The following is a 243793-nucleotide window of genomic DNA, read 5'->3' as shown; positions in this document are numbered from 1 at the left end:
TTATGGTGTATATCAGCGCTGTCCAACTTCTGTGGTACCGAGGGCCTGAATTTTCTGGCCAACGCGGTAGAGGGACGATAATGGAAGCCAGTTTGACCACTCCCCCTTTTTAAACCACACCCACTTAAAACCACACCCATGTTATCACATGAGCTTTTAGGACTATACCCACATTAATGGTGGTAGCGCAGCAAAAACCCAAATGGTTGGTGCTCACTGTAGGGATATTACCCTTCATTCATATGTGAAAGAATTATATTATGTCATATTAAGACACAACCTTAAATCCATATGCCTCCTCCCCGGTGGATAGCACAGCAACCCCCAGCACATAATTACACATCTTAGGGACCATACAATGACTATTTTCAAATGCTAACAAACTCCCAGAACAAACCCCTGCCAGGTTCACCTCCCACAGGCAGCATAGGGCAGGCAGAGTATGGCACACACAGGCAGCATAGGGCAGGCAGAGTATAGCACACACAGGCAGGGTAGGGCAGGCAGAGTATGTGCCATACTCTGCCTGCCCTACCCTGCCTGTGTGTGCCATACTCTGCCTGCCCTACCCTGCCTGTGTGTGCCATACTCTGCCTGCCCTACCCTGCCTGTGTGTGCCATACTCTGCCTGCCCTACCCTGCCTATGTGTGCCATACTCTCTCTGCCCTACCCTACCTATGTGTGCCATACTCTGTCTGCCCTATGTTACCTGTGTGTGACATACTCTGCCTTCCCTACCCTGCCTGTGTGTGCCATACTCTGCCTGCGCTATGCTGCCTGTGTGTATGGCACACACAGACAGCATACACTGACACAATGCTGGCACTGCTCCTACAGTCTGTCTGAGGTGTGAACAGGTGAACAATGTGGGTGATTAGAGCCTGAGCCTGAGGTGTGAACAATGCAGGGGGTGAACAATGCAAGGATTAAAACAGTACACAGGGTGAACAGTACAGGAGATTACATATTTAAACTATACAGGGGGATTACAGCCTGAATATGAGGTGTGAACCATGCAGGGGGCCAGTTAATCACAGTACTGATACCATTTAAAGTTTCCACAAAGGTAAGCCATCAAAGCAGCCAGACAGGTGGGGGGCCACACAGAGGGGGGTCGCGGGCCGCCAGTTGGACAGCACTGGTGTATATTATATCCTTTATATTATACATAGTATTCAGTGTTGATACTAGAGAAAAAGACATTTAGTACGTGGGCAAAATGTCAGTTCTTTTGACACCACTCGTGTATTTCTTCTTTTAACCTTCACACAGACAGTGGTGCTTCTGTTACCCTCATCTTTATGCCTCCCCCGGAAATGTGACATTCCAGAGAGAGGCACCGTGGGATTGTCATTATGCCATTCTCAGTGGCCTGAGCAGGGACAGTTAGAGCGAAACAGGGAGCTGTACTGAGGGAGGTGGAGAGAGAAGGGCTGGAGACAGTGGGAGGGGAGAGGAAGAGGAGGGGGATGCTGCTGCCTGACAAGGAGAAGAGAAGCAGAAGAGAATGCTGCGGGGCTGAGGATCACTGTATCTAAGATGAGTCCGGCAGCTTTTAGCTACAGCACCCTGCTGCTCACAGGTTTGTGTCTCCCTTTCTTGCTGTTCCCCAGTGGCACCCACAAGGGCAGTCTCCCCATGCAGTAGCCAGAGCCCCAGTCAGCAATGGAAACCATGACTGCTGCTGCTGCTGCTATTAGTGTAGGTATGTGGCCAGGCGCTGGCTGGGGGAGCCGCTGATGCTGGCAGCACATCTGGAACTGGAGCTTGGCTCTACATAGCTGAACTCTATACACACACCAGCCGCATGTTGGGGCCTGACTGTACACAACAGCTGAATATTATTATTATTATTGCATTTATTTATAAAGCGCCAACATATTCCACTGTGATGTACAAAAGGGTGCATAATAACAAACAGATAAATCCATACAGTAGGTAATGAGGGCCCTGTCTGCAAGGGCTTATCAGTGGAATCACTATAGACATATAGAGATGCATAGATTTCCATGCTGGTATGAGTGATTTATGAAGGGAAAATGGAAGTCTTACTGATGTTTTACTTTCTCAGCAGAATCCTGCATGTTTTCTTTTTCAAAAATGAAACAGATTTGTTTTATATTTAATTTTGAAATTTCACATGGATCTAGCCATGGATCTAGCTCTGATAAACTTTAGTCACACTTTACTAATGCGCTGCATGTGATATCACCCCCCTCCCAGCGGCCAATCAGCAGAACAATGGGAAGGGAGCAAGATAGCAGCTCCCAGTAGGTATCAGAATAGCACTCAATATTAAGAAATCCAAGTCCTGCTTGGGACTCCTCCAGTTACATGGGAGTAGGAGAAACAATAGGCTACCTGAAAGCAGTTCTAATGTGTAGCGCTGACTCCTTCTGAAAGCTCAGACTCAGGCACAATGCACTGAGATGGCACCTACACACCAATATTACAACTAAAATAAAATACATTTATTGGTTCAAGAATAACATTTTAAATGGTGAATTATTTGCTATGTAAACAGTGTAATTTAGAAATAAAAAGTATACCATAAAAATCATGACAGTATCCATTTAAGCATTACCTTAATATAGGTCGGGAGCTTATAACGGCATTTTGATCCTTACATGCTGCAGGATGTAGTAAAGTAATGCTTTTGTTTTCCAATGTGTTTACTTTATGACTATGTATGTTTTTGCTATATTTTGATAAAATTAGTCCATGCATCAGGTTGTTGACTGAGGTTACTAAATAAGGCCTGGCATATGCCAATGTGGAACAGTACGTTTTGTTTTGCACACTGTGGGCCAAACACAATATTTATGTTTGAGTTTTGGCCAAATAAGGCATGGCTTTAATAAGTCTGACTTCCTGCCAGTTTGGATATATTTTGGGTGCTGTTCCAATATCCCAGGAAGCATTAGGTTCACTGATCATTCTGCTTATTCTCATAGTACTGAAACTGACAGTAATGACATTAATGTGCATGGGAATTTCTAAAATATTGCAGAGAGAAAGGAATTACTAGGCAGGTGTAAACCTCAATTGTTTTCTTTTACTAATTCCTCACTCTTAAAAGTGCAAAATGACCCCTGCAAGTGAAGACGATCAGTTTGTGTACAAATGCAGCAGTAAGGGGGGTCGCACTAAAATAAATGCAAACGTTGAGCATATTGACTTGCATCCAAACATGCTCCTTTCATACATACTGTAGTTGCCCCAAGCACCATTGTGTGTCTTCTGAAAGTGAATTTTTTGAAGCTTTTGAACCCTGGAGCTGCCACTCTGGATGTGGTATAATCATCAGTAAGCACATCATAAATGACCTGTACAGTGTTTCCTGTTTGTCTGGATGCTCATAGGCCCTTGCAACTTTGATGCAACTGCAGTTGTACCTTGTGAAGAACAGGATCAGATAGCCACATCTATCTTTTTTTGTTTTCCAGTGGAAGTTTTTGTATGTTTTTGTAAGGTAATTTAGCTTTTGTCTGACAGGCAGAATCAGACCACATGCATTTGCACATTCACAACATTCAACAGAATGTGATTTCTTATGTAATAATACATACAGTCACTAGTTAGGATGAGGCCCTAAGTAATTTGTGGAATACATGGGCTCCCTTCTGTACATAGGGCTGACCCATGCATATTTGGAAACAGTAGACACTTGGGGTCCACAAATGTTATGGGCGGTGCAAATAACTGCATGGAACAAGTGGGCATGAAATAAAATACTGTCTTCAAACTAGCTTAACAAATGGCATTGTTTTATAGATTCCAACATGACAAGTCAGGCAAATTCTCCCCCTGATAATGCTCGTTATATATATTTCTGCATCTTGAATTATTTTCTTGGGCAGATGCTCAGTGTCTCTGTCTTGAAATATCCTAAAATATTTTGTAAAATGTATATTTAGGAACATGGCTTAGTGATACTGTATAATCACTTTGTAAAATATGACAATATTAGTCCTGTTGGAGTGACATGGACTGCATCCATGGATCAATCTCCAGTGGTGCTTGAAAGTTTGTGAACCCTTTAGAATTTCCAATATTTGTAAATAAATGAAACCTAAAACTTGATCTGATTCTAAGTCAAGTCCTAAAACTAGAGGAACCCAATTAAACAAATGATTCAATTCTTGTTGGCAACCTTTGCTTTCAGTAACATGTGTGCCCCCCTGGGCATTAATAACTGCTACTAAACATTTTGGCCCATTCCTCCCTACAGAACAGCTTCAACTCAGGGATGTTGGTGGGCTTCCAGGTCATTCCACAACATTTCTACAGGATTAAGGTTAGGACTATCCCAAAACATTAACTTTCTTCCACTTGGTGGATAGACACATGTTTATGATTTTTGTCTTGTTGAATTACCCACTTTTATTTGAGCTTCAGTTCATGGAGAAATACTCATTTTCCTGTAGAATTTTTACTGGTACATTCAGAATTCACAAGATGGCAAGCCATTCTGTCTGTCAGCAGCAAAGCAGGCCCAAACCATTATACTGCCACCACCATATTTCACACATGGAAGAAGGTCCTTATGCTGAATTGCAGTATTTGCTTTTCTTCAAACATAGTGCTTTCCATTTAAGCCAAATATTTCTTTTGGTATAATACGTCCACATTCTTCCAATGGCTTTCTGATTTATTCACTGGGTCTTAAATAAACCAAATATGGACAGCATTTTTTTTCATGTTCTTGTTGTTTTTTTGCTCTCGCCATGGTCTATGTTGTTTTCCCACATGTGTGAAATTGCCTCCATTTGTACATGATCTGCCTGGCAGCGGACTTGTGGAGTCCAGGCTCTTTAAATAAGGCAGGGCCTCCCAAAGTCATACCTTACTAGCATCCCACTCATTGAAATACCTACTTTCAATTTCCTCTTCAAATTAATTGACAGTGCTAGTGGTTCACATGCTTTGCTCATTTGTTAAATGGGTTCTCATTATCTAGTTTTAGGACTTGCATAAAAAACATAATGTTTGTAGGTAATCTTTTAAGGCAGTATTTATGCAGAAATACTGGAAATGCAAAAGCATTCACAAACTTTCAAACACTAGAGTATCTTAAATAAAAAAAAATGTATAGGGGCATCATCAATGGACAAGCTTTTCACTTGTGAAACCTGCTGTTGAGCCTGCTGTTTTGTTGAAATTATACAGAATTGTTTTATTTTTCCCAGTCTGGCATACTGTATTTTTGATTGTCGAGTATGAGAGTGCTTAGTGCTCATTAAAGTTATTCATAGAGTTTTTAATGTAAGTCCCTTCTGAAACTGATTATTAATTTGAAGAAGATTATTCTGCAGTGTGTACTGATGCTCTTCTGTGCCTACTGAGATCCAGGGCCACTTTAGATCCCAGAAGTATATGAGAGTATGGATGCTTAGGCATAATTGTAATTACACTCCAGGCAAAAGGTTGGGGCGAGTGGCAATGAACATAATCTAAATTCTAGGCAGGGTTCAGGACCAGGAAGCAGTGAAAGCAACAGATTCCAAGTGTGGCCAGTAGTATACCTTTAAAGTAATGCCTACATAGTAGTAGAAGGGGTGCATCTGGGTCTACTGCCACCTGAGACAGCAAACCTGATATCGGTCCATGCCTCATCCACCCAATGAATAGCTTTGAGGCGGGCACCATACTTGTACTACATGAAAGGTCATTTATTTCCAGTGTAAAAAAATTCACATTGAGCTTTTTAAGCTACCAGCGTCTGATTTTTAGTGCCCCAGTATAGTTCTGCTTAAGGCCTTTTGCCTTAATGGCTAACAGTATTGTTACTGACCCCTCTGTCACTCCTTGTTGGAGCATTGGCTGAACACTTTATACATTGTCACTATCATGTGCTGTAGCTGCTACAGAATTACAACAAAGGGGTCTTTCTGTAATTTGAATCACTATACTTTGTCTACTAAAAATAATTTAACATTAAATAAACCAGAACAGAATTACTTTGCCTCCAATAAGGATTAATTATGTCTCAGTTGGGATCAAGGTACTGTTTTAGTATTATAAAGAACAAGGAAACCAGTTTTAAAGATTAGAATCATTTGCTCTATGGAAGATGGTTTTTCTGTAATTCGGAGCTTTCTGGATAATGGGTTTCCAGATAACAGATGCCATACGTATACAACCAAGCAAGCCCTTGCTCTGTGCAACTTGGCAGGCTGCATTTTACCAGACTTGGCCTTTTAAACAACAACTCAAACCACCACTGAGATAATGTATCCCAAACGTCTGTTATCTCAATTACACTTGATACTTTAAAATTAAGCTTCTTCCTCTACCCCTGGTTGCAAATGAAGATTATTAAACAGTGATTAGATCTCTTTTAGCTTCAATATTCAGACTGAAATTTGGAAGGATCTCTTGAACATAGCCTTTTCTTTCACTAAATGTATAACAGACAAAACAGAAGAGGAGAATACATATTTTAGATTTTTTGGGGCAAATACATTTTAAGCCAATAGAATTAAAGAGCCTATATCAAATCTCCCTGATAATCTATAAAATTAGAAAACATTTGAATGAGAAAAAACAAGAAAGGGAACACCCCATGGGTAAATAGGTGTCATGATAAAAAGAATGCAATAAAATTAAAACCCTGGACCTAAAAATGCTGGTATAATGGGAATGTTGAATTCCTATCAAGGCATCGCTCCTGCACCACCACAATGTTTTGTCAAATGGTAAGGGGACAAATAGAACTAACCAACAGTTGCTTTGTTTACTGTGTCTACCACTGGGAATAAAACTTAGTGTAAAGGCACCTAATTCTTTTTTAGGGTGTCCAGTTGGGACACCTTGAACTTGTAACTGGGGAACTCCTTAAATGGGTCAGTTACTCTGTTAGACAACTGATTTTCAATCCTAGGCCTATCAAACTTAGGGTGATTTAAAATGAGGGTTCCACAACACAATCCATTAATTTAGGTTTCTGTTTTAATAACATTGCAACATTTTAGAGCAATTTGCTGAGTTTTTGATCTTACTAGGCTGTTCTTTATTTAAGTAGCCTGATTGGCAGTGCTAATTGTTTCTCTCATCGAAATGCTGGATGTTTGTGTTGGCATTCTCCTTTCCACTTACAGACTGCCTGGTTGTTCCACAAAAGTGTCGTTGGGCACCTAGAGCCATGTATGAGATCCGGGTGCCAATAAACATATCCGCAGATGAATTTGTCTCTTTTGCCCCAGGACAGATTATGTTGCAAAGCCAAAGTTGTCACCTTTCATTGCTTGAGTGGAAGGTACAGTAGTTATAATTCTGTATAATTCTGCTAATGCATAGTGTAAATGATAGACCTAAACTGCTGGTTTATTTTTAAAAATATTTGCAAGTAGATTGAAGTAGAAGAAGTATATCTAGATGTAGATTGGGCTGCATTATTGGTCCATTCTGTGGTCATGCAACTTAGCATCTATGCTACTAATTCAGCTGTGGGATGTTTTACCCCTCACTGTTTGGGCCAGGTAGTTCAGTTGCATACTTCTTTCCTATCTGTGCTTCTTTGCTAGTCAGATGTAATGTAGTAGTCCTGCACCTGCAGTTATACCAACTCATTGGCCATAGTTCATGAGTGGCCAGTAATAGTGGCATACCTAGTTTGCATTGAAGGTAAAGGCTATTTCTATGTACAATGTACAGTTGTCAATATTAGTATGCACTATACAGGCAATTGGCAGCTTTATAGCATACAGTGCATATAGTACCATCTTGATACATTAAGTACAAAATTACAGTGAAGGTGACCTACATGGTCATTTGGAAGATAAAGATTTTTGAAGTTTATTATTGATGGTTGCACTATCACTAATGTAATAACTGTGTGCATGGAATTGAAATTTCCTGCCTAAACTACGGGTATTAATCATTAGGTAATGGGATGTTACCTCTCCAGTAATGCTTTCAAGATATCAAATTGATCTGTAGGGTTATGTGAGCCAACCAGAAAGTAAAATCATGAACATAAAAAATGAGTAGTAAATTATATGGCACACAGGGCCTTTGCTGGTGTTTATCATGGTCCTAATAATCACAAACCCATCTCAAAATTCACCTAATGTGCCCTTTCCATATTTAGAATGTTAAATCAAACAGTTTTGACGGTTGTATTATATGTTTTTCATTTGCTCCACCCAAGTAAATTACTATGTGATTCATTCTTCCATTGCAAACTGCCATGAGTGGGATCTCCTACGTTATTCTTTTGGTTGCTCTTTTTTGTTTAATATTGTTCTCGTTTTATATAAAACTGCAGAAAAACTGAGCCGTGTCTCCTTTCTCCAGAGGGGTATAACCACTAGAGAAGTACAAAAAAACACATTATGGAAATCTGTACACACACACACACATATATATATATATATATATATATATATATATGTATGTATGTGTGTATGTTGCAAAAAAAAATTAAAATAAAGCTAAGTCTGGTGGTACTAGTGTAATGATGGAGTAATATCACTTTGGGTCATATTCTCCCTATGCAGTGTTCACAAATTTCAGCCAATAGCTTGTTATTATCCAAGCGTTAATACCTCACAATTTTAACAAGCAGTGATTTTACCTCTGTTTAGCGAATCTGAGCCTACTGAGGTCTGAAATGTTTCACAATAAAAAAATTTCCTATATTAAGACCTGTGAGTACCTGGCTCATATACCTGGCTTTCATATATATATGAAATAAAGATGTTTGCCAGTTTCTTTCACTTGACCTTGATTGCACGTCCTGGGTATGTTTTTATGCTGGAAGGTAGTAAAGCACCAACTTACTGTATAATACAAGTATATATATATATATATATATATAATATATATATATATATATATGTTAAGGCTTTAGGTGGAGAGACTAAAGAAGGGAGATTATAATACAGGTATGGGATCCCTTATCCAGAATCCCGTTATCCAGAAAGCCCCGAATTACTGAAAGCTCATCTCCCATGGACTCCATTATAATCAAATAATTCAGAATTTTAAAACTGATTTCCTTTTTATCTGTAATAATAAAACAGTACCTTGTACTTGATCCCAACTAAGATATCATTAATCTTTATTGGAGGTAAAACAATCCTATTGGGTTTAATTAATGTTTTATTAATTTTTTAGTAGACCAAATTACGGAAAGACCCCTTATCTGGAATACCGTCGGTCCCGAGCATTCTGGATAATGGGTCCTATACCTGTAAATAAATAAATGTGGTAAGAAGAATGGCAACCTTGCAATCAGGCATCTCAGAGATCCAGCAGAAGAGATATTCCATGTTTCAATGAGAGCCACATTTGTGTAGACAATGATGCATAATATATACATGTACAGGAGCTCGCGTGGCAGAATAACAGAGCAGTAATAATAATATTGGTTACCTAGGCTTTGGTTAAATTGACTGGACTGGGTCCTGGTACAGTTGTTGGTAAGGTTAACAAATACAATACCACAAGCAAAAACACTTCCAAGTACAGGTTGCAGGCCAAAGCAAATTATATAAAAATGAAGGGTTGCATAATGCCATGCTAAATTCTGTTCCTAACCATATACTGTATATATGCAAGTTTATATACTATAGGTTGGTAAGAGTGTGTGTATATATATATATATATATATATATATATGCTGGGGTTCGGTTGGAGGGGTTAAACTGCATGGATTTTGGCCTTTTAACACAATTTAACTATGTAACTATGTATATGTATACAGTATATGTAAAAAAGATTTACTGTATTTGAAATAACAGATTTTTAAAAGAATCTGGGCAACGTGTACATTTTTTAAAATGCTAGCAAAAACATGCTGGTAGGTTAATGGGCTCCTGGTGGAACTAGCTCTGCCGTGTATGTGTGGGATAAGAAATTAATATTGTAAGCTGCAATGGAGCAGAACTAATGTAAATAATCTGTAAAGAAATGTGTTATAAGTTGCTGCTTTACTACCTTCCAACATAAAAACGTACAAGGACCTGCAAGCAAGGTCAAGTGAAAGGAACTGGCAAACATCTTTATTTCAAAGAGAAAACTAATTGTTGCAGTCTGAACTTACAGTACACTGGAAAACTGGCAAAATCTCTTCTGGGTATTTGTTTTGTTTTGCTTGCATTTTTGTGCTAGGAGTGTTGCTACACCAGCACAAAGCTACACCCGCGAGGAAGCAGAATCATTGCCATTTATGAGTACAGCGACAAAAATAGAAATGCAGATTAACGGTTAGAAATGATGTTACACAATCCAACTCTTCATGCAACTTTTATAAAGCCATCTAAATGAGTCCATTTATCTACAGAAAGGAATCTCTGCTAAAAGTCATTTCGACGCCTCACAATGAATATATAATCAGCGCGTGGAGAGTGACTGGGGAACGAATTCGCTTTCTTGCGTTCCTACAGCATCATACCAGGCACATTATAGCACATTTTAGCCGCTAGTAAAATCATTTCTGGGTGCTGAAATACTGAGCACAAATGTCAAAACAATAATTAGCTTAGAGTCTATCTACTGTCACAAAATGTAATTGTTCCTTTCCTGCAGTAGCTGTCTGTAATAAATAGTCATGCAATATTATTTTATATTCTAATGAATTTCACAGAAGGCATCAATTAATTAAAATGACAAATATTTAAAAAGGACAAATTGTAGTGTACTAATTATCATTTCATCTTGATAGACTGCTATTTTGCAACATCCTACCATCATTTCATGAACACCCGCCACTTCATTTTATAGAATTTATTAAAACTGGGACTGAGAAATACTAATGGATTTTACAGGCTTCTAGGAAAGAAAATTCAATTACTATTGATATTGTATTAATATTTATCAAATCCACCGGATATAAAAAAAATAGCATTGCCAATGGCCTCTTATGGAATTGGGTACCTCACCAATCTTTTTAGGTGTTGCCTAGAAGGATTGGTCAGTGTTAAATATAGTTGCCATTCTATACATAAATAATAAAGGTCTGACACCTGTTATCCAGAATGCTCGGGGCCTGGGGTTTTCGCGATTCTGTAATTTGGATCTCCATATATTACATATACAGGTATCGGACCCCTTATCCGGAAACCCGTTATCCAGAAAGCTCCGAATTACGGAAAGCCCGTCTCCCATAGACTCCATTATAAACAAATAATTCAGAATTTTAAAACTGATTTTCTTTTTTTATGTAGAAATAAAACAGAACCTTGTAATTGATCCTAACTAAGATATAATGAATCCTTATTGGATGCAAAACAATCCTATTGGGTTTAATTAATGTTTTATTAATTTTTTAGCAGACTTAAGGTGTGGAGATCCAAATTATGGAAAGACCCCTTATCCGGAATACCCTTGGTCCCGAGCATTCTGGATAATGGGTCCTATACCTGTACTAAAAAATAATTTAAACTTTAAATAAACCCAATAGGCTTGTTTTGCCTCCAATAAGCATTAATTATATCTTAGTTGGGATCAAGGTACTGTTTTAGTATTATAAAGAACAAGGAAACCAGTTTTACAGATTAGAATCATTTGCTCTATGGAAGATGGCTTTTCTGTAATTCGGAGCTTTCTGGATAATGGGTTTCCAGATAACAGATGCCATACGTATACAACATTATTACAGAGAAAAAGGGAAATCATTTAAAAAAAATCTGGATTATATGATTAAAATGGAGTCTATGGGAGATTATATTTCTGTTATTTGGAGCTTTCTGGATAAGGGGTTTCTGGATAATAGATCCCATACCCATAGTATAATACTACTAAAATCATAAATTCAATTACATTTTTTAGACATAATTACTGGTCAGCCTATGGGCATAAAATATTGAAAAAAAAGCTTTGTATTATAAAAACAATGTATCTGTGCCTAAAAAAAATAAAATGATAAGTGATAGGACACAAACTGTTATTTGCCATTCCATAGCCCATGATGCAAGCTCACATTACCATTGTTTATTTGAATTGCTTTAAAGCACAGATTCAGTAAATGTCTGCTCTGCAGTATATTTAATCTGACGTTGTTCTGTTTTATTCTGGGAAGCTATATTGATAAGCTGTGCTGATGGCAAAAATGAATCAATTTACTGGAGGGATAAACGGCTAAATCGTCATATTATCAGCAGAGTAAATCTCGCTGACAGGAGCAATGGTGAGTTTAGGCCAAATATTCAAACTTTTTTGAAGTATGGAATCTGTGCATTTAAAGTTCCTTCTTCATTCTCTCATATTAAATTCTCACATGGCCTGGCATTTCTAATCACTATTCAACTAAACACAACTTTTCTAATAATTTGTATCTGTCCCATAACACTTACTCAATAACAAACTCACACAGAATCTTTAGTTTGTGTGAATGCCTTCATGTCTATATTTTCCTTGCGCTCTAACACCTGAATGAAGTACTTACAGGCTATTGTTTGGCTCAATGCTCTTGCTTTGTTCCACTCTGTTAGGTTACCAGTTAACAAACCATGATTGTGGATCATTTGGCGGTGCTACCAAACTTCAGTGGTTGTGTAGATCAGTGATCCCCAACCAGTGGTTCGTGAGCAACATGTTGCTCTTCAACCCCTTGGATGTTGCTCTCAGTGGCTTGGAGGCAAGTTTGCTTGGAGGCAAGTTGCATAAAGTTCCTTGCATAAAACCAGATGTACCACCAAAAAGAGCCTCATTTAGGCTGCTAGTTCACATAGGAGCTACCAAATAGCCAATCACAGCACTTATTTGGTACCCTCATGCTTGTGTTGCTCCCCAACTCTTTTTACATTTGAGTGTGGCTCACAGGTAAAAAAGGCTGGGGATCCCTGGTGTAGATATTGTTAGAAAATGCCTAGACTAAGAATGTTAGACTAAAGCATAACTGGGCCAAGTCAAGTCTGTTGGACTGTGTCTCTCAGATGGATCCTTAAAACCACATTGACTGAATCCAACATGCTTACCACAACTTTGGTCCATCTGTTCAGTTGTTTTTATACAGCATTGTTTAATATTCCCTTCAAATCCAGTTGTCCTTTGGTCCTTTCCTAAAAACTCAACACCTTGGTTTGTAACTTTAGGGGTAGGACATATACATGCATTACTGAGAAATAAAATCTGCATATATTACTCTTTAAATCAACATGATTTTTTTTATAGAATGCTGGACTGAAGGAAAACCATTATATACTAAGAAATCACAGAGAAAATAACCAATGAGTGATCACCACAATTTTGGTAAAATAAAGAATTTAATAGATGATAAAGGCATCACAGTTGATCACAATTCTACCAGGGAGTAAGGGCACTTAACCTTTAACATTTTTATTAAATGGCTGTCAGTGGTCCTGGTAGTTTTATTAAACCAAACGTTATATTTCCAACTTGCTTATAAATGCATCAGTGTAAATAGCAGAGTTACTTACATCTACCTATAACCAGGGCCTCATACCAAGTATGCCCTAGGCAGAATTGCATAGATTGAAAAGCACTCACACACCAGAATATCCACATGGATGCCCATATTGGTAAGTTGGCTATTGGTAATTTTATAAGCGAGAAATGTAATTAAAAAATTAATTATGTGTATTAATATAGGCACACAATAGCGGTAGTTTCATTAAAAACCTCCACCTGTAATTTTTTATTTTTAATAACTCCACTGCAGCGCTTTAACCTGCTTGCTGTATTTGGGTCTTTACCTCTTGCGTGTCCCTTACAATGAATAACCCGTCTGCACGTTGCGGGATCACGCGCATGTTAGATCTCAGCTTTTCTGTCTTTTCTTCTCCTTCTGCTCTTCTAGTGTACACTATTCTTTCTAAGGTCCACTCTGACCGGAATGTCTATCCTTCTTCTGGAGTTCTGTTTGTCCATGTGTTGGAGAGGGAGTACTACAAGGGGGAATTCCCTCCTTATCCAAAGCCTGGTATGAAATATTTTATATATATATGCTAATTTTAACTCAAAGGGGACCTGTCACTCAGACATCATTTTTAAAATAAAAGATCCAAACTTGTTATAAACTCATTTAGATTTAAATCTCAGCTGGCAGTCATATTTTGCCTCAGGCATAGAGGCAGGTAAGGAAGTTACTTTTACTTTCCATTCTACACTTCCTAGATATCGCTAGACTTCTCTCATGGTCTATAATTGTGTAGCCTGGGCAGGTATGATGCAGGTAAGCTAGCCTTAATAACAGTGTAACACAAAATGGCACCTGGCTACTTGCTGTGATGAAGGAAACAAGATTTAGATCATTTATATAGTGTAAGTAAAGTTAATTTTAAAATAGAAAATTCTTTGGAATTATTTCATAGGGTGACAGGTCTCCTTCAAAGAGCAGACCCCTTGCAGGATTTGTATTGTTTAGTGTGGGAAACACCAGTCTCCTGGGAAATCATGTATATATTGTATTGTTGTAAGATTTAGCTACAAATGATTCTTTCTTGATTCTTACTTTGTCATTTTTCCAAAATTAAATGTTTTGTGCATAAAGAACAAGAAAAAGTACAGGAGGGATAGATGAAAATCCCAGAACAAATGAATGCATCTAAATAATGCAGGGTGTCTGCTTCTTTATTCTATTACTTCTTTAGCAGAAGGCATTTAACATAGGTTTTATTGCTGCCTGACTGAACTTTGGCTGACATAATTAAGATTGTTGAACTATGAAGGACTAGCCCTGGGTTTATCTGAATAACCAATGGCCTTCTTTATTTAAAAGGACAATTTATGCTTAAACAACACTTTGCACTGTATTATTAACCACAATAAATGCTCTCATGCAAGGGTTACCACTTTTCTGAAAAAAATACTGGCTATTTTTATTTTTATCTTTCTTTCCTATCAATAACAAGCCATTATTCTATGCAGCCCCCTTACTTTATGGGTTCCACCAGTGCATGGACATCAAGTGCTGCACACACCAATGAAGCTCAATATAGATGCAGCGGCCTTGGAAAAGGAGATCTGCACTGGAGGAATGTGAAAGTTAAAGGAGAAAGAAAGGTCCAGTCATTATAATAACTTACCTGATAACCCGGGCCGTTACTCCTATTAGAAAACTGCTCCGACTGGGTATTTATGTAAAAGCCCTTCAACGCAATCTTCTCTCTACTGTCTTCTTGTTCTGTCTTCTCAGACATGGGCAGGAGCATGTGGAGTAAAAAAGCTGGCTTTATGTGTCTAGGCTGCTCCTGGTGATTTAACCTTTCATTCTCCTTTAATTAGCAGTTAATTTTGAGTAGCTTAGGGCTATATCCCTCCCTTTTGACATGAGCTCACCCACGTTCAATTCAGTATTTTTCAAATGGTGGGTTCTAAATTTCATCCATTGATAAATACATTTCTAAAAGAATAAAGAGCTTTTTATGTATTAAGCTCTAAACTTATATTTTGATAAATCCGCCCCTAAAAGTTTGTATCTCTTTATCCACCACCTACAAATAAACAATTTTTTGTCATCAAACATCCTATTCTTTTTATAGCTCTGTAGACAGTCATGAATTGCATTCCTAACACTAATGACAATATTCATGAGGGATCAAGAGGGGGAAAAATAGAAACAAAGCCTGCTTAATATATGTATAATTTTAATTTGTCAGAAAATATTTAGGTATTTAGTAGAAAAAGAACTCATTAGTTGTGGTGGCAGATTTAAATAATTTTTCACTGCCTGTGGATTATTATTAGATGTGTTTTTAAAGGAGAAGGAAAGGCTAATAAAGAGTTAATCTCAAGCTGCAGGCATACCTTCAGTTCTCTCAATAGTGCCCTTAAGTCTTTCCATATTTCTCCTGTTCAGATGATCAGAAGCCAAACAGGAAGAAAAAACGCTGAGTTGTGTAGAGAAGATTCCCATAATGCATCGCTCCTGCACAGACACCCAGACCAAGTGAACATGCTCAGTTAGTTAGACTATGGGGTTGATTAACCAATCCACGAATCCGAATCCCGAATGGGAAAAAATCGGATTGGAAACGAACATTTTGCGAGTTTTTCGTATTTTCTGCAATTTTTTCGTCGCCGTCGCGACCTTTTCGTAGCAATTACGACTTGCGCGAATTGTCGAGACTTTTTCGTAGCCGTTATGACTTTTTCGTATTGAGCGCTTGTATTGAGCGCTTGTAAACGGCGGGCAAACCTTTCCGATTTTTTAGCGACGGCTACGAAAAAGTCGTGTCAATTTGCGCAAGTCGTAACGGTTACGAAAAAGTCGCAACAATTTGCGGAAAAGTGGCGACGGCGACGAAAAAAATTGCAGAATACCGATCATTACGAAAAAGACTCATTCGGCCGCTTTCGATACGTTCGTGGATTAGTAAATCGGCCCCTAAGAGTCATCTTTCTGCTGATTGGCTCAGATCCACATTCCTAAGGGGGGGAGTGAGTTATTAGCATTCTTGAGGGAGGGGGGAGCAGAAGAGAGGAGACAGCAGAGAGCTGCATGTCTCTGGCACAGGGATTACAGACACAAGAAATCTTTTGACAGAGAACTCAGTGCAGCGTTACTGTGATTGCTTATGGCTGTATTTACATAGACCTTTCTGATAAAGCTTACTTAGTTTTTACCTTTCTTTCTCCTTTAAATGCCCAAAAGTAAATGTATTTAGTATTGATTGCTGCTTATCGGTGTTATCAGTGTTAGATGTTACACCAATTAAATTACAGTAGAACCCTGCTTTTACGCCCTCGGGTTTTATGGTTTCCTGGACTTGATGACGTTTTGTCTTGGTCCCATTCTGGCAAGCTGCGGTTTTTATTTCCTGGATGGAACAGTTTCCCGGAATTTACTTCCTTTTGACATGGTCCCCTGGGAAACCTAAAATTGGGGTGCTACTGTATATCTCTTACTGTATGTCTCAGTATTTAACAGAAAAGCCAAAAACATACATATTGCACAAGTTTTCACATTAACATGTTAATGAAGAATTTGACGCTGTGTTTCCTGTTTAGGTGAGCTAAGTAATGACCCTATAACATTTAACACAAACTTAATGGGTTACCCAGACAGACCAGGATGGCTGCGTTACATTCAGAGAACACCGTACAGCGATGGTGTTCTGTATGGATCACCAACAATAGAAAGCGTGGGGAAGCCCACTGTTATAGAGGTATGTAATCATCTTTACTGTATATTATAAGAAATACTGATTACTGATGTTCTTTAATTAACATTCTTTGCACATGTTTTTGCACATTGCCCCATAAGTGGTAACTGAGGCCTCTGGTTTATAACTTTTAGGGAATAAAATGAAAAAGAGAGTTTTTCATCTTTGAGCCTTCAAAAGTAATTGCAAATTGGAGTGCAGGTATAGGATCCGTTATCCAGAAATCCGTAACCCAGAAAGCTGAAAGGCCATCTCCCACATACTCCATTTTAATCAAATATTTCAAAATAATTTCCTTTTTCTCTATAATAATTAAACAGTACCTTGATCCTTATAAGCGGTGACCCACCCATATCTCTGCTTATTGTGAGGTTAACATGGTGTGCCCGCTGCATTATAGCCAGAGGGATCTTCCAAACTACAATCATTCTGTTGGTACAAGAGACCCTGACACAACATAGTCAACAGTCTGCATTAACCATTTTTTTTCTTTTTTTTTGATTATTAAAGTTTCTTTTATCTGTGGCTTGAGATTAATCCAAAAGAAAAATAATACGAGACTGGTTGAACATGACTGATTAAAATATACATGTCCTCTTTTAAGTTACTAAAACAAATGTTATCCTGTATGCTGTTAGAAACCGAGAATTTACCATGATTGAGCATCATTGAACTGCTTCCATCATACTACTGCGGTGACACAGACTTCTCTGTGGAGAGGAAATAGCCTTGTACAACCAATGCTCAAATAGTTATTTTTAAAAAAAAGTGATATCAAGTGAATTATATTGAACATTCATTAAGTAATGTTCCATGCTCTTTGGAGCTGCCCAAAAAGCAAAACATTTGGGGGACAGGTGCTTCTTAACCACACCCCGATATGAAGCAGCCACTTTGGGCCTCACAATGAAGTTTGCATCAATAATTACCAGGTGTAGAGAAAGGTTATTGATCATAATCTCAGCTCTAGAGAAAAAAAAATATTCTTCCCAAATAGATTAAACCTCAACTTTCCATCTCCCTTTTTATTTCAGAATTATCCTGTTTGTTCAATATTGGTATTCAGGCCCGGATTTGTGGAAAGGCCACAAAGGCCCGGGCCTAGGTCGGCAAAAATTGGGGGGCGGCATGCCGCCCCGCCGCACCAAAATATTAAAGTTTTTCGCGCATACGGAGCAATGGGGACCTCTCCCCCACTGCTCCATATGTGATTGAAAAGGCCCGCGCATGCGCGATCGCGAGTTCACGCATGCGTGGGGGGAGGTTCGCCGTTCACGCATGCGCAGGGGGGCGCGACAGAGAGGGGGCGGCCTGGCAAACAAATCCGGCCCTGTTGGTATTGATTGGATCAAAGTCTTTCTGCAGAAAGAAAAACAGGTTAAAAAATTATTTGAGACATGGGGAAGCTATTTCATGTCAAACATGACAAAAAAAACAAGTTTTCGCAGTGCTTCCAGGGAACCACCTGGTATGAAAAAAGAAATATCCTTCAGGACCCACCAATAGAGATATAACCACTGTTACTAAGCCTTGTTGTCAGGCCTGGATTTGTGGCGAGGCCGTAAAGGCCCGGGATCTAGGGCAGCACAAATTTAGGAGCGACATGCCGCCCAAGTTGCACAAATTTTGCTTACATGCGGAGCAATGGGTACCTCTCCCCACTGCTCCGTATGTAAGTTTAAATGACCAAGCGAACGCGCATGCGTGCTTAGGGGGTTGGATTCGTGTATGGGGGCGGCCTTGGGCGCCATTATGACAAATCCAGCGCTGCTTGTTGTGAAACTGTTATACAATGAGATTATACTCAATGTATCTAATCTGCATATTACAGGCAGTGATATCTTGGTACTGGGGTTGCCACTTTTTCGAGGGGTGGGGCCAGGAGTGGGCTGGCAGTGACATAAATGGGAGGTGCATGTCACATCACAGAGTGGCGTTGTGACATCAAAAGGGTGAAGCCAGGCCAGCAGGACTTAAACAATACAGAATTAGGTATAAGCAAAAAGGGGTGAACTGGAGGTGGGCTGGGGTAGATGAACAAGTTATTACAAATTTACCGGCAAGTACATTGCTAGTAAATTTGTAAAACTGGTATTTTACCGGCTATTTATTATTAATGATTATTAATCATTGGAATTGAACTTCTTGTGACATGTACTGCCTTTGTAACTATCAATTAAAAAGAAGTTAAAAAAATATTCTGTAATATTTAAAATAAATGAATAGCTTCATAAAATTTGCAATAATAATATATCATCTTAGGAAGAAAGATAGCTTATAAATACAATAAATAATTAAAAGAAGGAGGAAATACGTCAACAATTACTGTAAAAATATTCAGGACTTGAATTTCTTATTGTGTGTAAAGGCTAATTAAATGTATAAATAAATGTTTCATTATCCTTTGCTGTACTGTTCCCATTCGTCAGGCCCAAAGACACAAAATATAAATAATAAGAAAGTAACTGAGATAAATGCCAAAAGTCTTACAGTATGCCAAAATATACAGAACAGTTACTAAAATAAATCTCTAATAAATAAATTATTATTATGTTTCAGTTTGCCGAAAGGTAATATAGTTTGAGACCATATAAGCCATATAATTAATATATAAATAATTGAATAAAAAACAGAAATTCAATAAACCCAGTATAACCCAGGTCAAGCCCTCTGGCATGAGATACACAAATTGCCTTTTAGACCTATCTGAAATTGAATATTAGTAGAGATCTAAATAATGTCTGCATCGAGTTTTAAAAAGTATTAAATGCACAATTCTTAGTCAGTGTGCTATATATAATAATTATATCTTAAAGTATGCAAAAATCTTCTCCTTGAGTTTAATGGGGGTCATGATAGCTGGAAGGGTAAGAGCATGCATGTGTCTGATTGTGTTTCCACGTCACCCTAGTACAGGCATAGGACACGTTAATTAAAAACCCGTTATCCAGAAAGCTCTGAATTGCAGGAAGGTCATTGGTTTTGGTATAACATCATCATTTTTAATAGAATATGGCCCTCAAAAATGCAGTATGAAAATGAATTAGCCCACTTCATGTAAAAAACAACAACATTGGCATAGAGGGCATAGCATCCGACACAGCATTTGCAAATATAAAGGCCACTTGATCCACACATGCACTCACACTCCCCTCATTGATGCCATTGGTTTTCGCAGTCATGTGTTCTGACCACATATATTAAACTGCAACCCAACTTGTGCAGTATGTGAAAGACTTAATGAAAGAGAAGGGGAATGTAAACCAAACGAACAAACCCCAAAGGGATTCCCAGACTTAAATTTATGTGAAGTAAATAAATATATAATACCCACTATCAGGTTGGGCCCGGGTGTTCAAACCCCGAACCTGACGCTATGGTTCAAAGAGTCACACAATACACAACGCTCAAATAGTATAGAAGCTGAGGAATCAAAAAATAGCTAACCACAAGCCGATAGTGGTCCGGGTGCTCAAGGCCCCGAACCCGCAGCTGAAGGGGGTAATCTCCAAAGTTAGCATATGGAACATCAAGCACTCCGGACACGTGAAGACTGCTAAAATCCAAAATTTATTTCTTCATGTTTAAAACAATAAACGCCTGACGCGTTTCGTGCCCATTGAGGCACTTAATCATAGGCAGATTAAGTGCCTCAATGGGCACGAAACGCGTCAGGCGTTTATTGTTTTAAACATGAAGAAATAAATTTTGGATTTTAGCAGTCTTCACGTGTCCGGAGTGCTTGATGTTCCTTATGTGAAAGACTTAAGGTGAAAGACAGAACAGTGGGAATAAAACACGGAGCATTGTGGGAAAGGATGACTTTTGCATTCACATTTCTGCTGGGTTTTTTTTTAAAGGCATCTATTTCAGTAGAAATGCATTAAACGTATGTACATAATGGTAGATCTATTTGTGATACCCCGGTTGAACATGAACTGTTGCCCATAATATTTTTAAAACATAATTATTCCCCTGTCTCCCAATATTGCAAGCATATATTCTGTCTGTAATGAGGAGACACACTTACTGCTGCTACACTGGGAACCTTACAGAGGAGTAGATAATGACTGATGTCTTATTTAGCCATTCAACTGAATGCTTTTAATGAGGCATCATCTCTAATATTGGGAGCTGAGCTGAAACCTTAAACATCTGATGTTTAGTTTTTTTTCATTGCCATGACATACTTTAAACAAAATGTCTAAGGATAAAACTACAGACTAGAGCAAACCATCCCTATAAATAATGGGATGAATAAACATAAATGTGCGTTCATCCAATGCCTTCCCTCTTTCTGTCTTACCACTAAAGAAGTGATTACTTTACTTGCCACACGTGTCGGCTCCAGCTCTCATTTCCCTTCTGTTAGGATTCCACTTCTCACTTCCACCACCAAAACTGGAACTCCAATCCCCACCTGTTCCACCTGTCAGGGTTACCCCCAGTGCCCCTTTGCTCTTCTAAACAGGACTTTTTCCTCTCTGGCGGGTTGGCCTAAACCCCCCAGCATCCCTAACCCCCTGTTGATCCCTGCCACGTCCCTCCAGTCTGGACGCTTGAGTTTGGAGCTTAATACATAAAAAGTCACTCATGTTCTATTCATTCCTATGGAATTTTTAGAAGTGTATTTATCAAATGATGAACTCTCACTTTTACCCATTGATAGATACGCTTCTAAAAATCCCATAGGAATGAATAGAACATTGGTGTATTTTTGATAAATCTGCCCCTGTATGATATAAGTTCCTGTTGCCATCTAGTGGCCAATCTTACACATTACAACTGATTCAAACATTTCCATGTACAATCACTTCAGCAATAATTCACACTCCAACAGTTACACATTAATCATTTATATTACACATAGAGGCATGGTATACAATTACATAACTTCTACCCCAATGGCAACACTTTTGCAGGTGCAGGGTTGGACTGGGGGTTCTGGGCTCCCCTGAGCACAAGTAAGTGAAACGCATCAGGGGATGACATTTGCGGGCAGGGGAAGTGGCAACAAGGATCAGGTCTGGGCCCAGTCCGACCCTGTGCAGATAGTTCCAGAAGGCATAGTCCTTTGAGCGGCCAGTTACTGGGGGGGGAGGGGGAGGAGGAGGGGGCAAAAAGCTGCTTCAGGTAACTTCAAATGCACTCTCTTCAATAGCAATGCGGCCCCCTTGGACAAACTCCAACGCTGAAGGGGTAAGCGCGGAGTGGGTAAGGAGGGGCAGCCCCAGAAACACAGCTTAGAGTTAACTCATTTAGGCACAAAATAGTTATTGTGAAATTGGATATCAGTCCCTGAAAGAGCTCACACATCTAGTACATCAGACCCAGAGGTATTGAGGTCACTCAACAGGGTTGAAAATATATATATATACATCTAGAAATGTGTGGTGGGATTGGCCCTCTGATCTAGCAATGAGCTTTATATGCAATGAGCTACACATCTGATTCCTGGCATGTCCGTAATGGTTCTCAGGAAATATTAAAGTCAGCTCTTGGGAGAGGGTATTTGATTTATGGTGTTTGTATTGAAAGGCTATATTGTAAATATTGATTCCTCTGCGGCTGAAACTAATGTAAGAAACTGAAGTCGTGGCACTGCATTAATGTTAACTATATGTTGTTTCTACTATTGCATTTGTACTATTGTACAAATGTAATTAGCTTTACTATAATGTAATCGACAACTGTCAGACTATTAGTCCTGTGTTAAAGGGTAAGTATTGGTTGTTAAATTACAGGTAGCAGTGTGCAGTTTGGGAAATTCTGTAAGTCACAGAACTTTCAGAATGAAGTGATTAAGCTTTTAAATTGCTTATTCGTGTTTATATCTAATGAGTGTCCCCTAAACCTGATGATCCTGGGCCTCAGTAAGCAAGTTCAGCTACTCATGGGGTACAGCAATACAAGTAAAGTTTAGCCCAGGGGGCTCAAACTCAATTTACCTGGGGGCCGCAGGAGGCAAAGTCAGGATGAGGCTGGGCCGCATAAGGGATTTCACAAAAAATTGGCTTTCAAGGGATAATGCAAGGCACGGCGGGCGGGCGCTGCTGATTGCGGAAATGACGTTATGCCATCATAACAGTTATTATGGGAAGATGTTCTGTGTGCACAATTAGCTCCTTAGCAGCTAATTGTGCACACAGAATGTCTTCCCATAATAACTGTTATGATGGCATAACGTCATTTCCGCAATCAGCAGCTCCCTCCCGCCTTGCCTTGCATTATCCCTTGAATCGCAATAAAAATCGCGATCCATTCATTGCTTTTGAGAAGGCGTTGGTGCGGGCCACAAAATATTGTACCGAGGGCCGCAAATGGCCCGCGGGCCGCGAGTTTGAGACCCCTGGTTTAGCCGTATTGTGCAAAGCTTTGTGCAGAACTATTATCCAAAGTCTTTAGGTTTTTCTGGATAAGGGGTCCTTCCATACTGTTGAGCACTATGTATAAAGGGTTACAAAAATATTTAAACATCAAAACATACAACAGCCTTGTACGATTATCAACATAGCTTAGATAAACCAAGTTCAAGGTACAATGCAAATCAGTTAACATTGACATTGAGCTTTATATATAATGCATTTCTGGATAACAGATCCCATATTTATTTTCATGCATAAATAGCAACAAATATTTACAAATGAGAAAATAGGAACGAGCCATTAAAGAAGAATGTTGTAGATTGTAAGCTCTTTTGGGCAGGGCTCTCTTTATCGCTTTACCTCTTGTATCGGTTATTGATTGCTTTATATGTTACTCTGTATGTCCAATGTATGAAACCCACTTATTGTACAGCGCTGCGGAATATGTTGGCACTTTATAAATAAATGTTAATATTAATAATAATAATAATGTTTTGCTTACCTATCAGTAGGAGAGCCCTATGGCCTTTTTCCAGGAAAAATGTGATACTTTATAAGAAAAGCACGTTTTGGTCTTTTCATGTTTTTTTCTATTGAGTGCAGATATTTGCTAATGTACTCGCTTGGCTTGCCTATTACTAGGGTTGCTTGTCCTTATTAATGCTCTGTACTTTTCCCTTTCCTTCCAGATAACTGCATACAACAGGCGCACATTTGAGACTGCAAGGCACAATCTGATCATCAATATAATGTCGGCAGAAGGTGCGGTAAAAAGAGCATGGATGCTGCCAGATATGACTGTCCATTTTATAGATTGAAGTAGAATTGTCCGCGTTAGGATATGGCTTTGGGGACTGATTTATGGCTTTTTATAGCAGTAATAGTTTTATAGTTATATGGCATAACCGCCATCCTACAGTAAGCTGCTTGATATTTAACAGCGGGGGGGTGGTTCTTGGAAGAGATTACCATATTTAAAGGTCAAGCAATTACATTTCAACTTGCTTTTTTTGCATTCTATGGCAGCACAGTCATGCTCTATCTGATATAAGGGGAGGTTTTATAATTTACCAGGAGATGATAATTCTGGGCTAATTATTGGGAGCTGCAAAAAAACTGTAGATTTTAATGATATTCAAATCAAATATTCTCTTGCAATATAATTTTATAGTAGCATTTAATAGACTAAAGGCTATAATATAATTATCAGTGGGCTATAATGTAATTATCATGTAGTGCAGTCCATCCAACTGGCGGCCCACTGGCCCCCCCTCTGTGTGGCCCCCCCACCTGTCTGGCTGCTTTGATGACTTTGTGTAAGTTTTAAATGGTATCAGTACCAAGATTAACTGCCCCCCCTGCATTGTTCACACCTCAGATTCAGGCTGTAATCCCCCTGTATTGTTTAAACAATACAACTGGTGGTTGCTGTGCTACCAACAGGGGAGGAGGAGGTATATCATAGTTACATAGGGCTGAAAAAAGACCAGAGTCCATCAAGTTCAAGCCTTCCAAGTAAACCCAGCACACACACACCTATACTGACCTATCTATACACTCACATACATAAACTATATATACAAACATTAATACTAACTGTAGATATTAGTATCACAATAGCCTTGGATATTCTGATTGTTCAAGAACTCATCCAGGCCCCTCTTAAAGGCATTAACAGAATCTGCCATTACAACATCACTGTTTTTATGGGAAAAAAGAACACCCCCATCTGCCTATAATCCCCTCTAATGTACTTGTACAGAGTAATCATGTCCCCTCGCAAGCGCCTCTTTTCCAGAGAAAACAACCCCAACCTCGACAGTCTAACCTCATAGCTTAAATCTTCCATCTCCTTAACCAGTTTAGTTGCACATCTCTGCACTCTCTCCAGCTCATATTGATTTAAGGGTGTGTCTTAATATGACATAATATCATTCTTTCACATATGAATGATGGTTGATATCCCTACAGTGAGCACCAACCATTTGGATTTTTGCTGCGCTATCACCATTAGCGTCGGTATGGTCTTAAAAGCTCTTGCGATAACATGGGTGTGGTTTGAAGTGGGCATGGTTTAAAAAGGGGGGAGTGGATAAAACTGGCTTCCATTAGCGGCCCTCCACTATGTATGCTAGAGAAATTCTGGCCCACGACACCACAGAAGTTGGACAGCACTGATGTAGTGCATACAGTACATGGGAGGGCTACAACTTTAATAGGTACAACTGAATGTCTGCCATTAGAGTAATACTTAGCTTGTATGTGTAAATATATATTAATACATTAATTTAAAAAAAAAAAAAAATATATGTATATACATGTAGAACACAGAGCACCCATGGGACTTAAATTATGTGTAGAAATGTAATGGTGTAGGACCGAAACGTCAACTTACACCATTACATTTTGTACATAATTTAGGTCCCATGGGTGCTCTGTGTTCTACATGCTGATATTATTTTTTGTGGCAGCACCTTGGCCTTTCTTGCCTTTTTTGGGTGCGCTGCCTTTCAAACTCTATATATGTGTGTGTGTGTGTGTGTGTGTGTGAACTTCGGAGAGGTTTTCCAGTTTGGGACTAATACATAAAATAAAAGTACTTTACAATGTTAAAGCAATAAACATATTGTGTGGAATTTCTTGGTGAAGAAAACAATAGTACTGCCATGTCACTAATGATGCTTTTAGGAATACTTTCATGGTAAAGGTAAGAGAGCATTGAGCCAAGTCATTATCTTGCCCACAAGAGGGCTCTAAAAACGACAATACAGATAGAACAGGCTTTCTTCAGAAAATAATCAATGCCAGCATGGGCCAAATATTTATTGAGCTGTCTCAGCCCACTGCTGCCAGAATCTTAATTGAAGCATCTTTTGTCCCAGGAGAACAACAAATATATATTTTTTAAACCCTTTAGTGTAAAGGATTTGGGTTGCCCCTACTACCTCTGTTGGCATATAAATCAAATATTAAAGGAAAAAAAAATATATATATATATATCTATACAGGTATGGGATCACTTATTCGGAAACCCATTATCCAGAAAGCTCCGAATTACAGAAAGCCTGTCTCCCATAGACTCCATTTTAATCAAATAATTCAGAATTTTAAAACTGATTTCCTTTTTCTCTGTAGTAATTACCTTGTAATTGATCCCAATTTAGATATAATTACCCCTTATTGGATGCAAAACAATCCTATTGGGTTTAATTAATGTTTTATTAATTTTTTAGTAGACTTAAGGTATGGAGATCCAAATTACGGAAAGATCTCTTATTCGGAATACCCTTGGTCCCGAGCATTCTGGATAACGGGTTTTATACCTGTATAACTAAACCTACAGTAGCCATTTAACTCAGAGCTGTCCTACTTCAAATGGACCCACTAGAAGGTTTGCTGATGCCTTGAGTCCCAGACTGATAGCAGGTTAGGCTAAGAAAGCATGAGTCAGTTAGGTAGCAGCATTGTGAATATTCCAAAAACACTGAGTTGTTTGCAGCAAAATTAATGTTTTATTGAAGGAGTACAATAATAAACCAATTCTCACTGGTTTCAAGCCATTAACATTTGGATATTGTGCTTCCAGTGTAAGATTTCTGCCTTTTTCCTATGTAGCCTTACCATCTTTTCTCAATGTGATTGATGTGCTTTCCTTGATTAGATTTCCCGCTGCCATATCAGGCTGAATTCTTTATCAAAAATATGAATGTGGAAGAAATGCTGGCTAGTGAAGTGCTTGGAGATTTTCTTGGAGCAGTAAAAAATGTCTGGCAACCTGAGCGTCTAAATGCCATCAATATTACATCAGCGCTGGACCGAGGAGGGCGAGTTCCACTGCCTATCAACAACATGAAAGAAGGGTAAGACTAGCCAATCCATACATGTATATAGCGTTTAGTGTATATCTTGTTAATGTGGCATAGTTCCCCTAAAAGGTTACTAGAGCAATTTAAGAACCAGGGAAACTTCTTAAAACACAAATTGCTGGGCACCAGTGATTTGAAACTGATTACATTTAAATTAAATGGAGTAGGCACAGACCCTTTATATGGATTTCCTATAAGTACCCTGTTTTTTCTTATGAACAATTTACAGGGGCTGAAGGTCTTACATGTCTCTCATTACAGGGTCAGGGAAATGACCCCCTTAGTTGCCATCTGCTGACACGTGAGGCATAGATACAGATGGGGCATTTGTTCTTAGAATGTAGTATTGCCATGGTACATAAGAGAAGCACAAATTGTACATTAGTTTGGCCCATTGGAATAACCTCATGATGGAATGAGGGGGATGAATTCATTCTGAGCTTTTAAAGCATATCCAGAGGCCACAAAATGCAGCCCCCAGCAAATTACAGGCCCTGATTTACTAAGTATTGATTCCTTTATAACAATAAGCATCTGGCAAGTTTCCAGGAGCTATCTTATAAATATTAATGCTATCACAAACTAATGTAGTCGGTAAGAATGTCTGAAAATAATTGCAGTTTGTTTTCTTGTATTTAATTATCCCCTAGACATTGGGATGGAGAGTAAAATTGTGGTTTATAAATGTGCCTCAGAAGATTAGAAGTTAACTTTTATGCAGAATCATAAAATAAAAATTCTGCTTTCTAAGTCACATTTTGTCATCTTAATTATAGCTGCACCTTTGTGTTTTGACATTTAAATTGCAGTTAAAGGAGAACTAAACCCTAAAAATGAATATGGCTAGAAATGACATATTTTATATACTGAACTTATTGAGCCAGCCTATAGGTTCAGCATCTCTTTAGTAGTAATAATCCAGGCCATCAAAGTTGTCACACGTGTCAGTGACACTGCACATGCTCAAATGCACTGGTTTTAGAGCTGCCATGCAGTAATAATGTGTATTATTTACTAATCCGTCTTTATTATATATATATATATATACATACAGTAGACTGTGAGTCGGTCCCCAAGCTCAGGTAAGTAACGGCAGTAGGGAATCAGCAGAAAAGCAGATGGGGGGCTACTGGGGCATCTTTAGAGGAACAGATCTTTCCTGCTAAAAGCCTGTGGTTGCACTACAGGTTGTGGTACAGAAGCCCAACATAATGTACAACATTTCTAGCCTACGTATTTAGTTAAACTGTAGTTCTCCTTTAAAAGAGATCTAAGGCATTAGTGTTAAGCTTGGAATATAAACTGTACTGGGAGTACAAAATGGACTGCAATGAAGGCCAAGGGCTATGGCGCAAAAGTCTGTTTTTGTGAATTTTGCACACAGATGCTGTCTACTTTTTCCCCTTGTGTTCATCAGAAATAAGAATTGCCACTTGATAATCCCCCATGTCCCACAGCAGCCCATTATTTTACACCGAGCAGTTTACTATAGCCAAGGTTAAGGTTGCCTAACCAGGGAATTCATTGTCATTGGTGGATTTGTGAAAGTAAGGGGTTATCTAGCTATCACTTCCAAACCCGATGAAAGGTGTTTAACTTAATAAATTATTCCATGTCTATGCAACGATAAAGGCAATTTTAAAAATGTTGTGGTCCAGGATTTGATGTAATCCAAGGGGTCTTTAATGGGCAAAATACAGACAATGAGTACAGTAAGGGCACCATCCTGACTGTGCCACTGTCTGCATTGTATATAGAAGGCTGATCTTGGTGCCATGGGTAACTTAGCCACTATTCAAACCCAAACCCCACACAGTATTCATCCCAGGGCTACAACTGCTGTTGAGTACTGACTTCTTGGCAGATTTCAGGCCTGCGTGCCCACCTTTCCAAACCCTTGAGTGGCATGTATTCAGAAGTTGATAGTTTGATAGACGAAAGAGTTAACCACAACATCCTAAATAGGTGACATTGCACTTGTTAAGTTGTTCCTAATCGGCTGCTTCCTCGCTGTTGTTCCTCATTCACATAGAAAAAGAATGAGTGGCAAATTGTCAGCTTTAAAGTGTGCAGCCATGCATCGGTAATATCTAAATAACTGGGTGTGCAGAAGCCTTCAGCGCTACAACATCTGTTATTAGTGAGCAGAGAAATGATAAGGCTTAGGGGCTATCACAGCCAGTTCCCTCACAGGAACAATATACCCAGCAGTTAGGCACTTGCTATTTTTATTTGTACAATGTATTCAAAGCAGCTCTGTTTTTCCCAAGTTAATCATATTAGAATCAAGCAAATATCGGTTAAAACTGAATAGTTTTTTCATGTTAAATAGAATTAACCTGTAGTATACCTTAAATCTGAGCAACTTTGCAATTCGTCGATTTTGTCCTTTTTTTTAATTGGCTTTGATTCCTGTTTCTGTTAAACCTACATATTAAAAACATTTTAAAACCTTATTTGTTTTTTCCTGGATATTATTATTATTATTTTTATTTCTATGCATAGACCTTTTTTTTTATCTGTCTCTGGTTACTAGATATCAGTTTCAATGTCAAGCTGGCAAACAATTGAATGATATAAAATGCAATATCATTCTAATAGTAATAAACAACATACATAATCCATGAAGTCTAAAAATACATTGTCTTATCATTGCCTAATTCATATCAGTAAATTTTACAGCCTCTAATCTGCCCCAAACCTGCCCCTTTCTTCCCTCCATACTCACTATATCCCCACAATTCCATGTTTCATGATGAGCCTCGGTCTCCTTTACGCTTAGACTCCACCCCAGTGGCAACATGGAAGTACCCATTACAGCATGACCTGTCCACTTGTGGCTGGGATAGCTTATAGAATAGTGGCAACTCTATTTGCAGACCATGGTAATCAATGGCTCTAACCCATATAATTACATGAACGGGAAAAGAGTGAGCAGTCAGGCCCCAATATTAGTATCAATTACATCAATATCATTTTAGTGGGAGAGAGTTCCATGTCAGCCTAGTAAGGGCAGATACATACCATCCAATGGCCCTATTATTAGAAAAACAGTTCCAAATCTCAGGGCTTACCTGCAAGTGGGTTGAGCCTACTTCATGTGTAACAGGGATAGTTTAATGTACATGTATGTGTGTTTGCTTGAAATGTTTTCAGATTGTAAGCTCTTTTGGAAGGAGCCCTCTTCAGCTTTGCCTCTTGTATGGGTTACTGGTTGTTTTGCTCAGAATACAGTTGCTTTGTTATAACTATGAGCAGTAAGCATCTCATATTGGTTAGTGCAATTCATGAATGGGGCAAATGGACAGAAAATAAAATACTCTTTTAAAATCTCATCTGAAAATGTTGGACAAAGGGTACTAGTAAATGCTACCTGCTGATTGGTTGCTATAGGTGACTAGACCTGTAGCAAACTTAGCACCTCTTATTATATAATACTCTATGAAAATTAGTCTTTTTAGCCACTGATTCACACTGACAAACTGAGTATTTACCTGGCAATAGCATTATGTAAGGCTATACTGGAGCTTAATATGACAGCAAGTGCTGATTCTGTGCCACTGTCCCCTGATAACAGTTTAGGTGTCTCTGGCGGCTGCTGCACCCTTATACTTCCTACATTATTTCATTCACCCCAAAATGAGCTACACCCTGTAGAATCTGCAGAATTGTTTCCCAGGCTTGCCCTGCTTGGCCCCAGTTGAGCAGTTAGGTTGGTGGTGTTCATTGTACCAATTTTGCTTCCTTTTGTAACGCCAAGCTTAGTGCTCCCGGTACCGGAGAAGCGAGTGGGGCCTGGAGAGTGTTACATTTAATCAGCGTGTGGATGTATAACTACACCATCCGTCTGCATATATATGATATTCATAGCTTAAAGGAGACCTGTCACTCTAACATATAATTCCAAATCCCTTTCTGTCATGTTTTTGTGCAAAATAAACATTACTTACACTATAGAAATTATTTCAATGTTGTTCCATTTAGTCTCGGAATTCACAGTCACAGCAAGCAGGTAGGTGCCATTTTGTGGGCACTGTTATTAAGGCAAGATTCACCACAAATTCTTGTAAATGCCCCAGAATGAGGGACCTAATACCCATGCCGATGCACTGGCTGATTAATTATGGACTGTAAGGCGGGAGGAGGAATGTGAGAAGTGCAGTGACACCTAGTACTGAATGGAAAGTGCAAATAATTGATAGCCCTGCGTCTATGCCTTAAGCATAGAGGCGGGGCAGACAATAAATGATTGACAGCTCAGATAAAGGTATGGATGTATTAATAAAAAAAAAGAATTTGGGTGTAATGTTTAATTTGCAGAGGACTTTTAATATACAGCATATTTGGATTAGGACATCACTGTCAGTTTAATAGCAATCATTATACAGTACATTATTTACAGTCTCTGTATATTACATGAGATCACTAACCTTGTTTTTAAACTTTTTCCATAGAGTTTACGTTATGGTGGGAGCAGATTCTCCTTTTTCCTCTTGTCTAAGAGAAGTGGAAAACCCCCAAAACCAGCTAAGGTGCAGTCAGGAGATGGAACCCGCAATCAGCTGCGATAAGAAATTCCGAGCCCAGTTTCATATAGACTGGTGCAAGATTTCCTTGGTTAGTTATTCAGCTCTGTAGTGTCCTGATTCTCACTGTCACAGGTTTCTCTGAGGGATGTGCCCATTCATTTTGTTTAACAGGGATCCTCAGCTTTTTGAACTTTCTTTCATGTGCTCCAGCAAATTAACCCAGGGACAGACTGGGGTGTGCTACCTCTGGGGCCCCCACACCCCGCTTACCCAGTGGCAGCCCCTCCTCCCTGTGCACACACACCTTTTACTTACTTTTGCCGCTAACGGGAGGTGGGGGGGCAGTGGGGGAGCAATGAGGATCAGGTCTGAGTAGGAGGGCCCACAGGGTTTTTTCCTGGTGTCCTTATGTAATGTAAATCGCCAGTGAGATAGCATATGCGGTGCCACGATTTGCGGAAGTTGCAGAAGTTGGCTTGAGAAAAAACTTCCACGACTTTGGCAAATTGGGCGCTGGGTATGCCATCCCACCAGCGATTTACATTCTAGCCGGTGGGATGGCATTTCGGGGAGATTAGTTGCCCAGGACAAGGGAGATTTGTTGTGCGGCAACTAATCTCCCCGTGTCACAGCCCTTAAGGGGCTACTAGTAGAAGCTACTTTTCAAGGCTACTAAGCTCCAGAAAACTCCCTGCCATAGACAATACTGAGAATTGCCTCTGCTAAAACACATGTAGAGACAATTATCAGTAAATGATCAGCATTGTCTTTTTTAGTAGCCACGACAAGTAGCTGCTACTAGCTCCATGTGTCTTCACCCTAAGGGCAGTGGCAGATGGGGAGATTAGTCACCTCGTGATAAATCTTTGTTGTCGCGGACGACTAATAATGTCCCGAAGTTGCCCGAAGTTTCCTCTCAAGACAACTTTGCAGCAACGCGTATGCCATTCCACCGGCGTTCTACATTCTAGCATGGGATGGCATTGCAGGGAGATTAGTCATCCACAACAACGAAGATTTGTTGCAAAGCGACTAATCTCCACGTGTGCCACTGTCCTAAGGTTGAAGACACACAGCTACTAGTAGCAGCTACTTTTTCATGGCTTCTAAACTCCAGAAAATACCCTGCCATAGGCAATACTGAATTGCCTCTGCTAAAACACACGTAGAGATGATCAGCATTGTCTTGTTTAGTAGCCACAACATGTAGTTGCTACCAGTAGCTCTGTATGTCTTCACCATTAGGGTAAAGACTTGTCACGGCTACAAAAATACCCTGCCATAGACAATACTGAGAATAGCCTCTGCTAAAACACATGTAGAGACAATCATCAGTAAATTATCAGCATTTTATATTTTTGTTGCTATGACTTCACGTAGCTCCATGTGTCTTCACCCTTACTGTTACTTTTATGCTGCTCACCTTAAATAGAACACTCCTTTCATGCTGCCCAAATGTAACTAGCCATACATTAACTCTATCTAAGTCAATGGAAGTTTTATTTTTAACATTCAAGCTATTTTATAATTCCATAATCATTGTTTGGAAGAATGAAAAGAATAATGTGACAGTTTAACATAATTTCCCTGCCAAAATGTGCTGTGTGTATTTCAGGTGGATAAAACAAAGGTAGTGTACATCACTCAGGAAGTGGTACGCGGGGATGGAATACTGCCTGACGTGGGGGAGTACAGTCCTCCCTCTGACATGCTGAAGAGCAGAAATTATTACTCGGACTTCCTTCTTACACTGGCAGTGCCCTCAGCGGTAGCTCTGGTGCTCTTTGCTATTTTGGCCTATATTATGTGCTGTCGGAGAGAAGGCATGTGAGTAGCTGCATTATTATTATCTTAAGCGCACACAAGCATAACCTGGCCTACCGGGTTACGGTTATTGCACGATGTCCCTCGATGGGAACATTTTAGGCAAGTCCAGCTGTTCAACCAGCGTTTTCTGCAGATGAACTACATTATTTTCATACCTAATGCCAGAAATGTATATGGGCTCGTAATAGTGATATGTGGGTACACTGCATCTGATCCTAACCTGCCAGCGCCAAACCCGATCTGGCAATCCACCTCTATTTATGGACAAGCACACACCCCACCCATCTCTAATATCACAAAAGGGGCATGGCAGAGCAGACATACGCCTATAAATAGAGGCTGCTGGAAGCAGGGAACGTTAAGGTTGCGGGTGGGTAGGGCATGAGGAAGAGCTCAAACCAAACCTGCCCCCGGCCCACAAATATTGTGCAGATGTCGTCTGTAACACAACCAACCCACAGGTATACCTGCAGGTCCTGCTCGTTTGGTGCCAACCCACACGTCACTAGCTTGTTCACACCTAGATTCTGCTCAGTGTTTTTGATGTAGATGGTAAATTATCTACAAAATTGTGTTTGTTGAACAGATTATAATAATGATGATGATACAAAGGTCTAGAGACTTAGCCTAAAAAAATGTATTGGATAGGGAAATCTGGCCTTTGGGCCACCAGTTGAATAGGCTGAACTAGGCCTTGCTGGCTACTCATGTTGTTTCTATGCATTTCAAAATAAGAATAAGTCTCTTGTTTAAAGGGGTAGTTCACATTCCAGATAACTATTAGTTATAAAATGGCCCATTCTTAGCAATTTTTCTACTGGTCTTCATTTTTTATTTTCATAGTTTGTGAAATATTTGCCTTCATCTTCTGCATTTTTACTGACCCCAGCAGCCAAGAAACTATTGCTCTGTGAGGCTACAATGTTATTGTTACTGCTACTTTCTATTCAGCCCCCCCTAATATTCATATTCCAGTCTCTTATTCAAGCCACTGTATGGTTGCTAGGGTATATAAACTGCACAAAAATAAAAAATGAAGACCAATTGCAGATTGCCCCAGACTATTAATGTCTACATCATAATAAATGTTAAGTTAAAGGTGAACTCCCCCTTTAAATCTGGATGTGTGTTTATAAATGGTGCTGCTGTTATGTTCCAGGTTCTATCTATGTGTTTGCTTGGGTTATTTGATGCACACAGCTGCCTGTAGCTATGAAATCCCATTACTGGCACACTATATGGGCCATTTAGGTATCTACAAAAGTATACATGTGTTGCTGGGATTTTTATGCTGTGTAAAACAATGAGATGTGTTGTTCCAGTGTTAATTCCCCATAATGGCAATAATTCCATTGTTTTTATATGGTGATCTGGCAAACAGAGGACACAGCAAAGCTTCTGTGTCAGAACAATCATGGCTGCTCCCAGTCACATAAATCAACATAAACATGCAGACTTCTGGTTTCATGTGTAGAATGACCTTTGCCAATATGTTTTACTGGACATTTCTAAAGAAATATAGCATGTTATTCTTGCTTATTCACAGGGTATATTGTACAATTCTTCTAACATTGCTCAGAAGACTGGTTACTATTACAGAATTACTATTGCATACTTAGAATACCTATTTAATTAGTCATATGAATAAACATATATAAGTTGAAGACATCAAGGTGTTACAAAGCAGCAAGTAACAGAAAATCATAATTATTTTAATTATTTTGTAATCAGGTTTTTTCCATACTTTGCACAGTTCATCTAATATGTTATTGTCTGCATTCATCTGTTTATTTGTGTAAAGCATTTGTATCATGTCTTGGCATTCTCGTACGCACCCTTCCTTCCATGTGCATGCAATGGGGAACTGTAGACATTTGCTCCCAGTCAGATCAAGACCCACCAGGTTGACCAAGGGTATTGCCCAAGCACCCACTGCTACATAAAATATCTGTCTCCCTTTGATGTGGTTCTTAAGATAAATGTTTATCTGCTGGTGCAACAGCAACATCTAACAGAATTATAATAATCTGAGACAAGTAAGGACCATCAGTTTATGAATTCAGATTAACAGATAACCAGCCAGCAGCAGCTGGCAGAAAAGTAATAACAAAAGTTCTCAAGGATTAGCAATGAAAAATCCATGGAAATGTAGACATAAAATGCCATAGTGAGCAAAGATATGCTTTCTAGGAATTTCTAGTTGCCAAGATTATTCTTTACAGATAAATAATGAAGCTTTGTCAACTATATACATTTCTCCAAAGCGATCATGGGTTTTTTAGTGTTGTAGCAAACTCATACAGTATTGCAATACCTAGGGTGTCCGCTAGAGGGTGCAAAAGACATAGCTTACAACTCTAGTCCACTGGAGCTCTTTGGAACTCTTGCAACTCTTAGGTGGCTCTAAAGATATCTCATGGCTGGTGCAAAATTAAGTCAAATATTTTAGGTCATCCACAAGATTCTGAATGCAGATCATGTAAAGTAGAGCTGGAAAATAAAAGCCAACTTAGTCTCTCGTGACCGAGTTAGTAGCTTACTGGGTTTTGTACAGGGGGAAAATAATGGCCTTTTCAAAGGAATCTTGCTGAAGATTAGCCAGGTAGTTCCCGGGCAGGTTTAAAAATCTTGCATAGGTCCCTATTATGATTCAATCAGTTGGCCTGACCTTGCTTAATAAGTGGATCTATTTGTCTATGGCACATTGAGAGTCAGCTGTGAGCAAATGACAGATCCTTTCCATGATGGTAAATGCTGGCGCTGATCATTTATTATCCCTAAACTTGCAGCAGCATTTACGACTCATTTAGTGCCATCATCCCCATATTATTTTAAGACATGCCTCAGATTTCAATGCTATTATTTAATTCATACATTTTGTTTTGTTTCTAGGGAAAAGAGAAACATGCAAACACCAGAGTAAGTGTTTTCTTTTTGTTCTTACCATTGCCATGTAACCCCCCCGCCCGTCACTATAGACTGCCATCCGCCATCCATGTGTTCCCATGTTTCATGCTGTCATCCATTCATCAGTTCTTTTGGTGAAAGCTGCTTTTAGTTGATATAGGTTTAACAGATTTAATTAAAAAGGAAAAAAACTCAATTAAACTAATTAAAAAAAATCAGGGGATATGGTGTTTGTACCACATTTATATGCTCACTGGTGGTTCTTCTCTCTGTTATCCTGTGTGATTTATCATGCTACATGGTTTTTCTGTATTAGGGAAATGGACTTCAGTATTTTATGAATTGCCAAAAATGCAATAATGAACCGTTGTCAACTATATTCATTTCTACTAGTACTCCAAAGCAATCATTGGTTTATTAGTGTTGTAGATTCACAAACAAATCATTACGGTTGAGGAGACTGCCTTATTCTATAGGCTTAAGCTCACCCACTGGGGTTTTTAAAGCAAAACCAGGATAATAGGTGATCAGATTCCCAACTACAGACCAGTTTCACCCTTCTTGGTGCTCATCAGTGTAGTACAGGGTTTTCTGATCAGCTTAGGTAGAGTCAAGAGTGTGGATTCACAAACAAATCATTGGGGTTAAGGAGACTGCCTCATACAGATACAAATAAACAAAAGGAATTCTGGGAATGAATTCCAAACAAGCGCCAAGAAAATCCCATTTACATGGGTTTATCCTGCACTGATGAGCCCCAAGAAGGGCAAACTGGTCTGTAGTTGGGGAATCTGATCAGCTATTTTCTTGGAGCTTGTTTGGAATTCATTCCCAGAATTCCTTTTGTTTATCAGTGTTGTAGCAAACTCAGTATTGCAATACCTAAGGTGCCCACTAGAGGGTGCAGAAGACATAGCTTACAACTCTTGTCCACTGGAACCCTTAGGAACTCTTGCAACTCTCAGGTGGCCATCAATATAACCTAAGCACAAGTATGAATATAGCAAAATTAAGTCAAATATTTTAGGTCATCCCCAAGATTCTTAGTGCAGATCATGTAAAGTAGAGCTGGAAAATAAAAGCCAACTTAGTCTCTCCTGACTGAGTTAGTTGCTTACTGGGTTTTGTACAGGGGGAAAACGTTGGCCTTCTCAGGTTATTACAAGGGTATGGTGCTTGTGCCACATTTGTGTGCTCACTGTGGTTCTTCTCTCTATTATCCTATGTGATTTATCATGCTCATAGGGACACAAGCCACAGGGCTAAACATGGTGCCTACATGGTTTATTTGTATTAGGGAAATGGACTTCAGTATTTTATGAATTGCCGAAAATGGCAGAAACCTAGAGGTATGGTTTATTTAAAAACTGTCAGATTTGGAACATATTTTGATGATTTTTAGGCAAATATGATCTGCCAATATCAATAGAGAGTAGAAGAGCTTGTATTGTTACCAGGCATGGGATCTTCTACCAGGAAACCTTTTATCCAGAAAGCTACAAAAAAAGATAATTCAATTTTCCATAGTGTCCTGTTAAATAATTCTTTATTTTTGACAGATTTTCTCCATAATAATAAGCCAGTACCTTGTACTTGATGGTACCTAAACTGTTTGAAACCATGTTGACAGCAAATTCATATTATTGTTTTTTTAAAGTTTAAAGGAAAACTGTACCCCAAGAATGAATACTTAACCAACAGATAGTTTTTATCATATTAAGTGACCTATTAAAAAATCTTACCAAACTGGTATATATATATATATATATATATATATATAATGCTAGTAAGCAGCACACCATAAGATAAAGTTGATACCTGGGTGCCTGTGCGAAAAACAGTATACAGGCTCGAATGACGGCACACACAGGATTTGCAAATAGAAGTCACTGGATCAAACAAAAATTAATTGCATCAGAGGTTTATTGATTCCAACGTTTCAGCTCCACACAGGAGCTTTCGTCAGGGATCCCTGACGAAAGCTCCTGTGTGGAGCTGAAACGTTGGAATCAATAAACCTCTGATGCAATTAATTTTTGTTTGATCCAGTGACTTCTATTTGCAAATCCTGTGTGTGCCGTCATTCGAGCCTGTATATATATATATATATATATATATATCAGTAAATATTGCCCTTTTACATCTTTTCCATTGAGCCACCATTTTGTGATGGGCTGTGTGCTCCACCTGACAGGAAGTAATGCAGTGCAAAGTGCAAAAGATGGATGCAATGTGCCATGTTTTCTGTGCTTTGTGTCCTGCCTGCCCTTTGTAAAATTGCTTCAGGTATCCCCTGCTTTCCCCCAGCAGTGCTGTAAGTTAGATTTCTTGCTAGATGCATATGAAATCTAGACCCAAGTAGAGAGTACTTATTAAACAAGCACTAAGGGGAGTGTATTTGCACCCCTTCATGCCCGTGTACCTTCATCTGGCTCAAAGTAAATGATCCCTACTGTTTTCTACAGACAGTGTGCGTATGTAGAAAGTGATTCATTATAAACAGCAGGTAACCTGTACTCCATATTTCCTGTTTCCTGATTGTTATAAAAATAGTTTATTGTTATTTTTCTTTTGTTTGAAAAAGGTGTGATATGTTTACCTATGAAAAGGAGTGGAGCTGTTCTGTCATATCATACTTAGTTACAACATAGTTACATAGGGTTGAAAAATGACCATCAAGTTCAACCCTTCCAAGTAAACCCAGCACACACACAAACCTATACTGACCTGTATATACACTCACATACAGACCCATACTGACCTATCTATACACTCACATACAGACCCATACTGACCTATCTATCCACTCACATACAGACCCATACTGACCTATCTATCCACTCACATACAGACCCATACTGACCTATCTATACACTCACATACAGACCCATACTGACCTGTCTATCCACTCACATACAGACCCATACTGACCTATCTATATGCTCACATACAGACCCATACTGACCTGTCTATACACTCACATACAGACCCATACTGACCTATCCTATACACTCACATACAGACCCATACTGACCTATCTATATGCTCACATACAGACCCATACTGACCTATCTATACACTCACATACAGACCCATACTGACCTATCTATCTACTCACATACAGACCCACACTGACCTATCTATCCACTCACATACAGACTCATACTGACCTATCTATACACTCACATACATAAACCCATACTGACCTATCTATCCACTCACATACAGACCCATACTGACCTATCTATCCACTCACATACAGACCCATACTGACCTATCTATCCACTCACATACAGACCCATACTGACCTATCTATCCACTCACATACAGGCCCATACTGACCTATCCTATACACTCACATACAGACCCATACTGACCTATCTATACACTCACATACAGACCCATACTGACCTATCTATACACTCACATACAGGCCCATACTGACCTATCTATACACTCACATACAGACCCATACTGACCTATCTATCCACTCACATACAGACCCATACTGACCTATCTATCCACTCACATACAGACCCATACTGACCTATCTATCCACTCACATACAGACCCATACTGACCTATCTATCCACTCACTTACAGACCCACACTGACCTATCTATCCACTCACATACAGACCCACACTGACCTATCTATCCACTCACATACAGACCCACACTGACCTATCTATCCACTCACATACACACCCATACTGACCTATCTATACACTCACATACAGGCCCATACTGACCTATCTATACACTTACATACATAAACTATATATACCAACATCAATACTAACTGTATCAATACATTCCTACACTATTTTTTCTGCTTTTCTGCATAGGCATGAACAGGACAGTCACTCATTTTGTCTTGCTGTCCTAATGTAAACAGGCTGTACCCAATAACTATATATATATATATATTTCACAAAACATGAAATATATACAGTGGCTTGCAAAAGTATTCGGCCCCCTTAAACTTTTCCACATTTTGTCACATTACAGCCACAAACATGAATCAATTTTATTGGAATTCCACGTGAAAGACCAATACAAAGTGGTGTACACGTGAGAAGTGGAACGAAAATCATACATGATTCCAAACATTTTTTACAAATAAATAACTGCAAAGTGGTGTGTGCGTAATTATTCAGCCCCCTGAGTCAATACTTTGTAGAACCACCTTTTGCTGCAATTCCAGCTGCCAAGCTTTTAGGGTATGTCTCTACCAGCTTTGCACATCTACAGACTGAAATCCTTGCCCATTCTTCTTTGCAAAACAGCTCCAGCTCAGTCAGATTAGATGGACAGCGTTTGTGAACAGCAGTTTTCAGATCTTGCCACAGATTCTCGATTGGATTTAGATCTGGACTTTGACTGGGCCATTCTAACACATGGATATGTTTTGTTTTAAACCATTCCATTGTTGCCCTGGCTTTATGTTTAGGGTCGTTGTCCTGCTGGAAGGTGAACCTCCGCCCCAGTCTCAAGTCTTTTGCAGACTCCAAGAGGTTTTCTTCCAAGATTGCCCTGTATTTGGCTCCATCCATCTTCCCATCAACTCTGACCAGCTTCCCTGTCCCTGCTGAAGAGAAGCCCCCCCAGAGCATGATGCTGCCACCACCATATTTGACAGTGGGGATGGTGTTCAGAGTGATGTGCAGTGTTAGTTTTCCGCCACACATAGCGTTTTGCATTTTGGCCAAAAAGTTCCATTTTGGTCTCATCTGACCGGAGCACCTTCTTCCACATGTTTGCTGTGTCCCCCACATGGCTTGTGGCAAACTGCAAATGGGACTTCTTATGGTTTTCTGTTAACAATGGCTTTCTTCTTGCCACTCTTCCATAAAGGCCAACTTTGTGCAGTGCACGACTAATAGTTGTCCTATGGACAGATTCCCCCACCTGAGCTGTAGATCTCTGCAGCTCGGCCAGAGTCACCATGGGCCTCTTGGCTGCATTTCTGATCAGCGCTCTCCTTGTTCGGCCTGTGAGTTTAGGGGGACGGCCTTGTCTTGGTAGGTTTACAGTTGTGCCATACTCCTTCCATTTCTGAATGATTGCTTGAACAGTGCTCTGTGGGATGTTCAAGGCTTTGGAAATCTTTTTGTAGCCTAAGCCTGCTTTAAATTTCTCAATAACTTTATCCCTGACCTGTCTGGTGTGTTCTTTGGACCAAAACGTAGAGTAATAAACCTTTCTATTTTTGCATTTACATTTTGATCACAATTCTTTAAATCCTAGGATTGCTGTCCTTGTTCCAGTGCATTGTTTTGGTACTAGCACCCAGGTTTTGTTGCTGCAAATGGTGTGCACCCTTTGGACTATTTTCCATTATGTATATATGTATGTATGTATGTATAAATGTTAACTATATCAGTATATAAAATCTTATAAAAACAGATCTATGTTTCTTTTTCTTTTCAACCCAGCATCCAGCTAGTGCACCACAGTGCCATTCAGAAATCTACCAAGGAGCTGCGGGACATGTCCAAGAATAGGGAGATTGCTTGGCCTCTCTCAACACTTCCAGTGTTCCACCCAGTAACTGGGGAGATGGTGCCTACAATGCAAACAGACACTTATGATAACACCAACATGCCTCTGATGCAAACCCAACAGTAAGTAGGCTTTAACCCTTATCACCCACAGTTTGCTAACTCGTTGCACCACAGAGAGTCTTAGTTGCCCGCAATAAATACCTTTCCGAAATGTTTTCCACCGGCACAAATAGAATTGCTGGTGGAAAGTCACACAAAGTTTCCTTCTGTAGGCAACTTCAGAAAACTGAAGAGATGCAAAAGCCTTTCCAGTGACTCCTGTTGTTGCTGGTGAAAAGGCATTTTGGAGCTTGTGCCTCTTCTCTCTACCTACTGCTACTTTGGTCCTGGGTAAGAAAAATGTAGCTCAGCTACTGTGTGCGGCTTTCACACACACCTTAGGTGGGGATATCGGGGAACAATCTTATAGTGTATGACCCCTTTAAAGTGATTTTTATCTGAAACAAAGCGTACAAAGCTAAATGCAATAGCAGCACTGATTACTTGTTTAAGGTGACCAGTAAATGGGGCCTGCTGAATAAGTAACTTGGCCTATAGTATATTTTGCACCTTATATTATGTAACTCCATGAAGCTGCTAATATCTCCAAAACCACTAAATAGAAAGAAATGTATATTGCAAAAGAAAAGAATGTATATTGCAAAAGTGCTCAGTGGATCATCTTGCATTTACAAGAAGGCATATGCACTCTTTGTCTCTAGACTCCCCTATGCATAGGTGTGCCAACAGCCCTCTTTATAATTTGAATATTCTAGTCTGTGACATGAACCCTCCTAAAATAACCAATATTAACTGTACTGTTTAACAGAAAACAAGATATTGTGATATTAAAGGGACAGTAACATCAAAAAACAAAAATATATTAATTTTTAATTATGTAAACTTACTCTGTATTACTGAGAACTCAGTATCATGGTTAGAAAGCATGATAACAGGTAAAGGGCATGAAGATGGAGTCACTAAAGCAGTCACCGACACCTTATGCGTGTGGGTATTTGTACAGAGCAGAATAAATGCTGATGGTTCAGAGAAGCAGGCCTGGTGCCAGAGCAAACAAGCAGCTCACATTAACTGCAATAACAGTTTCAATTAATCATTTGACTTTTCAGATCTGGCATTCAACAAACAAATATGTAAACATAATGTTGCTTTACAGAATGGAGCTAAACACTAATTAACCTATTTATTTATAGCTACACTGGGACCTGGGGATTATGGGATGGCTTTTCCCATGAGAAGGAGACAATTTCTGTGTTCGATTAAATATGTTATAGGGGAAAAAAATCAAATTTACATCAAATTCTTATTTTCCAACTTGTTGGATCTGCTGTGTAATAATGTTCTTTTTTTGTGCTCAGGTCGATGCCACATCAGACACAGATACCACAGCAGCAAAATGCAGGTCAGTATAGGAGCGGAGAACTGATGGCTGAAAGCATCAAAGATTCAGTGTAACCCAGTTCTGCTGAATACAGGAAATTGAGTTATTTTGCAAAAAAACTATATATATATATATTCCATCTCTAGAAGCTCCTGCATCAGTCAGCATGGAGAGTGGCCAATGGAGAGTGGCCAATGGAGAGTGGCCAATGGAGAGTGGCCAATGCAGGAAAGTTTCTGATTACATAAGCCTCCTGCATAGATAATTAACCCCTGTGCTACGGGCAGTAATGTTGCTAGATCTGTCAGAGAAAAGAGGCTTTTAACCCTTTAACTGCCAATAGCCACAGCTCTGCCATTGAAATCCCATCGCAGTACTTTTACAATAAAATCAATGGGACCTGGAAACATATAATCTACATTGCTGCTGTTATGAAACATGTTTTGCCAGCAGCTTACATTCTACATTGCTAGCAATTAAGGGCTGTGGCACACGGAGAGATTAGTCGTCACCCGATTTGCCGAAATCTCAGAAGTTCCCTCAAGAGGCGATTGTGGTGCCACGCATGCCATCCCACCGGCGATTTACATTTTAGCCGGTGGGATGGCATTTCGGGGAGATTAGTCGCCCGCAACAAGAGAGATTTGTCACGCGCCGACTAATCTCTCCGTGTGCCACAGTCCTTAAAGGGTAAAACTCTCTCTTTTTTTTCAAAACATGGCAACATGGCATGAACAAAAAGAGGCAATGGCAAAAGTGCTCAGGCAAATGTTTATATTTCCTTATTATAGCTAAAGGATATCCAGAAACCCATTATCAGAATGCTCCAAATTACAGGAAGGCCATCTCCCATTGAGTCCATTTTAGGAAATAATTCCAATTTAAATAAAATGATTTTCTTTTTCTCTGTCCTTTTTCTCAGTAACTTGTAATTAATAGTAACTAAGCTGCATGAATTCATACTAAAGGCAAAACAATCCTGTTGGGTTCATCGGGGGCATACACAAGCATATTTAAGTTGCAAGTCTGGTCCTTCAGACTGATTCAACAGCTTATCTGCCAGTGTATGGGGCCCCGATGGGCCTAACTGCCTGGGGAGGTTTATTATTCCTGTTGGAAAGGGGACCACATTGGCTCATTATCTACCAATCATTGTAATTTGATTATTTGGGCCATCAAATTAGCCTGATATTGCCCACAAAGGTGGGCATAACAAGCGGATCTTAACATGTATGGCCACCTTTAAGGTATGGTGATCTAAATTAGAAAAAACTAGAAAACCCCAGGTCCCAAGCTTTCTGGATAATAGATTCCATACCTGTATTGGGAATTTTTGCTAATGCTACATCATAGGGGTCATTTACAATGTAAACAGGCACAAACCGCCATGATTATGCACTTTTCACTCTACCTTCCATGCTAGATGAATTGACGCAGGTCTCTATGCTCCATTTACTTCCATTCTAGCTCTTTACGTAACGTTCTGTCTAACATTTTCTGATATATGGTTTATTTTGCTGCAGAAGTAGATAGTAACACTTGCTGCTCCTATACAGCTATAACCTGGTTTCTTGGTTGTTCCTATGGAAAGCCTTGCAGGATGACCTTTATTTTTCCATTGGGAACAATCAGTGGCATAACAAACCTGCGCAACTACCTGCCCGCTTGTGTTCCTTGCTACCCAGCTGCTCTAAGCTATAGAGGAAATAGACCCCACGGTCTGGGCCCCCCTGCAACCCCGGAACCAGCGGAACTTTCTTCCTCTACAGTTACGCCACTAGAAACACTAAAATCTGTTTATTCAGTGAGCCACAATAAGAAGTTATTAATGTGCACACATGAAATGACGCAGCTTTACTTTTTGGTCGTTACTATTGTCCATAATGCAGCCAGTAATGTGTACATATGGTTATTTATGAACCCATTGTGCAATATGTCATTAGGTGAAGAAAGCAATGAAAGCAATCAGTGGGAACCCTGATAACAAACAGCATTGCTGCAAAGGCCATTTAGCAGCACTCTCAGCTTTCTTATCATGCGACTCTAGATCAGCATCAGTACCTGGGAGCAGACTGCTTTCATAGGTTTCTGTGGGTCACAGTGAGACCTGAGAAAGTCTGTGAATGAAAATAGGAGAGAAGTAGCTATTGTGATTAGAGCTAGGCAGGCAACCCAAGAACATCTGGTGCAGAATCATGGCTGTATTATCAGTACTGGGGTAATGGCACACTGAGTTTTATTCCCAAGTAACAGACTTACCCCGGCTCCACTTAAGTGTCAGGCGCATATCGCTGAAAAACACAATGCCACTGTAAATCTGCTGCAAACCCCACTCTTTTGTGTGTCAATTTATTACATCCTTTTCTGACAGCCAGGCAGGTCAAGACTGGAATTCAAAATATGCTCTGACATTTTAAGTACACAGAGGCTGAAATACTCCAACAGCCCAATAGATAGTGACTTATGGCATCTTACAGCAGCCCAAAATCACTGAAGAAACTTCAGGCACACTAGAACAAGACAGGTCCAATAAAACATGGCTTTTATTTTTCCATTTAAAAACAGAGTGCCTCAGCTACGGGTTCGGGGCTTTGGGCACCCGGACCACTACTGGACTCTGGTGAGCTATTTGAACTTTGAATTTTATTTTTTTGACTTCCTTTCATGACTTTGGGATATAAACATTTCGAGTCAGGTTCGGGGTTTACACACCCGGACCTTTAAAACTCATTGGTACATTACGTATGACTTTTTGATTCATATCCCACAGTCTTTTTTTCACATATTTATTTATTTACTTGTTTATTTATTTTGTTTAACTCATTTATTTGGGTTAGTTTATTTTGATCTTACAGCAGCCCCTCTGGCATTTTGGCATTTGCCAGAATGCACAGATTGCCAGTCCTGGCCTGTTGTCAGGCAAATATTTAGTAACTGTAAACATGATATTATAATATTGAAATACTGGTTGTGTTTGGAAATCTGCCCCATAGTAAGTGCCTGTCACGCTGCAAAGTGCAAGGGAATTGGTGCATACTATTTAACTTGTTTGGCAGTAATGAGTTTCCTTACACAGTCATCTACACAAAAACAAAATCGCTCACATTGCAGTCATAAAAGTCACAAAAGTAATAAGTGAAAGGAGGCCGGGTTATACATACAAAGCCACGAAGGGCTTTCACAGAGCAGCCAGTGAGGGATTGAGGCTTGCAGTAAAAGCAATAACCTAGATATTAGGCTTTTCATCTTAATCTCTCTCTTCGTTCCTGCTTTCCAAAGGAGAGTTCCGTATGACAACTTTTCAGAGATTTGAGGTAAGAATCAAGGGTTTTGGGTGCAGCCTCCCAGAATGGGCTCTTAAAAAGAAACCAACATGAGGGCACTCTGTGGGATAACAAATTGGGAAATCTGTATGGGCAGCCTTAGGTAATGCAGTTTCAGAATAGAGTCTTCCTTTAGTTTTCGATCACCCCATAAAGATTTTGCTGTGGAGCCCAGTTATTTACAGTTACACCCCTAAGGGTATTCATAACCCTTCGGGGGTCAAAAAAGTATATGGTGAATGGAGCATTTCTATTTGAGGCTCCTGGCTATTGTAAACTGTTACAGAAACCCCCAAAAGTACTAGAAGGTGTGCCCTAGACATGATGTTCAGCCTGTAGTACCCCCATTTTCTCTTTGGATTAGTATAACCAGGATGCACAAATGCCTTCGGAAGGTGAACAGAGGCGGATATGGTGCCATCTTTCGTATCAAAGTCAACCCACTGCTTTGTGTCACTTAGGGGCTGATTTACTAAGACACGATTTCGAATCCGAATTGGAAAAATTCCGATTGGAAACGAACATTTTGCGACTTTTTCGTATTTTTTGCGATTTTTTTCGGCGTCTTTACGTTTTTTGCGTAAAAACGCGAGTTTTTTTTGCGTCTTTACGATTTTTGCGTAAAAACGCGAGCTTTTTGGCGTCTTTACGATTTTTGCGTAAAAACGCGAGTTTTTCGTAGCCATTCCGAAAGTTGCGCAAAGTCGCGATTTTTTTCGTAGCGTTAACACTTGCGCGCAAAGTCGCGCCTTTTTCGTAGTGTTAAAACTTAAAAGGCGCGACGTTTCGCGCAAGTTTTAACGCTACGAAAAAATCGCGACTTTGCGCAACTTTCGTAATGGCTACGAAAAACTCGCGTTTTTATGCAAAAATCGTAAAGACGCCAAAAAACTCGCGTTTTAACGCAAAAATCGTAAAGACGCCGAAAAACTCGCGTTTTTACGTAAAAATCGTCAAGACGCCGAAAAAATCGCAAAATTACCGATCATTACGAAAAAAACGCAATCGGACGCATTCGGCCCGTTCGTGGGTTAGTAAATGTGCCCCTTAGTGTTACATCTAAATTGTCACACCTTGTAAAAGTTCAACACATTAAGAGGAAAAAGTTTGTGTGCCCTGTGTCCCTTCTGCCCAATGATTGTCTAAGTACTCAGGTATTAGCTATGGGAATGAGAGGGGAGTGCTATACACAGGCCCAGGTGGGACCCAGCACAGAGACTGCTGTGTTACAGCCCTATCACATTATTACAGTCATTGAATCTTCCTTCAATAGTGTTGCTCTTCTACTAATCCCTTACAATATGTGTCTTTGTGCCATCAGTAATACAGTGCTCTCAGTTAGTTTGCCTTTATTTTGCAAGTATTGTAACATTTTCAGTTAAGCAGCCATTGAGTCTAACAGGCTCTCCCCCGTGCAGGTAAATGGTATCCCTGAGGAGCGCAAGCTGACGGAAGCAATGAATCTTTAAATCGGAAGAAGGAACCGTATGATGGCGGCCAGTCTGGCAGGCACACGGCGGGGCGCTTCATGCAGCTCATCGGCTTCTACTTCCCATCACAGGATTTCTATGCGCATTCAGGATCTATAACACTATGGACTCTTTTGTATAAAGATTTTTTTTTTTTTGCAGGGGAAAATTTGCATACAATCAATAAATGGCAAATGGAGGGCCGTTTATCTTGGCTGTGGTCAGGTGATTTATGTGAAAAGTGTGATGAAAACCCTAGCGCCTGTGTGACTGCCCTTATTCAGGTTTCTTTCATCCATGTGAAATGCAGGTGGGAATGCACAGAATCTATTCAGTGGGGGGCACACCAGCATACTAGGAAAACTCTCCCGGTGTCAGTGGGCCCTCCTGCTCCTTAGGGGGAATAGAGAGGAGAAATTGATGGAAGGATAAAATAAAGAGGTTGAGTGAGGAAATGAGGAAAAAAATTTTGGAGAATGGGCCCCTGGCATTCTGGTTCAACACTGGGGCTATAATAATGTCATTTTATTTATCCTTGTTCAAAAAAGCTGTTGAAAAAGGTTAGGGGCCTGTTACGCCTGTGCCTCCTGCCGCTCCCTGAATTGAGTGTCTGCCACACACATGGGAGTCACCCATCTTATCGTTCCTGAGCAAGAATGCAAACGCAATGTACCCTGAGGCGAGACAGTTAATCTGGCCAGACACACACCGATATTATTGTATGAAACCTAGTTTCGTACGGTTTTCAGTGCGTGTATGGCGGATCGTTGATTGGGTGGGTCAAAAGATTTTGATCAGCACTCAAGCAAAATCTGCGTTTAGTGCTGAATCAGGTGGAGGTAGAATCCCTATTGTTTCTATCTCTATATCTGACAATTCAGTCCTGAGCATCAATAGAGGGAACAAACAATGGTCGCAGAAAAGATCGTTAATGGTTGATCGCTATTGGTAGGTGTATTGCCGTTATTGGTAGGCGTATAAGCACACCTTCATATACCAACCCTTATTACCATGACACGACAGTTGGGTGAGCTTGCTGGCCTCACTACGTACAAGCCAACTACTAATGATTTCTTGCAAGAAGGGGCAATAATGGGACTAAATATGCCAGTATGAGTTACATATACATACACCTATACAAAAGCGACAATAAAAGGTACTTAAAAGAGAAGTTTAATAAAGGAAAACAGAACACTTCTATAATATATGGGATAGGGGAGGTATTTTTATTTGCTGCCCTGTCACCTCTCCACATAAGAATCAATTTCACTGTATATAATTTCAGTTTAATAATGAACACAATACATTTTGCTGTACATTGGCAACTGCCAGAGGGCAGATCTGTGTATAATATTTAGTAAAGGGACTATTTCCCAGCTGGGATCTATGCATGGCCATTGTACTTTTTACAGTGTATCATTATGCGCAGCAGGGAGGCAGAGGCACAGCGACACCTGCAACTCTATGGGCAGAGCTTCTAACCGTCAGCTTCTGATGTTCAATGGGAAGCATATAAAGGAGATGATGTACAGCCCACTGTAAATTATACACATTAGAAACCACCATGGAACACAAAAAATTTTAGCAGCAGGGTGTAACAGTAAGGACACAATGCTATGGCTGCTGGGGGGCCTAATGATTTACAAGACAGCACTTTATTTGCTTTAGTAGCCACAGAATGACACTGCCTGGAATTAGACAACTTGTTATCAACAAAAACCCCTAGATCCTTCTCCATTAAGGAAACCCCCAACACACTACCATTCAGTAGATAGTTTGCGTTTATATTATTTCTACCAAAGTGCATAACTTTGCACTTATCAACATTGAACCTCATTTTCCAGTTTGCTGCCCCAGTTATCTAATTTTGTCAAATCGCTCTGCAAAGCGGCAGCATCCTGCATGGAACTTATAGTTTTGCACAATTTAGTGTCATCAGCAAAAATAGAAACAATACTGTCTATGCCCACCTCCAGGTCATTAATAAACAAGTTAAACAGCAAAGGCCCAAGGACTGACCCCTGCGGTACTCCACTAACCACACTGGTCCAATTAGAAAATGTTCCATTTACAACCACTCTTTGTAATCTATCCTTCAGCCAGTTCTCTATCCAATTACAAATATTATGTTCTAGGCCAATATTCCTTAATTTGATCATTAACCTTCTGTGAGGTACTGTATCAAACGCTTTAGCAAAGTCCAAGTAGATGACATCAACTGCCATTCCAGCATCGAGGTTCCTGCTCACCTCCTCATAAAAGGCGACTAAATTAGTCTGGCAAGATCTGTTACGCATAAAACCATGCTGGCACAAACTAATAGTATTGTGAACTGCAATGTATTCAAGTACCCTATCCCTTATTACCCCTTCCAAAAGTTTTCCTACTACTGATGTCAGACTAACAGGCCTATAGTTTTCAGGCTGAGAACGGGATCCCTTTTTAAATAACGGCACCACATTAGCAATCCGCCAGTCTCTTGGCACCATGCCAGACCTCAATGAATCCTGAAAAATTAAGTGAAGAGGTTTGGCAATCACAGCGCTCAGCTCATTTAATACCCTGGGATGAATCCCATCCGGCCCTGGACCTTTGTTTACCTTTACATGTTCAAGTCTCTTTTGAATTTCCTCCCGAGTGACTAGTGTACAATGACTTGAGGTCCAGTAACTCTGAGTGATACCACTGGGGGGAATTTTAGAAGATATCAATCAGCATAAGGGACCCACAGTGTAATGTAAGAGCACACCCTTAATATGCCGTGTCAGGAAACTATATAAAGCCTAGAGGCTCAGATTGCCAGTAAGTGTTTCTACCTGCTCACAGCTGCCTTATATCTAGCCAAGTACCACTGAAAGGATTAGGCTAATGCCACACTGAGTGTATTGCGTATATTTTCGGCAAGCGGAAAAACCCATATGTCCCCTACCTTTGCCTGCAACGAAATGAATGAGATACGCTCGGGTGCAGGAACATGTAGCCGATATACGCATAACAATGTGAGAGAATGCAAAGTCTGGCATTTTTATGCGTACTTTGGCTACATGTGCCTGCACCCGAGCATATCTAATTCATTTGGGTGCTGGCACAGGTAAGAGCGTATGGCAATATTTCGCTTGCCGAAAATATACGCCATACGCTGTGTGTGGCATCAGCCTTAAAATAGGCCCTGGCATCAAGTACACAGATGCCTAAACAATGCTCTGCAGGTCTAAAAAATAGTGGCTGTCTATGGAATCTTGAGTTGCCACCCCTAACCCTGGGTAAATCTGGGCAGGGGATGGATGGGGGCAGGGTGGGTGATATTGGAGGGCAGGGGGGTGAGGTTTAGTGGGCGGGTATGTGATATGCGCTACGACCGCTATTCACCCACCTCCTTCCCTAAATGATCATTTACATTGTGGTAAATTCTATACAGAAAATGTTAAACTGTATCAGTTAAACTGGGTTTTATTATACAGCAGAATCCCCATGTTATGCTTATCAAAGGACCAGAAAAAAAATGGTGTAAAATTCAGAAAAAATGTAATATCAAGGAAATGCATTATATATTGCTGGGACCACAAACAAATGGTGTAAAATAAGGAAAAACAAAAAATCACTGTATTTATATGAGAGGGAGGGATAAAGAGAAAGAGAAAAGGCTGCACAATATGTAACAGACTGGGGCCATTCCCCTGTACCCATATAATGCCCCCCGAATCCCACCCATTACACCCCCTCCCTGCTTTGGGAAGGATATAATGTGTTTGTCCTGCCAATGAAGCTTATTTAATTTAAAGGAGAAGGAAAGTCATTTTGGCATTTTACTGCCAATAGATATGCCACATTAGTGCCACCTAGAACACTATTTATTCTGCAGAAACCATTAACATACAGAGTAAACAGCTTTAGAAGCTTTCTACGTTTGCTTAAGATAGCAGCTGCCATTTAAGTAGCTTCCTGCCTACAGTCTAGCCGTTATAGCTCAGATCACGCATTCCTAAGGAAGGATGGAGGGAGCATTCTCATGGGAGGGGGAGCAGGAGAAGGGAGAGAGCTGTGCAGACTCTGGCCCAGGGAATTAAGGATGTTTCTGAGAGAGGAAGTCAGACACTGGAACATCATGTTTACAAAAAAAGAGACAAGAAATCCAGTGTTTCTTTTGATAGAGGACTCAGTGCAGCATTACTGTAAGGGCTTATGGCTGTATTCTAATAAAGCTTACTTAGTTTTTACCTTTCCTTCTCCTTTACTCCGAGAGACAGAGCGTGTGCGCGGAACACACTGGTACTAAAAACAGGCAAAAGAGATGCTCATTTTAAAACCGTTTATTACACATAGAAAATACAAGATTCCACAATATATTGCTTGCTCCTCGGTAAGTGCTTTGTTTACCAAACACTTTAAATAGCATTTCCCGTCAGTAACAAGAGATTGATCTGAGCGCTCAATCTTGGAACCAGAGACTACTCCTTGGAAACCTTTATTACTGGAGCATATTCCACACATCATCTTAAAAGAAAAAGTCCACCAAACCCAATGGGCACTAAGTGCAATAATAAATCAATAATATACAATCCATAAATAAACCAGAGGGCGTCTGTACCATACAATCAAGATGAGAATAAGAGGGAGTCATTGATGCAGCAGTTTAGAATAAACAGGTAAGAACACAGGGCATATAGGCATTCTGGAGTGAAAGAACTGGATATCAGCTGTTACTTCTAGAGGCATTTATGTTACATGATACCCCACTACATAAGGAAAGCCCCCTACCAAACTGCCCCACCCCACAATCCTACGCCATTTGCTGTATCTGCTAATAAAATACACAAATGCCCCTCAATGCCTGAGAGCTGGAGCAAGATATCAAGCAACAGAGATAGTGCTCAACTGTGGTGCAGTTTGGGAAGGGGGCCTAGGTTATATAAATGGGTCTATTTTGTTTTACACATTCACCTGCAGCTCAGCAGAGCCAATCACTGCCAGGGGCAGCTTGGATCCAGTTGTTATATATCTCAGATGGGATAAAATGTTTAGACTGGGCCTAAAGCCTACTGGCTGTAGGAGATGATCTCTGGGAGAGCAGGAGAGGAATTAGAGGAAAACAGCCAGTAAGTGTTGATCCTAGGCTTGCTCGAGGGCCATGGGGGTCTTTCTGAAAGCAGCTGCATATAGATCCCCCGGGGATGACTGAACTAGGAAAGTGATTTGGCGTTTGGTCAGACTTGCTGCTAGAATGCAAGATAACAGGTTAGTTCTCTAGAACTGAACTGGATGGGTAAGGTATTATGGCATTGCAGTGGCTGCCAGTTGCTTTTTTGCAATCCATAGGAAGTACTTGATGCATATATTTGCAGTCTGAAATAGCTTGTTAGGATTTGCAATAAACACCACTATAAACTTCTTATATCGAAGCATAAAATCCTTATAGAGGAAATGAAGTTTTGAATGAACTTGGCTTCTATTTTCCAACCCCTATCATCCCTACACCACATAGGACAGAACATCAGCCCCGCAGCCAAACCTTCTGGGTTCCTTAATGTACATCCACCCTAGGAAGCATGTGAGCTGAGCGCCACTCTGGTGGAACCCTGCTGTACGTACAAGGGGGCCTTTCTTCTAAGTGGCATTTCGGCCCTGTGCCATAACTGAATTTATAGAAGCCAAGATGATTTGGGGTTTTGGTCGTTATTAGCAGTTATTTATATAGTGCAGACACATCTACACAGCACAGAGACATTTAGAGATACTACAGGTATCGGACCCCTTATCCGGAAACCCGTTATCCAGAAAGCCTTCCGAATTATGGAAAGCCTGTCTCCCATAGACTCCATTTTAATCAAATAATTCAGAATTTAGAACTGATTTCCTTTTTCTATGTAGAAATAAAACAGTACCTTGTAATTGATCCCAACTAAGATATAAATAATCCTTATTGGATGCAAAACAATCCTATTGGGTTTAATTAATGTTTTATTGTTTTTTTTAGTAGACTTAAGGTATTCAGATCCAAATTACAGAAAGACCCCTTATCCGGAATACCCTTGGTCCCGAGCATTCTGGATAATGGGTCCTATACCTGTATCATTCATAGCCCATGTCCCAGAAAAGCTTACAATCTGAGCCCCTCTCCAATTCATTAGGGTCAACTTTATAAAGCACCGATGAACCAGCCTGTATGTTTTTGGGGTGTGGGATGAAACCTACGCAGGCACAGGAAGAATATACAAACTCCTTGCAGATACTGCCCTGGCGAGAGGCAGCAGTGCTACCCATGGTGTTTTGTGTTCAACAGGGATGTCTGCTTAGTGACACAAAAAGCACTTGCACATCGGGACATTTTGTGCTACTAAGAAACTAACCTCCCCTTTACATACAGTATAACAGGGAATGGCATCGGTGGCTGACTTATTATCTGCACAAACAATAGGGGAAAATTTCTTAGTATCTTTTACAGCATTATATCCTTTGATATGTTCCTATGGGTGAGTGGGGAGGAAGTTTTCTGTCTGTATAAATTATTAGCTCACCCACATTATATAATAAATATAAAAATAAATGTTCTAATGGTACTTGGAACATTCCCATTCTGCCTCATTGCCGTGCGTTTCTCGCTCCAGGAGCTGACAGCTTAACTTGTTCTCGGCACTCTCACCACTCGTTGCAATGGGCTGCTATGACAGATCAAACAGGAGTCAATGAGCCCTTGCAAGATAAATGTGTATGTACATCAATTCCTCGGAACACTGGTTTTAAAGGAGGTTCTATTGATTCTAAATGGAAAAGCCTGAGGTTTCCAAGTATCAGGTACCTGACGGTAAAATACAAACATAGTATAAAACTTATAGATTACAATGCCATTTTTGCTTGAATAAAAATATTCTAACAACGCCATTTTACCATGCCATGCAGCTGAATGCCTACACCTGCTGCCATGTACACCTAGGTCCAGGCTCCGTCTTCCACAGTGCCCACATTGCACATTGTTGGTAACTGACTACAGCAGTCAGCCCTCGCAGGAAGGGGAGACAGGTTTTGGTTAGACAGACCCTTATCAGCAGATTGGACAGCGGGTTGTTGTGCTGGAAGGACAACATTATCAGTGTTATTTGCTTCAGAAAGCAGTGCATAATGCTGAGCTAAGCTTGGCTTCCTTTGTTAGATCTAATGGAGATGGGCTGCTGTCCTGATTCCCAAAAAGAAAAGCCCCATGCAGATGAATGCATGTCACATGTTCTATAGCTTGGTTTCCATTACTGAAGCGCATCTGAACTGCAAATGAAGTAAAAACAGCATGGAAGGCACAGCATATTCTATATATATATATATAATTGTATAAACTGAATATAAAGGGATCACAAACAGGAAATTCTGTGAGCACTGAAAGGAAATGGTAGAATCACTGGTAGGTGCCAAGTTGTTAGTCGATTTGCTTACCTCCTACCACGGGCCGGCGCTACTCTTCCACAAAAATGCACCAGCCAGGTGCTTCTCATGTGAGTGCCTTGCTGCCATTTTTTTCCACTCCCTCTGCCACCCTAGGCAGTACAGATCTTTTCTACTTATTACTGTACTGTGAATGTGCCCAGCTTCAATAGATGCAGAGAATGCCTGGGACATAGGAACAAAATGGCGGTGTGAGCTGGTGCCTGGTGTAGGAGGTAAGCAACTAAAATCACTGGGGGGTACCTTACTCCTTGGCATCCACCTTTCCTTCCCCTCTAAGCAATACCAACTGATTACCTCTAATGATCCTCCATATAAAGCCTCCTATCTGCTGTTGTCACCTGTGTCCAAGAAAAAAAAAAAAAAAAAAGAGAGACCAATGATTGGATGTACTACCCACCAATCAGGTAAACAAATTTAGAAGAGGTAAAGTTACAGAAAGCTGCCAAATTTTGACACAAAATAAAACCAGTTGCTGGTGTCATATATATATATATATATATATATAGATATATAAATACATCATTTTACACTCTTTCCACACATTACAATAAAGTATTTATAAACCATTTCTAACGCAAATTTTGATTGATACAAAGATGGAGACCATCACATACCCACATACAAACATACGGTAAGTGAAAACATTCATTCCACACACAAAAATGCCCCAGGAAATAAAAATAATTGCAAATTTTACATTCCCTATTATCTACAATGGCAGAAAATAAAATCTGTACACCCTGCAGACAAGCCACCCTCAAAGCACTTACATCCATCAAAAGGCCAAACTGGTCCTACCCCAAAAGGAAAATAAAAGGGGATGTCAGCTCATGGAACCTCTTCACAGCTTGAGTGGTCAGTGAAGCTTTTGCTGTTATTTTAACCACAGGGAAGTCCCCACTGTCAGTTCCTCACAAGAGAAATAATGTAAACGGAAGTGCTCTTGTACAAAATGTTCTGCGTGGCACTGTTCCACACTGGCGACTGCATCAGGAAGCCATATTGGTTTTGTACAGAGAATAAATATATACAGCACTTACAGCCTTTTTCAGAGTATTCCCGTATCACACGTGCTATGTATGGATCCATTCCCCACAGTCTCTCATACAAACCAAGTCCTAGGTGTTCTGGAGTGCTGATAACATTAAAAGGAGACAAAGGAATCCAGCTACGCACAGAAGCCTCTTGGTAAGGGCAGAGCTTTCCTTGGGCACCACAATCTGGGCGAGATCGTTGGTTATGAGAGAAATTTCATGTGCCACGCACACAAATATAAAAGTGCTAATAATTATGTTAAGCATAGGATTTCCAGGAATGAGCACCAGAATTCCCTTTGTGTCGGCTGCCAGCCAAATGTGATACTGGCATATAAATAACTAGGAAAGAAAGCAGTCATTAGTCTTTTATGCCTTCATTAAATTTGCAAGAAACTGTTAAAGGGGACATATACCCTATCATATAAATGATTTGTAATTTACATTACATTTTTTTTTTTTTTTTAAATTAGATTTCATAATATTAGCAGTCTTACACTGTAACAAAATCTGCTTGGTGCCAAATAGCAAAGGCTTATTTTATAGAAGCATTGCCAGACATTTCTCTGCTCAGTTCTATTGCTCCATGTGACAAAAGTGAGCAGGGAAGAGGTCTGAGATGCTTCCTGCTTCGGTAAATGAAGCTTTTGTCATTTTGTTATCTATAGTGATTTGTTCATTTTTTTAGGTACATTTTTATTTTACTAACAGCAAGAAAAAGTAAGGGGGGGGGGAAATGGGTGGGGAGCAAGGAATGACAAAAGAAAAAAACTGAAAAAAATCTGACTGACCTCCTACATGTGCCTGCACCAGAATAAATGGAATACACTTGGACGCAGGCACATGTAGCCGGTATACGCATGAAAACGCAAGATAATGCAAAGTCGTGTTTTTATGCGTATATCGGCTACATGTGCCTGCACTCGACCGTATCTCATCTATTCGGGTGCAGGCAAATGTAGGAGGCGTAGGGTGGAATTTTCAGCAAGCGATTATCCGCTTGCTGAAAATATCTGCCCTACGCCTCGTCTGGCATTAGCCTTAATCTTCATTTTAACAGGAAACACAGAACACATACTTACTTCTAAAGAAATTTTGCCAAACCAGGCAAAAAAAGAGCTATATACAGAACGTGCGTATCCTGGAATGTTCCTTATAAGCACGAAAGATAAAATCTGGACAAAAGAACCCAAAAAAAGAAATAAACGTGAGCGTGATGAAGGTTAACAATTGTAAATATATACCATCAGGCCTCTGCCTATTCATTTACAGCGCCACCTGAGAACACATATATACGTACTAGCATTTACTGAGTGATATCTATATTAAATGGAGTCAGAAAGCCTATCTGCATGGAGAAGTGTAAGACCTGTGATTAACTTAAAAAGTTTTATTGAATGCTGAAAGAGACGCTGAAGTGTAGATATTACTATAAAAAGGATGGAAAGCCATAATGTCCCTTCAGAGCCCAAAACTGTCAGTGGCAAGACAGAGAGGCAACAGGTAAGGCTTCCAACATAGGAAATGAAACCCTGGATCACTGGATCCCTGGCAAGAGGAGGGCATTTAAAGCCTTTTAAAAATAAAAGTAAATTACAAAAGCACTCATGGGAGCACTTTCTGCATATTTCTTTTTATAAGTGTTTTTCTTCCCCTTTAAAATAAGATGTCAATTATTGCCCTTTGCTTCACATGTGCGCGTGCCCCTTGAAGCAAATCATACGATATTACTTTGGACACCGGTTCTTTAAAAGCATTGCACCATTTTAGTGGGATATAAATATAATTTGAAATCAGTGAAATGGCTGAAGAGACGAAATACAGGCATAGGCAGAGAGATTTACAGTACAATACCTGCACAACAGAAATAGAAGGATGCATCTCATTGCACTCCGATTTGTTCTTACAGCTGCTGGCCCAGATTGAATAGGTCTTAAAAACAAACAAACAAACCTGTGTGTGAGATATTAACAATGTCTGCATTGTAGAAGCCCAAGTGTTGCCATTTAAAGGAACAGTAACACCAAAAAAGAAAAGTGTGTAAAAGCAGTTATAATATTATGTATTTTGCCCTGCACTGGTACAAGTTGTGTGTTTGCATCAGAAACCCTACTATAGTTTATATAAGCTGCTGTGTAGCCATGGGGGCAACCATTCAAACTGAAATAGGGCTAAATGGCACAGGTTACATAGTAGATAATAGATAAGCTCTGTAAAACACTATTGTATTCTACAAAGCTTTTCTGTTATCTACTACTTAACCTGTGCATTTTCTGCTTTTCCAGCTTAAATGGCTGCCCCCATGGCTACACAGCAGCTTATTTATATCATCTATAGTAGAGTTCCTGAAACAAACACAACTGTTTACCAGTGCAGGGCAACAGAACTTTAAATTGAATTACTTAAAAACACTTTCATCTTTTGGTGTTACTGTTACTAGTAATAATAAATATTTAATTATTTAACTATCACATATATACAGTATAACTTTTTTTGTGTCACAGTGGCAATGTAGTCTTGTCTTCTTATGTTGAAATCAGACATTCTATAGCAGAACAGAAGCTCAGTGGTGTGAATTGCCGCTATTTACTGAGCACATTACCATGAGTGCAGTTTCATACTTACAAAGAATGACACTACAGAGAAGAAGAGCAGCACGCTGGAAACTTTGGTGGAAAAAAGGGCTTCTCCTTTCCCTTCAAAGAGCACCTGGTGCTTCTGCAGCCACAGGTAGATAAAGGCAAACGCCATCCCATAGATAACAGCCTGCAATACAAGAACAACAGGACACATTAAAGGCAATGCATGAATTATCAAATTAATTTGAATAAATTACATTTTATAAAGATCAATTAATCATTCTGAAGAACTACAAACATTTTAGGGACACGCCCCTGTTGAAACTAAAATGCTAGATTAATCAAAGCAAAAACAGGTATGGGATTCGTTGTCCGGAAAACCCATTATCCAGAAAGCTCCAAACTACATGAAGAACATCTCCCATAGACTTAATTTTAAACAAGTAATTCAAAATATTAAAACTTATTTCCTTTTTCACTGTAATAATAAAACAGAACCTTGTACTTGATCCCAACTAAGGTATAATGAATCCTTATTGGAGGCAAAACAATCCATCCTATGGTAATCCAATTTATGGAAAGACCCCTTATCCAGCAAACCCCAGGTCCCATGCATTTTGGATAATATACTGTACTAGGCCAACTTGCAAGGTAATATGGCTGCTATAAGTTACTGTTTCACTGGTGTCTACTGATGAGTTTTCACTGGGCAATAACCTAAAGAGGGCATAATGGTATGTTACTGAGAGCAAACCTTTAAAGCCCATTATTATTACGGACTACTGGAAAAGGCTGGGGCATGTAGTTTAGCAACAGCTGTTTAATGAATAGTGACCTGCAGTTTAGCTCATCTGTTGCCAGAATTTGTTGCTCTCATTTGAGGCGACCGTACACAAACCGATACCATATTGCATATTGACCCTTGCATGGCCACCATTCTATTGTTCCGTTCATTCAGAATGTCAGCTCAAATGACTTAAGCAGCAGGAAGTAAAGGGGTGTGATATCAAAAGGCATACTTACAAAACGGTCCAGCTTCCATCTGAACCACCACTCGTAAACATTCCCATTTAATTCAAACAGCTTGGAGAGAGGCCACAGGGAAAATACATTTTCAAAGGCGCCCTGTATGTACAAGGGGGACAAACCGAATTAACAGATGTACTGGGATACCTACACCTTGGCAAGGAAAGTACTGGCAAGCTGACTATTACCCTGATAAACAGAAGCACCGAATTCCAATTCTTCATTTAGATTTGTTACATATTCTAGTGATGTGATTTTGTTTAGTTTCGTGCATTTGTTTCTAAGGATATTTTCATTTATTAGACATCCTCAGGGATGAGTATTCCCTTCCCACATAAGAGAAAGTGATCAATGACTGCTGTCTGAAACAGCAATGTCACAGTGTTACATCTATTGGCCAGTATTAGTCACTGACATCTTCAGGCTTGGATATCAGATATTAGCTGGAAGGGTTGCCTTGTGTTGCTTAGCCTTGGTCTCATGCCTAAGACTTCCAAACTGTATTGGGTTTTCTGTTTTGTCTTTATATGATGCCACGGGCTCTGGGTAGAATTCAATACACAGCACTGGCTGGATGCAGGAGAAGTGACATTAAAGACAGAAAGCAATAAACTAAACTAGTATCTTCAATTTATATTAATGGTTCATCGTTTTAGGAGTTTGCCCCATGCAGTCATGCTGATGCAAGGCAGCTACTAGAACAACTGTGTCCTCCTTCTGTTTTATTGCCTGACAGTCGCTTAAGGTGCCCATACACGGGACGATTCTAGCTGCCAATATCGGTCCCTTAGACCGATTCGGTTGAGCAGGTTAAAAAATCTATTAGGATCGGGGGCCGCATTGGCTCGTTGATGCGGTCCCTGAACCGACTTTACCTATACCTGTCGTTATAATTCGATCGTTTGGCCCCAGATCTAATTAGCCTGGATTCTCCCAATATCGCCCACCCGTAGGTGGGGGATATCGGGAGAAGATCCGCTCGCTTGTGGATCCGAAGGTGTATGGGCACCTTTAGTCTCATTAGCAAAAGTTGCAGCAACAGAGATATGCTAGCTTGCATCAGATCTACTAACCCATAGCATCCAATAAGACAATAGCTTTCAAACATGCTACGGATTGCTAGTTGTTGCTAGACCCAGTTACTTTAATGGGGGTATACTTATAGAGACTGAAAGATACACATACCTGAGAATATGACAGAAAAATTATGCATAGCAAAGCAAAAGTAAGCTTGATAATCAGGCCGCAATTCCATAGGCTGTTTGCTGGAAAAAATAATAAAACAAAAAAAAAAAAGAGATTTATTCTCTGGGAAGAAATACTGAGGCAACTAATCACAGGTTTGCTTACATTATTTAACCTTTAGGAACTGGCAAAACTAATTCCTGATAGGCTATATGGGTTACTGCACTGAAGCAAATTTGCCCAGTGTTCCTTAATGAGTCTCTCAGAATTTAATTTCTCCTATCATCATGCACATACATCTGCTAAGTAAGCTTGCTAGTATGATCTATGACAATGTGACAAATAATGCACAACTAATATAAAATAAATCATAATAAATAAATAATCACGTCGCCGAGGTTGCAGAAAGAGTGATTTGATATATAGAAATCTTACAGGGAATATAAACCTTCTATCAATTTCTCTCATCACATTCCCCAGTTTGCCAAATTAGGTGACCAAATGTAACTAATGAGGAAGGATGCCCAGCTGAGAATCCTGCCTTTGTATGTGTAAACTGAAGTTAGCCAACAGATACAGACACTACTGTGCAATTTGGATTTGTCAATTTTACACTATATTGACAAGTGAAACTTGGGAGGGTAAACAGCTCCATTTAAAGGACCAGTATACCCCCTTGGTATGAACATGAGTTCAATAAATAGAGCCAAAATATCGTACAAAACCGATATCATAAGTGAGTGTATGGCTGGCTTAAAGTTTTCAGATGACAAACCAGCATGGTTTTCTTGTCAATTACTTTCCATTTATTTTAACCGTACACAGAGATAAAGCATGATGGTGTAGCCTATTAACAACTCCATTAACAAATAAGGAACATTTTCATTTCATAGGGTAACTAAACGCCAGTCACTAATGCCTTAAAGAGGCCGCAGTTGTAGGAGAGATTGAGATTTTATCTATGGAAGCAGTTGTTTTTTTTTTTTTTTTCGCATTTCCCTTTGAGTTCCACCATTGGGTCAGGGACCTTTCTCTTTAACAATGTTACAAACATGGAAGCATTTCTGCATCAGCCATTCAGGCATAATTACAAATATACTAAACTAGCAAACACCTAATCTCAAACTATCTGAACTTCAGGCTGAGATTTTAGGAGTATGTAGGAGTATGAAAATACTTTTTAACCCTAAATTTTAACCACCGTAGACCCCAACTAGCTTGTGTGTGTGTATGGGGGGGGGGGGGGTGAACCCATAGATCATTGCCAGAAGGGAGAATGGGCTCGCATATCCCAACCAGGAGGGAGGGTAGACCAGCAGATCCCAGCCAGGCAGCAGTCCTGCGTCAGCAAGGTCCATGAAGGCTAGGGTTTCTCGCAGTGCCCCACCAGTCCAGTCCAATCCTGGAGGTAACCCATTGGTACAGGGATGTCAAGTGGTTTCTCACTAGGCATATAAAAGGGCAGTAGCCATGTTAAGCCTTTTAGCTTGCCTTATGGGGGAGGGTGGATGGTGGCAGGAGCCCTGGGCTAGCAAACAGAGGACCCCAAGTGAGTAGTACTTTAGATAACTAAGTAGTGACTAAGTAGTTCTGTATGGATTTTAACTTAGGAAACTGGGCAACATATGTACCCCCACCTGTTCCAGTAAGAGTTGTGTGTAACCCAGCATAGGCTGTGCCTGGCAGGGGAGTCAAACAGACAGCTGTCTTATATAGAACAGCCCAGTGTTGCACACTCCTCTTTGAAACAGCCTTAGTTTAAGATGTTTACAAGGCTACATAAAATTATTATTACAAAGAAAAAGAAAGGAAGGATACACATAAATACATTACCATTTGCAGTTTTCTGGAGTATCTGAGGCCAGACAGCCATCGTAGCATAGATGAACATGAACCAAAATGTTACCAGTGGAACAAAGTAATAGAATTGGTATGGCCGGTCCATCACTACACAAAGCACCACTACGAGGAAGTTCAGGCGGAAAAGAACCTGTGGAAAAGATGCCAGTGGAATTCATTTGTATAGTAAAGGCAAAAATTCATGTACAAAATTCCTACTGAAAACGATGAACTCACATCTATCTAAGGGCTGTGACACAGGGAGATTAGTCGTGCCGCAAAAAATCGCCCTTGTCGTGGGCGACTAATCGGTTCCTCTCAAGGCAACTTCAGCAAATCGCGGCGCCGCTTATGCCATCCCACCGGCGATTTACATTCCAGCCGGTGGGATTGCATTGCGGGGAGATTAGTTGTATGCGACAAGGGAGATTTGTCGCGGCGCGACTAATCTCCCCGTGTGTCACAGCCCTTATAAGCCAAAAATGTCCTGGGACATAAAACTGGACATAATGCAGTTTTGCATCAAAACCATTTTGTGCAAAATAAAGCAACTGTTTGCTCTTCTTAAGCTAACCTCTCTTTTAACCCCTTTTGTACCATTAATGGCACTTGTATAAAAAATGTCAATGCCAGCTTTGTAGATTCTATGTTTCTGTTTGTCTCTTTGATCTAAGCCACACATTTGTTTACATGCCAATGTGCAGCACTGATGAAAGAGTGGCCATTGACACAGAGAGGGTTGATCCTAAAATGATCTCTATTACAGCCCTTCCAGCAGTGATGTAAATGTAAACATAAGGGATGGAGGATTTCCATAGGTATTGTTAGCTTGGCCCAGAAAGACTATTACCCAGGCTGCTTGAATACCATGAGACAAAAATGCAGGGCAATGTGCAGCAAATATTAGCCAGCAGCTCCACTAATGTACCTAGAGAGCAGGGGTGGCCAAAGTTTTAGGCTCAGGGGCCACATTAACTTTTAAAATTTGACAGACGGGTCGGCCAGCGCTTACATGCAGTCTTGACACCAAGTCTTGCGTGAGGAGACTTGCCGAGTCAGGACAAAGTGAGACACACCAATCCTCAGCGGGCGGGATTAAAAAGACCAACGGGCCGGACATGGCCTGCGGCCCGTAGTTTGGCCACCCCTGACCTAGAGACTACTCACTGCTGCATTATGTGTTCCATCTGTAACACTGGCTTGTTGCTTGGGTAACATTTAGCCACAGAACTCAATTGCTGGCCACTGGCCAGTTCCAAAAACTTCATTGCTGGCCCTAGGCCAGTGGTGTGATAATATGGTACCTCCTATCACATGCAGTTTAAGCTGTTTAATATCAGAGCATGTGTGGCCAGCTTTACAGGATATTTTGTCTCCACAATGGTGGTCTTTATATTAATCATTTTTCATTGTTTAAAACAGAACTATCACTGTTATTAAGTGAAAGGCCAGATAAATGCTTATGGCACACTGATCTAAGGTTACAGCAAGTGGTCAAAATGCCCTTCCCTGCCTGCAACAATATGAATGGTAAATGAGCTGCTTAAGGCAGATTTCGGAACTGATGGCAGTGGAAGATTGGGTTTCTCACTGCAGTTAGGTAAAAACACCCAATGTGCCAAGGAAAGAATGCCCGACAAAGGTAATCTGTGTTACAGAAAGAAGGTTTACATATTTAATGACACTGCCATAAATACTCACTCATAAATACCGCAGACTCTCCGATTCATTTACCAATGGCTAGGTGCAAGTTACAAAGTACCACTGGCAAGTGCAAGCTGAGCTTTACTCCTTGACCTGGAATAAAAATCCACTGCAAGGAGCAGTGCACTGTCACTGCTTGAATGCCATACAAGTTTACATCCTGCTGCTTTTGTATGCATTACTACACTTAGAGCAGGATGTGCCTCTGGGTGCAGCACACAAATAACATTAGAACAACAGGGTGCTTTGTACCAATACTTTGCTCCATGCCCAGTTTTTCATAAATAAGGCTTTCTATCTTTTGATGACAGTGCCCCTTTAATAATCCTGTTAAACTCATACCTGGGAAATGCGATAAATTCCAAAGTCGCCTTTAAGCCAGAAATAAGAAAAGTGTCCATAACCTGTCTGGAATAGGTAGGCAGCGACCAGAACTCGAACGTGCATGTACACTGGCAAAAACTGTACATAGAAAGATATAGTGAATACAAAAATATATATTTTTGGCAAGATAAAAATAAAATGAAAGGCAAGCATAAAAAACCATTAGCTTTACTCAAGGGTTTATTTTAGCAAATGATCAAACTACCGTATAGAAAATTTATACTTATATATATATAATTTAGCTTCTGGCATAAAAACATAACATTGTTTATTCTAGTGTCTCTAGTGCATATGTGCATCTTCCAGCAGAGAAGGTGCTGTTGGTCTGCAATTGTATAAACACTGGTAGGTACTGAACATTATACCAGGCTGAATACAGAGAATGAACTTTTGGAAGTATCCCACTCTGTACATATTTAGTTCCTGCAATGGCAGATTTATTTGGCACTGCTATCCAACTTTGTTCTTGTTGGGAAACCGATTATTTACTGTACTACATATTCAGAAGTCAGATTGCAATAAAGTGATGGTGTCATACAAACTATGTTATTTGAGCTTTTGAGCAGGGTGTGGTCAATAAAATCATGTGGAAGGCAGCATTTAGTCCATAGGCTTCCAGAAGGATATCCCTGTTATAGGGTATTTATTATACTAAACAAACCTGCATATATCTTCTCTCAAGTAGTTTGAAAGTTCTTTGGGTCAGGGACCTTCTTCCTCTTGTGTCTCTTAACACGTAACACTTAATATTTAATGCAACTACATTCAATTATATTCTACGATAGAATATACTTCCTACATCCATCAGTATCTGTATGTAATTTGCAGTTTGATTTATACACCCTTCTGTGCACTGTGCAAAGCTGTGGAACATTTCCCATTAAAAGGAAAAAAGCTGCTGTATATCTGCTTCTTTAATTGGCACAGAATAATTTCCAAAATGCACAAGATACCGCAGGTTTTAACACTGTAACTTGCCATGGTGGAATACAGATAGTTGTTTAGAAAAGTTTAGGTAAATATGTAACTTACAGAACTTGCTCCAGAGATGTGGTAAATCAATATGACAAGTTGCATCCACCCCTTCCATTCATCTGTTTGTTCCCTGTTTAATAATTTAGCCTGGGACAAAATGACATGTGGAGAAAATATAATTTTAAATATTATAATTTTATTTTATTATTTTAATTTTAAATTATAATGCATTTTTAGTATGATTGAAAGTATAGGTAAGTATAATTAAGTTTTAATAGAACTTCAGATGTGTAGCTAAAAGCTATTTCTTATTTTGAAGGGTCAGTATAACCTCAAATCTTTAAGCAGAATTGTGCTTGGGTATAAATATATGGTGGTACTGGTTGAAGGTTAGCCTTGCCTTAACTGCCACTGTCTAGTTGACTACCCTAATGAAGATTTTGAGCTGTGCACTAATGAACACACACTTAAATTATGACACAATAAATCAAGTACACAAAACACACACATAACTGAGCTCTTGCTTGAACTTCTGTGCATTCAGCTTTTCTTTAAAGGGCGAACATAAGATATTTTTGTGCACAGCCTCAAGAAATTAGAGGGAAGGTTAACTACCATAGCCTTTACTATCACCTACCAAGTAGCCAGAAGGAATGTAGTCCTGCAGCCTAGGGTGTGGTCTGATATCAGTGGGGTGTATAAAGCTATGCTTGCATGGTATTCTCTTGTACTAAGCACAGTTTTCCAAGAAAGAATATAGTGTGTATAGAATATAGTGGCTCTTTAATGTCATGTATTCCTTAAGTCCATTCCAAAGGTGCTCTGCCTATACTCTGTGACACAAAAGGCTGGCTATGCAATGATACACACAAACACGTTACCAGAAACACAAATATTACCTCTTTTGTGTTTTCGTTATAAAACACTCCTAGCACAAGGATGTAGATGATGGGGATGAAGAAAGAAGAATGTGTATAAAACTTGTTCTCCTTCATGAAGAGGTTTGCTCTGTCACAGAAGTAGAAATAGGCCATGATAAGGCCCAATTTGCTGAGAGAAAAGAGAAGAATCTCCAGACTGGAGGCAGCGGGTGTTGCTGTGGCTGGCTTCTTCTCCTCCCCACTCTCTATATCATCGCATTGTTTGTTCCTGCGATGCTTGTTCCGCTGGACGATGGTCACCGATACAAAAGCAATCATGGCAAAAATAAAAAAGCATGCAGCTAATTTCTGTATGATGGTAAGGGAAGGAGTAGGCTGGCAGCATGAACCGTCAATGGGATTGACAATTTTGTTGCAGAATGCATTCATGAGAATCATGGCACTCTGTTGGAAAACAAGGACAGAAACATGCATGAGATGAGATGCAACATCTAAGAGTATAATATCATCTTATAATATAATTAGCTCAGTGTAAAATGAAAGATACATTTTACTTTCACTTGACAAAAGTATGTAGGACTCTTAGATTTGTACAGGTGGAACAAACACCAGTAGCAAATTTCTCTGATCAGCTATGTAAAAATGTAGGCCCATGCCTCATAATGTGACCCCATACAAGTGGTAAACTGGCTCCCCAGTCAGCATGATTTTCTCTTGCAAGGACACGCTAATCACTTGAATCAAGGAAGTGGAAACAATATAATTCAGTTGAAATACAACCAAAAGGTTAGTTTCCCATACTTATGTGTGTCTATGTCTATAATAGAGCTCATAAATACATATAATTATGCCCTGTCTATTGGAAATATATTTAGGGTTAAACTCTTCAACAAAGGCATAGCCATAGCGATTATAAAAAGATGCAACCACACCCAGGCCCTGGCTCTCACACAATGAGCACAAATAATCTGACCTTTAAACACTGGGAAGAAAAAAAAAAGAAATTGTAAACAATTTCAACAAAAAGGATATATGTCAACAAAGAAGGATATTAGTGCATAGAAGGAAGAGGGTAATTGTCATAAGAAGGGGGTGGTGTATCAAAATTTGCACCAGGGCCTGTGTCCTCTAGCTATGCCCATTCGCCACACAACACCCTGGTCATACACCAGGTACTAAAGAACAGAGCAGCTGTGATAACAATGTTAGTGGAAAAGTAATAACATGGGTGTAATGCGCATTAGTAGCCCATAGCACTTAATGAGATATTTCATTTTAAAGAGCAAACTACTAATATCCGATGATTTCTAGAGCTGGGGCAAACTTTGCACCTTCTGCACCTGATCTGCTTGTTCTAGGCAATTTCACAAACCCCATAGGGCTCATTTACATGACAGAACGCAATATGCAAAGTGCACTTTGCACAATGTCTTCTGCTAATTGCTGCTTCGAGCGGTGAGACCTGCCACTTCCTCCACAAATACAGTGCTCACTACGTTAGTCAGGGCTGTACTGATTGGGGACAGGAGGTTTGTAGGCTCTTTTGCCCCTCAATGATCTGGCACTTGCATTCTGGGGATAAGTATATGACCCCTCATGTATAAACAGAAAGCTGTTAACACACAGCACTAAAATCATGCAACCTGTTAGAACCATCCAAAAAATGTACTTACTATATCTTTGCTTGGCTCAGGGAGATGCAGACCATCTAAGGATTCGGAGATGATCTCTTCAGATATTAGTCTGGAAACACTGAAAATTTTTACTTTTGATTTTCTGATGGTGCCATTTAATATTCCAGCAGCAATGTCATTATACGCATCAATCCTGTTGTTTGTGATCATTTTGCGACTTTCACTTAATGATGGCTCATATACTGGATCTACAGAAGCAAATTAAGTTTGTAAGGCAAGGAATGAAATCCAAATTAATTGGGGTTAAATAATAATGCCGACAAAGCACAGTTTCAGATAATCAAGGTTTGTTTTTTCTAATGGAAAATATATTTGATTCATCTTGTAATTAATGCAACTGATAAAACAGCAGAGAACAAATCAGAGCAACAATCTTTATAATAACTGAGTGCCAGATCTTGCTTTAAGTTTATCAAACTACCTTGAAGGAACCAGTAGACTTCGCTGACCTCAGCCAGGTTTTCCAAAACAGGTGCAATGGCAGTCATGTTTACTTTGTACTGGGCAAGAGATCCACGGCTTCCATTGTTTATCTTTATCGACCACTAAACAAACATGTAATGCAACAAGAACTGGTTTATTAACATCAACTTATAAAGGATAAACCATTTTTGTCTTTGTATCAGGGGTGGGTATAGGGGTGATATATATATATATATATATATATATATATATATATGTATATATATATATATATATATATATATCATAGGCTTATTGGCAGGGGAGAAGGAAATGGTATGGAGGTTGGGAGATGCTGGCAAGGGAGAAGGAAATCCTTCAGTCCCCTTGGCACCCCCCAAAATCATTTTTGTTAGGCACAACAGTGTAGTTTTCATTGCTGAGCGAGGGAATATGTAAATATCCAAGGCTGTCAGGTTTTGAAGAATGTAGAATAAACTGTCTACTTTGTCCTTTACCATAATATTTAAAATTCCTTAAAAGACAGGTTTGTGCAATGGTCAGCATTGTAACCAGAAATATGGAGCCAACCACTCTCAATTGATATTTATTTAGCCCTCATTCATGGGCTTCTCTTCGGTGGTACATACAGCACAATGTCAAACATACTGGGGCACATTCATTAAAGTATGACAGGTCCGATTACAAAGAATTTGTATTTTTTGTAAAGTTTACAACTTTTTCATACTTTCATGCGACAATTTGTGCGACAAAATCAAAGTTTCGGATTCATTCAAGCTTCGGTATCGTGACTTTCCTTGGGCCAGGTTAGAGCTGTAGAATGCCATTGAGTCCTATGGGAGGCTTCCAAAATCATGCACTGAAGGTTCAAAGTCAGAAAGGTTTTCCCGCCTTTACGATCGTTCAGATACAAAAACTTTGCAACTTTCATATTGTACCAAGATATTTTCGTACAAGCACGACACATCAGAGATTTTCGTATTTAATGCGAATTTTCGCAAATCGTACTCGTAAGTCATACTTTAATGAATCTGGCCCACTGTGTATTGTGACCAAAACCTGATGGCTCTTAGACAAGTACACTGAAGTAAAAGAATCGAGCCAAATCACATTGCCTGAAGAAATTTGTGTTGATACTTGTAGATAACAAATGTTTTCATCAGAGCAATTTAATTTTTTTTTTAATAATTGCAGCTTACCGTGGCAGCACCTGCTATGACCATCGTAGGCTTTGCTATAGCACTCTGTAAAAAAAAAAATAGAACACGTTAGGACAACACCCTATGCTAACTTCTCTTTCAGCAAACATCACAATTTTCCAACACTTGAGCTGTAATTCAGCCATGTCAAGTGGTGCAGCCCTACAGGAAAAAGTGTAATACTTAGTATGTTATGGAACGCCCTTTTTTTTTTTTTTTGCAACTTTTCAATTGTTCTTTTTTGTACAGTTTCTCATTTATTTGCCTCCAGTGGCCAAAAAAATATTACCCACTGAGGTTACAACTTTATTATTACTTCTAATTGCTTATCTTTTTATTCAGGTCCTTTTCTATAAATATTCCAGTCTTCATATAAACCACTGCCTGGTTGCTGCCACAAATTTAACCCCAGCCACCATATAATTGCTGAACTTTTAAACTAGCCAGCTGCGAAACAAATAGAAAGAAAGGTAAAAACTAAGTAAGGTTTATGAGAAATGTATATGTAAATACAGCCATAAGCACTTACAGAAACGCTGCACTGAGTTCCCTGTCAAAATGTTTCTTGTGTCTGCAATTCCTGTGCCAGAGACACGCAGCCCTCTCCTCTCTCCTGCTCCCCCCTCCCTCAAGGATGCTAAGAACTAACTCCCCCCCACCAGGAATGTGGATCTGAGCCAATCAGCAGAAGCTGACTCATAGTCTAACTAACTGAGCATGTACACTTGGTCTGGGTCGCGGTGCAGGAGTGAGGCATTATGGGAACTTTCTTTACAGAGCTCAGCATTTTTTTCTTCCTGTTTGGCTTCTGATCATCTGAACTGGTGAAATATGGGGAGACTTAAGGGCACTATTGAGACAACTGAAGGTATGCCTGCAGCTTGAGATTAACTCTTTACTAGCCTTTCCTTCTCCTTTAATCAGAAAACTGAGCCCTAAACATGAATATGAGTAGAAATAGTGTTTTTTTATATACAGAAATTACTGTATCAGCAAAAAGGTTCAAAAACAGTAATAGTCCAGGCCTACAAAATTGACCACGATAGCTTGCCATCTTGGATCTTGTTAGGCCATTTTTTTTTTTGCATATGCTCAGTATACTTAATAGCTCTAATTCTTCTTTAAAAACAAATGTCTGCCACAAAAACTGAATTAAAAGGATAATCTGTCCAGTTTGTAGACTAGATGGACCATTGGCTATTTGCTACTTATGTGTAGCTGAGTTACTTGATAAAGAATGTGCACTCACTTCGCTCAGAGACAGGAAGGCTTGCTTCATGGAGTTGTTGACTTCTGGATGCCATAAAAAATCCTGAAATAAAAAGAAAACTTCTATAAATTATGTTGCTCCTGCAGTAGTGGCAGATAATATTGAACAATATGTAGAAGTTAATCCTAAACAATCTGATATCTGCCTATAATAAGCAAACATACAGGTCTTGGTCTATCCAGATATTTATTACTATTATAATAAGTCCCAAATACAAAGACACAGTTCTATAAGCTAAAAAAAAAAAACACAACTTACAATTTTTAGTGCAGCAGCTTTATCTTCAAAAACAATGTTTTCATGCTGTAAAGAAAAAGTTGTCAAAATAGAACATGTGTTACTTCATGTTTAATGTTACTGTACATCTAACATCTACTGATGTATTGGTATTGAGAAGTCAACCAGTTAAATATTTGCTGTTATTAGCCTAACTGTACTTAACCATTAAAAGCTTACTGCTGATTAGTTGCTGGAGTAGGACAAACTGTTGGCAATGTAACTTCTAACCACCCACATTTCCTAAAGATCCATGTGAAATGTACATCTGTGTTGCAGGCACTATATGGCCAAACATATTCAGAAAGCTGCCTGTCTGATATTAACACCAAAGTTATTAATACATTATTTTATTTATTTATTTCCTGTTATTTTTATAGCACCAACATATTTCCTAGGAGATAATTCATCATTCACATCTGTCCCTGCCTGAGAGGAGTTAGCAATCACACACACTATATTCATTAGTCCAAAGCCAGTTAACATGCCTGTATGTTTTTGGAGTGTGGAAGGCAGGGCCGGAACTAGAGCTACACAGAAAAGGCACCTGCCAAGGGAGCAATAATGGGGGGGGGGGGGGGGGGGGGCACCAAGCACGTACATCTTCACTCTAGCCATAGTCTGCTCTCTCTTGTCCCCACTGCTGCTTGCCATAGCACACTCCCATCCCCTGTGATGTCACTTTGTATGCATACGCTTCTTCGCATGCAATTGGGGGGGAGGGTGCTGGAGCGAGGTGTATGTGCCTGGCACAACCTGGCCAGCTTAGCCCACCTCTGATGGGAGGAAACCAGAGTACAGGTATAGGACCCATTATCCAGAATGCTCGGGACCAAGGGTATTCCGGATAAGGGGTCTTTCCGTAATTTGGATCTCAAAACCTTAAGTCTACTAAAAAATCAATAAAACCTTAATTAAACCCAATAGGACTGTTTTGCATCCAATAAGGATTAATTATATCTTAGTTGGAATCAATTACAAGGTTCTGTTTTATTTCTACTTAGAAAAAGGAAATCAGTTTTAAAATTCTGAATTATTTGATTAAAATGGAGTCTATGGGAGACGGGCTTTCCGTAATTCGGAGCTTTCTGGATTACGGGTTTCCGGATAAGGGGTCCGATACCTGTACTTGGAGAAAACCCACACAGACACATTAAGAACATACAAACTCCTTGCAGATAGTGCCCTTGCTGACATTAAACTCATGATTCCAGTGCTGCAAGGCAGAAGTGCTATACATTACATATCAACCTCTACCCTGGGAAAACTGTTTACTAGATTTTATAGATATTAAAACATTGTCGGTAGGATTTGTTTCAGTGCAACCATAACCCTGCATTACGCTAAAAAAAATTCACTAGATTTTTAAACATTGTTGGTAGGATTTACTTTAGTTCAACCAACATAACAGCATTAATGACAACTATGAACCGCAGGCAATTACCTTGCAAGCAAGATGGTTTGTGGTGCTTTTGTGACATTTTTTTGGAGATATGTACTTAATAACATGGTGCTTAAATGCCATTGCACTAAAGGAGACACAATTTACCTTGTTTCCTTCCTCTTTGTATTGAGGAGTAAGAATCTTGACAAATGCATAGAATAACTGGCGAATCCGGGAATCACCAACAAATGTTACATATTGCTCTGCAAGACAGCTCTTGGCTTCACTAAAACAAAAAGGTTAAAATTATTGTGTTATAACATATATAGAGGACAAAAAATAAGACTACAGATACAGAGAAATGTGTTATGTCACTGCGTTTCTATGACAGGTTTACAGAATAGCTCATTTTATTAAAATCCACTACTTTTTGAGACTTGTAGAACAAGAAATATTTTTCAGTTCATATTTCATTATGCAGTTACTTGGAGTAAAAAAACAAAATGAGAGGTGCAAGTTCCTTTATACTACATACCTGCTCTTGTACTTGTGCATCATGCAGCTGTATGGTTGCCATACTTTCTCTCCTAGGAACCGCCCACTGGATATAAGGTACTTGCATGTGCCTTCTCCTGGAAATAAATGAATAAGCCATCAAAAAAAAAAAGTCAAGAAAAAAACATTCAAAATGGTTGCTGCCATAATCAGAATATTCTCTATTTTGTACTATATAAAGCACTACAATTTTGATATCCCTTCTGTACATACTTGATATTTCTGTTACAAAATAAAACAATATAACAACTCAGGTTTTTAGTTGCACATTTAAAATGTCTGAGACGGGGTAATGTGAGGAATTGATTAGTAAAAGAGAAAAAGTAAGAATGGAAACAGAGAGGTCAGTTCATATTTATACAAGGGAATCACTGCAGCCTTTTCTGGTGTATTTATCCTGCATATTTTACATGGCTTGTACTGCTGAAATGACCCTTTCAGAGGGTCAATTCAAAAGTTTAAGCTCAGTAAAGTCAAGTATTCCCTCATAAAAATGTGTCCCTTGTAATTTACTGTTTCAGCAGAATCTTTGGAAAAAGTGCCCTGGCCAACAGCCATCATGGCTCACTTGCATATAAAATACCAATATGATGAAAAATATAAGGTTGACTACAAAGTAACATAATCTTGAAAGCATCAGTGAACAGGATACAAAATGCAGCAGGACAGAGGAACAACCAATTCACTTCTATTCATTTTCTAAGTACAGAAATGCCTTCTCTGCCCATTTCCATTTATCTTTATGTGTTGTCACTAAAATGTAACAGTAATGCTCAAGTCAGCTTGCACATTTTCTTGGGGAGAATATATGGCAAGGGATGACAGTTACAATAAACTAACAAAGTTGATACCCATGCCACGAACTGGATTCCAGAATGCCTGGACCCTGAACAAATGGTTCCAAATCTAATGACACTGGTCTCTCTATCCTCATATTTAATTCAAAATATAATAAAATCTATACAAATTATAGGCTCATTATCAAGAGTTAAAGTTTGTTTTGTGTCAGAAATAGCCCCCCCTACTACAGACCCCTGTGTGCATTCACTGCCCTCTGATGCTTATGGCTGTGGCACACCAAGGTGTTTTAATGATACTTGCCACAGCTCTGGCAATCCATAGCCCTAAAGCTAGAGCCGCACAAGCAAGTCGCAGCCATGTTTTATATAGGGTTTTGGCACCTCTCTACTGTAGGTAACAGTGCCCAAAAATTCAGTGTCACTTTCTATTGGCTTATTTTTGTTAATGACCGGAATACTTGATCAAAACACGTATTTTGTATTTCACTATAGGCATGTCATTCAAAGACTCATTTAGAGACTCCTTTTGTAATGCAAAACTACATTAGCTGTCACGGATAAAAATATCTGAAAAGTGCACTATGTTTCATGATGCTGACAAGGAAATGGGCTGCCACCACAAAGCACGTCAGCAGTGCAACCAATGAACGCAATCATAATACCATATCTAGAAACATGGCCCCATAAATCTGCACAGAGTAGAGAAGGAACTAGCTTCTGAGCAAGTAATTACCTTAACTTTGGTTATTTTGGTAACACAGGATTGGAAATGTATTCTAAAAGCTCACACTGAATACTGAAAGAAATGCATTTGAAACTCAAATATTTGCTTAAGACAGAAATGATTGGTGGGCATTAGTGACAAGGAAACAAATGGACAAATATTTATTCTTTTCAATTGCCTTTCCGCTCAGACTACATGGGACTCTTTGCCTATTAGGACAACTGCACACGTAGCAGTTGGGTTGAGCCGTTCCGTCTCATCCATCACAGTTTTCACAATCTGTCAAAACTGAAAAACGTGCCGGATGTCTGCCTGTGTTTTAGGTCGCTGGTCAATCCAGATGGGCAAGAAGCTTGCACTCGTCCACAATCACTTTGCAACCACCTTGCTCAGTTCCCAGGTTGAACAAGGAAATTAGTGCAATTCCACCAAAACTCACTGAGAGCCTAACTTAAAGTGAAAATATACCGTTTATAAACAGGGCTAAATAAGCTATTCTACACAGGGAACCCATATCTTTCTGCATATTTGTTCTAATAACAGTGGAAGGAGTCATAACTGGCCTGAAAAAAAATGACCATTAATACCATAATAAAATAAAGGGAACAGGTGTTTATCTGTTATTTGCTATGTAAATGTGTGACCTATTGGCCTATTTCTACATAGAAACCCTAATATTTTTGAATGCGGTTTCCTTGTCAGAGTAATCATGGCTGCTCCCACTCATATATTAATACAATTAAGCAGATGTAAAAAAAACTCTTTACTCAGACAAACCTACGTCAATATCTATTAGTTAACATGTATAGAAACATAAAATAAATCATAAAGCCTATCCATTTTAAGTCCTGTGATTTCAATGCATTAAGCAAATACATATGTTTCCCAGTTTGATATGTAATGCTGTGTAAATATGGGCATAAGGTAAAAAATGTTAAGAGCTGTTGATATAAGTGTGTTTTTTGGCAAGGCAATAATATAATTTCAGTACAAAGAATAACCACAGGGATGGGTTCCACTTGATATCTAAAAAACTATGGGGCAGACCCCCTAAGAAAGCTCAAAGCAGCAAAAAGGGGACATAGCCTGTGGAACAGAATGATAATTTTCAGCACTGCTGGGGGCATGCTACGACAATGTGTAAATCTGTATGAGTAACCTTATGAGTTACGGGGGTTTCTGATTAAACTAAAACCCAGTCCTGAAGGTGTCAAAACTAGTTAGATTGACACTATACTCCTCAAATAATGAGCATGCATTGGAGGTAACGCATTGTGTACAAAGCACCCCCAGACAGGGTAAAGCTTGCCATACATGTTAACATTTTTAAAAGATCTTTTCATTATCGTAGGACGAAACTCACCCTGAAACTGTCTTTTAAAAGTGGCACTGACATTTATAAGTACTATTTGCCCATCAACAAAAACCGACAATTTCAAGAGATAGTTGAAGCTAGGAAAACTACCTGCTTGGTCCTGCAAACAGTGGGACAATGGGCAAATTGCATTGTTAGTGACTAAAATTTTCAAACCCGCCCGAAAATGGTGATTCCCAACCAGTCTCTGGTGAGCAACATGCTCCCAGTGGCCTTAAAGCAGGTGCTTATTTTTGAATTCCTGGCTTGGAGGCAAGTTTTGTTTGCATAAAAACCAGATGTACTGCCAAACAGAGTCTCCTATAGGCTGGCAGTCCATATAGGGGCTACCAATCGCAGCCCTTATTTGGCACCCCCAGGAACATGTTTTATGCTTGTGTTGCTCCCAAGTCTTTTTACATTTGAATGTGGCTCACGGGAAAAAAAAGGTTGGGGATCCCTGGATTAACTGATGTTGGATGAAAAATCACTAGATGTGTGATTGTTAGGTGCCCACTAACCTTGCTATAATTTGACAGATTAGTTGGATCACACTGAAATTGGTTGTTAAGGTCCCCATACACGGGCTGATTGTAGCTGCCGATATAAGCTTATCAGGCTGTGTAGGGGCAGAAACGAGGGGCCTGCCAGATATCGATCGGCCAGGTTAGAAAATTCAGTCGGATCGGGGACCGCATCGGCTTGTTGATGCGGTCCCTGAACCGAGTGCTCCATTGCCACCGATATTATTCGATCGTTTGGTCCCAGGGCCAAACGATCTAATTAACAATTAGCCTACATGCTCCCCGATATTGCCCACCCGTAGGTGGGGATATCGGGTGAAGATCCGCTTGCTTTGCGATCTCGCCAAGCGAACGAATCTTAACGTGTATGGGGACCTTTAGGGAGAGAAAAAAAATCTTTACGTGTATGGCCAGCTTAAGTGAGAAACATACATTGCTCATGCACTCTTTTCCCCCACTAACTGTGTGCATCAGGGGTGAGGGGCCCATTGCATGCCAGTGTCAAAGGATGCTGGGAGTTGTAGTCATAGGGGTAACCCAGGTATACGCCACTAGCCTTTGGAGGAACTAAACTACTTGTTGTATATACTACACCTGTCATTCTATCGCCTGTTAGTGTGTACCTGTCAGTAACATTCTATCCGAATACAGAATACATGGCTGTAATGAATGGCTCCGTGAGGGAAGGAAGGGAGAGCAGGAGGAAATGTCACAAGAGGGGGCGGGAATGGGCAATACAAATGTCAAGATGAGCAGCGCAACTGAAACAAAACACTGACAAAACGGGATGCAGAAAAACACGAATGCAACCAATTAACTTTGATGGTTCAAGCGCTATTAGAGTATTGAAAGCAAACGCCCGATTCGCTGATACGGGTAACTCAAGTTCTACTAATAAACAGACACTATTTGTGAGGGTATGTGCCCCGGCGTGCGGTTTGGTGCAACCTGGCACCGAAAGGGTTAGAAGGCCTTTGCAGCAGGTTAGTGGCTACCGACCAGCCCGACCCCGGACTTACCTTGGAAGTATCCCCAGGACACGGCATGGCAGACTGAGAGTAGCAGCACGGCCCCCAAGGCCAGCGCTTTGGCATTCCTCACGCTGAAATGCTGATTGATTTCCCGCTTGCCCAGGTTGTAGGCCAGGGCCGCCATCTTGGCTCCTCCATGACAGCAGCGTGCGATAGAGCTGCCGGGCGCTGAGGGGCAGCACTGCGGCTTAGAGGGAGGGGATGAGGAGGGATGCGGTGGGGGGTCTGCGGTGAGGGAGGAGGGCTCCTCGAATGACAGCAGCACGGATTGCTCCTCCTCGGAGCCGCCTTCTCGCCACTTATTTGTGCCCCGGCTAGAGCTAGGGGATGGCGGGTCGGGAGTGTGCCCTTCCACCGCCTCTCGGCTTCCCACGGTTCGGCTCATTGTTCCGCGCATATCTGGGCTTTGGTCGTCGAGGGACATAAGTGCCAAGGCACTCTAATAATGGCAAAACACAATTTTACATAAGACTGAGTCACAGCCACGGAAATACACTTATTGGGCACCCTGGCACAGAACGGCTCAACAGGGCACCCAAGGCACTGGCACAGAATATTCCTTAGATACAGGCTCAACAGGGCACCCAAGGCACTGGCACAGAATATTCCTTAGATACAGGCTCAACAGGGCAGCCTGGCATTGAATATTCCTTAGATACAGGTTCAACAGGGCAGCCTGGCATTGAATATTCCTTAGATACAGGCTCAACAGAGCACCCAAGGCACTGGCACACCAATACCAGACACAGTGCACTCTATATGCTGGCACCTATGCACCGGGTACTAACAGACCATAATAGGCACGCTGCACTGGCACTAGAACTACAAACCTCAGCACAAGGCACAGCTATACCCAGTACACAGAGAACAGAATATAACCAAAATGAAACTATGCACAAGATGAAGTAATGACAGCCATTCTGTGCCCAATACTGGGTCACCTACAACAACACAGGCTCAATTTACAGTCACTTTAAAATAAGGCTAAAGTACACAAGATACAGTATAAGGGGTCACCATGTAATTGAACCCCAACACTATGCAGTGTGCAGAAACAATTTCTCTAATACCAGTGTAAATAGATACTGTAGACTGCCACTTTAAACAAGGCAATGTCAGAGGCAAGTACAGTGCTGCAGTTGGCACGCCATGTGGGGGCCACCAGGCTCTATACAAAGAACAGTGTGACAGACACTTGGTGTCTCCAAATGTTGTGTAGCTCAAGGCCAGTGTACTTTGTACCACTGTAATGTCACAGCAAGGTAAGGTGCCACAGCTAGGAATATGCTAAATGAATCCTATTCAGCAGTATATGTGAAGATTAGCACACAGTGCTGTGAGACCCTGACCTATACAACTAAAACACTGCTGTTAGTGATTTACTCACAGCATTGACTGTAACTTGCATCCAAGAGTATAACAAGAAACCCAACAAACACAGTAAAAGCCCAGATAACTAGTGTGCCAGCAACTATACATCATTAAACCTTTACAAATGCATTCCAAGGTTGGTAGGGAGAATGCCCAGATTATAATCATTGCAACATCATAACTACCGTAATCTGTTAGAGCACTCTGCTTTCAGTTTTCAGTTTCTTCATATGTTTTTTCCGGAGGAGTATCCCGAAGCACCTTTTCATAGCACTCCACAGGGATCAGTGTTTCTTCCTGATCTGAACTGGAAGAATAATGCTTAATTTAGGCACAGTTTATTATCCCTTCTTGTCTGGCTGTCGTGCACCTGCTGGTGTGTAAGGGGGCTGTGATTTCCAGGTTCTTGTTGCAGTCCAGTTGCCCCCAGGTGTAGTTACCTTAGCAATGGTTATGTGCACAGGGAAATTGTGGGTGGGAAGGTTCACGGCAGGTTTGACAACATCACATAACGCTCAGTTTTATGGCTTGTTTGTCAAGTTATGCAGGCCAGTTAAAGTCTTCCACTCCCATCTCTGTAACCTGTTTCTATATAGACTTTACTTGGACACAGTAAGGTCCAAACTGAAAATGATCTTGAAAATAGCAAAGGGCTTTCCCCAAATTGTTACCACAAAGTAGGAAGCACAGAATTGTCAAGAATATCGATGTATAATGTAGTGGCATCTGTGTCAGCAAGGATGGGTGTGGCTGAAATAGAATCATTCACTGCAGCTTTTTATTTAGAAAAGATCATTACTTCACATTCATGTTCCCACGTATCAGATCCAGATTGGGATTTGAAGTTGTCTTGTCACTCTATAGGTGGTCATATCTACAGGCAGATTTAAGTTTTGAATCCTTCTGTTCTTGAGTCCTGTCTGTGTATTGGGGCCCCCTGATGGGCCTCCTCGATATCTAGCCAAAAATTGGGCAGCTTTGGGAAGGTTTTTTTTTCTCCAGAGAATCAGGGACCATATCAGCTCACTGATGCAGTCCTCATGCCAACAGCTCCTATACCTGTACTTTGAATTAACCAAATATCGGCCACATTAGGTCCACACGAGCGGATCTATGACCACCTTAACTCTGACAATGCAAAGATCTATCCCCACTATTATGAGCCTAATTGACCATCAGTCTGGGGCCCTATTCACTGTTTTGGCCTCACCTGGAATGGGGGGGGGGGGGGTTAAATTCTATTTTGGTAACTTCTACATTAATGGTACTTGCAATGGTTTGACCCCATTTGGTGGCCAAATGAAAGGACTGCCACAATGCTAATTATTGGTATTATTTTTGCTGCACTATTGCCTATAATATAAAGAATAATGTGTCCTGTGTAGTCACTTGAAGGGGATCTCCATAGTGATGCCTGTAACCACTAGTTAAACCTGAACAATGCAAACATTCAGACCTCAACTAACATACTAATACAGTTAGTATTACTGGTTGTATATATATAGTTTATGTATGTGAGTGTATAGATTGGTTAGTATAGGTTGTGTGCTGGGTTTACTCGGATGGGTTGAACTTGATGGACAATGGTCTTTTTTCAACCCTATGTAACTATGTAACTAATGAGGCACAGGTAAACATCCCAATGGTGCCAGGACAGGTGACAAATCTTCTCATCTATTGGTGCTTCATAAACAGAGATCCTAAACCTGCCTGCAGCTTTGGAGAACACTGATACCCTACTGCACAGACCACACAAGCCCAACACTTGTCCAGGATTCCTTGTAGAGAGAGGTCTAGCAAGTGATACTGGGATTTGATTTTGATTTACCAGCCCTATATTCTGTAATACTTATAGTATTTAAATAGCAAAAGATATTCCCTCAGAAGCAATCCAATCAGTGTATAGCTACTTTGGATCAGGAAGATCTTAACATAGATTGATATATTTGCATAATGTGTTTGTTCTACTTCTTTTGATATTACTGGAAATTCCAGTTGATCCTGACGTACATATACTTAACAAGCAGTGAATAAATGTTGTTTTCCACCTTTCTTTCAGTTATGGTTTTTCCCCCTATTGTTCTTTCACAATATCCTCTAGCATTAAAACGTACTTTAGGTGAGTTTCCATGTGAACAAGCATACATCAACTGTTATGGGCTTATTTATCAATTTTTGAGTTTGTGAGTTTGTTTTTCTAAATTGAATAAACTCGCATATCGAATGCTTGTTTATTACTAAGGAAAACTCGTTTGAATAAATAACTTGGATTCCTGAAATTTTTCAAGTTTATAAACTCGAAAAATTTGAGTTTTTAAATGTGGCTTGACTTTGCCTAAGACAACTCCCTTTGACTTCTATAGAAACTCGTAAGCTTTTTGATGATGAATTTTTACATTTTGGGTCACTTTACTTAACGACCAATTTCAGTGCGATCCAACAAAACTGTCAAATTATCATAAAGTTGTTGCGCACCAACCGTTCGTACATCTGCCGATCTTTCTTCTGACATCGATCAGAAAATTCATGGGGCATTTTTACAAATTTTCCATCAATCGTTTGCTTAAGAATTTGGAAACTGCACATGTACTAACCATTCTTTGGTACGAACATTCATTTCAATAAATGACAGAAATCACAAAGATATATAAGCTATATTTTTTCAACTTTTTTTTTGCCTGTACAACAACCAAAAACTTTAAAGAGGAAACTGTACAATACAGCATACAGTACATTCTCTTTTAAATTGTCCATAGGACATTACAAAATTGTTTGCAGGACCAAGTACAGCTTGAAAAGAGTGTATATGAAAGCATATATGCTAATTATAAACAACGTGCGATAAGAAAAATATATTTTAAAAATCTGCGTGTGTATTAGGCTTGGAATTTATATTGCTGTCTGGTGATAAAAAACATACAACATAATGAATAAAATGAACAGGTCCATCTATAGCATGCTAATGGGGTTACATAATAAAAGGAGCAAAGTTTGCTACAAGTCTATAGTAACCAATCAGCAGGCAGCTGATTCACCAACATTTTACTGCCCCTATAGGTTTCTGCACCTGAGCAACCTTTGTGTCTATTACATATAGCAGCGCTGTCCAACTTCTGTGGTACCGAGGGCCGGAATTTTTCTGGCCAACACAGTAGAGGGCCAGCCAGCACATAATTACACATCTTAGGGACCATATAATGACTATTTTCAAATGCTAACACTAACGCTAACTCCCAGAACAAACCCCCTGCCAGGTCCACCTCCCACAGGCAGCATAAGGCAGGCAGAGTATGGCACACACAGGCAGCAAAGGGCAGGGAGAGTATGGCACACACAGACAGTACTCTGCCTTCTCTATGCTGCTGCCCTACTCTGCCTGTATGTGCCATACTCTGCCCTATGCTGCCTGTGTGTGCCATACTCTGCCTGCCCTATGCTGCATGTATGTGCCATACTCTGTCTGCCCTATGTTGCCTGTGTGTGCCATACTCTGGCTGCCCTACTCTGCCTGTATGTGCCATACTCTGCCTGCCCTATGCTACCTGTGTGTATGGCACCCATAGACAGCATACACTGACACAATGCTGGCACTGCTCCTACAGTCTTAGGTGTGAGCCTGAGGTGTGAACACTGCAGGGGGTGAACAATGCAGAAATTAAAAGGTAAACAGTACAGGGGATTAAATGTTTAAACAATACAGGGGGATTACAGCCTGAATCTGAGGTGAGAACCATGCAGGGGGCCAGTTAATCTCAGTACAGATACAGTACTGATACCATTTGAAGTTTACACAAAGGTAAGGGGGGCCGCCAGTTGGACAGCCCTGAATATAGGATTAAAGGTAATTTAAAGTTGATCATATCCGTTAAAGAAAAAAAGATAAGTATGCATAGCCCTATTTATTATAGCTCAGTTGTTAATGTAGGTGTGGATCTGTGTATGGCATATACCTGTAATTACAAACAATATTACCTGTCTTTAATATGTGCTGTACCTTGTCAAGGAGTACATAGGTCACTATCATCATCAATGTCATCTATTTATATAGCACCAGCAAGTTACGCAGCACTTTTTTACTATTATTAGTAGTAGTAGTAAAACATATTTATAAAATGCCAACATATTGCACAGCAAAACCAGTATACATTCAAGAAAACATACAAAGCAACCAATAATAAATACAAGAGGTAAAGAGGGCCCTGCTGAAAAGGGCTTACAATCTAAAAAGTTTTACATTCATTTATAAGAAACTGGTCTTTGTTCAATTGTTGAACACACAATGGTTATAGAATAAAAATAGAATCAAAGGACTCTGCTCGCAAGAGCTTACTATCAGAAGGTACTTATACTGGAGCAGGAGCATGGAGCATCATGGGAATTAAAAATTGGCTCTGCCCTTTTTGAGGACAAAACACAACCCCATTGGGGTTAAGAAAAATGAAACGTTGATAAAAGAAGGGATGCAATTAAGAACTGGTTGTTAATGCGCAGGTATTTCCCTTCTCTAAAGTACAATTAGGGTTGCAACCTTTTTCTATAAACTATTCCCGCTAGAAGGGGGCATGTTCACAAGGGGTAGGATCATGCTGTAAATGGGGGATTTATTGAGTATGGAGGGAAGAAAGGGCCAGATCAAAGGAAAGTTAATTGCAGGTAAATTTGTAATACCGTCCTTGGCTGGTGATTTACCGACTAGATTGGTTAAGTACTGGCCAGGTGGCAACCTCAAGTACAATGCCCCTTTGCACCAAACTGTTATGTATGCTCTGGGTAAGCACCCTGGGAAGGGGGAAAGGTCAGATAATTACAAATTTGCCAGCATTTACTGACAAGGCCCCGCCCACAGTTTCCCATTAATTGTGTCTTATAGAGAATATATATTGCGTGCTTCAGTGCAATCAAAGGAACCATGAAAGTCTAGTATACAGGTCCTTTTCAAAAAATTAGCATATTGTGATAAAGTTCATTATTTTCTGTAATGTACTGATAAACATTAGACTTTCATATATTTTAGATTCATTACACACAACTGAAGTAGTTCAAGCCTTTTCTTGTTTTAATATTGATGATTGTGGCATACAGCTCATGAAAACCCAAAATTCCTATCTCAAAAAATTAGCATATAATGAAAAGGTTCTCTAAACGAGCTATTAACCTAATCATCTGAATCAACAAATTAACTCTAAAAACCTGCAAAAGATTCCTGAGGCTTTTAAAAACTCCCAGCCTGGTTCATTACTCAAAACCGCAATCATGGGTAAGACTGCCGACCTGACTGCTGTCCAGAAGACCATCATTGACACCCTCAAGCAAGAGGGTAAGACACAGAAAGAAATTTCTGAACAAATAGGCTGTTCCCAGAGTGCTGTATCAAGGCACCTCAGTGGGAAGTCTGTGGGAAGGAAAAAGTGTGGCAGAAAACGCTGCACAACGAGAAGAGGTGACTGGGCCCTGAGGAAGATTATGGAGAAGGACCGATTCCTGACCTTGGGGGACCTGCGGAAGCAGTGGACTGAGTCTGGAGTAGAAACATCCAGAGCCACCGTGTACAGGCGTATGCAGGAAATGGGCTACAGGTGCTGCATTCCCCAGGTCAAGCCACTTTTGAACCAGAAACAGCGGCAGAAGCACCTGACCTGGGCTACAGAGAAGCAGCACTGGACTGTTGCTCAGTGGTCCAAAGTATGTCATTCGGAAATCAAGGTGCCAGAGTCTGGAGGAAGACTGGGGAGAGGGAAATGCCAAAATGCCTGAAGTCCAGTGTCAAGTACCCACAGTCAGTGATGGTCTGGGGTGCCATGTCAGTTGCTGGTGTTGGTCCACTGTGTTTTATCAAGGGCAGGGTCAATGCAGCTAGCTATCAGGAGATTTTGGAGCACTTCATGCTTCCATCTGCTGAAAAGCTTTATGGAGATGAAGATTTCATTTTTCAGCATGACCTGGCACCTGCTCACAGTGCCAAAACCACTGGTAAATGGTTTACTGACCATGGTATTACTGTGCTCAATTGGCCTGCCAACTCTCCTGACCTGAACCCCATAGAGAATCTGTGGGATATTGTGAAGAGAAAGTTGAGAGACACAAGAGCCAACACTCTGGATGAGCTTAAGGCCGCTATTGAAGCATCCTGGGCCTCCATAACACCTGAGCAGTGCCACAGGCTGATTGCCTCCATGCCACGCCACATTGAAGCAGTCATTTCTGCAAAAGGATTCCCAACCAAGTATTGAGTGCATAACTGAACATAATTATTTGAAGGTTGACTTTTTTTGTATTAAAAACACTTTTCTTTTATTGGTCGGATGAAATATGCTAATTTTTTGAGATAGGAATTTTGGGTTTTCATGAGCTGTATGCCACAATCATCAATATTAAAACAAGAAAAGGCTTGAACTACTTCAGTTGTGTGTAATGAATCTAAAATATATGAAAGTCTAATGTTTATCAGTACATTACAGAAAATAATGAACTTTATCACAATATGCTAATTTTTTGAAAAGGACCTGTATATCAAGGGCAAATGCGCACAGAGGCATTTGGCAAATCTGCTCAAACTTCTCTTCAAGTGCACTTTATAATGCATTTTAGTATCTGAGAAAAATGCATTTGAAATGTCTGGAAGATAGTGGGCAGTTTGGCAAAGGGATTACCTATAAATGTAAACAATTTACAGTACTTTAACACAGGAGCAGATTATGTTGTTTCTATACCATTAGCTACTTAAAATGGTTATTTTAAGACTATAGAGGTTATTATATTATATTGGCCTTTAACGAACATCTAGACTGGCTATTATGAACTTTTGAGTCCTGCCTTTTATATTGCCTGTTTAGTTTTGTTACTTCTATAAAGTAAATCAAGTTTCATGGGACTTTCTGTAAACAGTTCCTACAGTGCCACTTAAAGTAGAACAAAACCCCCCAAAAGTTATATGTATATACTGCACTTACTGCACCATTCTAAAGATTCAGCATCTCTATATTATAATAAAGCAATAATCTGCAGAGAACAAACCCAAGCAAATTGCCCTCTTTCATGCCAGTCTTGTGCCTCACTGGTTTTTGTGTGTGTCAGCGTTCTGTAGCAAACTCACTAAACTATGTGTCTGTGTCTCTTTAGTGGTTTGGCAGCAGCCTATATCAATGTACATGATGATGCATGAGCAAAAAATGCTGTTCTAATTATGATCTGCATAGCTTTTCATTCAATTACATGATTATTGAATGTATCATCACTTCCAACCAGTCTGGCCACATTAGTCCTTAAAAAGTGTTCACCCAACTGGAATATGGTTTATTCAGTGCCAATTACACACTTGTCCTTGCCTTCTTATCTATTGACTTCGCTTTACGGAAAAGTTAAGATTTCCAAAAGATTTGAGTCTGAGACCCCTCCACCCATAGCTGCCCCAGAGAGGCACGAGAAGGGGATTAGAAAAAATAGAAAGGGACTGAAAAGTCTTCTGATGTAGAAACTGACGCTAGATTATTCAATTCTGATGGTAAATGTACCAATTTCAGAGCTTCCGTGTAATGAGAATCTGAATTAATTACTAATGAGTAGGGATGCACTGAATCCAAAATTCCATTCGGGATTGGCCAAGATTCTGCCTTTTTTTTTTTTGGCAGAATTTGGCCGAATCCATGCTCCTGGCAAAAAAGAATCCAAATTCTTTAAATCACATGACTTTTTGTCATGTAAACACGGAAGTTGAACATCTTTTTTAACCCTTCCGTAGCCTATTTTGCATATGCAAATTAGGTTTAGGATTCAGTTCGGTTTTCGGGCAAATCTCTCACGAAAGTTCGGCCAAAGAGAAAAAAAGTGGATTTGGTGCATCCCTACTAATAAGCTTTCTATTGTGATATTTATAGTCTGTAAAACAGCAGAAAAGAGAATGGGGGGGGGCTACTGGGGGCATCTTTGGGGGCACAGATCTTCCCTGCTAAAGGCCTGTGCGTGCCTTGGGCTGGTACAGAAACCCAAAACATAATTTACAGAATGTTTACCCTACTTCTTTTATATGCTTTGTTCTCCATTAAATACATGTTTTCCAACAGAAACTGCACCTATACATGTACATTTCTTTGATAGCCCATCCCTTTTCAGTAATAATTTGCAGAATATCAGTTTAGTGTCCCTCTATGGGATCATTTCAGGGAAAGATATCTTCACTGTTGTGGGGCTCCTATACCTCTGAGCAGCGACAGCAGACCAGTGACAAAGTTAGTGCTGTTGGGGAGCATCTTTTGTGGGCTTTCATTTCCATTTTAAAGAATGAAGGTTATTGACCCATTGAAACCCCCTTTATTAGCAGGACATTTTGTAATCAGAATTTGTGGGATATCGGTTTAGTTCCTCACTGCAGAGCATTATGTCTGTTTCTCCATTCTTTTATGGGCACCTGCAATAACATTTATAGACCTATATAAAACCTGGAATTCTTAGAGCACCAGTGACACCCAAAAATGCAAATCATTCATATCATACGTACAAATATTTAATGTGATGCTGTTGTCCTGGATTTTAGTGGATGAATCGTTGCTTACATAAGCAACCCTTGTTGTCTAACTAAAGCCCTCCCCCAGCCTCATTGGTCCATGGGTGCCTCCTAAAAGCCATGCAGAACTAAACTTCATGTGTATTTACAGAAAACTAAATTACTTCCCAGAAAGGATTAGGTATGTGGCCTCTTGGCCCAGTTTCTAATACTTATATAACCAGGCCATGTGTAACATGTTCTTTCTTCTACAGTACTAGACAGAACTAAGTCATGTTGCTTTACCAGATTGGGTGCAGTTTTACAATAAAATCAGGCAGATTCTTTGTGCTAGTACATACAGTGCTGTTACAGACAATGTCTGATTGCCCTTTCCTAGCATACTGCACAGGTTTACTTGCCAAGAGAAACAATAGTGCTGATTAACCCATCTGTCCCCTTCTTTTTAAACACTCCCTAAGATATATATATATTTAAATACATGATGATGAACCTATGCCCTGCCATAAGGAAAGCTTGACAGGTGGAGAAAGATTTACACCTGTATTGAGCTAGATGAATGAACACTAAAGGCTCCAAGATTAAATGAGCAAAGATTGTGTTGTTTATAACATAAACATATTGCATTTAGAGAGGGGGAAAGCTAATGTATTGTAGTTAGAAGCAGGGTGGGGCTGGCATACCTCCCAACATTTGAAAATGCAAAGAGGGACAAAAATAAACGGTGAGTGTACCACGGTGAACATTTTTGACCACACCCATTTTGTGACCACGCCTCTAAATACCACTCCCTTTTTTCAAAATTTGTAATGTAAAGTTTAAATACAATTCAGGAGGTTTTGAGGTCTTATTTTATGTTATTACAGTTTTGCTAATGAAGGTGAAATTGCCCTTTAAGATTCAAGTCTCTTTTCCCACAAGAGACCTGTTTAACTTATTAGTAGTGTGCAAGGTCCACCGGGACTGCTACCCCAGGGGCCCCCATCACCCACTCATTCGCCAGCAGCCCTTTACCCCCGTGCATGTAGCTTATACTTCGCCTCGATCAAGAAAGGTGATTGGGTCTCGGTTGGCGGGACCTACTGGGTGTTTTACCAGTGTCCCTGGTTAAAAGTCTCATATTTTGAAGTTATTGGTCTTTTTAACCTATCCACTATGTATCATAGTCTATATTATCCAATTGAGCAAAAATGAACTAAGGTGGGTCCATTTATTCATAAGGGATTTAATATTTCTGTTACAGGTACCAGAGTACCCAAATAGAAGGGGGCACCAAACTGATTATAGTTCTTGTGTATAATTAACACCTGTAACACACAGGTTACAGTCACCTGACATTTGTAATTACCAGCCCCATATTCAAACACTGAAAGGGAAGGTATCATATAGTATAAACTATTTCATACAGGGCTCTATTTGCATTGGTGACATCTGTTTTTTCCTCTATTAAAATATCCAGTATGTGGATATTGCACCTGGTATTTACCACATCAAATTTATGTGGTGAATTTCTGCATAGTAACATTATGTATATTAACATTTTTTTGATCTATTATCTATATCTAATAGTATGGTCTGTTAAATACACTGTATTTCCAGATAGTTTACAAATCAAACCAGACTTCAAGTATTAACAGGACAGATATCAGAGTGATCCTTTGTTAATGAGGCTGAATCAGCATCTTAAATCTGCTCAGGTATGGCCAGCTTTGCCTGCATCTAAATCCTCGTTTGTGTAGGTCTGTAAAACCCTAGGAGTATACAACCCTAAGGGGCACATTCATGAAAACGCGAGTTCGAATGCCGAATGGTACAAATTCGGATTGGATATGAAAATTTCTGAAGATCGTAAATATCATGAAAATGCTTACGAAAAAATCGTATTAGTCTCGATAATATCGTATTGGCGATGCGAAAGTCACGAAATTTTCGTACCGAACGATTGTAAACAGCGGGATAACCTTTCTGATTTTTCGCACAAGCGTACGGAAAAGTCGTGCAAGCATACGTAAAAGCCGCGCAAGACACGAAAAATTCTGCGAAAATACATTCGGAGCGTTCAAATGAACACTCCAAGTATTCGTGTCTTAATAAATCTGCCCCTTAGAGTTGTGACTTTCTCAGGAAAACAAAACACAGGGCAAACTGGGCGATGAACTATCATTCTGTGGCTACTAAAGCAAATAAAGTGCTGTCTTGTATAAAGAAGGGCATTGACTCAAGGGATGAGAACATAATTTTGCCGCTTTATAGGTCCCTGGTAAGGCCTCACCTTGAGTATGCAGTGCAGTTTTGGGCTCCAGTCCTTAAGAAGGATATTAATGAGCTGGAGAAAGTGCAGAGACTGCAACTAAACTGGTAAAGGGGATGGAAGATTTAAACTATGAGGTGAGACTGTCAGGGTTGGGGTTGTTTTCTCTGGAAAAAAGGCCCTTGCGAGGGGACATGATTACTCTGTACAAGTACATTAGAGGGGATTATAGACAGATAGGGGGTGTTCTTTTTTCCCATAAAAATGGTCAGCGCACCAGAGGCCCCCCCTTTAGAGTAGAAGAACGGAGCTTCCATTTGAAGCAGCATAGGGGGGTTTTCACGGTGAGGGCAGTGAGGTTGGGGAATGCCCTTCCTAGTGATGTGGTAATGGCAGATTCTGTTAATGCCTATAAGAGGGGCCTGGATGAGTTCTTGAACAATCATAGTATCCAAGGCTATTGTGATACTAAAATCTACAGTTAGTATTAATGTTGGTATATATGGTTTATGTATGTAAGGGAGTATAGGTTTGTGGGTGCTGGGTTTACTTGGAAGAGTTGAACTTGATAGACTTTGGTCTTTTTTTAACCCTGGTTAACTATGTACTATATAACTATGTAATCACTCTGGTGTCCCAAAAGCGTTGTGGTTTCTATTAGTATTGGGACAAATTCTGGTCTATTGGTTATACATAAAACTGGATTTTTTTTTCATTTTATTTTCAAATGTATTTAGGTTAGGAGCACCCTCTAGTGGAAAGTTGCGATATGGATAGTTCTACCCTGACAGCAGTACCACTTAAAATGGCCACCCACACCGGGAGCTCTTTCCCAGTGAGGGTAGCCTAGCCCCGGTGGGGGCTGTTTCTGTTAAAAAAAAGATTGTTTCCTCCAACCAGAATGTGGACTCAGCTCACACCTCTGGTGAGGGAAGCAATTTTATGCTGATAAGACAAAAAATGTTCTAGTGCTCAAAAAAGTAGGATCTGACTTTCTTTTAGAAAAGATACAATGAGGAATTTAGAAATAGCATTCCAGAGGTAAGAAACAATAAAGAGAATTCTAGGTTAAATGATGTTGTGGAGCTAGTTTTCAGTTGTTGGCTTCCGATCCTTTCTTCGACCAGATTGGCAATATAAGGGACCTATGCTGTTAATAAACTCATTGTGTTCATTGTTCATTGTGTTCATTGTGTTCAAAGGCAGAGACAAATGAAGGTTTAAAGTGGATTCTGAGGAAGTGACTTATTGCTGTCACACAATGTGTAAAGCTGAGGTTTTCCCTTTCTTTTCTTGATTCTTAAGCACTCTGTGGATTTTAGTATGAAATAAAGTTTGCTTTCATGTGTCAGAAGAATTCTGTGTCCTCCATCATGCAGCCTGGTATGTGATCCGAAGCCACAAGGGATCATCTTGTATGTATATTTGCCCCGATGCCAGAGCGGGTTTAGGTGGATCAGCAGAGGTAAGTGCGAGTAAGCCGACTTCCCACCCCTTTGTCTCTGTAGTGGAGGCAGTGTTTACCTTTTTGACTTGGCCTTGGGCTTTCAAGAAAGAAACCAACTTCTATGTACAGCAATGGTATCTCTTACAGAAGAGAAGTAAGGCCATTGAGTTCATTTAAGCATATATTTCTAATTTTATCCCATTATCTTTTCATTAGAAAAGTGTTTTATTTGATTGTAACCAAACTGCATAACTCCGTATTGGTAGCAAAACAATCCTACTTACAACCTCAAATAGGTCCCAAGCCTTCCAGATACATACATGTAAAAAATAAGATGTATTATGACAAGCCATCTATTGGTAGCCTTCTTAAACAAATATTTCATCCTCCTCTTGTGTTTAGCCCAGGAAACAGGAGAATAGGCTGCCAACTTGGTCATGAATCTCCTAGTCAGCATTCAGTGTTTGGCCATGGTTAGGCATCTAAAAGATGAACTACTGCAAAATTAAAATGTAATACAAGCATGTGGGATGTTATCCAGAATGCTAAGGACATTTAGGGTTTTCTGGATAAGTGATTTGGATCACTATGTTTTGTCTATTAAAAAAATCATTTAAACATTAACCCCAATAGGATTGTTTTACTTCCAATAAGGATTAATTAATATATTAATATATTTTAGTTGGGATCATGTACAAGGTACTCTTTTATTATTACAGAGAAAAAGGAAATCATACCTTTATAAACTTTATTTCATGTAAATAAAAACTTTCTAAATTTAAAAAATTTAAAGTTTGTAGTTATTAAATGAATCAAGTTCCTTTTCACTATTCCCGCTCAGCAATCTGTCTCTACATGTAGCTTTGTTTTGGAGTTATTAAAAAAGACAGCTAGCTCCAATACATTGACTAGGAAAATGGAGCTCAGAGCATGGAAGTATCTGACATGTCTATCAAAGTTTGACTGCTTGAAGAGAGAGATATTGCCGAGAGGAGGATACTGAAAAGTAATGTATTTTAGAAAATACAGAATTTGTAATTGATTACACCTTCATATTAAATTGTAATTTCTGCAAGTTTCCATTTAAATTCAGGAATCAATAAATAAAGTAGGGTTGTAGGGGTGTTAAATTGAACTGCTTCATGGGCACAGACTGTGTATTCCTGCTCTATTACTGGGATTAGCTAAATGTCAGAACACAGCTACTTCCAGTAGATTTACCAGTGCACAGACAAGCAGCCTTCATAATGGACTCCTGCTTATCTGTGGTGAAGAAAAGGAGCTGTGTACTGGTAATATAATTATCTTCCTCACAAAGACCAAATATAAAATAGCTGCAGTTTCCCTGTTTAGCTTAAGAAATAATAAAAAACATACATGTTGTATGTTAACAACAATAGGCAAAAAGTATGTTCAGCACAAGCCTTTTTCATTTCACTGATTTGGAAAAAGGGGAAATGTTGTTCCATGAAGGATTCTCTTGATCACTAAAACAACCTTTTCTGAGAGTGTTTTTTTTTTTTTTTATTTAAACACTATGAAAATCCAAGCAAAGTGAAATTTTTGTATTTTTATAAGGATCCTTGGAAGAGGTTATCTGAAGCAACCATGAGCGCTTTCACATATGCGAAGCAGCCACAGATAGATTAGGCACCCTGTGCAGAATAACCTATGTCAGCTCATGTTCTGCTCTGCCATTAATAAACTCTTTGTAATGGCATTTTGGTACCAAAGTCATCCCTGTGTTTTACCCTAGCTAGAACTGGGGTTGTGCTCCTGACCCCTCACAGTTAAGGTTCAACTTTCACTTAAACTGTAAGATGGTGGATTAATTACCAAGGGTTATTAGCTCATTTGAGCTGTAGGCTGCTAAACAAATAAGTCACCTGATTGTAGTATGTAAAGAGTAACCCCAGTGGCGTAAAGGGATATCCTTTACATTCACCAACATGTTAGTCTGTTCATAGTCTATAATCTTTACCAACATAGATAATTCCCTGGAAATAAGCATGGCATGGAATATGCAGACATATTTTAAGGTATAGTGGCCCTATAAACCTCTGTAAATAAAATTATATGTGTATAAATAAAAAAGTAAAGTAACAGAGTTCCTGCAGTTTGTTCTTTGTTATTATACTTAACTCATGTGTAGCTCTCTTTGTGGTTTTGAAATTATTTTGGTCTCTAATCTCCTTCCAAGCAGCCCCCCAAAATCAAGAATATCTCAGTTTCTTGCACCTTTGATGTTTGCACTATATACTATGTGGACATGATTAATAGCAGTGGTAGAACCATGGAGTTGTCCCATATCTATACTTAGGAAATGGTCATGGGCAATGAAAAGATGTTTGCCATCTAATTTTCCAATTTTGGACACTGGACATAATTGGTTCTGGTTTTTCCACAATTTATTTAAACATCTCACATATACAAAAATAGCACAGTTTGTTGAATAAAAATATGCCTCTTTCTGCCCAATCAAAATGATGGCACCATTAGAAAAGAAATGAACCTGAATGAAGAAATGATCCACATGGATGTCCTGGGCTTTCCTACAACTTGCTTAAATGTGTGAAAGCTTTCCCCAAATAAACCACGCAGTACAACTTCGTACGGAAAAGTGAGTCGTAAGCTTTATTAGCACCACGGAATTTTTGAGCACCTTAATTAGCACCATTGTAGAATGACTCTTATTAGAAACACCGTATTTTCTTAATTGCTCGATGGAGTTGCAGAGACACTTTTGTTTGAGGTAGTCAAAACCTGTGGAAGTTGTGGTTTTAAACTTCCTCCATGGAAGATATTGAAAGGCCAAAAAACGGTGCAAGCTTTCACGGTTTTTATTTTGGTTTTTTGTCATTTTTTTAAAACAAAGCTGACATTTTCCACTACTTGATGTTTAATTTGTGAAAGACTTCAGAGTCCTCCCTGGAGTGAATTTAATTGCATTGCATGATGCTTGATTCTGTCCAACTCTTTTGCCCAGATTTTTTCAAGTGGATGCGTGGAACAATGGGAGGAGTCAGCTTTCAGTAATAAAAAAGGAAGGGCAAAGAGAGGATATTTTTAAGTTAATTTGAGTTCATTTATTTGAAACAGACTGGGCCAATGTCCAGACCAAACTCTTGGTCATCACCACCAATGTCCAAAGGTGCAATGTCCAGGATGGGTAAGCGAGATGGTTTGTTAGTTCTGTATTCTATGACTGTTCTTCCCCATTCACCCGTATGTTGCTGAAACAGAAAAAAACAACAAAAACAAGTTAGAAACAGTAAAAAGGAAAAAGAACCCAGACCAATAGGAATTGCAAAAATGACTTCTTAGCCTTAATATTATTGGAAGTTACATTTTTCCTACAAATGTTTTGTATTAACTGCTCTACAAATTTCTTCTTGTGCTCTTTGCAGAACTGTGTACATCAAGCTGGATGCTCCAAAAGTTTATATAAGTACTGTGCCTAAAGGAAACAATACTTAAACAGAAAGTTCACCTATGAATTAACTTTACTGTAAGTTTTAAATTGACCTAACTAACATTTTAGTTCATTTATTATTTTATTTTGTATGGTTATTTCAATACTCTAATCCTGTTCAATCTATTTCTTGGCTGCCACTGGAAAAGTTCCCTGATTTCTAAATCGCTGCCTAGTTGCTAGGATAATTAAGCTCACACCACCAAATAGCAGCTGAACTGGTATCAAAACAAAAAACACACAAACCACTATATATTATATATCTGTAAACGCTGGGCTTTTAGAAATGCAGATCCCAAAATACATTTTCATTGTATTAAGGCTTGATTCAGTTTGGCTTCTGGCAAAAGCCTGACATTTGAGTAGGTTTTTAGATTGACCTCTTTAGTGATCCTGGACATAAATTTTTTTTTCACAGTACAGTCTAAGACTTTTAGCTTTACACATACCGTGCAACCATCTTCTAGGACACTGAAAGTGAATCTGCTGTTGCCCTCTGCGCGTAGCTCAACGTCATTGGATCCTTGTAGCAAAATGGCCTTCTTCAGGTTTCCAGTCTGTCCATCCATATAGGCAATGCTGTTCTTGCAGTGGTAGGTAATATTCTGAGATGCGTGATTAGCCAGTAAACGCATGAAAGCAAACTGTGTGGCCATGTCCTTGGATGTGACTCCTTCTTCGTTGTATTCAATCTAATTCAGGGAAAAGAAGCAAATAATTATACACGTGATTTGCTCAATATTTTAATTAAAGTAATAAAATAAGAGCAATGTCTTAGACTAAACTGATCTAAACTACAGTGGGGTCAGAAAACAATTATATTTGTGTCTTGTCTTGCCTGCAATGTACAGTAGACTACCGATGACAAGGGTCATGCCATGCCATACTTGTACTAATGATACAGCTGTGCTTACATGTATTCAATTTGCCACTGTCCAATGCAGTTAGATACAAACTTTAAATGTTTGCACAAATGTACTTGTTTTCTGATACAACTAGAAGTTATTGAGACCCACAAAAAAACTGTTTACATTCTAACCCCAAAAAAATGGGTTATCAGTTTTGCACACATATGTTTAAACTAGTAGATCAGCTAGGGCACCCATACACCCTCAGTATTAGTGGACCTGCTAGCAGTAGTCTCTATTAAAACCACCGTTCTCCTTTAAACGTTTTGAAATATAAATATTAATCACAAAGGATGACATCATCTATTCTTTTATGGGTTCCTCTGTACCTGTGTGCCACCATTGATGGTTTCACCGAACCATACATGCTTCCTTTGTTTGGTCTTGCTAGTGTACCAGTTCTTCTGTGGAATGCTGTCTGGGTTGGCATGGATGCAGGTCTCACCAGTGGAGAAATCACAGAAAACTCTGATGGAATCAGATGTGCAGCCTTGGTTAGGATCGATCCAGTAGAATCCTGAAATTATGGATAATAAAATAATTTGTTATTAATGTTAGACTGAGCGGCGCCCTACTCACTGAACATAATTCCATGTTACTTGAGAAGTAAATTTACACTAATACATTTAAGTAGCTTTCTAAACAAATGTTACCTTACAAGTATAAAATGGGAATAACAACATACCACTGCTCCAATCTGGGTGGCTGAGTCTTAAGTCACGGCAAGTGCGGGCAGGGTTCTTCTTTGAGCCTTCTGGGGTCAGGATTGTCTCAATTTGGTTGTTCAAAGATTTCAGAGTGGCATCAACTTCATAATCCTTTGGTCTACGAGCAGGCTGGTCAGCTCTGAAGAATTCACCACCAAAGCCACCATCATATCCACCACCAGATGCGCCAGCAGGACCAGGAAGACCAGGTGGTCCAGGAGGACCCTATCATTAAACAGAAAAAGATAAGAGAAAGCAAAGCAGGAAGCAACAAAAATGTTGTCACAATTAAGACATAATAAACAGTAAAATGGCTTTAGACATTTCCTCGATGCACTGGGTTCTGCAGCTTCCATATGTGCTTATTATTGAGTCATTTTTAAGAATTAAAATGTTATAGCCAACATTTATCTTAATTCTTTTACCAAGAATTACCTGTTCACAGTATGTTGAGTGCATATTGAAACAGTTATTATAATGTCACTTACAGCAGGACCTTGGTGACCAGCTGGACCACGAAGACCGACTGGACCAATTGGACCATTATGTCCGGAACGTCCTTCTTTGCCTGGAGGACCGGATGGGCCAGCTGGACCCTAAAGAAGGTAACCAATTAGTCATATTGGCAACAGAAAACATAATTATGTTGTCTATTACTACCTTTTAGCACTTTTACATACCCGTGGGCCAGATGGACCGTTGGAACCAGCAGGACCTGTTTCTCCTGGAGAACCCTGTTTGGAAAGTAAAAATGATCACAATTAATCTCACACATATATGTGAGCCTAAAAACAAATTTGGTTTGTAAAAGAGTGATGTTGATACTATGTAGAGGAATATAGCAAGTTCTCTGTAGTTCCAAGCTGTTGAAAGCTACTTCTTTCAGTGTTTATATAATGAATGATTAATATATTAATATGATGTGTTAAGATGCTATAAGTTGACCAACCTAAAAAGGGAGGGCATTTTAGAAAATATTGCTGGGTCTTATAAAAAGTGTTTTTTTTAAATTGATTAAGTAAGTGTTTCTTTTTTAGGGACAAAGGCAAGTAGGTATCTGTTGGTACACTAATGCTTCTATGTTGAGTTGGCTTTAATTTAGTGATTTTTTTGAATGTTGCTTTCCTAAAAGCTCAAAAGATCAAAATACTGTAACTGAGCTATTGAAGGCTTGCGTGAATTATTAGGCTTTAATGATACAGCTACCCAAGGTTTAGTGCACTGTCTGGTCTTTATAAGTAATATAGTCGGTATTAGCGGCCTCCTGTGCAACTTCCAGGCACAAACCGTCCGTTAAAATCAGGTCTGATTAAACAAAATTATATATTGACTGAGCCAACATATCAGCAAAGTCAATAATAGCCAGGAACTGGAAAAAGACTACCACTGAGTTCACTGGAAGCTAAAATAATAAGCACTGCCACAACTATACATGGCCCTGCACACTTAAAACCTCATAAGCTCACCACAGGGCCGCAGACTATAAAATGTACAATGTACAGACCTCTATGTACAGACCTCTACCAGTCTGTTACAAAATGTTGAACCCAGCTGCTATGATTATGCTATCTATATTGGTTTGCTTCTTTTGTTCTTTTTGAAGTTATCTTTTAAACAATGCATTTGAAAAGCATCTCCCTCCTGGGTTTTTATTTATTGTAATTCATTCAAGTAGAGTATATTGTTGCAATTAACTTTTTTTTTTCTGATAAATAGTTTATCTAGCAACATCAATGCCATTAACTAATGCTTAGTAACTCATATCAACCCATCCTAATTATTAATTGTTGTACACTGTACTCACAGCAGGGCCAGGGAGACCTTGTAAACCATTATGTCCTTTGCGTCCATCCAAACCTCTAGCTCCCCTCTCACCAGCTTCACCCTTGTCACCACGAGTACCTTGTTGTCCCTGTAAAATGGCAAAAGTTCATGTAATAAATTCATCAATTCTGTTTTTGACTTAACAAGTTGTGTTTAATATCACAAAATATACTTACAGATGGGCCTCTGGGACCAGCAGGGCCAACAGCTCCAGCATGACCAACGGGACCCTTAGAGAAGCCAAGAAAATCCATTAGAAATGCATATAGCAGGCATTGTCTCAGTTATGCTACTCAGAACAAATTTGTTATAAATATAATATATTCATAATTACACCAAAGTAAACTAACACAAAATCATTTTAATACTAAGGGCTGTGTGTAATAAAAGGCATACACGTAATAAAAAAATTGCAAAAATAAGAATAAAAATTGTTATGTAATAATATTCATAACACATTTTATTACATTCCAAACTTTTTTTGGTTCAAAACAATGGCTGGTCAGTAAAACACTTTATTACATACATTGCAAAGTTAAGCCAAAGACAAAATGCCCAATAATTTTCAGGCCCCTTAGCCAACTTGTGATTGGCTAGAGGTCCATAAGTTAAAAACCCATAACAACAAATTTGTCTATTGTTTGCACACTTACAGGTTCACCACGATTTCCAGATTTTCCAGAAGGACCAACAGCTCCTGGAGCTCCAACAGCACCAAGAGATCCAGCAGGGCCAGTGCCTCCAGGATAGCCACGTTCTCCCTACGTTGAGACATAAATAGTAAGTATGCTTTTCATTTTTTACCTAGAAGAACTGGGCTACAAATACTAAGTCACTTATACTGTGTATTTATGATAAGCTGGGAATAAGTCAATAAAATTGTCAACTACTAACCTTAACTCCAGGAAGACCATCACGACCGGGAGGACCATCATTACCAGGATTGCCCTTTGTAAAGTAAAAAAAATAAATTTGTAAATAAAATCGATGCTGAACAGGTTTTTTAGTTAAACCTGTTTATCATTAAATTAAACTAGAACTGACTGAGGCTGAACTCAGTGTGGCTATAACTTACATCACGACCAGCTTCACCATGAACACCAGTCAGACCGGGAGAACCCACGGGGCCAGAGGGGCCACGGGAACCAGCAGAACCTGCAGGGCCAGCAGGACCTGACTCACCCTGTAAAGGAAAAACACAGCACACTTACTTTATAGATTTTCCAATATTTTAACATTTGTAATTTTACATTTTTACTAAAATTTAAAGATTGTTGAAGTATCCATTAATAAACTTTTGTTGTTTTATGCTATATAATACTGCTGAAAAAAGAATATTTGTCAAATTGTTTGGCAGATGCTACTATATAGAGCCTATTTCATACTAACTGTACTGGTTATGATGGGATGACTTTTTCTATTCATGTCAAAGATGTATGACAAAACTTTTTGTAGACCCCTAATCAAGGTCGGACTGGGGGTGAGGACAGGTGCCCCCGCCGGCCATGTCCCCTAATTCCCTCCTCCTCCTCCTTGCAGGGGCCCCCCTGAACCCCCTCGCAGGGCATAACAGATATAACAGATATTTTATGTCTAGATAATTAAACAAGCAATATGACTGAAAAAATGACTGACAATGGCAAAGCCCATCTGTTCCTTTTACATTATAAGCATACTGCCCAGATTTGGATGGGCAGTTTAGCCAATTTTGACCATACTGCTCTACCTTCTAGGCATGTATGGTGGGTCAGGAGGGATATTTTCAACAGACCATCTTTCAATCCTCTCAGGTTGCAGCTGATCTATTTAGTTTGAAAATGTTATCTGGCATTGGCATAGAGAATTTGTACTCACATTAGCTCCAGGGCCACCAGGGGTACCACGTTCACCTCTTGCTCCTGGAAGACCAGAGATACCAAGAGCACCAAGGACACCAGAAGGACCAGAAGCTCCAGGAGGACCCTGAAATTGAAAGAGGGAATATATATTTTTTTAAACGTATTTTTTATTGGTTTTAAACTGAAAAGTTAGAAGAAAGTAGGAAAAGGAGGGAAGGAGAGGGGGAAGCTGGACATCATATAATTGTTTACATTGAAACAACAAGTATGATATGCTAAACATGAAACCCTGCAGTGCATGTTGGGCAGAAAAATCTTAGTGTGACAAATACAGAAATACCCACCCACACTGACATGAGTAGACCTTTTTTTACAATTACTTTTTGAATCTACATACTTTGATTACTGTTAGACAACTTAATACTGACCATCTGATAGCCTTACACTTTTTATGAGCACTCCCATTTATATGGTTCATTTACTAAAGGAGTGTGAAGTGCATAAAATCTGTGAAAATGTGCTCTTTTTTATCCCTAATGCAGCATTCTTTCTCAAAAATCTATCGTAATTGCACTTCATGCATAAAGAGGAAAAATTCTGAGCCAGATGCCAGAGGCACAACTTGGCACTGCGAGGTAAGTGGTGGAATAAAGGCAGAATGTGGGTGACAGTATGGTCATAACACAAATTAACTAAAGGTGATAAAAAGACTTACAGCAGGACCAGATTCACCAGATGAACCCTTCTCTCCAATCAAACCTTGTGGACCACCGATACCTTGTTCTCCAGGACGGCCAACTGGTCCACTGTCACCACGAGGACCTCTTGGACCATCTTTACCAGGATGGCCTGTAGCACCGGAAGGACCAACAATACCCTATGAAACAACAATAATGTAGGGCATGTGTTATTTTATGGGTTTTATAAGTTGTTAACAGTCATCTGAAAACTCATATTGCATGTTATCATTCAGAGTCCTATATTGGACTCTACAGAAGCAATTTAAGTTTTAATTAGATATAAAGTAATAGTATTGACTTACAGCAGGACCAGGAGCACCAGTTCTTCCAGCAGGACCAGGGAAACCATTTGCACCCTGAAATAGAAAAATATGGAAAATCAACCTAATGGTCACTAACTGAATTCTCTTTTTGGTAGGAATGTAAATAAAAGATTTTTACTCACAGGAGCACCACCATCACCTCGGGGACCTGTAGTACCAGCTGGGCCATTGGGACCCTAAAATGAAGAACAAAAAATTAAGTATGACTTTAGTATGGTATGAATTTAGAAGGATCTAAAACCATTGCTAAACCCCAGTGTTTAGCACTATCAGCCTAAACCCTTGCACAATATCTGCAATCAGTATTACTAATGAAATAATACATCAAGGATGTCCTAACTGTTGCTTTGTTATGGCCACTAAATTTCAGTACTGTGCTTTGTTCCAGATGATCAGAAATGTAGTGAAGGACTGCAAGCTGGACTAGCCTGATGGAATGTAAGCTGTGGCAGTACAAATGATTGTTAGAAAGTAAAGCTAACTTCCTTTCAAAAAACATTTCATTGCTGGCTATGGGTCTCTAGATATTTTGCAATTTATTCTTCAACAAATCTGGCTTGCAATAACTTTTTAGTTAAAAGTTTTCTAGAATATGCACATTAGGGAGTTCTATTGTTGTATCGTCCAGACAACCTATTCTCAGTCTCCATTAAGTCCACATATTTATTGTATTGCTGACTCCCATATACCCACTAAAATGGGTTTTTTTGCCCCTCTAGTCACATCATTGCAAATATCCCAACCCCTTCAGTGACATCACCAGGCATATCCTTCCCTGCAGTAACCTCTCCTTCTATACAGAGCCTAATTACGATGGCAGAGGTAGTTTGAGTGCTGGTATAAACAGGCAGGCAAAGTCTCAGGCCAGGGTGGCTTACAATTTAGACTATGGCTATTAGGCTGCTATTATTTAATAATCCAAGCAACTATGCAACAACCGTACAGAACAGAGAATCAGTAGGTGAGAGTCTATATAGAAAAAGTAACCAATAAAAAAAATGTTTCAATTGTCAACAACTAGATAACATTTTCAGTTACAGGCTACAAAGAAGCAGAATGAGAAGGTTAACAAATGAAACAAAAATTCAAAATGAAAAATCAAGACCAACTGAAAAGTTGCTTGGAACAGGTCCATAGATTAAAATTCAGTTAAAATAATAAAGGGTACCTAGACATATTATGCCTCTTATAAACAAAGTCTTAAAAGCAAAATTTCCACACACCTTAAGGGTAAATATTAAAGAAAAAATAAATTACACAGCAGCTGAGGCTTAGTATAAGGTGCTCAGCTGGAAATCACAATTCTCCCTTAAAGAGATGTACCGGTATGTACTTTCCACTGAAGTGACCATGAAAAAGGAATAAAGGTATAACTTTATCTAAATGTCATAATTTCTGTATTGCAATGGTATGATTAAATGTTCTTCTGTGAATTAAATGAGTTTCTGTGAGTGCAGGCTTTACGTACACCAAATCTTGCATTAAGGGCAAGATAACCCGACAGAAAACAGAAGCTTTAATACTAAATTTGGGTTTACCATCCAGGGCTAAAATAGTCACTTGTCTTTTTAACCCAAGTTAACTATATCAATATGTAAATTAAATATGGATATTCAGTTTTAAGATATCTAGTTTTTACTCTTCCTGGGAGGAATTTCTAACCAAGAATAGGTCCCTATGTTCTGCATAATTCTTGCTGTTAGTGACATTACTTACTGCGGGTCCATGGGAACCAACTGCACCGAGAGCACCAGGAGAACCAGATTCACCCTTTGGTCCTTTTGGTCCTCTTTCACCCTTGACACCAGTGTGACCAGCTGCACCCTATTGGGTAACAAGTGTGGCATTAATATCTAATCACATGATGGATTGGATTCTCAAAACTATATTTCCTGCTGAATAGTCAGGTACTTACAGGAGGACCAGCGAAACCAGTAGAACCAGCAGGACCAGCTTCACCGCGTTCACCCTTGAAAAAATAAGGAAATGGGTGAATGCACACAATGATTTATTTAGGTCCATATTATTATATGCTTCTGTTATTAGTGGTTACTTACAGGAGCTCCACGAGGACCAGCAAGACCAGAAGGACCAGCAGGGCCAGATTCACCCTAAAGTGGAAAACAGACCATAATAATTATAAAAATATATTGTGGGTGTGGACATTGAGTACTAAGATTGTATTATTCGAGAGATAAGACTAATACATTTTGTTGGTATGATGTAAAAAACATTATATTAAATAAGCTAAATGGGCAGATATGATAAGGGTATATTAACATGCCTCGTGTTGCAAGTAACTACAAATAAATCTAAAATGCATGTTTTAAGGGGTAATGGGCAGAGGGTATGGGGTAGAGGCATGCCAATTTCTTCTTTATCTTTATGTACAACTATAAATCCACAACCACTGGTTTAAGAGCACAGATGCAACCTAAAGATTTGGAGCCTTATATCCAGACTTGCAAACAACCTTATTTGATCTTGTTAGATTTCCTTCAGTGCAAGAACCAGACAGACAGACCAGACAGAACAATACACTCTGTGGCATTTTATTCAGAATATTCTGTTTGTCAGGGCTTATTCACACAAAAGCTTTATACACAAAAGTTGTGTATATATTGGAAACGGTTGTTCATATAAGTGCAGGGATACTCGCATCCTATGATGCAATGTCATATTTCTGAAGTAACATTTGCAGAAGTCCCCAGTCTGCATTTTAATATGTCCATTAAGGTGGACAATCAGATTGTGTTGGGTCTCACACTTGGGATTTACATGTATAATTAAGGTTGAAGCCAAAATATTTGCTTGACAGCAGGAACGGCTTAGTGTGTGGCTTAGATCTCAAGCTGCTGGTCGATGGTAAGGCTTGGTCAGATACCCATGCTGACTTGGCTTTGATACTCATAATCTTAAGCAGGCCATTAAATCCTCCTGTGCCCTAACAGTTATTGTAAAGTTAACAGGACAATCAATGCCTGTAAAAAGCCAGTGAACATAATTTCTTATAAGAAAAGACTATAACATTACCTCTAATTAAAAATAAATTTTCCACAAAGTTAGCTCTTAATGTGCTATACTCCAATTAATACCATGTTAGTTACATGAGTATAGCAGCAAATGCTAGCTTTTCTGCTTTGTATTCCCTAAGTTTCATGTTGTATGTAGTGTAAATCATGTAGGGTGTAAATGCATGATAACATTACCCTATCACCAGCAGCACCAGCAGGACCGGGAGCGCCAGAAGCACCAGCAGGACCCTAAGAAAATAGAAAATGTGATTATAACCACAGAAAAACAACAAACATGTATAGTAAAAGTAATAAGGGCAGGCCACAAAATGTAGATTTCATAGTTTATTATATTTTAGAGCAATTGTGGAGTGATTTTCTGCTCAGTGCAGGCAAATAACTCTTTTCCCAGCTCACTGTCATTTCCACTATATCTTGTACACTGGGCCAATGGCAGCAGTTCCATTGCTGGAGCTCAGTCTTGTGCAATAGAAACAAAGCCTAAAGAACTAAATCAAGATCTCACCCATTATGGAAACAAAAGCTATTTTGTATAAGATGCACAACAAAGAATGCTGTGTTACTCATATTAAGCATTCAGTTCCCCATAATTCATGCTTATTTGTCGTTGCAGTTGCGCCTTATGTCAAAATGGACACTGCTGTGTTCACATCCCATTCACTGGGCGCAAGTTTGGTGCAGCTATTGCTCTGGGTACCCTGGTGTTAACACCAGGTCCAGGGTGGCAGGAACTACAGGGTTCTCCAGTGTCAATAAGTGCAACTGTGCCCCATACATTAGACGGGGCATGAAGGACACATTGGCAAACATGTGGACGTGCAGAAGCATGTACCAATTCAATTAATGAATTGCCACCAATATGCCACTATTGCCTCCATTTTAGAGCACCCACACTTATGTGAGTGTTCATAAATAACCACTTTAAATTTTGTGGCCATCTAGCTGCTCCTAGGTTTTTGCCTCCATAAAAATAATGGATGAAATGAATATAATGCCCAAGATGAATAATATTGTAATACTTGGTGTGATATTTTTGTTTTTACTTTTTTTGTATAGACAGGCTAGCATGACTGGTTTAGCAAAGTAGTGTCTGATTTCATATTTCCATATGCCAAAAATGAATGCTTACATATAACATCTTAATGTGGATAAACGCGATGTGCATATAAATAATGGAGTCTACTTACACGGGCACCATCTCTTCCTGGGTTACCATATTCTCCAGAATGGCCAGCGTCACCCTACAGAAAAAAATGATATATTATATTTACCATATCTATCAATCTATCTATCTTTCTTTCTCAACCATCTATCTATCAATCTATCTATCAGGAATAACACAGAATGACATATAGAATAACACAGAAGAACAATATCATAGGAATAACACAGAAAAACACTGAATGGAACATATATCTCTGGCTCATAGTGTGGGGCACATTTACCAATTGATATTTATTAATAATGGCCATTATTGGTACCTTTTCTCCCTTTGGTCCAGGAACACCAGCTGCACCTCTCTCTCCTGGGATTCCACCAGGGCCAGATGGTCCAAGAGCACCATTTAATCCAGCAGCACCAGGTTCTCCCTAAAACATTACAGCAAAACCAAATCAGTTCTCTACTGGACAGAAATTATTCTGCACAGACTAGATAACTATTGTCTTATGGCACCTGCACCCCAAGCGTGTAACTACAATATAACCCAGTAAATAATGGGAATTTATTATTTACATAAATGCAAGAATTGTCATAAAAGGGTCTAACAAATTCATAAAAATGTTAAGAGAAAGCTACAGAAGCTTGAAAGAGCAAATCATAGATAGCCAAGGTAGTAAAACAAAGGGGCAGTAGTTACTTTGTATACATGGATAAACATAGATAATAGAGAAAATGCAAGAAATACAACCATACCTTGGCTCCATCAGATCCAGGTGCACCAGTTGGGCCTCGGGGTCCAAGAGCTCCTAGTGGACCTGCAGCACCACTCTCTCCAGGAGCACCGCGTTCACCCTATTTTTTTAAAAAATAAATGATGTACAATTAAGAGTTAAATATGTCAAAGAAAATAGCCCATTTGCAAACCCATAGCACTGATAAGTGAGTCTGTCTATTGCCATATGGCTGTTATTGAAGCTACTGTCAAAAATGCCCAGAGCAGCTCCTATCAGCAGATCCTAGGAATTTCCTAACCTTTATATGGTCATTGACTTGCTGACTTGTAGTAGCCTTATAAATCCGAGTAGCTGCTACAGTATCCATTATATTTCAATATCATCTTATATTTATTTATCACATGAATTACTAGTCTGATAAACTATAATTAAACAGGTACAGGTACACCTTGTTTAAATTTTGTAGGCCCCAAATCCCTGTTTCGGTTCAGAATGCCATATCAGCAGGATTTGGGCAAATCCAAGTGCTTGGCCAAATTGAATCTTAATCCTTAAAATCCTTAGTCCACTGGTTCTGCCCCACCTGAATAATGTGGCCAAATCCTTTGTGAAAGACCCAGTACTCAGATAGGATGATAAAGATGTTCTTGCAAAATCAGTGTACAATCTTTACTAGCTACAGAAATAAGGTCCAACAATTTGGGTTTATTGGCTACACCTTTGGCAACCTTTGACCTGTGGGCCTCCAATTGAAAACACAATTCGTTGGTTATGAGTTAGATAATAAATTATTATTATTGAACTATTTTATGTTCAATATTATTCAAATGAACAAGACAATTAATGTTGGTTATTAATACGTGACAGGGATTGCATAGAAACAGCTAGTCTCCCTCAGTATCTGTGTGCAAGTCCCTATAATCTGTAAGTCTTTTTAGAAGTGATACTCACTCTTGGACCAGCTGGGCCAGCAGGGCCAAAGTCACCAGGAGCACCCTAAGAAATGAACAAAAAAAACATGCTTATTAGTTCAGCAATTAAAAAAGTGAAGAACTGTTCTAATGTATACTATTTCTCTTACACAGTGAGGCTACAGGGGATAATGGGTTGGATTTTGGATTTCTGGATTTAGCGTTACTACTATAACACTAATTTTATATGTTCAGTCTCTCTAAGGGAAGCTCAACCAAACATTCAACTGTCAAGAGAAGCAAATCTGCCTTATAAAATGAAAAGTTTTGGGGATATTAATAAGATACTGACAACAGAAATTAAACTTTTTTTTTTATACCTATCGTAACATTTTCTTTACATACTATTTATACTTTTGCTATTTGCCAAATGCTTTAACATTACCTATCTGATCCCCCATGTTCCTTTATCGGGGGGCTGCCATATTTGTGCAGCAAAACTGTCAGGATTAGGAACTTCAAATAACAATCAGTGAAAAACCATCACCATGACCTGTAGGTAACTTTTAACGTACATTAATATTTTAAAGGGAAGTTATTTAATGTCAGTATCAAATTAATGCTTTAAAAACTATAATTATTTAAACAGGTGGAGTGGAATTTAATTTTTGAAAATGATTAATTTAGGTATGGAAATGATATTCATGTATCAAATTCAGTAAACAATAAACAAAATATTTATTCTTGTCTGTCATTTCAGAGGGGTAATTGGGACAAAGGGGAGGGTGATGGTTTAGGGAAGGGGAGGGGAAGGGAAGAGGATCCTCAACAGGGTATGTGGTCCCAGTCATGTCATCAGCATTTTTTTAATGAACTGCGCTACTGTAAAGCATAGAACATTTGGGAGCCACACCGTTTCTTAGCCTACTGGTGTTCCAGTTTGGCCCCCTTCTTCAGAAGTATGTCAACAAGTTATTTTAACAGTTTAAAGGGAGAACCAACAATAGTAATAGTTGAGATTGTCTTTTACAGTGTCATTGATCTGGTTTATTTTGATTTCACATTGCCATAGACAACTAAAAGACAGCTTTGGAGGAGGGCATAGTTCAGTCCAGGAGGAGAAATATATTGGTTTCTCCCAAGAATCTAGTTTTAATTCACATGCCAGGATTTTGAAGACATATTTAGGATTGAGTTAAACATAAGCATGGAAAGTATTTCATTGGGCCTGTGACCAACTAAAATCTCACTAGAACGCCTACATGCCCATACACCACCGTAGCTTTCTCTGCAGTGGGTAAAACTTACTCTTTCTCCATGTTTGCCAAGTTCTCCAGCAGCGCCACCGGGGCCTGGAAGACCCTATAAATAAGAACAATGGGAGAATAAATAAACAGCTCCTAACTTAATAAAATAGGATTCATATTAGTTATAAGCCACATATGTATGGATAATATTTTTGCAACAATATATAGACAAAACTTTGATTAAATATCTAAGGGTCTGTTGAAAACGGAAGCTTGTCACATACCAACTAGCAAGATATTCTATTAAATTTGAATAGGGTTACATTCTTACCTGGAAGCCTGGGGCACCAGCAGGACCTTGTTCACCTTTGTCTCCTGTATTACCCTGTAGATTATAAGCAGGAATTAAATATATTGGAAAATTTGTCAGCTATTTTCGTGCTAAAATTATTTATAAATAAATAAAAAAAACACTACTTACAGCAAGTCCTGGGGGTCCTTGAGCTCCATTGTTACCATCGGGTCCCGGGGCTCCCTAAAACAGCACACAAATGATTGCTTCTTGAAAACTAAGCATAATGTTGTAGAAAGAATTATTTATGAGCCTAAATAATAATACATAATATGGTATTTACCATAATTACAGGTTTAGAAGACTACATCTCTCCAAAACTAGAACAGGGAGTATTGTAGTCATAGGAACAAACTTCTTTGCTCGAAAACAACAAGCATTTACTATTGGTTATTTAAAACATCTGATTGGCTGCTATTATTTACTTAAATTTGAGCAAACTTTGCATTTGTTATTAAATTAAATTAACCTTAGAATTTGATCACATTTAGGGATGTAAAAGAAATCAATATGTTAATAAAGCATTAAAAGGCAATAGCAGACCGGATACACACACTAAAACAATGCTATGCTATCTGACTTGCCATTGCTTTTTATATTATATCATAGGAGGGGATTAGAGATCTTCTATTGGCAAATCTTAATCCACAGTTCCTCTGAATCCTACAAGCCTGTGGCTGCCAAGAAGGTTGCTAAACATTCTAATTCCTGAACAGTTTGGACAATACCCAGGGGCCTTCCCGAACCCCGTGCCACATAATGTGGCACACTCAGTGTGTGAGAGCCAAAGTTTCATCTGTTAAGCTACAGGGGGTGGCTAAGTGCCACCTGAGCCAAGATTACTTGTCTTATATCAGGAATGGCACTGCCTGTGACAAATACTAAAAATATCCATGAAAAATAAAACATACAATAGCATATTGTGAAATGTATCCAAGGATATTTGCCATCACCTAGGGTTGGAGACCATGCTAAAGGCTATCTCAGACCTGTATTCAAGCTTATGAACATTAATTAAATGCTGTTGCCCAAGAGGTTGTTCTCTTGCTTGTGTTAGCTGTTCTCTTGTTAGTTTCGGCTTTAATAGGCTGCATCACATATTATTTGTATACAGTATTTTTTTAAAGGATCATACCTTAACAGCCCAGTGTATTAATAGGTTAACTGCTAACTTTTGGGTCCAACATTTAATACAATTATGTAGAATTCTGAGTGTACAAATGAATATTATACATACCCTGTTTCCAGAAGGACCTTGGCTTCCCTTATCTCCATTCTTTCCAGGCTCACCCTGAAAAAATTGTGAATAATATGTTGATTTATTAATATGTTGCCTTAGCTAAAAGGGTTACTGACAGGTTTTTAATATTTCACCAGTGCTTTCCCCAGAACTTGATATCCTTGGGATGGCCATTTTTATTTTGCTATAGCCCATTTACTCAGCAATGACTATAATACCGGGTTTAACTTGTGCCTGTTCATCTTCATGGGAATGTGCAGTAACTAGAGTGCCTAAAGCACGTCTTAGCAATTGACTTGTATTTTAAAAAAGTGCCATTCTCACAATTTGCTAAGCTTTCTTATATCAATCTCTCTTCTCATCAATTCTGCTAAGGGCTTAAAATCCTGCCACGATGGAAACAGTGGATTTCAGACCGGATATCAGAGATCTCCATCCTTAATATTCTGTTAAAAAGAATATCTCACCCTTAAAGAAGGACAGGGGACTTAACTATTAGATTTCCTTTTTCTACTCAAAAGTATACATTTTTTCCGACACAAATTCAATTTTCTAAAACCAAAATCAAGTTTACTGACCGTTTTTATATATTTGTGCACTTTGCTGACATATTAATGCAAATAAAGAAATGAAACACTTACAGCTGGACCCTTGGGACCAGGGAATCCAATGCTACCAGGTTCACCTCTTGGACCAGATGCACCAGCAGGACCAGAACGACCCTCAATACCTTGAGGACCCTTAAAAACAAATTTAAACATTTTTAAAAATTTTAATTGAAAATGCTACTTTGTAGCGCATTTAATTTAACCCAATAATTACTTTAAAATGATTTTAATAACACAAAGAATATTTATACAGAGAGTAGGAAGGGGGCAGGACATCCTAGAATCCTTATACAGGTATGGGACCTGTTATCCAAAATTCTTGGGACCTGGGGTTTTCCAGATAACGGATGTTTCCGTAATTTGGATCTCTGTGACTGTTAAGTCTGCTAAAAATCATTTAAATATTGAACAAACCCAATAGGATTGTTTTGGCTCCAATAAGGATTAATTCTATCTTAGTTGGGATCAATTACAAGGTACTGTTTTATTATTACAGAGAAAAAGGTAATCAGTTTTTAAAAATTAGAATTATTTGCTTATAATGGAGTCTATGGGTGATGGCCTTTCCGTAATTTGGAACTTTCTGGATAACGGGTTTCCGGATAAGGGATCCCATACCTGTACTAGATTATACACTCAAATTACTTAAAGGGTCACTGCTGCAGAAAATCAGTTTTACTGAGGCTTTTTAGTTACCAAAAACATAAGAGACAAGTTAAACCATTCTCTGTGTGTTTTGTGGTTCTATTGCCATTTAAATGGCAATATCAAAGGGATAATATTACCTAGGCATGTAAATGGTAAAATGGTACTCAATAGAATAATTATATAGGGGAACATCATGCTAATCCATCATTTATCCTTTATAAATGGACCAATCTCAAAAGTTCAGTAGAGTCATGAAACTTCAAATTGTATGTACCTAGGCTTCCATAAATGAGTATCCTCTGTCGTTTCATAAATTCCCTAATATGCCAGAAATAATTACCTATTCAAAGTTTATATGTGATATTTGTAGCAATGTTGAACTTACAGCAGGGCCTTCTTTGCCAGCAGGTCCAGTGCTGCCAGAGAAACCAGGAAGCCCCTATTAAAGATGAGAAAAATATAATAAATATATTACACATACATACATATAGAGGTTGCATGTTCTGGTTTGAAAGTTTCTCAGTTTATGGCAGAATTCAATACAAACAAATCCACTGCTACCCACATAATGTAGGAAATACACAATGAGAATGAGAATGTAATTAACCTATCCCTTTTTAATATCAACATTTCCTTAATCTTATTTTTCCAAAGAAAGGCCTTTCACAATCTGATTTCCTTTGAGAACCCACTATATATAAATGCTTTGAATGCATATTTTCTCTTATGAAAAACAACCTTCTTCCTTAACTAAAAAACAAATACTGTATAAACATTCTACTGGTTGATTAACATTTATTATTTAGTTCTTCTTCTGGCCAATTAATAATATGCTCCATTGTCTGTCTGCTCTGTTTCAGTGAAAACATTTTACCTTAGCTTTTTTGCATCTCTTCTCTTCTATCAGACTTTGATGATCATTTAGCTATTTTCCATGACTATACCTGATGTAAGCAGTTATTAAATGGCTACTTACTTGAGTTCAAAAGAAATACATTCAGATAACATTGAACTTACTCTTGCACCAAGAAGACCAGGCTCTCCGGGGCGTCCAGCATCACCATTTGGACCTCTTGCACCTGCAGGACCAGAAGCACCACGGCTACCAGGAGCACCCTAACAAGAGTAACAATTAAATGTTTAAACATGTGAAAGAGAAGCAGAGTTGGGTAACATCCACCAATGACTAAAGTACTAATCACTTACCATTCCACCAGCTCTACCATCAGGGCCAGGCAGACCACGAGTTCCGGGAACACCCTACAATGGGAGAAATATAAACTAGTTAATAAAGTATTTAGAAAGGGAAAATAACAGGGTACACTAAATTTAGGATTTAGGCTCTTACTACTCTTGTCTTAGTATGTCTGTATGTAACATGTCATAAACTGTGACACAATGCTTTTGGAAAATGGTGATAAACTACAACGAACATAGATAGAAGCTGAAACCAATACCACACTTGATGGCTACCACTTTCAAAAGATGTATCACTTTTTAAAGTTTCAGCTACTATATTTCTATGGCACTGAATTAAGGCAAAGATCTGTCAGTATAAAAGCAGAGAAAAATTATGTGACCTTCTTATACATGCCTGACATTTTGGGCTGACTGTCTCCATAGTTATCTAATATATAATGATTTCTGCCTTGTATTCTCCTGTAAATGACACCTGTTCTGAACTAATAGCAACACTGTGGAAAACATACTCTAATTCCAGCATTGCCAGCAGGCCCAGATGATCCAGCTTCTCCATTGGGACCTCTCCTGCCTTCCTCTCCAGATGGACCAGCAGGACCAGAGGGACCAGCAGAACCCTTTGTAAAACAGAATATGTATTAAGCCACATCACAAAACAATCCCAACCATATTGCAGTTAATAGTTTGGTAAAAAATACTTACAGGTTCACCCTTAGCACCAGTGTCTCCTTTTCCGCCAGCAACACCAGGATCACCCTGCACCATAAACACAATCATTAGGATCACCACAAAATCATTTAAATGTTTTTTGTTTGCTCTGTGTATTCTATACCAAGTTGTAAATGAAAAAAATAGTTTGTAAAAAACAAATCAACTCTTCTAGTGCCTATATTTCTAACCGAGGCCCCTTTAACTTCAAAGTGATATACAGTATGCTTACAGAAAGTCCTCTAGCTCCAGCTGGGCCAGAAGGTCCTGGGGGACCTGGGATTCCGCGTGGGCCAGGCAAACCAGGAGCACCACCAACACCAGGGAGACCCTGTAGAGATAGATGAATATAACTGTATTGCTTCTCTACAATAAATGTCTCTAGTCAAGCAAACCTCATTTACTGTATCTGATACTTACAGCTGCACCTTTAGCTCCATTTACTCCGTTAGCACCGGGATTTCCCTAATCAATATAAAATAAGGTTTTGTTAGTAATAATGTTTGTTGTCAAGTGATTTCCAAAACTGATTAAAGAATGTATCTACTCACAGCAGGTCCAACAGGCCCAAGAGCACCAGGTGGACCAGGTTCGCCTCTAGGGCCAGCAGCACCAGCAGAACCAGTGCTTCCTGCAGATCCTATTTCACCCTGTAACAATAAAGGAGAGTTATAGTTTACTGAGAATGAAACATTACATTATATGCAAATGGAAGAGCTATTTCTACAGTAATTACTAGCTCTAGCTAATACCCCCAGGTATATTCCATGATGACTGTGGCATATATGGCAGACTAACATGTACAATTACTTCCTCACTCTAGACCTGGTGCAAGCAATTGAGAATGGGAAAAATTCAGACAGATAATTTCTGGTGTGAAAAATTGTACAAAAAACAGGGGCATATAAGCTAACATCCTATTTGCATCACATATTATACCATTTTTTTTAAACTCCTTTAGAGATATGAGCCCCGCAATTCTACCGCTTGTTGCAGTGTATCCCATATATTGCTTTATGGGTAATTTTAGGTATTCTCTTAAAAATCATATTATTAATGGAATCCAGCAACAAGAGTATGGTAAAGCTTTCAGATAACAAATGTACTGATAAGGAATTTTGAGATTAATGGGGTAAAGGAATTGTTCAGTGAAAAAATGAAACTAGTGTATAGATAGGCAGCACAAAATAAAAATCTTTTCAATATAGTTAGTTAGCCAGAAATAAAGGCCAATCTATAAAAGCTGGAGTGAGCAGATGTCTAATATAATAGCATAAACATAACATAAACACTACTTCATCCTTTAGAGTTCTCTCAATCAGTGACTTGAGGGGTGGGGAAGCATATGGGGCATAACTGTTTGCTTCTGAATCTAACCTGTGTGCTAAGGATCAAACAGTTATGTCCCATGTGCCCCCCCCCCCAAGTCACTGACTAACTAACAGGTTAGAGACAAAGAAGGAAGTAGTGTTCTGACTATTATGTTTGACATCCACTCACTCCAGCTTTTATAGATAACATTTTTGGCCAACTAACCATATTAGAAACAGTTATGATTTTTCACGGCCTATCTATTTACCCAGTTTTATTTTTACATTGAACTGTTCCTTTAAAGGGGTAGTTCACCTTTAAATTAACTTTTATTAGGATGTAGAGAGTGCTATTCTGAGTTTGCAATTGGTCTTTCTTTTTAATTATTTTTGTTTTTTTTTTAATTATTTACATTTTTGCAGCTCTCCAATTTGGAAATTCGGCAGCTATCTGGTTGCTAGGGTCCAAATTAACCTAACCAGGTAGCGGTTTGAGGAGAGGCTGGAATATGTATAAAGGAGGGTTTAAATAGAAAGATAAGCAAGAAAAAGTAACATTAGCAATAAAACTGTAGCCTCACAGGACAGTTGTTTTTTGACTACTGGGGTCGATGAGCCCCAATTGAAAGCTAAAAGAATCAGAAGAGGAAGGCAAATAATTAAAAAAATATTAAATAAAAAATAAAGGCCAGTTAAAGTTGCTAACAATAGGTCTTTCTATAACATACTACAAGTTCACCTGATGGTAAAGCATCCATTTAACATTGGGCACCATGTTATCTTATTATTGGTAGAAAGGTAAACGTGCATTTGGTTACTTTGTTGGACAAGCTGAGTTTGACATGTATAGCCAGCACTGCTTTCTAACACATAAGCATAATGCATAAAAAACATATAAAGAACTTTGTTGCTAAAATTGTTTCCATTTAACCAAAATATAAAATGTATTGTTTAACTTACCTTAGCACCAGGAGCACCGGGAAGACCAGGAGGACCAGCAGAGCCAATAGGACCCTAAAACACAAAATCTAATGTAAATTGAGGTTTTATTCAAAAGTATCTATTAAAACAGTATGAGCGATGGAAAAGATCCGACAGAGTGTCATAAAGTGCACTCAGAATAGAGTTTAAAATTAATTCTAAATAATCTAAGAATTTTACAAATGTAAAATGCATCACAAAAAATACTAAATGTATATTTAATAGTGATGGGTGAAATAATTCGCCAGGCTTGAATTCGCTGCAAATTTCAGAAAAAAATAACGTGCGCGACAATTTGTTTTTGACGCGCAACATTGTCACCGATTTGCAATTCTTTTACAAGATTCGTGGACAGATTCGCTCATCACTGATATTGTGTGTGTGTGCCACTGGATCAATTTGTACATATTTCCAGTTTGCTTATAGCAATATTCTGGATTTTCTTGAGAAGATTTAAAAAGAGGAAAAGGCAAGCTTTTACTTACAGCTGGGCCGGTGGGGCCTGCACTGCCATCACTTCCACGAGAACCCTAAGGATACACAAAACGGATGTTAGAAAGGGAGGATATGCTACATAACCCATAACGCAAATCTTTCTATATACAGATCTCATGTTGCACATATATTTCAGTTCCTTGTTGCATGACAGACACAGGGAAGTTATCCATAATTATAGGTCATTCTGTTTTACAGTCTTTTTTTTAATATGGATACTCCTCCATTTGTAGCATTTTTTCCAATGTAAATATTTTAGTGGTGCTAATATATGGTTTGTAGCTATAATGTTGTATGCAATACACTTACAGCTGGGCCAGGAGGTCCACCGCGCCCTCTTTCACCTGGGAGACCACGTGCACCCTAAAACAGAAAAAGATTATTTTATAAGTCAAATATCTGCACTGGATATATTTTTCAGCAGCGTTTTAAAACCCTGTAATACAGTATCACACTGTTGCATTGTGTGCTCTACTTACTGTAAATAATTATTTTTTTAACCTCTGTCTCATTTTCCCTTTTCTCAAATCCCACTCTATTTTGTCCATAGATTAGTCTACCTCTTCTATAAAACATCTCCTAGTATCCTTCAAAATAGGTATCATTTGTAGCTACCTAATTTGCAGTTTGTTTAAGGGACTGCACCCTTCCTGAGCAGAATATGCAGTATACTAATAGCATTTTCAGGCATCTCCTTTATGAGTATGCTACCCCGTATCTACATCTCTATGCTCCTTGCTGTCTATGTAAAATAACAGAAATAAATACTTACAGACTGACCAGGGGATCCATTTTCACCATTAGCACCAGTTTCTCCCTATAAAAGAAAAAAAGCAATGAATATATTATTATTAGGTAACACATTTCAGATATAAATGATAGAATATTGTTCTTAGTATTGATTACAGTTTGTATGGAGGGTCACAGGTTTCTATGTTTTGCTGGAAGTACTACTTATTTCACCCTTTCTGACTGGTTTTACAGGAATCATATTACTTCCACAGTATGTACAGCTGTATATGTATTGGTTTTGGAATGGTTCATTCTGAAGTAAATAGTCCAAAATGTCTGCTATATAATTCACAAAGGATATTACGGTATCTGCTAATACCCTGTCCACCTGCTGATGAGAATGGCCATAAGCAGTCTGGACAGACTGACAGACTGACTGAGATCCAATAGGATGGCAAAGTGGTCTGACAAAACTGCCCTACTCTACGATGCCATCTTGCCCCGATGGTCTTATTAAAGCTGTGCATCAACTACTTGATGAAAGTTTGTAGTTGGGGTTATAACTTGAGCAGACACAGCATTAGAGAAGAGGGACAATGAGGCTATTCCTAATCTGAAAAAAACACACTACTGCTGTCTATCCGGTGGCCCTCCAGCTGCTAAAGACTTCAAACTGCTAAGACTGCCACACAGACCGTAACCCTCATTATTTTCTGTCTATGCAGTTGATACTAACGTCTCTAGTAATGAATTAAGGATATCCATCTTAGATATTTACCTTGACACCTGCAACACCTGGGCCTCCCTTCTGACCATCCAGACCGTTGTGACCCTAAAAAAAGGAAAAACAAGCAAAGAAAATCTGTAAAAGATGAAAAATAACTTAAAACTTTTCCTATTAGCAAAAAGTGGTGTCTCTCATACAACAGATTCACTATCATTGCACTCACATCAGGGAAGATTAACTTGCCATTGATTTGTAAGGGATGCTCTCTTACACCCAGAGCAAACACTTTGCCCCTGAATTGTTCTACTTTTAATATCCAGCAGAATGAATCTTGTATTCTCTAAACAACCACAGGCTGCAGACACTGTGCATTTTGCAATAGCAGAATGGGGCTTCAACTTCTCTGCTAAGCTGAAAGGTTGTATTGGAACCACTTGCACTTAGATTTCTTACATACTATGCATTAATAGTGTTTTAGATCAGGACTGTACTGTAGGTTTGATGTGGTACCAATGTAACAATTCATAATCTAAAACATCAATTAAATACAAACCTTCTGCATTAGTAAAACAATTGTGGGAACCCTGCAATAGTGAGGCATTTTACAGTAAGACTCTCATGCAAGAAAGCCTGGACTGGGCTTCAAAATAGGGCCTGGCATTTCAAGTAGCACAGAGGCCCAAACTGCCCCCCACCAGCCCAATTAATAGTGACTTACAGCAGCCCCTCCGGCATTTGCTAGAACCCACAGATTGCCAGTCTTTGCCTACATGCAAGTATTTAGCACTAACCAAAAAAGGGTTCAGACAGCATACCTGGAACATACCATCACATGACAACATGTCTAAATCCAGGTAAGCCATCAGATACAGGCAAAAACTAGTGGTTCAATAGCATCCCTTTATCCAAGCAAACTGTCAGTGGCGTATTTGACAGCATACCAAAATATCAGTAGCTAAAGCAAAAGTATTCCTTAACCCAAGCAATGGGTGGTTTAATGACAGCATGCCTAAATATAAGCAAAATTTCTCAATAACTAATATGTTAGCAGGCTTAAATGGGAAAGCCACCATTAGCTAAGCATGCTTAAAGCAAAGGAAATTATCAGTGTGTCTTGTAACAGGATACCACTATTTTTTTGGTGATTTTGGTATCACAAAACTTACCCTAATTCCTTTAAATCCAGGGAGACCAGGAGTTCCGGGGAAACCACGTGCACCCTAAAAAACAATAGAATTCGTTTTTTATTTGGCCTGGCATATCTGAGAAAATTCTAAGTAATGTTCATTTGGGTTATTAGTGAGACATTCAAATTTATCCTCCTTTCTCAGTCATTTTTAGGTTAGTATATGGTTCATAGCACTTGTGCCATGTTCTCTGCTGAAATGTCTAATGAAAGTTATGGTACCCAAGCATCTTTTACTTTTTGAGTAAGAAATACTTGACAATACCAGTCCTTTTCAGCTCAAAAATACAATAGTGAGCTTTTTGAGGCTTAAAAGTGCCAGTATTGGTGCTGTCAGATGTTCTCCATTTCAGCAAAACTGCAGGGCAGTGCCTTTTCTGAGTTTTTGGAATTAGTTCTCAGAATTCCTGTATTTTTATTTCCATATGTATAAGGCAGTTTCATCAGCCCTTTTGATTTATCTGTGACTTACTTTGGGACTGTTTCTGTTCTTATTACAGGCTGCAGCCCTGTAGCTACTGTATGCCCTATGGCAGAGGTAAAGACATGGCTCGCCTGTGTCTGTCAACACTGCGCTCTGCATCTAGTGTAAAACCTTTCATGTGCAGCAAAGTGCACTGCAGAACCAGTCTCAGGGCAGTAGTGCTTTCTGTGTGAGCACCAAGGGGGTGCACTCTTGCAACCCTAAGTGTACTTGCACAGTGCACTTACTAAATCACTTGGACAATTTCTTATTGTATAAAAGGTCCATTATTTAATTTTTAGTAAAAGGAAAGATTTCCTTACCTGAGATCCAACTGTGCCTCGCTCACCAGGTCTTCCAGATTTGCCAGAGTGACCCTATATATACAATTAAAAAAAAAAGATTATATTCCTTCACATAACAGGTAAAAAAAAACATACACTTTTTGCAGTGGGTTACAAAATAAACTTTGGGCTGATGCAAAAAAGCTAAATGTGCTGTCCATGTTCAGTGTAGTCTATAATATCTAAAGGCCCTTGATAAGGCTGGGGAACATAAAAATCGGAGGACTGCATCTGGTCCATGGAATAGGTGGGCCCAAAAACAAAATACTTTTTAGAACCCTTATTCCCCAAACCATAAAGAGGGTGACCTGTTTTTCACACTACTAAAGAATACTGTCCGTCCCCCCCAGCAGGTGCAGAGTCTACTGACTACAATGTTAGGACCTTATTTGTGTCCTAGCACGGTAGACCCACCCACCCTTTACAAAACAGCTATTTGTGCCCCAACTTACATCTTCACCGGGTTTTCCAGGTGGACCAGAGGGACCAGTAGATCCTAAAGGACCCTATGAATACAGAAAATCACATGTCAGTAATATGATTTTTGTTAAGCACCCAAAATGTCACTGCCATAATGCAGTTTTACATGACTTACAGGTTGGCCAGGTTCGCCAGGTTCACCAGCATGTCCTTGGAAACCTTGAGCACCCTAAAGGAGGCATAAGGTAAACATTAGTCTTGTATGATGATTAAAACAGCAAGTTGTAACATTCACTCAATGAAAAGTTTAATATACATAACCACATTCAAGTAAATGCTTGCCAGGGAGTAATAATACTTACAGGGGATCCAGGTGGTCCAGGGGGTCCTCTTGGTCCCATTAAACCCTGCAAAATAAATTAAATACTGCATCATAAAACTACATCATTGAGCAACGTACAAGTGTAAAGCAAAGGGTGAAAATGCAACAATTCAAACCCCATAAACTCCAAAATACGTCATTCGCCAGTTTTGAACACATTCTCCTTTCTTCTAGTAAGCAGTAGTTGATTAATGATTACATACTGCCTCAGACTTGGCATATGAGATATATACTGAATATGGTGTGCTTTTGGTGATGCTTGGTAGCCAGCCTACAGGACAGATGTAAGAGGTTGCCCACTAGTGTTTAAAGAACATCTGATCATTCAATCTCTACTGCCTAGAAGTACAGTATACTTGCAGTGAACTTTATTGGCAATATTTACCTGATTAAGCCTTAGTGGCCTCAGGGAAAATAATGTACATGCAATGTCTATGTATTGTAAATTCTACATACAGAATATTGTATGGCTCATTTATTATAAGAAAGGCACATCACTAGGAACAAAGATGTATCCATTTAAATACAATACAGCAAACACTTGCATCTAGAAAAGATGGCAGATTTTGCCAGTTGTTTTTGCACTTTAAATTTGTTGACTAATTGAGACCTTATATGCCTCACTGGCTTGGAAAAGTGGTAGTAGGCCCAAACTAAAAATCCATTAGGATAAGGTCTTGGGCCCTGCCCCATCCCCAACCTTTTTTACCTGTCAAAAAAAGTTGGGGAGCAACGCAAGGATAAACAAGTTACTAGGGGTGACCAGTAATGAATGTGATTGATTATTTGGTAGCCCAATGTGGACTGGCAGATTCCATGAGGTTCTGTTTGGCAGTAAACATGGTCTTTACAGCTTCAAAACTCAGAAATGAAAAATAAGCACTTATGGTCCCCATACACGTTAAGATTCGCTCGCTTGGCGAGATCGCCAAGCGAGCGGATCTTCACCCACTATCCCCACCTACAGGTGGGAGATATCGGGGAGCGTATAGGCGTATATTGGCGGCAATGGGGCAGTTGGTTCGGGGACCAACCAATTTCAGGCCAGATATCGGTCGGGCAGGCCCCTCATTCCGGCCCCTACACGGGCCGATAAGCTGCTGAATCGGTCCAAGGGACCAAACCTTTACTTTGAGGCCACTGGGATCAACTTAAAAGTGGTTGGTGAGCAACATGTTGCTCGCAAACCACTGGTTGGGGGTCACTGGTCTAGGGGATCTTGCTAGATAGCTATTATTAGATATTTCTGAAAGCATAGGTCAACTATGCAGAGACTTGGGGTGAACACTTATATGACAATATATGATGATGTCACAACTGTACATTTATACAGTTGCTTTGTATAGAACTTTATTTTTGCAGTACCCATTATTGCCTACAATATGTATGATATGTCATTATATGTAATTCTCTCTTCTATATTTTCAGCATAGGAAATGAAATTAGAAATGAGCTTTGCACTGTACATGCTTATCAATAAATAGCTGCAACTATCCATGTCTGTAGGGCTGGAGCTGAGCTAAACATGATAACAGAGGCAAGGTTCTGTATGATCCAATCTGTGAACCAAAACAAAGAACTAGAATATACTGGCAGCAGGGTGCTGGTCCATTTCACACCTCACAAATGTACCTATAGCAGGTATTTAGTCCTGAACGTATCTTTGTGATAGGATCCCACAACAGTTGCTTCATGGGTTAGGGCCCTCACATATGAAGCACTGTTCAGCTAGATTGGTTGCAAATATTCAACTTGGCCAAGGTTCTTAAAACAAAAATGGTGCACCTTTGGCAAGAAGGTAACAGTCTTCTTTTCCCACTGCAGGTTGGTCTGCACGGCTGGAGTAACAGTTAGAAACTACATACAACTATGGCATTTATGCTCAGAGACCCAAGATTAGGTTGTGGCATCAATGCCACATACTGTAATTGTAAGCACAGCTTGTGCCAAAATGTCTGGTTTGCCAGACAAGCCTAGACTTTAAGCTGAAGTATAAATACAAAAATATATGTATTTGATTTAGAGATTATGATTTACAAAAATGTATTGAACCTATAAAATGAACTAAATAAAAAAAACCTTTAAAGTTAATATTCATGGTGGTTACCTACCGCAGGGCCAGGTTCTCCGCCGCCAGATTTAGATGGGTCATATTGAGCAGCAAAGTTCTAAGAAGACAAAATCAGTAGCATTAATGGCAGGATTATTTTGGTACAAACATCAAAGCAGACTGAACGTTGATAGAAAGCTAACATGAGGTTTAGGTTGCCAATGTTATATTTAGAGTGTACAATGTATTGGCGTATGGAAGATATAATTAAACATAGTCGAGGGCACAATGCTGCTAGGCTGGAATGTCAGATTCAAGACTTATTCTAAAAGACACACATTGCCCCAAGCTAACAAAATGTGTCCTCCTGAACGGGCAGGGCTATTGCATTGATTTAAAGTGGTTTAAGTATTACTTAATGAGTGAAATAAATCAAAAATAAATTGCTCTAAGGTCAGAAAAAAAGAATGGACATTTCAGGGAAAAGAACAGAATTTTCCAGGGACAGAGTTCTAACTGGGGAAGACAATTGGACACTAAAGGGCCCGGTTACTAATGTCCAATTAATTTGCACAATGCTTGTTAATATTCAGGGGTTATTAATTAAGCTCACTGCTGCTGCTGCTCTTATCATTATTCTTTCATCTCTATATCTGAGGGGGTGGGTTTCAGAAGTACTATAAGCATATCCTGTAATATGTGAATTAGGCCAAACTTTTGGCCTAGGTAAAGGAGGAGTCTGCCCTCCACTTGTAAAGCATAGAAAAAGAAATTAATAGAGTAGTGATATCCTTTTTTATTAGAAAAGACAAGTAAGTAATGGGTTGCTTAGTAACTTGCTGTCCCTTAGTGCAGAGGCTTGCCCAGGACTCATCACTGTCATAGATTTGGTAAAAGAACTCTTTCATATCCAGAATGTTCTCTGTACTCTGGGGGTGTCATAAATGTATGATTATGATACACTTAAGAAAGCATTCCTGAATATTACCTCGGCTATATACCAGATTTACCAGGCTTTTCTGTCCACATGCAATTTGTTCCAATGGCTGGAATTTTATAATAGTATAAAAATAAGAATTTCTTACTCCGCCAAGTCCGGGTGGGCCGGGTGGCCCGGGAAGTCCTGGTTCACCATCAACACCATCTCTACCTGGAGCACCTGGTGGGCCCTGGATTTAAAATGATAATCTTTTAGTACTAGCATTTGCATCCATTTATAAGATGCATCATTATGTGTACCTAAGGCCTTGCACAGAACCACTGCATATGTAACATTAAATGAAATATTATGTTACTAAGATTGACAGAATCTTCCAGCTGGAATAAAGAGGTAGATCCAACACAATTAAAAAAAAAACTATCTACTAACTCATTCTCAGGTTTCCCCATAGACATCAATGGAGATTTCCCAAGTTAGGTAGCTTTATCAAACTGAATGTGGCCAAAATATATTATATATATATCCACCATATACGCATGGACACTTTTGTTGGGGATTGTGATTCAGTATAACAAGCCATTTGTGTCATGTTTAATGCCACGGGCGGCTACACAAATGCTTCAGTGGGCAAGAGGCAAGTTGTGTGCACCAAACAAATTCTTGCTCCATCCATATCCAGTAAGCTTGTAGGAATATATATCTTAAACGGTCCCAATAAATATTGACCCTTCTAGGATCAGAAAAATGATTGTGTGAGTAAAACAAAGTCTCCGTTGACTGATTTGGTCAACAAATCACATAGACCATTGGTGAGAAAATCTTAATTTTATTTCAAAATTCTCAATTATAAATTACACTTTTACAAAAAAAAACCAATAAATATTTATTAAACAACTGATAGCAGGCTTATTAGAACAAATCAAGATGAACTATTCTGTGTAAAAGGCACTATGTTTTGGCAATTACTTTCTTTTATTTATTAAATAATTTAAACATAAAAAAAGAAATAAAATAATCATAAATTATACAATAAATGTAATTATCCTTATATAGAATCTGACTGGTGTTTGCTGACAGTTTTCCTATGGCTCTAGCAGTGAGGATAAAAGAGCAGCATTGCTTACCCTCTCTCCCTGTGGGCCTTTGTCTCCTCTGGGCCCCTGTGGGAAGTAACAGACTTACTAGCTGTTCATACATCACATGAAGAATGCAGACATTACAATAACAGCCAAGCCAGGCACTTCTAGCCCACGCCCTCTGCCTGTTGCCGAACTGTGTAAATCCCAGAATCTCCAGACAACTTTTGGCTGTAGAGGGATGCTGGGATCTGTAGTTCATTAACTGGTTTTCCCTTATCCAAGTTACACATTGGGGTGCTTTCTTGTCAGACATTATGTTGAATGCATTAGATACATTAGATACCAAGCATTAGAGCAGAAGAGTAATGCAATAACTCTGTGCTAAACCCAATAACAATGTCTCCAGGAACTGAATTAAAGGCCTTCTATATAAGTCAACCTGCTGTAATACAGCTAGCTGTTGATTCTGGGAGTTGCAGTTTACAATGGTTGCCAAGGCTCCCCCTCTGGAAATGTATAAACTGGTGACTGGTGTCTGGCCTTGATAATGGAAATAACTTTAGCAAATGGGGTTCATTTTAGGGGACCCCTTGAGGGAAAATGCTGATAAAAAAGCAAAGGACATTTTGTATTGTTTACCAGTTTTTAGTATATACATTAAAGATATTTAACCTGGGGCCTTCCAGCTATTGCTGAATCACAACTCCCAGTATTTCACCTACAGTCAAATGCTATTCCTGTAGCTCAGCTTATCTAATATTATATATGTTGCAGCTCAGCATACCTAGTCTTAGCTTTCTCTTAGTATATCTTATTTATAAGATCAACTAGCAGTTAGGCAGGTTATATATAGGCATTAAGGATGAACTTGATGGACGTGTGTCTTTTTTCAACCTAACTTACTATGTTGCTATGTTAGTTGGCTCTCAGAGCAAATCATATCTAGACTGGCTCTCTTTTCACTTGTCTTATCTAGAGTTAACTCTCTCTAAGAACAGCTTATAGAGTTGTCTCTTATCACATCTCTTTTTCAAGAGCTGGATTTCTCTTAGCTCAACTTATTTAGAGTTGTCTCTCTCTTAGCTTGGCTCTGTAAGAGTTGGCTTTCATCAGCATTACGAACAACAGGTCCTCAAAGCTCCAAGACAAATAGATCTGGAGATACTCTATGGTAGATTTACTAATTCTTAGAGTTTCTTACTGTGATGATCAAGTGGCCCTCCATTTGGTGTAGAATTAGAACTCCATGATGAAGGGCAATGTTAGTTGGTAGCTAGTACAATATAATAAGGGTCATTGGCAAACTTGGGCTCTCCAGATGTTGCAGAACTACAACCCCAAAATTCCTCTAACAGATAAAGGCTGCAGATGGTGCTGGAAGGTCTAGTTCAGCAATATATGTAGGGCCACGTGCTGTCCATCCTATAATATAAATTTGCCCTATATTTTCAATTACATTTATAGAAGACATGATTTTTCTCACTACTGTCCATACATTCCACCAGAAGAGGCAGGGGGCTGCCCCTCAGGCTGGAATAATAACCTCTGTAACAGCTTCTATATTAATAAGGGAGTTCAGGGAAGCCTGGAGCTAATCATGCAGCCGTAAAGCAGCTCTAGTCTCCTAGTATATGAGCTGCCCCTGACTCCAAGGCAAACTAGGTGCCATTCTCAGATAGCTGCATTCCTATCCTTGCTACTCTTGCTCAGCACTGCATGGTACTATAACTACACTTACAGAGAAACTAACATTCCTTTGCATAGAAAGCTAACCTCCCTCCTCAGTATTATTGATTCCCAGCCCTCCAGGTCTTGCTGAACTACAACTCAGCAACATCTAGAGGGCTGCATAATCTATATTACTCTTGTGATTATTACTGATCTGATTATTATATTACTCTTCTGCTTATTACTACCATCACCACCCCACCACCTTAGAGAGTCTATTAGTACACATTAACACAGATAGATTTTAGCATGCACACTTTAGTACAGACAATAAACACAAGAAGCGCTTACCCTCTAACTCTAAACTAAACTCCACAGACATTGCCCTATACTGACACATGGTTCCCATTACATTACACAAGCATGTCATTGCATCTATTGCTTAATGTCTCTGGGGTTTGCAAGCAGATTTTTCCAAGCGTGTCCATCTCATTATTCCAAAGTAAGCAATCTGGAAACCCATTCAGTTGAATGAAACACACATATATATAAGTGTCCTCAATTTCAAGAATAAAATCCATTGCAGCCAATTGGGATTTATCCAGCCATGAGTTTATCCGTAAATTGCTGAAGCTTAAAATAATCCGCATTTCCCTTATTTTCTCAAAGTATGGTCCACTCTGTGCTGAACAGAACTTGGTTTCCAGATTTCCCATCAGGAATATGTGACTTTGCCATGTTGACCCCTTTATGAGGGAAGCCCCACGTGGAAAGCCAGCCCACTCAGGAAGTCTGGGTGGGCTCATGCCGCATGGAGCATGTTAACAGGACAAGTCCTTACAATAACATGGTCATTCAGTTACACTAAATAAACAAACGCAACTGCAGGAGAGGGGGCAAGGCAAGGGGGGTAAAAAAGAATGCAAATATACTGACCTCAGCTGGAGAGGAAGAAGGCACAAGAATATGAAGAAACAAAAAAAGGGAAAAAAATGAATATTTGATCTCTATATCATAATATAAATGTAATCATGCCATGATAATTCTATACAGCTTAAAGTATTAAATATTATTTTGCTATAATCAGACAGGTTATATTCTAGTGATCAGGGCCTGTCCTGGCTTTCACTGTGCTGCTGCACTACAACTCCCAGCATTCTTTAAAGGACGCTGGATGCTTGGATCAACAGCATGAAAGAAATTGGGAATGGTGAGCAGTGTAATGGCCAATCAGAAATGTGCTTTTATTAGGTAAGCATTACTATGCAGATCAATGCTAATAGTTGTTTGGCCTCTGTGTGTTACTGCAAACTCCAATTGTTTATGAAACTATTGCACTCCTAACTGTTTATTGCTTCTGTCTGCACTATACAAACCCATAGAAATGGCATATATATTAATGCAGTGAGCTTTGATTAAACATCTGCCAGCAAATAGAAGGAATAAATACTTGTATGGGAACGGTACAAAACTGGAGTAGTAACACATAGCAGCTTGGCAGAATCGTGCTGCCTGTGAGTAAAGTTAAACTACTTTAATTCCCATCACAACATGTGAAAGTCAAAAAGTGACTAAAATGTTCCTAATGACAAACTGAAAAGGAAAACTGGATGTTATAATGTAAAATGGCCACCAGTGGGCGCTAAGCATCCCCTCGGTCAGTGCAATGCCAGTCCACTAGCTGTTTAGCAGGGGCTAGAGTGGTAAATAAATGCCTCTAAGAACAAATGGCAAATTTCTCATTAAAAGTTTAATGCTTTAAAGCATTGGGTTGTGTTGAATTTCCCTGTACATTGTAATTTAAAGGCATACCAAGTATAATGTAAATGATTGCTTTGTGCTTAATACATAGTTGGGGGGCTGGACACAGGCAGGTGGAGCCCCTATGGGCTGGCAATAGGACCAGCATGAGTAGGGAGGGAAGGGCTGGGGGCACAAACAATGTTCCCTGTAAGCAGTGCGCTCAGGCGCTCACATGTTAATTCTGAGGCCAGTAAACACAACAAATTGCGGGTTGCATATATATCAAAACACTTTTACACAGGCCCAAATAGAAATGCAGGGAAACGCTGGAGGATAATGAAAGATTTATATATAAATGTTATATGATTTAATTTCTCATAACTCTAATAGCAATGAAAGGACAAATATGTTATTCTTTGTAGTCTCTAAATAAAAAGATGGGGGACTGGGATCTGGGGATGTGCGCAGAAGCCTGCCATATTTCATCAATGGACCCTGGATCTCCTTCTGAAAAGTCATTTAAAAGCCAGGGGGCTTATCATAAAAATAGTAATTTGCTAGAAAATCATTTCCATTCTGGGCTGTTAGCTTTTCTGCTTTTCTACCCAGCAGCCTGTACAATTCTACTTCCTCGCTGCAACTCATTGCTTGTATATTGCCTGTTATGTATAAATGGCCATATGATTTTATATAAAAATAAGGCACGGTAAGCTCAACTGAACAAACATCCACTATGGAACACAAAGGCAAACTCTTGATTGCACTCCTAACTGTTTATTGCTTCTGTCTGCACTATACAAACCCATAGAAATGGCATATATATTAATGCAGTGAGCTTTGATGAAACATCTGCCAGCAAATAGAAGGAATAAATACTTGTATGGGAACGGTACAAAACTGGAGTAGTAACACATAGCAGCTTGGCAGAATCGTGCTGCCTGTGAGTAAAGTTAAACTACTTTAATTCCCATCACAACATGTGAAAGTCAAAAAGTGACTAAAATGTTCCTAATGACAAACTGAAAAGGAAAACTGGATGTTATAATGTAAAATGGCCACCAGTGGGCGCTAAGCATCCATATAAGGAACACAGAGCATCAGCGCAACCTTCCAGTGCTGTGTCCGAAAAGAGACACTAGAGGGCGCCCGCTGTGCAGCATTAGGCAGAGACAATGCAAGTCCAACGCCCTGACTTCAAGATGAGCCAAGTACCAAAAACTTTTGTTCTGTGCATCCCGGAGGAATAACATAAATAACGTTCCTGCAGCCACTCACCGTGCCCTGAGCTAGCACCCTACTGCCCATACAGGGAACACACCTACCCACGGCACAGGGTTCACATACACCTTATACTGAATATTAGATTTATAAAGTCACACAACACTCACAGAGTATTTCACAATCTTGATACGCAGGCAATATCACTACATCGCAGCATGTAAGCTAATACTGAACTATAACTCCCAACAACTGGAAGTTGTATCTCAACACAAGTTGCAAAGCTGAAATCCCCATGCTTTATAGTAGCACACGTTTTAGAGTGTCATTATTTGGGTTACAGTCTATCCCCTTGTGAAACTGCCCCTCCCCGCCCAAGTGCAGGTTGCAAATAAAGGGCACTTACATTGGCATGTTGCTAGGTATAGTGTGACTGCCAGCAGCAGCACAGTCCGCATATCCACAAAGCTGAGCATGGCTAGCGGCTAGTCATGCAGACTCCTTGTGAGTGAGAGCCGGTGCTTAGGGCTTGTGCTGTACTTTCATGCGGTTCTTGACGGGCTATTCCAGACTTTCAGCAGAACCTGCCGCCCGCAACTCTAATCACATCATTGTCCGGCCAGTCCCATTTATTCGGCAGGAGGTTCCCTCGGTAGCGAGTCATAGGGAGCCTCTCAGCCAATGGCAGAGCGCAGCTGGCCGCAGCCCCGCCCCCCCGCTCCCCTGGCTGGAGGTCATGTTCTCCCCATCTCCTCAGCTTGTTGCTGGCAGCGCAGGGGAAGTGGTGACGAGGCGCTGTTGTTAAATTAGTTCCATTCTTCTGAGGACGTGGACACATCAGTTAAAAAAGCTGTCTCCCTCCTCCCAAAGTGGCTCTCCCCATCCCTGTGGCTCCCCTGCTGTGCCTTGTGGTGGCACCGAGGTGGTGCTGGTGGGCTCCATGATGGAGTCATCTAGGTCCTACCTGCTGCCAGTTACCTGTCCACATTCTCCACACACCAACAAAACCAGCCACACACACATACATAAGAACACACACATACACATGCAATATTCAGGATTGCTTTTCTCCCTCAGCTTTAATTCTTTCCATTCTCCCAAACACATTGCTTCACTGCCTGTTGAAATCATATAACAACCCCCATCCTATAAAAGCAGCTGCGTGATGAGATTTTCCAGAGCAGCTTTTGCAGAGAGGGGAAAGAGCAGAGTTTAATGGATTCACAGGGCAGAGCTCTGTCTGTAAATAATAGAGAAGGAAGCTGGGCGCAGTGAGGATCCCCAGAACTGTTGGACCTTCCCGTGCCGATGAGAACCCAGTAATCATGACAGGGAAATGGGAAACTATTGTGTCCCAGTAATGGGTGTGTGCGAGTGGAGCCCCTCCAGCCTATTCTCATTCCATGTGGGATGCAGAGGGGGGTGGTATGGCTGTGCAGCTGGGGAATGAGGCTGCCCCCTCCAGCTATATTCATATTTCTCCCCACTGTCACACACACACATTCCGGCCCAGACACAGACCTGCTCCAACACGTCTCTCCCATTGCAACAAATCTCCAAGCACAGAGGACGTGGCTGCTCCTTACTTACTGATTGTTGTCCAAGTTGAACTGCCATTGTTCCATCCCTGCTCCGCCAATCCCTTATTTTAGAGATATTTTCATTTATCTACTACCCCGAAGAAGAACAGTTTTAAGAATATTATCAGTTTTGTCAAGTTGGTCTAAAGGCATCTAGATCTACTGCTGAACAGCAGTAACTAGTTAATATCAGTGTGGCAAGGGGCAATGTCATCTGGACTTCTCTCCATTATGCCTCCTTGTTCTGACACAGAAAGGAGGAATGACCAAGATATAGGCACGATAGAAACAATGGAGCAGAATGGCCCCCCAGGAGTTTTCCCGGTGTCCTGGTAAATCAGTCCAATTTGAATGCTTAGATAGCTTTTAGACAGGTGACCAGTAATGCTACCTGATGACTGATTGCCATAGGTAACTAGACCTGTAACAAATGTTGCACCTTTTATTATATAATCTCAAGGCTACTAATTCTTTATAATAGTTAGTAATCTGGGCAGGGCAGAGGCTGCATTAGCCCTGGGCTCTTAGCCTCGGAGTATGCTGAGATCAAATCACCAAGGGCAATAGATACCATGCAACAATTAGATATTTGCCATAAAGGAAAAGCCGTATGGCCCTCCAGTTGTTGCTGAATTGCAGTAGGTGCAGTTGAACCCAAGCCTTTCTGCATTGCCAGGGGCCCATCTTTTATGTAACGCAGACTGAATTTATATATCATATAAGTAACTAAGGATGAAGCATCTTAAAGGCTCCTGTTATTGTGGCAAGATGTGTGTCCTTTCCCTTTGCTTACAATGAGTAAAATAAAAGCTGCTAACTGCTTGCTCACAGCTCCGAACACTGAAATCGCATAATTAACCCTTAAAATATACAACAACCTGAAGTTTTTAGTTTCACACTGTACACAGTGGCACAGCCCATCAGCTATCTCTGCACTCCAATAAAACTACAGCCTTGCCGGATGGAGTTAATACTGATCTTTAGCCTTCCAGGCTGTATCTTAAAAGGAATGCAGAGACATTTAGTGGGAGGTGGGACAGGCTCGGCTAAGCACTATTCCATCTGCACTGGGTGGAAGGAGACGTTCTGATGTGGCAACAAGGAATATACATTTATAGCTAAGGTTTGGGAGGCCAAAAACCACAGGGTCACATTTAACTCTAAATGTTCTGCATACAGTGTTGGTATATGGAGCCCTGCTGGGCAATTGCATCAGAACTGAGGTTTCTGCGCTTGTGTTGTCAGGGTATCATTATTTCTGCAGCTTATCTATCATTCTAGTGTTTTTTTCCACATATTGGGCAGGGGGTGACCAAAGGAACAAAGGCACTAGAAATATGTCTGGTATATTTGTGGCAAGGAGAAACTTTCTGTTTAAGGGGGTTGTGCATATACCTTCTCCTCAGCCCTGTAAAGTTTGGGTCAAAATTGTGGGCTGTTAAGCCACTGATCCTATCTACCATGGACTTTTTGTGGCATGATGAAAGCAGCCGAGGCACCCCTAAAGTTTGAATTACACCATAAGTAGTATTGTAGTTAGTAAAGCAGAATAGCAGTTGGGATCCCCATAACAAAGGACCATTCTGGTTAAACCTTTCTGTTCTTCTACATCAGGGCTGTCCAAATGGAGGCCCATGGGCCAGGTGTGGCCTTCCAAAGGGTTTTTACAGCTGCCAGTCTTTGCAAAAGCTTCATAGACTTCACTGTATAACATCATCATTTTAGTTTAATCCGGCCCTTGAACATGTTTTATGAAAACAGATTGGCTGACTACTTGTGATAAGCTGGACAGCACTGTTCTACCCAAAAATATATCCTTGCCCTTTGGGATTCCCTCCTCTGCTTCTCTTTACAGCTGCTTATATTAGATGATCACTGGTGATTGTCCTACATAAATATACAAGCAATGTAAATGTCAAGGTGACAGACAACATCAGTGCTATTGCTTCCTATAGAGAAGTTGCCAGAGACCTGATAATCAGATAGGGGAATGATAAGCAGTGACACAACCTACAGGGCTAATGACTGAAGAGTCTGGCAAGCTTCCATGTTCAGGTGTGATTCATGGAATGTGTTAAAGCCCAGGGGCAAGCTGACAGTCTGATAAAGTGAGACATGGGATTCCAGAGAGCAGGTACATTAAAAGAAACATATGTTTGTACTGGCTGGCATAGCTTATACACAGGCAGGTAGCGTTCTTGAACATAGGGATCTGTTCATGAGGGTCTGTTCTTTTCTCCCATAAAATTCTGTATTTGCACTGTGTATATAAATTCCCTGTGATAATAGCTACTAAGCCTACACAGAACCTTCTATATGGCTTTTTTTTAAAATTGTAACTGAAAACCTTTAAAAGGCAATGAATTGCATAAAGATGTTCTGTGGAGGGGTTTGTTGTCACTCACCCTTTCTTTCTTTTTTATCACAGTAAGTGTAAAGAAACTGAAGGTGTTCCACCTCATTTTACATTACCCCTTTCTCCTTTGTCCTATAAAACAGACCCATTTTTTTCACCCTCTTGCTTGAACCGGCCCATGGCTGTGTTAAAGGAAAATTACCACATTGCTAAATAGTTGCCATCTGGATTGGGTTTATTCTGTTTTTTAGGTAATATTGTAGGATAGGACTGTCTTTTTCATTGTGTTTATTAAAGCTCTAGCTAACTGTCATTCCATGACATTGGTTTAAGTGCATTTCATGGGCAGGGTTGCCAAGTGCCTGATTTTCAAAGGTAAACACAAAGGTGGCAACCCTATATGTGGGCTAGCTTAGTCTGCAATGGAATATTGGGGTCTTAAGATGGCCATACATATTATGACCCACTTGTTTTGTGAGGATGCCCAAGGTGGGCCAAACAATTGAATTACAATGACGGGCATAGGACATGTATAGGAGCCATCAGACTGAGGAGAGCATCAATGAGCAGGGAAAATCAAACCTGCCCGACAGACAGCTGGCCAATTTTCTGCCAGATATCGATTGAAGTCTGTCGGCAGCTTAAATCTGCCCATGTATGGTCACCTTTGGGGGAAGGGAAATGTTTTCTGCCATAACTAACATTTTACTTTAATGTACCTCCACATTCAGCTTACAGGCATTTTTGTGAATCCTTAGGGCTCATATACAAACATAGATGTTAAATTGCACCAGTGCAGTTACAAATAGCAACTAATGAGAAATTAGCCTTTAGCAGCCTACTACCACTGTGTTTTCTCTGCTGACAAAATGGCAACACTTCAGTGAGCATTTTTATGCCAGAATTCACCCGGTGTGTACACCGAGACAAACCCTTAACTTCCCTCTCCTTTGATTGTCCAATGTATTTTTCCATGCTAATAACTGATTTAGTGTTACCAAGAGACATCTAATCACTTCAAATTTGGCTAAAGGATATCACATTTGCCACCATGTCAAGGCAGACTCGGCAAGTAGGTTCCTAACCTATCCTATTTAAATAATTATATGTAGTAAAGTCTAATTTCTTGAGCAAAATACTCATTGTAGAATATAGAGGTCTCCTGAGCAATTAAAGTGAGACTCTGCCATTTCTAAAAGAAGCTTATTCTGTTCCCCAGTGTCTCTCTGGTACGGTGGTCTATTTATCTATTCCTTCTATCCATATAATCCCTGTATTATGTAATCTATTCCATACTTATGTTCAGTCTTACTTACCCATTTAGTCTACTGTTCTCAATGACTCTCTCATTGATCTGTTTCTTCTATGTATCTGTTCTACGGCTACATACTATTTAATAATGTTCCTAAGGAGCAGATGGTCCCAATGAGCAGAAGAAGACCTGATAAAACTAATAACCAGTCCATTGGAAGTCTCTGATAATAAACTGCTCTAAGCTTGGAGGGAAGGGGTTTATTGTTCGAAGGTAGATAGGGAGCTCCGAACAAATTGCTATGTTTATAAAAGGGAGAGGTGGAGGAAGTTCAGTTAAAAAAGCCAAGTTTTGAATGAATGCTCCATAAAGGCAAACTAGGAATATATGTATCTTTTTTTTTTTTTTTCTATAAAAAGCATAGGTAGAATGCATTTTTAATAGTCCTATTTTTGTGCTCATATTTAGAAAAATATAATATATCCTTATCATCTTCTGTTTTATGTATCCACTTACAGTATGTATTGTCTTTGTGTTTGTGTATTATTTATTTATGTAATCCTCATTTTCTATCTTGTATTCCCATTTTTTAAATGGATTCTATGTTGCATGCAAATTGGCCCATTTTATTCTATTGCTGTTATATTTTTGTTATTTATCCTACTAATCTTTTACTGTATTATTTATCTACTACTTCTATAATTGTGTTCTGTTATCTTATTTAATCTATATTCTTACCTTCTCCTCTCCTATTTACCTGTTCCTTCTATGCATATGTTCTACTGTGTCATATAATATATTCCATGTTTAACTTTTATCTTATATTCGTATTTATTTCTTATCTATTAATTTCATTCATACAGTCAACTGTTTTATTTATCTACTCATTGCATTATTTGTTTCTACTGTCCCAGGTAACTTTTAATTTTACCCTTATATGGGGACTTTTACATCTGAAAGTGCAGTAAGCAAAGCGCAGTTTTGAGCACAATTGCCATTTTCACATATTTTCACATAAATCAGCGTTTTCCCAGAATTCCAGCACTGTTGCGGTCCCAAGGGGGATGCAATTTTGGTTGATGTATTGAAATTAAACTGTGCTCTAAAAGTTTGTCTGGTGGGCATTATTTCCAGTTTTTGATGCAAAAATTACGTGTGCCTAATTCTTTACAAGTGTGGTGCGCCAATTGACGAATACCATTAAGGGAAACCTGTAGCTTCTGCCTGATTGGTATCTATTAACAACGGCACTTATGTACGTGAACACCTGTGTTGATAAATAAGCCCTACTGTCCTAATTAGGGTTGCCACCTGTCCAGCTTTGGACCGGGCAAACTGCCTCTCTGGATATGAGGACCGAACTCTGTCCTGATTGACATGCAATTCACTCAATTATGGGCCACAGCATCATAGCCCTGCCCCCTCACGTCCTTAAACATCAGCATTCTGTCCCTGACGTTGGCAACTCTGCCTGTCCCTGTCCGGAGCATCAACCTGCAAAAGGTTGCAACCCTAGTGCAACTACCAGTTAGAAAATTAAAGCAAAAATCTCTATCTGGGAATTATAAAATATATATAAGGGTTTGTGAACCTAAAAACAAAATATTGCCTAATGAAAGAAAATATAATTGTAAGCATCTTTCTGATATACATTAATTACAGTTTGTATGGACTTAAAGGTAAGTGTTAATAAAAATTGCTTCTAAAACCAGTATCTGTCTGTCTCTTGCTATACTTTGCATGTACTGTTGGTTCTGACTAGTGAAGTAATGTAGCTCTCCTTTAGTTGGGACTCCAGTCCCTACATTGCCTTGTTAACCTTCTTTTACATTGTTTAAGTATTTAGAACCAGTAATGCAGATAATAGTAAGGGTAACAAGCTGTTACCCACCTTGTTTTTTCCTGCCCCCCTTGCAGATAGGGTTGCCTCCTTTGCTGAGTTATATACCTTGACAAAGGGGGCATGAGCAATGATATTGGTGCTAATGTCATCATGCACATGATGTAATCATGATTTAATTATGTAATGATTACTGTAATGATGTCTGGGGCAGCATGATGACATTGGTGGTGGGGTTATAGTGCCCATCGGACGCAGTTTGTTGGATTTCTGTCCGGTTTACAGAATGTTAAAAAAACGGGCAGATGATTTTGCCAGAGTGTAAGAGGAGCCCTTAAACTTACCAGCTGCTTCAAGGCAAATCTCAGGCATTTGTGTTCCACTAATAACCTATTTAAGGTATGCAGAATGCATCTTTACATCTCAGGAGTTCCACCAGACAATTTTCAAAAGAGCACACAACAGAATTACTAGTAAAACATAAAAATGCAGATTTGTTGCCATTTATTAAACGTTATATAATCGCTTTTTTGTCTTTAAAGCTGTGAAAACCTAATGTTAACCAGTACCATCTGTATTTAAACATGTAATTAGTGCTGAGCAGTTTTGTTGCCACATAGATACCATTTCATAAGGTTATATTGCTATGGTTTTGTTTCCTTTTCTTGCTCTGCTTTCTTATTTTAATTAACCTTTAATTACTCAAATATTCAATGGAGGCAGGGGATTAAAGCTCTGCACTGATGCAAACTGACACAAACCCTTTTAAAAAAATTTGTTGGGGAATAAAATATTGATAACTTCTTGAATTAAAAAGCAATGGGTGTTGGAATGCTAAGCTGGTCTGGCTGTACCTGTCTGAAGTGTGGAGGAGTGTTTGCCTTTCTTGAAAATCCATTAAGGGGGTGGGAAACTGTACTCATAGGACTCTATTGCCCGCTTCAAATACAAGTTCAGCTTGGATCATTGTTTTCCTATGACTCATACAGGGAGAAGCAAGGGGGAGAGAAAGGAAAGCAGAAGAAAAGACCCCGGGAAGCTCTGCAAAATCAAAGCACATTGAACTAAAAACACACAGAGACCCCGTTAGATAAATTATTATTATTATTCCGATATGAATGTTAGTTTAGATGAGAAATGTATACATCCTGATCAAATAAGTTCAAACACTGTAGAAAACATAATACAGGTATGGGATCCCTTATCCAGAAACCCATTATCCAGAAAACTCCAAATTAGGGAACGCCCATCTCCCATAGACTCCATTTTAATAAAATAATTCAGAATTTTAAAACTGATTTCCTTTTTCTCTGTAGTAATAAAATAGTAGCTTGTAATTGATCCCAACTAAAATATAAATAATCCTTATTGGATGCAAAACAATTCTATTGCGTTTGATTAATGTTTTATTGATTTTTTAGTAGACTTATACTTATATATAGGTAGGGAGATTCAAATTACGGAAAGACCCCTTATCCGGAATAACCTTGGTCCAGAGCATTCTGGATAACAGGTCCTATACCTGTATTGCATAGCAGCCACTCGTTTCTCAGTGCATGATGGGGGATGTAGTTAACATAGCAAGGAAATTCTATTATACTTCACTCAGTTTATTGATGATGTTACACCAAGAACAATGATCACATATAAGAATACAAATATACATAAAATCCTTTAAATTTATGGTTCTATTTTTGCTGTTTGAATAAGTAGATGCATTTCTTATAAAAATAATCTACAAATAATTTTATTCATATTTATTATTATACTGAATTTATATATTATTATCCTAATAACCCCCTGTTTGTATTAATGTATTCTACTGTACAGCGCTGCGTACATAATTAGCTCTTTATAAATAAAGATAAACATACAAACATATACATACAGTACATACTTTAAGGGATTGCCTCACTGATAGTGTATGAATTAAAACAACATTAGCATCCTATTCTCCATGAGGCTGTAGCACTTATTGAGCTAAACCTGCTGTGGGAACAACCATCATGTCTATTTTATCATGCCCACATTTTGGTTGTAAATTAGGCTTTTTTTATACAGAAGAATTTGAAGATATCTTTTTGGGAATTTTATAACAGAAAATGTTTTGCATTTGGATATACTCCTAGGATGGGTTGGGATAGCCAACACAAAAATACTATAAAGAGAGGCCCAGTATATATGAGTTTATTTATCCCACCATCATGATAGTCTAGTGCGCTTTAAAAGAAAACTATACACCCAGAGTGATACTTAACCAATAGATAGTTTAAATCATATTAAGTGGGCTATTAAAGAATCAAAACCAAACTGGAATATATGTATTAGTAAATATTGACCTTTTGCATCTTTTCCTTTGAACCACCATTTAGTGATGGGCTGTGTGCTCCCTCAGTGATCAGCTGACAGGAAGTAATGCAGCTCTGACTGTAACAGGAAGTAGTGTGGGGGTAAAAGGCAGAACTCTGTCCATTAATTGGCTGATGTGTCCCAACATGTATGTGTGCCCTGGTTTGTTTTTGTTCATCGTGAATCCTATGATCCCAGGGGGTGGCACACAGCACTTTTTTCTATGTAGGAGTACCCAATGGTGCATAACACTTAAAAATTAAATTTTTATGAAAACGGTTTAATAAGATGAAGCAGGGTTTTTACACATGAGCTGAAGTTCATTTGGAAAGCTCCATAAAAAAATATTGTTATTATTATTATTAATTATTATTATATTATTTTCACCTTCTACAACTAGCCATTTATATGACGGAGGCAAATCTGCTGCAAACTGTAAATTATTTTGCTTCCTATTGGGGCAGTTTGTGCTACAAGTTGCAGCCATGTGGTTTCCCCCACAGTAACCAAAGTTACTATGTTAGTATGTTACATACAGCTAGGGTGGTCACCTCTACCCTTGAATACAGGCCATATATTGAATCTACATCCTGCATGGCTAGTTAGCAATGGATTTAGATACATGCAGCATGACTGCACATAAATCAGTTCAGTCTGCAGCATGCATCTTAATTAATCTCTAATTAGCCATGTAGGATATACTGTACATTCAATATGTAGCTGTTATTGAGGGGGTGAGGAGGCAACCCTACATACAGCTGATGCTCAGGCGCCCAGGTTATAGCACAACACAAATTATACACCAGCACATCTTCAATTTTAAAACTTTTAGGTTTAAAGGGAATGATGATGGCTGTAAATCACTTTTAGTACAGCACAGGCTTTTTAAAAATAAAGCCAACAAAATAGTCCTAATGCTGGGGTGCTTAAAAGGTTAAATCGGGACTCTTAGAAAAAAGGTCTACATTCCTGACCAATCTTCTCTGAGACACTCTCACTCTCTCTCTTAGTACACAAGGAATGGAGGTAACATGGCCTACAGGCTTCTCCCTCTGTACTACAGGCGTATATTGGATGCAAGTCTGAGCAGGCAGCAGGGCACCATTCTGCTAGCAGGACTAAGTGCTAACATTTTCCACAGCTGCTTCCAAACCCATAGCACTCCCCAGCTCCATCCCATTCCAGATGATTCCGTTTAGCTGTAAAGGCCCAGCTGAAGGTTCTTTGGCACGCCTCCAAATTCTCATATTTCTGCTCTTTAAACCTTTCTTAAACTTCAGCACAATAAATAGGACTTGCGTTGAAAATGTATTCTTCCTATTCATTTATATATTTTTAATTTTTTTTTGCGATTAATGAAGCATTAATGGAAAATTGTTTTGTTTTCCATTTATCTCCCTCCTCCTGTCCCACTTTAAATAGGATAATGTGAGAGATGGCATACGCTGCCGTGTATGCCATCCCACCGGCGATTTACATTTTCGCTGGTGGGATGGCATTTGGGGGAGATTAGTCGCCCGAGACACAGGAGATGTGTCGCGGGCGACTAATCTCCCCGTGTGCCAGAGCCCTAAGGGGTGAAAACACTAAAGTATTTCCACTCCAACATCCATTTTGTATTTCCACTGACAGGCTAATCCCCTGTCTGTCAGTACATACATACACAGGACAGAAAGCAGCAGATTAGATTTTCTCTGCATATTTCTGCCAGTAGGTAAGGGTGAAGACACATGGAGCTACTTAGTAGCAGCTACTTGTCACGGCTACTAAATACCAGAAAATACCCTGCCATAGACAATACTGAGAATTGCCTCTGCTAAAACACATGTAGAGACAATTAAATCATCAGCATTGTCTATTTCTGTAGCTATATCAAGTAGCTGCTACTAGTAGCTCCGTGTGTCTTCACCCTTACATAACTTGTGTTTAATGAACTTAATGATAAGGAGCACATCACTGTACAGAGGGCTATCCTGTGGACTGGTAGTTTGTTGTAGCGGCTTAAAAGAAAGTCCCTGCCCAGAAGGCTGACTGTCCTGCAAACATAGGGTTAGCAGATGATTTTATCATGGCCATGATTTTTAACCTATGTAAAAAGGTAAAGACAAATTCAATTCTCCATGCCATTTATCATCTGACTTACAGTGGTGTGAAAAACTATTTGCCCCCTTCCTGATTTCTTATTCTTTTGCATGTTTGTCACACAAAATGTTTCTGATCATCAAACACATTTAACTATTAGTCAAAGATAACACAAGTAAACACAAAATGCAGTTTTTAAATTAGGGTTTTTATTATTTAGGGAGAAAAAAAATCCAAACCTACATGGCCCTGTGTGAAAAAGTAATTGCCCCCTGAACCTAATAACTGGTTGGGCCACTCTTAGCAGCAATAACTGCAATCAAGCGTTTGCGATAACTTGCTACGAGTCTTTTACAGCGCTCTGGAGGAATTTTGGCCCACTCATCTTTGCAGAATTGTTGTAATTCAGCTTTATTTGAGGGTTTTCTAGCATGAACCGCCTTTTTAAGGTCATGCCACAACATCTCAATAGGATTCAGGTCAGGACTTTGACTAGGCCACTCCAAAGTCTTCATTTTGTTTTTCTTCAGCCATTCAGAGGTGGATTTGCTGGTGTGTTTTGGGTCATTGTCCTGCTGCAGCACCCAAGATCGCTTCAGCTTGAGTTGACGAACAGATGGCCGGACATTCTCCTTCAGAATTTTTTGGTAGGCAGTAGAATTCATGGTTCCATCTATCACAGCAAGCCTTCCAGGTCCTGAAGCAGCAAAACAACCCCAGACCATCACACTACCACCACCATATTTTACTGTTGGTATGATGTTCTTTTTCTGAAATGCTGTGTTACTTTTACGCCAGATGTAACGGGACACGCACCTTCCAAAAAGTTCAACTTTTGTCTCGTCGGTCCACAAGGTATTTTCCCAAAAGTCTTGGCAATCATTGAGATGTTTTTTAGCAAAATTGAGACGGGTCAGACTTTATCCGCAACAGCCCAAGATTTTGTGGCATCCTACAAAATCTGATCCCCACAGCTGTAATGCAAGTTGGATCAGATATACACTGATGGTGAGTTTTGTTCCTGCATCTTCATCTATCAATGAATGTATTTCAGTGAGAGAAAAACATGTCAGACACCATCAGATGTTATCCTGTCAGATGCAGCCGCAGCATGCAATGTCCCCTTCCTACAGGTGTGGTTACATGCTACAAAATCTCCCGTGTAGATTAACTCTAAGCATTTCCATACAGAACATATGCCAACAGGGAAGTTCAGTAGAAAAACTAATGCTGCTACTACTGTAGATACCGAATTCATTTACACATTGTTTTTGGCTGTTAAACATGCACTAGAGTTATAAAGCATCCTTTACAAATGTCAACATGCAGTTGAAAATGCAATTTCTAGATGCAGCTTATCTTCCTAGAATTGTGGGTATATGCCATGCTGCTTCCACTTCAGCTTGTACATGATGCACCAATAGGGATACAAGGAGATGTTTTTTTGATAAACAGGATGCAGGTTGCATTGACAAAAGGGGTACGCCCCCGAAACGTTGCTGCTATTTTTTTAATAAACACGCAGGGGCTAAGCCCCACATGCAACTATTTTTTGCTGGACTGTGCTGGGAGTGCCGACTCTCTGGGCTGTGCACTGAGTAAGAATTGTTGGAGGAGGTAAGGGTGTGCTGGGTGAACTTTCATTGTACATCCCATTATTTGTGTTGAATGGCTTCAGTTTTGGTGCCATAGCATCTAATTCACTTGGTGCAAGTCAGTTGTGGCTATTCACAAAACCATTAGGCTCTGGCACACGGGAATAGTCGCCCGAGACAAATCTCCGTGCTCGCGACTATCTCCCGAATGCCACCCACGGCGAAAATGTAAATCCTGAGGATGCGTTCATTGAAATTGCACAAGTTTCTCTCGGCAACTTGGCGATTCACTGAAATCGCCGCGCATTTGCATCCACGGGATTTACATTTTTGCGTGGGATGGCAATCCGGGAGATTAGTCACCTGCGAACAGGGAGTTTTGTCGCGGCCGACTAATTTCCCCGTGTGCCAGAGCCCTTAGGGAAACCTGGAATTACCCAAGCCTAGTCGTGTATTTGCTTGCGCAAATGTGTGCACTTGTGAGTAGTTCATTAGAGTAGGCTGCACTTTAGGTTGTTAGGAGCATGTATCAGGGCAAGTACCTTTTTGAAAGGTATAAATGCACATTCAAATTTGTATCCATTTTAGGGGGTTATGTAAGGAAATAAAAGGCAAAACTTGCCCAGGAGCAGTAACAGCTAGCAGCTAATCAACAGGCAGCATTTACTTGTCACCTACTGTATGTAAAAGCAAAAATCGGTTGCTACTGGTTACTACTCCTGGGGAACCATAGTGCCTTTTATACCATATGGGGGATAGTGTTTTCCTCTATGTGCAGTGTTTATAAATAAGCCCTATAGTTAAAAAAAAAGGTAATTGCAACAATTGAATGCAAAAGCCTGTCTGAGCTCTTTGATGAATTGGTAGAGTATATGGGTCATGTGTTTATCAAATATGTAATTGTTATTGTACTGGGTTTGTTGGGCCAAAACATTTTATTTAGATCTTCAAGCAGGAGGTTGTCAGTGTGCAATGGTACCTTTTAACCACGGAAAAGAATCCTCAGGAGGATACAGTCAAAAGGTTGTTGGGTAAAAATAACAGAACCATCTGGTTACAATATGGAGCAATCACTTTCTCTTAGAGTGAAAGAAAAAACCACAAAGTAGGTTTGCACTGTTGTTACCCTCAGGATACATTTTGGACAGAATTGTTTGTAGCTTTTTACCTGTTTGAGGAATTATAGATGTTATACCTCACTGCAAAACTGGTCTCTCTGCATAGGAGTAAGTACATGGAGAGAACTTCAATTCACATGGCTGTGTTTCTGTCATTTACGTGCACCCAGTGTGCTTTATAGCATAACCTTGCTGTGCATGGCAAATCAACAGCAGCAATAATGGCAGTGTTACTTTATTATTTATTATTATTTCAGCACAAAAGTAATTAGATCCATGGATCCAGAGATTTTGTAAGAAATAATTTCACTGGGCACAATGTTTCACTCCCAAGGCTATGCTACACTTCATTCTTTGTATCTATAATTATGCAGAGGATGCCAGTCTATCCTACATGTAAAAGGGCCCAAGATCCCCGGCTATGAGCCATCTCCCATTGAATCACTCCAGTACACTTTCATATGAACCATATATTGTTTAAATGCTAGCACTCACCACCACTAAAACAGTGGCTTTCAGACTTTTTCACTTCAGGTCTCGTGAGTTTCAGCTTTTGCAACCTTTGGTCAGATATAGGAAAATATCAGCGTAGCAGGCATTCAGTCATAGTCAGGGCCGCCATCAGAAATCACAGGCTCAGATTTTTGCTGAGGCCACAAAAGCCCAGGCCTAGGGTGGCACAAATTTAGGGGTGGCATGCCACCAAAGCTGCACTCAAATTTTGCTTACATACGCGAGCGAATGGGGGTGGCCTTGGGGCACTGCAATGACAAATCCAGCGCTGCATTTGAAGCTACCAGGCCTGGACTGGGATTCAAAATAGGCCCTGGCATTTCAAGGACACAGAGGCCCAACCAGTCCCCCCACCTGCCCAATAGATAGTAACTGTCTTCGGCATCTTACAGCAGCCCCATGTGATTTTCCAGAGCCCACAGATTGCCAGTCCTGCCCTGGAATCTACTACAGGGAAAGATGTGCACTCTCAAAGTTTCCATTTTTTGGTTCTCCTTCCACTATAAAATGCTTCTTAGCAGCCTTGCATGAGACTTCTACGAGCCTCTTAGCCGACCATGTTCACTTCAGCTTCTTTGCTTAACTTGGCAGGGACCACTGTTTATTTTGGAATCATTTTATTTCCCCTGGGTTATTTTCAGTGCAGCTAACTACAACATGGGATTCACTCCACAAGTTGTGTATAGAAATTATATTAACAATGGAAATAGGTGAAAAGGAAAGTAATATTCATTTATTTACTGTATCAACAAAGCACTTAAATATTCATTATGCAAATATAAAATTCATAAAAAAGTCATATTAAAAACCAAAAAAATGGGGAATAAAGGTCCCCATACACGGGCAATGTCGCCAAGCAAGCGGATCTTCTCCCGATATCCCCCACCTATGGGTGGGCGATATCAGGAGAACCCAGGATAATTATAATGACGGGTATAGGAAAAGTTGGTCCGGGGACCGCATCAACGAGCCGATGCGGTCCCCGATCCGACTAGATTTTCAACCTGCCCGATCAAGATCTGGCCGATTTCAAGCCAGATATTGGTCGGGCATGCCTGTCGGTAGTGCCCATACACGGGCCAATTAACTGCCGAATCAGTCTAAGGGACCGATATCGGCAGCTAGAATCGGCCGTGTATGGGGACCTTTAGACAATGGAAACTAAAATCTTTAAACTATAAAGGGCTCAGGACCCGATTTCAAGAAAACCACTGGTACAGAAATAAATGTAATGTGTGAGCCCTTTTATTGTTGCAGCACTTGCATCTGTACGATGTAAATGACCCCCAAAATCTGCAAGTCACGAAAGCCCCACTCAGGCCCAGACTGGCAATCTTTGGATTCTAGCAATGGCCAGAGCGGCTGCTGTAAGATGCCATAAACAGTCACTATTTAGTGGGCTAGTGGGGGGCTGTTTGGGCCTCTGTGTACTTGAAATGCCAGGGCCTATTTTGAATCCCAGTCCAGACCTGGTCCCACTGGTTAACCTTTGTACAATATTATCAAAAAGTTTCTTCAGACCAGCAGTTTTGAGGCTAGTGGAGGTGAACCCTAAGGAAGAACAAGTACTGAGTGGTGTAAGTACATATACAGCAGAACCCACATGGGGCCCGGGGGGCAAGGGGGCTTGGACCACAGGCTCTGCTGTATCATAGCACTACCAAGGTACACTACTGCAAGCACCTCTTCAATATACTGCACTTATTTCTGAATTAAAGCAAAATTGATTTACGCAAGTGACTTTTGTCACAACATCATGTCTCATAACTGAATTGCACAACTGAATTTATAGAACTCCCTTTTCTGTACAAAGTGACTTAAACTTGCATGGTAGGGGGCTTGCTTTGCTGCTGTACAGTTTGTATCTCCCCCCCGTGTCTGCATGGGATTTCTCTAGGGACCCTGGTTTTCTCCCACACGTCTCACTCAAAGCAGGGATAAATATTTGTTTGGGAAGCCTACCGAGAACTTATAATTAAACAGGTATGGGATCAGTTATCTGGAGACCCAGTATCCAGAAAGTTCCAAATTACATTATGTCCCATAGACTTTATTATATTCAAATAATTCAATATTTTAAAACATATTTCCTTTTTCTCTGTAATAATAAAACAGTACCTGTACTTGATCCCAACTAAGATATAATTACCCCTTATTGGGGGCAGAACAGCCCTATTGGGTTTATTTAATGGTTAAATGATTCCCTTTTCTCTGTAATAATAAAACAGTACCTGTACTTGATCCCAACTAAGATATAATTAATCCTTTATTGGAGGCAAAACAATCTAATTTTTAATTTTTTTTCAAAAACCCATATGTCTGATATTTATAAGTGCAAATAACCAGAAAACTCGAATGTAAGACTTCAGCATTTAAAAGCTTGTGCTAGGCAAAATCAAGACATATTTTCAATTTGAAATTTTAACAAAATTTAAATTTTAAGTTTTTTTCAAATCTGTTAATTTGCAAATTCGAGATATTTGAGTGTTTTTATTCAGTATGGAGATTTGATTCCTTATCCCATGTCCCAAGCATTCTAGATAATAGATCCAATACCTGTATATGAATATTTATCATATGAAGAAATCTACCCGTGTGTGTACTGTATGTAGGGTCTTCTATAAATCCTCTGGGGCAGAGAATGATGGGAATGATGATGTCTCTAGCTATTACTAACATCTGAATTATATAAATAAAGCACAATAACTTAAAAACATTGGGCATGTTATCACTTTTTTTTACTTTGATGTTATTTGAACATTCATTGAGTAAACGTACCAGGTTGTTTGTGTGAATAAAGTGTCCCACCTGTTTTTACTTCAGGGGGCAATTCACAAAACCAGTGTAATTTTACTCCAGAGAAGTAATCCATATCAACCAATCAGCAGCTAGCTCTGAGCTTTCTATGAGTATACATAGAAAAATTGTAACATGAATTACTAGTAAAACATAAATCCCATAGACCTTAGAGTTGCCCCTTGGTCATTAAACTTAGACTTGATACCAATGTAAATAAGAAGCAGTCATTAAGGGCAGTGGCACATGGGGAGATTAGTTGCCTGCGATAAATCTTCACGACCATGGGCAACTAATCGCCGGTGGGATGGCATACGCATCGCTTTGGTTGCCCAAGGTTGCCTTGCAAGGAAAGTTTGGGCGACTCCAGGAAACTGCAGCAATGTGTATGCCATCCCACCGGCAATTACATTCTTGCCAGTGGGATGGCATATCTGGGAGATTAGTCGCCCGCGGGCAACTAATCTTCCCCGTGCCCCACTGCCCTAAGGCAGTGACCCCAGTAAGTGTGTAAATATTTGCATATCATTGGTACCATGCATTGTGAGTGGATCACATTTACCTTTTCTAATACAGGTATAGGACCTGTTATTCACAATGCTCAGGACCTGGGGTTTTCTGGATAACAGGTCTTTCCGTAATTTGGATCTCCATACTTTGGCTACTAAATAATCATTTAAATATTAATTAAACCCAATAGGATTGTTTTACTCCAGTAAAGAGTAATTATATCTTAGCTGGATAACGGATCCCCAAGTTTCGATTATCTACACCTTACAGATTGTTTTGTCAAGGTGATTAAAGTAAATAAACTTCTAAGTAGGAATATAGACATGCTTCTCCCAGCCATGTAGCACACGCCAGATGTATCCCATAAACATGTCTCTGCACAGGCATGGCTTCCCCTTCCCTCCCCCTTAATGCTGGGCTGTCTGGTAAAATCCTTGGGCTGATGGAATCTCCAGCCGCTTTCATTTTTATGGTGGAACTTTAACCCTATTAGTGCCTAGAGTTCAGGAGGAAGCTTTTTTATGTGTGAATACTATGGGTTACTGGATGAGACAGAGGTATCCTTCAGTGTCTGAGTTCATGGATCTTACAAGGTAGAGTTGTATGTAATTTATTAAAAACAAAGCCTGTACTATTAATATGCTACCTGGCTGGTTCTAATAAGTTCCCAATACAGGGCTGCATAGATAGATATGTACACCCTTCTTCTGCATCCCTATGTGATGGAGTCATTAACCAGCCACGTAGACGTGTCTTTGTATAGACCTACAGTGTCAAGGGGACAATGTGCCACCCCCATACGTATTGCTCTTCTGCACTATAATCGCCTGCCATTCCCATATCTCAGAGTTTTCACATCTTACCATGGTAACTCGCTACATCTAGATCATTTTCTTGTAAATTGCAATTACACCCATTTTAAGTAAATTCTACAAAGACAACTCTATATTAAAAAAACCTGTGTTCTGTTCTTTCTGCCCTTGTCCAGCCTGTGAGTACAGACCAACAGGGCAGATGTGTCTGCTAAGGATTTGTACTGCATAGAGGTACCATTGCCACCATAACTTAAAACTGGGGACATATTAAATACTAAGTGGCTAATTTGCATTTATTTCATGCTGCATACTGCAGTGGTTTCTATGCAGTGAGCTCACCTAGCTACTGAACATTTACCTGGTTTAGCCACCAAATACTTAAAAATCAACTGAAGAAAGCTTAAGGGCTAGGGCACACATTGTGGACGATCCGCTCCCACCACCTCTTCCTTGTAGCTGCACACACAGGCATGGCATTGGATTTTGAATGAAAAAATAGCCATGTTTTTTCCCCCCAAAACTAAACAGCCCAGGTCTTCCACTTACGCTGGATATTCAGTTGTGCAGCAATTTATTATTTTTTATGTGCTTTTGATCCTTTTGATGGAAGGTTGGTTCCAAAGGAGCTGTTCATTGATGATATATTTATATAGCAGGAATCTTTGGAAGTATATTTAATATGCATAATACCAGTAATTTAGTACTGCTACAGATAGTACCTGTGCTATTTTATGCATACTGTATTGATATTTACAATCAAAATAATAAGATGCTGTCTAAAATCCATTAAAGCCATTTTATTTATTTCAAATGTATTATGCTGTATAAAAAATGGCATTCAGCACACATCACCAGACTTCACCATGTAAAAAACGGTGTCATTTTTTAATGCGTTTTTTCTTTCACCAGAACTTACGTGAAATAATGGCATAAAATCTGGCATTCTCCATTTATTTTACACTTTTTACACCAGTACGCCTTGTACTTTATTCAGACATATAATTAATTCTGATTGAAAGCAAAACAATCCTGTTGGGTTTATTTAATGTTTAAATGTTTTTTAATAGACAAATTATAGTGATCTAAATTATGGAAAAACCCCTTATCTAAAAAAAACCCAGGTCCTGGGAATTCTGGATAAGAAGTCTTATACGTGTATATATCCCCCAAAATATGGCAATGCATTAGATAAATTCTTCCCCTATGTAAGTTGGTATATGGGGCCAGGCGTTCAGTGGGGGAATCTCATAAGATTGGGAAAGTGCAGTGAGAATCAGCATAGAAAACATATTGACCTCTCCAACCAAAAGGCGGGCCTAGGCAACATGGCCAACTGCCTTGCCCCCGCCCCATTCCCACCTCCGTACTCACACATGCACAGCGATGATGCTCGATGAGGCAGGTACTGTGTGACTCACGCAACAAGTGGCGGCGTAGGCAAGGGAACGCATACTAGGGGTAGGCAGAGAAGGTACCTGCCTGGCGCACCCCATCGTTTGGCCTAAGCACGATGGTGCCTCTTCTGCCTACCCGTAGTTCCGGCCCCTCTGAAATGGTACCTTCAACCTTTTTATAAGTCTAGGAATCCACCCAAAATTACTGATTGTAATAATAAAAAAACAGATATATAAACTAAGATATACACAAATGGGATCCCTTATCCAATTATGTGGAAAGCTCTGAATTACGGGAAGGCCAGTACTGTGTACTTGATGGTAATTAAGCTGCATGAATCCATATTGGAGGCAAAACAATCCTATTGGGTTTATTTAACGTTTGAATAATTTTAGCAGACTTAAGGTATGGAGATCCCTCATCTAGAAGACCTAAGGTTCCAAGCATTCTGGGTAATAGCTCTCCTACTTGTACAATCATTTAATAATGTACTTGTAGAATATGTAACATCAAACTTGATATAGGCACAGCAAGCAAAGTGGAAATGGCATAAAAATAAATTTAAAAAAGAAAAAGAAGCACCCATCCAGAAAAAAAATATTTATATTATATCTTAAAGTAAGAAATCTTCCCTGCTCTTGTACATTTTTGTGGTGTGTAATAAGCAGCTTGACATATACATGAAGCAGAAAGTAGCAATTTGGAAGAGTTAAAAGTAGAAGCAGAGAATGGAGCAGGACATAATGATACAGCAGTTGCACACTAACCATTCTGTACAATGGGATGTTATCAAAATCTTGGTGATGTGGCAACGGGGATACTGAACGTCTCCTTCAGCATGCAGGAATAGTACATTTGTTAAAGGAACAGTAAAACCAAAAAATGAAAATGTATCAAAGTAATTAAAATATAATGTATATATATATATATACAGTATTGCCCTGCATTGGTAAAAGCTGTGTGTTTGTTTCAGAATCCCTTCTATAGTTTATATAAATAAGCTGCTGTGTAGCCATTGGGGGAAGCTTTTTAAATTGAAATATGACTAAATGCCACAGGTTACATAGCAGATAACAGATAAACTCTGTAAAACTCCATTTTATTCTATAGAGATTATCTCTTACATAACCTGGGTGCCCCCATGGCTACACAGCAGCTTTTTGTTTATAAATTATAGGGAGTATTCACCATTCCCCAAATACAAAATTATAAATTTGGTTTATACCTAATGCAAATGCTAACTGGTTGCTGAGGCCTGTGATGCCGAACAACCAGAAAGCAGGTATTGTTTGAGGTTCGACTTGCTTGCCCAGTAGGGTATGGGGGTTCCCAGCAAATTGGGAAAAGATCTTAAATAACTCAAAAATTGTAAAAGAATAGGCTAGATTCTAGAACAGCATTCTTTTTAAATAAATCACTGACAAGAGCATTTCTCATACTTGGTGATTTCAAGCTTAACTAATGTGCTAAGATAAAAATCCCAAAAAGCTCAACAGTATGTAAAACTCAATAAATAACAGCAATAATACACTGGGTTACATTTTACTTGCTTAAGTGGGATAAACTGAGAACTCAGTAAATTTAAACAAAATCAGACTCCAAACAATTGGTACAGTGCTAATGAGGGTTAAATGGGCTGACTGTCAGGTGTAGAGAGTGGCAGTGGGGATCCTAAGTGATGCTCAGATTCAAAACATACAGGCAAAACCAGGGTTGGATTGGGCCAGTGGGATACTGGGAAAAACCTGGTGGGCCATCAACCTAGACCTGATCCGAAACACTGGTACTGCCCCACTGACCTTCCTCCTCCAATTACAGCAAAGTATAAGATATTTGCACTCTGGGAGGGTTGAGTGGTCGGTCCCTAAAGTGTAACCTTTTGGAATGGTACCCCAGAAACATTTTTTTTTGCTGGGTGCATACCGGTAGTAATTTAGTTAAAATTGTATAGTGATTTCTTATTAAAGCATTATATTACATTACATTAGCATTACATCGCTTGACACGTCAGCAGCAGTGAGAAGAATATGAGCAGCCACAGCACATATTTCCCTTACTCTCTGGCTAAGAGTTTGCCTTCACATACACATCTGTTTTCCAGATGAAACTGCAATAATCTCAGAAACCCATTGTACTCTGCAGATTGTATTGTTTAATGAAGAAACTTTCTTTTTCTAGTTGTATAAAGAATGTATTTACACATAGGTCCAATAGAGTAACAAAGAAAATAATGCATCTATGTACAGCACATATGGAAAATGCAACATAAATATGCACTACAGATGTTTTGTCCATTACCTACAAAGTTTCCAAAGGATATAAACCATTGTGGTGGGAGTAACGTATAGAGCCTCCATGTACCTTTTAGGCAGTGCCCTGCATGCTGAGTGAGGTACAACTGTGATCCACTGCAGTAGTGCAGAGATTTGCACCTATTCAAGTGCAAAATGCAGGGAGGCAAGGTGCAATGTGCAAAATTTCTGCCACCTCTAAATTAGCTCCATATGTATAAAAGTATTGAGACATATTTTTGTGCCTAAATATCCAAAGTCTTGTATCGAGATGTCAAATATTTAGCCATATAGTACTGTATGTATACGTGTATTTGTGCGTATACGTGAGAGGAGTCACATAAAGCTGTGCTCTACCCTTGAGAGCCATTGGTAAAGGTGTCCCAGGTATCTATAGGGGGGGGGGACTACATGAAATTGACTTTGCCTGTGGTTATGCAGTATGTGTCAGGCTGAAGTATCTGAGCAGAAGCATCACTCGAGGCCTAGGCAAGTCTGTGCAAGACACAAGCCCTTTTTACTTATATCTTTAAACTGATTCCTGCTCTGGAATCCAATGCTTATAATCTAAAAGAGAGAGCACAATCCCCCTATCTCAGTGTGCTGCATATTTATATTTATAAATGACAACCCTCCGTAACTAGTTCAGGGGGTAGGCAGCCATCATAGAGATGGTGCAGACTTTCATGTGTTCCAATGTAAAACTGCACTGCAAATGAAAAAGAAAGTTCAATTCAAAGCAGTAGCAAGGCCAAGTAAAGCCCCAGGCAGGGTGGTGATTTTCACCCCTTACTTTCCTTTGACTTTGAAATAATAAAAGTATATTTTATTTTGCCATCAGCAAATGGAAATGTTGGCATCTTGTGGAAACTGAATACTTAACTATACAGGTATGGGATCTGTTACGCTCAGGACCTGTGGTTTTTTGGATAAGGGTTTTTTCCGTAATTTGGATCTCCTTAATTTAGGTCTACTAAAAAATCATTTAAACATTAAATAAACCCAATTGGATTGTTTTACCTCCAATAGGATTAATTATATCTTAGCTGGGATCAAGTACAAGGTACTGTTTTATTAATACTTAGAAAAAGGAAACATGTTTCAAAATGTTGAACTATTTAATTAAAAAAGAGTCTAGGGGGATGACTTTCCTGTAATTCAGAGCTTTCTGGATAATGGGATTCTGGAAAATGTATTCCATACCTGTGGGTCTGACAAGTCTGTGGCCAAAGTGTGATGATATTTCTCAATGGTTCAACCAAGACTGCATTAATGCATATCGCCAGCTGGCATGAATAGAAAAGATACAGTTTGCCATATGTTTTCATAGGCCTCTTAAAGTGACCACTTAAAGGGTAGTACAAAACAACACCCCCAAAATGAAAATACCTCTTCTTCAAAGAGTGGCATCTCACACCTAAGGTTAAGTGGAAGGCCCCCATATATTCTGCTCATAGAAAATATGGTCTATTCTACAAAAATGGTGCAGTGTAAATGGTCAAGCAAGTGGCACCACACATGTCAATTTCTTATACTGTATCACCTGACCTTGCACCTTCCCACCACTTCCCTTCATGTATAGAGTCAAAGCCCAGTTTGTGTCTAAGGTTGCCAGTAATTCGCCTCCAGCCCCCCCTCCGATCCACCTCTCAGTTCACCCACTCCCCCTCTAGGCCACCAAACTCACAAAATTTGTTTCAATGTGGCCTTATTTACCACTGACTCTGTCCCAATTGCACCACAGACCCGCCTCTTATGCATATATAGCTGGTATAATCCCGCTTTCTTTTAGTAATATCATTGGCGTTATAACATTTCCCTTTGACAGGGTGTCAATAGAAAGGTATAGCGGCCATTAAAATCCCGCGCAGAGGACATCTTGTTTCAGGGGCTGCAGTCAGCATGAAATTCTCCTGCTCCAGGATTTTTCCTTTTCTTTAAAGCAGAGTAAGTGATTCCAACATTATGTCTGGAAACGCTGCCAAGTCAGCTACATAAAAGGAAACCAGCTGCAAGTCATTAGGAAACGCTTTTTTTTACCAAGGACCTATTAAAGAAGCAACGAAAATACACATTTAGTTTCATCCGTGAAACCTATTTTTAATGAATGGTTCCTAATAGGTAAATAATGACAAACAATTGGGCATCAGATAATTCACTAAGTATTTTATAAATAGGTAAAATACGAACATTAAAAACAATAAAAAACAAAACATTTCCAGCCGTTTAAATTTTCACCCGATGAAATCATCTGCGTCTGTTTAGGAACATGTGTTAACTGTTTCACTACCAGTCATCAGTAACATAACTCCATGGTACTGGGCCACACTGTAAACTCAATGTAGGGCCCCAAAGCATTGGTAAGCAGGGTCGGACTGGGTGGCCCAGACCCGTCCCTTACCTGCGCTCCCCCTGCCCGACCACCCCTCCCCTGATGCGTTAAATTTATGCACTCGGGGGAGGACGTCAGGTGGGGGGCCCTGCGAGGGGGGTTAGGGGGGCCCCTGCAGGGGGGGGGCGGTGCAGTAGGGCCGCTGGGGCGGGAGCCCCGGTGGGCCCTTCACCCCCCAGTCCGACCCTGTTGGTAAGATGACATATTCCACCAAGATATATTGAAATTACTCATTAATTAGGGCTTTACAGCACCCCCCTACACTCCTGGGTCTCCCTGCAACTTCAGGGTCTGCTTCCTCTGTAGTTACGCCCCCATTCTTTCGGCCTCCTTAACTCATGCTTTATGGTTGGTCTCATTTTGCTAGAAAATCACATCAGAACATCAGATCTTATTTACTGACTGTCTAATCATCTTCAGGGTCGGACTGGCCAGACCTGACCCTTGCTTACTCTTCTTCTGATTCTTTAAATGGGGTTCACTGCCAAACAACTATTGCTCTGTGAGGCTACAATTTTATTGTCATTGTTTCTTTTTATTCCTTATCTTTCTAGTCAGTGCCTCTCCTATTCATATATCAGTCCTTCATTCAAACTACTCCATGGTTGCTATGGTACAGTAATTTGTATCCTAGCAACCAGATAGCTGCTGAAATTCCACATTGGAGAGCTCCTGAACAAAAGATGAAACTACCAATAATGAAAAATTAAGACCAATTCTAATTGTCTCAGAATATCACTCTCTATATCACACTAAAAGTTAACTCAAAGGGGAACAATTCCTTTAACAGCTGTAATGATATATTTATTACGGTACACCTGTCCTAGCAATATACATAAAGACTTTCTTGCGCCTGATCAGGGAGGGGAGAGAATGGTGGGGGAGCCTTGCCTATTGCAGCAGCCAGCTGTAAATCCTGCCCTGGTAGTGCCATAGAAGGGTGCAAGGCATTGAGGGGGGTATGTTTTGTGGACAAATTATTAAAAGGTATAGAAAAACACCACCCCCTTATTTACTAAACAGGTGAGCAGTTAATCAGCTTCCTGCACCCCGTTTTACTTCTCCCTAATAATAATATCCCATTTAGGATGGTGTGCTTATGGTATCCTTATGTCCACTTAATAAAACTTATCTTGCATATAACAAGCACAAAAAATAATTTTGTAATTGAATCATAAACACACTGCTCGCACATTCGCACAAAAGAAACGTTCCTGCAAAGACTCCATGATACTTCTCGCAAGCCCAGATTTTTTCCCTGTGTAGTCATTCCCATAGCTGTGTCTGCCACAAGTACACGTTGCTTAGATACGTGCACAGATCATCCAAATTCCATATGCTTTGCATTTTTCCCCAATGATCTCTGCACAGAGAACCTATTTGCCTATACTGTGAATCTCTAGCCCAATACTGTCCAACTGGGGGCTCCGGCCCACAGGTTTACTTGTACAACCCCCCACCCTGGTAAAGTCTGGGTGCTGTGGCTGCTTATTTGGTGTAATGAAATTCAAGCAAATAAAAATACAAAAGTAAAAATCCAAAACATATATCAAAACAAACAAAAACAGCTGCTAGTGCTAGGTTAATTATATTGGTTCACACCAGATAAAGAAGAATACCCGGGTGTTTAAACCCCAGGTCTATCACCAAATGGCACAAGGTCAAAAATTCCTAGCAACGTCAGTGCTAGCTCAAGTCAAAAGGCTCACCATTTTCCAAAGGTCGTCCAGGTGCTTGAAGCCCCGAACCCATAGTTAGAGTTGATAAAGCATATAAAGGATATCTGCTTTAAAACTCAGTTATATTGATCCCTTGAAAACATCACGCCTAGGCATAGTATGGCACACACAGGCAGAAGAGGGCAGGCAGACTTTTATTGATCCATTAAAAAAATGTAGTTTTGTTGATCCATTAAACGCTTAGGCGTGATGTTTTTAATGGATCAATAAAACCAAGTTTTAAAGCTGATATTCTTGCTGTCCGGTGCATTTGGAGTCGTTTTTTTGATACATGCTTTATTACCTCTACCTGCATTGTTCACCTGTCCACACCTCATACAGACTGTACATGGCATAGCAATGTACTGTTCTTCATGGAATGGTCCTGATCAGTTACTTGTGTGGTCCTGATAGGATTCCCTGTCTCCTGCCATACTCTGCCTGCCCTACCCTGTTTGTGCTTGCCATACTCTACCTGCCCTATGCTGCCTGTGTGTGCCATACTCTGCCTTTCCTATGCTGCCTGTGTGTGCCTTGCTCTGCTTGCCCTATGCCTTCTGTGTGTGCCATACTCTGTCTGTCCTATGCTGCCTGTGTGTGTCATACTCTGCTTGCCCTATGCCGCCTGTGTGTGCCATACTCTGCTTCCCTATGCTGCCTGTGTGTGCCATACCCTGCCTGCCCTATGCTGCCTGTGTGTGCCATACTCTGCCTGCCCTATGCTGCCTGTGTCTGCCATACTCTGCCTGCCCTATGCTGCCTGTGTGTGCCATACTCTGCCTGCCATATGCTGCCTGTGTGTGCCATACTCTGCCTGCCCTACCCTGTCTGTGCTTGCCATACTCTGCCTGCCCTATGCTGCCTGTGTGCACCATTCTCTGCCTGCCCTATTCTGCCTGTGTGTGCCATACTCTGCTTGCCCTATGCTGCCTGTGTGTGCCATACTCTGCCTGCCCTACCCTGTCTGTGCTTGCCATACTCTGCCTGCCCTATGCTGCCTGTGTGCCATACTCTGCCTGCCCTATGTTGCCTGTGTGTGCCATATTCTGCCTGCCCTATGCTGCCTGTGTGTGCCATACCCTCCCTGCCCTATGCTGCCTGTGTGTGCCATATTCTGCCTGCCCTATGCTGCCTGTGTGCGATACTCTGCCTGCCCTATGCTGCCTGTGTGTGTCATACTCTCCCTGCCCTACCCTGCCTGTGTGTGCCATACTCTGCCTGCTTTATGCTGCCTGTGTGTGCCATACTCTACTTGCTCTATGCTGCCTGTGTGTGCCATACTTTGCCTTCCCTATGCTGCCTGTGTGTGCCATACTCTGCCTGCTCTATGCTGCCTGTGTGTGCCATACTCTGCTTGCCCTATGCCGGTTTAGGATACGCAACTCCCCACCAGTGAGTGAGTGGCCTCTTTACCTATGTGGCTTTGGTCACAACACCAAATCCATCATTTTTGGGTTCCTCTGAATACAGACTCCTCCACAAATGGTTTGGCTGAATACTGAACCTAATCCAGACCCTGAATTGCATATTCAGATTTGAGATAACTCAAAAAATTGTGAACCTAGGAAAGTTGCACCCGTGTTGCCCATTGTGACTAAGGAAACCACATGATTTGAAAAACCAGGGACAGATTTAAAGGAGAACCAAATCATTTGCATGACCATGACCCCTGCTCTTCTTCTGACCCAGTTTGGTCCTGCTTCCCTGTGTGAGGCCACCCCAGCCTACGGACCCAACGCATGGAAATCTGTCACTAACCAGACCCAAAATTCATTATTCCCTCAAATCATACTGATCCCTGATCACAATTCAATCTCTCAGGTTATATGAACATTCTGTGACATATTTTAATGAGATATCAGCATTGTGTTCAGTAACCTGTTTGCCTTGCCTCTGTTCCAAGTCCTATGGGGAAGGGAAACACCAAGAGATAGACAGTCCTAGAGAGAAAATTATGGCTTATAACAATGGACTCACACACAGGTCTAATTGTGGAATGACACCCCTTTCCCAGCCACTTCTGTAATTGAAACTTTGCTGCCTGCTTGCCTATTTGCTATGGGCCTGATATATATTTAATGATATATACAGTATATTACAATTTGGCGAGATTCTTAATAGGTTACTTATCATATTCTTGTGGTATAGTTTTCCTTTATGTTTTTTTGGGGGGGTGCTGGTGCATTTAAAAGAGAAGGAAAGGCTAATAAAGAGTTAATCTCAAGCTGCAAGCATACCTTCAGTTGTCTCAATAGTGCCCTTAAGTCTCCCCATACTTCACCTGTTCAGATGATCAGAAGCCAAACAGGAAGAAAAAACGCTGAGCTGTGTAAAGAAAGTTCCCATAATGCCTCACTCCTGCACCGACACCCAGACCAAGTGAACATGCTCAGTTAGTTAGACTATGAGTCAGCTTCCTGCTGATTGGCTCAGATCCACATTCCTAAGGGGGGGAGGGAGTTCTTAGCATTCTTGAGGGAGGGGGAAGCAGCAGAGAGGAGAGAGCTGCGTATCTCTTGCACAGGAATTACAGACACAAGAAATCTTTTTTCAGAGAAGTCAGTGCAGCATTTCTGTGAGTGCTTATGGCTGTATTTACATAGACCTTTCTGATAAAGCTTACTTAGTTTTTCCTTCTCCTTTAAGGTAAGCCACTGACTTTGCCCTTTATTTGTTACAAGCATTGGGAACAGGCAAACACACAGTGCAGGAAGAGACCACTTGTTTGGAAAAACAACTAAGCTGAAATAAGAGTCCAGGGGCAAGTTAATGAGGGCAAGGTTTGGGATACTGGCAAGAGTCAAAGTTGGAATTACAGGCACATAATCATGGTGGAACTATGGATGCCTGACCCCGACACCCATAGCCCAATGGGGTTTTAAGCGGGGATCACAGGGTGTACGGATGGGAAGGCACTTACTACCCCCCACAACCATATCTTCAGCCCTGGGAAGGACACACAGGTACAAAGCAGGCAGAATACTGAGCAACAGGAATTCAAGAACAGGCAAAAACATACAGTAGGAACAAGGCAAAAAGAATGCTGAGCAACAGGGTAAAGCAGACCTAAACGTTGGCTTCATTGGCAGGTTTAAATTTATACAGGTGGCTCTAAACTCTGCTGACGTTCCCCTTATGCCCCTCTAATGGTGCATGATGATGTAGCAACCAACACAGAGACAGGGTGGCCACATTGAAGATGATTATGGCCACTGTCTGATAAATCACAGTAGACAATTTAGTTGCAGCTTCACTGTACTTTTCTAGGTGACTTATTTAGAGAGAGTTTTTTAAGTGTCTGCTGAAACTTCCAGAGCCATCATATGCCATTACGTGGAACAGTATATCAGTCTAACCTGCGGCTGGATTTTGACTCCCTGCATCCTTTTCCCCTATTGTTTGCCTTTATAGCCAACAAGAGCTTGGGGGACACTGCCTGACTGACATAGTGAGAAAACTCATACGGCAGTTAACTAACTAATTAATTACAGTTAATTCATAATTATTTGAAACCTTATGAGTTTAAAATGAGTAGTATAATTTCCCTTAAAACTGTGCACTATGGCTGAGACTGTATTTTACACGTAGAGAAGAGAAATGCCACGTAGAAATCTCTTTTTAAACACAGACGTCTGTTTTCCATGCTTTCTTTTCTTTTTTTTAATGTGGTTTTGGGATGTAATTCTCTGTTGCCAAGTTTTTTTGTGTTTTCTAGTCTGCGATTGTGCTGGCCAGATAAATCACACAGTGAGAGCAAAACTAGTTCACAGGAACCCTCTAGTGTTCTAATGGTGCATATGTGAGAGAGTAAAGCAGCTGTGGGACACTGAAACAACATGAGTGATTAAATAGTGATCTCTTCATTGTTTTTCTTAGTAAGTGGACATAGCAAAGTTGAGGCTGTGGTGCTCATTCATTCCCAGGCCTCCAGAAACCTTGCAAATGGAACCTGCAAAACCTGCAAACCTGTGCAAATCATACAAAGCAATAATGCCCATTAGCCCATCAGGTCTAGTTAGGCACATTTTCTTAATAATAAAACCTTGTATTGAGGGGTGAAGCTGCTCAATGTTACCCCCATGGCTGCTACCCACCTTAATTTTTATTTATAGAATTATTTGCCTTCTTCTTCTGTCCAGCTATCACATGGGGGTCAGTGACCCCTACAGCCAAAAAATTTTTCTTGCTATTGGTCTGTGAGGCAACCATTGTACTGTCATTATCAGTGTCGGGCAGAGCTAGTTTGGCCCCCCTGACTGCCACAGATACTCCACAGAATCTCTGTAGTTCCTAGCACCTTGCACTAATTTTCCCACCCCCCGCTGCTACTTTACTTCATATTTCCAGTGGCACCAGAACAGGTAGTAGATAGTACAAGCCATTTTTCCTGGATTTCCAATGGGCCAGTCTGACTCTGGTTATAGTTACTTTCTATCAAAGGGAAACTCTGGCTTTCAAACCAAAATTTGCTGGAGAGCCCCACACAACACAGAAACCCCTCATATACCTATCACTGTAATCTGTTCCTTCAAAAAGTATCAATAAATTCCATTTTTTATGCTGAAATCCAGCTGCAAAACAGTTCTCTTTCTGCATCATATATAATCCTGGCGGGGAGGAGGGACTAAAACATTAATGTTTGTAACAACTTTTCCACAACTTACAGACAGCATGCAGGAACTACATAACCCACAATGCATTGCACTGTGGTGTTCCTTTTCATAAATGCTAAGAACTCACTCCCCCCCTTAGGAATGTGGATCTGAGCCAATCAGCCGGAATCTGACTCATAGTCTAACTAACTGGGCATGTACACTAGTCTTGATTTTGGTGCAGGAGTGAGGCATTATGGGAACTGTATTTACACAGCTCAGCGTGTTTTCTTCCTGTTTGGTTTCAGATCATCTGAACAGGAGAAATATGGGGAGACTAAAGGGCACTATTGAGAGAACTGAAGGAATGCCTGCAGCTCGAGATTAACTCTTTATTAGCCTTACCTTCTCCTTTAATAATTCAAAAAACACAAATAATACGAAATTAAAACCAACTGCAAATTTTTAAGAATATCACTGTCTATATCATACTAAAAGTTAATTTAAAGGTGAACCATTTAAAAAACAGAATAGAAACATTAGTTTCTTTGCTTTCATGTATTAACTTCTTGATAGGAAGATATCTATGTGTAGCATGACAACCAAGCCAGTGAATTGTATCCATGGAGGGGAGAGCATCTGGATCCTATTGGCAGCGCTAGCAGCTGCTCCTACCGCACTCACACACAGAATGCACACACACCCCAGGCAGCTTGTTGGAACTTAGGTTTGGGTGGGCTTGTCGGATCATACACACAGTCTCTGGACTTACTATAGGTAGAGAGTGATATAAGTAGTGACAGGGTTAATAACTAACCTTCCACCCCCTAAGTGAGGAGCAGGTGGGGAACCTTTACAGTTTCTGCCACCCAGTGTCGGACTGGCCCACCAGGATACCAGGAAAACTCCCGGTGGGCCCAGGGGTCAGTGGGCCCTCCTGCTTCAAACCATTTGGCATAATTCATGGTCATTCCCTATTTCTGAATGGGAACAAAAGGGAGAAATACAGTAGATGGAAGGATAGATGCTAGCATGTAAATAAAAGAGACTAGGAGAATAAAGTGGTTGGGTAAGGAAAGGAGGAAAATATTTTGGAGAGTGGGTCCATGGCCTTAGGTTTTCTGGTGGGCCCCTGGGGTCCCAGTCTGACACTGCTGCCACCTGACTCAATGCAACTTTTAATTGGACACAATCCAATCCATAACCCTGCCCCATTTTGAAAAGCTCACCCCTGTAAATCAGGATTGTCCTGCCCATAAGGAGAGAGGTGTGCTGGTGTCCTGCTTCCCACAGGTAGGGACCCTGTGCAGAACCTTTTAGAACCCGGATTTCCCCTAATGTCTCTTTGTGGGCCATCATGAGCAGTGTTCGGGGTGCTTTCTTCTTCTTCATGAAGGGAGCAGTCACCTATGGCCCTGTTAAAGGAGCAGAAAGGTTATGCTGGATGTCTGATTAAAACCTGCCTGGAATAACTATTACATTCATTATTCTGTTTGGTGCATCAGCGTGAGCCCTGGTCAACCATATACCTTGTACAAGTTTAGGGAAGGGTTTTAAGTTGTTCCTAACTGGAAAATCTGCCTGTATATTGAGCTAGGAGACTGCTTGGCTATGGCTGCTGAGAGATAAAATCTCTGTGTAATCCCAGTCAGTTTCCTTCAGATTCAACACATGGGAATCATGAAAACAAGAAAGAGAGTTTAGCCAATCAGCAAGAAGGTATTGGACTCCAGGTAGGCAGTGATGAGCCAATACCAGAAAGTGAGAACTGGCACTTAAAGTTAACTGGGGCAGCAAAATGGCACAGTGGCAGGGACAGTGCTATTTAGAACAGCACAAGATGCTGGAACAGACCTACAACTGTCATTCTCTGACTAATTGTACTTTTTGGGCAATAATCACATGTCCAGCGAGACATGGGATGCTTCCAATTTCTGTCAGTTCCCTGTTACAAGGGATAATTTGGATCTCTTGTCCCTGAGATAATAACTCACATTTTTTATTGACCAACCAAATAATAATCAGTTGTGGTTAAAGGGGACATCCACCTTTTACAAATCCCCTATACCCAATATAATGCTTTAAAAAAATGTCTCCTTTACATTACTGAGATTGTTAAAATATGCCCATGGATGGGTTATTCCTCTGGAGGAGAGGGGTTTCTGACTCCCTCCCTGCTACAGACTTGCAGAGATTGGCAGAGGGTAAGTGCTTCTGCACATGCTCAGCCTCTTTGTCAGCCAACCGGCTTACTGTAAATAGGAAAAGTGACGGGCAGCCATGAGTAGCCGCGCTAAATAGCACTCTACACGCGCACAGGCTGTATTTTGGTCCAGTTCTGCCCTAGGCACCGGACCTCAGAGTGCCCCTCTCCCATTTGTGCATGGGCCCACAAAGTACCCCCTACCAACCCCCTCTGTCTGGGCTACCACTGGCTTAGAGAGGAAATATTCAGCAGTAGGGTTGCTACCTTTTCAAATTGCATAACTGGCTGGCCTTGGCTGTGATGAAAGGGGGCAGGCCATGATGTAATGAAGGAGTGGCAATAGGGCAGCTTACATCAAAATGGGCAGGGCTACGAGGCAATGGAGAACTAGAGGTTGGATTGGGGCAGGTTTAGGCTTTGGTGGGTGGGCCAAGGGCTAAATGTAAAGTTATTATAAAAATATCAGCAACTATATTGCCGGTACATTTTTAATACCGGCCCCAGCCTTGGCGGGTGTTTTACCAGCCCCGCAGTGGTGGCCCAGGCAGAGCCCTCGAGTGCCTATATGGTAAATATGTCCCGGCACAAGCAGTGACGCTCTCTCCCCGCTGCCGATCTCTGCATCTGCGCTGAATGTGTAAGCGCTTCATTTTAATGGATAAGACATTTTTTTAACCTTTACTTTGGGTAAAGTCCTTTGTACAAACCTTTTGTGAAACTGAAGGGCCTATAAACATGTGTCTGTGTCCTGGCAATGTAAAGACAAAAGTTCCACCAGCACACCCTTACCTTCCCCAATACTAGACTCAGCACTCTCCCAGGAATCCGGCACAACGAGTGTGATGCAAGTGGGGCTTAGCCCCTGTGTTTATTCAAAGTATAGCAGCAACGTTTCGGGGGTGTACCCTTCGTCAGGCATGCAAACCAGTGCAATGAAAGTGATTAAATAGCCCCACAATTAATTAACATACATAATTGTACAATTAACATATTTAACATTTAAAAATACAGAGACAATATTCATAGAAAAAAATACATAATTAACAATTACCCGAACACCACCAAAAGCAAAACATTGTAAAATCCTCATTTAGACCTCTAGAATGTTTAGTTTTTAGGGCCCACATCCAATAACATTCCTTTTGTAATTCTCCTTGTATCCTGTCCCTCCCTTACTTTCATTTGTTCCAATATTGCCATCTAAGCTGCGAAATCTGATGACCACATTCAAAAAAATGTTTGCCCAGGGTTGTTTCTTTTTCTCCTTCCCTAGCTTTTTTTTACCAGTTCTTTTTCCTTCTCTTTTTCGAGGGGTTTATAGTTCTGAATCGTAGATTTCTGCTCATTCAGTCGCACACACACACTGCGCAGCTAGTCTGGCCTACAGAGCCTAATCCACAGGGATATTTAATGTAATACACCACATTTTTACTATTACAGTTAAAAGACCCTTTTATGGGCAATTTTGAGCCACTATGTGGATGTATTACATTATCCCCAAGAATAATACCATTGCTATGGCCACAACTGACACACAGATAAGTACCTCCCTTTTCCCATACGGATAAGTACCTCCCTTTTTACTTTATGGATTTTTTGCACATGGGCAATTGCCTATTCTTATTGAGAATTGCCACTATAAATTTTGTCTCTGTATTTTTAAATGTTAAATATGTTAATTGTACAATTATGTATGTTAATGAATTGTGGGACTATTTATTATCCTTATTTATTACTATTTAATCACTTTCATTGCACTGGTTTGAAGCCTGACGAAGGGTACGCCCCAGAAACGTTGCTGCTATACTTGGAACAAACACACATTGGCTAAGCTGCGCTAGCATCACACTCACTGTCAGTTTTCTGCTGCCCATGTAAAGCCCCTTTTCTGGTAACTGCACTTCATTTACTAATGGCGCAAGCATTTGAAGGTGAATTCTGTCGCAGACAAATTTTCGATATTTATACTTGAATTATGGGAAAAATTTAGATTTAAACATTTGTTAAAGAGCCCCATACAACCCAGAAACCCCTAATATACCTCTCACTGTAATCTGTTCCTTCAAACAGTATGAATAAATACCATTTTTATATGCTGAAATCCAGCTGCACAACAGTACAGCCAGATCAGCAGGAAAACAGAGGGCGGGGCTTAGGTAACTGTTCCAAACCTTATTATTACATTTAAAATGATCATGAAAAGGCTGCATATTTTTAAATTTATATATATATTAGTTGCCAACTCCACTCCACTGTTGTATTTTAGTTGCCCAATCCAGTTTAACTTTTTATATGCGGGAGATGCTACAGTATGTCTAGTTGAGTGCTGGGTGAGCCAAGCAAGATTTCCACTATTTTTTCTGAGATTTTTTTCCGACAGCTGTTTCCTTGCACACTCTGTACAATATTTGCATTTGGCAAAGGAAACCGTTTCATTGAATTGCGTAATATAAATAAGGTTAACTTACACCTATACATTTTTCATTTAACCCAGCGTTTCAGTCTAAATCTTGGCATACTGTACATCTAAAGGTAAAAACCCCTATGTAACTAAAGGCACCCAATTTGACTAGTCTAGTAATCAACAGCAACCAATCGGACATTGCCTTTCAAACAGAGTACTAGTAAATTTTACATGCTGATTGGTTGCTATTAAATATTACATAACCTGCTTTATCGTCTAACAGCACTAAATGGAGCAAATTACTGCACATGACTAATAATAAAGATAGGACTACACTGTACTCAGCTTTAATTAGCAGAAAAAAGACATAGGGCCTTATATACTAAGATTGTTCAAATACAGGTGAACTCACAGTGCTTTAACCACAAAGCAATATTTTCTCCAGCATTATTGCATCCGGTGCTAATATAAATGTCCAACAATGTATATGGAAAATTCTGCACCTGTTAGTAAATAGCATGCAATCATATCCACATCAGAACAAGCAGGTAACAAGCCAGAAATCGGTCTGAAGGAACTGAAAGCTGAAATTTGCCGTGTTATGCCTGTTTGCATGTATGTGTACATGAGTCCAGTGGGACCTTGTGCCTTGCTCCCCATTCCAAATAACAGGCACTGCCGCTAAACTGTCATTACATACAAGGTAATTTGGGTACAACCACTATGTATTTTAATGAGTGTAGATTTTGCTTTCTGTTGTGCCCACATTAGTAGCCTGTTGCCTCCAAAGTTTCAGCTTAAACTCTACATAGCCACATTTAGTTATCATGAGCTAGGCGCCATCATGTGGCCGCTTTAATTCCAACACTTTGTATAAAGCATTAAATCCATCCATAACTGGGCACCCATCAGGAGGTTAATATGATTACGGAGTCCACAGACAGACTGCTATTTTGACTCCACCTAATCACCTGTTATTAGCAGAGACAGCACATATCTCTCAGTTTCACTCACCTTTATAAATGTGTCCGCTAAGTTTGTCATATAAAATCCCCAAGGATTTCCGTGGCATCACTATGAATTTTGCAAGAGAAGGCAAAAGAAGGATCATTCAGAAAAGGGAAGGAACATCTGCCATTGACTTCTACATGATCTCGGCAAGTTTTATCTGGCTAATTGTTGGATTTTTAGCTGTTTGGACGCATAGCAAATCTCAAAAAAGTCGCACCTTTTTCCCCATGACTTTTAGAGCAAAAAATCTAAATTGGGGAAAAAAACTCTGATGGTTAGTCCCTGTTACTAGTTTTCTCCCTCATTTCTAATTCTGTACATCTTCTCTTCTCCACTCTGTAATTCTGTGCCTCTTCTTCTCTTCCCTAGTGTGAAACCATTTACTACATCATACACACTGATTCCTTTCTATACTGTTTAACAACCACAACTCAACTGTAATGTGGGGAAGAAGGCATACCCCATTATGGAGGACAGACAGTAGTGCCAGATCATTCGGAGCATGAAGGTTGAGGAGTATTACTGCCCTATTGAGGGGTAAAGTCAGGCTTGAGGATCTGTTGACGGGTTAAGTTGGCCTTGCCACACAGGGTGCCATCCCCCCACCATGGGTTCCCTGGGAGAAGCTTCAGCTGATCCTCCCTATCTTTGCGGTGGAGGGTAAAGTTGGCCTTGCCACACAGGGCACTTCTCCTGACATGGGTTCCCAGGAGAAGCTTTGGCTGATCCCAGGGGAAAGACACCCTCCATATGTTTGTGGTGAAGGAGAAGGGTCTGAAAGATATTTAACTCTTCAGCTCCCCGTCCTGGCGTCTGTAGGCGCAAGCAAGAGCAGGATATATGTGCTAAGGGATGATGTGCATTGTGAGGGGTGGGTCTGTATGAGGGGGTACAATAGCCTGCTGGCCTAGGGGCGCATCACTTTGAAATCCAGGGCTGCACAGGATTCTGCAACAAAACCCATCGGTGGAAGTGGATTATCCTGTCTGTCTATGTGGTAAAGCCAGACTTTACAATACGGGGTGCTCCTACCAACATGCGAAGGGTGTAAACAGCTTAGCATTCTGTGCTCTTCCATATTTACTAGTTGTAAGTTAGTTGTCATTTCTAATTCTGTACATCTTCTCTTCTCTAGTACGCAATTCAGTGCTTTCTTTTAGTGTCATGGTTATTAGCCTTTTTCTTATTTCCTTTTTATTCCCTTTCAGCCAATGTGCCATTCAGTACCCCATACACCCCCACTCTACATCATGGATACACACATTCATTGATTATTTAAAGAGAAAATACTAATTTCTGGGAAGCAAACTGTAACTCTTCAATCTGATTCCTTAAACAGTACACCATGTATTCCAAAATATGATCCTTATTTAACGTGACAGGTCACTAAAATGACAGTATTGGTCTGTTATAAATAGGTGTGTAGATTCACAAAGAGCTATAAGTAAGGTTTTGTGCCTGTAGCTAAAATGTAACTTTTATTAAAAAGTTAAAAATCTGTATTTACAAAAATGAAATGGGCTTAAGGAAAAAAGAAACCAAAATCGTTAAAAACTTGATTGACTGTAAATTCACCTCTAATCTCTTAGGGGATAAGGTAGTAACTACCTCATCTTTTCCCCCCATGATTTGTAATAACTCCAGGTAGATTCACAAAGATAATTAATGGAGTTAGTTTGGGGAAAGGTACTCCAGTCCCATGGGACTTTATGTAGAGAGAAATCAGAATTGTGTATGTAGGAAACCAAGGATAGCACAACTAACTGTGTATTTTCTATATTGTGCCCTTAGTGCTCTTGCACTTGTGTCTGGGGAAATAGTAATAGAGCCCTTGTGTCTATATTTATGTATTATAATATGGGGGAAATGGAAGCAGCATCAGAGAGCAGGCTTTTGTCTAAGGCATCATAAATAAAAAATAAGTAAATTACCATTTCACATTCCCAAAACGCTTTGTACTATACAATTTCCTATGTGCACTTGAGTTGTACATGCACGCGCATGATTTAAAGGCAAAAAGGGAACATTTCTTGCATACTTATCTCATGTCTATATGGCAGATATTTGTGTATGTCAGACCCATATCACACAAACCTCTTTGATTATGTTGTACAAAGAATATTATTGCATAAATGTGCCCTCACTCCTGTTTGGAAACTGATTTTTAATAAATGATAAAATGCTTGTGTCTTTGCTACATTAGTACAATTTACATTAGTGCAATTTAGCACCTCTGTTCATAAATGAACTCTTCAGTGCTTTCTCCTGCCTATAACCACAGCTGCTGCCAGGTCTTAACTGCGCTCAAAAACACAGGCAAGGAAAAAATAAGTTTACTATTTCAATCATTCACTGATATGGTTAATCACAGACCAACAGGAGTAGATATCATTATAACAAATGTAATCCTAGTGCCAGGAGAGGGTTAGTCAAGATGACTTTGGCACTAGAAAACGTTCAGTTAAAATGTACACAAATGAATCTTCTCATGGTTATGAAGGTTTGCAGTCCTTGGGCCCTTTACATCATATCAGTGCTATCTAGCTTATTATATGTAGTACTGTAGTGTCATAGAGACATAGAAAGTGTTTGAGGGCCAGATAATATTCAAATAATGATATCATACAATGAAGCCTATGGAGCCCTGGAGCAGACTGGGAGCCACAAAAATACTACAGAGGCCACATCCAGCCCACGGTCCTCTGATTGAGGATTTATAGGAGCTCTGTCAGAAAGCTGCCTATTCCTGCCCCAATACCTTATCACACACAGCACATCATTCCACTCTCAAGGAAATTCTGCTATTTGATTAAGGTTAAGTGAAAAAGCATTTCAAATATTGCCCCAAAACAGCCCAATTTGCACAATGCAAACAAAAAAATAATAAAATAGAAATCAATAGTCACGCCCAGCACCCACCCTCCAGTGTCCAGTGCATGCAGGTTGTTTTATTCTTATCATTAACCCATATACCTAGATAGGCAGTGCCCCTACATAGCTTTTTAGAGTATTAACCAGCAGGGCCGGAACTAGGGGTAGGCAGAAGAGGCACCTGCCTAGGGTGTAAAGGTGGGGGGGGGGGCTAGGCAGGTGCCTCTCCTTCCTACCCCTAGTCCTGATTGTCTTGTCCCCATCACCAATACTTCACTGCACAGCCCATCCTGGCACCCCCGCAGTGTCATTGTGCATGAGTGCTTTCCCTTGCACGCGGGTAGTGCATGTGTTTGTTCACACGTGTTCACAGGGGCGAGTGAGGTGACAGCCAGGTTGGCTTTAGCACCCGTCGGGCTTGGCCAAGCCCTGTTAACCAGAGCCGCAGGAACCCTTTCCCAATGAAGAGTGTATCTAAAAATATTAACAGAAACAAAAAAAAAATAAATACAATCTATAGTATATAAGATGCCATGTTTCAATTGCGTTGTTAGTAATTTATGGCCTCTCAACTTGTGCAGGACAAAGTAACAAGGTCTAAGAATGAAAACTGTAAAACCAAGAAAAAACATTTTGCAGAGGAGCAAAGATTTAATTTTCTTCAATTAAATCTTTGAGGAAATCAAAGAATAGATCTGAGAGTGATGGCAACTTGTGTATTAAAATGTATAAAAAATTGATGTAAAAAATGTATAAAAAATTTGATACTCAAATTGAATCTATTGTTAACCATACTGAACCAGTGCTTCTAGTACAGTGCCACTTTGTACCACTAGATGGCAGTAAACAGTATAACAGCAGTCCCTCATGTTGCTATATGTAGGAACAGATAACAATTACCCTGTACTACAGAAAGCGCATAAGGGCAGGAATAGAGGCAGCGCTGATAGTTACATTAATCACTGCTTCATCCACCAAATCCACTTTTTCCACATTCAGCTGAATACCAAATCTTTCATGGTGAAATCAGCTCAATCTGAATCCGAATTCGCAAAATTTATGGAAAGAAATGCCCCACTATGCAAACCCCCCACACACAAACAATTTAGGATGTGGGTTCTAAGATATTACTGCCACTGAGACCTATGGCCGGCACAGTGTGACACATCGCTAGCACCCCGCCCCCCCCCCCGACAAGCGCCGGCTCTGCCACTGAGACCTATGGCCGGCACAGTGTGTGACACATCGCTAGCACCAACCCCCACCCCCCCCCCCCCGACAAGCGCCGGCTCTGCCACTGAGACCTATGGCCGGCACAGTGTGTGACACATCGCTAGCACCAACCTCCACCCCACCCCCCCCGACAAGCGCCGGCTCTGCCACTGAGACCTATGGCCGGCACAGTGTGTGACACATAGCTAGCACCAACCTCCACCCCACCCCCCCCGACAAGCGCCGGCTCTGCCACTGAGACCTATGGCCGGCACAGTGTGTGACACATCGCTAGCACATTCCCCCCCCCGACAAGCGCCGGCTCTGCCACTGAGACCTATGGCCGGCACAGTGTGTGACACATCGCTAGCTAGCACCCCCCCCCCCGACAAGCGCCGGCTCTGCCACTGAGACCTATGGTATGGCCGGCACAGTGTGTGACACATCGTTAGCACATCCACCCCCCCCCCCGGCAAGCGCCGGCTCTGCCACTGAGACCTATGGCCGACACAGTGTGTGACACATTGCTAGCACCAACCTCCACCCCACCCCCCCCCCCCCCCCGACAAGCGCCGGCTCTGCCACTGAGACCTATGGCCGGCACAGTGTGTGACACATCGCTAGCACATTCCCCCCCCCCCCGACAAGCGCCGGCTCTGCCACTGAGACCTATGGCCGACACAGTGTGTGACACATCGCTAGCACATTCCCCCCCCCCGACAAGCGCCGGCTCTGCCACTGAGACCTATGGCCGACACAGTGTGTGACACATCGCTAGCAACCACCCCCCCCCCCGACAAGCGCCGGCTCTGCCACTGAGACCTATGGCCGACACAGTGTGTGACACATCGCTAGCACCAACAAGTCACCAAAAAGTCCACTAACAGAAGGTTTATCCCAGAAAATTGATTCTGGGGAATCCAGAATAGGTAGAACTGACTGTCTACTCCAAACTATCAAGTGATTATGAACGCCAGGGGTCCCCTGAACAGTTTGATGCCTAATATGTATAGGTTTACCTAAGTATGTGGCATGTAGGGGCCCCAATGTGAACATACCCCCGTATGATCTATCATTTCTGTCATTTTAGCTTCTGCAAAATCAACACATTTACATCATTTTGTGTGGGATAAAGCTAGTAAAAAGTACGCTCACCCCAGAGAACCGCCTTACATTTCTCAGAAGGAGCTTTCAAAATAACAGTTGATGTGAGGATGCTATTCAGTATGGAGGAGGGAGGGTGGGACTTTGGTAGTTGCTAAGTGACATCACAGCAAGGGTGTAGCCACTCCCATTCAGCAATTGCTTGAACTGTCTCTCAGAGAAAGAAACCTTACTATATGCAATAATATCTAATTTTTTTAAAAAAGTAAGCATTTCTTATAAAGAAATATATTTGAAGATTTTAATATTTTCATCTGCACTATCCATTTGGACAATTTGATTTTCATGATAGATCCCCTTTAAGGGATTACAATGATGACTATTGTAACAGGCAGGCAAATGAGGACTATGCAAATGTCACCTCCAGCCTGTACATGGCAGCTTTAAACAATCTGGAACAGTTAGGCTGATACCATGTGACTTTGCAAGGGGAGATGGGAGAGAGGAAGCCAAGGCAATAAGGCAAGGAGAGAGCATGCACAGATCTAACAGCAGCGAGTGAGACCCCCTGGGGTGCATGGTTGGAAAACGTGCAGGAAAGGCTGCACCAACTGCAGGTCCCCCTTAGTGTCAATTAGGGAAGGATTTTACTCTCCTTGCACCTTAGGACCATTAGTTTCCAGTTCCAATAGGCCCTCACTGTAACTAGTGCAGATTTAGGGCCCAGTTAGGGATTTAGGGAATTGTTTTATAAGAACCAGAAGGTTCAGTAGTCAGGTCCCTTCTCTGATCAGAGTAGGTTAGAGCCCCAGGTTCCGGTGCCCGTTAGAGTCAGTCACCCCTGCTTAGCTAGTTACTCTGTATGTCCAATGTACGTAACCCACTTATTGTACAGCGCTGCGGAATATGTTGGCGCTTTATAAATAAATGTTAATGTAATGTAATGTAATGGCCCAGTTTTACCCAAGAGGAGAACCAGGACTAAATACTGGACACTGTAATCCCTGGGAACACTGGATATATTTCCATCACCGGATTATAAATCTAATGTACTGGATCTTATGGATGTCCCACCTTGGATTACAGGTAAGTGCACACCAACATACACAAGCAGCAGACACAACAAGCCGGCCTGTACTCTCAGTTATATGTGGTGCCCCACAGGGGTTAACAAATTGTATTACTGTATTGGTTTGTTCTTACTGATATTATTTGCACTTGTTCTCTTATGGTTTTCATTTACCTGTTCTACTAAAATAGAGAGTGCTGCATTGACTCTCAAGTGTGTCATTTCTACTTTGTACCAGGCTGTTAAAGGCACCCATACCTTGTTAGGCTACCCAGAAGGTAACATAATTTGGTACAATATGTTCTATGGGATAGTATTAAAAATAGTAATTATCATAGGATAGATCATGTAAGACACATGTAAAGGGATTGTTCACCTTGAAATTAACTTTTAGTATGATGCAATTGGTTTTCTAATGTGTTTTGGTTATTCAGCTTTTGTTGAGCAGCTCCGGTTTAAGCAATAAAAAGTAACAATAAAATTAAGATTGTAGCCTCAAAAAGCAAAAGTTTTTTGGCTAGCGTCAGTGACCCCACATAACAGCCAGAAAGATGTAGAAAAAGATAGCAAATAGTTCAATGTATTAAGAAGGCATTCAGATAGAGAAGCAGTAGATGTGTTTTATTTGGATGTTGCCTTTTGATATAGTTTGCCAACCTAAATGGGCCTTGTTTTCTCTTACATGCATGAAGGGCGCCATCTTGCACTGCCAATTGTTTTCTCATAAGTGATCACCGATGCTGAGAATGTGCTGGCAGTTTTAAAGGTTTCACTTGATGGGCACTTGTCTTTCTCAACCTCATCTACTATGTTACATTGTCTTCCTCTAAATAAAAGTAACCCTTCCTCTACCAGACTTTCCTAGGGCATTAGAGCAGGAGTCAGATGTACAAGGGGGCCTACAGTATGTTGATGGGGCTGATAGTATGTTAGGTCTCTGATAGACTTTGAGTAGTAATGTTTGGGTACAGAATATGTATACAGCCTGTTATACATAAAATAGAGACAGGATGGATGTTGCACAGACTCAGAACCCATCACTGCAACATGGCACAAGAGGGAGGGCATTATTTTTTCTTTAAATATTCTATGTCAAGAGTATGAAATATTTCAAAGAAATATTTATATTCTCATATTATAAACCCGGTGGGCCCCAGCCCAGATCCCTGCTACGCTCCCTGGGCCGCTTATCTCCCTCAAAGAGTCCAAAAGTAACTTTATTGTAGGCAAGCTCGGGGGAGGGGTTTGGGCGGGCAGTGAGGGGGTCCCTTGGGGGTGTGGGGCCCTAGCTGGACAAGGAATTTTATAGCTAAGATAGGGTCACATATAATTTATAGAAATAGTTACATGCAATTTGAAAAAATAGGCTTCTCTGTAGCAGTGAAGGCACCTACACAGGCATTACATTGTATATAAAGGACATGCTGTTTAGGATGCAGGGGTTTTAGTATTGATTGATGATGGCATTTCTGGCTCGCTGCACACTCATAGCATAAAAAAGCAGTTTTATACAAAACAAGACTCACAATAAATATTTATTTTCAGGCTCCGAGCAGCTAAAATCTATAAATGAATGTAAGATGTTTTCACTTTTCATTTTATGGGGCCCATGTTTGTTTTTATTTTTCTGAGCAAGTTTTTAATAGGTTTTTCTTCTAAAGTTAATTCATTTTAATTTTATTGGTTGCAGTTGAAAGTGCTCTTATGCAATTGGGGTGAGTAACCCCAGAAACGAAAAAACGATATTGGCAGTGAAGATATATATTCAGTGTTATTCTAATTCTTTGTTGCTTAGTGCTTGCACCCTCGTAAATGTGAATATTAATACATCAAGTTCTAATGTTGCCTAGTCACAGCTAGGGGCATACAGTGGATATAAAAAGTCTACACACCCCTGGTAAAATGTCCGGTTCCTGTTCTGTACAAAAATGAGACAAAGATAAATCATTTCAGAACTTTTTCCACCTTTAATGTGACCTATAAACTGTACCGCTCAACTGAAAAACAAACTGAAATCTTTTAGGCGGAGGGAAGAAAACCAAAAAAACTAAAATAATGTGGTTGCATAAGTGTGCACACCCTTAAACTAATACTTTGTTGAAGCACCTTTTGATTTTATTACAGCACTCAGTGTTTTTGGGTATGAGTCTATCAGCACGGCACATTTTGACTTTGCAAGATTTGCCCACTCTTCAGATTGCGAGGGCATCTCCTGGGCACAGCCCTCTTCAGATCAACCCACAGATTTTCAATCGGATTCAGGTCTGGGCTCTGGCTGGGCCATTCCAAAACTTTAATCTTTTTCCGGTGAAGCCATTCCTTTGTTTATTTGGATGTATGCTTTGGGTCGTTGTCATGCTGAAAGATGAAGTTCCTCCTCATGTTGAGCTTTCTAGCAGGACCCTGAAGGTTTTGTGCCAATATTGACTGGTATTTGGAACTGTTCATAAATCTATCTTAACTAATTTACCTTAACTCAGTTCCAGCTGAAGAAAAACAGCCCCAAAGCATGATGCTGCCACCACCATGCTTCACTGTGGGTATGGTGTTCTTTTGGTGATGTGCAGTATTGTTTTTGCGCCAAACATATTTTTGGAATTATGGCAAAAATGTTCAACCTTGGTTTCATCAGACCATAACACCTTTTCCCACATGCTTTTGGGAGACTTCAGATGTGTTTTTGCAAAATGTAGCTTGGCTTGGATGTTTTTCTTCGTAAGAAAAGGCTTTCCCCTTGCCACTCTACCCCATAGCCCAGACATATGAAGAATACGGGAGATTGTTGTCACATGTACCACACAGCCAGTACTTGCCAGATATTCCTGCAGCTCCTTTAATGTTGCTGTAGGCCTCTTGGTAGCCTCCCTGACCAGTTTTCTTCTCGTCTTTTCATCAATTTTGGAGGGACGTCCAGTTCTTGGTAATGTCACTGTTGTGCCATATTTCCTCCACTTGATGATGACTGTCTCCACTGTGTCCCATGGTATATCTAATGCCTTGGAAATTCTTTTGTACCCTTCTCCTGACTGATATCTTTTAACAATGAGATCCCTCTGATGCTTTGGAGCTCTCTGGGGACCATAGCTTTTGCTGCGGGATGCGACTAAAAAAATGTCAGGAAAGACCAACTAGAGCAGCTGAACTTTATTTGAGGTTAATCCGAGGCACTTTAAATGATGGCAGGTGTGTGCTGACTCCTATTTAACATTATTTTGAATGTGATTGCTTAATTCTGAACACAACTACATCCCCAGTTAGAAGAGGGTGTGCACACTTATGCAACCACATTATTTTAGTTTTTTTGGTTTTCTTCCCTCCACCTAAAAGATTTCAGTTTGTTTTTCAATTGAGCGGTACAGTTTATAGGTCACATTAAAGGTGGAAAAAGTTCTAAAATGATTTATCTTTGTCTCATTTTTATACAGCACAGGAACCTGACATTTTACCAGGGGTGTGTAGACTTTTTATATCCACTGTATTTATTAAGCTGTGTAAAACGAATTTGCTGAAAAAAAGGCGTAAAAATCTGTGTTAAATAAACAGAGAAGATCTCTGTCTGAATGCCAGATTGTATACTGTTATTTTATATAAGTTCCGACTGAAGAAAAAACGTGTAAAAAAATTACGCTGATTTTACACTGTTTTTTACACAGCGAAGCCTGGTGATGTGTGGCGAATTTTCTCGCCGTTTTTTAAACAGTTTTGTTGATTTCCCTGCTGCAGCAGTCACAAATAGTCCTGCCCTCCCACTTACTGCACAATAATGCACACACGTGCAAGCCAACTCACACTGAATCTACATGCCCCCCATTCCTTGCTATGTACATCAAGGCTGTTAAAATATGGGGCCTTAGGTGAAATGAAGCCTGGCACCCCCTAAATATGCACTGTGCTTTGCCAGACCCTTTAGCCATAATTACCCATTCATGGCAGTAAGATCTCTGCAGAAATACAGCTCATAACTGTATCCAGGCATGGCAGTAAGATCACTGCAAAAAATAAACATATTAACCCCAAAAATACCAGGGAGATCACTGCAGAAAATGGATAAACTGAAAGCATTACTAATGCTCCCATGTTGCTTCCATTAATGATTAAAGATAGCCCCACATTCAACAGCGGAGCACACAGCCATCTTTACATTTTTTCATCCTAAGAAGAAAGAGTTTTCAGAAAGTGAGGCCCAATAGGGCCAAAAGAGGGGTAAAGGGGCTGCTATTCTTAAGTGCAGCTAGTGAAAGGGGTAACATTCGTACTCCAGCCTACAAGAGTAGCGTAAGGATTTCCCCACTCCAAGCTTCATATGGGTGACAAATCTGTGCCTCTGGCACGCTGCCATTTAGCTGCACTCTTGGTTGGTTGGGTGAGATTTATGCAAAAATAATCATACAGTACTTATTTGTCAGTAAAAATTAAAATTCCCATTATTAATAGGAACTATTATATATATAGCATGCAGTTGGGCTATGGCGATAAATGTATTAACATTATTTGTGCCCATTGGAGCCAAATGTGCTGATACACATGCTTTTATTATGATTTAGGAAACAGTGCCCTTGTGTTCAGTAAAGTTGATCTGCAAACTCATTTCTTTATATATGGACACAAAGGATGGGATTCATTACACCAGGTCGTGCTGAGATCTTTGCAGCTCCAGAGCGGGTATTTAACTACTAAAAGGAGTAGGTGGGCACTATATCCTTTCTGTATAACGTTTGCTCAGCTTGGAGTCATAATGATAACAAAGGATTGGCAGAATTGGTCCCCTAAATGTGGCTTACTGCATCCCAAACACTGCAACCAAATAAGGGGAATAAATGGGGAAAAGAGGCTCTATATTAATCTATATTTGTTTTGCAAGAAAATATGTAAAAGGAGCACAGCGCAATGTGTGTAGCCAGTTACAGCTCACCTTTTACACAGGAAAGAGCAGACAGCAGCCATGTTCTTCTAGTTGCTGATTGGCTATTATACCTCAATGTACAGTGCTGAGTTTCCAGCTGAGGAAGCAGGAAGTGGAACAGCTGGGAGGTGCTAGAGGGGCTCTGGGGAAATTTCCAGTAAAGTAAAGTGAATTATACAAAGGGAAAGACTTGTTCTTGACACAAATGCCCAGAGATCTGTATCTTGTCCATGCCCTGTAACATCCCAGTCATACCCAGCATGATCACACCCCATTCACCCCTTCAGGAAAGCTTTAACTCCTACCTGTTCAATCCCTTGGGGAAATATTAAGCCATATCTCCAGCAGTAACAGATAAAGGAGAGTGGAGCAGTTTGGCCTACAATTCAGGTAAACAGAAAATGATTGTTTAGGGTTTCCATAGAAGGTTTTGCTATGTCCCTGGCAATAGTTGCTTACCTAACCTATCATGATGATGCTGGGACTATGGGTGCCAGCAGAGAATTCTCTTGGGAGGGGCAAAGTCATCAATCAAAAACAACCTGTTTTTCTAGAACAAACCTGTATACAATAACTAGGTGCCAGGTTTATAGGAAATCAATTTATTAGCAAAGCCCACAAAGTTTCTCCCATGCACATACTGTAACTAAGGGGATTGTTTAAAGGAGAAAGATAGGTAAAAACTAAGTAAGCTTTATCAGAAAGGTCTATGTAAATACAGCCATAAGCACTCACAGAAAACGCTGCACTGAGTTCCCTGTCAAAAGATTTATTGTGTCTGTTTTCCTCTGCCAGAGACACACAGCTCTCTGCTCTCTCCCCTCTCCTGCTCCCCCCTCCCTCAAGAATGCTAAGAACTCACTCCCCCCCCCTTAGGAATGTGGATCTGAGCCAATCAGCAGGACAGCAGGAAGCTTCCTCATAGTCTAACTAACTGAGCATGTACACTGGTCTGGGTCTCGGTGCAGGAGTGAGGCATTATGGGAACTTTCTTTACACAGCTCAGGGTTTTTTCTTCCTGTTTGGCTTCTGATCATCTGAACGGGAGAAATATGGGGAGACTTAAGGGCACTATTGAGACAAATGAAGGTATGCCTGCAGCTTGAGATTAACTCTTTACTAGCCTTTCCTTCTCCTTTAAGTAGAGAGTGAAAATCATGAAAATGTGCCACTCTATAAATAACACAAAAATAGGTACAAAATCTGTTTGAAAATCATTTGGCCCAAAGCAGTCAATTATGTGGCCATTCGAGCTGAAACGAATAAAGACCAAAAAGCCCCCTATATTAGTTATACAGTATGAGAAAGTTTCCATAGAAGCCGGCCGGCCACTATTGTATCACGTAGGTTTTCTGCTTTATAAATGTGTATATTGACAGACATATTGGTAGATAGTTTAGAAGCACAATCAGTGGGAAGCGCCAGAGCATAAGAGACTTTACAGTATGTGAATATGCAGGGAGCCTTTAGGGTTAGGTTCTATGGTAGGCCTCGGGGACCCCAGCCTGACACTGGGTGCTTACAGCGACATTGATTTGTGCTGCTGAATTAGGGGACATGCTCTGCCACCTTATGATATTTTTGAACTTGGTATTTATTTTGACAAATTATATTTGTGGTGCACTAGGACAATCCCCGGCCTCCACTGCTGCTTCCCTGTGTGTACTCTCCCTTAGCCACGTTAGTGCTTCTAGCAGCTTGTTTGCACTTTCACACTGTGCCTGTGACTCTCTCCTCTTGTGCCTGTAAGCTGCAATTCCATAGGGAATGAGAAGAAATAACACAACTGCCAGTGCTAAGGCTATGGAGGTCTATATTTTCAGGGCCTGCTGTTGCCACTATTGCATTATTTAGAATTCAGATTTTTGATCCAACAAAAAAAGTACTCCACCAGTGCCCCTACTTGACTCGAGTATAAGCCGAGGATTCCTTTTTTAGCACATTTTGAGCGCTGGAAAACTCGGCTTATACTTGTGTATATACGGTAATTACATTAAAAATCATAAAAAAGGCATTATACTTGGAAGTTTTAGTTTCCCTTCAAGGCCAAACTAAGATGTCTTTTAAATAAGATGGGTGAAATAGATCTCTTTTAATTTAAAACCTTTTCAATATAAAATTTGCCGGGAACATAAAGGCTCATACAGCTATTTATTCTTAATTGGCACCAGTAGGTGGCAGTGTTCATCTTCAGTAAGTATTGATGGTGTTTATTGCAGTATACCTACGCATATTTTCTTTTTCTCTTGTTTTTTCTTTTACTAGATTATAAACAGCATTTTCCAGAACATACTTGAAAAACTTTCTGGTGAAGTAATAAAATAGAAAAAAAAAAAAAGAATCTGGAATACACAAAACCCAACTAATCAGTTAAGAGGTTCTAGAACAATTTTAAACAAGAATAACAGAACAAAGACTTTGCCTGAACCTGAAGCGCTGTGATTGCTCCCAGCCTGTTAGCACTGCAGTGTCACTGGGGAAAGCTGCTTTTTTGCATATGGCAGGCACTGGGGCCCACATCACTTCTCAGTTTAACACTAGGGCCAGGGAAGAGCGAGCCGAGGGCAGTGCAGGAGAGGGAATGCGGTAGAAACTGAATGGGAAAGTGGTAAAATAAATACCCAGCAACATCTTGCATTTCCTTTTCTTCTTTTGTGTCTTTTTTCTCTCTCTTTGATCTTGCAGCCTGAGAGCAGGGGAAGACACACTGACAGGAGAAATGGGAAAGAAGACATTTATAAATATACATGGATAAATGGTAACAATAGTTCCATGATTTCAGCATTATAATCCATATTAGAGAAAGTAGTACTTGCATAGAATATATACATGTTCTATGCACCCAACATTCTCCATCTATAAACTAAATACCTTTACATTCAGTCTGACAACATAATAATGATCAGTTCATTTTGATGCAAGTAGCAGATAAATAGAGCATGGGGCATTGCAGGTAGCCCTCAGCATCAGTATAGCTCCCAGCATGACTGAAAAAAAAAAAAACCAAAATGGCAAAATGTCCAAAAGCACCCCAATTGCAACAGAGCAATTGCCTTGTTTGCGGGCAGATTGATAAAGGCTTGTGGATCTATGATCTAGGAAGAGATGGGTGGCATCAACCAACCTCTGTGCCTTTTGTTCTGGGAGGAAGACCTTTTGGGTTCTGGAGTCGAAGGTCAGGCCCAGAAACTGTAGCACCTGGGTAGGAGTAAGGCTGCTCTTTTGTTGGTTGATGAGCCAACCATGCTGGGTTAGGACTCTCAGACAGGTGTCTGTATTCTGCCAGTATTAAGAGGTCGTTGAGGTATGGTATTATTTGGACATGTAGATTCCTGAGGTAAGATACAGCAGGGGTGAGGATCTTGCTGAATACCCTTGGGGCTGTGGTCAGGCGGAAGGGAAGGGCTGTGAACTGGTAATGTTGCTCCCCCATGTCAAATCTGAGGAACTTCTGAGAGGCCATGTGGATGGGGACATGTAGATATGCATCCTGGAGGTCCACAGAGGTCATGAAGGGATTTCATTCTGAATTTCTGTTTGTGAACTAGTGGATTCAGCTGTTTTAGATTCAGATTGGGCTGGAAGTTTCTATCCTTTTTTTCTGACCAGAAAGAGATTTGAGTAAAAACCTCTGAATTTCTGCAAGCTGGGTACCGGATATATGACCCTTGCAAAAGGGAGGTGACCACGAGGTTGAGGGCTTGGGCCCTGAGGGGATCCCTGGGCACAGAGGAGGGTACGAACCTTGTCTTGGGAAGGGGGGGAGAATAGGATTCTGTAACCGTGTCGGATGATATTGAGTACCCATGGGTCTGACACGCGAGTGTCCCAGACGTGACAGAAATCCAGGAGTTACCCTCCTACTGCAGGTTCCTGTGGTAGAGAGTCATGCAGAATTTGGTTTGGCACCAGTTGGTTTCTTGGTGCCTCTGGCCTGTTGTTGCCATGGAAGTTTTATTTTTGGCCAGATTCCGAGGCATTGAGTCGAAAGGAGGACTTCCAGGAACGAAAAGACCATGGTCGTCTGGAGAATTGTCGACTCTACCGGATTGGTCCAGTCGTGGCTTCTTACCTTGAGGCATGAAGGTACTCTTGCTCCCGGTGACGTCCTCAATTATTTGTTTGAGGTCAGGACCAAAAAATGATTCACCTGTGAAATTGATGGCAAATAACCTGTATTTTAAAGCATTAGAGTGCACGTCAGGCCACAACTCAGCTGGCTGCTGCATTGTATGTATGTATAAAAATACAACTAGTTCAATAAAAATGTACAAATGCAGACAACAGGGCCACAGCAGAGATGGAATGAGTGCAGATATAGCAGATTTACCTGAAATAAGCAGAAGAAGAGAGATGTTATTTCATTAACTCCTTGTTAAACTCATTCAGATCACTTGTAAACGAATCACTTTGGAAGGCATCACCCTTGCAAATGCTCACCCCCCAGCAAATGCTCTTCCCTAAGAAAGTCTTAATAAATAGGGAGAGACAGAGCTGGTCAGCACTGCACACAGGTCTGGGAAATCACAACATTAGCCACTAGTCTAGCTATGTCCATAGCGGCATCAGACAGAAAGGTCAGGTTAGTGCTGAGTCGTTCTAGCTTGGATGTGAGCTGCTGGGTTGAAGTGGGTGGGCTACGGGTCAACTCTTGTGCCCAATGTCTGGCCGTACAGGCTAAACCGACTGAAGCAGCAGTGAGCCTGAGGATGGAGGCTGACTGAATGAAGCCTTTTTTAGGGTGAACTCAAGTCTTTTGTCCATCGGATCCCTGGCGGCCGCTTCCTCAGCTGGTACAGTAGAGTGGTATTTTTGGATAGTCTGGCTATTGATGAGCAGCTTTGTCCCAGAGCTTGCGGTACTCCTCAGGTACTGGATAAGTGTTGAAGAACCTTTGAGTAAAGGGTAGATGTCTTTCAGGCTGGTTCCACTTGGTTTCAACCGGTGATTTGGAAACTGGGAAAGTGCCAGCTTTCTTCTGGTGCACGCCTAGGACCTGGTCTGCCTTTGATACGGCTACCAATTCATCCTTAATCTCTAGGGTATGCATCATTTCCCTTAGTAAGCACTTAGCGGTCTCAGGTTTAGCTGAGGTAGTGTGGTCAACCTCACTGTCATCTGAGGAGCCAGAGTGAGGTGAGTTAGAGTTATCCTGCTCTGACAGGTATAAGGATTCCTGATTGGAAACTAAAATCTGGCCTTCCTGAGTCAGAGGATGCTGGAGTAATGTGACGTGGGGCTCTGCTTTTTTTGGCAGGGCTGTATTAGCTAGTGAACACTGAATGCTCTGCTTAATGAAATCTAAGAAGCTGTTGAGATGAGGTGGTATCTGTGACGATGAAGGATGTAAGGGCTCTGTGGCATGTTGGAGGGCCTCCTTGGGGGGGAGGGGTGGTAACCAAGGGCGCTCTAGGTGCTGTGGAGATGGGGTGAGACAAAAGCACTGGGGCTTCAGGTGACTGATACAATCAGAGTCTCATGTTATCTTAGGCTGTGTTTGCATTTTTTATACCTTGGCTGCCTGTCAGCCTTTTAGGGCCTTTTGGTGCTGGCCGACACAGTGGGTTGCAGGTCCTCAACTAGTTGCAGTAGGGGTTGGGAGTCAGTCATGACTTGTTGGTGGTGGGCTGTAAGTGCAAGTGGGGACCATGTTAGTAAGCAGGGGAACCTTGTCCCAATCCTTACAGTGTGTAAGGTAGGATGCAGCCTCAAAGTTGTAAGATTGGCAGCAGTTTCAATTTCCCCATTAAAGTCAATGGCTGAAATCTGATTGGCTGTTGCTGGCCCCTCCCACTTTGGGTTATCCAATAAATGTCTGTTTGTTTCGGGGTGTCCCCATGATTATGATTATTCAAGTTTGGGGCGTGTAGCTTCAAAGCTGTAAGTGCGGCAGCAGTTTGAAAATATTCCTTGTCAAAGTCAATGGGAAAATTAGGGTGTTCAAAGCGGCGCCACAAAAAGACGGGGGGCGGAATCGCTTAGAAAAGCACAAACAACCTGCTCCACTATAGGGCGAAGAAGTGTGGAGAGTCTGGGTGTTGTACCCCTAAAACTGTAGGAGGAGAAGCGTTTAGAAAATGGGGGACAGAAGAAGAAGAAAAAGCAGAAGAATAAGCTGAAGTCGAAGTCGTTTTTCAACAAAACATAATAATGCAAGCATATAGACACCTGGGCTCTATTAGGGCAAAAACACTAGGGGCGCAATATAGAAAATGCACACCCTCCACTAGCCGCCAGTTAGCTGGGCCCACCTTGGTTTTCTACACACACAATTCTAATTCCACTTTATATAGAAGCGCATGGGACTGATTTATTTCCCCCATCTAACTCCATTGTGTATCTTTCACAAAGGATTTGGGGTTTGCCAAATCCCAGAATAGTGGATTTGGTGCATCCCTAGAGATTATAAAAAAAAAGAAACTTGCTCTTATAAGCTGCATCCAATCCCTCATATTATAATAATACATAAATATAGACACAAGGGCTCTATAGTGCAAGAGCACTAAGGGCACAATATAGAAAATACACAGTTAGTTGTGCTATCCTTGGTTTCCTACACACACAATTCTGATTCCTCTCTACATGAAGTCCCATGGGACTGGTGGACCTTCCCCCAAACTAACCCCATTGTGTATCTGTGTATAGTTTCGTGACTCTAGACACCTTTTCTATTCAGTGGAGCATCTCTGTTGCCTTTGGAGCCATCAGCGCTGTTGCGTATCTTCTGGTAACCCATCAATAGAACATTCTCCTACATTATAACACTAAAATAGAAAGACTGTGCAAGAGTTGAAAAAAATATTGTTTAGCAATTGGGAAAAGCATCGACAACAGACCAATACTATCATTTTAGTGGCCTGTCAAGTTAAATAATAGTTCGCTCCCACAAACTGTCAGACTTTCTCCCAATCTCCCTGCCTTCAAGAGATCTATAAAAACGCATTTATTTAGAGAAGCTTACCCTAATCTAGTTTAACATAACCTCAGTGTGCCGCTAAAAGCAATAACCTGTGCCCCACCTCTGTCATGCCCATTCCCACACCTTGTGTCTCAACCCTTTCTCCTTGTAGATTGTAAGCTCTTTTGGGCAGGGCTCTCTTCACCTCTTGTATTGGTTATTGATTGCTTTATATGTTACTCTGTATGTATTACTATGTATGTAACCCACCTATTGTACAGCGCTGCAGAATTTGTTGGCGCTTTATAAATAAAGTATTAATAATAATAATAGATGGGGGCCGATTCACTAAAGGGCGATAATGCTTATCGCATGCTTTTTTTGCAGTGGGATTTTTTCAAGTCTGTGTTGGTCCTATAGTGATGCAGCCTCCAGTTTGCAGGGAAATGGTCATTTTCAGAACAGTAGTCTTCTGAAAGTAATGGTTATGTGCGTAAAACCGTGCGCTAATATAGAAAGCGGTGAACTATATCACGCGCAGCAGGAAATAATGCAAGAAAAACGCCCATCGCAAGTTAAATAACACAAAGAACTTTAGGATTGATTCACTAAAGGTTGATAAGTTTTACCGCACTTTTTTTGCATTAAAATTGACAAGAAGAAAAAACACACAATTCGCTAAAGTATTATCGCATGCGTTAAGTTGCATATCGCGAGTGTTAATTTCGTACTACCGCATGTGTTAATTTGCGCACCGAAATAATACTAACGCATGATTCACAAACACTTAGACGCGCTGAATATCGCATTAGTCTGTTCGAAAATTGACACCTACTTGGGGCAGGCGGTAATTATAGAAAAGTACAGTTCATGAGCTTTTGGCAACACAATATGGACTTTGCAGTGGGATTTATTCAGGTCTGTGTTGGCCCTAGAGTGATGCAGCCTCCAGTTTGCAGGGAAATGGGCATTTTCATAAAAGTAGTTTTACGAAAGTAATGATCTGTATGGCTAATATGGCGTGCGTTTTTTCACACGCGCCGACTATTTCTGCATGTTGCGTTGATTAGTGCGCGATCCATCAAATACCACACGAAAATAGTCTTCACGACTTAAATAACGCAAACAGCATCTAAATTAACGTAAGTATGCTTTTACTGAATCATGCATTTAGATGTGATAAAAGTTTTAACGCATGCTATAAGTAGCGCACGTTTTAACGCACTTTAGTAAATCGGCCCTATTGCGTCTTAATTAGGACACCTGTCCTTTTAGTTAATCAAGTGTTAAGTCGCAAAATACAAGACGCGATAAAATTAACACATGCTATAAATAGCGCACGTTTTAACGCACTTTAGTGAATCGGCCCTATTGCGTCTTGATTATGACACCTGTCCTTTAAGTGAATCACGTGTTAAGTCGCAAAAAGCAAGAAGCGATAAAATTAACGCATGCTATAAATAGCGCTCGTTTTATCGACCTTTAGTGAATCGGCCCCATGGTGTGCTGTTGAGAGAAGTGGATTGTAGAGTTACAGGTTGCTTAATGGCAATAACCATTTTTCCTTTAAACAATCAATGAATGACTACTGTGCCCATGATGTAGTGTAGGGGTGCATGGGGTACAGAATAGTACATTAGCTGAAAGGGGAAATAAAGGTAGTATGAAAATAAACACTAATGAATAGTAAATAGAAAAGAAGCACAGAATTAGAAAGTGAGGGAGAAATGCACCACATTGCAATCAGTGGGGAAGATAAATAAATTGTATAGTCGGGAAGAGAATCACAAAATTGCACCATGGGGAGGAGAAGAAGTACAAAATTGCACCATTTTGCAATCACTGGGGAAGAGCACAGAATGCTAAGCTGTTTACACCCTTCGCATGTTGGTAGGAGCACCCCATATTGTAAAGTCTGGCTTTACTGCTCAGACAGACAGGGTAATCCACTCCCACCCATGGGATTTGTTGCTGAAACACTAACTGGCTTTATCTGCAAACAGGTGCAGATTCTTCAGATCCCTCCTCTCTAGAGAAAGGGACCCTTTATCCTAGATGGCTTGGCCATCTTCAGACCCTCCTCCACGCAAATATAGGGAGGGTCCTTCTCCCTGGGGATCAGCCGAAGCTTCTCCCAGGGAACCCATGGTGGGGGGATAGCACCCTGTGTGGCAAGGCCAACTTAACCCGTCAACAGATCCTCAAGCCTGACTTTACCCCTCAATAGAGCAGTAATACTCCTCAACCTTCATGCTCCGAGTGATCTGGCACTACTGTCTGTCCTCCATAATGGGGTATGCCTTCTTCCCCACATTATAGTCGAGCTGGGCTAGCAGACGGGAACAGGAGCGAAAGGCTTAGCTTCTGCCTTGTGGGTGTTATTGCATGCATGAATGTTGTGTATGGACAACTGAACTGTATAGTAGAGAAAAGGGAAAAACCAGTTGGGCAGGCAATACAACATGGCACATTGGGAGAGAAAAACTATGTGTGCAAGTGATAAGTATGAAATTCTCTGCCTCATTTACAGTGCCCCACACTGTGTGATAAACACTGTCTTACAGTCTAATACAGAGGTCAGGGCCGGCAGCATAAGGGGTGGGATAGGAGTCATGGATCCTGATTTAGGATTCACAGATTGAGATGAAATGGGAAGTATGTAGAGTATTACATGCTTAGGGCTTGGTGAGTGCATGATGTCTTGCTGGGTGTATGGAGTACTGAAACGTTGGAGCGAAAGGGGAAATAAATAGGGTTACAGAAACCGGTAGATTTAGAGAGATTTTAAAAAGTAAAGAAGTATATAATTGTACATTAGGTGACAAGAGAATGAAAGAAAGAATAAAAGGGAGAAGAAGCACAGAACTAAACATTAGGGGAGAGAGGGGATTACAGGCTGTATTGGGTACAGAATGTTGCATTAATGGAGACATATGGGCTAGGATGAGATACCTGGATGATTAATAATGAAAGGGAAATGAGTAGGGAAAAGAAAAAGGGACAGGACTGTATAGTCAGGAAGAGAAGCACAGAATTGCAATGTGGGGAGGAGAAGAAGTACAAAATTGCACCATTTTGCAATCAATGGGGAAGAGCACAGAATGCTAAGCTGTTTACACCCTTCGCATGTTGGTAGGAGCACCCCGTATTGTAAAGTCTAGCTTTACTGCTCAGACAGACAGGGTATCCACTCCCACCCATGGGATTTGTTGCTGAAACACTAACTGGCTTTATCTGCAAACAGGTGCAGATTCTTCAGATCCCTCCTCTCTAGAGAAAGGGACCCTTTATCCTAGATGGCTTGGCCATCTTTAGACCCTCCTCCGCGCAAACATAGGGAGGGTCCTTCTCCCTGGGGATCAGCCGAAGCTTCTCCCAGGGAACCCATGGTGGGGGGATAGCACCCTGTGTGGCAAGGCCAACTTAACCCGTCAACAGATCCTCAAGCCTGACTTTACCCCTCAATAGAGCAGTAATACTCCTCAACCTTCATGCTCTGAGTGATCTGGCACTCCTGTCTGTCCTCCATAATGGGGTATGCCTTCTTCCCCACATTATAGTCGAGCTGGGCTAGCAGACGGGAACAGGAGCGAAAGGCTTAGCTTCTGGCTTGTGGGTGTTATTGCATGCATGAATGTTGTGTATGGACAACTGAACTGTATAGTAGAGAAAAGGGAAAAACCAGTTGGGCAGGCAATACAACATGGCACATTGGGAGAGAAAAACTATGTGTGCAAGTGATAAGTATAAAATTCTCTGCCTCATTTACAGTGCCCCACACTGTGTGATAAACACTGTCTTACAGTCTAATACAGAGGTCAGGGCCGGCAGCATAAGGGGTGGGATAGGAGTCATGGATCCTGATTTAGGATTCACAGATTGAGATGAAATGGGAAGTATGTAGAGTATTAAATGCTTAGGGCTTGGTGAGTGCATGATGTCTTGCTGGGTGTATGGAGTACTGAAACGTTGGAGCGAAAGGGGAAATAAATAGGGTTACAGAAACCGGTAGATTTAGAGAGATTTTAAAAAGTAAAGAAGTATATAATTGTACATTAGGTGACAAGAGAATGAAAAACAGAATTAAAGGGAGAAGAAGCACAGAACTGAACATTAGGGGAGAGAGGGGATTACAGGCTGTATTGGGTACAGAATGTTGCATTAATGGAGACATATGGGCTAGGATGAGATACCTGGATGATTAATAATGAAAGGGAAATGAGTAGGGAAAAGAAATAGGGACAGGACTGTATAGTCAGGAAGAGAAGCACAGAATTGCAATGTGGGGAGGAGAAGAAGTACAAAATTGCACCAATGTGCAATCAATGGGGAAGAGCACAGAATGCTAAGCTGTTTACACCCTTCGCATGTTGGTAGGAGCACCCCATATTGTAAAGTCTGGCTTTACTGCTCAGTTAGACTGCTCAAGGATAAACCCTGTGTGGCAAGGCCAACTTTCCCCTCATCATTGCAGCAAGCCTGACTTGACCCCTCAATAGGGCAGTAATACTCCTCAACCTTCATGCTCCGAGTGATCTGGCACTACTGTCTGTCCTCCATAATGGGGTATTCCTTCTTCCCCACATTACAGTGAACCTGGGCTAACAGATGGGACAGGAGCGAAAGGCTTGGCTTCTGGCTTGTGGGTGGTATTGCAGTCAGTTTGCATGATATAGTGAATGTTGTGTATTGACTACTGAACTGTATAGTAGAGAAAAGGGAAAAACAGTTGGGCAGGTAATACAACATGGCACATTGAGAGAGAAATACTATGTGTTCAAGTGATAAGTAAAAAATTCTCCATCTCATTTACAGTGCCCCACACTGTGTGATAAACACTGTCTTACAGTCTAATACAGAGGTCAGGGCCGGCAGCATAAGGGGTGGGATAGGAGTCATGGATCCTGATTTAGGATTCACAGATTGAGATGAAATGGGAAGTATGTAGAGTATTAAATGCTTAGGGCTTGGTGAGTGCATGATGTCTTGCTGGGTGTATGGAGTACTGAAACGTTGGAGGGAAAGGGGAAATAAATAGGGTTACAGAAACCGGTAGATTTAGAGAGATTTTAAAAAGTAAAGAAGTATATAATTGTACATTAGGTGACAAGAGAATGAAAAACAGAATTAAAGGGAGAAGAAGCACAGAACTGAACATTAGGGGAGAGGGGGGATTACAGGCTGCATTGGGTACAGAATGTTGCATTAATGGAGACATATGGGCTAGGATGAGATACCTGGATGATTAATAATGAAAGGGAAATGAGTAGGGAAAAGAAAAAGGGACAGGACTGTATAATCAGGAAGAGAAGCACAGAATTGCAATGTGGGGAGGAGAAGAAGTACAAAATTGCACCATTTTGCAATCAATGGGGAAGAGCACAGAATGCTAAGCTGTTTACACCCTTCGCATGTTGGTAGGAGCACCCCGTATTGTAAAGTCTAGCTTTACTGCTCAGACAGACAGGGTAATCCACTCCCACCCATGGGATTTGTTGCTGAAACACTAACTGGCTTTATCTGCAAACAGGTGCAGATTCTTCAGATCCCTCCTCTCTAGAGAAAGGGACCCTTTATCCTAGATGGCTTGGCCATCTTTAGACCCTCCTCCGCGCAAACATAGGGAGGGTCCTTCTCCCTGGGGATCAGCCGAAGCTTCTCCCAGGGAACCCATGGTGGGGGGATAGCACCCTGTGTGGCAAGGCCAACTTAACCCGTCAACAGATCCTCAAGCCTGACTTTACCCCTCAATAGAGCAGTAATACTCCTCAACCTTCATGCTCTGAGTGATCTGGCACTCCTGTCTGTCCTCCATAATGGGGTATGCCTTCTTCCCCACATTATAGTCGAGCTGGGCTAGCAGACGGGAACAGGAGCGAAAGGCTTAGCTTCTGGCTTGTGGGTGTTATTGCATGCATGAATGTTGTGTATGGACAACTGAACTGTATAGTAGAGAAAAGGGAAAAACCAGTTGGGCAGGCAATACAACATGGCACATTGGGAGAGAAAAACTATGTGTGCAAGTGATAAGTATAAAATTCTCTGCCACATTTACAGTGCCCCACACTGTGTGATAAACACTGTCTTACAGTCTAATACAGAGGTCAGGGCCGGCAGCATAAGGGGTGGGATAGGAGTCATGGATCCTGATTTAGGATTCACAGATTGAGATGAAATGGGAAGTATGTAGAGTATTAAATGCTTAGGGCTTGGTGAGTGCATGATGTCTTGCTGGGTGTATGGAGTACTGAAACGTTGGAGCGAAAGGGGAAATAAATAGGGTTACAGAAACCGGTAGATTTAGAGAGATTTTAAAAAGTAAAGAAGTATATAATTGTACATTAGGTGACAAGAGAATGAAAAACAGAATTAAAGGGAGAAGAAGCACAGAACTGAACATTAGGGGAGAGAGGGGATTACAGGCTGTATTGGGTACAGAATGTTGCATTAATGGAGACATATGGGCTAGGATGAGATACCTGGATGATTAATAATGAAAGGGAAATGAGTAGGGAAAAGAAAAAGGGACAGGACTGTATAGTCAGGAAGAGAAGCACAGAATTGCAATGTGGGGAGGAGAAGAAGTACAAAATTGCACCATTTTGCAATCAATGGGGAAGAGCACAGAATGCTAAGCTGTTTACACCCTTCGCATGTTGGTAGGAGCACCCCGTATTGTAAAGTCTAGCTTTACTGCTCAGACAGACAGGGTTATCCACTCCCACCCATGGGATTTGTTGCTGAAACACTAACTGGCTTTATCTGCAAACAGGTGCAGATTCTTCAGATCCCTCCTCTCTAGAGAAAGGGACCCTTTATCCTAGATGGCTTGGCCATCTTTAGACCCTCCTCCGCGCAAACATAGGGAGGGTCCTTCTCCCTGGGGATCAGCCGAAGCTTCTCCCAGGGAACCCATGGTGGGGGGATAGCACCCTGTGTGGCAAGGCCAACTTAACCCGTCAACAGATCCTCAAGCCTGACTTTACCCCTCAATAGAGCAGTAATACTCCTCAACCTTCATGCTCTGAGTGATCTGGCACTCCTGTCTGTCCTCCATAATGGGGTATGCCTTCTTCCCCACATTATAGTCGAGCTGGGCTAGCAGACGGGAACAGGAGCGAAAGGCTTAGCTTCTGGCTTGTGGGTGTTATTGCATGCATGAATGTTGTGTATGGACAACTGAACTGTATAGTAGAGAAAAGGGAAAAACCAGTTGGGCAGGCAATACAACATGGCACATTGGGAGAGAAAAACTATGTGTGCAAGTGATAAGTATAAAATTCTCTGCCTCATTTACAGTGCCCCACACTGTGTGATAAACACTGTCTTACAGTCTAATACAGAGGTCAGGGCCGGCAGCATAAGGGGTGGGATAGGAGTCATGGATCCTGATTTAGGATTCACAGATTGAGATGAAATGGGAAATGTGTAGAGTATTAAATGCTTAGGGCTTGGTGAGTGCATGATGTCTTGCTGGGTGTATGGAGTACTGAAACGTTGGAGGGAAAGGGGAAATAAATAGGGTTACAGAAAGTGGTAGATTTAGAGAGATTTTAAAAAGTAAAGAAGTATATAATTGTACATTAGGTGACAAGAGAATGAAAAACAGAATTAAAGGGAGAAGAAGCACAGAACTGAACATTAGGGGAGAGAGGGGATTACAGGCTGTATTGGGTACAGAATGTTGCATTAATGGAGACATATGGGCTAGGATGAGATACCTGGATGATTAATAATGAAAGGGAAATGAGTAGGGAAAAGAAATAGGGACAGGACTGTATAGTCAGGAAGAGAAGCACAGAATTGCAATGTGGGGAGGAGAAGAAGTACAAAATTGCACCAATGTGCAATCAATGGGGAAGAGCACAGAATGCTAAGCTGTTTACACCCTTCGCATGTTGGTAGGAGCACCCCATATTGTAAAGTCTGGCTTTACTGCTCAGTTAGACTGCTCAAGGATAAACCCTGTGTGGCAAGGCCAACTTTCCCCTCATCATTGCAGCAAGCCTGACTTGACCCCTCAATAGGGCAGTAATACTCCTCAACCTTCATGCTCCGAGTGATCTGGCACTACTGTCTGTCCTCCATAATGGGGTATTCCTTCTTCCCCACATTACAGTGAACCTGGGCTAACAGATGGGACAGGAGCGAAAGGCTTGGCTTCTGGCTTGTGGGTGGTATTGCAGTCAGTTTGCATGATATAGTGAATGTTGTGTATTGACTACTGAACTGTATAGTAGAGAAAAGGGAAAAACAGTTGGGCAGGTAATACAACATGGCACATTGAGAGAGAAATACTATGTGTTCAAGTGATAAGTAAAAAATTCTCCATCTCATTTACAGTGCCCCACACTGTGTGATAAACACTGTCTTACAGTCTAATACAGAGGTCAGGGCCGGCAGCATAAGGGGTGGGATAGGAGTCATGGATCCTGATTTAGGATTCACAGATTGAGATGAAATGGGAAGTATGTAGAGTATTAAGTGCTTAGGGCTTGGTGAGTGCATGATGTCTTGCTGGGTGTATGGAGTACTGAAACGTTGGAGCGAAAGGGGAAATAAATAGGGTTACAGAAACCGGTAGATTTAGAGAGATTTTAAAAAGTAAAGAAGTATATAATTGTACATTAGGTGACAAGAGAATGAAAAACAGAATTAAAGGGAGAAGAAGCACAGAACTGAACATTAGGGGAGAGAGGGATTTACAGGCTGCATTGGGTACAGAATGTTGCATTAATGGAGACAAATGGGCTAGGATGAGATACCTGGATGATTAATAATGAAAGGGAAATGAGTAGGGAAAAGAAAAAGGGACAGGACTGTATAATCAGGAAGAGAAGCACAGAATTGCAATGTGGGGAGGAGAAGAAGTACAAAATTGCACCATTTTGCAATCAATGGGGAAGAGCACAGAATGCTAAGCTGTTTACACCCTTCGCATGTTGGTAGGAGCACCCCGTATTGTAAAGTCTAGCTTTACTGCTCAGACAGACAGGGTTATCCACTCCCACCCATGGGATTTGTTGCTGAAACACTAACTGGCTTTATCTGCAAACAGGTGCAGATTCTTCAGATCCCTCCTCTCTAGAGAAAGGGACCCTTTATCCTAGATGGCTTGGCCATCTTTAGACCCTCCTCCGCGCAAACATAGGGAGGGTCCTTCTCCCTGGGGATCAGCCGAAGCTTCTCCCAGGGAACCCATGGTGGGGGGATAGCACCCTGTGTGGCAAGGCCAACTTAACCCGTCAACAGATCCTCAAGCCTGACTTTACCCCTCAATAGAGCAGTAATACTCCTCAACCTTCATGCTCTGAGTGATCTGGCACTCCTGTCTGTCCTCCATAATGGGGTATGCCTTCTTCCCCACATTATAGTCGAGCTGGGCTAGCAGACGGGAACAGGAGCGAAAGGCTTAGCTTCTGGCTTGTGGGTGTTATTGCATGCATGAATGTTGTGTATGGACAACTGAACTGTATAGTAGAGAAAAGGGAAAAACCAGTTGGGCAGGCAATACAACATGGCACATTGGGAGAGAAAAACTATGTGTGCAAGTGATAAGTATAAAATTCTCTGCCTCATTTACAGTGCCCCACACTGTGTGATAAACACTGTCTTACAGTCTAATACAGAGGTCAGGGCCGGCAGCATAAGGGGTGGGATAGGAGTCATGGATCCTGATTTAGGATTCACAGATTGAGATGAAATGGGAAATGTGTAGAGTATTAAATGCTTAGGGCTTGGTGAGTGCATGATGTCTTGCTGGGTGTATGGAGTACTGAAACGTTGGAGGGAAAGGGGAAATAAATAGGGTTACAGAAAGTGGTAGATTTAGAGAGATTTTAAAAAGTAAAGAAGTATATAATTGTACATTAGGTGACAAGAGAATGAAAAACAGAATTAAAGGGAGAAGAAGCACAGAACTGAACATTAGGGGAGAGAGGGGATTACAGGCTGTATTGGGTACAGAATGTTGCATTAATGGAGACATATGGGCTAGGATGAGATACCTGGATGATTAATAATGAAAGGGAAATGAGTAGGGAAAAGAAATAGGGACAGGACTGTATAGTCAGGAAGAGAAGCACAGAATTGCAATGTGGGGAGGAGAAGAAGTACAAAATTGCACCAATGTGCAATCAATGGGGAAGAGCACAGAATGCTAAGCTGTTTACACCCTTCGCATGTTGGTAGGAGCACCCCATATTGTAAAGTCTGGCTTTACTGCTCAGTTAGACTGCTCAAGGATAAACCCTGTGTGGCAAGGCCAACTTTCCCCTCATCATTGCAGCAAGCCTGACTTGACCCCTCAATAGGGCAGTAATACTCCTCAACCTTCATGCTCCGAGTGATCTGGCACTACTGTCTGTCCTCCATAATGGGGTATTCCTTCTTCCCCACATTACAGTGAACCTGGGCTAACAGATGGGACAGGAGCGAAAGGCTTGGCTTCTGGCTTGTGGGTGGTATTGCAGTCAGTTTGCATGATATAGTGAATGTTGTGTATTGACTACTGAACTGTATAGTAGAGAAAAGGGAAAAACAGTTGGGCAGGTAATACAACATGGCACATTGAGAGAGAAATACTATGTGTTCAAGTGATAAGTAAAAAATTCTCCATCTCATTTACAGTGCCCCACACTGTGTGATAAACACTGTCTTACAGTCTAATACAGAGGTCAGGGCCGGCAGCATAAGGGGTGGGATAGGAGTCATGGATCCTGATTTAGGATTCACAGATTGAGATGAAATGGGAAGTATGTAGAGTATTAAATGCTTAGGGCTTGGTGAGTGCATGATGTCTTGCTGGGTGTATGGAGTACTGAAACGTTGGAGCGAAAGGGGAAATAAATAGGGTTACAGAAACCGGTAGATTTAGAGAGATTTTAAAAAGTAAAGAAGTATATAATTGTACATTAGGTGACAAGAGAATGAAAAACAGAATTAAAGGGAGAAGAAGCACAGAACTGAACATTAGGGGAGAGGGGGGATTACAGGCTGCATTGGGTACAGAATGTTGCATTAATGGAGACAAATGGGCTAGGATGAGATACCTGGATGATTAATAATGAAAGGGAAATGAGTAGGGAAAAGAAAAAGGGACAGGACTGTATAGTCAGGAAGAGAAGCACAGAATTGCAATGTGGGGAGGAGAAGAAGTACAAAATTGCACCATTTTGCAATCAATGGGGAAGAGCACAGAATGCTAAGCTGTTTACACCCTTCGCATGTTGGTAGGAGCACCCCGTATTGTAAAGTCTAGCTTTACTGCTCAGACAGACAGGGTAATCCACTCCCACCCATGGGATTTGTTGCTGAAACACTAACTGGCTTTATCTGCAAACAGGTGCAGATTCTTCAGATCCCTCCTCTCTAGAGAAAGGGACCCTTTATCCTAGATGGCTTGGCCATCTTTAGACCCTCCTCCGCGCAAACATAGGGAGGGTCCTTCTCCCTGGGGATCAGCCGAAGCTTCTCCCAGGGAACCCATGGTGGGGGGATAGCACCCTGTGTGGCAAGGCCAACTTAACCCGTCAACAGATCCTCAAGCCTGACTTTACCCCTCAATAGAGCAGTAATACTCCTCAACCTTCATGCTCTGAGTGATCTGGCACTCCTGTCTGTCCTCCATAATGGGGTATGCCTTCTTCCCCACATTATAGTCGAGCTGGGCTAGCAGACGGGAACAGGAGCGAAAGGCTTAGCTTCTGGCTTGTGGGTGTTATTGCATGCATGAATGTTGTGTATGGACAACTGAACTGTATAGTAGAGAAAAGGGAAAAACCAGTTGGGCAGGCAATACAACATGGCACATTGGGAGAGAAAAACTATGTGTGCAAGTGATAAGTATAAAATTCTCTGCCACATTTACAGTGCCCCACACTGTGTGATAAACACTGTCTTACAGTCTAATACAGAGGTCAGGGCCGGCAGCATAAGGGATGGGATAGGAGTCATGGATCCTGATTTAGGATTCACAGATTGAGATGAAATGGGAAGTATGTAGAGTATTAAATGCTTAGGGCTTGGTGAGTGCATGATGTCTTGCTGGGTGTATGGAGTACTGAAACGTTGGAGCGAAAGGGGAAATAAATAGGGTTACAGAAACCGGTAGATTTAGAGAGATTTTAAAAAGTAAAGAAGTATATAATTGTACATTAGGTGACAAGAGAATGAAAAACAGAATTAAAGGGAGAAGAAGCACAGAACTGAACATTAGGGGAGAGAGGGGATTACAGGCTGTATTGGGTACAGAATGTTGCATTAATGGAGACATATGGGCTAGGATGAGATACCTGGATGATTAATAATGAAAGGGAAATGAGTAGGGAAAAGAAAAAGGGACAGGACTGTATAGTCAGGAAGAGAAGCACAGAATTGCAATGTGGGGAGGAGAAGAAGTACAAAATTGCACCATTTTGCAATCAATGGGGAAGAGCACAGAATGCTAAGCTGTTTACACCCTTCGCATGTTGGTAGGAGCACCCCGTATTGTAAAGTCTAGCTTTACTGCTCAGACAGACAGGGTAATCCACTCCCACCCATGGGATTTGTTGCTGAAACACTAACTGGCTTTATCTGCAAACAGGTGCAGATTCTTCAGATCCCTCCTCTCTAGAGAAAGGGACCCTTTATCCTAGATGGCTTGGCCATCTTTAGACCCTCCTCCGCGCAAACATAGGGAGGGTCCTTCTCCCTGGGGATCAGCCGAAGCTTCTCCCAGGGAACCCATGGTGGGGGGATAGCACCCTGTGTGGCAAGGCCAACTTAACCCGTCAACAGATCCTCAAGCCTGACTTTACCCCTCAATAGAGCAGTAATACTCCTCAACCTTCATGCTCTGAGTGATCTGGCACTCCTGTCTGTCCTCCATAATGGGGTATGCCTTCTTCCCCACATTATAGTCGAGCTGGGCTAGCAGACGGGAACAGGAGCGAAAGGCTTAGCTTCTGGCTTGTGGGTGTTATTGCATGCATGAATGTTGTGTATGGACAACTGAACTGTATAGTAGAGAAAAGGGAAAAACCAGTTGGGCAGGCAATACAACATGGCACATTGGGAGAGAAAAACTATGTGTGCAAGTGATAAGTATAAAATTCTCTGCCTCATTTACAGTGCCCCACACTGTGTGATAAACACTGTCTTACAGTCTAATACAGAGGTCAGGGCCGGCAGCATAAGGGGTGGGATAGGAGTCATGGATCCTGATTTAGGATTCACAGATTGAGATGAAATGGGAAATGTGTAGAGTATTAAATGCTTAGGGCTTGGTGAGTGCATGATGTCTTGCTGGGTGTATGGAGTACTGAAACGTTGGAGGGAAAGGGGAAATAAATAGGGTTACAGAAAGTGGTAGATTTAGAGAGATTTTAAAAAGTAAAGAAGTATATAATTGTACATTAGGTGACAAGAGAATGAAAAACAGAATTAAAGGGAGAAGAAGCACAGAACTGAACATTAGGGGAGAGAGGGGATTACAGGCTGTATTGGGTACAGAATGTTGCATTAATGGAGACATATGGGCTAGGATGAGATACCTGGATGATTAATAATGAAAGGGAAATGAGTAGGGAAAAGAAATAGGGACAGGACTGTATAGTCAGGAAGAGAAGCACAGAATTGCAATGTGGGGAGGAGAAGAAGTACAAAATTGCACCAATGTGCAATCAATGGGGAAGAGCACAGAATGCTAAGCTGTTTACACCCTTCGCATGTTGGTAGGAGCACCCCATATTGTAAAGTCTGGCTTTACTGCTCAGTTAGACTGCTCAAGGATAAACCCTGTGTGGCAAGGCCAACTTTCCCCTCATCATTGCAGCAAGCCTGACTTGACCCCTCAATAGGGCAGTAATACTCCTCAACCTTCATGCTCCGAGTGATCTGGCACTACTGTCTGTCCTCCATAATGGGGTATTCCTTCTTCCCCACATTACAGTGAACCTGGGCTAACAGATGGGACAGGAGCGAAAGGCTTGGCTTCTGGCTTGTGGGTGGTATTGCAGTCAGTTTGCATGATATAGTGAATGTTGTGTATTGACTACTGAACTGTATAGTAGAGAAAAGGGAAAAACAGTTGGGCAGGTAATACAACATGGCACATTGAGAGAGAAATACTATGTGTTCAAGTGATAAGTAAAAAATTCTCCATCTCATTTACAGTGCCCCACACTGTGTGATAAACACTGTCTTACAGTCTAATACAGAGGTCAGGGCCGGCAGCATAAGGGGTGGGATAGGAGTCATGGATCCTGATTTAGGATTCACAGATTGAGATGAAATGGGAAGTATGTAGAGTATTAAGTGCTTAGGGCTTGGTGAGTGCATGATGTCTTGCTGGGTGTATGGAGTACTGAAACGTTGGAGCGAAAGGGGAAATAAATAGGGTTACAGAAACCGGTAGATTTAGAGAGATTTTAAAAAGTAAAGAAGTATATAATTGTACATTAGGTGACAAGAGAATGAAAAACAGAATTAAAGGGAGAAGAAGCACAGAACTGAACATTAGGGGAGAGGGGGGATTACAGGCTGCATTGGGTACAGAATGTTGCATTAATGGAGACATATGGGCTAGGATGAGATACCTGGATGATTAATAATGAAAGGGAAATGAGTAGGGAAAAGAAAAAGGGACAGGACTGTATAGTCAGGAAGAGAAGCACAGAATTGCAATGTGGGGAGGAGAAGAAGTACAAAATTGCACCATTTTGCAATCAATGGGGAAGAGCACAGAATGCTAAGCTGTTTACACCCTTCGCATGTTGGTAGGAGCACCCCGTATTGTAAAGTCTAGCTTTACTGCTCAGACAGACAGGGTTATCCACTCCCACCCATGGGATTTGTTGCTGAAACACTAACTGGCTTTATCTGCAAACAGGTGCAGATTCTTCAGATCCCTCCTCTCTAGAGAAAGGGACCCTTTATCCTAGATGGCTTGGCCATCTTTAGACCCTCCTCCGCGCAAACATAGGGAGGGTCCTTCTCCCTGGGGATCAGCCGAAGCTTCTCCCAGGGAACCCATGGTGGGGGGATAGCACCCTGTGTGGCAAGGCCAACTTAACCCGTCAACAGATCCTCAAGCCTGACTTTACCCCTCAATAGAGCAGTAATACTCCTCAACCTTCATGCTCTGAGTGATCTGGCACTCCTGTCTGTCCTCCATAATGGGGTATGCCTTCTTCCCCACATTATAGTCGAGCTGGGCTAGCAGACGGGAACAGGAGCGAAAGGCTTAGCTTCTGGCTTGTGGGTGTTATTGCATGCATGAATGTTGTGTATGGACAACTGAACTGTATAGTAGAGAAAAGGGAAAAACCAGTTGGGCAGGCAATACAACATGGCACATTGGGAGAGAAAAACTATGTGTGCAAGTGATAAGTATAAAATTCTCTGCCTCATTTACAGTGCCCCACACTGTGTGATAAACACTGTCTTACAGTCTAATACAGAGGTCAGGGCCGGCAGCATAAGGGGTGGGATAGGAGTCATGGATCCTGATTTAGGATTCACAGATTGAGATGAAATGGGAAGTATGTAGAGTATTAAATGCTTAGGGCTTGGTGAGTGCATGATGTCTTGCTGGGTGTATGGAGTACTGAAACGTTGGAGCGAAAGGGGAAATAAATAGGGTTACAGAAACCGGTAGATTTAGAGAGATTTTAAAAAGTAAAGAAGTATATAATTGTACATTAGGTGACAAGAGAATGAAAAAAAGAATAAAAGGGAGAAGAAGCACAGAACTGAACATTAGTGGAGAGAGGGGATTACAGGCTGCATTGGGTACAGAATGTTGCATTAATGGAGACATATGGGCTAGGATGAGATACCTGGATGATTAATAATGAAAGGGAAATGAGTAGGGAAAAGAAAAAGGGACAGGACTGTATAGTCAGGAAGAGAAGCACAGAATTGCAATGTGGGGAGGAGAAGAAGTACAAAATTGCACCATTTTGCAATCAATGGGGAAGAGCACAGAATGCTAAGCTGTTTACACCCTTCGCATGTTGGTAGGAGCACCCCGTATTGTAAAGTCTAGCTTTACTGCTCAGACAGACAGGGTTATCCACTCCCACCCATGGGATTTGTTGCTGAAACACTAACTGGCTTTATCTGCAAACAGGTGCAGATTCTTCAGATCCCTCCTCTCTAGAGAAAGGGACCCTTTATCCTAGATGGCTTGGCCATCTTTAGACCCTCCTCCGCGCAAACATAGGGAGGGTCCTTCTCCCTGGGGATCAGCCGAAGCTTCTCCTAGGGAACCCATGGTGGGGGGATAGCACCCTGTGTGGCAAGGCCAACTTAACCCGTCAACAGATCCTCAAGCCTGACTTTACCCCTCAATAGAGCAGTAATACTCCTCAACCTTCATGCTCTGAGTGATCTGGCACTCCTGTCTGTCCTCCATAATGGGGTATGCCTTCTTCCCCACATTATAGTCGAGCTGGGCTAGCAGACGGGAACAGGAGCGAAAGGCTTAGCTTCTGGCTTGTGGGTGTTATTGCATGCATGAATGTTGTGTATGGACAACTGAACTGTATAGTAGAGAAAAGGGAAAAACCAGTTGGGCAGGCAATACAACATGGCACATTGGGAGAGAAAAACTATGTGTGCAAGTGATAAGTATAAAATTCTCTGCCTCATTTACAGTGCCCCACACTGTGTGATAAACACTGTCTTACAGTCTAATACAGAGGTCAGGGCCGGCAGCATAAGGGGTGGGATAGGAGTCATGGATCCTGATTTAGGATTCACAGATTGAGATGAAATGGGAAGTATGTAGAGTATTAAATGCTTAGGGCTTGGTGAGTGCATGATGTCTTGCTGGGTGTATGGAGTACTGAAACGTTGGAGGGAAAGGGGAAATAAATAGGGTTACAGAAAGTGGTAGATTTAGAGAGATTTTAAAAAGTAAAGAAGTATATAATTGTACATTAGGTGACAAGAGAATGAAAAACAGAATTAAAGGGAGAAGAAGCACAGAACTGAACATTAGGGGAGAGAGGGGATTACAGGCTGTATTGGGTACAGAATGTTGCATTAATGGAGACATATGGGCTAGGATGAGATACCTGGATGATTAATAATGAAAGGGAAATGAGTAGGGAAAAGAAATAGGGACAGGACTGTATAGTCAGGAAGAGAAGCACAGAATTGCAATGTGGGGAGGAGAAGAAGTACAAAATTGCACCAATGTGCAATCAATGGGGAAGAGCACAGAATGCTAAGCTGTTTACACCCTTCGCATGTTGGTAGGAGCACCCCATATTGTAAAGTCTGGCTTTACTGCTCAGTTAGACTGCTCAAGGATAAACCCTGTGTGGCAAGGCCAACTTTCCCCTCATCATTGCAGCAAGCCTGACTTGACCCCTCAATAGGGCAGTAATACTCCTCAACCTTCATGCTCCGAGTGATCTGGCACTACTGTCTGTCCTCCATAATGGGGTATTCCTTCTTCCCCACATTACAGTGAACCTGGGCTAACAGATGGGACAGGAGCGAAAGGCTTGGCTTCTGGCTTGTGGGTGGTATTGCAGTCAGTTTGCATGATATAGTGAATGTTGTGTATTGACTACTGAACTGTATAGTAGAGAAAAGGGAAAAACAGTTGGGCAGGTAATACAACATGGCACATTGAGAGAGAAATACTATGTGTTCAAGTGATAAGTAAAAAATTCTCCATCTCATTTACAGTGCCCCACACTGTGTGATAAACACTGTCTTACAGTCTAATACAGAGGTCAGGGCCGGCAGCATAAGGGGTGGGATAGGAGTCATGGATCCTGATTTAGGATTCACAGATTGAGATGAAATGGGAAGTATGTAGAGTATTAAATGCTTAGGGCTTGGTGAGTGCATGATGTCTTGCTGGGTGTATGGAGTACTGAAACGTTGGAGCGAAAGGGGAAATAAATAGGGTTACAGAAACCGGTAGATTTAGAGAGATTTTAAAAAGTAAAGAAGTATATAATTGTACATTAGGTGACAAGAGAATGAAAAACAGAATTAAAGGGAGAAGAAGCACAGAACTGAACATTAGGGGAGAGGGGGATTACAGGCTGCATTGGGTACAGAATGTTGCATTAATGGAGACAAATGGGCTAGGATGAGATACCTGGATGATTAATAATGAAAGGGAAATGAGTAGGGAAAAGAAAAAGGGACAGGACTGTATAGTCAGGAAGAGAAGCACAGAATTGCAATGTGGGGAGGAGAAGAAGTACAAAATTGCACCATTTTGCAATCAATGGGGAAGAGCACAGAATGCTAAGCTGTTTACACCCTTCGCATGTTGGTAGGAGCACCCCGTATTGTAAAGTCTAGCTTTACTGCTCAGACAGACAGGGTTATCCACTCCCACCCATGGGATTTGTTGCTGAAACACTAACTGGCTTTATCTGCAAACAGGTGCAGATTCTTCAGATCCCTCCTCTCTAGAGAAAGGGACCCTTTATCCTAGATGGCTTGGCCATCTTTAGACCCTCCTCCGCGCAAACATAGGGAGGGTCCTTCTCCCTGGGGATCAGCCGAAGCTTCTCCCAGGGAACCCATGGTGGGGGGATAGCACCCTGTGTGGCAAGGCCAACTTAACCCGTCAACAGATCCTCAAGCCTGACTTTACCCCTCAATAGAGCAGTAATACTCCTCAACCTTCATGCTCTGAGTGATCTGGCACTCCTGTCTGTCCTCCATAATGGGGTATGCCTTCTTCCCCACATTATAGTCGAGCTGGGCTAGCAGACGGGAACAGGAGCGAAAGGCTTAGCTTCTGGCTTGTGGGTGTTATTGCATGCATGAATGTTGTGTATGGACAACTGAACTGTATAGTAGAGAAAAGGGAAAAACCAGTTGGGCAGGCAATACAACATGGCACATTGGGAGAGAAAAACTATGTGTGCAAGTGATAAGTATAAAATTCTCTGCCTCATTTACAGTGCCCCACACTGTGTGATAAACACTGTCTTACAGTCTAATACAGAGGTCAGGGCCGGCAGCATAAGGGGTGGGATAGGAGTCATGGATCCTGATTTAGGATTCACAGATTGAGATGAAATGGGAAGTATGTAGAGTATTAAATGCTTAGGGCTTGGTGAGTGCATGATGTCTTGCTGGGTGTATGGAGTACTGAAACGTTGGAGGGAAAGGGGAAATAAATAGGGTTACAGAAAGTGGTAGATTTAGAGAGATTTTAAAAAGTAAAGAAGTATATAATTGTACATTAGGTGACAAGAGAATGAAAAACAGAATTAAAGGGAGAAGAAGCACAGAACTGAACATTAGGGGAGAGAGGGGATTACAGGCTGTATTGGGTACAGAATGTTGCATTAATGGAGACATATGGGCTAGGATGAGATACCTGGATGATTAATAATGAAAGGGAAATGAGTAGGGAAAAGAAATAGGGACAGGACTGTATAGTCAGGAAGAGAAGCACAGAATTGCAATGTGGGGAGGAGAAGAAGTACAAAATTGCACCAATGTGCAATCAATGGGGAAGAGCACAGAATGCTAAGCTGTTTACACCCTTCGCATGTTGGTAGGAGCACCCCATATTGTAAAGTCTGGCTTTACTGCTCAGTTAGACTGCTCAAGGATAAACCCTGTGTGGCAAGGCCAACTTTCCCCTCATCATTGCAGCAAGCCTGACTTGACCCCTCAATAGGGCAGTAATACTCCTCAACCTTCATGCTCCGAGTGATCTGGCACTACTGTCTGTCCTCCATAATGGGGTATTCCTTCTTCCCCACATTACAGTGAACCTGGGCTAACAGATGGGACAGGAGCGAAAGGCTTGGCTTCTGGCTTGTGGGTGGTATTGCAGTCAGTTTGCATGATATAGTGAATGTTGTGTATTGACTACTGAACTGTATAGTAGAGAAAAGGGAAAAACAGTTGGGCAGGTAATACAACATGGCACATTGAGAGAGAAATACTATGTGTTCAAGTGATAAGTAAAAAATTCTCCATCTCATTTACAGTGCCCCACACTGTGTGATAAACACTGTCTTACAGTCTAATACAGAGGTCAGGGCCGGCAGCATAAGGGGTGGGATAGGAGTCATGGATCCTGATTTAGGATTCACAGATTGAGATGAAATGGGAAGTATGTAGAGTATTAAATGCTTAGGGCTTGGTGAGTGCATGATGTCTTGCTGGGTGTATGGAGTACTGAAACGTTGGAGCGAAAGGGGAAATAAATAGGGTTACAGAAACCGGTAGATTTAGAGAGATTTTAAAAAGTAAAGAAGTATATAATTGTACATTAGGTGACAAGAGAATGAAAAACAGAATTAAAGGGAGAAGAAGCACAGAACTGAACATTAGGGGAGAGGGGGATTACAGGCTGCATTGGGTACAGAATGTTGCATTAATGGAGACAAATGGGCTAGGATGAGATACCTGGATGATTAATAATGAAAGGGAAATGAGTAGGGAAAAGAAAAAGGGACAGGACTGTATAGTCAGGAAGAGAAGCACAGAATTGCAATGTGGGGAGGAGAAGAAGTACAAAATTGCACCATTTTGCAATCAATGGGGAAGAGCACAGAATGCTAAGCTGTTTACACCCTTCGCATGTTGGTAGGAGCACCCCGTATTGTAAAGTCTAGCTTTACTGCTCAGACAGACAGGGTTATCCACTCCCACCCATGGGATTTGTTGCTGAAACACTAACTGGCTTTATCTGCAAACAGGTGCAGATTCTTCAGATCCCTCCTCTCTAGAGAAAGGGACCCTTTATCCTAGATGGCTTGGCCATCTTTAGACCCTCCTCCGCGCAAACATAGGGAGGGTCCTTCTCCCTGGGGATCAGCCGAAGCTTCTCCCAGGGAACCCATGGTGGGGGGATGGCACCCTGTGTGGCAAGGCCAACTTAACCCGTCAACAGATCCTCAAGCCTGACTTTACCCCTCAATAGAGCAGTAATACTCCTCAACCTTCATGCTCTGAGTGATCTGGCACTCCTGTCTGTCCTCCATAATGGGGTATGCCTTCTTCCCCACATTATAGTCGAGCTGGGCTAGCAGACGGGAACAGGAGCGAAAGGCTTAGCTTCTGGCTTGTGGGTGTTATTGCATGCATGAATGTTGTGTATGGACAACTGAACTGTATAGTAGAGAAAAGGGAAAAACCAGTTGGGCAGGCAATACAACATGGCACATTGGGAGAGAAAAACTATGTGTGCAAGTGATAAGTATAAAATTCTCTGCCTCATTTACAGTGCCCCACACTGTGTGATAAACACTGTCTTACAGTCTAATACAGAGGTCAGGGCCGGCAGCATAAGGGGTGGGATAGGAGTCATGGATCCTGATTTAGGATTCACAGATTGAGATGAAATGGGAAGTATGTAGAGTATTAAATGCTTAGGGCTTGGTGAGTGCATGATGTCTTGCTGGGTGTATGGAGTACTGAAACGTTGGAGGGAAAGGGGAAATAAATAGGGTTACAGAAACCGGTAGATTTAGAGAGATTTTAAAAAGTAAAGAAGTATATAATTGTACATTAGGTGACAAGAGAATGAAAAACAGAATTAAAGGGAGAAGAAGCACAGAACTGAACATTAGGGGAGAGAGGGGATTACAGGCTGTATTGGGTACAGAATGTTGCATTAATGGAGACAAATGGGCTAGGATGAGATACCTGGATGATTAATAATGAAAGGGAAATGAGTAGGGAAAAGAAATAGGGACAGGACTGTATAGTCAGGAAGAGAAGCACAGAATTGCAATGTGGCGAGGAGAAGAAGTACAAAATTGCACCAATGTGCAATCAATGGGGAAGAGCACAGAATGCTAAGCTGTTTACACCCTTCGCATGTTGGTAGGAGCACCCCATATTGTAAAGTCTGGCTTTACTGCTCAGTTAGACTGCTCAAGGATAAACCCTGTGTGGCAAGGCCAACTTTCCCCTCATCATTGCAGCAAGCCTGACTTGACCCCTCAATAGGGCAGTAATACTCCTCAACCTTCATGCTCCGAGTGATCTGGCACTACTGTCTGTCCTCCATAATGGGGTATTCCTTCTTCCCCACATTACAGTGAACCTGGGCTAACAGATGGGACAGGAGCGAAAGGCTTGGCTTCTGGCTTGTGGGTGGTATTGCAGTCAGTTTGCATGATATAGTGAATGTTGTGTATTGACTACTGAACTGTATAGTAGAGAAAAGGGAAAAACAGTTGGGCAGGTAATACAACATGGCACATTGAGAGAGAAATACTATGTGTTCAAGTGATAAGTAAAAAATTCTCCATCTCATTTACAGTGCCCCACACTGTGTGATAAACACTGTCTTACAGTCTAATACAGAGGTCAGGGCCGGCAGCATAAGGGGTGGGATAGGAGTCATGGATCCTGATTTAGGATTCACAGATTGAGATGAAATGGGAAGTATGTAGAGTATTAAATGCTTAGGGCTTGGTGATTGCATGATGTCTTGCTGGGTGTATGGAGTACTGAAACATTGGAGGGAAAGGGGAAATAAATAGGGTTACAGAAACCGGTAGATTTAGAGAGATTTTAAAAAGTAAAGAAGTATATAATTGTACATTAGGTGACAAGAGAATGAAAAACAGAATTAAAGGGAGAAGAAGCACAGAACTGAACATTAGGGGAGAGGGGGGATTACAGGCTGCATTGGGTACAGAATGTTGCATTAATGGAGACATATGGGCTAGGATGAGATACCTGGATGATTAATAATGAAAGGGAAATGAGTAGGGAAAAGAAAAAGGGACAGGACTGTATAGTCAGGAAGAGAAGCACAGAATTGCAATGTGGGGAGGAGAAGAAGTACAAAATTGCACCATTTTGCAATCAATGGGGAAGAGCACAGAATGCTAAGCTGTTTACACCCTTCGCATGTTGGTAGGAGCACCCCGTATTGTAAAGTCTAGCTTTACTGCTCAGACAGACAGGGTAATCCACTCCCACCCATGGGATTTGTTGCTGAAACACTAACTGGCTTTATCTGCAAACAGGTGCAGATTCTTCAGATCCCTCCTCTCTAGAGAAAGGGACCCTTTATCCTAGATGGCTTGGCCATCTTTAGACCCTCCTCCGTGCAACGATAGGGAGGGTCCTTCTCCCTGGGGATCAGCCGAAGCTTCTGATCCTGATTTAAGAAACACAGATTGAGATGAAAGGGGATGTATGTAGAGTATTAAGTGCTTAGGGCTTGGTGAGTGCATGATGTCTTGCTGGGTGTATGGAGTACAGAAACGTTGGAGCGAAAGGGGAAATAAATAGGGTTACCGAAAACGGTAGATTTAGAGAGATATTAAAAAGTAAAGAAGTGTATAATTGTACATTAGGTGACAAGAGAATGAAAAAGAGAATAAAAGGGAGAAGAAGAACAGAACTGAATATTAAATGGGCTAGGATGATTATTAATGAAGAGGGTACAAGGTATTGAATAGAAAACCTTTAGGCAGTGAGTTGGGGGAATCAACTACTTGCTTTATTAATATCATTTAGAGGAATGGCACACAGGGCAGATTCTAGCAATTTATTGTGTAATTTTCAGCCTGGCAGGCTGGTATCAAACTGCTCAGAATTGCCCCTCCATTGCCCTGAATGGTACTTGCTTGGACCCTGCTGGGTGAGAGAAAAGTTAACAATCATATTACCGTCTCACTTGGAATAATCTGACTGCTTTACGGAGGAGAATCTTTGCAGTGTAGCGGATCATTTCTTCCTAGGTGCCTTATATCTGGTGTCAGTGGTCTCTTCCCTTCTGCACCGTCCTGTTTACAATAAAATAAGTTTATTAGACAAAATATAATACAGAGCTTGTTAATATTGTTAATCTGTGCCGCACTCACCCCAGATACCAGTGTTGCAACTGGCAATCCTGTTAACTGCAACTTGTGTTTACCAACCCTGTGTACAAACGAAAGACCTTATACGCACACCCTTAACTCTCCTCAGTAGTTCACGCTCGGTGCTCACTGCGGAGGGATCGGCACCCTCCAAAAAAGTCCAAATGGAAGAAAGCAATGGCACTCAGGAGCTACAAACGGGACTAGCCCTCTAGATACTTTATTACGGAAGTAATAAAGTATCTAGAGGGCTAGTCCCGTTTGTAGCTCCTGAGTGCCATTGCTTTCTTCCATTTTTACCAACCCTGTGGCCATAGTTATAATTTAGTCAGTTTGGCACGATAAGGAGAAATGGGCTGCATTTAGTCCTGCACTTCCCTGTGGTGAAATGCAAGAGAAATCCACTGCAGGGGAATGCAGGGCTAAACACTCATGTATAAGCACTTAGAAGCCTACTATAGGGCTGCTGTTGTAGCAAGCCATTCAGCAGCCCTAATGCCTTAGTACAACCCAAAAGAAAACATTTTCTTATTCTGGGCATTACTTGCTTTTAAGAAATGACGCATGGTGATTTGGAGCTGGTTAACGGGTTTACCATTTGCAGTGCCTATGTGAATAGACTGACAGGTTTGCCCTATATAAAGGGCCTACCCCAATCATACTCTCCTGTTTAGCAGATTAGCCCATGCATTCCGTTGCATGGATATTCAACACTGTCATAACTTACATATAATGCACTATGGGACGCTAAGGCTGCTGCCACCATATACATCATTGCACAACGTACACTTTCAGTGGGGCTCGTCTATAAACTTTGCGCAGTGCAGAATTACTATAGTGAACATATTTGCCCTGCCTGTGTTTATATTCATAAATCTGGACAAGACTGGTACAAGATTTAATGTGCAAACATAATTATGAAGCTTTATTTGCACTGCAATTTTCTATTAAAAAGCTTTTTAAATGTTGCATAACCGCAAATTGCGAATATTTATGTGCACACTCTGCGACCAAGTTACACCATGACTTTGGTGGCAAAAAAAAAAATTTGCTGAGCAGATTTAGCAAATTACAAATTTATATTCAAGCGCATTGAACACATACAGTGGCCATGCTCATGCAGGCCATTTGCGAATATGTGTGTGCAATACACCTTTTAACACAACGTGGAAAAAAAGGAAAGGCGGGCACAGAATTTAAGCGATTAGGGCAAAACAACCATATGCAAATAATATGTGCACTGGGCGAACCTGATAAATGACCCCCACTGTCTACCAAAGTTACAAAATAATATGTGACCTGTGCCATGATATATGACTATGAAGATTTTCATTCATCCAGGTCATGGTATATCTAGTATAAATAAATCTAAAGCCTGTTTTGAAGAGTTGCCTGATACTTTGGTAATTCTCTCTAAGTAACTCCACAGCATTCACACCTCTGTGAGTTTCAGATGTCACCTTTCTGAAGAGTTACAAAGTGCCACTGTGATTGGATTAGTGGAAGAGTACATATGTTGAGGACTTCGCTTACCAGTCAGTTGAACTGAAGCTGCTTGGATGAGTAGTGAAACGTCTTCAATGATTACTTAACAAGTCCAGTTGCTTTAGATTTATTTATACTAGATGTCATGATATATGGTTACTGTTTATGGGTGCTTACCTTTCCATGCACTTGCTGAGAGTAGTCTGCATCCAGCGACCAATAACTGTCACATGACAGTGTATGATCTCATCCACTGCTAAGGTTGTCATGGTAATAACTGTAATGTTACAGTGACCTCAACTAGTTAGTATAAATCTATGTGGGTGGGCCAACCGCTGTTAACAAGCTAGGACACTTTATGTATGCTGATGTATGACACTGTTATAGTTGCGATGGAAAGAAAAGCAGTGATGTTATAATTAGTGATGCGCTAGACATGCAATACAACATGGCACATTGGGAGAGAAAAACTATGTGTGCAAGTGATAAGTATAAAATTCTCTGCCACATTTACAGTGCCCCACACTGTGTGATAAACACTGTCTTTACAGTCTAATACAGAGGTCAGGGCCGGCAGCTAAGGGTGGGATAGGAGTCATGGATCCTGATTTAGGATTCACAGATTGAGATGAAATGGGAAATGTGTAGAGTATTAAATGCTTAGCGGCTTGTGAGTGCATGATGTCTTGCTGGGTGTTGGAGTACTGAAACGTTGGAGGAAAGGGGAAATAAATAGGTTACAGAAAGGGTAGATTTTAGAGAGATTTTAAAAAGTTAAAGAAGTATATAATTGTACATTAGGTGACAAGAGAATGAAAAACAGAATTAAAGGGAGAAGAAGCACAGAACTGAACATTAGGGGAGAGAAGGGATCACAGGCTGTATTGGGTACAGAATGTTGCATTAATGGAGACATATGGGCTAGGATGAGATACCTGGATGATAAATAATGAAAGGGAATGAGTTAGGGAAAAGAAAAATGGGACAGGACTGTATAGTCAGGAAGAGAAGCCGACAAGAATTGCACCATTGTGGGAGGAAGAAGAAGTACAAACTGACCAATGTGCCATTCCCAATGTGGGAAGAGCACAGAATGCTAGCTGTTTACACCCTTTGCATGTTGAGGAGCACCCTATTGTAAAGTCTAGCTTTACTGGACAAAGCACTCCATGGATTGTTGCTGAAACACTAACTGGCTTTACTGCAAACAGGTGCAGATCTTCAGATCCCTCCTTCTAGAGAAGTTCGAGGACCATCTTTAGACTGAAGCTCTCCCAGGAACCGGTATAAACCCATGGTGGGGGATGGCACCCTGTGGCAAGGCCAACTACCCGTCAACAGATCCTCAAGCCTGACTTTACCCCTCAATAGAGCAGTAATACTCCTCAACCTTCATGCTCTGAGTGATCTGGCACTCCTGTCTGTCCTCATAGGGGTATGCCTTCTTCCCCCACATTATAGTCGAGCTGGGCTAGCAGACGGAAACAGGAGCGAAAGGCTTAGCTTCTGGCTTGTGGGTGTTATTGCATGCATGAAATGTTGTGTATGGACAACTGAACTGTATAGTAGAGAAAAGGGAAAAACAGTTGGGCAGGCAATACAACATGGCACATTGGGAGAGAAAACTATGTGTGCAAGTGATAAGTATAAAATTCTCTGCCTCATTTACAGTGCCCCACACTGTGTGATAAACACTGTCTTACAGTCTAATACAGAGGTCAGGGCCGGCAGCATAAGGGGTGGGATAGGAGTCATGGATCCTGATTTAGGATTCACAGATTGAGATGAAATGGGAAGTATGTAGAGTATTAAATGCTTAGGGCTTGGTGAGTGCATGATGTCTTGCTGGGTGTATGGAGTACTGAAACGTTGGAGCGAAAGGGGAAATAAATAGGGTTACAGAAACCGGTAGATTTAAAGAGATTTTAAAAAGTAAAGAAGTATATAATTGTACATTAGGTGACAAGAGAATGAAAAACAGAATTAAAGGGAGAAGAAGCACAGAACTGAACATTAGGGGAGAGAGGGGATTACAGGCTGTATTGGGTACAGAATGTTGCATTAATGGAGACAAATGGGCTAGGATGAGATACCTGGATGATTAATAATGAAAGGGAAATGAGTAGGGAAAAGAAATAGGGACAGGACTGTATAGTCAGGAAGAGAAGCACAGAATTGCAATGTGGGGAGGAGAAGAAGTACAAAATTGCACCAATGTGCAATCAATGGGGAAGAGCACAGAATGCTAAGCTGTTTACACCCTTCGCATGTTGGTAGGAGCACCCCATATTGTAAAGTCTGGCTTTACTGCTCAGTTAGACTGCTCAAGGATAAACCCTGTGTGGCAAGGCCAACTTTCCCCTCATCATTGCAGCAAGCCTGACTTGACCCCTCAATAGGGCAGTAATACTCCTCAACCTTCATGCTCCGAGTGATCTGGCACTACTGTCTGTCCTCCATAATGGGGTATTCCTTCTTCCCCACATTACAGTGAACCTGGGCTAACAGATGGGACAGGAGCGAAAGGCTTGGCTTCTGGCTTGTGGGTGGTATTGCAGTCAGTTTGCATGATATAGTGAATGTTGTGTATTGACTACTGAACTGTATAGTAGAGAAAAGGGAAAAACAGTTGGGCAGGTAATACAACATGGCACATTGAGAGAGAAATACTATGTGTTCAAGTGATAAGTAAAAAATTCTCCATCTCATTTACAGTGCCCCACACTGTGTGATAAACACTGTCTTACAGTCTAATACAGAGGTCAGGGCCGGCAGCATAAGGGGTGGGATAGGAGTCATGGATCCTGATTTAGGATTCACAGATTGAGATGAAATGGGAAGTATGTAGAGTATTAAATGCTTAGGGCTTGGTGAGTGCATGATGTCTTGCTGGGTGTATGGAGTACTGAAACGTTGGAGCGAAAGGGGAAATAAATAGGGTTACAGAAACCGGTAGATTTAGAGAGATTTTAAAAAGTAAAGAAGTATATAATTGTACATTAGGTGACAAGAGAATGAAAAACAGAATTAAAGGGAGAAGAAGCACAGAACTGAACATTAGGGGAGAGGGGGGATTACAGGCTGCATTGGGTACAGAATGTTGCATTAATGGAGACATATGGGCTAGGATGAGATACCTGGATGATTAATAATGAAAGGGAAATGAGTAGGGAAAAGAAAAAGGGACAGGACTGTATAGTCAGGAAGAGAAGCACAGAATTGCAATGTGGGGAGGAGAAGAAGTACAAAATTGCACCATTTTGCAATCAATGGGGAAGAGCACAGAATGCTAAGCTGTTTACACCCTTCGCATGTTGGTAGGAGCACCCCGTATTGTAAAGTCTAGCTTTACTGCTCAGACAGACAGGGTAATCCACTCCCACCCATGGGATTTGTTGCTGAAACACTAACTGGCTTTATCTGCAAACAGGTGCAGATTCTTCAGATCCCTCCTCTCTAGAGAAAGGGACCCTTTATCCTAGATGGCTTGGCCATCTTTAGACCCTCCTCCGTGCAACGATAGGGAGGGTCCTTCTCCCTGGGGATCAGCCGAAGCTTCTGATCCTGATTTAAGAAACACAGATTGAGATGAAAGGGGATGTATGTAGAGTATTAAGTGCTTAGGGCTTGGTGAGTGCATGATGTCTTGCTGGGTGTATGGAGTACAGAAACGTTGGAGCGAAAGGGGAAATAAATAGGGTTACCGAAAACGGTAGATTTAGAGAGATATTAAAAAGTAAAGAAGTGTATAATTGTACATTAGGTGACAAGAGAATGAAAAAGAGAATAAAAGGGAGAAGAAGAACAGAACTGAATATTAAATGGGCTAGGATGATTATTAATGAAGAGGGTACAAGGTATTGAATAGAAAACCTTTAGGCAGTGAGTTGGGGGAATCAACTACTTGCTTTATTAATATCATTTAGAGGAATGGCACACAGGGCAGATTCTAGCAATTTATTGTGTAATTTTCAGCCTGGCAGGCTGGTATCAAACTGCTCAGAATTGCCCCTCCATTGCCCTGAATGGTACTTGCTTGGACCCTGCTGGGTGAGAGAAAAGTTAACAATCATATTACCGTCTCACTTGGAATAATCTGACTGCTTTACGGAGGAGAATCTTTGCAGTGTAGCGGATCATTTCTTCCTAGGTGCCTTATATCTGGTGTCAGTGGTCTCTTCCCTTCTGCACCGTCCTGTTTACAATAAAATAAGTTTATTAGACAAAATATAATACAGAGCTTGTTAATATTGTTAATCTGTGCCGCACTCACCCCAGATACCAGTGTTGCAACTGGCAATCCTGTTAACTGCAACTTGTGTTTACCAACCCTGTGTACAAACGAAAGACCTTATACGCACACCCTTAACTCTCCTCAGTAGTTCACGCTCGGTGCTCACTGCGGAGGGATCGGCACCCTCCAAAAAAGTCCAAATGGAAGAAAGCAATGGCACTCAGGAGCTACAAACGGGACTAGCCCTCTAGATACTTTATTACGGAAGTAATAAAGTATCTAGAGGGCTAGTCCCGTTTGTAGCTCCTGAGTGCCATTGCTTTCTTCCATTTTTACCAACCCTGTGGCCATAGTTATAATTTAGTCAGTTTGGCACGATAAGGAGAAATGGGCTGCATTTAGTCCTGCACTTCCCTGTGGTGAAATGCAAGAGAAATCCACTGCAGGGGAATGCAGGGCTAAACACTCATGTATAAGCACTTAGAAGCCTACTATAGGGCTGCTGTTGTAGCAAGCCATTCAGCAGCCCTAATGCCTTAGTACAACCCAAAAGAAAACATTTTCTTATTCTGGGCATTACTTGCTTTTAAGAAATGACGCATGGTGATTTGGAGCTGGTTAACGGGTTTACCATTTGCAGTGCCTATGTGAATAGACTGACAGGTTTGCCCTATATAAAGGGCCTACCCCAATCATACTCTCCTGTTTAGCAGATTAGCCCATGCATTCCGTTGCATGGATATTCAACACTGTCATAACTTACATATAATGCACTATGGGACGCTAAGGCTGCTGCCACCATATACATCATTGCACAACGTACACTTTCAGTGGGGCTCGTCTATAAACTTTGCGCAGTGCAGAATTACTATAGTGAACATATTTGCCCTGCCTGTGTTTATATTCATAAATCTGGACAAGACTGGTACAAGATTTAATGTGCAAACATAATTATGAAGCTTTATTTGCACTGCAATTTTCTATTAAAAAGCTTTTTAAATGTTGCATAACCGCAAATTGCGAATATTTATGTGCACACTCTGCGACCAAGTTACACCATGACTTTGGTGGCAAAAAAAAAAATTTGCTGAGCAGATTTAGCAAATTACAAATTTATATTCAAGCGCATTGAACACATACAGTGGCCATGCTCATGCAGGCCATTTGCGAATATGTGTGTGCAATACACCTTTTAACACAACGTGGAAAAAAAGGAAAGGCGGGCACAGAATTTAAGCGATTAGGGCAAAACAACCATATGCAAATAATATGTGCACTGGGCGAACCTGATAAATGACCCCCACTGTCTACCAAAGTTACAAAATAATATGTGACCTGTGCCATGATATATGACTATGAAGATTTTCATTCATCCAGGTCATGGTATATCTAGTATAAATAAATCTAAAGCCTGTTTTGAAGAGTTGCCTGATACTTTGGTAATTCTCTCTAAGTAACTCCACAGCATTCACACCTCTGTGAGTTTCAGATGTCACCTTTCTGAAGAGTTACAAAGTGCCACTGTGATTGGATTAGTGGAAGAGTACATATGTTGAGGACTTCGCTTACCAGTCAGTTGAACTGAAGCTGCTTGGATGAGTAGTGAAACGTCTTCAATGATTACTTAACAAGTCCAGTTGCTTTAGATTTATTTATACTAGATGTCATGATATATGGTTACTGTTTATGGGTGCTTACCTTTCCATGCACTTGCTGAGAGTAGTCTGCATCCAGCGACCAATAACTGTCACATGACAGTGTATGATCTCATCCACTGCTAAGGTTGTCATGGTAATAACTGTAATGTTACAGTGACCTCAACTAGTTAGTATAAATCTATGTGGGTGGGCCAACCGCTGTTAACAAGCTAGGACACTTTATGTATGCTGATGTATGACACTGTTATAGTTGCGATGGAAAGAAAAGCAGTGATGTTATAATTAGTGATGCGCTAGACATGGATTCACAGTGAAATTTCGCGTTTTGCCACTGGCAGATTGTTTCGCGAAAAAGACGCAAACATTTGCCATGGAAAAATTTGCCTAGTGTAAAATAAAATTGTTGCACACGTCTAACACATCAAGCATTGCGCGTGTCAAAACGATGACAATTTGTTTTGATGTGCGTCATTTTCATGTTGCACAAATTTTTCACTCATCGCTAGTCATAATGATAGCGATATCGATATACTGACAAGGCCATTACAAAAAGCATCTGTTAAAGGCGAACTCTCATAAAATCCAAAGTTTTAGACTGAAAATAAAGCATTTTCCCAAAATATTTTTTTTCTTTTTTGCCCTGTGTAAAAAATAAATAATTATCGTTTTTTTTTATCTTGCTGCTGGAAGCTTGCTAAATACCTTATTGCCAGGCCACAAATGTCAGGGCCTATGGTGGTATGTATTAAGGTGTTATGTATATAATATATATAATTGTACATTATGTGACAAGAAAATGAAAAGGGATCACAGGCTGTATTGGGTACAGAATGTTGCATTAATGGAGACATATGGGCTAGGATGAGATACCTGGATGATAAATAATGAAAGGGAAATGAGTAGGGAAAAGAAAATGAGGGACAGAATTGTATAGTCAGGAAGAGAAGCACAGAATTGCACCATGGGGAGGAGAAGAAGTACAAAATTGCACCAATTTGCAATCAATGGGGAAGAGCACAGAATGCTAAGCTGTTTACACCCTTCGCATGTTGGTAGGAGCACCCCATATTGTAAAGTCTGGCTTTACTGCTCAGTTAGACTGCTCAAGGATAAACTCTGTATAGCAAGGCACACTTTCCCTTCATCATTGCAGCAAGCCTGACTTTACCCTGCAATAGAGCAGTAATACTCCTCAACCTTCATGCTCCAAGTGATCTGGCACTACTTTCTGTACTCCATAATGGGGTATGCCTTCTTCCCCAAATTACAGTGGAGCTGGGCTAACAGATGGGACAGGAGTGAAAGGCTTAGCTTCTGGCTTGTGGGTGTTATTGCATGCATGAATGTTGTATATGGACAACTGAACTGTATAGTAGAGAAAAGGGAAAAACAGTTGGGCAAGGAAAATAACATGGCACATTGGGAGAGAAAACTTATGTGTGCAAGTGAAAAGTAAAATATTCTCTGCCTCATTTACAGTGCCCCACACAGTGCGACAGATACTGTCTCACAGTCTAATAGAGAGGTCAGGGCCGGCAGCATAAGGGGTGGGATAGGAGTCATGGATCCTGATTGAAGAAACAAAGATTGAGATAAAATGGGAAGTATGTAAAGTATTAAGTGCTTAGGGCTTGGTGAGTGCATGATGTCTTGCTGGGTGTATTGAGTACTGAAACACTGGAGCGAAATGGGAAATAAATAGGGTTACAGAAACCGGTAGATTTAGAGAGATTTTAAAAAGTAAAGAAGTATATAATTGTACATTAGGTGACAAGAGAATGAAAAACAGAATTAAAGGGAGAAGAAGCACAGAACTGAACATTAGGGGAGAGAGGGGATTACAGGCTGTATTGGGTACAGAATGTTGCATTAATGGAGACATATGGGCTAGGATGAGATACCTGGATGATTAATAATGAAAAGGAAATGAGTAGGGAAAAGAAAAAGGGACAGGACTGTATAGTCAGGAAGAGAAGCACAGAAATGGGAAAGAGCACAGAATGCTAAGCTGTTTACACCCTTCGCATGTTGGTAGGAGCACCCCATATTGTAAAGTCTGGCTTTACTGCTCAGTTAGACTGCTCAAGGATAAACCCTGTGTGGCAAGGCCAACTTTCCCCTCATCATTGCAGCAAGCCTGACTTGACCCCTCAATAGGGCAGTAATACTCCTCAACCTTCATGCTCCGAGTGATCTGGCACTACTGTCTGTCCTCCATAATGGGGTATTCCTTCTTCCCCACATTACAGTGAACCTGGGCTAACAGATGGGACAGGAGCGAAAGGCTTGGCTTCTGGCTTGTGGGTGGTATTGCAGTCAGTTTGCATGATATAGTGAATGGTGTGTATTGACTACTGAACTGTATAGTAGAGAAAAGGGAAAAACAGTTGGGCAGGTAATACAACATGGCACATTGAGAGAGAAATACTATGTGTTCAAGTGATAAGTAAAAAATTCTCCATCTCATTTACAGTGCCCCACACTGTGTGATAAACACTGTCTTACAGTCTAATACAGAGGTCAGGGCCGGCAGCATAAGGGGTGGGATAGGAGTCATGGATCCTGATTTAGGATTCACAGATTGAGATGAAATGGGAAGTATGTAGAGTATTAAATGCTTAGGGCTTGGTGAGTACATGATGTCTTGCTGGGTGTATGGAGTACTGAAACGTTGGAGCGAAAGGGGAAATAAATAGGGTTACAGAAACCGGTAGATTTAGAGAGATTTTAAAAAGTAAAGAAGTATATAATTGTACATTAGGTGACAAGAGAATGAAAAACAGAATTAAAGGGAGAAGAAGCACAGAACTGAACATTAGGGGAGAGGGGGATTACAGGCTGCATTGGGTACAGAATGTTGCATTAATGGAGACATATGGGCTAGGATGAGATACCTGGATGATTAATAATGAAAGGGAAATGAGTAGGGAAAAGAAAAAGGGACAGGACTGTATAGTCAGGAAGAGAAGCACAGAATTGCAATGTGGGGAGGAGAAGAAGTACAAAATTGCACCATTTTGCAATCAATGGGGAAGAGCACAGAATGCTAAGCTGTTTACACCCTTCGCATGTTGGTAGGAGCACCCCGTATTGTAAAGTCTAGCTTTACTGCTCAGACAGACAGGGTATCCACTCCCACCCATGGGATTTGTTGCTGAAACACTAACTGGCTTTATCTGCAAACAGGTGCAGATTCTTCAGATCCCTCCTCTCTAGAGAAAGGGACCCTTTATCCTAGATGGCTTGGCCATCTTTAGACCCTCCTCCGCGCAAACATAGGGAGGGTCCTTCTCCCTGGGGATCAGCCGAAGCTTCTCCCAGGGAACCCATGGTGGGGGGATAGCACCCTGTGTGGCAAGGCCAACTTAACCCGTCAACAGATCCTCAAGCCTGACTTTACCCCTCAATAGAGCAGTAATACTCCTCAACCTTCATGCTCTGAGTGATCTGGCACTCCTGTCTGTCCTCCATAATGGGGTATGCCTTCTTCCCCACATTATAGTCGAGCTGGGCTAGCAGACGGGAACAGGAGCGAAAGGCTTAGCTTCTGGCTTGTGGGTGTTATTGCATGCATGAATGTTGTGTATGGACAACTGAACTGTATAGTAGAGAAAAGGGAAAAACCAGTTGGGCAGGCAATACAACATGGCACATTGGGAGAGAAAAACTATGTGTGCAAGTGATAAGTATAAAATTCTCTGCCTCATTTACAGTGCCCCACACTGTGTGATAAACACTGTCTTACAGTCTAATACAGAGGTCAGGGCCGGCAGCATAAGGGGTGGGATAGGAGTCATGGATCCTGATTTAGGATTCACAGATTGAGATGAAATGGGAAGTATGTAGAGTATTAAATGCTTAGGGCTTGGTGAGTGCATGATGTCTTGCTGGGTGTATGGAGTACTGAAACGTTGGAGGGAAAGGGGAAATAAATAGGGTTACAGAAAGTGGTAGATTTAGAGAGATTTTAAAAAGTAAAGAAGTATATAATTGTACATTAGGTGACAAGAGAATGAAAAACAGAATTAAAGGGAGAAGAAGCACAGAACTGAACATTAGGGGAGAGAGGGGATTACAGGCTGTATTGGGTACAGAATGTTGCATTAATGGAGACATATGGGCTAGGATGAGATACCTGGATGATTAATAATGAAAGGGAAATGAGTAGGGAAAAGAAATAGGGACAGGACTGTATAGTCAGGAAGAGAAGCACAGAATTGCAATGTGGGGAGGAGAAGAAGTACAAAATTGCACCAATGTGCAATCAATGGGGAAGAGCACAGAATGCTAAGCTGTTTACACCCTTCGCATGTTGGTAGGAGCACCCCATATTGTAAAGTCTGGCTTTACTGCTCAGTTAGACTGCTCAAGGATAAACCCTGTGTGGCAAGGCCAACTTTCCCCTCATCATTGCAGCAAGCCTGACTTGACCCCTCAATAGGGCAGTAATACTCCTCAACCTTCATGCTCCGAGTGATCTGGCACTACTGTCTGTCCTCCATAATGGGGTATTCCTTCTTCCCCACATTACAGTGAACCTGGGCTAACAGATGGGACAGGAGCGAAAGGCTTGGCTTCTGGCTTGTGGGTGGTATTGCAGTCAGTTTGCATGATATAGTGAATGTTGTGTATTGACTACTGAACTGTATAGTAGAGAAAAGGGAAAAACAGTTGGGCAGGTAATACAACATGGCACATTGAGAGAGAAATAGGGACAGGACAGTATAGTCAGGAAGAGAAGCACAGAATTGCAATGTGGGGAGGAGAAGAAGTACAAAATTGCACCATTTTGCAATCAATGGGGAAGAGCACAGAATGCTAAGCTGTTTACACTCTTCGCATGTTGGTAGGAGCACCCCGTATTGTAAAGTCTAGCTTTACTGCTCAGACAGACAGGGTAATCCACTCCCACCCATGGGATTTGTTGCTGAAACACTAACTGGCTTTATCTGCAAACAGGTGCAGATTCTTCAGATCCCTCCTCTCTAGAGAAAGGGACCCTTTATCCTAGATGGCTTGGCCATCTTTAGACCCTCCTCCGCGCAAACATAGGGAGGGTCCTTCTCCCTGGGGATCAGCCGAAGCTTCTCCCAGGGAACCCATGGTGGGGGGATAGCACCCTGTGTGGCAAGGCCAACTTAACCCGTCAACAGATCCTCAAGCCTGACTTTACCCCTCAATAGAGCAGTAATACTCCTCAACCTTCATGCTCTGAGTGATCTGGCACTCCTGTCTGTCCTCCATAATGGGGTATGCCTTCTTCCCCACATTATAGTCGAGCTGGGCTAGCAGACGGGAACAGGAGCGAAAGGCTTAGCTTCTGGCTTGTGGGTGTTATTGCATGCATGAATGTTGTGTATGGACAACTGAACTGTATAGTAGAGAAAAGGGAAAAACCAGTTGGGCAGGCAATACAACATGGCACATTGGGAGAGAAAAACTATGTGTGCAAGTGATAAGTATAAAATTCTCTGCCTCATTTACAGTGCCCCACACTGTGTGATAAACACTGTCTTACAGTCTAATACAGAGGTCAGGGCCGGCAGCATAAGGGGTGGGATAGGAGTCATGGATCCTGATTTAGGATTCACAGATTGAGATGAAATGGGAAGTATGTAGAGTATTAAATGCTTAGGGCTTGGTGAGTGCATGATGTCTTGCTGGGTGTATGGAGTACTGAAACGTTGGAGCGAAAGGGGAAATAAATAGGGTTACAGAAAGTGGTAGATTTAGAGAGATTTTAAAAAGTAAAGAAGTATATAATTGTACATTAGGTGACAAGAGAATGAAAAACAGAATTAAAGGGAGAAGAAGCACAGAACTGAACATTAGGGGAGAGGGGGGATTACAGGCTGTATTGGGTACAGAATGTTGCATTAATGGAGACATATGGGCTAGGATGAGATACCTGGATGATTAATAATGAAAGGGAAATGAGTAGGGAAAAGAAAAAGGGACAGGACTGTATAGTCAGGAAGAGAAGCACAGAATTGCAATGTGGGGAGGAGAGAAGTACAAAATTGCACCCATTTGCAATCAATGGGGAAGAGCACAGAATGCTAAGCTGTTTACACCCTTCGCATGTTGGTAGGAGCACCCCATATTGTAAAGTCTGGCTTTACTGCTCAGGTAAGACTGCTCAAGGATAAACCCTGTGTGGCAAGGCCAACTTTCCCCTCATCATTGCAGCAAGCCTGACTTGACCCCTCAATAGGGCAGTAATACTCCTCAACCTTCATGCTCCGAGTGATCTGGCACTACTGTCTGTCCTCCATAATGGGGTATTCCTTCTTCCCCACATTACAGTGAACCTGGGCTAACAGATGGGACAGGAGCGAAAGGCTTGGCTTCTGGCTTGTGGGTGGTATTGCAGTCAGTTTGCATGATATAGTGAATGTTGTGTATTGACTACTGAACTGTATAGTAGAGAAAAGGGAAAAACAGTTGGGCAGGTAATACAACATGGCACATTGAGAGAGAAATACTATGTGTTCAAGTGATAGTAAAAAATTCTCTGCCTCATTTACAGTGCCCCACACTGTGTGATAAACACTGTCTTACAGTCTAATACAGAGGTCAGGGCCGGCAGCATAAGGGGTGGGATAGGAGTCATGGATCCTGATTTAGGATTCACAGATTGAGATGAAATGGGAAGTATGTAGAGTATTAAATGCTTAGGGCTTGGTGAGTGCATGATGTCTTGCTGGGTGTATGGAGTACTGAAACGTTGGAGGGAAAGGGGAAATAAATAGGGTTACAGAAACCGGTAGATTTAGAGAGATTTTAAAAAGTAAAGAAGTATATAATTGTACATTAGGTGACAAGAGAATGAAAAACAGAATTAAAGGGAGAAGAAGCACAGAACTGAACATTAGGGGAGAGAGGGGATTACAGGCTGTATTGGGTACAGAATGTTGCATTAATGGAGACAAATGGGCTAGGATGAGATACCTGGATGATTAATAATGAAAGGGAAATGAGTAGGGAAAAGAAAAAGGGACAGGACTGTATAGTCAGGAAGAGAAGCACAGAATTGCAATGTGGCGAGGAGAAGAAGTACAAAATTGCACCAATGTGCAATCAATGGGGAAGAGCACAGAATGCTAAGCTGTTTACACCCTTCGCATGTTGGTAGGAGCACCCCATATTGTAAAGTCTGGCTTTACTGCTCAGTTAGACTGCTCAAGGATAAACCCTGTGTGGCAAGGCCAACTTTGCCCTCATCATTGCAGCAAGCCTGACTTGACCCCTCAATAGGGCAGTAATACTCCTCAACCTTCATGCTCCGAGTGATCTGGCACTACTGTCTGTCCTCCATAATGGGGTATTCCTTCTTCCCCACATTACAGTGAACCTGGGCTAACAGATGGGACAGGAGCGAAAGGCTTGGCTTCTGGCTTGTGGGTGGTATTGCAGTCAGTTTGCATGATATAGTGAATGTTGTGTATTGACTACTGAACTGTATAGTAGAGAAAAGGGAAAAACAGTTGGGCAGGTAATACAACATGGCACATTGAGAGAGAAATACTATGTGTTCAAGTGATAAGTAAAAAATTCTCTGCCTCATTTACAGTGCCCCACACTGTGTGATAAACACTGTCTTACAGTCTAATACAGAGGTCAGGGCCGGCAGCATAAGGGGTGGGATAGGAGTCATGGATCCTGATTTAGGATTCACAGATTGAGATGAAATGGGAAGTATGTAGAGTATTAAATGCTTAGGGCTTGGTGATTGCATGATGTCTTGCTGGGTGTATGGAGTACTGAAACATTGGAGGGAAAGGGGAAATAAATAGGGTTACAGAAACCGGTAGATTTAGAGAGATTTTAAAAAGTAAAGAAGTATATAATTGTATATTAGGTGACAAGAGAATGAAAAACAGAATTAAAGGGAGAAGAAGCACAGAACTGAACATTAGGGGAGAGGGGGGATTACAGGCTGCATTGGGTACAGAATGTTGCATTAATGGAGACATATGGGCTAGGATGAGATACCTGGATGATTAATAATGAAAGGGAAATGAGTAGGGAAAAGAAAAAGGGACAGGACTGTATAGTCAGGAAGAGAAGCACAGAATTGCAATGTGGGGAGGAGAAGAAGTACAAAATTGCACCATTTTGCAATCAATGGGGAAGAGCACAGAATGCTAAGCTGTTTACACCCTTCGCATGTTGGTAGGAGCACCCCGTATTGTAAAGTCTAGCTTTACTGCTCAGACAGACAGGGTAATCCACTCCCACCCATGGGATTTGTTGCTGAAACACTAACTGGCTTTATCTGCAAACAGGTGCAGATTCTTCAGATCCCTCCTCTCTAGAGAAAGGGACCCTTTATCCTAGATGGCTTGGCCATCTTTAGACCCTCCTCCGTGCAACGATAGGGAGGGTCCTTCTCCCTGGGGATCAGCCGAAGCTTCTGATCCTGATTTAAGAAACACAGATTGAGATGAAAGGGGATGTATGTAGAGTATTAAGTGCTTAGGGCTTGGTGAGTGCATGATGTCTTGCTGGGTGTATGGAGTACAGAAACGTTGGAGCGAAAGGGGAAATAAATAGGGTTACCGAAAACGGTAGATTTAGAGAGATATTAAAAAGTAAAGAAGTGTATAATTGTACATTAGGTGACAAGAGAATGAAAAAGAGAATAAAAGGGAGAAGAAGAACAGAACTGAATATTAAATGGGCTAGGATGATTATTAATGAAGAGGGTACAAGGTATTGAATAGAAAACCTTTAGGCAGTGAGTTGGGGGAATCAACTACTTGCTTTATTAATATCATTTAGAGGAATGGCACACAGGGCAGATTCTAGCAATTTATTGTGTAATTTTCAGCCTGGCAGGCTGGTATCAAACTGCTCAGAATTGCCCCTCCATTGCCCTGAATGGTACTTGCTTGGACCCTGCTGGGTGAGAGAAAAGTTAACAATCATATTACCGTCTCACTTGGAATAATCTGACTGCTTTACGGAGGAGAATCTTTGCAGTGTAGCGGATCATTTCTTCCTAGGTGCCTTATATCTGGTGTCAGTGGTCTCTTCCCTTCTGCACCGTCCTGTTTACAATAAAATAAGTTTAGTAGACAAAATATAATACAGAGCTTGTTAATATTGTTAATCTGTGCCGCACTCACCCCAGATACCAGTGTTGCAACTGGCAATCCTGTTAACTGCAACTTGTGTTTACCAACCCTGTGTACAAACGAAAGACCTTATACGCACACCCTTAACTCTCCTCAGTAGTTCACGCTCGGTGCTCACTGCGGAGGGATCGGCACCCTCCAAAAAAGTCCAAATGGAAGAAAGCAATGGCACTCAGGAGCTACAAACGGGACTAGCCCTCTAGATACTTTATTACGGAAGTAATAAAGTATCTAGAGGGCTAGTCCCGTTTGTAGCTCCTGAGTGCCATTGCTTTCTTCCATTTTTACCAACCCTGTGGCCATAGTCATAATTTAGTCAGTTTGGCACGATAAGGAGAAATGGGCTGCATTTAGTCCTGCACTTCCCTGTGGTGAAATGCAAGAGAAATCCACTGCAGGGGAATGCAGGGCTAAACACTCATGTATAAGCACTTAGAAGCCTACTATAGGGCTGCTGTTGTAGCAAGCCATTCAGCAGCCCTAATGCCTTAGTACAACCCAAAAGAAAACATTTTCTTATTCTGGGCATTACTTGCTTTTAAGAAATGACGCATGGTGATTTGGAGCTGGTTAACGGGTTTACCATTTGCAGTGCCTATGTGAATAGACTGACAGGTTTGCCCTATATAAAGGGCCTACCCCAATCATACTCTCCTGTTTAGCAGATTAGCCCATGCATTCCGTTGCATGGATATTCAACACTGTCATAACTTACATATAATGCACTATGGGACGCTAAGGCTGCTGCCACCATATACATCATTGCACAACGTACACTTTCAGTGGGGCTCGTCTATAAACTTTGCGCAGTGCAGAATTACTATAGTGAACATATTTGCCCTGCCTGTGTTTATATTCATAAATCTGGACAAGACTGGTACAAGATTTAATGTGCAAACATAATTATGAAGCTTTATTTGCACTGCAATTTTCTATTAAAAAGCTTTTTAAATGTTGCATAACCGCAAATTGCGAATATTTATGTGCACACTCTGCGACCAAGTTACACCATGACTTTGGTGGCAAAAAAAAAAATTTGCTGAGCAGATTTAGCAAATTACAAATTTATATTCAAGCGCATTGAACACATACAGTGGCCATGCTCATGCAGGCCATTTGCGAATATGTGTGTGCAATACACCTTTTAACACAACGTGGAAAAAAAGGAAAGGCGGGCACAGAATTTAAGCGATTAGGGCAAAACAACCATATGCAAATAATATGTGCACTGGGCGAACCTGATAAATGACCCCCACTGTCTACCAAAGTTACAAAATAATATGTGACCTGTGCCATGATATATGACTATGAAGATTTTCATTCATCCAGGTCATGGTATATCTAGTATAAATAAATCTAAAGCCTGTTTTGAAGAGTTGCATGATACTTTGGTAATTCTCTCTAAGTAACTCCACAGCATTCACACCTCTGTGAGTTTCAGATGTCACCTTTCTGAAGAGTTACAAAGTGCCACTGTGATTGGATTAGTGGAAGAGTACATATGTTGAGGACTTCGCTTACCAGTCAGTTGAACTGAAGCTGCTTGGATGAGTAGTGAAACGTCTTCAATGATTACTTAACAAGTCCAGTTGCTTTAGATTTATTTATACTAGATGTCATGATATATGGTTACTGTTTATGGGTGCTTACCTTTCCATGCACTTGCTGAGAGTAGTCTGCATCCAGCGACCAATAACTGTCACATGACAGTGTATGATCTCATCCACTGCTAAGGTTGTCATGGTAATAACTGTAATGTTACAGTGACCTCAACTAGTTAGTATAAATCTATGTGGGTGGGCCAACCGCTGTTAACAAGCTAGGACACTTTATGTATGCTGATGTATGACACTGTTATAGTTGCGATGGAAAGAAAAGCAGTGATGTTATAATTAGTGATGCGCTAGACATGGATTCACAGTGAAATTTCGCGTTTTGCCACTGGCAGATTGTTTCGCGAAAAAGACGCAAACATTTGCCATGGAAAAATTTGCCTAGTGTAAAATAAAATTGTTGCACACGTCTAACACATCAAGCATTGCGCGTGTCAAAACGATGACAATTTGTTTTGATGTGCGTCATTTTCATGTTGCACAAATTTTTCACTCATCGCTAGTCATAATGATAGCGATATCGATATACTGACAAGGCCATTACAAAAAGCATCTGTTAAAGGCGAACTCTCATAAAATCCAAAGTTTTAGACTGAAAATAAAGCATTTTCCCAAAATATTTTTTTTCTTTTTTGCCCTGTGTAAAAAATAAATAATTATCGTTTTTTTTTATCTTGCTGCTGGAAGCTTGCTAAATACCTTATTGCCAGGCCACAAATGTCAGGGCCTATGGTGGTATGTATTAAGGTGTTATGTATATAATATATATAATTGTACATTATGTGACAAGAAAATGAAAAGGGATCACAGGCTGTATTGGGTACAGAATGTTGCATTAATGGAGACATATGGGCTAGGATGAGATACCTGGATGATAAATAATGAAAGGGAAATGAGTAGGGAAAAGAAAAAGGGACAGGACTGTATAGTCAGGAAGAGAAGCACAGAAATGGGAAAGAGCACAGAATGCTAAGCTGTTTACACCCTTCGCATGTTGGTAGGAGCACCCCATATTGTAAAGTCTGGCTTTACTGCTCAGTTAGACTGCTCAAGGATAAACCCTGTGTGGCAAGGCCAACTTTCCCCTCATCATTGCAGCAAGCCTGACTTGACCCCTCAATAGGGCAGTAATACTCCTCAACCTTCATGCTCCGAGTGATCTGCCACTACTGTCTGTCCTCCATAATGGGGTATTCCTTCTTCCCCACATTACAGTGAACCTGGGCTAACAGATGGGACAGGAGCGAAAGGCTTGGCTTCTGGCTTGTGGGTGGTATTGCAGTCAGTTTGCATGATATAGTGAATGTTGTGTATTGACTACTGAACTGTATAGTAGAGAAAAGGGAAAAACAGTTGGGCAGGTAATACAACATGGCACATTGAGAGAGAAATACTATGTGTTCAAGTGATAAGTAAAAAATTCTCCATCTCATTTACAGTGCCCCACACTGTGTGATAAACACTGTCTTACAGTCTAATACAGAGGTCAGGGCCGGCAGCATAAGGGGTGGGATAGGAGTCATGGATCCTGATTTAGGATTCACAGATTGAGATGAAATGGGAAGTATGTAGAGTATTAAATGCTTAGGGCTTGGTGAGCGCATGATGTCTTGCTGGGTGTATGGAGTACTGAAACGTTGGAGCGAAAGGGGAAATAAAAAGGGTTACAGAAACCGGTAGATTTAGAGAGATTTTAAAAAGTAAAGAAGTATATAATTGTACATTAGGTGACAAGAGAATGAAAAACAGAATTAAAGGGAGAAGAAGCACAGAACTGAACATTAGGGGAGAGAGGGGATTACAGGCTGTATTGGGTACAGAATGTTGCATTAATGGAGACATATGGGCTAGGATGAGATACCTGGATGATTAATAATGAAAGGGAAATGAGTAGGGAAAAGAAATAGGGACAGGACTGTATAGTCAGGAAGAGAATCACAGAATTGCAATGTGGGGAGGAGAAGAAGTACAAAATTGCACCATTTTGCAATCAATGGGGAAGAGCACAGAATGCTAAGCTGTTTACACCCTTCGCATGTTGGTAGGAGCACCCCGTATTGTAAAGTCTAGCTTTACTGCTCAGACAGACAGGGTAATCCACTCCCACCCATGGGATTTGTTGCTGAAACACTAACTGGCTTTATCTGCAAACAGGTGCAGATTCTTCAGATCCCTCCTCTCTAGAGAAAGGGACCCTTTATCCTAGATGGCTTGGCCATCTTTAGACCCTCCTCCGCGCAAACATAGGGAGAGTCCTTCTCCCTGGGGATCAGCCGAAGCTTCTCCCAGGGAACCCATGGTGGGGGGATAGCACCCTGTGTGGCAAGGCCAACTTAACCCGTCAACAGATCCTCAAGCCTGACTTTACCCCTCAATAGAGCAGTAATACTCCTCAACCTTCATGCTCTGAGTGATCTGGCACTCCTGTCTGTCCTCCATAATGGGGTATGCCTTCTTCCCCACATTATAGTCGAGCTGGGCTAGCAGACGGGAACAGGAGCGAAAGGCTTAGCTTCTGGCTTGTGGGTGTTATTGCATGCATGAATGTTGTGTATGGACAACTGAACTGTATAGTAGAGAAAAGGGAAAAACAGTTGGGCAGGCAATACAACATGGCACATTGAGAGAGAAATACTATGTGTTCAAGTGATAAGTAAAAAATTCTCCGTCTCATTTACAGTGCCCCACACTGTGTGATAAACACTGTCTTACAGTCTAATACAGAGGTCAGGGCCAGCAGCATAAGGGGTGGGATAGGAGTCATGGATCCTGATATACTCTTTGTAGCAGCAGCCCTAAGTCATCCTCCTGTAGGCCATGCTTGCCCCAGCCTAGGACCACATGCAATACATGGGATACCTTGGCCTATAATATTAACGCTGTGCCTCTGTTATGTGACATGAGTGCTTAGATTCTAATCAGCTGCAGAAATTTGCGTTCGTTCTTATTAAAAAAGATGTAACAAATTTTTCGATTTAACAGCATACCAAATCCTCCACAAAATAATTTGCAGAACACTGACCCAAATCCAAATGCTAAATTGGATTATTACATTTGAGAACATTTTTTAAATGTTATCATCATAGCTTTTAGGCAGTGATCCCCAACCAGTGGCTGCAAGCAACATGTTGCTCACCTCCCCCATTGATGTTGCTCCCAGGGGCCTCTAAGTAGGTGCCAAGTTTTAGGTTGTGGAAGCACAAGGAAACACAGTTTTACTCCAAGCAGAGCCTCCCGCAGGCCACATGGGCTTACAAATAGCCAATCACAGCCCTTAATTGGCATCCACAGAGAACTTTTTTCATGCTTGTACTTCTATGACTTATACAAGCTAATTTAGTAAAAACTGCAAATCACTGGAAAAGCCGTGTTCACAGTTAGTGAGGATTAGGATTAGTTGTGACCAGTCACATTTTTCCTGTGATTTTATCATAAATGTGCCCCTAAAGGTTTAGGTTCTTGAATTCCCCAACCAAATCATACATTCAGCGCATCCATACTCAGAGAGTAACTCTCCCATAAATATTTTGCTGGTGAAAACATGCCTTGAGGAATTGCAATGCAGTCTCTTATTTTAATAGCATTATTTACTTAATCTGTCTTTATGCATCCTCTTTTTTTTGCTGTGATAGATCTCTGACCAATTCAAATACTGGTATGGGACCTGTTATCCAGCATGCTCGGGACTTTTCCAGATAAGGGATCTTTCCATAATCTCCATACCTTATGCCTACTAAAAAATCATTTAAACATCAATTAAACCCAATAGGATTGTTCTGCCTCCAATAAGGAGTAAATATAATTTAGCTGCTAAGTATAAGGAAATGTTACATTATTACAGAGAAATAACTTTTTAAAATTAAAATTATTATTGCTTATAATGGAGTCTATGGGAGATGGCTTTTCTGTAACGCAGAACTTTCTGTATAATGGGTTCCCAGATAACAGATCCCATACCTGTACCGCCCAAAAACAAAAGCACAGAAAGTGCACAGATAACCAACTTCCAAAACTTGTATATAATAACTACAATAAAATTACTGCCGTGGCCCACAGAATAAGTTTGTGACTCAGGATGCTAATAAACAATAATACAAATGTGTTGCACAATAATAACATATAGAAAGACATACCCCATCCTTATGCTACAGTGAGTACTTGTAGGGTCCTTGGGAACTCTTCACTGCATACAAATAATAATAGTACATATGAGAGAAAAGATGTAGAAATTGCCATGGTGTTTTCAGGCAGCAGGGAAACAAATTCTACAGATTTCATAGCTGCAAAAAACAAAGTGGTTTATCATCATAAATAGATGCAGTGTACAACTGTGGATCTGGGGACTTACAAGCAGGCATGGCCCCATGAAAAAATAAGGCCTAAATATAGAAATATTTCTTAGTACGTCTCTGATAGAACACCAGCATCACAAACATTAATTGCCTAATACAATGGTTTTTCTACAACTTTTTGATGGCCATATTGTGAATATCTAGGGGGTGCTGGTTTAGCCACAGCAAAAACTGGGGGCTGCATGCTGTGCTAGATAGGCTCTGTAGAACCCACCAGAGAATCAGGGCAGACCTTTGCAACACTTAGGTGTAGACACTACTAAATGTAATAGGTGTTATACTGAACTATGGTAGAAAGCTCAGTTTATTACATTACATAGCTTAGTAGCCGGCGCAGCTAGAGGGCCCCAAATCAGTATAAATATAACGCCTCCCCTCTGCCTTTTTGCTGAGCTGCAACTTACAAATAAAACAGCATGTATGGCAAAAACAGACTTACAGAGAAGTAATGGGACACTTGCTGAGAAAAATGACACCTATTGGCACCAGTGTAATTCATATGCACAACAATAATTCCAGCCATAAATAAAATTGAGAAAACAAAAACAGATGGGCACATAGAAGGCACACAGAAGGAGATTACGTATAATAAAAGTATGGGAATGTAAATGTAAGCCGACAAAATACAAATGTATATTTAAGGAGATGTTTAAGATGGAAATTCAGTAGATAAGGCAGCGTGTTAAATGGCATCATAAAAAGAAAATAGCAAATGACATATTTTCCCAACCATTAAGCCGAGCCAATAAAATAACATATGTTTTACAACAACCCAACATCCTACTAAATATTCTCTCTGAAAAATGATACTTATGGGCACCAGTGTATATTCCAACCCATTATGGCTCATCACTTGCAAGGTAACAGTCTATTAACTCAGGTAAAGATATCAGCAAAGGCAGATGCTAAATGAACCCCAATGAAAGAGGATGAAAGAGGAATGATGCCAGCCTATAAAACAGTTTGGCTGTACAATAAGTGGGTTTCATACATTGGACATACAGAGTAACATATAAAGCAATCAATAACCGATACAAGAGGTGAAGAGAGCCCTGCCCAAAAGAGCTTGCAATCTAAAAGGAGAAAGGGTTGAGACACTAGGGGGCACATTTACTAATCCACGAATCCGAATCACGAATGGGAAAAAATCGTATTGGAAACGAAAATTTCAGAAGATCGCAAATATCACGAAAATGCTTATGAAAAAATCGTATTAGTCACGATAATATCGTATTGGCGATCCGAAAGTCATGAAATTTTCGTACCGAACAATTGTAAACAGCGGTAAAACCTTTCCGATTTTTTCGTGCAAACGCCCGAAAAAGTTGTGCGGTGTACGAAAAAGTCATGCGGACGCCCGAAAAAATCGGCGAAAATACACTCGGAGCATTCGCATGAACGCTCGAGCGTTCGTGCTTTTGTAAATGTGCCCCTAGGTGTGGGAATGGGCTGAGTTGTGAGAAAATCTGGCAGCATATCTGATATTCTTCTTCTGCTAGGCCAAGAGGAAAATCGTACTCAGCCAAAATGGATAGCCTGTCAGCCAAGCTAACAATAATACCTTTTTAAATCCTGAAAAAAAAACAAATCAAATGTTAAATGAACATGTAAACGAATGCCCCAAAAATTAGATCACATATTATATGTGGGATCTGACCAGTTTTAGCCAAGCTTTGGTAGAATTTATTCATTACCAATTCCAAACACCGGGTGGACCCTGACCTTCATTGCCCCCACCAACCCAGACCTGCTCCCTTCCTGGAACTTGGGCGTTCCCCCCCAGTGGGCATCTTGTGGACTTCATGACTGGGGCAGGCAGCGCTGGTGATTAGATGATTAATAATTTTGACCATCAAATCACACTGATGATTTTTGTAGAGTGTTCAGAACACTGAAAAAGTTAAGAAAAAGGCAATTTAGTTTCAGGAGAGTTATAATGCCAGAAAGCAGTAATTCTAATTCTCTTTTATGCAAAGTGTTAGTGCATAATTCTGTCCATAAAATCAATCATGTTTCATTGTGGGGAGACTCAGCAATTACTGCGCTAAACCCGTCTCATAAATACATATTGATTTCTCTTAATTATGAGCGATTGTGTATGCACAGAAGTCCGCGAGGCAGCGTGCAGTATTTTGAAATAGCATCTGTTTTATTTTAATTTCACCTTTAATGAAGTCATTTCTGTATTTTCTTAAATTCCAATAACTTTTATTCAGTGTCAGACTGAAGCCTAAAATTGTGTTAACAACACAATACACAAGTATTATTCCTTCTACTGGGCAATAATGGGTGTTGGGGCACCATTTGTCATTCTGTCAGTCCAAAGGAAGGTAGCTTCTGTAGGGTCTGGCTTAGCCACAATTTACTGAATACTAATGCAATGGCTGCAAGTCTGCATTAATAAATATCTTTTTGTAAGGGGCTGAATTAATAGCCGTCTGGCAAAGCTGCACGTTATTATTTAGTATGCACAAAGCAGAACTAATCTTGAATACACTGTACTGCTTTGTACTCATATCTTATGACACAGCCTTAGACATTTGCATTTGTGGCTTTGATCAAGCAAATAAAACAAATTCCAGGAAAAATACTTGACTTTCTGGAAAAGTTACAAGAAAGTTGCAATAAATGGTAAAATTACATCACTACAAAGTTTCCACCACCTGTCTTAGAGTATGGGTAGGAAAGAGTATGGGTAGGAATGCAACCCACGGCAAGAAGGCATTTCCTCCTTGCAACAGAGACTTGGGGAGAGTTAAAGGAGAAGGAAAGGCTAAGTCACTTGGGGGTGCCAAAATGTTAGGCACCCCCAAGTGACTTAGATTACTTTGTACCCCGGGCTGGTGCCCCTGTTAGGAGAAAACAGCACCAGCCCGGGGTACCTGCAGCGAGCCTTCCTCCTTCCGTCTTCACGCTGCCGGTGAAATCCGTGGGCCGGCGCATGCGCAGTAGAGTAAAAAGCCGACTTCTATGTTTAAGTTCGGCTTTTTCACTCTACTGCGCATGTGCGCGCAGCGAATACGGAAGAGGAAGCGCTCGCAGCTACCCCGGGCTGGTGCTGTTCTCTCTGAACAGGGGCACCAGCCCGGGGTAAAAAGTTTGCGATTTAAGTCACTTGGGGGTGCCTAACATTTTGGCACCCCCAAGTGACTTAACCTTTCCTCCTCCTTTAAAAGGCAAGCAAATTAGTGATGGGACAGGATCAAGTGTTCCTATGCCAGTATATTTGGATGGAAAAGGTCTACATATGCACAATTCATCTAAAGGAAGAGGAAATATATAGGTATACAGGCTAAGGCTAGCTGTCCTACTGGTTACGGTGATTACTGTATATAACCTAACTGATGAATTCAGGGAAGAAGGATAAAATTGGTAGGGCTACCAGATAGCTATGTATGGTAGCAGCAGTAAAGTTATATTAAAGTGCCTTAAAGGAGAAGGCAAGGTTAAGTTACTTGGGGGTGCCAAGTGACTTAAATCGCTTACCTTGTACCCTGGGCTGGTGCCCCTGTTAGGAGAAAACAGCACCAGCCCGGGGTACCTGTAGCGCAGCGCTTCCTTCTTCTGCGGCAAATTCCCTGAGCCAGCACATGCGCATTAGAGTGAAAAGCCGACTTTGTTGTTTGCCTTTTCACTCTAATGCGCATGCACAGCGCGCCAACGCAGAAGGAGGAAGCGCTCGCAGCTACCCCGGGCTGGTGCGGTTTTATCTTAACAGGGGCACCAGCTCGGGGTACAAGGTAATCGATTTAAGTCACTTGGGGTGCCTAACATTTTGGCATAAACTCATAATTATCTGTCCCTGTGTAAATTTCTATTGTGGTGACTATTGTCATCCTGTTTAATACAGATGCTTAAGGTGGCCATACACGAGGCGATTTCGCTCGTTGTGCGATGAACGATTATATCGACAAACGATCGTATGCCGATCGAGTTCCCATACGATATGCCATCCACGAGCAACGATAATTCGGGAAAGATTTCGTCGCATCATTATCGTAAAATACGTACGATCGTACATCTACGTACGATCGAATGTCGTTGACTTCCGCTGCTGGCAATCGTGACATGCGCAGAGAACAATCGTTGAAAGACAAATGTCTGACACTCACACCAACTGGCAGATTTTATCGTTAAACGACCAAAATTTTTAAACCTGGCCGATCGATTTTGGGGACGATAATGTCGGCTCGTTTAGTGGGACGACGATCGTTCGTACACCACCAACTATACGTTAACTTAACGATAGCATCGGATCGTTCGGGAATCGGTCGTTTGTAAGTAAAAAATCGGTCCGTGTATGGCCACCTTTAGTCTGGGAATCTGTGCCTGCAAATACAACATACTGTACATAGAATAAGGTACCCGTGACCTCACCATCATGATACCCCAGTACTCCAAAGTGCCAGCACGGGTGTAAATGTCCAAAGCTCAAATTTTAAAACAATACAGCTTAGAAGAAAGATGGGGACAAGTTTCCTTACTACACAGATTTCTTTCCCATTTTTGGACTTTGCATCCTCTCTTCCAGGTAGTAATTGACCCCCTACAGCAGGGATCCCCAACCTTTTATACTCGTAAGCCACATTCAAATTGAAAAAGTGTTGGGGAGCAACAGAAGCATGGAAAAAGTTCCCGGGGGTGCAAATAAGAGCTATAATTGGCTATTTGGTAGCCCCTATGTGGACTGACAGCCTATAGAAGGCTCTGTTTGGCATTTTTAATGCAACCAAAACTTGCCTCCAAGACAGGAAACAAAAATAAACACCTGCCTTGAGGCCCCTGGGAGCAACATCCAAGGGGTTGGTGAGCAACATGTTGCTTGCAAACCACTGGTTGGAGATCACTGCTCTACAGGACAGGCCCATGTGCTGCACCTTCTTATATATATAGCTGTATATATGTATACAGCTTTGCCAAGTGCATTCTAGGAGTGCAAATTGTTGCACCTCAGGGCACAAGTTGCAATTCTGGGTTGGCAAGATACATTGTGGGCAAAAGCAGGAGTTATAACTATAAGGCTATAAAGGGTGTGAGAGACTTTGGCATGGGACAAATAAATCTATTCAGTGGTATTTTTTTTTCCAATTATGCATGAATATAAAATTACGTTGTTTTCATTTCAGTTGTGTGCTTCTACTTGACAATATTTTGTACTTAATCATGGTTAAAGAGATTACAATGATTTGCATTAATTTGCCAGCAAATGAAGAGGCCCAAAATATTCAACTGACTTTTAGTATTAAAAAATGCCAGACAACCAGTTAATTAGTTGATTAGGCATTCATGAAATTTACAGCAAAAGGCTTGATGAATAATTTGTGTATATTAATAATGCATGTTTACATAACAGAGCATTAAAATATCTCCAGCAACTGCTTTTAGCTCGAACTTTTTATATTTTTCCAGTCAAAACCATCTGTTGCTTGAAATGTGACTGCAAAAGCAGGTCTTCTCTGGAAAAGACATAGAAAGCATGTCGTCAACAGAAGCAATATAGAAAGAGATGCCATAATTTGTCTATATCTACAAATTTTACATATTTTTGGATTCTCTGTTATATTTCTAGTGTTCGATGCTTGCATTGAGTTTGAACATTCCTATGATAAAATGACAAGGTTCTTACCACAATGTTCAGGACATCAGAAGAGCATGCTGAGGAGCAGAACCCAAACTCTATCAGGTATGAGTGCCAAAGGTGCAACTGGAAAGCTGTCGTAGAAGATCCAAGATGCAGATCCCTAAAAGCAAAGAAGGTGTGGGGGTGAGAGGTCTGTAGCACTAATGGTGGTATTTTCACTTCTGCTTCTTTCCAATTAGAACAGTGGTACAGTCAACTCTCTTGCAGCTGGGGCCTCATAGGAGTAACGGATCTAAAGGGTTACAAGCTAAACTAAAGCTCTTTCACACTTAAGAAGAAATCTTGGACTTTACTAAAAGAAGAAGCAATGGTAAAGACTAAGTACGCTGTAAATACAGCCATAAGCACTCACAGAAAAGCTGCACTGATTCCTTTATCAAAAGAAACACAAGATTTCCAGTCTTTTGTGTTGACATGTTCTTCGGTATCAGACTTCCTGTATATATGTCAACAAGAAAAGCCCATACACCTGGGTGCAATTCAGCAGCATCAGTCATTCAAAATACAGCACATTCATGGGTCTTCTATATCTTCTATATCGTTTAAATGGTTTTAACATAGTAGAAATGCTTTGATTTATAAATGATTTCTCGGATAGGATATGCTGAGCATACTATATATTAGGGATCTGAGTCAGTTTAATGTTGTGCAGGATTTATGTTTTTTTAAGACTTAACTTCTCAATTTTAACTTCTACCTGCTGGAGTCTGGGAACTTTTTAATTAGAAATATGGTACTGCTTGAATACACGTGGCTGTTGCAGCTATGGCAGCTACAGTGTCAGCACCTACAGTAATTGCTCCTGGCTGGAAATGACTGAAAGCCCGGTACCACATTAATTCCTTTCTCAACCAAGTCAATTCAGAACCAGCCTCTGTTGCGCTTTCATTAGAAAACCTAAATACAGTTCCAAAAGGAACTCGAATAAAGTCAGAAATCTGAAAAACAGAACAGTGCTAACATGGACTGTAAATAGGAATTCCAGGCACAAGGTTGCCATTACTCCATTCTGCTCCTAATTGGTGTCTGCATCACGACTGGCCCTAAGGATTGTATATAAACATCTCACAGTTTTACATGGTCACAAAGCCATTTTTATTTACTTTCTCTGCTGAAATAACTGCGTTATTAAGAAATGAATGGTTATAGGCCTGGCTTTAGAATAAAGGTGCTGCTGCTTTTAACTCTGAAAATGGTTTTATTGGGGTTAGAGGATATAGTTTAAAATCAGTTTAGTCTGGGCTAGAATTACTGTACGAGTATGGGATCCATTATCTGGAAACCCGCTATCCAGAAAGCTCTGAATGGGAAGGCCATCTCCCACAAACATTAAATTAGTCACATTTTTAAAAATGATATCCTTTTTCCAGTAATAATAAAACAGTACCTGTACTTGATCCCGACTAAGATATAATTGATCCTTATTGGAGGCAAAACAATACTATTGGGTTTATTTAGTGCAGACTTAATGCATGGTAATACAAATTATGAAAAGATCCCTTATCCATAAAACCTCAGGTCATGAGCATTCTGGATAACAGGTCCCATCTGTAAGTGACAGCTTCCTGGTTGCCCACTGTAAACTGTATTATGGATTTTAAATTACAACTACAAAATATGGGAATTGTTTGTAAATTCAAGGGTCTTGGCACCTATGCAATTTCCATGTATGTGTAAGTAGGGACCCATAGGGTTAATATGCCCCTATGGCTTTAAACCCTACCATTTCCTTCTTTATGCTGTTACTGGGAAAAGACCCATGTATCTAGTTTATAATTTGCATTATGTGCCTTATTGGTTCATAGGGTGACCACTCCCTTTTCAATAGTATAGTGTTTAGCAAACGGGTGGGTCTTCCTCTTTGGCTGCCTCTGTTGAATCAGGTGGAAGTTCCACTGAGCCTGGGATCAACAGGGCCCCAGTAAAGCCAATCTAACCTAGAGAATCCATCCTACTCTAGAGAAAGTCGGGGAACAGGGACCCTGTAAATGAGTAATAGCTAGATAGTAACATCCTAAGAGCACTTTCTAGGAACGTGAGGCAGAGAGGCCTAAGTAGAAAAGAACAGTTTCTGGCTCCAACCAGGAGGTTAGCTGGGAAGTACCCTTCCTTACAGGCATTGTTGCCTTAGCATAGGGCCACAGCTAAGACGCAGGATTCAGGCTAGTGTCTAACCCCTGATCCATAGTCGGCTGTTTGGGATCCTTAACAGCTAAAGGTATACATCCTGAGGACCTGAGGTATCTTTTCAGACTGCCCTCCATAGTGGTGCCATGCTGACAGGTGTCTCTACCCTGCCCAGACTAATTAGAGGTGGGATAGACCAGTGGACACCCTCTCTTTCTATCTTCAGAATGTTAAACTGCTATCTCCTCTGTGTGAGTATTACTACAACCCTGTGCGCTATTTGTCTGGGACAATAAACAAGCTACAATTTGGTTTCACCTCAAAGAACCTTCTAGCTTCCATTGTTTTCAATTACTTTGCACTATACCCCAAGATTATTTCTGCCAGTCCCTGCACTGACTAACTGGCATACACAGAATTCACTTCAAGACTTGTGCATTCATTTACTAAGTATCCAACAATGTCACACCACCATATATCACCTAGCACACCTACTAATGTGTCCTTCAGTCTTCACATGACCTATATCTCTCCTCCTCGCTCATTACTTCTTCTGCCTCCCGCATCCAGGACCTCTCACTCATTGCACCCATCACTAGGAACTTCCTCCCCTGTTCCATTAGACACTCCCACAACCACCAGGCTTTCAAATGATCGCTTAAAGCCTCCTTTTATATCAAGCCTATAACTTAAGACAGGAATCCCCAACCTTTTTAACTTGTGAGCCACACTCAGATGTAAATAGTGTTGGTGAGCCACAAGCATGAAAAAGTTCTTTGGTGATTGGCTACTTGGTAGCCCCATGTGGCCTGATGGCCTGCAGGATGCTCTGCACCATTACTATTCTAACTAAATGGATTTTTACAACTACAATGGTTACCCTCACCATCTATCTCACTTTCTCTCCCTCTCAAATTGTAAGCTCTTGGGAGCAAAGCCTTCACCCTATTGTCTCCTAAAATATGCAAATTTAACTGAAATGCTTGTTTGTATATATAAACTGTAATGTCTTGTTCTTTATCCCCAGCACTGCGGGAAATTATGGCGCTATATAAGTAATAATAATGGCAATACATTGTAAATATACCACTAAGTGCCAGAAGCAGCAGAAAGGGCCAGCTATTGAATTTCTGCACCAGAATACCTATGAACATTGCTCAGTGCAGTACAGAATATAGACACATGATATACCCAGTATTATATTTATAACAAGATTGAAGTCTAAAGCCCCTGATAAAAGAGCTCACATTTTAACGGGCTGATGGGTAGAGTATTCCCCAACACTGCGGGAAATTATGGCGCTATATAAGTAAAAATAATGGCAATACATTGTAAATATACCACTAAGTGCCAGAAGCAGCAGAAAAGGCCAGCTATTGAATTTCTGCACCAGAATACCTATGAACATTGCTCAGTGCAGTACAGAAGATAGACACATGATATACCCAGTATTATATTTATAACAAGATTGAAGTCTAAAGCCCCTGATAAAAGAGCTCACATTTTAATGGGCTGATGGGTAGAGTATTGGGCAATTCTGATAAGAAAACACACATAACAACTGGAGATTACTTAGATTAGGTTTTTTATATGAAATATATCCTTGACAAACCAGCCCCTAAATCCTTTTATTTGTCGTTAGCCAATGTGCTGATTTCCCAAAATGCAGGAGAAGGTCAAAATGGTTCTCATTCCTGGAACTGAAGAGATTTTCTGGAACAAGCGTGGCTTATGTGCTCCAGTCACCGTGGTAATGAGCTAAGTGCAGTTTTATCAGTAAATGCAGTGGCACCTACTGTACTTTTCAAGGATCGAACGTTTAATGTCATTTTACATTGCACGCCAATTCTATTAGAACAGAAGGAGCAAGAACAGAACAAGATCTTTTCTTTTCCTCTACAATATCAGTATTAAACTTTTGCTTTCATTTCATGGTTACCATTAGCATAGAAAGGTTATAATGTTGGTCAGTTTGATAGTAATTCAGAAGAATGGTGTAATATCCTTATTGTAAAGGCCTCTGTAGTGTTGCACTTACTTGCTAGTAAAACCCTTTCTTGGCACAGTCCCTATCACACTCCCTTTGACCTGGTGAGTACCCGTGGCTGAGGGCAAACCTGGGACTGGGAAACTTGGATTCTACAATACATTGCCTCCACTGCCTGCAATGTACAGAGCAACCTCTAGATACCTTTGGCTATATCTACCAATTATACATAGTTACATACTTAATTAGGGTCTAAATCAGACAATAGTTCACCAAATTCAACACCTCCAAATGACCCCAGTGCATAAATATATATATATATATATTCAAATATGTGTACCTGTATACTCACATAACTATATACAGGTATAGGACCCGTGCTCGGGACCAAGGGTATTCCGGATAAGGGGTCTTTCCGTAACTTGGATCTTCATACTTTAAGTCTATTGAAAAATCAATAATACATTAATTAAACTCAATAAGATTATTTTGCATCCAGTAAGGATTAATTATGTCTTAGTTTGGATCAAGTACAAAGCACTGTTTTATTTTTACAGAGAAAAAGGAAATCAATTTTTAAAATCTGAATTATTTGCTTATAATGGAGTCTATGGGAAACAGGCTTTCCGTAATTCGGAGCTTTCTGGATATCGGGTTTCCGGATAAGGCTTCCTATACTTACAAATATACTTACAAAGTATACAAATCTATACTTACAAAGTATACAAAATATACTTACAAAGTATACAAATCTATACTAACTGTAGATTTTAGTATCACAATAGCCTTGGATATTATGCTTTTTCAATAAATTATCCAAGCCCCTCTTAAAGGCATTAACAGAATCTGCCAACACAACATCAACCTCACTGCCAGGGTAAGACTGGGGTGTGCGGGGCCCACCAGGGCTGCCACCCCAAGGCCCCTGCAGCCCACCCACCCAACACTCTGAACGTGCATACTTTATACTTACCTTGCCACGATCAGGGATGAAAGGTCAAGGGTTGAGCTCCAATGCTTCCTGGCGGGGATCAGGTCTGGGTCAGTGGGGCTCATCAGGTTTTTTCCCGGTGTCCGGCTGGGCCAGTCTGCCCCGCTTACAGCTCTCACTCTGAAGAACCAACTAGCCTGTGTCAAATGAAAATTCCTCAAGTCTAAGGGCAGGGGTACACGGGGAGATTAGTCACACCGTTGTCGCGGGCGACTAATCTCCCCACAATGCCATCCCACTGGCTAGAATGCAAATCACCGATGGGATGGCATACGTGACACCGCGATTTGCCAAAGTCACCGAAGTTGCCTTGAGAGGTAACTTCGGGCGACTTAGGCAAATCACGGCTCCGCGTATGCCATCCCACTGGTGATTTACATTCTAGCCAGTGAGATGGCATTGCGGGGAGATTAGTCGCCCCGACAATGAAGATTTGTCGCGCGCCGACTAATCTCCTCGGGTGTCACTGCCCTAAAGAGCCTTTGGCCCTTTGATCTTTTCTATGTGAAAAAAGATCCCCCATAACTGGTATATAATGTCCTCTAATGTATTTGTAAAGAGTAATCTATTTCTCTTGTGAGCTCTTTTGCTAGAGATGAAAACATCCAAAAACCTTGACGTTCAACATAGTTTAATTGCTCCTTTTTTGCCAGTTACGTTTCACATTTGTGCCCTCATTAATAGTATAATATACATACCTATTGCATTTGGCTGTACCTTATGGAATGTAGGAACATGACTGGTAAGATAGATTGATGGTCCTTTGCATTCCACATCCATATGAATCCTATGCAGTTCATGCAGGGGCCTGATAAAGACAAGCAAAAACCCAATGTTTTGGCAGAAAAGGTAGTTGTTGCCCTATTACTGGAGGGGATGGTCCCAGAGAAGGTTTTTTCAGAAGGCTTTATAGAAGAGTTCATAGGGGTAGACCTCTCCTTTACCTCCCACTGAAGATGGTAACTGGACTGAACCCTAGTGGAGGAGTTGCAGAACTGAACCCTAGTGGAGAAGTGGCAAAACTGAACCCTAGTGGAGGAGTGGCAGGACTGAACCCTAGTGGAGGAGTGGCAGGATTGAACCCTAGTGGAGGAGTGGCAGGATTGAACCCTAGTGGAGGAGTGGCAGGATTGAACCCTAGTGGAGGAGTGGCAGGATTGAACCCTAGTGGAGGATTGGCAGAACTGAACCCTAGTGGAGGAGTGGCAGGACTGAACACTAGTGGAGGAGTGGCAGGACTGAACACTAGTGGAGGAGTGGCAGAACTGAACCCTAGTGGAGGAGTGGCAGAACTGAACCCTAGTGGAGGAGTGGCAGGATTGAACCCTAGTGGAGGAGTGGCAGGATTGAACCCTAGTGGAGGAGTGGCAGGATTGAACCCTAGTGGAGGAGTGGCAGGATTGAACCCTAGTGGAGGAGTGGCAGGATTGAACCCTAGTGGAGGAGTGGCAGGATTGAACCCTAGTGGAGGAGTGGCAGAACTGAACCCTAGTGGAGGAGTGGCAGGACTGAACCCTAGTGGAGGAGTGGCAGGACTGAACCCTAGTGGAGGAGTGGCGGGACTGAACCCTAGTGGAGGAGTGGCGGGACTGAACCCTAGCGGAGGAGTGGCAGAACTGAACCCTAGTGGAGGAGTGGCAGGATTGAACCCTAGTGGAGGAGTGGCAGGATTGAACCCTAGTGGAGCAGTGGCAGGATTGAACCCTAGTGGAGCAGTGGCAGGATTGAACCCTAGTGGAGGAGTGGCAGGATTGAACCCTAGTGGAGGAGTGGCAGGATTGAACCCTAGTGGAGGAGTGGCAGGATTGAACCCTAGTGGAGGAGTGGCAGGATTGAACCCTAGTGGAGGAGTGGCAGGATTGAACCCTAGTGGAGGAGTGGCAGGATTGAACCCTAGTGGAGGAGTGGCAGGATTGAACCCTAGTGGAGGAGTGGCAGGATTGAACCCTAGTGAAGCAGTGGCAGGATTGAACCCTAGTGGAGGAGTGGCAGGATTGAACCCTAGTGGAGGAGTGGCAGGATTGAACCCTTATGGAGGAGTGGCAGGAGTGCAAGGAACCAAGGCGTCAAAATAGAATTGGAAAACCAAGACAGGTCAGGTAGGCAGCAGGTCAGTTCAGGCAGCAAGGAACATGTGCTGACGTAATTCCTGAGTCAACATGTTGCTTTATGCCGCAGCTAAATGCATAAAGAACATCCAAACAAACAAAGTCACAAATGAACAAGCATTCATTTTTATATAAGATAATTATACATCTGGGTGACTGTTGTTTTCTTTTTACATTCTATACTGAAATTATGCCGAACGTTCATTCACTCTGTAATTAATGACTATTCTG

The 243793-nt window shown here is 40.7% G+C and overlaps 3 protein-coding genes and 1 long non-coding RNA gene across 15 annotated transcripts; 1 reads left to right on the top strand and 3 right to left on the bottom strand.

Annotated features, from left to right (window-relative positions):
* Positions 1 to 1447: 1447 nt before the first annotated feature.
* Positions 1448 to 48520, top strand: sgce (sarcoglycan epsilon). 7 transcript variants are annotated; one of them, XM_031904095.1, is made up of 13 exons: positions 1449 to 1583; positions 12027 to 12134; positions 13767 to 13889; positions 16919 to 17076; positions 24128 to 24200; positions 27100 to 27298; positions 31759 to 31921; positions 33449 to 33660; positions 36553 to 36579; positions 42005 to 42193; positions 43492 to 43535; positions 46794 to 46828; positions 48256 to 48520. In XM_031904095.1, the coding sequence occupies exons 1-13, from the start codon at positions 1541 to 1543 to the stop codon at positions 48304 to 48306; spliced, it is 1425 nt and encodes a 474-aa protein (XP_031759955.1). In that variant the 5' UTR covers positions 1449 to 1540; the 3' UTR covers positions 48307 to 48520. The 7 variants fall into 7 exon arrangements, with proteins under 7 accessions (XP_031759956.1, XP_031759955.1, XP_031759958.1 ...); XM_031904096.1 differs by lacking the exon at positions 36553 to 36579 and having other exon boundaries at positions 1448 to 1583; XM_031904098.1 differs by lacking the exon at positions 12027 to 12134.
* A 4081-nt stretch (positions 48521 to 52601) lies between these two features.
* Positions 52602 to 80409, bottom strand: casd1 (CAS1 domain containing 1). 3 transcript variants are annotated; one of them, XR_004223120.1, is made up of 20 exons: positions 80138 to 80409; positions 78570 to 79020; positions 74129 to 74225; positions 73759 to 73879; positions 72192 to 72236; positions 71913 to 71975; positions 70664 to 70708; positions 69463 to 69586; positions 69021 to 69229; positions 67366 to 67791; positions 66524 to 66613; positions 65450 to 65569; positions 63398 to 63554; positions 61565 to 61644; positions 60377 to 60478; positions 59400 to 59540; positions 58629 to 58706; positions 57857 to 57949; positions 56511 to 57116; positions 54583 to 56078 (listed from the first exon to the last, which is right to left on the bottom strand). XR_004223120.1 is itself a non-coding variant. In XM_012965604.3 (19 exons), the coding sequence occupies exons 2-19, from the start codon at positions 79003 to 79005 to the stop codon at positions 56859 to 56861; spliced, it is 2685 nt and encodes an 894-aa protein (XP_012821058.1). In that variant the 5' UTR covers positions 79006 to 79020; positions 80138 to 80409; the 3' UTR covers positions 52602 to 56858. The 3 variants fall into 3 exon arrangements, 2 of the variants coding, with proteins under 2 accessions (XP_012821058.1, XP_012821059.1); XM_012965604.3 differs by having other exon boundaries at positions 52602 to 57116; XM_012965605.3 differs by lacking the exon at positions 78570 to 79020 and having other exon boundaries at positions 54583 to 57116.
* A 14131-nt stretch (positions 80410 to 94540) lies between these two features.
* Positions 94541 to 130162, bottom strand: col1a2 (collagen type I alpha 2). 2 transcript variants are annotated; one of them, NM_001079250.1, is made up of 51 exons: positions 129951 to 130136; positions 127520 to 127524; positions 124961 to 124996; positions 123982 to 124065; positions 122958 to 123014; positions 120827 to 120871; positions 120640 to 120693; positions 120497 to 120550; positions 120024 to 120077; positions 119218 to 119271; positions 118103 to 118156; positions 117365 to 117409; positions 116902 to 116955; positions 116583 to 116627; positions 116077 to 116130; positions 114358 to 114456; positions 114227 to 114271; positions 114039 to 114137; positions 113801 to 113854; positions 113608 to 113715; positions 113105 to 113158; positions 112916 to 113014; positions 112284 to 112337; positions 111284 to 111382; positions 110640 to 110693; positions 109532 to 109585; positions 109382 to 109435; positions 109112 to 109165; positions 107844 to 107888; positions 106912 to 107010; positions 106479 to 106586; positions 106185 to 106238; positions 105172 to 105225; positions 104020 to 104073; positions 103878 to 103931; positions 103679 to 103786; positions 102085 to 102138; positions 101942 to 101995; positions 101615 to 101776; positions 100916 to 101023; positions 100137 to 100244; positions 99956 to 100009; positions 99715 to 99822; positions 99238 to 99291; positions 99042 to 99149; positions 97918 to 97971; positions 97726 to 97833; positions 97216 to 97462; positions 96860 to 97047; positions 96072 to 96314; positions 94976 to 95383 (listed from the first exon to the last, which is right to left on the bottom strand). In NM_001079250.1, the coding sequence occupies exons 1-51, from the start codon at positions 130018 to 130020 to the stop codon at positions 95237 to 95239; spliced, it is 4065 nt and encodes a 1354-aa protein (NP_001072718.1). In that variant the 5' UTR covers positions 130021 to 130136; the 3' UTR covers positions 94976 to 95236. The 2 variants fall into 2 exon arrangements, with proteins under 2 accessions (XP_012820377.1, NP_001072718.1); XM_012964923.3 differs by lacking the exon at positions 101615 to 101776 and having other exon boundaries at positions 94541 to 95383; positions 129951 to 130162.
* A 77511-nt stretch (positions 130163 to 207673) lies between these two features.
* On the bottom strand, positions 207674 to 227238 carry LOC116411696. Of its 3 annotated transcripts, none has more exons than XR_004223293.1 (5): positions 226394 to 227238; positions 224540 to 224656; positions 215644 to 215743; positions 213790 to 213906; positions 207674 to 208151 (listed from the first exon to the last, which is right to left on the bottom strand). It is a non-coding gene; the product is annotated as an uncharacterized LOC116411696 (long non-coding RNA). The 3 variants fall into 3 exon arrangements; XR_004223294.1 differs by lacking the exon at positions 215644 to 215743 and adding an exon at positions 209889 to 209988; XR_004223292.1 differs by lacking the exon at positions 215644 to 215743.
* Between the last annotated feature and the right edge of the window lie 16555 nt (positions 227239 to 243793).

This window comes from Xenopus tropicalis, chromosome 6 (assembly GCF_000004195.4).
Source record: "Xenopus tropicalis strain Nigerian chromosome 6, UCB_Xtro_10.0, whole genome shotgun sequence".
NCBI classification, from domain to species: Eukaryota; Metazoa; Chordata; class Amphibia; order Anura; family Pipidae; genus Xenopus; species Xenopus tropicalis.
The sequence above is the reverse complement of the archived record's forward strand: the minus strand, read 5'-3'. Positions and strand labels throughout refer to the sequence as shown.

Bases quoted from the DNA above. Each gene is read 5' to 3' on its own strand.
- sgce (XM_031904095.1), top strand. From the start codon at position 1,541: ATGAGTCCGGCAGCTTTTAGCTACAGCACCCTGCTGCTCACAG. The intron at 1,584-12,026 runs GTTTGTGTCTCC...TATTCTGGGAAG, and splicing joins CAGCACCCTGCTGCTCACAG to CTATATTGATAAGCTGTGCT. The intron at 46,829-48,255 runs GTAAGAATCAAG...TCCCCCGTGCAG, and splicing joins CAACTTTTCAGAGATTTGAG to GTAAATGGTATCCCTGAGGA.
- casd1 (XM_012965604.3), bottom strand. From the start codon at position 79,005: ATGTCCCTCGACGACCAAAGCCCAGATATGCGCGGAACAATGAGCCGA. The intron at 69,587-70,663 runs GTAAGCTGCAAT...ATGTTTGTTTAG, and splicing joins TCATAGCAGGTGCTGCCACG to TGGTCGATAAAGATAAACAA. The intron at 58,707-59,399 runs GTAAGTATGAAA...TTTGTTTTTAAG, and splicing joins TCTCTGTAGTGTCATTCTTT to ACCTATTCAATCTGGGCCAG.
- col1a2 (NM_001079250.1), bottom strand. From the start codon at position 130,020: ATGCTCAGCTTTGTGGATATGCGGACTGTGCTGCTGCTGGCAGTCACA. The intron at 119,272-120,023 runs GTAAGGAAATCT...ATTGTTTTTTAG, and splicing joins GAGGCACAGTTGGATCTCAG to GGTGCACGTGGTTTCCCCGG. The intron at 99,823-99,955 runs GTTAGTAGTTGA...GTCTCAACGTAG, and splicing joins ATGGTCTTCCTGGAGTTAAG to GGAGAACGTGGCTATCCTGG.